The sequence below is a fragment of the Prionailurus bengalensis genome, chromosome E1, assembly GCF_016509475.1.
Source record: "Prionailurus bengalensis isolate Pbe53 chromosome E1, Fcat_Pben_1.1_paternal_pri, whole genome shotgun sequence".
Lineage (NCBI taxonomy): Eukaryota > Metazoa > Chordata > Mammalia > Carnivora > Felidae > Prionailurus > Prionailurus bengalensis.
In genome coordinates, this window is record NC_057347.1 from 11,463,206 (window position 1) to 11,671,732 (window position 208,527).

The following is a 208,527-nucleotide window of genomic DNA, read 5'->3' on the forward strand; positions in this document are numbered from 1 at the left end:
GCACCTGAGGAGGACAGTCTTTTTCCAACCCATCTCCTTTCCAAGAAAAGATGCTCCTTAGGGTCCCCAGGGACCAGGGGCAGAACAAGAAGACTTGAATAGGCATGAGCCACCCAGAAATTCCACTTTATTTCAGAGGAGCCCCTGCCCATTTTTGTTGAGTGGCCCTCAGGGGAGTCTGGTCAGGGCCTCCAAGCCCGGGCCCTAGGCATCCCAGCAAGCAAAATCTCTGCTTTCAGCACTAGGGGGTCAGCGGGATGTTTCTGGAAACCGAGTGGACTCCTCTGCCCGGTGCCATCCCCTTCTCACCCCCACGCCCTCTCTAAGAGCACCCTAGCAGGGGTTGCAGGCTTCACTGTGGGTCCCTGAACAAGTCCTTGCTCCTTCCTGGTGTATACTCCCCTGATCTATAAATTGGGATCGTGGGTGGTAAACCCAATGCCTATAGGGGCCTTTTTATTACACGTTCATTTATGAGTGAAGTGGCCCAGGTGTGATACCTGGGGGCTGATAGGAACTGTGGCGGGGGGTGGGGGGGCGGTCACAGCCCTGGCTACAAGGCACCCAGTTGTGGAGCCCAGGGTTACTCAAAATTCTCATTTTTCAAGAAAAACCAGAAATCCAGCCTTTAAGTGGAATCTTCCACACTTGACAATTAATTCAAAATCAGAACCCACGCAGAATTGGATTTGGCTTGTGGAGGTCAGATGATGTCTTGGGGTCCCCATGTACTCTTCCTGCTACCAATTCAACCCACCTCATTCTGTGACTCCCCCTGAGTCTACATCTGGCCTCACCCCAGATAGCCTGTTAGCACCCAGGGGACAAACGTCCCCCTGCCCCCCCCCCCCCCCCCCACCATTCTTCACTGCTGTCAGCTTCATCCCTCACGGTGCAGCAGAACTGGTGGTTCTACAGGATCTTTGGTGGAGTGTCTGTTGAATGACTCACTGATGAACCTGGAGGTGACCTCTGTTAGTGAGGTGCTTTGGGCAAAGCTGACCCAAAGAAGCTCAGAGAGGGCTAGAAATAATTTGTCCGGTGCATAGCAGAGGTCAACACGGAATGAGAATATAGGGTCATCCAGGACCAGAATCGTCCATGTCAACAGCCGTCCAGATGGAGAAAGAGTGAGCAAGAGTCCCAGGCTGGCTCTGTGCTGCTTGGCCCCCTAACCTGAGCAGGTGCTAGGTTAGCTACTGCAGAAATGAAGGATACATGGGGGCAGGCAGGGTTGCAGGGGGACTCCCGGAGTGGGGAGGGGTCTTAGTATTCTCCTGGGCAATGCCCAGGGTTGCACAGTGCCACCAGCCCTGGCAACGCTAGTGCCTGCCCCTCTACCCATCCTTGAGCTCCGCCAAGATGAGTAGCCGAGGCCCTGTCCGTGCCCAAAATGTCTTGGTACCCCTATTTCACAGTTGGCAAAGCCGAGGTCGGGCAGGGGCCCCGCTGGGTGACCCAGCCTCTGGGAGCTGGGCGAGCCTCACAGCCCGGAGGGGCCCCGGGCAGGGGGCGGTGCCGTCCCCGGTCAGCCCCGCCCCCGCGTCCGGACGCACACCTGGCGGCCGTCCCAGCCAGGTGTCTGGCCTGGAGGCCGGGCCGAAAGAGCAGGCCCAACTGGTCCCAAGGGCCCAGACCCTGCCAGCCCGCACCGCGGTCCCGCCCCACTCCCACCCCGGGTCGAACGGGCGCGGTGCATGTGACCCAGGGCCCGGCTCCCGGAGTTTCGCGCTGACGCCGCGTCACCCCACTCGGGGCCGGGCGTCCATTGGCTGCGCCCCGGCCCGTGGGGGCGGGGTTTGTCTGGCTCCGCGCCCCAACTCCCCTGGGTCTCCGGCCGCTGCCCTGCCCCGGGTGAGGAGCCAGCACCGCTCTTCCGGCTGCCCAAACCCTGAGAAAATCAGGGACGACAGCGCTGTGCGGCCGTGGGCAAGTCGCTTTACCTCCCAGTGCCTCAGTGTCCTCATCTGTAAAATGGGAATTACAGCCCCGTCCTCCTGGGATTGTTGGGAGGAAAACATGGGTTAACGCTGGTAAGCGTTCAAAGATTGTTGCCAGTGCAGACACAGCCTGCCAGCATCACTGTCGGCCAGGCTGGGACCCCTGCCCCTCCTAGACACACCAGGACCGGGGGTGGGGGTGGGGGCATCACCACATCACCACGGCTGTGCCCCCTCCGTGCCCTGGCACACTCCTTCCTTGTGTGACTTCGGATCACTCCAGCCAAGAGAGGTCTGGGGGGCTTGTTTGGGAGTCTCAAGCTATTTAGGGGGAGGAGCCACCAAGAGCTTTCCCTGAGAACTGCGGAGCCCCATCCTGTCTTTCCTCACTCTCACCTTGAGAATTGCCCTTGGCAACGTAAGGCTGTGAAGCAAAGTTTTTTGTCTTTTAGGTTGCAAAGGTATAAAGCACCCCCCACCCCAACTATCACCCATGGCAGAGGCTTCAATTTCAATTGGCATTTCTAGCCTGGGCTGCAGGTCTCCTGTTGACCCTGCCTTACCCTCTTTCTCCTAACTCCTGCAGTTATGGCATGCATATTTATTGACTCATGCTCTTTACATATCTGGTAAATTCATTTAAAGAACGGTGAGGCAGGTATGTTGTGATGATGACTCCAACAGACCCTACCTGCCTCTGCAGAGTGACGCAGGAAGGGTTATTCTCATTTCACAATCCAACAGCCGAGACTCAGAAAAGTGGAAGGGCTCCAGGTCACTAAGCAAGCAGGTGAAAAGCCAGGCCAGCATCCTGACTCTGGAAAAAGGTGTTTGTTTGTTTGTTTTTAATGTTATTTATTTTTGAAAGAGAGAGAGAGACAGAGACAGAGACAGAGACAGAGCGTGAGTAGGGGAGGGGCAGAGAGAGAGGGAGACACAGAATCCCAAGCAGTCTCCAGGCTCTAAGCTGTCAGCACAGAGCCCCACGCGGGGTTCGAACTCATGAATCAAATCGCGAGACCATGACCTGAGCCGAAGTCAGATGCTTAACGGACTGAGCCACCCAGGTGCCCCCCCGCCTTTTAATGTTTATTTTTGAGAGAGAGAGAGAAAGCGGGGGGGGGGGGGCAGAGAGAGAGGGAGACACAGAATCTGAAGCAGGGTCCAGGCTCTGAGCTGTCAGTGCCCTAGGTAGGGCTCTAACTTAACCGTGAGATCACTCACGACCGACACCCGTAAGATGGTGACCTGAACCACCCAGGCGCCCCTGGAAAATGTGGCCTTCATAGGCTTAACTCAGTACCCGCTCTTCTCCCCACTCCTCTCCCTGGGAAGGACTGTTAGAATTTTCAGGTTAGTCACCAGATTCCCAAGGCCTCCTGGGTGCTTGGCTCCTGCTTGGAGTGGTAAGGGACTGGGTAGGGGGGCAAGATGAAAGATGGTTGGGGAGAACACAGATCCCTCTTTGCTCCCCAGCAGAAGTTCATCTAGATCCTTGGGCGGATGCCAGAGCAGGGCCATTTGGGGAGCAGATGCGGTTTGGAGACCCCCATGGCTTCTGGCCACTCTTGTTCTGGGTAATTTTCCACAGCGGCCACTTCTGGGAGGGAAACAAAGAGAGCTGCATCTACAGGCTGAGCCCTTGGGACTTGGGCCTCCAAGTCTCTCCTGGCCAAGGCACCCCCCTTCTAAAGTGCCCCACTAATTTTACTCCCTCAGAAGGTGTGGCCAGACAAACTATATCTGGAGCCTGAGCAAGACAGTATTTGGGCTGGCATGACTCACTGAGGTCAGGGGCTAGGAGAGACTGGGGGTCCAGACCTCTGATGGGTCTTCTTGGCTACTCTCCACTTGCATACTTCCAGGGACAGGCAGCTCACTGCCTTTCCAGTTTCCGATACTCAAATGTTCTACTTTATCTCAATCCGTCTCCATGGGTCCCTCCCTTGCCACCCAGCTCTGTCCCCAGTCCACAGGGCCCAGGGTTTGGCCTCCAGCCATTTTCCTAGTGAAACTGCCTCCTCTGACCCAGACCCAGCCTGTCATGATCCAGGGCAACCTGGCTCAAGTCTAAAGCACAATCCGCCTCTTCCTTGTGTCCCCATTCTGGCTGCCGCCAGTGCTAAGCACCGAGTTTGGAGTCAGATAGCCCTGAAGCCCTGTTGTTGTCCCTGGGTAACTGTGTGCTCGGGCAGTTAGAACTCCGGGTCTTCCTGTGTTCCTGGTTACTGAGGCCAGCTCACCTCCAGGGGCTGTACTGGGTCCACTGGCTCCCAAATCCCTGCCTGTACTGTCACCACAGCTGGATCTGAGAGGAAACGTGATTAAATCAGGAAGGGAAATTGTCTTTTCCAGGCTCCCTTTGGGCTATCCTCTTATCAGGAGACCAATCTGATCTAAGGAAACTGGGGGTGGGGGGTGGGGGTTGCAGACTGATCTCACAGGCCCAGCCCCCTGCCCCCCCCCCCCCCCATGTAATCACTAACATCCCAACCAGCCTATGGAGAAGCAGCACCAAGCTCCAGTTCCAGCTGATGAAACTAAAGCACAGAGTTGGCAGGAGAGCTCACAGCAGGTCTTTACAGCTCGCTCTATCGTGGACAGATCTGTCTTGTTCTAAAGAGCCAAATCTAGGAAGTGAGACTTGTCCAGACCCCACAGCTCACCAGCCCCAAGTCCAGAGACATTTGGGACAGGCCCTGTCCTGGAGTTTCCACCCAGACCCCTTGCTTGGTGTTGGAGAAACTGAGGCCCAGGGAGGGCCCATTGCCTGCCCGAGCGTCCCTGCAGCAGTGGGCCAGAGGCTGCATAAAATGAATGACTGGAGGGCACACTGATGGAGGGGCCGGTTGGAGGTAGGTTTTCGAGGCTGACCCGGTAGCCTGGTCCCGGCTCTCTCCAGGTAGGGTGGGGCCGGCTACCCTAGAGGGCGGGGCCTCCCGACAGGGCCCCGCCTCCGCCCCGCCCTCCCTGCGGAGCCACAGCGGGGGAACCCAGTTTCCGAGGAACTTTTCGCCGGCGCCCGGCCGCCACCGGGGCCAGGACAGGACGCGAACGCGCGCGGCGGCGGCAGCGGGTCGGGGCCGGCGGACGCGACACTCGCTGCGAAAGTCCGTACGCGGCGGCGGGCCCGGCGGGCCGCCCGGAGGAGGCAACTGCGCCATGGACGAGCCGCCCTTCAGCGAAGCGGCCTTGGAGCAGGCGCTGGCCGAGCCGTGCGAGCTGGATGCGGCGCTGCTGACCGACATCGAAGGTACGTCAAGGGCCGCTTGGGCTCCGCGGGAGCCGGGAGCTCAGGCGGCGACCGGCCTTTGTCTCCCCGGCCGGCGCTGGGCGCCGGCTCTGTACTGCTTGCGCGGGGCTTCCCCGCGTCTCTGGGCCGCGCGCTGTGGGCCTCCCTGTCCAGACCGCTCTGAGCCTCCCTGTGCCCGCCCTGGTGTCTCGGGCCACGCCTCGCCGGGTCTCTTGGAGGCTCAGGGCCGGGCACGTGCGCCTCTGAGCGTCCCGGGCCCCGCGCCGCGCAGCCCGTGAGTCCTCAGCCCAGTGTCGGCCGAGGCGGGAGCTTGAGACCTCGGCGTCGCCGAGGCCCCGCCCCTGCTCCAGCCTTGACGTCAGCTCAGGGTTACTCGCGGTCATTCCCTCCGGCCTGAGAGTTCAGCTCGGCTCAGAGCTCACGCGCATGCGCGCGGCGCTTCCTCCTGTTTCTCCTCCCTCTCCCCTCCACCCCGCCCCCGTCCGGTTCCCCTGGTCCGAGACGGGCATCGCTTCTGCAAAAATTCATTCAGCATTTACTGAATGCCAGGCCGTTTCCTAGGCGTTGTGCGGAGGGGGGATTCACAGGCCGGCCTGGGATCCTCCTTTTCTTGGGAGCACGTAAATCCACCAGAAAAACCGCAAACGGATATTTAGTTGCAAGCTGGGGTGGAGCAGGGGTGGGGTGAGACCTCATTGAGCAGACTTTTGAGCTGAGACTGAGAGTCAGCCCCGGGCCCTCCTGGAAAGGATGTTTTCCCAGCCGAGGGCGTGGCAAGGGCGAAGGCCCCGAGTTTGAGGAGTTAAGAGGAATGCACTGGAGGTGAGGTTGGGACGGTTGATAAAAAGAGGATCCCCTGTGGGCTGGAGGGCGGACTAGGACTGAGGTTTACTCACATCTTTGAAAGCATCATTGTTTGCTTGACAGAGGAGGGGTTTGGGGACAGTGCGGCAGGTACCATTTGGGAGGCTGTGGCCCCACTTTGTAGATAGGGCAAACCACAGTCCCCAGCAGACTGCCCCCCGTGGTCGCTTCGCAGTTTCAGCAACACCGGCTAAATTGCGGTTGGTCGATGGGGAACCTGAGGCCAAGAGCACAGGACTCAAACCTTCCACAACCTAGACAGACATGTCCATGGAGCCCGTGGCACCTGGGGTTACCAAAACAGGCACATCTAAGTCACCCACTCCTGTCTTACTGCAGCCTTGCATGGTAGCTCAGCTGGCTGTCAGCCTGGGCCTTATCAGCTCCCCTTCCCCACGGGCCAGGCCAGGGGAGGGTCTGGGAGGAGACACCCTGATTGTGGGGCTTTTCCAAAGCGGGACTTGAATCTGGACACTACTCACTTACTTTGACGTCCTGCCCAAGCTCTCTCAACCTCTGTGCCTCAGTTTCCCACTCTGGATACAAATGCTTCCCTTCCTAGGGGAGTTGGGAGAATGGAATCAGGGCAGGTGTATCCAGAACACAGGTCTGGCATAGACCTTTCTTATTGACTCACAGAAGCATTAGGTCCTGAGGCCCAAAGGCCAGGCCCTCCCAGCCATTGGGGGCTGGGGGCAATTAGGCATCAGCTCTACTCTGTGAGAGAAGGGGAAAACACTGGGGCCTCTTGCTGGTTGGGGCTTGACGTTTGCCTGCCACAGTAGATTTCTCAGCTTTTACCCAAACTTCCTGTGCGCCCCCTGCCCCCCCGCCCCCGCCAGTTACACAGAGGATCTCTTTGCATTATAGAAAAATTAGAAAGTGCAGGTGAGCAAAAAAACAAAACAAAACAAAAAACAAAACACAACCAAAATCTTCCTTAAACCCATCACGCAGAGATAAGCTGTGTTAATTATGTGGGGGATTATTTTCTGTGTATGTCCATATACACAGAATGTTTTGTTTTTGAATGGCTCTACACTTGTGATCTACTTTTTGAAAACATCATTGAGGTACAATTTACCTGTCGTAAGATTTACCCATTTTAAGTGTACAATAAGTTTTTACGTTGACCAAGTTGTGTTGACCATCACCAGTTAGTTGTGGAACATTTTCATCCCCTCCATTTACAACTGCTCCCTGGTCCACACCCAGCCTTCCACACCCAGCCCAGGCAACCGCTAATGTATACTTTTATAGAGAATAGGGTCCATTAGCTCACAGCAGGTTGTAACTTGCTTTGTTCCTGTATCTACAGCCAGGCAGCAGTCAGGTTCCTTGGTTTATCTACTGGGTCCCTCATTGATGGACATCCAGGTTGTTCTGTTCTTATAAACTGTACTGCAGGGGACACCCCAGGCCAGTCTTTGCTTGGATGGATCCTTCTTTAGTTCTGTAGGCAGAGGTTCTGGGAGGGGAATTTATAGTCAGAGACCAGGCCTACTTGTGAGGCTTTTACCCTGTCCTTGGAGAGAGGCAGATTCAGGGTCTAGAGAGATGTGACTTGGGTGTGGGAAAGGTATGGTCTCCAGGTCCCCTGAGATGACAGAAGGTTGAGAGGTAGGCCAGGCAGGCCTCGAGTGCCTGAAAGGGTAGATGGACTGAATCTCAGAGGCAGTGGGGAGCCCTGGGGGGGATTGGAGCAAGGCGTTGCCATGCCTGGGTTATATGTCGGAAGCTTCCTCTGGCCGCTGGAGTGGGGGAATCACAACACTAACTGAACACTTACTGTATCCCGGCACCTAGCTGACCATTGGGTCCCCCTGACAACCCTGAGTGGGGTAGACTTCAGATCTTCATCTTACAGATGAGTGAGTGCCTTGAGGCACACAGAGAGGTTAAGTGACTTGCCTGAGGTCACATAGCCAGAACCTGGCAGAACCAGGATTCAAACTCAGGCTGTGGACTCCAGAGGCCACACTCTTAACTGCTGTACTCCTAAGAGTGGGGGTGGGGGTGGGGGTGGGAAGCAATAGAACAGGGAGCCCTGGAGGCTGCTCCATGTGGGGCTATGCTGGGGGCCTGGGAGTAGATCAAAGAAGGGTCAGAGGCCACGCTGTCACCTCCCTCTCCCAGCCCAGAGCAGCCTTGAGTCATGAGACGAGGACTGTCACCAGGCAAGGGGCCAAAGGCCTTGAGCTCCACCCAGCCCTGATGCCCGGCTTTGCCAAACCCTCTGTCCTATGACGGGTTTGGGGGCGGAGCTGCCAGCATGAGCCCTTAGTTCTGTGGGTGAAGGCATTGCCTGGGCCCGGTACACCCCAACCTCCGGCGAGCTCCGTCTCCTCCCAGGGCCTCCTGTTCTGGCTCTGTGCTTTGGGGGTCCTTGTGGCAGTGGGTGGAGGCAACGGGAGAGCAGTCCTGTGCCATGTTTGGGATTAGTGTTAAGCCCCCGGCAGGTTTCACTTCTCTGATTAATTTCTCAGATCTTGTACATGCTTTTAAATGCTGGAGAGGCAAGTGGCCGTGAGATTCCGGCAGGGGCCGGGCTGAGTAGTCACCCTGGGGGCGCTGGTTTATTTGAAGCCTTTGGTGGCACAGTTCATTCTCCCCTCTGCCCGGGTATCCCCACCTTCACTCTTTTTCATACCCCAGCAGTCCTCCCAGACAGGGTGGCCTTCCTGGATCTCACCCCTCCCCGCCCCAGCTCAGCACTGGCAGTGTTTTCTGGCGCTCTCCCGGCCCTGGGGTCCGTCAAGGTACCTGAATAAACCACAGGAGGGCCTGCCTTCTAGGTCTCAGTCCAGGCCTGTCTGGCTGTTTTCTGGCTCCAGGGCAGTCCTGGTGGAGAGAACACACATTGGGGGCCATTCTGCCACCCCCCTCCCCACCTCTCCCCATGTTATCTCACGCCCAGTTCTTCCCCCAGTCCCACCAAGAGGAAATACAGTGCAAGACTGCTTACTGTTCAGCTCTCAGCTCCGGGCATACAACTCCTCAGTCCCCAAACAGCGATGGCTCCCCAGTGCCCCCAAGATAAGGTTCCTTTGTCCCAGCATGGCGTTCCTGACCTGCAGGGCTTACCAGACCTGTCTCTTCAGGGGGATGGACAGAGGCATGCTGGGAGTAGGTTGAGGTGTCTGGGGGTTACCTCCTGTCCAATGTTCACTTCGCTGTGGACGCAAACATCCTGAGTGACCTGGTCAACCCCAGGCAGGGGTCACCGCCAGGCGGAGGACTGGGATCTGGACTTTGTCTGAACAACAGGTGCAGCTCAGTTGGGAATGGCAGCACTGACTGGCCAGAGGAAGTATCTCTGGCCTTGTCTCTTGCCAGCCATCGGCCCTGTGGATGTGCCCTTTGATCCCCAGACCCGACCAGGATGGCATTCGTGTGACACCTATGTCCCATGTGGCTACACAGAGGGGGTTGTGTGAGGGGAGGCAGGAGAGCCTTAGAGACAGATTTGGGGCTCCCACAGGGGGGGGATCTTCAAAAAAATTTTTTTTAATGTTTATTTTTTTGAGAGAGGGAGAGAGAAAGAGAGAGACACGCACGAGCAGGGGAGGCACAGAGAAAGAGGTAGAAAAAGAATCCCAAGCAGGCTCCATCCTGTAAGCGCAGAGCCCGACGTAGGGCTTGAACTCATGAACCATGAGATCATGCATGACCTGAGCTGAAACCAAGTCAGAAGCTTAACCGACTGAGCCACCCAGGCGCCCCTGAAGGGGCAGGGTGGTCTTTGAGGCTGGCTCCAGGTGTGTGGTTCCCATGCTGAGTTTGGGAGGTGGCACAGGGAGAGTGTGTGGCCTGGAAAGGCCCACCCCCACCTGGAACCCTGCTCAAGCTCACCCCCTCCCACCGAGTGACGCTCCAGCTCTCTCCCAGCAAGCCTGTCCCTCCCAGTCACATGCCAGGCCTACCCCTCCTAGGGCTCTGGGGTTCCCACCAGATCGCAGGGGTCTTCAAATTCAACCCCTGCTGTGTGACCATGAACAAGTGGCTTAACCTATCTGGCCTTCAGATTTTCCTCAGTGTACTAAGAATAATGATAGAAGCATCTTCTTGTGGGTGCCTGGGTGGCTCAGACTCTTGATTTCAGCTCAGGTCATGATTCCAGGGGTCGTAGGAGCGAGCCCCATGTCCGGCTCCTCACTGTGCACAGAGTCTGCTTGAGATTCTTTCTCTCTTCCTTTGCCCCTGTACCCTTCTCACGTGATCTCTGTGTCTAAACGAACGAACAAACAAACAAACAAACAAACGAAAACCTTTTCTTGGAGTTGTGGGCAATCAGCCCGTTAGAGCTCAGCCCATTTAGAGCTCAGCCTCTAAATGAGCTCATTTAGATGAAGGGCTTACGTAGCACAGGACACATAGTAGGCCCTCAACCAATTTTCATCCTTTAGAGCACTTAACCAGGACCCGGCACCTAATATGTTTAGCTTATTGTCCAAGGATCCTATGTTGGAAGTTTCTATGGGCTGTGGTTCCAAGTTATGTGCACCCACCATTTTTGATTCTGGCTCTCTGCTTGGGAGACAAGGTGGGGCTGGGTAAAGTGGGGAGCCTCTCACCTCTCCCCCTGCCCGATCCCCAGGGGAGCAACACCCAGTCCTCAGCTACCATTAAAGATAAAGAGACTAGGGGCGCCTGGGTGGCTCAGTCAGTTAAATGTCTGACTCTTGATTTTGGCTCGGGTCGTGATCTCATGGCTTGTGAAAATGAGCCCTATGTCAGGCTCCGTGCTGACAGCTCTGAGTCTGCTTGGGATTCTCTCTCTCTCTCTCTCTCTCTCTCTCTCTCTCTGTCTCAAAACTAAATACACATTAAACAAAACAGCAGCACGTGGCCTTCGAACCAATACATCCTCTTCAGGTTGAAAACAGGCTGCAGGGAAACAACCCAAAAGGGGGAAATAGATGTACGGCACTACTATTTAGACAGGGGACAGCTGCTCAGCGGTAGGGGACTGCCCCCAAACTGCCACTGTCTCGGGCCCTGGGTTGGTTTTCAGCTGCCAAAATGAGGAGTAGGTGCCCCAAGCCTTCACCTATGACAAGATGTCTGAATTGGTGCTTCCTCACACCTGGTATAGTGGCCATCTTCTGGGTCACGTTCAGGGTTGTTTGGTGTGTGCAGTTGGGAACTAGCGTGTGGAGTGACACAGAGGAGGGAAGAACCTGAGAAGGTGACATCAGATCGTGTTTTGAAAGAGGAACAGTAGTTTGCTAGGTAGACAAAGGCTACCGGGAAGGGCATTCCTGGCAGAGGGAACAGCCTGGGCGAATTCATGGTAGCCCCGAATAGCATGGCGTGTTCGGAAAGCAGACGAGGAAAGTGAGGCAGGGAGAGAGCCCTGTGGCCGGAGACCGGCAGCGGGACGGTGGCTGGCTGGCTGTACAAACCTCTGATTCTCGTCCCCTCTGTGCTCAGCCCTGTGCTGAGTGATGCCAGGGTTCGGGCCCTCCCAGGCAAGGCCCGGCCACTAATGGTGGTCAGGAAGGCCTCCGGGAAGGGGCAGTGCCAGAGCTGAGCCTGACTGAGCTTTGTGCTGCCTCCTCTTCCGTTCTTGCACACCACACACACCTCCTGACCGGATACAAGTGCTGCCAGCAGGTTGGGGCAGAGCCAGGCTGGAGCGAGGGCCCTCTCCTGTCTCTGGCAGGCTGGAGCTGACCAGTGTGGACTCTGGGGTTGGTGGACCTGTGTCTGAGTCCCAGATTCTCTCCTTGGCAGAGGCAGCCACTTGGACACACGGCCTCTCTCTGAGCCTTAGTTTCCTGGTCCGTCTCGAGGGCCCATGCCCAGGTATGCTGGGGCTGCAGCCATGGGCCCATCCTCTTCCAGGAAGAGCCAGCACACATTTGCCCCCCCAGGCAGCCCCGAGTGCACAAAGGACAGTCTGTCCCCGTTGCATCCATGACCAGCCGAGGTCGTGCAAACCTGCTGACCTGAATCCTCAGGAGGATCAAGGAGGCACTGGTAGGAGCAGCAGGAATGAATGGCAGGCAGAGCGTAGCCCTGGCTTCCCAGAATGTTCGGCGAGTGTCCCATCCCTGCCTCGTGCCCTTCAAGCAGGCAGAGGTGGAATGCTGCGGGCGTCCTATAAGCCCTGTCCCATGTCCTCTCCTGTGACGGTGCGGCTTTATATCCTTCACTGTTCCTCAGAGTTGTGCAACTTTGTGATCTGCATTGCACGGGACAGTTTGCAAATCCTTTTCCTGCCCATTTCCTGGAGAATTGGTGTCCTTGGCTCAGGCAACAGACAGCCTGGAATCTCAGCTTCCTGGCTGCCTCCCTGAACTCTGTCCCCTCTTTGCTCCCTTTGCTCTGGCGACACTGGCCTCCTTGCTGCCTCAGCATCATCACACCAAGCTTGTGTCTACCTCAGGGCCTTTGTACTTGCTGTTCCTTCTGCTCCGGACATTCTTCCTCCCTCCTGGCCTCTTTCATTCAGGCCTCTACTCAGATGTTACCTCCTCAGAGAGGCTTGCTGATCACATGTGTAGCGGCCCCTCGCACTGTCTTTATGTGGCCTCTGTTTCTTCATGGTGCCCGTCACCATCTGTACCCACAATTCCTCCATGTATTTGCAGACTGTCGGTCACTGGAACATAAGTTCCACGAGGGAAGGCCTTTATGCTCTGTCCCTGTACCCTCAGTCCTGGCAAAGGCCCAACACACAGCAGACACTTAAGAAAAGGCAGTAGATATCGTCAGAGAGACGACTCTGGGCTTCACGGACCAGGCCATGTGAGGGAGGTGGTGAGCTCCCTATCTTAAGAGGGTTGCACACAGAGCTTGTTTGGGGTTCAAGGCCTCATGAAGGTTGGATGGGCTGGAGGCTTCTGTGATGATCAGATCTGGGCTCCTGCCAGTTGGTGGTATTGGGTCCTCCCAAGATTTCCATCATGGCCTCACAGAATAAACAGGCCAGAGAATAAAAGGCTGCCCCACATCTGCCTTCCAAAGGAGGTTTCAAGGTAGAACCAGGGAGGGAGAGGGGCTCAGGTTTCCTGTTGGGCCCTGCTACGATCAGGGCAGGACTGGAGAAAGGAGAGGAAAAGGGAGGAATCCAGGCTTGGGGAGGAGGTGAGGAAGGGGAAAGATTGGAGGGGGTGCGAGATGGGCCCACTGAGGCTCAGAGTCTATGCCTCCTTTTCTTCCTTGTGTTCAAGGACATGGACCTTTGGGCCTTCTGAGTCTCTCTTTATGCCGGAAGCCTAGTGTTCAGCTCACTGGAGAAGGGCCCACCACTTGGGAGCCATGGCCAGCTTTTTGGGGCCTGCTGTCTTGGGCACTTCTCTTGCCTCGCCCTAGTCCCAGCCCAATTTACTCTGCGTAAAACAATCTTCATTAAATGGTCACGGAGCTCTGACTTGAATGTTCCAAGTAATGGGCAACTCACTACCTGCCTTAACAGTTCTAGACCATTTTATCTGCTGCAGAGGGACTAACGTTTATTGAGATCTTGCTGAATGCTGGGTGTTTCATACACTTACTCTCTTATTATTTTTTTTTTCATTTTTTTTTAGTGAACCTACAATGTTATATTAATTTCAGGTGTACCATATAGTGATTCAGCAATTCTATACATTACTCAGTGCTCATCATGATAAGTGTGCTCTTAATCCCTGCCACGTCCTTCATCCATCCCCACCCCCACCCTCCTCCCCTCTGGTAACCACCAGTTAGTTCTCTATAGTTAAGAGTCTCTTTTTTGCTTTGTCTTTTTTCTCTTTGGTTTTTTAAATTCCACATATGAGTGAAAGCGTATGGTATTTGTTTTTCTCAGACTGACTTCTTTCATTTAGCATCACACTCTCCAGCTCCATCCATGTCGTTGCAAATGGCAGTAGTTCATTCTTTTTGATGGCCGAGTAATATTCCATTGTATATGTTCATTTTTCTTTCAGCTGCTGATGGGCACTTGGGCTGCTTCCATAATTTGGCTTTTGTAAATACTGCTGCAGTAAATATGCTTGCTCTTCTAGAACCCCACCCCTGTCACCTCTGGAGACCAGGGGTGGAGATTCAGAGAAGGGGAGTGACCTGCCTGGGATTACATGGCAGGTGAGGCACAGAGGGAAGGCCCGCCCCGTTGGCCTTATGGGGAAGAGGTAGGCTGTAGGGCTTGCTCTCAAATTTACCCCCCCTCTTAGCTCTGGCACCCAGCTTCTGCCGGAATTGGCGGGCACATTCAGCTCCAGGGGAGAGTGAGATGGGCGGCTGCTCAGGCCGTGAGTTCGGGGAAAGGCTGACCCCTCATATGCCACCAGATGCCTTGTGACACGCAGGCCCTCTTTCCCGCTGCATCTTAGTTTAGACCGTGTCCTCTGCCCCATGGCCAGCGCCCCCTCTCAAGAGACTTTCCTGACTCCTGCTACCCTCAGGGGGGCATTGGGTGACCATTCTCCCTCCTACCTCCTCAGGATGGAATGGGGGCAGCGCACAAAGATGTGGGAAATGGAAAACAAAAAGGCATGAAACTGTGGAGAAGGGAAGATGAAGGATGAGACAGGAAGTGGGTGTCCCAGGCCTGACACCCTCAGGGCTGGCCCTGGCCCTGCCCTGAAAAGTTTCAGGCCAGTATTTACTTGTCGGTCCTGCCACATCCTGGGCTCAAAAACTGGGGAACGTGGTAAGGAAGAACAGAGCCGTGAGGATCTGCTTTTGAAACTTGTGCGTGGAATTCAGGCCTTGGTGTCTAACCTGTCTTCAGTCTTTCCAGCAGCAATGCTTTGTTTTGTTTTTTTTTGGGGGGGGGCGGTGAGAGAGGGTGTGAACACCCATAAGCTGAGGAGAGAGGGAGGTGGAGGTGCTAGAGAATTTCCTTATCCTTGGCACCCCCTCCAAAGCCGTGGAAAGATCTAGAAAGATCAGGAAGTAGATGTGTGTAAGGGAGATGAGGCTGAATTTCCTTGTTTATAGGCTGGTGGAGAGGGAGAGAGATTGGGGGCAGGAGGGACTCCAGGCCTGAACACGCTGCTCACTCTGCCTGCCTGCCTGCCCAGGATTCAGCCACCCTCCAAGGCCGCAGGAGACAGAGACAGAGGAGGGGCAAGCCCCCATGCTACAGTTGAAGGCTGGGGCAGGACTTGCTGGTGGTCTGTTTGGCCACAAAAGCCCAAACTGGCAACCTGGGCAGCTTGCCAGGCTCTGTTCATCTGTATGTGTGTCGAACTTTGACCTTACTCAGAAGGGGAGGCAGTCCTAGGTCCCTCCTCAAAAGACCCCCAGAGCCTGTCACCCATGCCTTCTTTACCTTCTGTCCCAGGGATTAGGCTGCCTCTTGGCCTCCCAGGACCCTGCAGTGAATAAGTGAGTCAGGCTATACCTGGCGATTGCTGGGGGGGGGGGGGGGGGGGGGGGGTGGGGGGGGGTGAGACCTTGGGGGCCAGGGCAGACTTTGCTGACCTCCTTCCCTCCACCCCAAACCCAGATTTCTCTGCAAAAGGACATCTGTGCAGACAGACAGAGGACTCAGGTTCCAGTATTACCTGAATGAGTAGTTTGGGATAAGGGTCTTCCTTCTTCACTCTGGGCCTCAGTTTCCCGACTGTGGCCAGTTATTAGTCATCCATGTGCTGGGGGATGGCCCAGGAAGGCAAGGTCCCCGCACCTAAGACCAGGCGGCCCTTGGCCTTACGTCAGCGCTTCTTGGTACTGAGCGCAGCACCCATTTTCTCCTTCACTTTTCTCATTAGAGGCCCAAGGAGATGTGATCATCCCATTGTCTAGAGAAGCAAACTGAGGCCTAGGGGTGGGGAGCCGCCCAGAGTGTCAGCGATTTCCAAAGAGTGTTGGGGCATCCCTTCCGGGGGCCTCCCGGTCCCGAGCCCACTCCGCGGCGCTTCGCGGATGTGGTCGGAGCTGGGGGCTTAAAGGGGCCGGTGACCGCCAGTAACCCCGGCGGGTGTCGGCGCCGAACGGGTTAAGGGCCCGCGCCCGCGAGTAACCCCGGCCCCATTCAGTGCCGCGGGGTGAAACCCGAGCCCTAGCCGCCGTCGGGGGTGGGGCGGGGGCAGGGGCGGGGCCCTAGTGAGGCAGTGGCGCGGTCGCTGATTGGCCGCGCGCGCTCACCCCATGCCCGGCCCGCGGCCCCGGGGGGGGCGGAGCCGGCGGGGGCGGGGCGAGGCGGGGGGCGGGGCGCTCGGCGGGCTTTAAAGCGCGGCGGAGCCCTGACAGGTGGTCTGCGGTGCGCGGAGACCGGCAGGCCAGCCGCCGGGGCGCCCCGAAGGGGCGGCGGGCGCGGGCCGCGGAGCCATGGATTGCACGTTCGAAGGTATTTTTTGGAGGACCCCCCACCCCTTTATCACAGAGCCTCCACCTCCGCTGCGGGGTCACCACCCCTGGTTCCCTCAGAGGGGGGCGTGTGTATGCAGTGGCTGTGGAGCTCCCAATAGGAAGAGCCAGTTCCTGAGGGGGCGGAGTGCCAGTTCCCGGCTCTCACTGGAGTTGGTGGGCCACCCCCCCCCCCTTATTTACCCCCACCCAGGCGTTTGGAGTGAGAGGGTGGCTTTCCCAAGTCCTCCAGGGAGGAGTCCTGCTGTCCCATCTCCCAGCGCCCCCCACCCCGCTCCCGTGAGTCAAATCTGGGATCCCAGACCTGGATTCAGTTTTTCTTTCAGGGCCTCGGTTTCACCATCTGTCAGAGGGGCTCATGAGGGCTGGGGTGAGGGATGGAAAGCCCCGCAAGTGACAGTGCTGTACGCGTTTCCCACCTGCATCAACCCCACCCCCCGCCCCCCGCGGACCCATGGGGTGTTTCCATTGGAGGACCCAGGGAGACTGAGCCCGGCACCCCCGTCTCATGCTGCTGCAGCCCATAAGGAGGTCCCCTCCCTGCCTGGGCACCTGTCAGTAGGAAGGAGGCAGGCAACAGTGAGTCCCACGGGGGGCCAGCTTCCTGTCCCGCAAAACCTTGGGGCAGCCCTGTCGTGAAGGGCTTCATCTGTTCTTGTTGTACAGACGAGGAAACTGAGGCCCGGTGAGAGGAGGCTGTTGGCCCAGGCCAACAGTGGCGAGCAGGGCCGGGAGCTCAGGCTGGGGACCTCGGGGGCCCGCGGGGGTCCCAGGGCTGTGCTCGTGGCTCCTGCAGAGCACTTTAACCCAGTGGGTGGCTGCCCCTGCGGGGTTAGAGGGCCCCGGGCCAGCACAGCCAGGCAGCTAGTCTCCCGCCAGCTGGGGGAGAGGCTGGGGCAAGTGGCGGGGAGCGTGTCCCAGTCTGTACGAGGAGGAAGGAGTCAGGACAGACAGCATTCGCTTGTATAGAGGGGAAACTGAATGGCCTGGTCTCGAGGCTGCTTGGCTGCAGGGTCGGTCTGGGCTTGCGCCCAGAACACGCAGGGACCCACTGGTTGGCACACACATGGCCAGCGGCTGGCTCAGCCCCAAGCCTCGGCCTGTTCCACAGAGGAATGGGTTGGTGATGGCAGCCCTGACGTCCGCAGTCCTGGGCCTAAGCCCCAATTCTGCCTCAGCGTAGGTGTGGGGCAAGTGAATGGGCCTCGTGGGACCGGGTCCCTGCAGGGCTGTGACCTTGTCCGGTTGTTGCAAGGACTGTTGGATACCTACGAAGCACCAGGCATTGCTTCAGGTGTCACAGGTGCCCAAGCAATGGCTGTGTGTCTGGGGGCACGGGCTTATGTGGGTGGCTTTCTATTTCTGCATCATTGCTCCACACGTACAGCTGTGTGGACAAGAGGCAGGGAGTGTATGATGCCCTGTACAGGGGCCAGCCCCTGCCCTGCTGTCACTCACACAGCCTCTTCTCCTTTCTCCAGACATGCTTCAGCTCATCAACAACCAAGACAGCGACTTCCCGGGCCTGTTCGACCCACCCTATGCTGGCGGTGGGGCAGGGGGCACAGACCCTGCCAGTCCTGATGCCAGCTCCCCGGGCAGCTTGTCTCCATCTCCTGCCACCATGAGCTCCCCACTCGAAGGCTTCCTGGGGGGACCCAAGGCGACACCTCCACCCTTGTCCCCTCCCCAGCCTGCACCCACCTCATTGAAGATGTACCCGTCTGTGCCTGCCTTCTCCCCTGGGCCTGGTATCAAGGAGGAGCCATTGCCGCTGACTATCCTGCAGCCCCCAACCCCGCAGCCCCTGCCGGGGTCCCTCTTGCCCCAGAGCTTTCCGGCCCCAGCCCCACCGCAGTTCAGCTCTGCCCCTGTGTTGGGCTATCCCAGCCCCACTGGAGGCTTCTCCACAGGTAAGGGGGGGGTGTGTGGGGGGCGGGGACAGCAGGAGCACAGAGAGGAAGGTCTGCTGCGGTCTCGGGAGAGGAATTGGCAGACTTTAGACATTGGGCCTCTGCTCTAGTGCCTCACACACCCCGGTACTAGCAGTCCTTGTGTTCTTGTCATTGTGGGGTGAAGCATTGCCTCCCACTCTGCCGGGGTGTCCACATCCACGCCGTCCTTCCAAAGACAAACGCCCGCCAGGAAAGCCTGTACATCTGCATTCGAGCTCTAGGCATGGGTTGTCCCCATAGGAAATAGGCCCCGGGGGGTGATGACTCATCCAAGGCCATAGGGTGATAGGGCCCTGAAAGGTAGGTTGAAAGTGGGTTAGGGCAGCCTGTGCCCGCAGCCCCAGCCTTTATCTCTGCAGGGACCCCTCCAGGGAACACCCCGCAGCCGCTGCCTGGCCTGCCACTGGCTTCCCTGCCAGGGGTCCCGCCCGTCTCCTTGTACACCCAGGTTCAGAATGCGGCCCCCCAGCAGCTGTTGACAGCCACGGCCACCCCCACAGCAGCCCCTGGAACAACCACCGTGACCTCGCAGATCCAGCAGGTCCCGGTGAGGAGGGCTGGCCGGGTGTCAGGGAGGTGGCAGCCCCTGGTTCAGACTCCCAGCTCTTGGCTGAGGCGTCCCCCTCTCCCAGGTCCTGCTGCAGCCCCACTTCATCAAGGCGGACTCTCTGCTTCTGACGACCATGAAAACAGACGTGGCGGCCACCGTGAAGACGGCGGGTATCAGCTCCCTGGCCCCTGGCACGGCTGTACAGACAGGGCCCTTGCAGGTCGGTGGCATGGGTGGGGCAGGAGGTCAAGGGGTCTGCGCGTGTGCATGCCCGGCTGGTGACCCGTACCGGCCCTTTAGACCCTGGTGAGCGGAGGAACCATCCTGGCCACAGTGCCGCTGGTAGTGGACACCGAGAAGCTGCCCATCAACCGGCTGGCAGCCGGCGGCAAGGCCCCGGGCTCGGCCCAGAGCCGTGGCGAGAAGCGCACAGCCCACAACGCGATTGAGAAACGCTACCGCTCCTCCATCAACGACAAAATCGTCGAGCTCAAGGACCTGGTGGTGGGCACTGAGGCGAAGGTACGGGCAGCAGTTTTCAGAGGCGCTCTCTGGGGTGACCCTGGGGAAGGAGGTGACCGGAAGGAAAAAGAAGGATTGAGACTGAGCCTGGGCCGTGGGCTTTAGCCTCCTTGGGCCTGGCCAGGGCCAGTGATTCAGCTGCACTTCATGGAGGGAGGCTCCCCTGTGTGCCGGGGGCTAATTTAGGTACTGGGGATACAGCAGCGAACAGACAGACAAGAACCCTGCTCTCTAGGAACAGACGTTCTAGGGGGGACGGGGGGTGACAAGAAACAGGATAAATAAGTAAGCGTTAGAGCACGCCATATGGGGGTAAGTGCTGTGGAGGAAAATAAAGCAGGAAGAGGGATGCTGAGAGTTGCACATCTAAACCACCTCACAAAGGTGACATTACATAAGCAAAGACCTGAAGGAAGTGAGGGAGTGAGGCATGAAAGCGGTAATAATAATAGCAGTTAGCCAGACACTGTTGTATGCATTTTACGTGTTAATCTTGATGCCCATCCGGGGAGTTAGGTTCTCCTGGGGGAAGAGCATTCCGTGTAGAAGACATAGCAAATGCAAAGGGCCTGAGGCAGCGGTGTTGTAAAGCAGCGTCACCCGCCTCGCTTAGGTGCCTACTTGCCAGGCCTGACCGGCTCCCTGTGCTGTCTCTCTCCTACCACCTGCAGCTGAATAAGTCTGCTGTCTTGCGCAAGGCCATCGATTATATCCGCTTCCTGCAACAGAGCAACCAGAAGCTCAAGCAGGAGAACCTGAGTCTCCGCACGGCTGCCCACAAAAGCAGTGAGTCCTGGCCTCGCCCTTCCCTTGGCTCTGCCCACCTCCCCCGCCCCTGCCTGCCCCTTAAGCTCTAACCCTATAAGGGCCCTCAGCCCCTCCTTTGGCCCCAACTTGACCTTCAAGAGCTGGGCAACCTCCTAGTTCCCCTCTCCACAGGGCCCTAAGCTGACTTGGAGTGGGTATCCTAGCCTTCACCCCCAGCCCTGCTCCTTTCTGGCCCACAGAATCTCTGAAGGACCTGGTATCAGCCTGTGGCAGTGGAGGAAACACAGACGTGCCCATGGAGGGCATGAAGCCCGAGGTGGTGGACACGCTGAGCCCGCCACCCTCCGACGCCGGCTCGCCCTCTCAGAGCAGCCCCTTGTCCCTTGGCGGCAGGAGTAGTGGCAGTGGTGGCAGTGGCAGTGACTCAGAGCCCGACAGCCCAGTCTTTGAGGACAGCCAGGTAGGGTCCTGCTGTTCCCTCCCTTCCCCCCCCCCCCCCCCCCGTCTGTCTCCCTGTGATAACATCTGAGCCCTAAGACTAGGTCAGGAAGAGGCCCCTAACATATCCCACCTCCCATTTTATAGACAGAAAAACCGAGGCCTGTAGTCATGTGAGGTCCCACAGCGAGTGTGGGTGGAGTGCTGAGCCCTTCTTCCTTGTTCCATCCTCTCTGGGCCACTCCCGCTCTGCCCTCCCTCACCTGCCCACCACCCCCCAGGTGAAGCCGGAGCAGCTGCTGTCCCCTCACGGCCGGGGCATGCTGGACCGTTCCCGCCTGGCCTTGTGCACACTCGTCTTCCTCTGTCTCTCCTGTAACCCCTTGGCCTCCCTGCTGGCCAGCCGGGGTCTCCCCACCCCCTCGGATGCCAGCAGCACCTACTACCGTCCTGGGCGCAGCGTGCTGGGCACCGAGGGCAGAGGTAGGACGGGCCAGCGTGGGTATCTTTGGGTGAGAGGTGGGAAGGGATACTCGGGGGGACCCTAGGCCCGTGGAGCTGGGGCTCTGGGTTTCCGGGGAGCTGTGTCCCCCATCCTTCTGTCTGCCCCCAGATGGCCCTGGCTGGGCCCCCTGGCTGCTGCCCCCACTGGTGTGGCTGACCAATGGGTTGCTGGTGCTGGTCTTCTTGGCGCTCCTCTTTGTCTACGGCGAGCCGGTCACACGGCCCCACTCAGGCCCCGCCGTGCACTTCTGGAGGCATCGCAAGCAGGCTGACCTGGATCTGGCCCGGGTAAGGGGTCAGATCCTGGAGGTGGGGTTGGGGGGACTGGGCGGGGCCGGGACTTAGGCAGCCCCCGGGAAAGTGCTGGGTGCCACATCCCTTCCCTGTCATGGTGAATCGGGCTCTGTCTTCCCCACTCCTGTCTAGCCTTCAGACTCCCATTGAGTGGGGGACACTAGGGTCATGGTGCACAGCCCAAGGTGGAAGGATCTTCAGAGCAGGAGGGGTATCGCGTGCTCGGATTCCCTGACACCCCTTTCCTTACCTGGCAAACCCTCATCCCCAGGGGGACTTTGCCCAGGCCGCCCAGCAGCTGTGGCTGGCCCTGCGGGCGCTGGGCCGGCCACTGCCCACCTCCCACCTGGACCTGGCCTGTAGCCTGCTCTGGAACCTCATCCGCCACCTGCTGCAACGGCTGTGGGTGGGCCGTTGGCTGGCAGGCCGGGCAGGGGGCCTGCAGAGGGACTGCGCCCTGCAGGCGGATGCCCGCACCAGCGCCCGAGACGCAGCGCTCGCCTACCACAAGCTGCACCAGCTGCACACCATGGGTATGAAGGGTGGGGAGCCGGGCCTGAGGGGCTCCTGCCGCCCCTGCCCCATACCCCGGCCTCACGTCTTGCCCATTTTTCAGGGAAGTACACGGGCGGGCACCTGGCTGCCGTCAACCTGGCACTGAGTGCCCTGAACCTGGCAGAATGCGCGGGGGATGCCGTATCCCTGGCCACACTGGCTGAGATCTATGTGGCCGTCGCGCTGAGGGTCAAGACCAGTCTCCCGAGAGCCTTGCATTTTCTCACAGTGAGTGGGTGGCGGGCTGGTGGGGACAGGGCTGGGGGCGTGTCCCTGCAGCTCTGACCAGGGGCTGCACTGGAGGAGGCAGTTGGTCGCGGGTGGGCTCCCGGGCCTAGCTCGGGTCTCGGGCCAAGGTCTGGTTTTGAGTCCCTGTCTGGGTCCAGTGTGACAGCCCAGCTCCCCTCCCCTACAGCGCTTCTTCCTGAGTAGTGCCCGCCAGGCCTGCCTGGCCCAGAGTGGCTCAGTGCCTCTTGCCATGCAGTGGCTGTGCCACCCTGTGGGCCACCGTTTCTTCGTGGATGGGGACTGGGCCGTGTGCAGTGCCCCGAGGGAGAGTCTGTACAGCTTGGCCGGCAACCCAGGTGCTCTCTCACTCCTGTGCCCATCCCCTGTCCTCCCACCTCTTCCTTTGTCCCCCGTGCCCATGACGCCCCCCGTCTGTCGTTGCTGTGGAGGCTGCAGGAACGGGAAGACTGGCTCTGTCTCAGTGGGGGCTCCTCAGAAGCAAAAAGGGAGACAGAGATTTGGGGGCAGGTGGTTGATTTGGGAGGTGATCCCAAGCAAGACCATTCACGGTGCAGTAAGGAGATCAGATGGAAGGGGACAGGCTGACAGAGGCACGTTATTAAGTAGACTACACTGGCCAAGGTGGGTCATCCTATCCAAGGACAGGGGTGGGAGCATTTATCTGTCCCACCTGCATGACCAGGAAAGAGCACTTGGTGGGGAGAGGTGGATGTGGGGGCCCTTCCTCCCACCCCGCTCACCTACTCCTCCCTGCAGTGGACCCCTTGGCCCAGGTGACTCAGCTCTTCCGCGAACACCTCTTGGAGCGAGCACTGAATTGTGTGGCTCAACCCAGTCCCAGCCCTGGATCAGCTGATGGGGACAGGTGAGGGGCCCTACGCTCCCCTGCAGGCAGGCGCCCTCCACGGTGAAGTCTGGGAGTGGCTACGTCCAGGGCCCTGTGTGGGTGGCCAGAGCCGGGCTGCTGTCCACCCGCTGGGTGGCCCCAGGCGCATCTCAGTTCTTCCCCGGGTCCGCTTCCGCCCCGGCTTGGCAGGACGAGATGGCCGCATGGTACAGCTGGCACATCAGGCTGCGCTCGGGTGGGAGGTGAGGAGGGCTGGGGCCTGCCCAGGCCCCCTGCCACCTGCGCTGACTGCCAGTCCTCTCTTCTGATGCAGGGAATTCTCAGACGCCCTTGGGTACCTGCAGCTGCTGAACAGCTGTTCTGATGCTGCCGGGGCCCCAGCCTGCAGCTTCTCCATCAGCTCCAGCGTGGCCACCGCCACCGGTGAGCCCCCATGCCCCTGCCCTGTGACTCCCAGCTCAGCTTCAGGTACAGTGTGGCTGAGTTGCAGGGAGCCTCCCCACCCACACCCCTGCTCCCTACAGGCACAGACCCCGTGGCCAAGTGGTGGGCCTCACTGACGGCCGTGGTGACCCACTGGCTGCGGCGTGACGAGGAGGCGGCCGAGCGGCTGTACCCGCTGGTGGAACACCTGCCCCGCGCCCTGCAGGAGTCCGAGTGAGTCCCGGCCGGAATCTCCCGCCCCCCCCCCCCCCCCCCCCAGCACAGTGCTGCTCCCCCCAGCCTTTGTTCCGGGCCGTTGGGGTCACCGCCTTTTCTTCCCCGTGAAGCCACAACCAGGGCAGTGGGGAGCTTAGTGAGGGCCTGGGCCCGGTCTGACCATCAGTCCTCTGCCCTGGCCCCAACAGGAGACCCCTGCCCAGGGCGGCTCTGCACTCCTTCAAGGCTGCCCGGGCCGTCCTGGGCCGCAGGAAGGCAGAGTCTGGTCCGGCCAGCCTGGCCATCTGTGAGAAGGCCAGCGGGTACCTGCAGGACAGCCTGGCCACCACACCAGCTGGCGGCTCCATTGACAAGGTGAGGGTTGGTGCCGGGGGCCTCGCAGGTCTGGGGGGCGGTCGCCGCCTTTCCACTCCCCGGACGTTCTTCCTTGGGTTGCAGAAGACTGTGGGGTTAGCCTGACAGTACGGGACTCGAGGCCCGGCTCGCCTTGCTTTTCTGGCTGAGGCTTGGGCCCAGGGGAAAGTGGCCACCCCTCCGCCCCCGCCCTCAGTTTCCCCACCCCCAGGAGGAGGGGTAGGGTGAGTGGTCTGGCAGAGCCCTCTTTGGAGGCTGCCCCTGTGGCAGGCGGCAGGTGTGGGGGCCTGGAGAGGCGGGCGGCCCCGCGGTGCATTGCTGTTGCATTGCACGTGAGTGAGGCGGGTGCAGTGCCTCGGCAGTGCAGCCCGGAGCCGGCCCCTGGCACCGCGGGCCCCCACCCTTCCCCTCCGAGAGCCGGAGCCCCCCTGACCCCTGCCCTGCCCACCACCCCCAGGCCATGCAGCTGCTCCTGTGTGACTTGCTCCTTGTGGCACGAACTAGCCTGTGGCGGCGGCAGCAGCCGCCCGCGCCCACCCAGGCCTCGCAGGGCCCCGGCACTGGGGCCCAGGCCTCCGCCCTCGAACTGCGTGGCTTCCAGCGGGACCTGAGCGGCCTGAGGCGCCTGGCGCAGAGCTTCCGGCCTGCCATGCGGAGGGTGAGTGCCCACGGGGCCACCAAGCAGCAGGTGCGGGGAGAGCCGGGGCCTGGCCTGAACCCCGACTCCCCCGGCCTCCTCGTGCCCAGGTGTTCCTACACGAGGCCACGGCCCGGCTAATGGCAGGGGCCAGCCCCACGCGGACACACCAGCTCCTGGACCGCAGTCTGAGGAGGAGGACAGGCCCCTGCGGCAAAGGTGAGGGGGGCACCGCCCTGGTAGGGGGCGGGTCCTGGCCCCTCCTCCCCTCCCCTCCCCTCCCCGCCCAGGGGTGTGATGGATGCGGAGGGAGACTGGGTAAGAGAGGCAGAGACCAAGGGACTTAGTGGCGCTTGCCCAATGGCGATGTCCTACCTGTCAAATGCACCGGGGGCCACCGTCCTCCGTGGGATGGGTGACTGTGCACGCCTCTCTGAGTCAGTGGTACGGGACAGGCCCTGGGGAGGGGTCTGAGGCTCCACTCGTTGCGTCTCGAGGCGCGCGGGGAGGGCGGCCTGTGGCGCGCGGACAGGCCCCGAGATCCCACCCGGCACGGCCCTGCCCCTGACGCGCGTGCGGTGTGCGCAGGCGCAGCGGCGGAGCTGGAACCGCGGCCCACGCGGAGGGAGCACGCCGAGGCCTTGTTACTGGCCTCCTGCTACCTGCCCCCCGGCTTCCTGTCGGCTCCAGGGCAGCGCGTGGGCATGCTGGCCGAGGCGGCGCGCACGCTCGAGAAGCTCGGCGATCGCCGCCTGCTGCACGACTGCCAGCAAATGCTCATGCGCCTGGGCGGCGGGACCACCGTCACCTCCAGCTAGACCCCTCGCCGGCGGCCCCAGCGCCCCGGTATCCTTCGGCCTGTGTGCCGGGACGGAGCCTCGACGGCCAAAGGCAGCGACAGAGACGGTCCACCCACGGACGGCACTGTCTCCTTGGGGGGGGATGGAGATGGGAGGCACTCAGGTGCTTTGGCTGCCTCTTGACCTGGGAGGCCGGAGGGGGCGCGAGCCCACCACCCCGACTGCGCCCCAACTGAAGAGGGAAGAGCGGCGGCCAGCATGGTGCTGACCTCTGGTGGCCGATCGGGGGATTGCAGGGGCCTGGCCGGCCGATGTCACCTCCTGGCTCTGTAGGCACCCGGTGGCTTTTCCCCCTTCTGTCTCAGAGAGGGGTACATTTCACTGAGCTGAGGGGGGCCGACTTGGCTTTCCCAGCCAGCAAGGAGGCCCTACTCCAAGGCGCCTCTCTCCCTTCTGGAGAGACTTGTACATAGTGTAGATCAGGCGCACCAGCCTCCTGGCCTCTGAGGCTCAAGTGTTACTTTGCCTTTTGCAAACTTTATTTTCATAGGTGAGAAGTTTTGTACAGAGAATAAAAAATGAAATTATTTATAATCCGGGTTTTGTTCTTTGGGGGCGGAAGGTGTGCGCTTCTGCTGATCGAAGAGCCAGAGGGGGTCCTTTGGGTCTCCCCTCCCCACCCGCTTCCTGCCCTAGACCCAGGCAAAGGTTTCCCACTCTTATCCGCCATTAGGGACTAAAGTTTCCCCTTCGATGTGGGAGGCCTGTGGGTACGACCTCTAGGTGACCTGGATCCCTCCAATTTGTGAGCCACACGTTTGGACTGTATCAACCCTTAATCCTTAAGAGCTGTTCTGGTTTCAGCTGCCCCTTCCCACGTCCTTACTTCTATCAGCTCTCGGGTGACATGAGAGGACGCCATATCCTTAAGGACCTACTGTGATAGGAACTACAGACTGGCATCCCTGTTTGGGGTGTGCGTCTCCCCTCCCCCACCCGTCCCCATTTCTCTTGCACTTGGGGGAGTTTTGCACCCTTATGGGAACCCCAGAGCCCGAGGCCGCCTGGAGTGTGGGTGTGTGGGCGGGTGCCCTCCCAGCAGAACCGGTCAGATCCTTGACTGTCATCCATTTGTGCCCCACTGAGCCTTCCTCTCCGTCCCCACCCCCCCCAAAGCCTGGCCCCCTCTCCCAGCGGAATCTGGTTAGAATCCACGGGCTGCAGACTTCCAAAACAATCGTTGTATCTTTATTGACTTTTTTTTTTTCTGAATGCAATGACTGTTTTTTACTCTTAAGGAAAATAAACATCTTTTAGAAACAGCTCGATACACACAATCTTCAGTGTGAAGCAATATACTAATAAGAACACTAGTCGTCTTAACATTTACAGTCTTCATATATATTATATATATGTATATGTATACATATATATACACTATATAACGAGGCCAGATATAATACACACGTTTACCATTTTACAGTCATATGTACAGGAAGTTGCTAGGGCGGCCCCAGTCTGGGGGCTGCATCAGGCCTATCGAAGCGTGGACAGAGCTGAGGACACGGACGGACAGGCGGACGGACTGGCGGGGACTGGCTTGGGCCGGTGGTGGCTGCGCAGGGAAGGGACGGGCGTCGCCGTAGCCCCCTTCCTGGCAAGGGCCCCGTGCTGAGGGACGCACGACGCAGGGCGGCGGCGACACACGGGAGAAGCGAGCATGTTCCCAACATATATACATTCTATGTAACATATATATAGAGGGGTACACAGGTTTGTACACGAATCTAGCGCTGTCTCTGCTCCCGTGCCGAGTGGGCGCTGCTGTCCCTGGAGACGGGTGGTCGTGCAGAGCGACGATCACGCATTCGCCGGAGGTGCGCTCTGGTCACCACTCCTTTCCTTTGCGTTCCCAGGTCGCGCTCCAGGGGTGGGACAGAGGGCTGGAAAGGGGACGAACAGAAGCCAAAGGGGTGCCCCAGTCCCACCCACACCCGGGGAGCCCGCATCCCCTGAGCATGGGTCCCGGACTCCCCTGGCTCTGCCCAAACCGCACGAAAAGTTTTGGCCAAGTCTGGGTGGGTGGGAAGGGCTCTAGGACGCAATTCGAAAGGTTCCTTCCAAAGCCTTCGGCCTCCTCCCCCGCCGGCCTAGTCCTCTCCGGAAAGGTTTCGGCTCCCTCCCCACCCCACCCGGCCTCGGAGCCCGGAGCCGCCCTTCGCCACTTCCTGGGCCCTTTGGACCCCCACTCCCACCCCCAGGGCGCCCAGCTGCAAGCCGCGACCGGCTGCGGTGGCGGCAGCACCCACGTGGAATGTGTGCCACGTCGTCTTGGAACTACCAGGGAGAAGCGTGTCCCCAGGCTAAAGGGGTCTCCAATCCCCGCTGGAACCTGGGTGCCTCAAGGAGTCTGGCCGCTCCACGGGCTCCCTCTCTCCAAGCCTGGCCCGGGGGGGTGCGGGCGGGAACGCCCAGTGTTGTCTTGTTCCGGAAACAGGCGGCTCCGGAACGTGTTTTCTTCCCAACCCGGGACCGCAAGTTTCAGCCCTAGGGGCCAGATCCAAGATCCGGAATCCGGATCAAGGATCGGCTCTGGACCCGCGCTGGGAGCAGCTCAAAGGCCCGGGGCTGCGCAGGCGGCTCCTCTCCTTCGGCGGCGGGCGGGCAGGCGGGCTTCGGCGGCTTCTCCCGCCGTTGGGGTGGATTACAACGGCAGCCTCTGCAGGGGAAGAGACGCCAAAGCGCCCGTTATTGCCGGTGGCGGACCAGCGCCGGGAGCGAATTCCTCCCAGCCCCGCCCCTCCCCACATGACCCCGCCCCCGCGTGAGGCTCCGCCCCTGCCCGCGCCGCCAGCCCCGGGCGCGAGTATCTTTGGAGGCAGCGGAGCCTCACCTTAGGCCTGAACTTTTCTCTCCCCGCACCCTGCCACCGTCACCTCCGTGCCCGTCGTCCCGTGCCCCTTTCTGCCCTTACTGGCCCCCACCTCGGACGGCCCCCTCCTTCAGGACCTGCCTCGTTAGAAGGCGGTCTGACTAGCGCGTGCCAACCTGCCCCAAAGGCTGCGGATAAACCAGGAATAATGAAGTTTTGGAGACGGGCAGGTGGGGGCTGGGCCCCGCTGAGGGTCCGCAGGGCAAGGGGTGGGGAGAGGGAAGGGGCTCCCCTCCAGCCTGGACACCTTCCAGGGAAGGCCTGTGGTCACCTACCTTATGTTTGGGACACTTCAAAGAAAAGTTCTCTTCGATGAATATGCAACCTGCCACCAAAGAGAAGTTTGGGTGGTTAGGATGGCGGCAGGAGACTCATCAGGGGGCCAGGCGGGGAGGGGGGCCCAGCGCCCACGAGACCCTAGGCTACAGGCCTTTTTGCAAAAAGCAAAGCAGCCCATGCTTGAAACCCTCCCTGTCTCCACCCCATCACGACTGAGCTGAGGGGCCTGTGTGCTTTTTGTTCTCCCTGAGCCAGCCCCGGAAGGCCCGCTTGTCATTCTGGAGGACTTCCTGACTCCCTCCCTATGGCAGATCCCCTATGCGTGTGTCTCTCCCCTGCCCCTGCCTCACTTCACTCGGCCACGCTTGTCACTTCCTCCTACTGGTCTATGTGTCGGTTACTTGCTCACCAGCCACTGGCACCTGTGCCGCTCAGAGCAGACACTCAGGATACGGGCTTGTCCCTGTGGGGGCCTCGAGAGGGGAGGCAGACCCGAGTCTGGGGGCAAGGGGAAGACGGGACTGAGGTCTTGGGTCTGAGTGAATCCCAGCAGGCATCTGGGTGCCCACCCTGGGGGAACAGAGAGGACGCTGAGCATGGCCAGTCCCTGATGCCCACCTCAGCCCAGGGGTGCACTCATAGCAAGCTGCCACTCCACTGCCTGATGCCACCTAGGGAGGCCCCGGCTTCTCCCCCAGGAGCCCCCAGTCACCACCCCCTCGTCCCCTTCTGGGCTCACCCCCACCCCTACCCTGCCGGCCACTGCTCTGAACAAACCCCAAACCCATAAACAGCCGGAGGCCGGAGCTGGCCAAGCAAGGCCTCTCCTTCCAGCACATTCCTCCTGCTCACGCCGTGGCTCTGTGCCGTGGCATCACGGCAGCGTGGTGGCTGGTAGGCAGGGCGGGGAAGGGCAGGTCTGCAAGCCTGAGAACAGGGCTGGGAACGCTCCAGGCCTGTGGCTGTCTCCCCTTTTTTTTTTTCCGACCAACCGCTGCCAGAGCTGGGGAGCCTGAGACCGAAAACTGCCCGCGAGGTTTGTGCACTCCAGGGCCAGCGGCTGGAGGCGAATCGTCAGTTTTTCCTCTTCTCTACGCTCTGACAGGCCAGACGCGGTGCCGGGACTGAACTCACACCTTCCAAAGAGTATGGAGCTAAAACCCCAGGCCTGCACATGTGATGTCATCCCTGCCCCACATCCCACTTCGGGCCCTACAGGCTCCGGGTCTCTGGAAGCAGAGGGCAGGAGGTCACCACTTCCAAAACCAGCTTGCTCAGCCACGCCCCCGGCATCCACCCTGGACGTGTGGAGGGGAACCACAGGACAGGGCCAGGCCACCTCTCCTGGTGTCTGCACCTGGGGACCTAGGGACCCAGCTGACAAAGTGGCTCCGGGGCCTGAGTGTGGAAAGGCTCAGACAGACCCGTGGCTTGCTGGCTTCTGCCAGTGATTCTGAGTCACTTAGCCCCAACGAGGTGGTCCTTAATGGGGTGGAAGGGACAGGGCTAGTGAGCCAGGGCAGAACGGGATGGCCCTGATGCCCTACGGTCTGAGAGCGTGACCCAGACATCTGGAGAGCCCCACGGGCCCCCGCTTCGCAGGCCCAAGGGGTCAGGTAGGTGGAAGGTGCCAACAGAAGCCTGGGGCTCCTGTCTGCCAAACACTGGATGGCCTCCCCAGCCTCCTCCCCCAGTTCCTCTGTCTCCCAAGCCTCCCGCCTGGTCAGGGGGGCCGTGACCAGCCCTCCCTGCTGCCCGGAGGCTCACTTGTTCTCCCAGCTTCTCTGGCTGCTGCTCCTCCAGTGCCCGGGGCTCCACCCACTCTCCTCTGCCAGCTGCTAAGTGGCGGTGCCCACGCCCCCCCCCCACCAGCCCCTCCAGCACCCTGACGAGCCCTGGGGCTGATGGCCAGCGAGCCTCTGTCCTGAGCCCAGCTGGGACAACTTCCCTTGTACGTCTGCTGACGCCTCAAATGCAACCTGTCCAGAGGGAAGCAGCCCCGTGTGGCGGATGGACAGACTGCCGAAAGAGCTCCAGGCCCCCTCCCTGGGCCACTATCCTCTGCGCTGTGGCTCTGTCGCTCTTCTCGGGCAGAAGAGGAATCCATCCTGTGAATCTGGGCGGGCTGGGGGACTCGGTTTGGTCAACCGTGTGGTGCCGAGCCTGGCCTGCGGGGGCACGAGAGGCCACGCGACCGCAGCCACCCAAGTCAGTGGCGAGGAGGTCCGCCAGCTGGCGGGAGCAGCGGAGCCCGCCGGCTGACCGCGCCCTCGGCACAGACCACCAGGGACTGGCGTTGAAGCCAGGAAGCCGGGCCTGGGAGAGCCGGCAGCCGACACACCTTCGGCACACCCCTGTCCTGCCCCAGACCTGTCCCCTCCAACGTGGGGAAGCTGGATGGCAGGCTCCACACCCCGTCGCCCCTCACCCTAAGGCCTGCACATTCAGTGCCAGCGAAGGCTCTGTCCGCATCAGCAGGTCTCGTCTCCCGCCGGGACAACCTCCGGCCCCGTCGGCTCTGGCTGAGCCAGTGTCTCATCTGCCTGGCTTCCGGGGCCCCTTCCCGTGGCAAGCTCTGGGGCTCTACAGAGACCCCTATCATACGGGAAATCCTTCGAAGATTTCCTTTCGAGCGGAAGTGTATTGTGTCCGGCCTGGTATATACATCCCACCGCTAACCAGCTGCGGGGCACCTCCACTGACCTGGTGGGGCCGGGCTCCAATGGCACCTTCTCCTGGAAGTCCTCCTGGATTCCCACACACACCCCCCTCCCCCAGCTCAGACAGGGTGACTCTGTCCCAAGGGACACACTCTTCGCCCTTCCTGGTTGCCATAACTCTGGGCAAAGATCACGATGTTCCTGTCTGTCTCACTCAAACGGGAACCCCCGGGAGGTTCTGAACGGTACTGGGGTGGGAGAGAGAACACAGGATGGGGAGCAAGACAGGCAAAGTAGTCGCATCCTGGTCTGTCCTGCTGTGTGGCCATGGGAAAGGCAGCCTGTCTGTAAAGATGCAGCCCGGGAAAGCACAGGGGCCTGAGGCAGGGCCTGGCACCCAGTGGGTGCGAAGTTAATCACTGTATAAGGAGGGGTGCAACTCGGGGTAGTTATCTATTACTGGGGTAAGGCCACGGGTCTGGTTAAGTGGCTGGGTCCACACTACAATCTGGTTCTTGCTGCCCAGAGTAGGGCTGTGGAACCGGCAAGAAGCCCCACATCCCGCTCTAGCCGGCCCCCTCCCTGCACGGTGCGAGCACCTCAGCCCTCGCCAAGGAACTGTCATCACTCAGTCCTGCGGGTGCTCCCGGGGGTGGCTTAGCTGGGGCTGCTGCTGGCCCGGGACCAAGCGGGCAGGTGGGGGCGCAGGGAGTGGTCCCCTCGGCCGAGGGCAGAGCCAGCAGGCATTCAGGTGGGGAGGAGGGGGCTCCAGGTAATGGGAGGACCTACTGGGAGACACCTCTGCTCCGTCATCCATGAGGCAGAGTCATTGATAACTTCACCCGGGTTCCAGGCTAGAGGCGGGGGTGGGGGGGGTGGGGGCACGGGGAGCAGGGGGAGGCGGCCACCGTCCAGGGGACTGGCCCCAATCGGGACGAGGGCTGCACTTCCCTGGGCGGCGTTCATTACTTGGCTCACTGCTCCGAGCAGCCGGAGCAAAAAGGGATGATCCTAATCTCTGTTTTACAGATGGGGAGCCCACCTGCAGAGGCATCCACGAACCTGCCCAAGTCCACGGGGTAAGAATGCCACGGGGGTTTGAATCCGGGCCAGAGCTGCCTCTCAGTGACTACGGCACCGCCATAAGCAGCCTCTTTCTTTGGATGAAATCGAAAGACTGTCTGTGGGCCTGGGTCTCCCTGCCTGCTCGATGAGGTTTGGGACTCCCGGATCTCTCCGGCCCATGCAGTCTGTCCTTCTGTGTGCCTGGGTCACAGTGGGTGTTCATAAATGCTCATGCAACAGATGAATGAGTAAGAGGAGAGAATGAGGTGGGTGAGGGTGCAGGGGAAGCCTGATCCTGTCTCCAGACCCCAGTGTCCTGCTGAAAACCTACAACCGTTGCCTGTAGCCAACGGGAGGGGTTTTTTTTTTTGTTTGTCTTTTTATAAGTAGGCTCCACGTGTGCAATATGGGGCTGGAACGCACAACCCCAAGATCAAGGGACCTATGCTCCACTGACTGGGCCAGCCAGGCGCCCCCAATAGGAGTGTTTTGAACCCCATCTCCTCCTACCTCACTTGGTGTTTGCTGAGGTCTGTACCTCCCATCTTTCTTTACCCAGTGAACTCCTATTCAGCCTTCAAAGACCCAGCCCCAGTACCCCTGTCTGTCTGAGGCCGGAGATCCTCCCCAGCCCCTACCACTCCTAAGCACTGATAGCTCCTGAGCTAGCCCTCCATCCTGTAATGCATGCCTCTGGGCATCCCTCGAGCAGGTGGCTCGGGACTGGTTCCTCTCTGTGGCCTTAGCATTGTCCATCATGGGTCCCAGGGGAGAGACAGCTGAGAAAATAAATTGCTGGGGCAGGAGAGGAGGGTAGGCAAGGCGTCAACTGGGGCCGGGTTCAAGGAGCGGGGTGCCCGGGTGCCCCTGGGCTGCTCAGGCGGGCCTCCAGGGCCTTCCTGTCCCCTTGGGCTGGCTCTTACCCGCATCGCTGGCACACGGGTAATGGTAGGTGTGGGTGCATCCCTTGTGACAGCACCCGATGGTGGCCCCGGCTTCTTGGCAGCTGGAACAGGTCTGGTGAGGAGAGAGGGAAGACGGGTGAGTCTAGGGCTGAGGAGCCCGGCAGGCGGGCTTCATAGACAGGCTCTCCCACGGACCCCACGTCCTTTCCCCCAAAACGCTCCCTGGACATCGGTGGGAAGGAGGGTCAGTATGGGGCACAAGTGCCCCCAAGGGCGATTTTGTGGCAGAATTCCGAGCTGTGCCTTGGACGAGGGGACCCTCTTGGGGCAGGAAAACGTCTAATCTCGTGGATAAATATCAGGGTCTAGGCATCACACAGACCTGGGTTCAAATCTCAGCTCCGCCATTCTGCCCCACGTGACCTCAGCCGCTAACTCAAACTCTCCATGCCCCGTCTGTGCAGTGGGGACAGTGCCTCCCTTACGGGACAGTCGTGACGATTAAATAAGAGACGCCGTGTGCCCAGCAGATGACAAGAACTCGTGAGGCCACTCACCCTACGGCTGTGGCTACCGGCCAGCACTGAGCAGGTTCGTGTGTGCGAGGCACCGGGTGTGTCCTTACCCACTGGTTCCTCCCACCGGCCCTTCAGGCAGGTAACTTTCACAAACCCCATTTTCTAGATGGTGAAACTGAGGCTTCCGCTCCAGGCAAGAGTGAAGGCAAGAAGCATTGCTTTCTACCCAGAACGACACTCTCCCGCCCTTCGATGGGCCATTCATCCTCGCCAGATCCCCGGAGAAGAGGACACAGCCAGTCGTGACATGCCGAGGTGATGTAAATCTCATGCGAGGCAGCACAGCGGCCAGCCCACTCTGCCCCACGCCCGGCCCACTTGTCTGAACAGGGACGTGGCCGGGACAGCTGGGCGATGCCAAGGAGGCGACGCAAAACGAGAAGCCTCACTGTATGCGTTGGGGAGTAGACACAGGAGGGCAGCGCAGCTGTGGCAGGACTAAGCTGTGGTTGCTAAGCTACCAACAGGTAACGGCAGCTGACGATGTGCCCCATGTGCCTGGAAGCAGCCTCCCCATAACCTTATGTTGATATTCTCTTATGCTGATATAACCTGATATACCCAGGTTACCAACGAGAGCTCAGAGAGGCTGATTCAACTGCCTGAGGGCACACAGCCCCTAAGTCGCCGAGCCAGGCTTTGAGCCCAGCTGCCCGGCTGGAGCACAGGCTGGCGATCACCACCCCCATACTGTTCGAGGCAGGGGCTCCATGCCAGGTCCCAGGACTAAGACAGATCCCACCCCCAGCATCTGGGGGAGACTAGGAATGAGAGTCTTCTCCCACCTTCCTGGGGAAGATGCCCAGGAATGCTCCCTCTGGCATCAAGCTGGGAGCGGGGAGGTGCAGGGATGGGGGCTGGGTATATTCTGGAACATCAGGTTTTCATACAATGCCTTTAGACGCGCAGTTTCCTTGCGGTCAGGGCTGAGATCTCCTGGGACCGCGAGGCCCCAAATTCCCTCAATTTCTGGCCCACAAGGAGGGAATAAGGCAGGACTGGGGCCCAAACCAGGGCTGCGCCCTCAGGGGTTTTGTCGCTTAAAGGACAACAGTCGCAAGAGCAGCCTCACGCTACCATGCCTGCACCGTGTCCTCCCCTCCCCCAATCCCGAGTGGCACTGCAGACGTGAAGAAATCAAGGGACAGAGGGACAGAGGCCTTGGGCCCTTCTGACCATCACACCCAGCCTCTGATCCTCTGCTCCCCCAGCAGGGCTTGTGAACCTGACAAAGAACTCCAGGCTGGTGGAGAGAGAACCCGAGGTCCCAGGGGGTGGGCATGGTAGGGCTCAGGGACAGCAAGCCGTGTGGGGGCTCTCGGGAGGGGACAGAGAAGAAACAGGGCTGCCCCCGAGGGCCCACACGGAAGTTCTGTCCCCCAGAGAGCAAAAGTGAGGCGAAGGTAGCAACAGGTGTGCCGGGGCCTGGAGCCCTGATGCACAGGGCCCCTACTGCGTGCTGGGGAGGGAAGACCACCCCCCAGCCCCGCAGCCCTGTGGCCCCGCCAGCGGGGTTTGGCCTCCTGAGGCTCACAGGGGCCAGTGACTTGCTGGAGTCACAGAACCTGCCTTCAGCAGAGCTGCGATTCGAACCCGGGTCTGCGTCTCTCTAAGGGAGTGTGCTGCCACTGAGCTGTCCAGGCAGCAAGAGGTCTTGGCGGGGACAGGAGGCCTAGGATGCCCGGGCTATGGGAGCAGGGGGCATGGAGCTGTGCCCCTCAGAAGTCCCAGAGCCCGCCTGTCTCTCCAGAGCGTTCTGTGGCACGGTCTGCTCCTCCGGCTGGGGCGGGGGGGGGGGGGGCTGCCTTAATGATCCCCTCTGAGGCTCACAAGCCCTGGCCTGGCTGGACCATCTCTGGCGCGGCGGCCCTTCAGATCCCATCTGAGCTGCCTCCGGTGAGGGAGGGAGGTGCGGCCGGCGAAGGGCAAGTGCCTGCTGCTGTGTGTCCTTGCCGCGGCCCCGTCCCGACCTTCCCGGGGAGGCCCCCGGTGGTGCCAGGCTACCACACCGTTTTTGGTATAGGGCACAGCGGGCAGAGATGGGCCGACCGGGCTGACTTCCAGCTCCGGTACTCAACAGCCGCGGGACACCGGGAAGGCACGGCGCCGCTCTGACCCCGGCTTCCTCGTCGGCCCAACAGGACTCGCGTGCGGGTCCGCGAGGGGAGACCGGGGCGCCCGGAACAGGCTGGGGCACGTGGGCAGCTTACCCACCACGATGGGTGCAGGTGGCTGGGAAAAGGCTGGATCAGGCCCCGGCTCAGAGAGGCAGCACAGGCAGGCCAGAGCTGCGTGGGGGTGGGCGGGCCATGCGTGCTGGAGGGGGGAGGCGGTGATTTGAGGGTATTACTTTTTAATGATGGGAGAGACTTGAGCCTATGTCAGACAGGTTGGGCAGGAGCCGGGAGCCAGTGACAGAGAGAGAGAGAGAGAGAGAGAGAGAGAGAAGGAGACAGGGAGAGAGGAAGACAAAAAAGTAGCAGATGTCCCGTTGGCAACTGGGGTTGCCTCAGTCAGGCTGGAAGCCTGGGCGTGGAGAGGTCTCTAACCACGGCCCCGGGGCTGTGTAAGGTCTGGTGCAGGAAAGGAGGAGAGGCTGAGGCCCTCAGGCACAGGGGCGGGTCCGGTGGCTGGGGGTGGGGACCCCCAGCACAGGCAGTAGGAGGGGGTGGGCCGAGTGGGGGAGGGGCAGGGCAAGAGCACAGGTCTCAGGAACAGAATGCTGGCCCCACCACCACGTCCCGGGCACATTCCGCCGACTGCCACCAGGCAGACCTGAGGGGGCTCCCAGATGCCCCCCCCCCCAGCTGCCTGCTCACTCCGGCCGCCCGGACACCTCAGAAGGGAGCGTGAGGAGCGAGATCCCCCGGTAGCCGGACTGGAGGCATCACCTAGTGTGATGTGGCCCAGCCGCTACCACTGGGCCTAGCAGAGAGCAGAGGACGGTCGGCGGGCACTGAGGCCAGGCACGGCTCTGACAGCTTCACGGGCACGAACCCGCTCGGGCCCCACAGCCCCTCCGTGGCGGGGAACCACCCTGCCCGCGTTAGAGAAGAGGACACGGAGGCACAGAGGGGCTGAGCCCCACGCCCAGAGTCACACGGTGCGTGACGGGCGGTGCCGGGGTCTGAACCAAAAAGCCAGCCTGCGTCCTTGCTCACGGATCTGTGACTGTTCCTCAAGGAGCATTTTGTGACTGTTTCACGAGAGGTTCCCAGACCACCCGGCCCTGGGAGGGGGACGCATCCCAAATACCTCCCGAGAGGCTCTTTCCCTCGGCCCGTGCTCCACCTCAGAGGCCAAGGAGACACGTACTGGAAGGGGGGCACCTGCTTTTTTTAGGCTGCCCGGATGTTCAATTCCGGGAGGCTGCCTGTTTTGGGGGGGGTCTTGGCGTGTCAGCTGATGGCACGAGACGGGGCCAGGTGGACTGGGGGTTGGGGGTGGGCGACCGGAGCCCGACGGTGGGTGTCAGGTGTGTGTATGGGGGAGGGGCGGGGCGCCGGGATGGGCCGGGTGTGAGGGGCTGAAGCTGCAAGTCCCGGACAGGGGTGGGCGAGCCCGTGCTGCCTCCGTCTCGACTCCGCCCCCAAGCGCCTCACACGGGAGTCTGTGATCGTGGGTGTGTTTGGCCCAAACCGTGGCACTGGAGAGATGAGGGGGGATTCCCAACGGCCTGCCTGCCTGCCTGCCTGAGCTGCGGACCCTGAGCTCCCCCACCGCAACTGGGCTGGCCTCTTACCATGTCCACGGCCACCTTCATGGCCTCCTGCAGCCCAAAGAGCTTCCCGGCTACCAGGTAGACCCCGCCCGTCCACACGGCGCAGGCCTCGTGCACCCAGTGCTCCTGGGTGTCCCCGCCAGGCTCTGCCGGCGGCTCCTTGCTGCACTCATGCTTGCGGCTCTTGTCAGCTGGGGCCACCTCCTCGCCCCCATCCCCCCGGCCGTCGCAGCAGTAACAGCTCTGCAGCCGCCGGGACAGGCCCCGGGCGCTGGTGCGCAGGGAGCCCTGCTTGGCGGGGTCGGCCGGGCCGTCGGGCCTCGGGGCTTTTCCAGGGGCAGCGGCAGCTGCACATTCAAGGTCTTTGAGTGTTCTCTCGAGGGGCGGCGAGGCCTCCCCACAGGTGCCCTCCGGCCGCACCTTCTCCTTGAGTTTTGGCTTCTTTTTGGGGAGGCAGTGTTCGGGGTAGTAGGGCCCACAGAGGTCCCCGAGGTCCTTGAAGTTGGCCGGGTTTTGGCAGAGGCAGCAAACAAGGCAAGAGGTACTCAGGGCCTTGGAAACCACGGGCCCCAGATGCATGGTGGAGGACAGGGGCAGGGAGGGGCGTGGCTGCAGGACAGAGCCTCCAGGGAGCGTGGCCAGGGAGGCCCCGGTCGCATCCAAGGAGAATGAGCACGAGGATGAGGAAGAGGAGGCAGAGGAGGAAGGCTTCCTGTGGGGCTTGGGCTCCTCCCCCGGGGAGTTGACAACAGTGCATATGGTGGTGAACGCGTCTCTCTTCTCCACCCGCACAAAGGGCGAGAAGGCCGGGGTGCGGCTGTCTGCTCGAAGCCGCTTGCAGGAGGAAATGTACTTGAGGCGGATTTCAGGCTCTGCGGGATCCAGGGGCAGCACCTGCTGCTGCCGCCGCCGCTTGGCACGCCCCTTACAGGGGGAGGAGGTGGTGTTCTTGGCCCGGCCCCGAGTGAGGCGCTTTCGCTTGGAATAGCTGCTGTAGTTGGCATGGCCCGGCTGCTTCTGCGCCCTTGTCTGGGGCTGGCAGGGCCGGCCCTCAGGGGACTGGGAGGCCAGGCCCAGCTCCTCCGTCTTTGGCTTCTTGCCTCCTCCACCAGAGCTGTCCTCACCGCCCCCCTGAGTGCCATTGGCCCTGTCTCGGGGAGTCAGGAGCAGAGCCGGGCCTAGGTGGGGCCGCTTCTCCAGGGGACCTTTAGGGAGTCCGAGGGCTCCGGCCCTGCCTTTCCGGCTTCTCTTCTTAGGCGCCAGGGCAGTCCCCCCGGGCAACAGGGCCTCCGGGGACGTGAAGGCCTCAGTTTTGAAACAGTCAGTCGAGGACAGTTTCTTACTGTTCAGGAGTTTGCCTTTTAAGGATCTGTTGGTTGGATTTCTGCATAACGGGTCGGCGCCCGAAGCTGCTGGGAGCTTCTGCCCGGTGCCCACATTTAAGAGACCTTCGCCTGCCCCAACTGGGCTGCCCCCGGCGCTCTTGAGCCCTCGGTCCTTCTCAGGGAGAGATGGGCTCAGAGGATTACCAGGAGGGGCCCCTGGCGTTTTGCACGCAAACTTTTTCAGGCTGGGCGAGGTGATCTTCTGCACGATGGCCTCCAACTTCAGGCCCCGGCCTTTCCGGGGCGGCAGCACCTTGGTCTTCATGGCCCCCTGGAAGGCCGCCCGCGAGGCGAGCTTCAGGCAGGCATCCGGGGTCTCCGGGGGCGGGGGCTTCACGGCGGGCTCACCGTTGCCCTTGGTGGGCTTGGCCTTCTTGGGGGAAGACATCCTCTTGAAGAGGGTGGAGGAGTCCTCGGCTCCCTCCTCCTTCACGTCCCCCCCACCGCCGCTACGCAAAACCAGGTTCCGCTTCTTGGTGGGGACAGGCGCCATGAAGGCGGACTTCCTTTTGAGTGAGTGGAGGGGCCGATCGGAGAGCTTGCTGCCTGCCCCGGGCTTGGGGACCCTCGCCCGCTGGCTGGCCCTGCCCTCCTTCTGGGGGCTGCCGGCGACCTTGAACGTGGCGGGCAGGTGGTTGTTGGCGAGGAGCTTCTTGGTGGCACGGCAGTTGGGGAGCCGGCTCTCTGAGGGCCGCCGTCTCTTGGAGTGGAACACTTCCTGGGTTTTCGTGCGGGACCGCAGGATCATGGAGCGCTGGTCCTTGCCCGGGGTGCCGGGCGAGTCTGTTTCCTTGGTCTTGGAGCCCATGGGGCTGCTGTCGGAGGCCACGGGCAGGGCGGCCGGGTTACTGGGGCTGGATGCCGCCTTGGGTGACGGCTTGCCCACCCGCTTGCCAGACTTGAAGGCGGCTCGCTGCTTGCCCCCCAGTTTGTCTGGGGGCGCGGGGGTGGTGGTGAGGCCCGGGGGTCCGGGTGTGCGGGGCTCACTCAGGGCCGTGAAGGAGCGTGTGCACATCCTGGGGAGCCCTTCTGAGGCCCCCCGACCCGGGGCCCCTGCTCCTTCCATCTGTCCCTGGGGGGGCCCCGTGCAGGATTCGGGGAGCAGGAGGTCTTTGGGCAGCACAGGTGCCCTGCACGGGGAGTCCTCGGCCTCGGGCAGCCCCCGGTGCACCCGCCGGCTCCGTAAACTTTTGCCGCGCGGCACAGGCTCTTTCTTGGCAATGGGAGCCTCGGGCACAGCGGGCTTGTTCGGCTTCTGGGCCAGGGAGGCGTCCGGGGCCAGGGTGGCAGAGTCCCCTGGAGCCAGCGCCCCGTCGGGTCCTTCTTCGCCTGGCTTCATGTGGGACAGGGAGGACTCGAACCAACTCTGGACCTTCGACTCCGCGCCCACGGTCGGGCCCAGCAAAATGACAGACTCCCCGGAGAGGTGGCACGGGGAGCCCCAGCCGGCCTTGGTGTCCAGCACCCCCTCCACCTCCTCCTTGGTGCACATCAGCGGGGCCTTCGGCGACAGCGGGTCCTGCATGCCGGGCCTCTGCTCGGGGCTGCCCAGGAGCTCACACAGGGAGGAGTACTCCTCCTCGGCCTCCAGGTCGTCTTTCCTCCCGGTGGGTGGCAGCAGGGGGAGGTCCCCGAAGTCGGCCGCTGAGCAGCAGTGCCGGCCCTCCTCCAGCCACCTGTCGGCCTTGCCCACCTCGGGGCACTGCAGCAGCCCGCCCACCTCCTCCTTCACCCCACCCGCCTCCTCCTGCTCGGAGTCCCGAGGCACCGTGGCCTTCTCCCCGGGGGGCTCCTCCTCCTGGAAGACCGGGCAGGCCGAAGCCTCGTGGGCGTTCTCCTTGCCCACGCCATCTGAGGCCTTCCCGCCCTGCTCCAGGCCCTTGGTGAGCTCACTGGGGTGGAGGCCCCACCGGGGACAGGCGTCCCCCAGGTTTTCCTCGGGCCAGGCAAAGGGGTTGGCGCCGTCCGCGGAGCCGGCGGCGGTCGTGTCCGGGAAGCAGTCAAAAGCCGCGGCGGCAGGGTCCGACACCGCGGCCCCCAGGGTGGGCTTGCTGCTGAAGGAGAGGGGACCGGCCGTCTTCTTGGGGTCAGGGGTGGCGAAGCCCACAGAGGGGTCTTCAAACAGCCCCGGGCTGAAGTCCTTGGCGCTGCCACCCTTGTCCAGCTGCAAGGACTCGGGCAGGGCCTCCGGCTCCCCTGGCCGCGGCCACGCGCTCTTGGCCACGGAGTCCAGGCAGGCGCTGTGGTTCTCCAGCGAGAAGGGGGGCTTGCCGGCGTCCTTGGCCAGGCCGGGCGGCTCGGCCCAGGCCTTGTCGGCCTTCTCGCCGATGGCCTCCTGCAGCCCCAGGATCTCGGACGCCAGGTCCTCCTGCGCCAGGGCGCTGAGCAGCAGCCGCGGGCAGTCCCGCTCGCCCGCCACGAACTTGGAGAAGCTGTCGAGCGGCAGGCTGCTGTGCAGACTCTGGAAGGAGTCGTCGGACTTGGTGGACATGTCGTCGGGCGACGTCACGGAGCAGGTCGACACGGACTCGGGCTTGGCCTTCGAGTTGCTGTTGACCCTGGCGGGGCTGCCCCGGGCCTGGCTGCAGTAGAGGAAGCTGCGCTCCAGCGGATCCTCGGAGCCGCTCAGGTAGTCGGCCTCGGGCGGCTCGGCGTGCGTGGACTGCGGCGTGCTGCTCAGCGGCTCGGACAGCGGCGTGCCCGCCGGCTCGGCCGAGTAGCCGCTGCCCTCGGGGCTGCAGTGCTGGCTTTTGTGCTGTTCCGGGGTCCTGGACACCAGGTTCTTGACGCCCTTCTTCTGCGGCACGGCCGCCTTGGAGAGCAGCAGCTGCTGGACCGTGTTGGAGATGTTCTCCACCTGCGAGGTCAGGGCCGTGAGGCTCTGCAGGCTGAGATCCGACAGCAGGTTCTCAGGCAGCTTGTCCTTCTGCAGCGGCTTGCAGTTGCCCGCCTGGCTGTCTACCGAGCCGGCGGCGTCGGTCGGGGAGGGGTTGAGCAGGGGCATGAAGTGGCTGTGGTCGGCGATGCCGGCGGGGAAGGCCCCGGTGCCGAGCGCCTGCTGGTTGTAGGGGAAGTTCTCCAGGTTGGGCATCAGGGGCGACGGGGTGGAGCTGTAGGAGGGGGAGCGGCCCACGGAGCGTGCGGGCGAGTGGCTGGAGCTGGGGCTGAAGGTCTGGTAGTACTGCTCCGGAGTCCTGACGGCCGCGTCCGGCTGGCAGTAGCCAGGGCCTTGCTGCCCGTAGTGTTGGTACTTGGCGAGGTTTTGGTAGTGGAGGGTTTCCTGGGCGTGGTGCCGGCTCTGAAGGGCCTGCTGCTGCTGCTGCTGCTGCTGCTGCTTCTGTTGGTCGTAGCTGAGGCGGCCGGACTGGTAGGCGTGAAGGTTCTGGACCCGCTGCCCCGGGGCCAGGCTGGCGGTGGCGGTCAGCGGCCTGTCGTGGGGCTGGGCGGACGGTGCGGTGCAGCTCTTGTAGGAGTGGGCGCCCTGCCCGCCGCCGCCCTGGCCCGGGGAGGAGTAGGTGGAGGAGGCGGGGAAGTGGCCGCCCTGGGGGAAGGGCAGAGGTGAGGCCATGTCGTTCTGCAGCTTCTGCCTTTGGAGTTTGGGGTACGCCAGGGGCTGCTGGGGCTGTGGCAGCTGCTGCTGGACGTGCAGGGAGTGAGTCCGAAAGGGCAGCTGGGCGCCCTGCTCTGGGTACTGCCTGCCGGGGGGCACCGCGGCTTTTTTCATCAAGTTGTCCTCATATTTGCCCACCCCCCCTGGCAGGGGCTGCGGCTGGGGGGGCGGCGGCTGGGGGGCCCCCCAAGCCTGCAGGCTCTCCTCACCCGAGTAGCGGCCGGGGTACGGGCTGCTGTCCTGCACGCTGTAGCCCGAGAAGGCCGGCCTGCCCTGCAGGGACTGCTGGGAGGGGAGCCCCTTGCTGCCCCGCGCGGTGGCCGCGGCGGCGGCCGAGCCTGCGCCGCCCTCGTAGCCCGGGTACGGCTGCGGGTTATAATAGTCCTTGGCCAGCAGCCGCTGCCGGTCACAGCTCAGCCCGGCCTGGCTCGGCTGTCTGTAATTCTCCAGGCGAGATGTCTCCTGTGAGGTCTGCTGGTAGTTCTGTTGTTTGCCATGGAAACCACACCTTTCTCGAAAAGACTGCATGACTCGGGCTGGTTATCTGTGAAAAGAGAAAGGGAGGGGGGGGGCGGGAAGGGGGGGGGAAGGGAGAGCGATTCAGACGGGCCATTTCCCTTCCCCTCAGAACGCCTGCCTCCCACCCCTCTCCCGCCCTGCCCTCTCCCCGCAGCTCTTAACGGTCTCCCCTTTGCCTGAGCCTCCCCACCAGCTGTGCACATATTGACAACTTCTGTGTCAGGGAGGTGTGCTCTGTAATTCCCGCTCCGACATCGCCCGCTGCCAGCTGAGCCTTGCCAAGGATGGCCACCGCTGCGGGAGGCGCCACCCCACCCTGCTCCCAGCCAGCTCCTCCCCTCCACGCCCCCCACCCCCAGCACTCCCAGCGCTTCCCTGCTGGCGTAAGTAAAATCGTTTAGCAGAGCAATCCCACTCCCCTGTCCCCCCCCCGCCCCCCCCCGCCCCCCCCCCCCCGGGGCCGCCTGGGTCCTGCAATCCAGTCCCAGCGCGGCAGTGTTCAAGCATGACCCAGCCATGCAGGGACCAAGGAAGGTTTGCCCCTGCCCAGAGAAGCTACTCACCAAGGCCTGTGGAGAGAGAGAGAGAGAGAGAGCGCGCGCGCGCACACACACACACACACACACACACAGACGCACAGAGGCGCGCGCACAGCCCGCACGCGCGTGCACACACACACCTCCTCTATCACTGCCATGCCATCTGGAATCTGTCTGTTCCTTCTAGCAGACGTCGATTAGGGGCTGTGGAGCCATTGTAGGCATAAAACGTCCCCTTCTCTGACTCCCAGTAACGCAGGACAGCGGCACCTGCCTCCTGTTTTTGATATCATAGGTGCGTAAACAGATTACGTGGCCCAGAGTGAGGGAGTGCATGCTAATGGGGGACACAGCCGCAGTCCCTTGGCCACGGAGGAGCGCCCCACAGCTGGGTGTGACGCAGCCCCAGCCCTCCTGGTCGGCCCCTCCCGTCTCTGACTCTACAGGGTCAGGATCAGGGCACACCAGGCCAAGAGCCCATCTGGTTACTATTTTAGGGGCTCGCGCCCCTGGTGAGGTCTAACCAGCCCCAAAGCAGGATCTTGGATCAGGAAATGACCCCGGAGAAGGAGTGGGCCCTTCAGGGCAGACCAACCGGAGTCACAAACACAGGCTGGCCCAAAGCATCCAGGCTAACGGTCCCCCTAACTGACCGGGGGCCGGGTCACCCCAGCAGACCCTCAGAGGAGGGAGGGATGGAGACAGGAGCGAGGAACGTTCCAGGCTCAAGAGAAATCACATCAAGGAGTCCAGCATTCAGCCAGAGGCCCAGAGGGGTCAGGATTTAACCCACGACTGTGCCGCTGGTGGGTGAGCCAAGAGGCAGACAGAAAGGCCCAGGCCCCCAGAGGGGCACCAGGGACTTTCCAGTTCCCAGCCGTTCATTCCCAACGCTGAAAGAGGAAGGGGTGGCCTGCCGGGGGCCACAAGCTCCCAGAGTCATAGGAGGGACCAGAAATGAAAAAGAGACACAGAGGAGAGATCGACGGACGGACGGACGGACGGATGTGCGCAGATGTGAGAACGAGGAGAGAGAGTGATGAGGAGTGGGGGATGGGGGCTCCCCCAGGAGGTCCAGCTCACTCCTCAGCTCTTCCCCTGGATCCCACTCAGATTCCTTTCTCAGTGCTGGGGCCCGGGGAGGGGCTCCATCCGGCCGAGCAGGGCCAGTCTGGGGCTGCAGGGCCAGTCTGTTAGCACGGCCCAGGCCCACCTCCCCTGACCTCGGCAGTCAGCCGGCCTGGCTGCAGACGGGACCAGTGTCCCACAAGGCAAGCCCCTTCCCACCGGGCCCATCAAAGCCAGCAGGCCCCTGGCAAACACAGCCCTGCTCCTTCCCTCCCGCCTCTCCCTGGATTTATCACAGGCACCCCAACAAGGAAAAGCGCGCCCGCCCTTCTGACCCACTTCAATCCCATCCCTGGCGGCTGGGATCAAACGTTACAGGGGGTGCCTGCTGTGACACGCCAACCCAGAGGAGCGGGAGGCATCGCTTGGCCCCGTGCCTCCTGACCTGACCTTCCAGAGAAGGCTGCCGGGCGGGCGGCCCCCTCCCATGCTCGGGCACAGGAAATGAGCAGGCACGCAACCGGCTGGCAGCAGCCGTCACTTTTATTCGGGTGTCACTGGCTGGCAGGCAGCGGCGAGGAAGGCCCGCTCCCGAGGACATCCTACGGCGCTCTGCCTCCCCGGCCTGTGTTTATGAGCCCGAAACGCGCAAACCCAGGACCACTCTGGAGGCTGCGCCTCGTATATCTGCACAAATTACATTTCGGCTTTTATTAGTCCCAGATCGCTCCCATTTCCTGCTGAGTGTCCTGTGGATATCATTAACATTTCTACAGCTTTTTTATTTTTTTATTTTTTATTTTTCTTCACATTCTCCAAAATGCATTACCAGAAACATTACTTAAAAAGAGAGAGTACTAGGACCAGTGTCCCCCCCCCCCTTTAATCAGTCCAGCTGCTGCGTCTTTTAATTTAGCCGAGCCGTATTAAAGGCGGGTTTCCCAATACACGAGCAGCTGGATGCGGTGAAAGCATCTATCTCTAAGAAAAGACAGTTCAATTAAAATACGAGAAGCCCAGTGCCTGATGGAGAACGCAGGCAAAAATGCTCACCCCAACACCACCCTCCAACCCCAGGCGGCGGGAGGGGGAGAGGGAGGGCTGCGGGAACAAAGGCACGGCATCAAAGCCGACGCAGGTCTCGGTCTCTCTGAGCCAACAAGGTCCGCTGGATCTGCCAGGAGAAAATGGGGCTCTGGCTCTTTAAGAGCTGCCTCAGGCCTGCCACGGGCTCTGTTGTTATTAATTATTATGATTATGATTACTTTTCAAGAGCACTAGGAAAGGACAAGGAGGGGGAGAGAAGCAGGCGGCAGGCAGGGGTGGGTGGCACCAGGAGGGGGGGCAGAGAGAGGCCCCTTTGGCAGAGAGATGGTGACCTCTGAACCCACCCGGGGAGGGCAAGAGGGGACAATGGGGGGAGCAGCCTGGGGCGTTCGGCCTCTGTAGGTTCAGCAGGAGGGAGAAGGGGTGGGGGTCGGGGGAGGGCACCCCCCCTAACACATCCTCAGGGGGCTCCCTCTGGGCCGGCCCAGCCTCCCCAGCCTCGCCTCCCCCACCTGCTTCTTGTGGACACTTGGTCAAGGCCTGATCTCTGAAGTTCTTGAGGGGAAGGTCAGTCTTGAGTGTCCTCTAGGCACCAGACTGCAATGCTTATGACAGAAGTCCCTTAACTCCTGGAAGTTGGTTTCCCCGGCCACTGGACTGAGCGTGTCAGGGACAGGCACACTCTCGAGGCCACACACAGCACAAAGCTGGCTCAAGGACCCGGCCCTTGCAGCCAGTGCCCCAGGACTTCCTTTAGCACAGCAATGGGCCTCACTGCTCCTCCCCGCTCCATTTCCACAGCCATGAAACTGGAGGGGTGGGGGGAGATGAGCCCAGGCCTCTCGGCTCCCCGCCAAAGGCACTACAGGTCCAAGGGCGCAGGGACATCCTTTGGCCCTGGGTGCTTAGTCTGTGCAGGTTTGCTCAGTGCATGCTTTGACTGTTCTGCCCTTCTAGAGAAAAGGGTGAGGTTCAGAGGGCAAGAGACCTACCTTCGAGCCCACCCACAGCGAAGTTTCCTTTGTGGGATGCCTGCAGCGGCAGCTGCGACCAGACCAAGGGTGCACGTCCCCTCCCCTGGACCCCACACCAAGAACTCCCACCTAGAGGAAGACATCTCGGAGTGTGACAGCAAGAAGTTGCTGCAAGGGAAGGGCAGCGGTCCCCTCTGCAGCACGTGAGGCCCTGGAAACCAGGGCAGGACCCCCCTTTTATTCAGGGAGCCAGACCCACCTTAGGGAGGTCCACTCATGAGCAGTGGTGCTCACTGGCCTCCCACCATCACCATGGTAACTGCTGTCCCTGGGTCCACAGCCCCTCCAGTCCCCCAGGGCAGTCCCCCTGGTCAGGGACACGGGCACAGTGTGGGCCAGAGCGGCCACGGCCCCCACAGGGGACCTGATGGAACCCAGCTGGGAGGCTGTGGCTGGAGGTTTTCCTGAGAGCGAGGGGTGGTGGGAGAAGGGAAGGGTGGGGAGATGGAGAGGAAGAGAGAGAGGAAGGAAAGGAGAGAGAGAAGGAAGCTTTCTGTTTCCCAGCAGCGGCTCTGAGGCCACTGGTTCCATCCCACCCACTTATCCAAGGTTGTTTTATGACCCGGTTTCCTGATTTGTAGCTGCAGGGGAAAAATGTAAAAACCCAACCCACTCAAGGCCTGGGAACCAGGAAGGAGGAAGTTACCTGGGTCAAGAGGCTGGGGATGGGGCCGGGGGGTGTCCAGGGAGGAGTGAAGAATGTAGGACCACCTCAAGCCTCCCCATCTGCGGTGGGTAATGAATACTAAATATGAAGCCTTGATTAAAATGATAAATCACTAGCCAGGTTTCCTGCTGTCCTGTGGGGTCTATCTTGAATACTAAGGGCCTGGCTTGAACAGGGGAAGGGACAAGCTCCCAAGGAGCACACAAGACAAACAACCCAGTCCCTGCAGGCCCCTGGGACAGGTTAGGGTCCTCGGGCCCAGGGGCTCGTTGGGAGGGAGGGACTGGAGCCAGCTGGGAGAGCCCTGCCTGGGGCACAGGGGAACGATCCTGGGGCATAAAGAATCCCAGAGAACAAGGCAGCCCCACCTCGAAGGATGGTCTCCCGAGACCACCTCATGTGGGCGCCCCCCCCTACACGTGGCATGCACCCCTTCTCATGGTGGGCATCCATGTGTGCTCTTGGAAGAACCCAATCCACCATACCCCTCTACAGGCCTTGGGTGGGAGGAGCTGGGGGCTGGAGGTCCTGAATATTAGGCAAGAAGGACAAGAAACTGGAAGGCTGCCTCAGCATGCTCTCCAGACATCAGGCGGGTCCCCAGCCAGGCTCTGTAGCTGCGACTAGGAGCCCCCGGTGAGGCGGGGATCTCAGGGCTCTTTGGAGGAGGTCTGAATAGGGAGCAGAGGCTTCTGGACACTCCAGACGTTTGAAAAGCCTTCCCTCAAAGCCCACCGACGCTGTCTATTCCAAGGACCCAGCTGCGGAGGCCCAGAGACCCTCCTAAGGCACTCGAATATCTCGTCCTCAGGGTCTAACCCACCAGGAGGTCGCCCCACCCGGCCCTGGGGCACAGGCAGGGTGTGTGAAGTGTGCTAACTCCTGGAAGCTCCAGGCCCAGCTAGGAAGCCACAACACCATTTCCAGGAGGAGTCACCGCGGGAGTCCCACAGCCCAGCGACTGGGCAGCAGAAGCCAGATCTCAACTTGGGTGCCTGACTTCTAAAGCTGAGCCCTGCTCCGCACCCACACCCCACTGCCCCATGGTGTGGTTTCTGGGATGCGGTGGCCAGCAGGCCCACAGATCTGGGCCGTCGGGGGTGGGGGTGGGGGGCACGGTCCAGGTGTGGTGAAGGGGCAGATGGCCAGCCAGCCCTCCCCCACTGGGAGCTGTGGGGGTAGCAAGAAGGGATTCAGCAGCAGCTGTGCCCTTGGTACTCCAGAGCCCCCCTGGGGTGGGGAGGGCTCAACTATTCTCAGCTCCGTACTTACCAGTCTCTTGTGGACAGTAATTGTTTTTAGATCATTTTATTCACCATTCAAGAAAAACAAAATCACCACCTCTCCCCATCGTCAAAATGAGGACCAGAAAAACGGGAGGTATTGACTGCTGAGATGCAAACAGCTAAGAGGCCTGGGGTCTGGTGGCCTACACATTCAGGGACCCACAGGGGGTCTCCCAGTCTGCTCTGCTAGCCTCTCCACCAACCCCCCAGAAGTCCCTGGTCTTGTAGGCAACTGCACAGTGTGGATATGACATTGGATCTGTGTGTCTGCTAGCTTTGAGGGGAGGCAAAGGTGGCGAGAGAGAGCCCAACCTCTCACCCCAGCTTGTCGCATGTGCCCCAAGGGACCACCACTTCCCTGCGGAAGTGGAAGCACCAAGGCCCCAAGCCAGTGGCCTGTGCCGCTGTGGACTCTGGGGCTTGGGGCAAACCTTTTCGCCTCCCCGGGCCTCAGGGCCTTTGCACTGGCTGTTTCATCTGCTAGGAATACCATTCTGATATCTACAGAGCTTGCTCCTCGACTCTAAGCCTTTGCTCAGGTCACCCTCCCCGGTACCCCTCTCTGACCGCTGTGCTTGGAAGAGCACCCCATGCGCTCCTCCTCCCCTGCTTTTATCGAGTGCTCACCTCCTTTTAGTACGCCATGTGGCTGGCGGGCTTTATGACTGGTCTCTCCTCTTGAAACTACAGTTCCGTGAGAGCAGGCATTTTGGCCGGTTTTGTTCGCAGCTACAACCCCGTATCCCAGAACAATAAATATTTGTTGAACGAATAATGTGTAAATGTGACATTAACTCTAGAAAATATCCAGAACAAGCAGTCGATGGCAAAACGAATGCCGCGGTGGGGGGGCGGGGGGGGGCGGGGCACGGGAGGCTTATCGCCACAACTCCTCATTCATTCGACAAAGAACAATCTCCTTCGGGCCTGGCAGGCGATGCCCGTGAGTGAAGTGAGCAGGTGGGGATGGAGGCAAACTAAGGGTCCTGGTCCCAAAGCGAGGGGGAGCCCCACTGAACTCCAGAGCTTCTGAGTTGTATTTCACATATATATGCACTTAACGGGAAGTCTCGCCTTTTAATACATGCCATCAACCAAGTAAAAAGTCTTAACACCCGGAGTTCAGGAGGAGCCATGTGGACTTCAAGCCATCACAAGCTCCCAGGGGTCAAACGCTGTGTAACTGAGGCACACAGAGCTTTGCTAGGGCAGAGCCAGGGCCTTGTTGGGAGAATTTGGGCACCTCGCACGCGCTCAATGGCACGCGCAGGAGCTCAGTGTGAAGGAATGGGAACAGGAGGAGCACCCAGAACCTTCCCTGGCCCCTGGGAGAAGTCCTGAGACCAGCACGAACCAGCAGTGTCGTGGAGCAGCAGGGTAGAGCTGAGGAGCGCCAGAAAGGAGGTGCAGAGCCGTGGGGGAGCTGAGGGCCCAGGGGTGCTAACAACCTTCAGGGCATATTCCACCCCAGGCACCAAACGAGGAGGCCTTGCTGCCCGCCCTCCCCCCGCTTGCTGGGTCCCTGCGGGGTTCCCTGGTGGCACTTATCACAGTGGCAATTACATAATTAATGGTGTAATGAGCTGTGTTACGTGTGCCTCCCTCACCAGAATGCAGCCTGATGAGGGCAGGGGCTTCTTCATCTGTTTGGTCCGAAGCCCTAATCGAGGAGACTGTCCCGAGTGGGTGCCAATTAAACACTGCCTGGACAGATGGGCAGATGGGATGGGTGAGGGGATCGGCTCTGGGTTGAGTGCATTAGCCATCCTCACCACAGCTCTAAAGGATGCTGCCCAAAGAGAAGCCTGATGATGACAGGCCTGAAGTCCAGCCAGGACACGTGCAATAGCCAGCCAGGAAGGAAAGACAAAAAGCTCTGTACTCCAGACCTGGGTCACAGCCCCTCCCCTCTCGGGTCAGGTCCTTTTTGGCTCAGCTTACAGTGGGGTGGGGGAGAGCTGGGTGCTGAGGATCCAGAGGAAAAAGCAGCAGGGCCCCTGCCCTCCTGAGGCCAACAGACCCTCAGGAGGCTGCGCGGTGGAAAGTGGAGGTTGTCCGGGGAGGCTGGAAGGAAGGGGCCATTATGTGAGAAAGGGTGAGGGCCCACCAGATGGGAGGAACGGCCTGAATGAGGCCGGAGGCAGGACTGAGCAAGTGGGGCCACTACCATGATCTCCCCTCCTCCCCCTCAGGTGGCCTGGCTGCCACAGCCACTGGTCAAATGTCCTCGGTTCTCATGGCTCCAATCCCTGGCAATCCTGCAAAGTCACCCCGATTTGTTAGCTGCCGATATGGCTGCTGGGGGAGGGGGGGTGGCGGACACTCTCCCACGTGCCTTTGGGGTCCAAGCTGGAGAGGGGTCTCTGGCTTGTTTCTGACCTGGTGCTGCCTACCTCTGCCTCCCGCCAACAAGGCCAGCTGCTAGCAGCAGTGAGCCACCAGAAGCCACTTTCCACAGAGCACATTCTAGGTCAAACTCCCCCCTCATTTTGCAGAAGGATTAACAGAAGCCCAGAGAGGGCCAGTGACTCGTCCAAGAGGTCCAGCAGGGTTGAGATCCCTCTACAGCTCTGTGCCCCTTGGTCAACCAGAAAATGAACTCAGAGCTGGAAGCCAAAAAGAGGAGGGATCAAGGTCTTCCAGCTGGACACCCCAGAGGAGCCAGGGAATGCGCCCCCCTCCCCCACCTTTCCCAGCCTGGGCGGGAACCACCTCTCCCTTCCCTGCCTTTGACACCCCCTCTCCGCAGCATCCCACAGTCAGCATCCCAGTCGGGGAGGCTCAGCAAACCAGCCCCTCCCAGCCCCGTTCCACCTGGGGGAGCCAGGGAATTGGCGCCCCCCCTCCCCCCAGCCCCCAGGGGAGGAAGCCGCCTGTCAGGCCGCCACGGCGTGTCAAATCCTCTTGCTGCCTAATTGTGAGACGGCGGCGTTTAAAGAAACGCTTTTCTGGCCGCCTGCCACACCGCAAACTGCTTGGTATAATTTTATTATTAAGGAGAGAGAAAAAAAGGGAGGGGGTTGGGAGGGAGGGAGGGGGAGGAGGAGGAGAAAGAGAGAGAGAGAGAGAGAGAGAGAGAGAGAGAGAGAGAGAGAGAGAGAGAGAGAGAGAGAGAGAGAGAGAGAGAGAAAGGGAGAGAGGAGGAAATTGCTTAGTCCAAGTCAGCTGGTGGAGTATTCTGCTCAATGTGAAAGCGGGGACGGCTTTCCAGTTGGCAAGCTGACTTCGTTAATTGCGCATTCAGTCTCTACTTAGGGTAATTGAAACGAAGCGGGGCCCAGGTCTGACAATTAGGGTCTGCGACTAGGCCATTAACCCTTTCTGCATCCGCCCCCCACCCCCGATGGATAGCACGCACCCACTCCAAGTGGGGGTGGGTCACCGGGCACCCCCCGCGAGAACCCATTCGGAGGCCGGGGGGCAGGGAGCCGCGCAAGGCGGCGCGTACCGCGGCAGGGGGGCTGCGGGGCGGGCGCCCCAGCGCGAGCAGGGTTAACGCGGTGCCGAGAGTCCGGGAGCTCGGCTACGGCCGAGCTGGAGATGGGGGAGCCGCGCTGGGTGTGTGGGGGTTGTTTGCGGCCTCGCCGCCCCTCTGCAACAGATGTTTCAGCCGTGTAAGACAAAGGCAGAGCGCCTGCTGCTGCCGGGAGAAAATCCGCAGGACTCCCTCAGGGGCAGGTAAAATTTCACCTTCTATTTGTGTTCCCCCCTCACACCCCCGCTCGCCCCCGCCCGGTTTCCCGGCCTCTGCGCCAATCCGGAAAGCGCCACCAAAGACGCCGCGCCGCCTCCTCCGCAGCCCAACCCGCTGACCCCAGCAAGGTCACGGCGACCTCGGGCTCCGCCAGCAGCGCGCCCGCCAGTCGTCCGCCGGCGAGGGGTGCCTCTCCGCGCCCGGCCCCCCTCCCGGGGCGCCCCCCGTCCGCGATCCGCGGTAATTGGAGGCACCGGGCGCGAGAGGAAGGGGGCGCTGCACTCGCCACGAGGCGGAGGCGGCGCTGGACGCTCCGCGCCTCCCTCCTGCCAGCGCTGGGACCCCGGGGGGCTCTGCACCCCCCTCCCAGCCCCCATCATTCATCTCCCTGATTCCCGCTGTATCCGCCCTCGGAAGTCAGCCGAGTGAAGCAGCTGTTCCTTGCACACTCCACTTGACCAAAGATGATGATAAATGAGGCCCGGGCTGCGTCGGGGACGCGGCGGCGGCCGCGAGGGGCGCGCAGGGCGGGGCGTACGGCCCACCGCCCCCTCCCCGCGCCTCGGAAAGGGCGAGGACGCGGAGGACAGAGGCCGAGAGGCACAATCAAAGGGCCGCGCTTCCCTCCCGGCGCCCCGCGCAGCCCCCGCACCCGGCTGCCAGAAGGCGGCGGGCGGAGGTGCGCCCGGAACGCCGGGGCCGAGGCGGAGACCTCTTCCTAGCGGCCCGCGCCGCAGCCCCGCCCCCGCCCTGCCCCCTCCCTCCCCACCTCTTCCCCTAAGGCCGCGGTCCCCACGGCGCCCTCGTCCCCCACCCCCCCCCCCACCACCCCGGTGCCTCAAACCTATTAACGCTCGTAAATAATGAATAATGGAGCGCTTCCCTCCAGCCGCGCAGGCTGCGGGCGGGGGCCACCGCCAGCTGCGCCCGGGCCTGGGGAGGGGGCGCCCCCCGGCCGGGTGCAGAGGGCCCGGGCGCGCGGCCCCGCACACGTGCAGCCGCGGCGCGCAGGCGGGCACCCCGCCCCGCGGAGGAGGGGGAATCCCGCGCTGCCCTCCCCAACGCCACCTCCCCTGGAGTCCTCTGGCACCGAACGAGGCGAGAGAGCGCGCGCGAGCTTCCCAGCCGGAGAGGGTTATTTTTAACCTGCCCCCCTTTCTATATCTGCCTCTCGGGTTTGCGCGCCCGCCCGCCCGCTCCACCAGCCGAGGACGCGGGCTCCTCACCTCGCTCGGCGGCTCCGGCCTCTGAGCGCCTCCCCCGGCCCGCGGCCCCCGCCCCTGCGCGGGCATCGCGCGGCTAAATCTCAGCCTGGAAAGGACCGATTAGGAGCCGCGTGCCTTTCTGCGAAATATTGGAACCGGGTGGGGTGGGGGCGGGGAGCCCGGCGCTCTCGTCCCCTCGCCTCCCTCCCTGCTTGCCGTGACTGCGAGAGGCGGCTCCGGCGCTCCCTCCGCAAAACAGGGGGCGGCCAGGCCGGGGCGCCGAGCCCCCCTTCGCTTTTCGCCCTTCACTCCTCAACGCCCACCCTTCAGTCATCGACAAAGCTGGAGCTTCTAACACACCGACCCTCCGGCGGCGGCGGCGCCAAGTGGGGTGCTGCCTCCCCCCATCTCAGCCTCCTCCCCGAGCCACTCCAAACAAACACACCATTTAAACAGCAGCGGGTTTGCACACCAACTTCAAGGCGGACCCCGCCCGTGCCCGTGCCTAAGGCGCACCGGGGGGCCTCTTTCCCCAGCCTGTCTCCCTCCTCTCGGGCTTTGGCCTCCGTAAGGCCCCCTTTCGCCCCTCCCTCCCACTCCCTTCCCCGTCGCGCCCAGCAGCCCAGACCCCTACCCCCACCCCCCTTCCTCTGGGGGAATGAGGCAGCAGGAAGTTCACGTCCATTCCCATTACCTTGCTCTCCAAAAGGCCACCCACCCAAACCCCAGCCTGTCCTTACCCCCAAGGGAGGGGGCAGTAGAAGAGCTGGCTGAGCTCAGAACCCCCCTCCAGGCTTTGACTGGATCAGGCACTTGACATTTTCCAGACTCTGCTCACGCCCAATCCTGGAGACCCACAGGCACAGGGCCCCCTAAGGACCCCCTCCTGAATGAGGTGGGGTAAAAGACAGCCGCTGCAAAATACAGGGGAAAACTGGAGGAAGTGGTGGGCTGAGAAGGAGGGAAAAGGGCGTTCCAGCGGCAAGGAGCTGCCTGGCTTAGTGGCAGGAAAGAACACAGCGTATTTGGGAATCTGAGCCGGATTTCTCTCCCCAGCTTAGCTGGAAGGTGGGGGAGGGTCCGGCCCCCACCCCATGGGAGCAGCCTCTGGCCAGGATTACGGTAAGCCTGGCAGGCCTGGAGGGGGGGCGGGGGCAGCTGCGGGCAGAGGGTGTAAAAGATGCATGTGGACCACAGATGTGAGGACAGCAGGTGCCACTGGGCTTGTCTGATGACACCTTTGGGCCAGTAGCTGCAGGTGGGGGGCCCAGCCTGCCCTGGAGGTGAGAGAGAGGCGGCAGGAGAGAGAGGGTCCCTTAGCGCAAGCAGGACCTGGCAGGGCAGAGTGGGCTTCTTAAGGGGCTTCTCCCCCCAGCCAGCCTGGATACTGAGCCCGGGGCCACCCTCAGATCTAGAAAGTTCTCAGTAACCTCAGACTGTCAGCTGGGGTGTAACAGCAGCGGCATCAGACGGCATGCTGTCTGGCCCCCTCCTATGGCCAAGGTGCCTTGATAGATTTTACTTCTAACCCTCAAATTGCCCTTCTAGGAGGTGACGTCACCTCTCATTTCACAGCCGTGGAAACTGAGCTCCAGAGGGGGGAAGGGGCCGTTCTGGGGACCTTTCTCAGTCCCCCTGCCTGGGCCCGTGGGTAGGGCCTCAAGCTTGTTTGCTCTGCTTCCCGGCAGCTGGGCATCAGGGAGGTGCCCAGGGGCTTGAGGGCGCAAGATAATGAGGTCCTGGTTTGCCCCTTCGGCAATTTCAGAAAACTGGTTTCCTTGGGAGATAAAAAAAAAAAAAAAAAAAAAAAAGGGCAAGGGGTTGGTGTGGGGGAAACTGGAGAGAGAAGTCACAGTGCCCACCACCAACTCCCTCCACCCAGTTCCTCTGGCAGATCCAGTTACCCAAGGCGCCAGGCCCCCTACTGAGGGTTCCCAGGTGGGGGGTTGGCTCCTGGGGCTGCAGAGTTATTGTAGTGAGGCCTGGAGTCCACACAGGCCTCATTTACTCATCTGTAGCCCGAATATAAATCTCACACAGCCATGTACCATTGCGCTCTTCAAATGCGTAAGGCCGTTGTGATGAATAAATTACAAATTCATTTAGGGCCTAGTGGCTCTGTGTGGTTATATCCTCCTGCCCCCAACAACAGACTAACAGCTCCTATTTTGACATGAAAGGCGTCTCTGGCTCAGGACTGGGTGCCGAGTCGGGGGACCCCTTACCGATGAACAGCTGGGAACGTGGGACTACCTTGTCCACCACTGCCCTGGCTGCCCCCGCCCCTTTCCAGGAAGGAAGCTTCCGTTTCTGGACAAAGCTTGGATGGACAGCGTGATGCCCCCAGAAATCTCTGGGTGGGGGAGGAGCCTGGCCAGCCCCCCCGGGACACGTAGCCCGGTGACCACAAGCATTGACCTTTGGGGAAAGCGAACCACCAGCCACTGCCCCAGAGGCTGGTCCGGAGGCGGCCTGGGACCGCTTGCCTCAGGACGGAAAATATTTGCCTTTGGTTTTCAGCTGCCGCCTCATCCTGCCTGATTTGCCTCTCTTCCACACAGACGTGAAATGTGGAGGTGCTTAAAGGGTCAAAATGAAGGAAGGGCAACCGTCAGAGTCCAGTGTCTGGCCGTTTTAAACAGAACTATTTTTCTCCCAAGGTGGAACAGAATACTTTCTGTCGCTCTCCTGTGCGCCGGTTTTCTGCACCCCGTGTTCCCTCTGCCCAGCCTCAGGCCCAGCCCCCTCGGGCCTCACCTCCAGCGGCAGCAGGCCCTGCCAGAACTCCCTCCCTGCTGGCTTCCAGTCACTCAGCATCTGGGGGAGAGAGCCTCTTCCAGCCCTACAGAGCTAACTCAGCCTGACCCCAGCGCTGTCTTGTTCTGGAAGGCTGCAGGAGAATGCTTCCTGGCTTGTTCTGTGGGGCTGGTGATGGCAGGCCTCTCCTGCTCCTGAGAGATGTCAGATTCACAAGGGGCCAGGCCAGCCAGCTGTGAGGGCTCACAGGCGGCTAGCTGTGTGGCTTTGGGGTGCAGGGAGGCTCATCTTCCCCCAATCCCACCCTGACTGTAAATGCCTGTGCCCTGATGCCACACAGCTCTGGGTTCAGATCTCAGTTCTGCACTCGGACTGCTGGGTGTCCCTGAGCAATTCACTTAACCTCTCTGGGCTTCATGAAACCTGAAACCTATTCTTACTTACACCGCACTCACAGGGTTGACGTGAGAGGGAAGGATCTGCTGTGTTTTATACGTGGTAGAACCCCAGGGAAGGGTGGTAACTTCCAGAGCCTCTGGGCATTGTCCCTGGGGGGCAAGGGCCAAGCATTGTACTCGTCTTCCAGGAAACTCTGTGTGTCTGAGACAGAGCAGATCTTCTGGCAGGTAGGGCCTTATGGGGGATGATGTACCCCCCAGAGCCAGGGAAGCTTCTGGGACTGAACGTTAAGTCCTGTCCACAGACTGTGCCCTGTCCCCCCATGGCAGGAGGGTTGTCTTCCTGGATGGAATCTCGGTGTTTCTCATACACTACTGTGCACATCTTAGGAAGAGGCAGATTCTGCTGTGGCGGGCTGGGGTTGGGGCCCAGGATTCGGCAATCAGAGTCATGGGCCTCTCTAGGCAGAGTGAGATCTCGGCTCTCCAACACTTCGGGTCCCGCTGAGTCCTGGAGGCGAGGCTCAGCCAAGGGCTACGGGTCCTGTCCTGTCCTCTTGAGGACCCAGTACAAGGCTCTGGCTCTGTGTCTCTGAGTTCTGCACCTCAGAGCTGAGTCCCTGCGGTGGTGTGAGCCCCCGGGACCCTGCATCTGGCACCGCTTCCTGGCCGCAACACGCCGATAAAAGGCAGCTTCACACTGGGATTCCCGGCTTCCAGGGCCTCAGTGCCCCCCGTCGGCACAGCGGGAAGCTGGGATAAACTGATCCCACGGCTGCCATTGATGGCTCCCCACACCCTCTTCCCTTCCCAGACCCCTTCCGAAGGTACAACAGATCTCAACCCAAGCACTGACCCCAGGGGCGGACCCGAGGGGCTGCAGTCCTGGGGGACCAAAGGTCACCCAGACTAACCACAAACAGCAGCCACTTCTTGCTGGCAGCCTTTTGCGCCGGGCACTGTCCTAAGAAGCACTTTGCATGTACAAACCTCACCCACAGGACAGCTCCATGGGTGGGGGGGGGGTACAGTTATCACCCTTGTTTTATGGGTTCAAGACACTGCAACCCAGAGAGCTGAAACCCCACTGCCCGAGGTCACACCACTGTGAAGGGGTGCAGGGCCTGCAGTGACTGGACTCAGATTCTCCCCAGCCTGACCCCCAACCGTACATGGGGGCCTTTGAGGATTTCCTTATGGGGAATACCCAGTTAGATTTTCTAGGCACGGAGCAGCGGTGAGCATGGCATACTGCATCCACCTGGGGATGTGGGGAGAAGCCAGTACAATCTCTCTGGAGAGTTTGGGGGCAAGACAGACCCAAATAAAAAGTGCACGCGCCCTCCGCCCCTCGGTCCGGCTCCCAGCCAGGCCCAGATTCCTCCGCACGGGGCTAGGACTGTGATGTCCTTTGCAGCAGTGAAAAGACCGGAGATCCCCTAAAATGTCCGTGTGAGGGGGATGAAAGAAATACATTTGGGGAATTCCAGAGTGGAGTCTGGGGAGTGAGGAAGGGCCCCATGTATTCAGGGGGTGCAGCCTCCAAGCTGGGGAGAAAGGCACGGGGCAGAAAGTGTGCAGAGGTGCTTTGTCGCATAAAAGGGGACGGTGCGTTTAAAAAAAAAAAAATTTTTTTTTTTTATGCCGTGAGCCTATAACCCTTACAAAAAGGTTTTAAAACTTATTATATGAATGAATGTCCATCCTCTGGGCTATGCAGGGTGGCTGAAGAAGCCTGGGGTTTGCGCTCCAATCGGACATGGCCCGGTCCATGCTGTTGGTCTAGAGGCCAGCAGGTCACGTGACCTCGGATTCCTCATCAGTAGGATGGCCTGAGGCCGGCTGCCGAGAGGAGTCAGCGCGCCTGCGTCCTGCAATGGGCAAGATGGGGATCATTCCCCATTTTACAGGTGGGAAACTGAGGCTCCGAGTGGTGGGGGACCAAACCTGAATCCCCCTAGAGTCTGGATCGTCACTTCTGGGGGCACCGCCTTGGGGGACACAACGTGCCCAAGCTGTGCGGGCAGCGGGGCCAATGATAAACCACCGGCCGGCGCAGAACTCCCCGGGACCACTCCTGGTGTTGTGTGAGATTGTGTGTTCCACTCCACTTCTACCACAGTGTGCTTCCTTCAGTCATCAGAACAAAGGCAACACACATTATAAAACTTAAAAGCAGGGGCCATTCTGGGCGCTCATGGGCCCCAAGGGCGTGGCCTGATCGGGAGGCAGTCCAGGACGGTCTGGGGCCGAATCCTGGCTTAGACACACCACTGAGCTGTGGGGCCTCGGCAGGCCACTCCAGCGCCCGTGCCTCAGTTTCCTCATCTGTGAAACAGCAGTATGAGTAAGTACCTCAGAGGGTGGGTGAGAATTAAATGAGAAAGTGGACGGTCATCCAAGCCATGCCTGGCAGAGGAGGGCCCAACAAGTGAGCTGTTATTTCTAAAGGGTAAATATTTATATAATTTTTTCTAACAGAGGGAAAGTTCAGGAAAATCCCTGACTGGTCCTAGCTGGCTTTGGAGGTGGGGCTGGGCAGGGGGGGGTGGGGAGCTCCTTGGAGTGACAAGAACCTAGCTCAGCACTCCCCCACGCACCCGGCCCCAGGAGCAGCGGGTCTCTGCCCGGGTGGGCAGGCACACTGTCCTGGCACAGGCAGGCAGTGTGGCCGGAGCGGGGCTGGCCGTCTGTGTTCCCTAGCTGGCACGTCGGGTGGAACAGACTTGGCCGGAGGCCTCTACAGCCCCAGGCCCGTGGAGAGAGGGCTCAGAAAGCCTCCTGTGTTCCACCCAGCTCTAAGGCTGGCTTTTTCCAGACTAGAGCCTCGTGAGTCTTTGGAAAGAACATCCAGTACCCAAGGCCCTGCACTGACTTTCTGTGTGACCCCAGGTGAGTCACCCCACCTCTCTGGGCCTCTGTTTCTTCCCCTGTCAAATGTGGACTGGGACAAGTACCCCCCCCCCCCCCCACGGGTTAAGCAAAGACCCAACAGGAAAATGGACATGCTCTGTCATCATCACCCTCGCAACTAATTTTCACGCAGTGCTTACGTGTGCAGGGCCCTGTTTTAAGAAGCAGCGTGCATATTTTAACTCCTCTTACAGGTGAGGCAACAGAAGCTCAGAGAGGTTAGGTCACTTGGTCGAAATCACATAGCTCGTGAGGAGCCCGAAGCAGTATAGTAGGTCAGTAATGGGAAGTCTGACATTATCATTGTAATTCACGCTACAAAGTCAGACCTAGGATCTGAAAGCTTCAAACTCCATTCCTGGAGTCCCCGGAGGGAGCACTGTGTTGTAGTTGGCTCTGGTTTTCATGGCAGGCCCTGGGGCAGAAGTTGCTCTCTCGGCACTGGGATTTTGAGCCCCCTATTTCCTGGGTGCCCTCCATATGCAGGGCATCGACAGAGGTGCATTCTTCCCTGCCACAGCATTTTAATTCCAAGAGTAACTGTGTAAGCAATATATAAGCATGCCCATTTCGCAGACAGCACAATTAAGGTCTGGAGGCAAAGGGAACTTCTTGGTGAGCAGCAACACTTAGACTTAAACTCGGCTCGTCTGGCGCCAAGTCCACTACTCAGGGCAAGGATCCTGGGCACAAGCAAAAACAGTGGGCATCAGAGACCCCCCCCGAAGAAGGGAGACTTTTGGACACTGCAGGGATTCCCAGAAATTTTGTTCTGTCCCATGCACTGTCCTTGGGACATCCGATCTGCTGCTTCTGGGCTTATGCCTTCACTTCACCTCACCGTGAGCCTCCTTACTAGCCACAGGTTCTGGGTGGACCATTTTACAGATGGGGAAATTGAGGCCCGCTGAAAGGCAGGGATTTGCTCCATGGCTCAGAACCACTTCCGGGTACCTATGGGCTCCTGTCACAGACCACACAGTCCCTTCTTTACCTTCACACCCCCTCCGTGTATTCATCCACCTATCCATCCACCCCCTCACTCACCCACCCTCACATCCATCTGTCCATCCATCCATCCATCCATCCATCCATCCATCCATCCATCCATCGAAGAAGTAGTTACTGAGTGCCTCCTGTGTAGCACAGACATGCTAGGTACTGAGACAGCCATGGGCTTTAGAGCCTCTTAGAGAAAGCCGGTAATGCCGAAACACAGGGAAGGCCCCAAATCATACCTGAGTGGGAACAGCAGATCAGAAAAGACTTCCCAAAGGAAAGCCCTCGCCTGAGACCTGAGGTCAGTGAAGGGATGAAGATGAGAGAGGGAGGGCGAAGGTAATAAAAATGTGACTGACCATGGCTTGCAACTTGAACGTGAGTGAGGGGCAGGAGGTGAGAAGCAGGCAGGGCCCACATGGTATAGGCCTTGTGAGCCACATGAAGATCTTGGATATTGTGCGTCGACAATGGGGAGCCATAGAGGGCAAGCAAGGGAGTGAGTGAACTACGGGACACGTGTGTTGTAAGCTCCCGGTGTGGCAGTGGTGGAGAGCAGATTGGTGAATGTGGGGAGAGGGGGCCAGAAAGCTAGGACAGTTTCCCAGGGAGCAATGAGGGGTGCCAGGCCAGACAGGAAAGGTGAGATTCTAGAAATGTCAGGAACAGAGCACTTTGGGACTCAACGGCCAATTCCAAACAGTGGTGGAGAAGAGGGGACAACCCTCCGGGTTTGCCCAGAGCCCATTCTCCCAACTGTGAGGTGATCCTACCCTCCTGTTCCCTTCAGACCCGCCCCACCAAAGCCTCTCCTGGACGTATCACTGACCCGAGTCTGGCTCATGGCTGCCAACGTGTCAGCGCCCATCAGGGCGAACACCCTTAGGTGGCAGATCTCGAGTCTGGATCCCAGAGAGGGCAAGGAGGCCAGGCGGCACAGCGGCTCAGAGCGGACCCCTCCAGGTCCACATCTCCAGCCTCCTGTCCTACCCATGGGCCGGCACCAGCCTCTTCCCTCGCCATCTCACTGCAGGGACAGTGTGGCATCAGGGTGTCTGGGCATGATGGGACACAGTGATGAAAGGCTGGTGCTGGGGACTTGGGAGGGAGCATGATTCCCATGGGAAAGGGGTACCCAGGGGCCTGGCCCCCCACAGGCCAGCTTTACTGGCAGGTAAGTCCTAGCCAACTCCTTGGGCATCTGTCCCTCACTGCGAAACAAGCATGGACATGTGCAAACATCAGCAGGGAAACCCCCAAGCCGCCTGACCTTGTGCTTCTGCCCAGGCACTCTCTTTATTTTTATTTATTATTTATTATTTTTTTTCACATTTATTTATTTTTGAGAGACAGAGCATGAGCAGGGGAGGGGCAGAGAGAGACGGAAACACAGAATCCGAAGCAGGCTCCAGGCTCTGAGCTGTCAGCACAGAGCCCGACGCGGGGCTCAAACTCATGGACCGTGAGATCATGACCTGGGCCGAAGTTGGACGCTCAACCGACTGAGCCCCCCAGACGCCCCCTAGGCACTCTCTTTATTCCTGTCCCTCCTTTTCAGGCACACAGACCCCTCAAGGACCAGACAGGCCATCAGGTCCACAGGACACACCCCCCCCCCCGTCCCCTGAGCTCCTTTGTCCCTACCCCTCCCACCCTCAGACCCGCGGCTGGGAAGATGTTGTCTCTCAAACAAACTGAGTTTCGAGTTCACCCACTGTTCTCTCTCGTGGGGATCCGACTGCTAACTGGGGCCTTTGATGGACGTGAGCAAGCCAGGGGCTCGTGGACTGCATGTTTGTGGAATGAATGAGTGGAGGATGGGGGATGGGTGTGGGTGGGCGCGTGGGCTGATGGGATGGGATTCCAGCCCCAAGTAAAGCCATGGCTATTTTTGTTAGCTTGAACAAAATGCGATTTCCCTAAGGCTTACGAGAACATGGCAGGTAATTCCCGGGGTCCTAGAAGTCCCCTCTGCAGCCACCTTTCATGATACCCGGGCCGGTTCACTCAGAGGGGAGCAGCCCTGCTGGACCCCGGGCTCCTGCCTCCCCAGGTCGTGTCATCCCACATCCTCCGAAGCTCCCCTTTTTGCGCCCTGCCCCCCGCCCCTTGCGGCTCCCAGAGACCCCTGGGAATTCCCCTGACCTGTCGGTGTCCCCAGGCCGGGGGGGGGGGGGGGGGCCAGGGAGCCTCTCCTTGGGAGGCCAGAAGGGCGTGTGAGGAAGGAGGGGCAGGTGGCTGCCAGAGCCCGCCCGGCAGCTTTGCAGAGCTGGAGAGAGCAGGGCGTTTGTCATCTGCTGAGGACAGTGGGGATGGTTTAAGGTGAAATTTAAGCCCATTAGTGCTTGGCTAATGACATCAGCAGAACGGCGAAAATGAAGATGGCAGGGTGTGTGAGCGCCCATAAATTGTCAGAGCTGGCGCCGCCTCCGTCCTTGGGCCTGGCTCCCCGGCCCCCCGGCCCCTCCGCCCGTCTGGGCCGAGTCTCCCCCCCCCCCCCCCCCCAAAAGGTCCCTGCAACGCCAACTCCGGCGGGCCCGGCCCCTGCCCCGGCCAGGCCACGCAGGCCGGGGCCCCCGGGGTCAACATGCGGCTGGGGCCTCCACCAGGGCGTGAGAAAGGAATCGGCCAGGGAGCCCAAGCGTGGAGGCAGCATCTTCTTAATCTCTCTCCTTTTATAACTTCTGTCTCTTTTATGCACACGCAAGGATCCCGGCTCAGCCGCTGGCATCCCTTCCCCAGGCTAATCCCTGACAGCTCTGTTTATGTCTCCCATAATTCTCCAGTTTTATGGTTTTTTTTCGGGGCCATTAAGCTCCCAGCCACAAGCTCCTTCCCCTGCCCCCGCCTGCCTTTGTCCTTGAGGCCTGGCAGCCCCACCGCCCTTTGGGAGACAGGCCGTCCTCCCCCAGCAGGTGGACAAGGACCTCGGCCAGAGGACTCACTCAGGACGGCCCTGTGGATGCAGACTTCCGGTCGCCAGGCCCTCCTGACACCACTCCCCCGTCCCTCCCGTTACAGCTCGTCCCTCCTGTCCACACCAGGGTCCAGGAGGGCCCTGGGCCACGCCCACCTCCCCAATGGCACTGGTCCTCAGTCCCATCGTTTGGCCTCTCTTTCCGGCTGACCTCTTCTCCTCCCAGAGCCCTGGCCGCCTCCTGAGGACAAAGCTGCCCCACCTCCTCCCACCCCAACCACCCCTGCAGCTCCAGACCCCTGGATCCAATACATCCTAGACATCCTAGGCCCCCTCCCGTCCAAAGACCTTGCCTTCTGCCCCATGTCCTTCTGTGGCCTGTCTCTGAGGAGACCTCAAAGTCCTCGTCAGACCCCTCCTTCCCACCCTCATCGCCACAGCCTAGAATGTGGCCTCATCGCCTCCTGCCGGAAATTCCATGACCTAGCTCCATGCTGGGTTTCCAGGTTCCCAGCCTCGGCCCTGTATGGAGTCTCGCAGGCTTGGCTCAGGGCACTCCCTTGTGATAACACCTTCAGTGACTCCTCAGTACGTTCACCTACTCAAGTTCCTACCCTCAGTATGGTGCTCAGACCTCTCCAGCCCCAGCACCCTGGGGAGAGCCGGCTCCAGCTGCCCTGCTCTGCGGTGGGGATCAGGCCTCAGCTGTCCCATCACCAGGAAGGTTCACGCCTCCTGGGCTACCCTTCCGCACCTCTGCAGGTCCATATGCAAGGCAGCAGAGGCCCCTGAGGGCCTTCCCTGACTTCCTCCCTAGATGAAGTTCTTCCCTTTCTTCTGGATCCACATAATCCCCTCATAGGACTCCTATGTCTTATGGGGTGCCTCGTCTCCTTGGACCGGGCACCTGGCTTCCTGTGTCAGAGTCACCCCACAAAGGCCGACATGGGATGCTTAAAGGCGGAGCCTCTCCTTGACTCCCTCTCCTTTCTGGGTACACCCCCTGTCACTCTCTCTCTGGGGCCAGTACCCCTCGGGGGGGTGACACAGCAGGGAGACAGCAGGCACCCCCTCGGGTACCCTGGCTCCTTTGTGGGGAGGCATGTGCACCTTGGGAAGACACAAGAGGTATTCCTTCTCTGTCTTTCCTCCGCTTCCTCTGTTCCCTTCTGCTGAGCTGCCTTCACCAGCCAGAGGCCCCGCCCCCCCCCCCCCCCCAGCCCGGCCACGGGGGTCCTGGATGCCCCTTCCCTGCACATGCAGGTGACCCAAGTCCCACCTGTCCTGTGATGCTGCCCTGGCCTCCTGGACACCACGTGGCCTGCTGCCTGCTCCTTTCCTCTCTCCCCGCATGTTTGGGTGCTAGAGGGCGGGGGGGGGGGGGGGGGGCGCGCATCAGGCCCGCCTCCCCGAGATCGGAGGGAGGGGAACAGATCACCCGAACATTTCAGTGCTGGGTGGGTGTGCCGCCCTCTCCTCTTCACGTGGGCTCGGCGGCCCGAGTGCTTGGCTCGCTTTCAATCGATTCCAACCTGAGTCGTTTTGCGTCTCCCCAGTCTGTCTGGCCGCAGCTCGGCAGGCCCCTTGCTCCGCTCTGCCCTGCCCGCCCCGGCTGGCATTCCACCCAGACGGCTTCCTGCCCTTGGCAGGTTTCAAGCACGGCACCAGCAGCCCCTGGCGTGACAGTTGGAGCCCTCCTCGGCGCCTGCCTCCACGTGTGCCCTGGGGCACGGCACCAGGCCTCACAGGGGAGTGTTCTCTCTGATCGGGGGCTGGGGGGGGGCCTGCCTGGCCAGGCTTCTACCTTGAGAATAGCTCTGAGCACAGACTCCACGTGGGGACCCAGGCAAGCCCATGGACTGCTGTGAGGAATCCTGTGAAGTCCGGGGCGAGCTCTGTGATGAGCAGGGCCCAGTCCAGAATAAAAATGCAGGAACCTCCCTGCTCAAAAAGTATGAACCTCGGGGTGCCTGGGTGGCTCAATGGGTTAAGCGGCCAACTTCAGCTCAGATCATGATCTCTCAATACGTGAGTTCGAGCCCCGCATCGGGCTCTGTGCTGACAGCTCGGAGCCTGGAGCCTGCTTCAGATTCTGTCTTCCTCTCTCTGCCCCTTCCCCGCTTGTACTCTCCCTCTCTCTCTCTCTCCTAAAAATAAAATAAACATTAAAAAAAAAAAAAAAAAAAGTATGAGTCTTAAGACCGCGACGGCAAAGCACCAGACCAAGCACAGGGCATTTCTGAGCGCAGGCCCTGTGTGGCTGCACAGGTCACGGGGTCACGAAGCCGGCCCTGGCTGGGAGAAGGTCACTATACCAGCTGCCACACCCTGGCCACGTTCCCTAGGCCCCAAGCGCTCTACGGAACACTGAGGGAAGATTGTGACTTAAGCCCCAAGTCACACCTGAGAAGTCACAGATAACATGAACCGTAATATTGATGATAGTTCCCATTTGCTGAGCACTTACTATGTGCTCAGTGCTTTGCACATACGGAGTCAGCAAACTATCACAACCACCCACTTCTATAGCTTGTGAGATGGAGATTTGGAAGGGCAATGTAATTGCCCAAGATCGCACAGTGGGAAAGTGCTGGAAGCAGGAGTGAGCCCCGGCTGCCTGGACTCCAGGGGCTGCCTCCCAACCTCACCACTGGCCAGGCAGGGGCGCCACCCCGTGCCCACCCTGCAACAAACATCACCAGGCTCTCCCGGGGGGCGAGCCTGGAGCAGACAGACCACTGCGGCAGTCAAAACATCTACACTCCCGATGTGGGCTCTACCTCTGCTCTCCTCGTAGAGACCCAGAAACAGGCTCCGCGGAGGACGACCAGCTCTTACAAGGTCACAGAGCGCAGCAGCACCCCCAATCCTAGTCCCCAGGAGCCCTGTTTCCAAAGACCCTTTTCTGCCCCTCGGGCAAGTGCTCATGATCCTAATTTTGTTTAACAAACTGGCTGGAAATGCACAACAATGCTTAACGCCAGTGTCTTCTCATCAGAGGGGCCTAGAGATGACTTCTATTTTCTTCTTTTCCCTCTTTGGTATTTTCTGTATTTTCTCCAGTGAGATAAGATTTGTTTTCAAAAGACCAACAGCTCTGAGTTTTTTAGAATGAACAGGGAACAGGAGTCTGTGGAAGCAAGTTGTGGTTAATAGAGAGTTACCATAGATACCAGGCAGGGATTTACATACCCCCCAAGAACTAGACCACAGCAGACTAGTTTCGGGCCGTGCTGGTCTGGGTGCCTCTTCCCTTCATTGAGGAGGGTTCAGAAGGTTCCTCAGGATCCGGGGGCCTGGGATTATTCCTGGGTTGTTTCTGCCTGGTTCTCCAGGGAAGTCTGAATGCTCTGGATGGTGTGGGCTTCCGGGAGCTGGGAGTCTCGGTGTCACCCTGGCTGGTTATGAAGTGTGTCCCAATGTGTTCTGTCATCTTGCCTGGACAGCCACTCTGCCCTCCACTGGTCCCCACTTCCCTCTGTCCTTCTATCCCAGAGGCCTCCCTCAGACCAGAGCCTCCCGCCTCCCCCACCCCCTGCCCCCTGCATCACAGCCAATCAGATCCCGGAGATCCACAAGACCAGACTCCTGCCCCTCCCCCACAGTTGGCCCTTGCTACCTCTTTCTGGCCTCATCCCAGTGCCCCCAGCGTTCTCTGGCTACGGCCAGTGTTCAGAGACCACGGCTCGCTCCTCGGACATTCCTGTCTCCACACCTTTGCAGTCCCTTTCCTGGAACACCTGCCCTCACACCCACTCCGCCCAGAGCAGGTGGCCATGTCCTTCTATGTCCCCGGCTCCCAGGCCTAGTGCAGTGCTCAGAGAATCCATCAACAGTCTCCTGTGCCCTTTGGAGTTGGGGCCCCCAGCGCCCCCCACGCGGACGCTGGGCCTTCCGCCGACAGCTCCGAGCCACCTCCTGCCCGGAGAGCCCCCTGGGTCTCTGGCCTGAGAAGAGCTGAGACAGCTCCTTAATAAAAGCGGGCCACAGACGCGCCTGAGTGACATCGCGCCAGGCCGAGAGGCGGCGGCTTACAGCAAAGCCTCATTTTTCTCCTTCCTGTTGGGCACTGAAACAATTTACATTAAGAGCCCCACATGTGTCTGTGACAAAGATGCATTTCTTCTCACGACTGGCCAGTGTCCCCCCTCTGCTTCCCCGGGTGCCCCCGGGCCCCCACCTTCAGCGCCTGGCCCACTTCTCCAGGAGTTGCGGGGGGGGGGTGTCTCAGGGACCACCTCGTGCCTGGGTCACCCAGACATGGGGCCAGGGGAGGTCAGCCAAAAGAATAACCACGCCATATCTTTATTAAAACAAAAACAAAATGAAAACCCACCAACCCGGAAGGGCCTGGGGGAGGGGCCATGCATCCAACCACATGGGTCTAAGGATCTCAGCAGAGCCTTGCTCTGGCCTCAGACAAATAAAAGGGTGTTGGCAGGATGCGGGCTGGCCGCACACAGTGGCCTCACGTGCACCCGTGTACGTTCACGTGTGAGACAGCCCCAGTGAGCAGGTCACCTGTCCAGCATCACAGACCAGGCCTACAGGCCAAGTCTGCCCAGCACTGAGGCCCCGGCTTGGGGACTCTGGCTGCAGGGCCCATGGCCTCTCGTGCTCAGCCCTTGTGAATGAGGGCAGGCCAGGCAGAGAGGCCAGGGCGAGCTGCAGGTAAGGTTCCCCAACAGTCCTGTCTTCCAATGGCCAAAGCCTAAAACCCCACTGTTCTCCTGGCTTCACGTTGGGCGAAGAACTACCCTCTCTGGGCTCCTCTATTAAGAAATGCCGCCCCAAGAGGTAACAGAGCAAGTCTCACCACCCTCTGAGCAAATGACCCTGGACCCTTGATCCTGTGCAGCCAGGAGCAGGGAGGAGGGGGGCGGGGGCTCGACCAGTCGGGCTGCCCCGGAAGTCCCCTCTGCTGACTCACTGGATGGCCTCAGTCTTCCTGCATGTCAGGTGGGCGAGGAGGCACAACCGGACGACTTGGGAACGAGGGTGCTCCTCGCACATGCGCCTGGCAGATGTGAGTTCCATGCATTCAAATATGACACGATTATTCTTGCCTGCGTACCAGAACGTGCTATGTCACCGCATGACTCACAGTAAGGCCTACAGGCTATGGTTTGGGGCTGCGCGCACAGCCCCGGGTGCGGGCCTTTTTAAATGTGATTTTAGGGGGCGCTGACTATATGTGATTTTCATCTTCTGTTCACAACACAGATGCCCCAGTTCTGTGGAAGAGGGACTGCCGGCGATGTTTCCGGATTCTGGGGTTGAGGGAGCTGAGGGCCTGGCCCATTCCTTTGTCCCTCTCCCTGCTCCTGGCCTGGGTCACTGCCTCGGTGTCTCCACAGTGCCCAGGAGACTTCTTACATACCACGAGGCCATGATAATTCCACTCCCAGGCACATAGCCAGTGGGAATGCTATGCTGGGGCACAAACCACATGCTCTAGAATGTTCATGGCAGGTTTACTCATAAGATCCTCAACCTGTAAACTACCCAAATGCTCATCAAAGGTAGAAGGGATAAACAAACTGCTATATGCACACAATGGAATACTACACAGCAGTGGAAGAAAGCAGGTACCGTACTCAACACGGGCAGAATGGCTTGTTGGGTAAAAGAAATCGGGCCAACGAGGGGCGCCTGGGTGGCTCAGTCAGTTAAGCGTCAGACTTCGGCTCAGGTCATGATCTCACGGTTCATGAGTTCAAGCCCAGCACTGGGCTCTGTGCTGATGGCACAGAGGCTGCTTCGGATCCTGTCTCCCTCTCTCTCTGCCCCTCCCCGGCTCATGCAAATGTGCGCGCACGCTCTCTCTCTCTCTCTCTCTCAAAAGCAAATAAACGTTAAAAAAGAAAAAAAAGAAATCGGACCAATGAGGTTGCATACGGATGAAATTCGCAAGCTGAAAAATGGGTCCTGGGCAGGCAATGCCTGCTTCGGGGGTGGTGCTGCTCTTTCTGTCGATGTGAGTGCTGGTTACATACAAGTATGTTCAATTGGTAGCAATTCATCAGCTGTTCATTTGTGCCCTTCTCTGTATGCAAGTCAAGGAAAAGTGCAAAATTAAAACAAAGGAGACTTCAGCTTCCTTTACTCAGTGCCTCCTGAGGCTCCTCACTTGGCTTGAGACAAAGTACAGAACCCACCCTGGCCTAGGCGGTCAACGTCAACCCACCACCAGATATGTCCCTGTCTTCTCGGCCACAGGTAGCGTGTGCGTCCCCTCCCCTCAAGAAGTCAGGGTGGGTGTAGCCCGCTTTGGTCAATGGAATTCAAGCGACAGTGGCAGTGCTGCTTTAGGGGAGAGCTCCACGAGCCCACCTGCCTCTGTCTCTTTCCCTCTGTGACACGCAAGCGTTCCAGAAGGCCGCTGCTCTGTCTGCTCGGATCCCCGAGTGACAGCAGGGAGCAGTCCCTCCTGTCTGGCCACAGACACAGCACCGACGAGGAATAAACCCTGTCTTAGGGTGCTCATCTTTTGAGGATGTTTGTTATGTGGCGTAACCAGCCCATCCTGACTAGTACACCAGGCATTCAGGGTCTTTGTGGCCTGTGCCCTGACAGCCTCCCCAGCTTTGTGAAACAGAAACGTTCTGGCTTTGAGCACGCGGGGACATCGGCTGTACGAACGCACCCTGTTTTTTCACATCCTGTGCCCCTGGCACTCCCCGGCATCCCACCCCTGCCCTGCCTCCCAGGCAGACTGCCACTTGTGGCTGCTCCCCTTCTGGATCCCACGACCCCAGCCGAATCACCCTCTTTTGCTGCTGTCGGTGGGCAGTCATTATTTCCCACGAGAACAAGCAAGGAGGGAAGTAAAGACACACAGGCTTGGCCCCCCGCTCCTCAGGAGGGACCTCCAGTGAAGCTCCTGCGTGAGTCATCACAAAGCCAGGTGCCTGGTGGATCTCGAGGCCCCCCTCCCCACAGTGTCCCGGCTCTCTGCCAACTCCTACAGCTCTACACGGCTTGTCTTACACCTCCCCTCCCTTCGCACGTTTCTACGGGACGCCACCCCCACCCGAGGGCCTCCTGCCGGCTGGGGAGAGTTGTGGGGTACGAGGTAGGATCTGGGGCCCCTTGGGGGAAACGGTGCTGCCGATTAACCTATTTTAGGTGATACAGATTGGAACCCCAGGGGAAGAACATTTTTTCCAGAAAGGCCTCCCTTTGAGGCCACGTGATGAATGATCCCAGCTCAGCACTGGCCCCGGTTCCCAGCTACAAAGGCTGCCAGGGAACCTCCCAGAGCAGCAGGGTTTCAGAGTGGCCAATCACTGCATAGTCCTGGGGGAACCTCGGCTGTAGCTTGCTCCAGCCTGGTGACAGGAGAGGGCTGAATGGGAGCTGTGTGGGCAAGAATCTGGGGGTGCACCAGGGAGCCGATCGGCCATGGAATCAAAGGCCTCCTGGACCCGCTGTGTCCCGATTCCCTTGATTCCGCTAAGCTGTCTCCACCTGCTCCTCCCAAGTCCCAAACGCCCACCCAGTCACAGCTGGGAGGGCTCTGAGCAAGCACCTGTCTTCCTCTGCGCTGCCACAGGAGAGCCTGGAGACTCAGAGAGGGCAGGTGACTTGTTCAAAGTCACACAGGAAAGCTAATTAATATAGTGGGTTAGCTTTCCTGCCTTGGTGGGGGGCTCCCTGGCTGCCAGGGGTGTAGACCTTCCCTTCAGGTCAGACTGAACCCCTTGGCTCAGCCGGCACTGTTCTGAGGCCACCCCTCTTCAGCTTCATCTCTAAACCCTTTGCCCCACATGTTCTCTAGCCACTGGCTCCCACCGGCTCCTCCTGCACATCAGGCTCTGACCCCCCGGGGCCTTTGTGCACATCCTTCCCTCTGCCTGGGCCCCTAAATCTTCTCTGCTCAAAAGCCACCTCTTCCTGGAAGCCCTCCCTGACTGCTGGCCTAGGCAGCCCTCCACCTCTACAGCTCTTCCCACTCTCTGAGATCACTTCCCTCGTGTATGTGTTGACTCACTTTTTGTCTGTCTGCCCCAAGGATGGTGAGCTCCATGAGGCAGGGGCCTGTCTATCTTGTCAGAGCACACAGCAGGCACATGCTTGCTGAAGGGACGGTGGTGGATGCCAGCACTCCCAGTCCTGACCCAGGCACAGGGCCCGGGGCTGGGAGTGAAGCCTGGGGCTACTTCTGGGTCCCAGGACATCCTCATGTTCAGGTTCAGCCTGCAGGCCCTGGAGCACCAGAGGTCCTCCCTTCTTTCACCCTGCACCTGCTGGCCCATGAACCTGAGCCCGCTCTACCTCTCCTGCCCTCCCTTCCCCCTCAGACTCCATCGTCTTTCTCCTGGCCCTGCCCTCTGCACATAACCCTCCCGGCCCCCTGTCACCATGGGACAATGTCCCTGCCTCCTTGGCCTGGCATTCAGGGGTGACCTCCACCCACCTTCCCGGCCCCCAAACCTCGAGCCCAGCAGCACTGGACCCCCAGGAGCTACTCGCACCCACCAGCTCTTTTCATGCCCCCCCAGCCTTTGAACACACCGGGCACGATCCTGGGGCGAGCCTCCCCCTCCTTGTCCGCCTGGCAAAACGCGAGTAGGCCTTCTTACCTCAGCTCAAGATCATCTCCTCTCAACTCTCGCTGTGACCTTCCATACGACACCTTCCTGGCTTCCCTCCCAGCCCCCGGCCACCATCCACTGTCGCGTCGGTCACTTGCCTGTCAGGATCGGCAGCTGTCTGCCTCCCGGCGAGCTGCAGCTTCTGGTCCCCTCACAGCGGCCCCGGTGCCTGGCGCACAGTAGGTGCTCAGAGAGAGCCAAGGACGCGGGCTGGTGAGTGGACCGGTGCCGTGTGACTCCAGAGGCCGAAGCCGGTAGCTGGACGTGTGCCAGGGATCTAAGACACCAGCGAGGAGCCTGCCACCCCCACTGCCCCGGGCAACAGGAAAAACAACACCTTCCACGTGCTTGCTGGGCACCAGGCACTATGCTGAGGCCACTCACACATGGGTCTCCTCTTTCAACCCTCAAGTCAACACGGGTGTCGTCACCATCCTCAACGTAGAGATAGGTACGCGGAGTACAGAGAGGACAAGGAACTAGCCCAAGGTTACACAGCCGGGAAGTGAGGGAGCTAGGACTTGAACCCAGGTCTGTTGGACTCCAAAACACAGGGTCTTGAACTGAGACAGGCCACTGCCATCCAAGCATGCAGTTCTAGGAAGCTCCAGGGGCTCTGGGGAAGGAAGGGCCGAGCGTCAGCGTTCCTTCCCGAACGCCTGTTGCCCTCTGGCTACAGCCATAACTTGTTGCCAAACTGCTCTTTCCATTCAGCCATCCCCCACTTCTGGGAGGTGAGGGCTTCTCCCTGGAGCCTTTTTTCGGCGGCGTGGCCCTGGGCAGCCGGGGCCTTGCAGGGTGGGCAGCGCCACCATCTGACGGCTGACAAAACCGAGGCTCAGAGAGGTTAAGGGATCTGCCCCCGGCCACACAGCTGCATTTCCAATTCTGGCTTCTGGGAGTGGGCACTGGGCTGCGGGGGCCCTTCTCCAAGGCAGGGAAACCTGGGACCGGGGAACCAACTGAGCTGCCAACAACCCCCGGCATCTAGAAGCTCCCAAAAGGCCAAGGGGTACTGGACACGCACACGTCCTGGGCACTTGTCTGTCTCTCCCTCAAGCCTGGCGGCACCGTGGGGGCAGAACCCTGTCAAGGTCCCCAGACCTGCCCACACAGGGTAGGGTTCTGACCAGGAGGGAGCCCTTAGCAACTGTTAGATGACTGAATGGACCGTTAACGCATTTACTTCCCTTCTGTAATGTTCCACGGCCCGCTTCTTCCAGGAAGCCCTCTCTGAACACCCTAACCCCCCCCAACCCTAATCAGTGGGAATCCTCGGTAAGCACAGATCTCACCCCAAACTCCACTTAACCCCAGGTCTAACTCGCAGATGCCTGTGGGCTCCACCCCACTTCTGCTCACTCACCTCTGGGGCTGGAGCGCTTACTTCTTTCCTATAATTCTTCACTCAGCACCCACTGGGTGCTAGCCTCTGTGCTGGGTGCCGTGTGGAACAGTAGGACGGCCATGGCCTCTGCCCCGAAACAAGCACTGGACATTCTAGGTCAGCTGGGTCCCCTCCGGGTGGCTCAGCCCTTGGCAAACTTCACCCCTGGATCCGTGAGGACGTGGGGAACTACTCCCAATGCGTTAAGTGAGAAAAGCAGGTCACCAAAGGGACGCGGAAAGAATATGATGCCACTGCTGTCTTAAAAAAATGTATAACCGTCCCTGGTTCGGGAGCAACTGGGCCCAAAATGTGACCCGGCCATTGGTAGGTGGAAAGATCCCAGGGGAGCCTTATTTTCATGAGACTCTTGTCTATTTGCTGAATTTTCCACAATGAACGTATATTATTCGTCACTAGGGGGGAACTCTGCCAATCAACGCCTCCACTTGGCTGGGCCGGAGTCTGTGTCCCGGTTTGTGTCCTGCTTTCTGGAGCAGCACAGAGCAAGTGACAGAACTCCTCATGGGAAGGGGTTCGCAGGCTCCCGGCCTGGGAGCCAGTGTTTCTCTAGGCAGTCACCCAGACCTTCACCTGGGCCCTTGCCAGCCCCAACAGCAGAGGCCTCACGCGGCCTGCGTATGCTTCGGTTCCCTCAGGGGGTCTGTAGTCATCTGGCCCCTCACTGTGATGACAAGTTCCCCAAGGCAGAGACCACAGGCCCAACACGGGGCTGGGCATACAGTAAGTGCAAAATAACAGCTTGCACAGAGTGGCCTCTGCTTCACACCTGACAAGGGGTCTCACCTCTCCAGGACAAGGAGGCCGCTAACAGCAGCCCCTGCAGATGTTAGCTAATCACCCGCCGCAGCATCCCCACACTGGAACCGGACAGATGACATCTATGGTTCTTCTGCAAGCCCAAATCCGACTTTGTTCCTCCCCAGTCTAAAATCTTTCATAGCTCCCCAGCGTCCTGAAATAACCACGCCCCTCTGAGCTTTGTTATCTAAGGTCTCGCACCCTCTGAAACCTGCTCCCTCCCCTAGGTCCTCTCCTCCACCCAAAGAGGCCAGCCTATAATCCACCTGCTAGTGGGTCTGCCTCACGCCCCTGGGCCTTTGCACATGCTAGTCCCTCTATCCAGAACAGGCAGACCCACCCCCATTCATCCTTCAAAACCCTGCCCAGGTGCAGGCTCCTACGAAGAACCCTTCCTGATCCCTTACCCTCCCCCAGATCTGGTGACTCACCCCTCCCGTTCCTGCTCTTCAAACACACATTGATTATCACACTCAATGCAATTAGGGGTTGACAAGTCTGTCTCCTACCAAACCGGACGCGACGGGGACTGGGCCTTTTTGTCTTTGTTTTAAATCCCTGGTGCCCAGAGACCGCCTGCAGACAAACAGGCACGCGGGAGCGTCTAGCTGACAGGTGGGTGAGTTGGTAAACAACATCTGCACAGCCCTTTACAGTTTACGAAGCCTTTTCCCGTCCTCTATCTCACCAGGGCAGCGAGGAGGGAAGGCTCCCCGCTGCCTTCGAAGAGCTTTGGGGGGCCCCTTCTCTCTCCCCAGGCAGGAGCTGAGGTTGGCCGGGCACCTCCGGCCGGGCTCACCGAGAGCAGCCTGGGCCCCCTGGCAGCAGGAAGCCAACCGTTGCCCCTGCTGAGGGCCCTCCCACCCACCCCCGGGGAGGCACCGGCAGGTGCCCAGGTGGCCGCCGGTCGGGTACAGGCTCGGGTGAGGCTGCCATCCCGCCCGGAGCTGTGGGATGCGGCAGCTCCACCAGCGAATCTTGGTAACAGTTGCTATGTAAAACGCTCGGAGGGGGAATTTACTGTCAGCGTTAATAATAGATGAAGGTTTCAGAATTTTTGATGCCTTACGTTCTAAGCCGTTTGATTTATAATGTCTCTGGAAAGGGAGAGATGAGGGTGGGGGCGAGGGAGGAGGCCGAGAGGCAGGAGCCGGGAGCTCATCCCCCTGCCCCCTTTGACAGGCCGGGAAACCGAGGCCCGAGGGGAGAAGCCAAGGAGCCGTGGGATCCAGATGCCCCGTGCCGCCCCGGTCCCTGGGAGGAGAAACTAAGTCCCGGCCCCTCCCGCCCCGCGCCTGGGGTTGTTTTGATGGATTGCAGCTTCTCCTTTTAGCGCGAGCAGGTGTATCTCAAGTAGTCTCCGGAAGCGGCACTGATGGGAGCCTGTGGCGGGGGCTGTGTGGGGCTGATTAGAGGCGCTAGGAAGGCAAAATGCAAGTCCCAACTTCCCTTCTGCTTAGCTGCAAGTGGCGGCTGTTGTTGAGTCGGGGGAAAAATATCCTCCCTCGGAGAGCAGGCGGTGAGGCTGGGCAGGAAGCAGAGCCGTTTGCTGGGTTGCTCAGAGCCCGAGGGGCAGGGTGGGGGGGGGGAAGCGGGGGCAAGGGCGTAGGGGGCTGTCCTGGAGGCAATGTGGCCACTGGGTCTGCCATTCAGTCCCCCGCACGCATGCCCGGATGGACACACACCTGAAACGTGGGCTCAGGCCACCCCACCCTGCCGTGGGGCCGCTCCCCTGCTGAGGCAACCCCCGAAATTGAGCTGGTTTTTTTAGAGGGTGCCTTCCCTTTGGACTTTCCCCACCAAGCCTCTGCCCATGCTGGTCTTTTCATCTAGAATTCTTTCCTGCCTCCTCCGTCTAACCCTGCTTGGCCTCTCACTCCAGCCTAGGAAATCTTTCCTGACACGGCAGCCCAGATGGGCTCTCTCCTCCCTGAATCCCCGAGACCCGGGTCTCTGGGCAAGAGAAACTGGGCCAGGATATCCCAACACCCAGATGACATCCCCTCACCTCCACAGCTCTGTCCCCCAAAATCACATCATCTCCCACTTACAAACGTGGGTATGTCTGGGCTCAGTGTTCTGCGTCATTCCTCAGACCCTGAACGTGTCCAGGAGCCTTCACTTACCGAGCAGATGGGAGGACCCTGCCCCTCTCCGGCCTCTGTTTCCCCGTGCAGGGAGCCGGTGCCCAGCGTTCAGCGCGGGCCTAGTGTGGACCCACAAGCAACCACGGGGCCAGAAGGAGGAGAGTGACACCCCTTCCCCCACAGACACCCTCTTGGGGCAGCACGTGAGGGCCCACAAACTCTGAACGGCTGTGGCAATGCTGTTAATAACTGACAATAACTGACCAGAACCCCATTCTTGCGGGTGAGCCCATCACCCCATAGACAGAGGCCTACTCGGACCACCTCTACAGAAACCCCCTCCCCTGGCCCCCCATCCCACCTCCCTGCTCCATCACTGACTGGCTCATCTCCTTTTTTCAGTGCCTCCCATTCACACATCAGCTTCACAAACAAGGGTTTTTGTCTGTCTTGACCACCGCTGTGCCCTTAGCACCTGGGACAGCCTGGCACATAGCAGGTGTATGACGGGGGTTAAGCTGAACGGATAAAGGAGAGAAGGAATGAATTGATGCACGAATGCATGAACGAACGAACCCCGCCTGTGTGTACAACAAGCCCTTCCTGAGCCCTCACATAAATCAGGGCTGGCCTGGGGGCACAGGGGTCAGCAGGGGGGTGCAAGGGCATGGGTATAATCACGGGCTTGCCCCATCCCGCTCTCCCTCACCCCTTCTTCATTCATTCACTCATTCACTCGTGCTGCACTCGCGCGTCCCCAGACACCCCCTATACCCACCCTGTGCGAGGCATTTAAGTGTCCCAGGTTCCAGAATGCTCTCAAGTGGGGACCCTGGAGCTCCCATCCGAAGGGGAGCCAGGGCACACAGACCCACCTACAGGCTCTTAAATAATCACCCACACCCCAAATGGAAGCTGCTCTGGCCCTCCTGACCCTCCCAGAGTGGTCGGGACTCATGCAAGGATTGGGGCCATGGAAGGCCGTACCAGCCCCCTGCTCCCCGGTGCTGACAGGGCCGCCGTAGGCACTGTGCCTCAAGGCAGAGGCTCCTCCTGGGAGGTAAGGCCTCCTGCCTGCCTGCCTGCCTGGGCGAGACCCCGCCCCACCCCCATGTCACATTCCTCCAGGAAGTCAGCCCCTGCAGGAATTATGGGTATCACTCACTCACCGAATATTCCAAGGCCCTCCTCGGAGCCAGGCCCTGTGGGGCACATGCTGGGGACACTGAAGGAATTGGATCTGGTCCCCAGCTGGAGGGCACCCCAAGGGACACACCGATTATTGTCTTCATGGGAGAGTGTGGAGCAGGTCTGCGGTGTCCCAGGTGCCGGGTTAGGAGCCACGAAGTGACCCAGTCGTATCTGAGGGTGAGGGGGGCCCAGGCTTGGGGGGATAAGCAGGGAAGAGACAGGGGGTGAGGGGTGCCCCCTTTTCTGGCTCAGGAAAGCACCCCTGTTGGTGGGGACGCTGACTGATGGTGACTGGGACTGCTTCCTGGGGAGGGGGCTTTAAAGGGTCACGGACCCCTGGTATCTTCAGGGCCCTTAGTCCCCAGAGGGCAGGGATCCCCCAGGAGGCTGTGCGCAGCCTGCAGGTGGGGAGGGTCTGCGGGTGTCCAGTAGAGAGACGCCCCAGTGGAGACAGACCCCGGTGTGGAGAGCTCTGCTTCAATGTCTGGCAGCCTCCAGCCTCCCAGAGCCTCACCGTCTGGGCTCCGCTGCCCTTCGGCAGGCTGAGCTGGGACGGGAGGTCACTGAGGGTGGCCGCCGGGGCCTTGGCAAACAGGAAATGCCAACTCACCCTTGGAGACGGCTCCAGTGCCCGATGCTCCCCTTGGCCTCTCTAACCCCAGGCCTGTGCCTCTCCTTCCTGCCCCAGCTCCTCCCACCCCAGGCCTCCCAGTCTTGCTGTTCTGACCAACCCCACTGGCCAGGTCTTCTCCCACGGGGGTCTAGAAACAAAGGTGCCGGGCGCCTAGAGGCCCCTTAATCAGCCACTTACTCACTCACTCACTCACTCACTCAACAAAGTTGCATTTTACACTATGCGCCAGGCCCTGTGTCTAGGGCTGTCAGTTTAGTGCTGGGCTGCTGCCAGGTTGTTGGGGGAGACAGTGCAGAAATGGGCCTGCCAAACGAGGGGGGCAGCACCATGACAGCAAAGTCCAGGCTGTGTGAGCCCAGAGGAGGCCTCTAACCAGTCCAAAGGTCAGGGGAGGCTTCCAGGAGCCCGGCTGCATGCTGTGAGGTGTAGTCAGGTATGGCTTTAGCGACTTCCTGTCCCCTCCTTGGCCTCCTTTCTGTCCTACTCCAAAGGTTTTGTTCATCAAGTCTCCCCAAACAGGCAGATCTCCACTCCAAACCTCCAGCTATCTCAGGGCCTCAGTTTTCCTGATGTATAGAATGGACGCGATGAAATCATATCGAGTGGATAAACATTTACATAGTAGGTGCTCCTCTACCCACTATTCTTCTCCCCACTCTCTGCTGAGAGACAGGCCCAGCTGTCCTGACCATCTTCCTTCACGTCAACCCAAGTGAAGCCTGTGGACAGCCCCCAACCACTGCCCAGTGAAAGCCCAGGATTCTAGAAGCACCAGGAACTAAGCATTGGCGGGTGAGGGCTGCTGGGTCATTCGCTATGGCTTTAATAATGGGGTTTCCGGAAGGTCATCTAATCAGCAACAGGGGGCACCATTTCTCCAACTTCATTAGTGCCATAACCTGAGTCGTCACGGGAGGCGGGAGGGCTAGGGCATGCCATACGATGCCTTTGTACACAATAGGAAAAGACACCCCACGTGCCAGGCTGCACAGCTCAGCTAGTGGAGGGCAGGCTGGATTTCTGCCAGGAGCCCTTGTGCCATATACAACCCATACAACTGTGCCCTCTGGCCCTGGTTCAGGTGAGCGTCAGCATGGAGGCCTTTCACCAAACAGGTCTCTCCTGCTTTTCAGACCACTCCAGCCAGGTGTTTGTGTGTATGTGGGTGCACAGCACATTTTTCCGAAGAGGACGCAGAGGTTTTTTTCCCAATTCCCAAAGGGTTCAGAGTCCCTGAAGTCTGGGCCGAAGTCTGGGCTAAAGAATGGTAGAGGGGGGTCTTGCTAGAGCCCGGGAAGGGATCTGAACGTGTTCAGGAGCACAAACATCTGCCATTCTGTTTCTCAAAAATTGGATTTAAGATTCTGAGCATCAAAAGCACACAGGCTTGAAAAAGGGATAATTCCTGGGTCCCACTCCTTAAGGTCTGTGATTTGGGGTGCCCTGGGCCCAGGAATTGCCCTGATACAAATTCCAAAACTCCTGAAGGTCTGATGTAATACTACATTGTTACTGGCTCTGCTGTGGGGTGTAGTGTTTCCTTTGGTATCGGTGTGGACCAACATATACACCCCAAAGTCCATCGAAACCCCCAAAAGCATATCTATGTATATAACTATTTAACTGATTTCATGACTTTAGTTCCCTTTTCATCATCAGAGTGCTGTGGGGGTAAGACCTCTGGAGGTTTGGTCATGCACACCCCATCAAGCCAGGGAAGGGCACGGTGAGTGCTCCACAAAGAAGTCAGCCGGCTGGGGCTCCCAGGAGCCTCTGGCCCCAGTGTGTGCTCAGCAGCCCTCACCAGCTCACTTCTGTTTCACGCCTGCCTCCTAAGGCCAGCCCCAGGGCTCCCCATCTGGCCAACACAGTGGGCTATTCACCAAGGGCACACACCAAACCAGGCTCCTCTGGCCTGGGGTTCAGGCCAGACACTCACCCCATGGCCTGGCCTCGGACACAAGCTCTTCTGTGTCTGGGAGTGAAGGAGCATCTGTCTCCCTTTCTCCCAAGTCCCGGCATCCAGCACTGGGCCTGCCAAGGAGGCCTTGGGGGCAGCCTGATGAATGGGTTCATTCAACAATACAAATTGAGTACCTACTGTGTGCCAGGCCGCAGGCAGGACCCCCGCCCCGATGGCACTCAGTCTGGCGTGGGAGGAGGACGCACAGATAAAGGCACAATTGCAAGGGAGACAAGCTGTTAAGCAGAACCAGGCAAGTAGCCCATGTGGAAAGCTTCCTGAGGAAGAGTGAGGAACTGGCCAGGGAAAGGGAAGTAGAATGTCCAGGAACAGAGAATGGTGTGCAAAGGCCCTTCGGTGGGAAGGGGCGGCGCAGGCCGGCGTGTAAGTAGGGTGGTCAGCCCCCGGGATGGGTCGGCCACTAGGGACAGGTCAGCAGGGGTGGACCACCAAGCGCCGGCACAGTCGGGCCTCTCACTCTCAGACCCCGGGGGACCAGAAAAAACTGCAAGAGACAGAGCCGCTGGCACGAGGCGCCCTTTGTTGGGGGCCGCCAACATGGCGCACTCACCCCCCAAACCAAGCTCCCAGGGCTGCTGTTCCGGAAGCCCCGCCCTTTTCCAGCCGCGCGCGCCCACAGCGGCTTGTTAATCACGGGCCGCGCGCGCCTGAGGACTGACACGCCTCACCCCGGTGCCCCGCCCACACGTTTTAGCCCCGCCCATTTCCGGGGCCGGGCGGGGCTCATGGGGCCGCCCCGCCCCTCCGCGGCGTGACGGCTAATCAGGGACGGCGGCCTGGGCTGGGGGCTGGGGCCCGTGCGAACACAAAAGGCAGGAAATACAAGGCGTCTCTGGCGCTGTAACCATGACTACCTGCGCCCTCGCACCGCCCCGAGCCCTGTGGGGGGACCAGCCCTCGGCTATGACAGCAGGATGCTAGAGACTGGTAAATATCTCTCCCATGGGATGCTGGGCCGCCCCCCCACCACGTGGCCGCGAGACCCTGGGCCTCTACTCCTTCGTCTGTGAAATGGGGTCACAGGGCTGAATTCCCTCGTTGATTTCACCACTTCTTGAGTGCCAACTGTGTTCAGGGGCTAGAGATGCAGACAGATTAAATACCAAAAATTCGGGGGCACCTGGCTGGGCTCAGTCGGTGAGGGCATGCGACTCTTGATCTTGGGGTGGTGAGGGCGACGCCCCACTTGGGGGTAGACTTTACTTAAAAGAAATCCGGCCCTGGGGTGGGATTATACTTTGGGGGGTGGGGAAGTTGGGGGTGGGGGGAAGGGAGACAGCCAATAAGCAAAAACACAAGTAAAGCATACAGGACATTATAAGGTGACTAAGTGCTTTGGAGAAAACAGGTTTGGAGTAAGGAGAGTGGGAATGTGAGGGGGATTGGTTTGTAGTTTTAAATAGGGTTGATCTGGTAAGTCTCCTCAAGAGGTGACCTTTGAGGGAAGGCTAAAGGGGAGGGGGAATCAGCTGCATGGCCATCTGTGGTGAGAGCACTGGAATCAGAGCCAGAGCCAGAACAAACAGCCAGTGCAAAGGCCCTGAGGCATCAGTGTGCCTGATGGAGAACAAGGAGGCCACTGCGTCCATAGCTGAGTGAACAAGGGGAGAAGAGGAGATGAGGCCTGAGGTTACAGCAAAAAGATCCAGGCCCCTCAAGGCCTCAGCAGGTGCTCAGCCTGGTCAACATCTGCTCCTTTTCCCTCCTCACCTTCTTCCTTTTAGGGTGTCCTTTCCTCCTCCTTCCTCTTCTCTTCCCATGCCTCCTCTCCTCCTCCATGGACTAGGAGACATTCCCTTATCAGCATAGGTCAGAAGGGCCTGGGTCACTGGTCTGGGCAACAAACCTGGCTCTGGGGGTGAAGGCAGAGATAGGAGCCAAGAAGCCAGACTCCTTTAGGTTGTGTGCAAACTGTCACCTCTGCCTGGAATGCCCTTCCCATCTCTCAATCTAACAAACTACTGCCTTAGCCTTCAAGGGACAATCAAATGTCACCTCCTCCAGGAAGCCTGGGCTACCTGACTTGGTAAGAGGCCACTCCCCAGAGCTGTCCTCCAGAGACCCAATCACAGCACGTTCCCCTGCAGCTTTCCTACCAGGGACTTCTGTCGTTTCTCTGCATGGGGTGAGAGGCAGGGGGGCTGCTGCTAAGTGGCAGAAAGGCCGGCAGGAGAGCACCTGCCAGTCATAAGGGGCTGGAAGAGAAAACCCAAAGTGGACGGCCAATAGTTGGTAGCCACGTGTGTGCCTTCCCCTCCTGTGTGGGAGGCTGGGTCCTGTCTTACCCCACCAGTCACAGGTGGTGCCAGGTGCAGGCCTGGAGCTGGGGAGGTGGCAAGGAACAGAAGAAGCCCTCCAAAAACGGGCAGCTGAAACAATGGAAGAGTGCAGAGCCCTCAGGGAGATGTAGCCCCCATCTCAGGCAAGGGCGGAACCTTCACAGACCAGGAAAAAGGGAAGCCAGCAACTGCCGCTCAGCCTGCATATAGTTCATTTCTTCTGGACACTGGCCTGTTTACTTAAATAGCTGTGTGGAGGCAGGTACTTTAAGGAAGCAGGGCAGGGTCCCTGAGTCAGCTCTGCCCCTTAACAGGTCATTTGACCTTGGCCTCCTTCCTCATTTGTGGATGGGGACAATAATAATACCCACCTTGCAGGCTGTTATGAAAACTCAACGGGCCAACGTGAGAAAAGCTTAGAACCATGGTAAGGACCCGGTAAAGGTTGGCTGTGGTGGTTAGAGAGACCTGAACAGGAAGCTTTGGAGTCAACAAAACCGGTGTCTGGCCTCAGAGCCACAGCTAGACTACATTTCCCAGCCTCCCTTGCAAATGGACATGGTCACATGACTTGAGTTCTAGCCAATGGAATTTGAGTAGGATCTATGCACCCATTCCAGGTATGAGGACCACCCTGAGGTCGGAAGGCTAAAATCTATCGCTCCATGGGGGAAACCGTCCACCAGCCAGGAACTCTTGCTGCCCTCACACACGGAGGATAAACTTCTAGAAACGTTAGGGTTTGTTCAATTATTTACTCATTCAGTAAATATTTCTGAGGGCCTGCATGCCCCATATTGGGTGCCAGGGATACAGAGGGGCGGGGGGAGTCCTGCCCTTGTGGAGCTTACCTAGTGTATAGAGGAAGGCCATCATTAGTAAATACAAAGGGCAGGCATACTGGGACAGGGAGGGGGAGAGAAGGGAGAACAGAGTTCTGGGTAGAGAGACCAGCAGCCGTAAAGGTCCTATGGGCGTGAGGGAACGCAGTCCACTTCCTGGCACCAAGAGGAGAGAGGTGAGGCCACAATGATCAGTCTTCATCACGGCTCCTTTCTGAGGCTCAGTTTTCTCATCTTTGAAATGGAGGCTGGGGTGCCAGGTGGCTCAGTTGGTTGAGCATCCAACTCTTGATTTCACTCAGGTCATGACCCCAGGGTCGTGGGATCTAGCCATGCATAGGGCTCCCCACTCAGTGTGGAGCCTGCTTAGGATCCTCTCTCTCTCTCCTCCCCTCTCTCTCCCTCTCTTCCCCTTTCCTACTCACTCTCTGTCTAAAAAAAAAAAAAAAAAAAAAAAAAAAAGGAGGCCACACTAATAACACTCTCTCACAGGGCATCTCTGGATCTCAGAAGAAAAAACACCACATGCACGGTGCCGCTGGGTGCCTGTTCATTCCAGATTATTACCAAGAGTGGGCAGAAAGGCCTCTGCCTGATGGGGGTAGCGTGGTCAGCTCAGAAGGTGAGCAGGGCTGTCTCTGGGGCACAGGAGGCAGGAGCAGGGAGGGAGAGTTGCTGCTATTAAGGCTCCTGCCACGCGGGCTAAATATCAAGGATTGTCTCCAGCTGGGAGAGCCATTAGGCAGCAGCGGAAGTGCTGGCTCTCTGGGGAGGCGGGCAGGACTGTCCCTGGAGGCAGCTCAGCGAGCTGGTGCTAAGAGCGGGAACTCTCTGCTGACGGGCAGATGCTGGCCGCCATTCAGCCTCTTTGTGGACAGGGACAGTTGAGATGGGCACTGCAGGATTCGTGGAGCGGTCCAGGAGGCCCTCGGGGACTGATGTGTTGGGCATTTCCCTGATGCTCGATGCCAGCCTGACTCCTGTCTCCTGAGGTCAGAAGCAGGAAGAGATGGACCAGATCTGGGAGGGGTGCCTGTAGCCAGGTACCTGAAGAGACACAGGCAGGCAGTGGGGAGTGCTGGCAAGGGAGGTCTGCCTAGGAGCTGGAGCCCTGAGTGAGACCAACGGAGCCCCGTGCAGTGGGACATCACCCCCAACTCACATACCTGCTGTGGCTCCCTAGCTCTTCTGCTGCCAGCTCTCCATGACCCAAGCCCACCTCTGCTCGCTCTAGCATTACAGACCTTCATGCCCCAGCTGGTCCCACAGCCATACTTTTGCGTTTGCGGTTTCTTCTGCCAGGCATGCCAGACTCACTGCCCATCCCCTTACATCTTTTCTGTCATCTTTTGAGAACCACTTGGAGTTCTAATCCTGGCTGAGTGAGCTGGCCAAGCAACCTCCCCTCTGATACTTAGCTTACTCATCGAGAACATGCGGAAGCTATTTCCTACCTCACAGGGTTGTTGGTGCAAATTAAACACGACAACGTATGTGAAAAGCACCTAATGGCACGTGGCACAAAGAAGTTATTTAAAAAGTAGACCAAAACAAAACAAAGCGAAATGAACTAACAGCACTTAGCAACAGCACCTCTTCCTGGAAGGCTTCCTTGACCACATGTCCCCGTTTGGGTTGGGTGCCTTCTTGTTGGTCCCTACCTTCCTGGGCAACCTGTGGCTGGACACCACACAGGACAGCAATGACTTCTTTGGGCATCTGCCCCTGCCCCCACTAGACTGTGAACACCTTGAAGGCAGGGACATCCCTGGTGGGTGCCAGGCCACACGTTCAGTGTTGGATGGGTAAGTGAAGAAGGGATGGATGGCATTGGCCCAACCTCATGTATCCCAAGAGCTAAAAACACAAGCTTGCCTTGCCCCTGGGAGGGGAGAGGATAAACATCTCAAATGCCCTGGAACCCCAAGATTCCCAGCCTCTGTGCCTGGGACCAGCTTGCCAGGACAGTGCTCTGTCAGCTGCCCTCTGGCTCTGCCCAGAACGGTCCTGACCTCAGCCCAGGCCCCCAGCTCCTTCCCTGGCTGCCACTAATGGCAGCGTCCGGGGATGGGGACAAGCCTACTCCATCTCCCTCATTCTCTGCCAAGCCGCCGGTCAGCCAGTGGCCAAGTGCCAAGCAGCCAGCCTGAGCTCAGAGCTGGCTGGAGAGGGGGGTGATAAAACATCCCAGGTGGCCCCAGGGGTTTGGCGAGGCGATGTATGGGGCGGGGGGGGGGGGGTCCACGAGCTGTCTGTATTTCTTCTAGAAACCTCAGGGGTACTGTGCATTTACCCAAATGAGGCCACAGTGACAAATCTAACAGTACCCCTGCTCTGGGCCAGAAGGCTGTCAGCTCGAGGCCCTGCTGGCTATCTCCCCCACCCAAAGCTTGGATAGGCAGTTATGGATGTCTTTGATTAATAAGAAATGGGGGCAATGAATTAATCATTATGTAATAAATGCAGTTTGTTTGGCAGCCGTATCTTTCAAAAACATGGCTTGTGTGTGAGAAATAATGAAGGGGTCCCTCGATAAACACATATGGCACTCTGGGGGAGGCTACAGTTTTTGCCCCAGGAGCCCCTGTACTTGAGAGGAGGCAGTGACAGCCACGGGCACCTAGGGGGTGGTGGGAGCTCTTGACCAGAAGTCCACAGAGGGTCAGAGGCAGGCCAGGTGGCAGCAGGTGGGTGGAAATCCGGCAGAGAACGGTGGTGGTTTGTCCGAAACCCCTTAGGACAGGGGTCCTGGGCTCAGCCCACGATCTCCACCCTCCTGCCCAGCGCCAGGGACAGCCTCGCGGCTTCCCTCGTCCTGGGTCGGCTGCCCGCCTCTCTCTGAAAGGAGACGCATGAACAGATGTTTCCTTGAATCAGGAAAATAACGTTGGCTCCCAGATGGGCTGCGTCGCGGAAGCGCGTCCTCTCCCTCCCTCCCTTTGTGACAAGGTCTTTCTTTCTGGGGAGCAGCTGAGCGTCAGAGGGTGGTGGGTGGCGGCGGTGGCACACCAGCGGGGCATCTGCCGGCTCGGTCATCACCCGCGTCCCTGGAGGAGGACTTGGAAAGCACAAAGGCCTCCGCCCGCTGCTGTTTGCAACGCGGGTCGGCCAGGTGCTGGTGGAGGGCATTCTGCCCGGAAAGGGGGAATTGAGGCCTGATGGGCAGGCGTGCCCGGAGCTGAGAGCGGACCCCGGCCGGAGAGGAAGGCCACGCAGGCCCAGCCACCCCACGTCGCGCCCGCCCACGTCAGGAGCCGCACACCGTCCATTCCCGGTCCTCGCCCCAGACCCCGCCCCCTCCGCCCGCGTCCAATCGCCGCCGGCACAGCCGCTCCCACCCCCACCGCCGAGCCCGTCCCCCCCGCCCCCCCTCTGGCCACGTCCCGGCCACCAGCGCTGCTCCGCAGCGCCCCGGACCACCGCACAAGCCTCCCGGGGGGCTCCCTGACCCTCTCACCCTCCTGCTAGCCCTGCTCGAGGGAGACCGTTTTCAAACACACACACCGGGCCAGGTCACTTCCCGGCTTAAAAGCCTTCAGTGGCTCCTATTACTTACAGAGCACAGCAGAAACTCCGGCCCAGGGGTTCGGGGCCCCGCGCCACCCGCCCTCCAGCACACACACGCTGCGCGCCGCGGCCAGGCTCTCACGGGTGGCTTCGCACGGAGGGGCTGACCCTGGCGGTCCTGCCGGGATCCCAAAGCCCGCGCGTCCCAAACCACCTCCCTCTCCCCGACCCGAATGCCTTTCCTGCTCCCCCCTCCTCTCCACCTAAACACTTACCAGCGTTTGTGCAGGCCCAGTTTAAACCCCACGGGTCCTGTCAAGCCCTTCCCGACTCCCCCTCCCGACCGTGCCACCCACGGTTAACCCCTTCCTTTGTGCACCCCCTCTTACCTCCTCTTACAGCAGGCTCCCCGTCAAAGGGTAATTGATCAGTTTCCTGTCAGCCTCCCCGGCAGGACCCAGAGCGCCCCCTAAAGGCAGAGCCCGGCTCTGAGTCGTCTCTAAACGCTCAGAGTTCCACACACAGTAGGTGCTCAATGAAGAATTAAGCGTGTGTGTGTGTGTGTGTGTGTGTGTGTGTGTGCGCACGCGCGCACAAATGCGCGCTCCCCCTCCCTCGAATCCAAAGGTCCACATTAGACTAGGAAAGTAATGACTTCCAAGGAAGCCTCTGTGCAGAGAGGCTCTGACCTATTATGTTATGTACCTCCAACGTTTCTTCTCTATTTACAACCATTATCTCTCTCCTTTTGTGATTAAAAAGTGATTTTGAAGGAAAACCACAGCAAGGAGACTTAGGGGAAACCTCCTGGTACGGACCCTGTTCTGTGCAGGGGCTTGCCTCCTTGGCTGCTAACACTCATGGCCACCCTGAGTGTGCCAAGATGATGTGGCCCACTTTACGGACCAGCCAACAGAGGCTCAGGGCAGGGAAGGTCATCCAGGGCAGATGAGCTGGCATTTGAACCATGGGGAACCTGAAACCCACGATACCCCAGGCTGCAGCTGGGTCTCCCCCAGACAAGTTGGCTGTCGGTGAGAAAGTGGGGCCGATCCTGGCAGTCCCACAGGGACCCCAAAGTCAGCATATACACAAGTGCCACGATTCACAAAGTCACTTGTGTCTGTAAGCAAAGTCTGTTAAGCATTCACCATGTGCAAAGGACAGTGCAGGAGACACAAAGGTGACCTATCTCACTGCCCAAACCAGAATCTTAGGAAGCAACACCTCCTGCTGGTGCCCTCACCAGTACTCAATTCTGTCTCCCTTCCCCTCCCTACCCTGGGCCCATCAGCTCTCCCACTGCCAAAAGCAGCAGGCCCTGGCCAGCCTAAAAGATGTCCTTGATATTGCCGCACCTTATATCGGTTCCCAGTCCCGGCTGGCATACAGCAGTACCTGAGGGGTTTATTATAGTTCCAATTCCTGACTGCCCCCAGGGACTGTAATTCAGGCAGGCCCAAGGATGCTATGCTGGGCATTTCTGAGTGTCTCTTCCCAAGTGACCAAGCAGATGAGCCCCAGGCTGCTCCCATGTCTGTGGGCGGAAGCACAGGGAACTGGTGCCTGGGAGCTGGATGTGGGGCAGGGGCAGGGGGCTGCCTCCATGCCTTCACACTGCGGTCAGCCCCAGAAAGAATGCTGTGTGTGAGATCTGCTGTCCTGCATGCCCTGGCATTTCCAGTGGCATAAATCAGTCTGACAGTGCCCAGGTGTCAGCAGTGATGAGCTGCTGGGGGAGTGGGGGGCAGGGGCAGCTGGGCTCAGGGGCCTCCTCACCCCTCCGGAACCGTGGGGTCCCTGGCACACACAAGGGGTACAAGAAACGTTTGGGGCATGGAACAGATTTCTTCCAAATCACAAAGGCTAGCACTTATCAAATGCCCGCCTGTGGTAAGTATTCTGCCTACATGAGCTTGTTTAAAACTGGGACTGGAATGAAGGTATTTGTAACAGCAAAAGGAACCCGTCCTGTGTCCACCCTGCAGAGACAAGGCACTTCCAAAAGTACCTCCTGCGTGTTTCCTTTGGCCCAGGTTGAATAGTGGGCAGGGGACGACTAAGGAGCCCCACGGCGCCCCAGAACAGTGTGTGTGAAAGGGTCCCCTGGAGGAAACCCCCAAACTGGACCTAAGGCACAGAATTCCCAGTGACAGGAGGAAGGGGTAAAGGATGAGGCCCCTGGCCTTGACTCTGGGGACTCAGGCACAGAGCTGTGGGGATAGAAACTTCCAACTTTACACACTTCTGTTTTGTCTTTAAAAAAAAAAAAAAAAGAAGAAGATTAGATGATTTTTGGCGAAGTTTGCAGTAAATTCAGGGCCAGGGTTTGGGGGTGGGGGGCAGGGAGTGGTGCAGGGTTGGTACATCCTGCCAGATAGGTTATTTCAGACTGGAGAGCATGGATTCGTGCACGCGCTCGTGCATCCATTCATTCAACAAAGATCCAACACTCTGAGCATCCTGCCGGCTACCCCAGGCCCCAGCTATAGGAATTCGTGCTTTCATTCATGCCACAAATATTTATTAAGCGTCTGCTATGAGTCTTGGGGCCTTGGTGGTGAGCCTGGAACCATAGCTTGAGGCCTGGCTGGGGGTGGACAGCCCAGGCCAGGCCGGGCAGGGCAAAGCCACGGGGCACTGCCTGCCGTCTGCCCCAACGTCCCTGCCCCTTGGGCCCTGTACAGCGTCACCGGTGGTCACAGGAGCCCACCCCCTATCCCTGAGCCGGCAGGCACCCAAGACGGGAATTATGGTCTCTACAAGAGATACTGACATGAAACTGGTTACTGCCTTTTCAGCAAACGTAATTCCTTTTTATTAGAAAATTAAAGGGTAGGACCAGCTTGCCAAAAGCCAAAAGAGCTGAAATGTGCTTTCCTAAGATATGCAGCGTCTGATAAAACGGATTTGCTTGTCTCTCTCCTTTTCCACCAGCATCTCCCCTTGGCCCGTCTCTCCTCCGTTCACGCCCCTTCTACTGGCACCGAAGCAATGGCCGTGAGCTTGGCCTCGGCCAGCGGGCCTATCACCTGGGAAGGGATGTGGGGAGCGTGCCTTTGTTTCCTGGCACAGGACAGGAACCAGGTGCTCCCGCTGAGCCCCACTCCCTGGGTTTAAGCCTTTTTAGAATTACCTTGGGGATTCTCTAGCTTTCCTGAGATGCAAAGGCTGCCCTTGGCTTCTGGTAAGCTGAGGGTATCATGAGGGAAAGGCAGGAACAATAAAAGATTGGGCTCCCGAGAAACAAGCTCATCCATCTGGAGACCCAGGAGCAGGCGGCTCCAGACGGAGCAGCGGAGGGAGGCGGGCAGGGCAGGGCGCCGAGGAGAGGACAGTCCCTCCGCTGCCACACAAAAAGCAACTATTCAAAACCACCCAGGGAGTTCTCTCTTATTGAAAAGTCCTTGATTCTTCCCTTTCTGCTGCAGAACTCATGAACAAGGGCCCCGTCTTATTAATGGGGTGATGGAGGGGCCTGGGAGGGAGGGTCCTCCTGTGCAGGAAGGTGGCCGAGCCCGCCCCACGAGTCATTAGAGCTGGTAACTAAGGTAACTCCAGAATCGGATTTTCTTCCCACTAATCTCTTTTTCTCTCTCCCTTTCTCCTTTTTTTCTCCGCTTCCTGGTTTGGAGGGAACCTCAGACGGTGTGTGTAGGGGGAGTTGGTGGGGGGGGGGGAGATGGGATTGACACGTGTGAGTGCATCTGAGTGTGTGCGTGCGCCCGTGTGAGTGTGTGTGCGTGCGTGTGCATGCGGAATACTAAAATGACGACCACGCTCTCGATGCTCTAGCGGGTGGGGAGAAGTCTCATCTCAGGTGTGCCCCATCCTTGAGCACATGCCCCCCACCCCCTCCCTGGTCTCCCTCTCTCCCTGTTCAAGGGCAAATCCATTTCCTTCACTCCCTCCTTGAGTAACAAAAGGCCAGACGGAGTTCCCTTTCACCTGCTCTGATTGAAGCCTCCGCTTTGGCATGTCTAGTAGAGGCCGCTTTGTTCTGGGGAAAATCAAGACAGGGTCTGCCCTGGAGGCCTGACAGGGTGGGCGAAGGGGTGGGGGGCAGAAGTAAATACAAAAAATAGCACTGTCCTACAGGCCTGTGCTGCTTGGACCTCTCCACCCGGGAGCTGTGGTTGGCGGAAGCCAGTTCAAATCCTAGCCGTGTGGCCTGGTGTAAGTTCTTTTACTCTCAACCCATAGGAAGCCCCTGACCCAGTGTCAGGTCTCTCCCCACACTGGCCATCTCCAGGCTGAGAGGGGATGCGCCACTCTTCCAATTCGGTAGATGTGACGCATCGGGGGGACAGTGATCCCAATCCTCCAGGGACAGCCGTGTTAGGGAGAAGGCACAGCACTGGCCGCCGGGCCCCAGGGTTTCTGTGGGTGGAGAGGGAGCTGGGAGGCCCTGAGCACGGGACTGCAAAGGTCTGCATCTGCGTGTCTGCGTACCTCCTTCCCTCCTAAACGTGGCGGTCCCGAAGGATCTCCCAAGGTTCTGGGTGGGTCCTGGAGTGGCACAGGGTCTGACCCATGGAGGTGAGCGATCCCCATATCCTCTGGGAAGCCAGCTGTGGAGGGCTGCAGCTTCAGGAAGCTTCCTGCTTCCCCCCAGTGGGAAGAGGGAGTTGTTTGCACCGGTGAGGTGAGTCATGTCAGCTCTGCTGGCTCTGTGCGTGTGGGGGAGGGGCTGCCCTCTCTCTGGGACCCAAGGTGACAAGGTCAGCTCAGCAGCCGACTGACGAGCTGGACTGGCGCCTGGGACCCACCCCGGGCGGCCTCTAGGGTGCCCCCACTGCTCCAGTCCCCCCAGGCCCCCACTGCCAGGAGGACCAAGCCCAGCTCCTGGCAGGTGGTGGCTCAAGGCCTCAAAATTCGCACGCAGAGGGGCAAGGGAAGCCAGTGTGGCAGCAGGAGGTCAGGGGAAAAGGCAGGTATTGGAATATGTCTGGAGCAGAGCCAGAACAGAGGTCCCCAAGCTCTGCGGGAGGAGGGGGCCACAGCCCAGATGAGCAGCAGGCATCCCGCAGCTGGGCCAAGCTCAGGTTCCAATGCCACAGGCCCCCAACGCCTGCTGCCAGGTCGTCTCCCCGCACCCTCATCCCTCCCCCATCTCCCCCTGTGTCTGTCCTGCCCAACCACCCCCCCCTCCCCCGCCCTCTAAGCAAATGGGCCACTCGTGGGCGCTGCCTTCTTCAGCCCCCTTTCTCAGCTGCTGGAGCTGACCTGTCCCCTCCAACCAGCTCCCTCTGTCCCTCTTGTCCTTGGAGGCCAGTGGTAGCCCGCTCCCCACTGAAGATGGGCTGTGAGCTTCTGCGACCCAGGGGTCAGGCAAGCTGCAGTGACATGGCTTTGCTGAGCAGGGCTCTTCCCTCAGTGGGTTTTCCAGGAGCTCTTAATGGATGATGTGTGATGCCGTGTGTGTGTGTGTGTGTGTGTGTGTGTGTGTGTGTGTGTGTGTGAGAGCCATGTGCACGGAGAAGGCAGCCATCTCCTGCTCTCTGTCCCCACCCTGTCCTGACTCCCAAAGGCCTTAGTCTCCCTGGTCACAAAACCTGCCCACCCAGGGGTAGAGAAGGCCCCAGGCCGGGAGGTCCCCGACGGACATTTCTGGGTGCCGGGAAAACACCCTCCCGGTAACAACCGTGATGACAGCTGCTGCCATTCCCTGAGCTCCTGCTACCTGCGGGGGGCTGGTCTGAGCCTGCTCAGGCTTAGGCACATTTATTCATAACAACAGCGCGAAGAACAGCCTGTGCTTGTAGTGTTCGTTGAGCACCTGGCAGGCATTTCAGCCCTGAAAACTCCCACGAAGCTGACCACAAACCCCATTTCCCAGTTGGGGAAGACTGAGACCCTGAGGGCAAGCACCAGGGGCTGGGGGTGGGGCGGGGAGGGTGACCACAGTTGCTCCCTTGTGATGGGAACACTGGCCTGAGTCTGGGCAGTTGTGGGTAGAAGCTGCTGGGAGCCTCTGCATTTAGCCTGAGCCCCTCAGAGCCGCCTCTCAGAAGCTCAGGAGGGGTGGGCTCTTGGCCTGTCTGGAGCCCATGGCTTTTCCTGGCTGGCCCCTAGAGTCCTCCGTTTCCACCAGCAGACAGGCCTCAGGCCCTGTGGGGTGGCAGGGACCACCCAGGTAGACAGAGAGGGAGAGGGAGAAAGGGAGGAGGGTAGGGGGAGAGAGAGAGAGAGAGAGAGAGGAAAAGAGAGAGAGGGAAAGAGGGTGTGTGTGTGTGTGTGTGTGTGTGTGTGTGTGTGTGTGGTGACCCAGCGCCCAGCCCGGATGCTCCGCCCAGCCTGACCGCAGCTGGGAAAACAGCCTCCTCAGCTGCCCCCACCAGCCACAGCCCACCCCACCCCACCAGGCCAGCTGCCTCACCCAGCCCTGAACCAGGAACTGGGCCTCTGCCGCCATCATGGCCTGCTCGGCCGGAGTCACAGCCCCCCAGGCCACCCCCTCAGATCCCTGCCAGATCCGGGAGGAGGCAGGGGCGCCCCTGGAAGCCCACTCCCTCCTGCTACCCTGGCTCAGAACCCCCCAGCGTGGCTGCCCCCAATTGTACACCTGCCTCAGGCCGGCCGCCCTCCGCCCCTCGACCTTCGCCCAAACCGTCAGGGGAAAGGGTCAGCTTTTTAACGGCAGTGTGGCCGTAACTAACCCTAACCCTCATCTCCCTGAGCTGCAGCCCTCCACCCCATGCCCGCCACCAGCGTTTGGGGCATGGAGGCTGGCACTGGGGGCAGGGAAGGGGGCTCCCCACCCTCCCCCACCTCACACTTCTGAGGCAGGATCACTGAGGCTGAAATTTCAATTAAGGAAGAGAAATAATTACTCCGGGGCTCCAGGCCGGCTCAAGTGCTGACAGGCCTCAATAGCCGCTTCCTGGGAGTCGGGGCTGGGGCGGGGGGTGGGGGGAGGTAGCCTGGCACCCCCACGGTCAGCCTGGGCCTGAGCAGGGAGGGACCTGGACCTCCACCGGTATTCAGCCTTGTACCCCTTTCCCTTTTGCTGAGGCAAGGCCAACCTCAGGGCTGCTCCAAGGTAGGGGGGTGGTGGGGATATTGGCTCCAGAGAGGGTGGAGGCTCCTGGCAGAGGGGGCTGGGGAGTAAGCCTCAGATGGCTCCAAAGAAATGGAATTAAATTAAATTTAACCATTCAGTCACTGCCTGTGCCTGCAGTGAGCCTGGAGACTGCCAGGGCCCCACCAGGATCGGGGTGGGGACCCCAAGAACAGAACTGAGAGGGTTCTAGCCTCCCTTGGGGGAGGATTCCAGCACAAGACTGAGGGAGGGGGTGGCTCTGGGAAGGTCCCCAGAAGGGCTGCTCTGCCACTCACGGGAGGAGTGGGCTTGGGCAAGGGCCTCCCCTCCGGACCTCAGGCCCATCTCCTGCACAGGTAGGGGGGCGTTGCTGCCCCCCCACCCCCAGGAGACCCTCTCCCATTTACTACTCCAAGAGGCAAACAGCCAGCTTTAGCAACGGCCCTCTCATCTCCAGAAATATCCCATCCTTGATCCTTTTCTGAGAATGACACATTTCCTCTCCAGAAACGCTTGGTTTGAATCCAGAAATTCTCAGCTCCAGAACATTCCATCTCCAGAATGTTCCATCTCCAGAAACGTTCCATCTGATCTCCAGAAATCCTCTCTCATCTTCAAATATAATCCATCTCCATAAATGCCAGTGCTCTCTATAAAGGCTCCATCTTAGCTCCCAGAATGTTCCACTTCCAGAAATATCACATCCCATCTCTAGAGATGTTCCATTTCAGCTCCAAAAATACCTCAAATCCAGAAATGCCCTATTTTATTCCCAGAAATACTCCTGCATCATCTTCAAAAACACTCCATTTCCAGAGGTACTACAGTTGATCTCTAGAAATAGTCCATTTCCAGAAATGTTTCATCTCTAGCAATGTTTGGAATCCAGAAAGGCTTTTATCTTTACTCCAGAAAATGCCCTCCCCTATCTCCAGAAATGTTCAGACTTCGTTTCTCAAAATGCCCCCATGTCATCCTCACACCTGTCCCTCCTCCAGAAATGCTTTCCATCTTATCTCTAGAAACGTCCTCATCCTGTCTCCAGAAGTGCCAGGTCTCACGTTCTAAAAACATTCCATCTCTGGAAATGTTCCGGCTTGCATCTAGAAATGCCGGTGGTAGCCCCAGAAAGGCCTCCCTCCCTGTGTGGCCCGGAGGCTGCAGAAACACAGAAACCCACATCCTTCAGGACCTTCTGGGGAGGGGCTGAGCAGTGAACCGGAGGCCTCCTCTTCCTCCTCCTCCCCCCTTGTCCCTATGGGATGCCCCCTGGGATCTCTCAGCCCCATGCTGGCCCTGCTATTGTGCTAGAAGCAAGGATGAAGTCAAGACATGGGCTGGCAGGTGTCAAGGTCCCCATCAGTGGGGGTGAGGATGGTTAGGGTTTGGGGTGGCTGGGAGCCCCTGAGGATCTGATCTGGGGGCAAGGGTGGTGATAGGGACCTGGGGTGGGAAGAAATGGACCAGGAAGGAGTTGGCGGGACACAGCCCCCCCCACCCCCAGACACACACCCTGGTCACAAGCATATCCACTGGCCCACATGCACACTTGATGGTCAATACCTACAGTGCACGGAAACACCCTCAGCCCACCTCCCACCCCTCAGAGCCACACACATTACACACTCTCTACATGGAGATCCATACTCAACACTTGCAGCCCTGCTCATTCAAGTGTACAGAACACATGCAAATGCACACACACAACACAGATACACATACAAATCCACCATCACACACACACACACACACACACACACACACACTCTGACAGCTATCCTCCTCATCCACATTCCCTGGGGCTCTCTGAGCCAAGTTCTGGGGACACCAAGGGGCAGAAGCCCTCTGCCAGTCCCTCAGACCAGTCTGGGTTGGCAAGACGGAGCAGCGGCCTCAGTGACTGATGCGTGCCAGCAAGGGGAGGGGGGTTGGTGGGGGTGAGGGGGGAGAGGTGTGGGGGGAGGGGATTCACGGCGCCAGGACTTGGGCTTAGAAGGGACTGCAAAAGACAGGAAAGTACATGTTCCACATCTGCTTGCAAACCTGCTGAGAGGGGACACTCCCTTCCCCTTGGAGCAGCCACCCCCCCAGGTCACCTCTGCTAAATGACACTCTACATGACAGAAGTCCCTCTTTGGGTGGAACCAAAACCTTGCACGGTCACCTCTGTCCACAGGGCACTGCTTTCCAGAGTCGCAAAGTCCATGCCCTGCTGAGATTCTACATGGGAGAGTCTCTTCTCTCTGTCCCTTGACGGGTGGGGAAGGAAGGGGGCCTGGAGGTGGCTGAGCGGAGGGTGGCCCGGTACCGGCACACGCGTATGCACACTCACGTGCGTGCATGCACACTCGTACATATGCAGACACGCGATGTGCCTCAGTGTCTAAAGATGTCACGTGCAGGCACACAGGCAGGGATGCCATACACCTTCATGCCCGGGACCCACACACAGGAAGGAGGGGGTGGCCCCTGGTCTGCACCAGGTCCCGGACCCCTCTGCGGGTGGAAGCTCTGAGCCTCTAGGTGTGGGAGGGGAAAGGGGCCCTGGATCCATGATCTCTGTTCCTGGCAGCATTGGGAGCTCTGGTCTGCTCCCACAGGATGATAATTACCATTTATTAAGCCTCCCGATTTAGAATCAGCCTCAATTAACTGGAACCTCCCAAGCCCCCTTTTTGGATCCTTTGGGACCAAGGGCAAATGCTGAAAAGACCTTGAAGGTGCCCTTCAATTTGCCCTCAGCATGGGCCCCTTTGTCTACCTCCCCGCCAACTGGCCAGCTCTTGCCTACAAATGGGGCTTTCGGGTCTGTCCCATAGCCACCACCCCACTCTTAGGCTCTTTGTGTTCTGGATACTCTGTTCCTCTCTACCTTGACCTCCTCCTGTAGGAACTGAGACCTTCACTCAAAACTGTGAGGGAATAAAAAAAGCCAAATAGTCAAGCATGATCTGGATGAACACATGGTCCCAGGGTCCAAGCTGGGAGACAGCTCAGGGCCTGGCCTCGGCATGGTGAGGTGAGAGGGCTGCCCCCACCCCCCGTAGCCCAGTTCCCAGGAGCAGCGGGCTTTCTGGAGAGGCTTCTGCATTGGTATTCTCTGTCCCTCACAGCCCAAATTACACCAGCTCTCCTGGGACCCTTTTATCGCACGTTGTCGCTTCAGCAAAAGGTTATGTACGAGAACATCGAAATCCCTCCCGCATATTAACTAAAAGAGCATTTTTTTAAAATGCACAGGAAAAAGCAGCTCACCTAAGAGCCAATTGTTACAGTATCTTAGATCAGAACGAGCACTGGGCCAGCAGTCAAGAACAGGGCCCTGGTCAGAATCAATCCCGCCCTCGCTGGGACCCAGGGCATGTCACTTCACCTCTCTGCCCTCCACTTCTCTCTGTCCAGTAAACATGAGAATAAAAGCCCCCACAATGGTGCTCTATCAGGGGTGCTGTGAGGGCCATATGAGTGACCGCAATGAATGAACCATGCTATGGAACCAGAAGAGTCCAACGGGTGTCTGTGTCCAGGCCCCCCCCAAGCACGGCGGTAACAGGCAAGGAGAGTTCGATGTTTCTCCTCAAGTACTACTCTGAGCCCTTTTGCACCTCCTTGGTTTTCTCCAGGAGGTCCCCCCCACGTGGGGCACCCTTTCCTTTTTTTTTTTTTTTTTTTTCTTTTTTCCCTGCCTGGAGAATTTCTGGAAAACACTTCAAGACACAGTTTGAAATCAGTTCCTTGGTTCTGACATTTTACAGGTGAGGTTCAAAGATGTAATCTACCCAAGACAAATGAGAGCCAGGGGCCAGGATGGGAACAGAGGGCCAGGCAGGATGGAGGTGGGGTGGGGGTGGGGGGTGAGGACTGCACAGGACCGGGCAGAAGGTGGCAGCCCATCTCAGCTCTGCCTTTAGCACCCCGTGGGCATAGGTGGGTTTCTAGTTTCAGAGAAGCAAAAAGTAGGATTTTCATGTGAAATCACATGTTATATTTTCAACTGGTGTGCTGGACGGGGCACCTGGGTGGCTCAGTCGGTAAGCGTCCAGCTTCAGCTCAGGTCGTGATCTCGTGGTTCATGGGTTCGGGCCCCGCGTCGGGCTCTGTGCTGACAGCTTGGAGCCTGGAGCCTGCTTCAGATTCTGTGTCTCTCTCTCTGTACCCCTATCCCGCTCATGCTCTGTCTCTCTCTCTCTTTCAAAAAATAAATAAACATTGAAAAAAAATTTTTTAAACTATGCGCTGCTCAAACAGCACCCATCTGAAGGCATCACACAGCCAACAGTTTCTGGTCTGGGTTCTCAGGCCCTGGTCTCTCTACCTCTCCCTGGAAGAGGGCAGAAGGGGAGTTAGGGCTGGGCAGCAGGACTGTGGAAAGTAGGTCTTAATTTTCTAGGAGAGGGCTCTCCCCAGAGCAGCAGGGACCTCTTTGAGCCTCTGTGTGCTTTTGTGACACACGGGGACGATAACAGAGCCGGCCTCCCTCCAGCATGCAAAAGCTGAAGCCCCTTAACATCACAAAGGGCTCCGAGGGCGCAAAATTCTCAAAGGTTACTTACCTCCGCTGTCAGGATTTGCCCTACTGGCCAATCCAGCTGTTTGGGCTACAAGGAACCTTAAGATAATCCGAGCCTTTTACAGATGAGGAGATGACCAGGCGGAAGCAGCTCTCGCCTCGCATCACAGAGCAGGTGAGTAACTGAATGACAGTGTCAGCCCTGGATGACAGACTCCTTTCAGTCACCACAGTGGGACGCATGATCCCCTTGCTCCTCCCCTAGACAGGAGACTCCAAACACGGGGAGTGTCAGGAGGGGTGCCCCGCTGGGCCTCCCCTGGGGTTGGGGGGTGCCCTCCGCACCACAAATACCCAGCAAGGAGGGCCATGCTCAGACACAGCCCTGGGTTCGTCCCCGGCTTCTTACTAGGCGAGAGGGCCCTTGAACCAGAGTTGCCTGACTTCTCCAAGCCTCAGTTTCTTCATCTGTGGAATGGGGATGGTGGGACCTTTCCCTCCTTCACCCCGTGAAATGGGAGTGAAGACGGGAAATAACCAAGAGCTCAGGACCCAGCACTGGGGAGGCCTCGCTGAGAGAACATTCCGAATAATAGGATTTCAGGTATTACTTTATCACACCCCCCCCCCCCCGACCCTGTGCGGCCCGCATCTCCCATGCTGCTCCTCCTCCTGTCCTCCCTGGGGCCCTGGGTACCACTCCTCTCTCTCTGTGCTGCGCCTTCTTTTTAGGGAATTACAATCTGCTGGGCTTTAATTACTGGTCCCCGAGGACATCCACCTCTTTCCCCAGCGAGAGGTAATCATCCCTCCCAAGACTCAGACGCCACAGGGCTGGGCGGAGCTGCTCCAAACTGAGGCAGGAATTCGGCAGGCAGCGGGTCGACGAAGGCTCCGTCTGTCCAAGGAGGGAGGATGCTCTCGTCCAGTTCAGGCCCCAGCACTTAGAACTGGAGGCCTCAGTGCCGAGGGAGGACAGAGGCTCTGAAAGGAGAACCGGCCGGCCAGCCAAAGGACTCACAGCCCCACCGGGTCCTTTTCTGATCATCCCTGGCTTTTCTCCTCCTTGGCTCATTCGAGCCCTGACTCCAGCTGTGTTCCTTGCCTGGAACAGCCTTCTTTTCCCACTGCCTTCAGGGTAAAACCCTTCACCACCGTCAAGGCCCCAGACTCCTTTTCAGCCTCCACTCCTGCCTCTCTGCCTCCTTGCCTCCCCCACCCATGTCTTTCTAGAGCTCTCCTGGCCCTTTTGTGCCTCTGGGCTTCCCGGCAGGCTGTATAGTGACAGTCCCTCCTGTGGTCAAATGCTCCCCCTTTCAGACCCAGGGCCCAGGTTTCCTCCACTGGGAGGTCTACCCTGACTCTCCCTGGACATGGCTTGAATGTGCCTCTCTGGGCTGTCAGCAAACATCCGCCGAATGAAGGATTGTAGGAAATGAAACTCGACCTATAAACCAGGCTCCCACCAGATGCCTGCTGTCCCTCCCCAACCCAACCCCCCCCCCCCCCCCCCGCGCTGAGCCCCGTCAATGGCAGCAGCTGTGGGAACTCAGTGGGAACTCAGTCGTGCATGTACAAGACTGGGTCAGGCCATGGTGAGCCACACGGACAGGGTCAGGCCGACCTGTTCCAGTCGGGTCCCAGCACCCCTGTGTGTGATCTCCACGCTCCCACACCCTCACTTCTAAGACCACTAACAAGGGCCAGGGCGAGTGTGGGATGTGCACGAGGCTGGCCCTGTGCACGCTTTTCAGGGCCCTGCAGACTGAGGTTCAAGGCCAGGCACAGAGGGCGGATATAGTGCCTCCTGGATAATAGCTATTAAGCCAAGAGGCTCCAGACTGGCAGCCTGGTTGGGGGAGGGGGGGGGTGTCTGAATTTGGCCACAGGTGGGTTGCTGGATCAGGTGACAACAGACACAAACCAGGAGATGTCATGTAAACATCGCAATTCTGCTTCCTAAGAAGGTAGGTGACAGGCACCCTGGGCTGCATCCCCACAGGCCACCCTGGCAGAGCTGAGCTGCTGAGCCCCACGAAGGCCAGACAGCCCTCACATCCTCATTAGCTTTGCCCACTGGCCCTGTGGGACTTCGAGGTTGCTGGCCCCCACATTATGCAAACATGAGTTCAGCTTCTGATCACTCCTGCAAGGTAATAGGTTTGCATTTTAAGCAGAACTTTCAATGTTTTGACCCTTTGGCAGTGACGAAAGGAGGCATCTCAGGCCCTGAGAAAGACAAGAAGCAGATATTTTTTGGGAAAGCAGGCACCCTATGGGTCAAAGTGCTCCTGGGAGGTGGCACCTTGCAAGGGATGACCTGGGGTAGGCATAGTGTCTCCGCCTGCTTCAGCTCAAAATGCTTTTTGTGCGATGAGTGACATCTGCGTGCCTCTCTTCCAAGTCTGACCTTGGGAACAGGCGGATGCTGACTTTTTTGGGTCCCATCTGCCCCTCTAACTCCCCGTGACATCATTTCTGATCTCAGAACCCTCCCCTTGGTCAAGGTCCCCCTTAGAATGTGGAACTTGGCTCAGGAGGAACATCCCCTTCCTTTTCACAGACACTATCTTTGATAATGCACCTGCAGGGGGTGTCCAGTGAGATTCTTGGCTCCCTGAAGGTTTCTACTGAAATGACAGTCACCTCAACCCCAGACTGTCTCCTAGAAAGCATGGAATACAACATGTCTCCCACCCTACAAGCCAGCAAACCCAAGGCCCCTGTCGCGCTCACACACAGATGCCCTGAATGGACAGATGAATGCTTAATGAGGCCCTCTGTGCGTCCCGATGCTGCTAGACGTTTGAACAAACCTGACCTGGTTTTCTTTACTTTTCTGACAGTCCGGTCCGGAAAAAGCCATGATCCCCACTGCCCAAAGGGGAAACCAAGGCTCAGTGAAAAGTCCTTGCTTGAGGCCAATGTTCTCATGTGCTTTTGGGTGTGGCTGACCTAAAGAAGGGTCTCCTCCTCTCGGAGAAGCTGGGCCTAGGTGCACAAGTGCGTGGGACGAGAAGGGATAGGGCAGTGGGCCATGCTTGTGGACAGTTGGGTCCCCACAAATGCTGAGCTAAAAGGGTTTACCGAAGCACCTAGCACTTATGAACCAGGGCAACACATAATTCTGGGGTGTAAGCTGAGGGTCACCTGGTTTATTATTATTATGACTACTTTGTACGACAGTAGTCTTTCCAAGGCTGACTGGGGGCGAGATAACCAGGTAAGGCAGAGCGTGACCAGGCCCAGGTTTTTTCCAGAAAGGTCTTGGTGGCAGATACCCAGGACTATGGGTACACAGTATCCAGCAGGCACCGAGGAACACCTGTGGCTGGTCTGGTGTCACAGTGTCAGCCACCTCACGGGGGACAGTGGGAGGGAGGAGGAAGAGGCCCTGCCCAGGATGGCGCAAGTGACAAGAGTCAGACCAGAGCTGCCCAGGGCCCAGAGAGTCATCTGGCTCCCCACGTGAATGGACACCACAGCCCTATGCCCTGTGCAGCTTGGATGAGAAAGGAACAATCTCAGGATGCCACAAAGGATAAGAAGGCCTGTCACTGACACCTCAGCGTCCCAGGGTCCTACAGAGGGAGGATCCCTAATCATGAGAGTCAGGGGCAGCTGGGAGCTCAGAAGTGGGGTCTGGAGCTTAGGGTCAGAGAACTGGGTCCAGCCTGGGGTCCCTAACTTCTGACTCCTTGACCTCAAGCATGTCACTTCTCTGTAAAACCTGAACCATGAATAGTGACTTTCAGGATCTGTGTTAACGACAAGGCCAGTGTCTAGCCCACGAGTGGGGAATCCATGAAGTCTGGGATCCTGCCAACCAGCTCCCAGGACCTCGGAGAGCACCACCTTGGGAAGTGGGGGCGGGGGGGGGAGGGGAGGAGCGGGGCGGGGTGGTGGTCTTTAAAATTCAAAGGAGAAGCTCAAATCTGTCTTGGGCATATAACTCCAACACCCGGCCACTCAGTGCCCCCTCCCCAGGCGGGCTCTCCTCCCTTGGGCTGCGCCCTGCAGCCAGACCTGCCCCGTTCTGCATCCTCTGGCCTCAGTCTCAGCTTTTCCCGGCCGGGGGATGTGAGCAGGAATGGCTCAATCAGGATATAATCGTTTTTAATTAACGTGCGGATCATTTCACAGGCTGATCTCCTTGGAGACCAGAGGGAAGACGGTCTTTTAAGATTTTCTTTTGCCTCCCCCCGTTCCCAGTTGAAGGCCGCCCCCCCCCCCCTTCACCCACCCAGCCGCAACCTTGAAAGCAGCACAAAAGCCTGCTGCCTGGATCCCTCTTGGGGCCATTAGGAGGAAAGTGTGTGCTCACACACAGACAAACATGCACGTGCCCAAGCTCAGGGGCACGCTCTCCCCCCGCCGGAAATGCACAAATGGGATCAGAGACTCAGAGACATATGCACACACCCACGGACATGGCACACACAGGGCTACACACAGATTCGCACACACACACAGACGTGCGTGCATGCACACGTGCCCAAGCTGGAAGACACACAGACCCCTTAAAAAACATACAAATAGGGTCCAAGGCAGACAGACATGGCACACACACACACACACACACACACACACACACACGCAGAGGCTGGCAGGCAAACCCACCCCCATACAAATAGGATCAGACACACAGACATGCACACACAGGCATGCGTGGATGTGTACACATGCACGGGGACATGTCCAAGCACAGAGATGCACCACAGAAATGCCCAAATAACCGACGCTCATGGGAGGGTTGTTCTGAACCTCGGTGGCCAGCTGGTGTGCTGGCAGTGGGGAAACAGAAGGTTCCTATCCTTCGATGGGAAGTCAGAGCCACAATCACCTTGTCCCCTAGGAGTGCCCATTGCCCCAGCCCCCTCCCTGGTGCCCCGCCACCTGCCCTGCAGGGAAACCCAGGAACAGAAGCCTCCCAGGTCTTGCCTCCCTGCCACGCACCTGGTCTGGATCCTTCTGATCCCAGAGCCCGGCTAACAGCTGTTTCACTCAGCCCTCACAGAGCCCACCCCAGAACATCCAGCCTTTCCTGGCGGTCCAGCGCTGGTTAGCCCTGACACCTGCCCTGGGAGTGATGTCCCCCAGTCTGTCCTCTGGGTGCCCTCTTCTTCTCTTCTTCATTTTCATTCTCCTCCTTCCTGAGCTCCCCTCCCTCTTTTCTAATCCCTCCCTCACTGATCTCCCCTTCAGTTCCTTTCTCTCCCCCCCCCCTTTCCCTCTCCTCCCCCTTCCTCCCCAGGGGCTCTCCTGAGGTCAATCTAAGATCCAAACAAGTTGAAGATGTGGCTGGTCCTTCCCCACTCTCCCACAGTGGATATCTGTGCCAACACCTGCCCCCCCCCCCCCCCCCCCCAGCTCCTGAACAGACCCAGAGCTTGGTCTTTGGACAAGTAAGCCGAGGCACAGGGGTAAGGGCACAACCACTGGGATCCTCTGACAGGAGCCCCACTCCTCTCACTGCACCTGCTTTGGATCCTCGACTTCTCCTTCTGGAAAATGGGATGGCAGAGAGCAAGGAGGAGTTCTGAGGAGGGTCAACACGGGAGCCCCCGGCTGGCCAACCACAGGCTAGCAACTTTGGTGACCCCAGATCCTGTGGGCAGGGCCAGTGTTTGTGACACAGAAAGTATGTGACAGGCTTAGGAGCCTATCTGTTGCTCCAGCTGGCCACTGATGCCAGGGGCAAGCTGGGGGCTTCTCCTCTCTTGGATTCTCAGTGCCCCCACCCCTGCAATCTTTGAAATGGGACAAGGTCAGCCTAAAAGATCCCTGGGAACTCTTCCCACACGTGGAAACCAAAATGACAGATCACTAGTTGGTTCCTGGCTGCTGCAAGGCCCAGGGACTGCTGTGTGACCTTGGGACTCACTTCCCCTCTCTGGGCCCCCGGTTTCCTCCTCTGTCAAAGGAGGGGGCTCAGACAGGTGATTCACTGCCCAGGCTCTTTTCAGTTCTGACAGAAGGTTCTAGGTTGTGAGGAAGGAAGGGGAATAGTGCCCCACTTCTGGGAAAACGAGAAGCCCATTTCTTCCACTGCAGAAATGTCGGAATCTTCAGTAACAGCAACGTCATTTTGAGGAAATCATCTTAAACATCACAAAAAAGTGCTCTGTGCAAAATATATTCACTACCTCGTGCATCAGGAGCATCCGGAATGTTGAACAAAAGGGGAATAGTAAGTAAATGATGGTACGTACATCCACCCGATTGGAAAAGCCTGAAGATATTAACCATGGTGTTTATGAACAGTTGGTTACAAAACAGGAAAAGGCTCCTGTTAGGGCCAACCAAGAAAGCAGGATATACATCTGAATACAGAGAATGGCTACAAAGTCTTTTAAAAAAAACAAACCAACCACCAAGTCTGTAAAGAACATCAAAATATTAACATTGTCGTAGCCCACTGTCAGTAACCTTGTTTCTTTCTCTAGATCTCAGATGGTTCTCTGAACCATATTGTAAGATGTGTATATATTGAAAAGGTTTTTTTTTTTTTTAATGACTACATGTCTGCTATTGAGAAACTTTCCCCTTTCATTCATGTATTCATTCATTCATCATTGATTCATTCACTCCTGTGTTTGTCCAGCCAAAGCGGGGTGCCCATGGTGTGCCAGGCCCAGGGCTCTAAGATCTGCAGGGAATACTTCTCACCTGCAGGAAACAAATGCGTGGGCGGGGGGGGGGGGGGGGGGGGGGGGGGGGGGGGGGGGGGGGGGGGGGGGGGGGGGGGGGGGGGGGGGGGGAGGGGGTAGGGAGACAGCTACACGAAGGCACTCCCCCATCATGGGGCCCTGGGGGGTACGGAGCAGAAATCAATCTTGCAGGTTTCAGCCCTGCCTCCCCCTGGCCTCCACCAGGCCTGCCCTCAGCTCCTAGGGTCTCCTAGCCCAGCGCACGGGTCAGAAACTCACCCTTAACCGCCAACCATCCAGCTGTGGGTGGTTTAAGGGTCAAGGTGGGGAGCAGGGCAAAGACCAACCCCTTAGCCCACATGGTGATTCTACTTCAAGTTCCCATAACCCTGGCGCATGGTGGCTACCTGGCTGCTGTACCCTCCCTGGGCTCTGATTTCTGCTTCCCTTGAACAAGGCACCACCCAGCCAGGCCCTGTCCCACTGCCTGAGGCTGCTGAGAAGGGAAGCAGAGTATGGAATCTGCTAGCTCCTGTCAGCCAGTGTCACGCTGTTAGCACGTCAAAGGGTCCCACAGTGTGTCCCTGCTGTGTGGGGGCTGACAGATTTCTGGGAAGGGTTAACTCTTGATATTCCTGAACCAAGCCACAGAACAGCCTGAAAACAGTCTGCCACCGCCCCCCCCCCCCCCGCACCCCCACCCAAGGTGCCTTCCCTCCCCCGCCCCGCTCCCCTGCCCAGGAGTCCTCTCTTTAACTAGGCAGAAGGGTTTCTTTCCCCGGCCTGGCTTGCCAGCCTGGGGTCCCCGGGCCTCCCTACTCCGGGAAGGAGGAGCCCAGGAAGCTCGCCTGGGAATCAATTGAGGCAGATTTCCATGGACTCTTCTCGGCCCCTAGTCCTGTTCCAACTAGCCTTTCACCCGATCCACACCTTCCCCCCCAGAGCAAAAGGATCTGGGCGCTTGGAGTGACGAGAAGCTTCTGACCCCAAGACCCCTACTTTGCGTTGAGCACACCCTCACAGGCCTGCGGTCCCCAGAAATTCTCCGGTCTAGAACTCCCCTCCCATGGCCCCAGTGGGAAAAGGAGAAGTTCCCACCACTCCCCTCCCCCTTTCTTCCCCTCCCCCCCCCCCCCCCCCCCCCCCCCCCCCCCGGAGGGAGCGAGGCGTCCGGATCTCCGGGTCACCGGAGCGGCGTCTGCTGTGGATCGCAGGAGACAAACACTCCGTCACACTCTCTCTCTCTCTCTCTCTCTCTCACACACACACACACACACACACACACACAATCACCCTCGGGATCACCTCTGAAGCCCGCATTGTACGGGGAGGGGAGGAGGCCGAGTTGCAGGGAGGAGGTTGGGGGGGGGGGGCGTCCGACGTGCCTGAAGTCACCAGCCAATCAACAAATCCAAGAGGGTCTAGAATCCACGACCCCCGGCCGGGCCGAGAACCCCACCTTACCCCCGCCCCCTCCCCCAGCGCAGCACCATCCGACGTCAACGTCTCTAACCCAAACAAGCCCCTCCCCCAAGAAGTCCTCCCTCCCCCTCCCCCTGCTCCGGGTCACCAGCCCCCAGAGAGACCCAGCTACGACCCCCACCCCCGACGGCAAGGCGCGAGATTTCATTGTCAGCCTGGCCACTCAGGCGCGCGTGAGGCGGGGGTGCAGGGCAGGGGGGCCTGTGTGGCAGGCTCCGGCGCGGGGAGTGGGGAGGGGTCTCCAGGGGAAGTGTTTGAAGCTGCTCCTCCAGCTCTGTCCAGATCCGGAAGCTGCCGGGGGAGGGAGGAAGGCGGGGGTGGGGAGAGCGCGACCTTAAGCGCTCGCAGGCGGCAAGGAGGGGCCGCGGCGGCCGGAGGAAGCGCCCGGAGGCGTCGGGGGCGCCGAGTCCCCGGGGAGGCAGCGCTCTCGGGAAGTTTCCCACCGGTTGCCTGGAGCAGGACAGGGTGCGCAGACGGCCCTCCCCGGCCTGACCGGCTCCAGCGCGCAAACTGCGAACTTGAGCAAAACTCCTTCGTCTCTGGCGTCCCTCACCTTCCCATCCGCGGCCACCAGCCCCGCCATCTCAGCCCCCTGTCGTCCACCAGTGCCACAGTCGCCAAGACCTCTCACCAATGTATTGTGGAAGAAAGGGGAGGGGGAAGTCCCCAACACAACCGAACTGCGGCCACACACACACACACACACACACAAAAAAAAAAGAAAAAGAAAAAGAAAAAGAAAAAGAAACAAACAAAAAAGGAAAGAAAGAAATTCCTTTTCCTGACACCGATTCCCTCAACCAGCGTGGAAAACCCCCAAACAGGCAAATCTGCAACTCCAGCCAAGATCGCGGCGCGGCGGGAGGGGTGCCCGCGGCCGGCGGCCACCAGCGCCGGCAGCCCCGGGTTTGGGGCAGGTCTGAGCGCGGCGGCGTCCCGGGGGCTCCGGGAGCCCTCGCGCCCCGGAACGGCCCCCCGAAGACACAAAGCTCTGCCGCCAACAATACCTGCGTGTTCCTCCTGGATCTCCCGGGCGCCGGCGCTGCGCGTCTCGCCGTCTCCCCTTCCCCGCGCCGTCTCTCTCCTCCTCCTCCTCCTCCTCTCGCGCGCGCTCTCCCCCTCGCCTCTTCCAGAACGCGGCGGCCAGATGAGATCCTTGGGAGAAACAAATGTGAGCGCTCGCACGATTCCTTTCTCTCCGCCCGCCGCTCGCGGCGGCACCGGGCTCGCTCCTTTCTCCCTCGCGCTCCCGCGCGCGCCGCGCCTCTCGCGCCCCGCGTTTCCTTCTCAGCAGCCCCTGCGAGCGCCCTCAGTAGCCATTATTCACGGGCCACCGGAGGACAGGAGGTAATTAGAGACCGCCCCGTGGCCGCATCCACTCTGCAAGCGCGATGCGGGCTCGGGGTGCGCGCGGGGAGGGGCGCGCGACGAGGGGGCTTGGCTGCGCGCAGCCCGCGCCCCAGACGCGGGGGAGGGGGAGGAGGAGGAGGGGGCAGGGAGGGAGGAGGCGAGGGGAGGAGTGGTGAGCTCGGGTAGGGAGCGAGAGGAGGGGGCGCCGGGGAGACGCTCCCGCGGCTCTCACCGCGGGGGCTCGGGGTCACCGGCTAGGAGGCTCCAAGGCGCTTAGGGACCGGGTGTGTGTGTGTGTGTGTGTGTGTGTGTGTGTGTGTGTGTGTTTGTGCGCGCGCGCACGCGCGCGTGTGTCAGAGATGGAAGGGGAGGGAGGGAAACGCTTTAATATTTTTCCAGTGACTTACGAGCCCGTGGGTGAGCTCTTGGCTGCGCGGTTAGGTCCGTGTGTGTGTCGGTGTGGCCGTGTATTTCTGGTCTGCCCGACGTGTGAATGTCACGGGGTTTGGGGGGGTCTGGCTACGAGCTTGCGAGTGTCTTGCTGGGCCTCGGAGGAACTGAGTGATGCGGTGCCTGCGTGGAGTTGTGTTTGTGTGCGATCGTTTATGGAGGGTTCTGTGACTGCGTGGGTGGGACTGCGCCCATGTGGGGCTGCCTGTATCCGAGGGGCTGTGTGTACAGGATTGTGTCTGCGTGGGCCCGAGTGTGCCTCGGGGCTGTTGTGTGTCTGTGTGGGTTTGTTTGCGAGTGGGATTGCGGTTGTTGGGGCTGTGGGTCTGCGCGTGGAGGGGGCAGTACGCCTGTGCAGGGCTGTGGGTCGACGTGAGGCTGTGGTGTGCGTCTGCAGGCGGTCTTGTGTGTGGCTGCGTAGGGCTGTGTTCTGCGTGCGGGCCTGAGGCCTGGCGGGCGCGGGGGTCAGGAGGGGGGGCTCCGCGTGGTGTCGACGATGGCACCGCCGCAGAAGAGCCGTTTAAGGCGCGAACAGGCTGCGCTGGGGTCGGGGCGCAGCGCGACGAGTAGTGGCAGAGGAGGGGCGGGTAGAGAAGGCGGAGACGAGGGGGCCTTCATCTTGCGCCCCCCCCCCCCACCTCCGCACCAGAAACGCAGCTTGGAGATCCTGGTACTTGCCGGCTCCGCGGTCCTAGAGGCACTGGGTTTGGGGGACCCTGCTGGGCGGGGGAGACGCCTATGGGCTGGTGGGGGCAGTGGGAACTGAGACTCTGGAGATCCGGAGCAGCTCACAAGTGCGCGGCGAGGGCTGCCTGAAGAGGCGGGCGGCAGCCTGGAGACGGCAGAGGACTGGGCCAAGACAAAGGAGAGCGGGGCCGGGGCCTCGAGGCGGGACCGCACCTCCAGGTTCCCCCCCCCCCCCGCGGCGGAGGGGCAGCCCAGCCCGCGCGCTTCTGACCGTCGCGTGGAGCCCCGGGGCGGTGGTGCGGTGGCGCAGCCCCTCTAAGCCCCAGTCCGGGAGCCGCCTCGGGGAGCAGCTCCAGGGCCCCGGGGGCACGGAATTACACGCCCCGGGAGGGGCCGCCGTAGCGGGGTGGGAGGGGGGGGGCGGGTTCTGAGCTCAGCAGGCGGACGCCAGCGCCCCGGGGCTGTGATTGAGCGCTCGCCTGGCCCGCCCCTCGCCAGGCTGCTCACCGCCCACGCAGCCATTCATTCATTCATCTATCCGTCTCTCCTTCCACCCACCCTTCCATCCAGACACGTGTCCGACCTATCGTCCGTTCACCCAATTATCGCGCCAGGGATCACACCGACGTGTCAGACCCGGCTCTCTCCACTCTCTCTCCTGCTTGCCAGTCTTGCTTGTCTTGCTCTCCTTGGCCCCCCACCGATGCTCCCCGCTCGGGGCCCCTCTCTGTTCTGCCAAGCGGGGAGGAGTGCACCCACGACCTCTATCACACTTAGGTTTTGCTGTTCAGTGATTGCCCGACTTCCTCTATTAACCCCCACCCTGCCCCTACTAACCTCTCCATGCATCCTACACTCTACTCCCGCAGCAATTATGAGCCAACTGGGTGTGCGGAGCCTTCTCCCCACCCTGCCGGCCCTCCCTGAGGTCTGGTGGCTCCTTAGAGAGGGCAGTGGCAGTTGCCTGTAAGGCCCAGCCTCCTGTAGGCTGGGGGGAGGGGAGGGAGGAATGGGGACTAGAAGGGGTTTCATGGATTGCTGTGTGTCCAGGTCTTTGGCTAAGGGCTGTGCAGGCTTAGGGCCTGATGGCACAGAGGCCGCCAGTACCCCAGTGGCTTGAATAGTCACTCCCAAACCTACCATTGGTACAGCGTCAAGTGGGAAACCAAAAGCACAGATTCCTGGGCCCTAGCCCACACCTAACCAATCCAAGTGCCCATGGCCTTTGTACATGCTCTTTCCCCTGCCTAGGAATCAACAGCTTATAGCCAGGCTCGACAGTGGTCACTAGCCTGGAACGTCTTACAGGCTCCCCAGACTGCTGGGTGCATCTGCCCAGGGGCAAAGAGCCAGCCTCACTCCCAGAAATGGACCCTAATGTGCCCTCTGGGCTGACCCCTAACTCACGTGTTAAGGATGCAGCAAAAACAAAGAAGTCAACCGTGGGCACCCACGCCCAGCAGGCAAGCCCTGGGCAGCTCTGGTCTTCCCATCTGTAGAACCCAGGCTACTTAGCCCCTATCTTCAATGATCTGGCCTTGGGAACCAGGGTTCTCAGTCCTGAGGCTGCGGAAAGGCAACATTAGACAAAAAAAACAAAAACAAAAAACACCCCAAATCCCTGCTGGGGATCACCAACCCAGCCGCAGACTGGCCTGCAACCCCTATCATAGTGCTGCCTGACCCCTCAGCCTCAGACTGTCCCTGTCACATCTGACTCAGCCACCTCCTCCATACAGCCACCCACAAGGTCAAGATTGGCAGGCAGGGCGTGAGGGTGGTAGCGTGTGCCCCCTTTATCAGGAGGGGAGGGACAGGTTCCCCTCCCCTCTCTGGTTTCAGAGTGAAGTAAAAGTCCTCACAGTCTCCGATGAAATCCCACACAGTCAGGCCCCCACCACCTCTCTGGCCTCATGCCCCTTCCCCTTACCCACTACTTTGTCTTCTAGATGGTCCTTGAATTCACCAGACGCACTCTTACCTCAGGGCCTTTGCACTCGCTTATCCCTCTGGCTGCAGTGCTCTTCCCCACTTTCTAATGTACCATATACTTGGTTTGTTTAAGTGTTTTGCAGTTGTTTTTGTCTGTGTGCTCACTGTGTACCCTCTGTACCTAGAACGGAGGCTGACACACATTCAGTAGGTATTGAATGAAGAAATGAGTGAACGAGTGAATGAATGAATGAGGTTGACCCAAGCCTTCTTCTTGGGAGCCTGTCCCAGCCCAGGGCTTTCTCTTCTTTGAACCAATAGCCCCCCTGGAGAAGAATGGGGGAAGGGGATGGAGAACATCACGGCAAGATGCATCACATGACTCATCCGAGGTCACTCAGTGAGTACTCTTCACCCATTCTGGAATCTGGGCACACGTCCTAAGGGTTTGGAGGAATAACACAGTGGGGGGATGGCTTGGCCCAAAGGAGAGCAGAGCCCTTCATCATCTGTCCCAGGGGTCTCTCTGTCATTCTGGGGGCAGTGTAGAAGAGGGGTCCAGATTCACATCTGCCTGGGGGGGGGGGGTTGGAAACCCCCAACCTGACCAGAGCCCTTCTCAAGTGTTGTCACACAGGGTCACCAAGACAACCCCTCAAGTGGGGACCTACTCATCTCTGAGAGGAGACACCCAGGCTGAGAGCCATCTCAGGATGCATCAAGAACACACAGGAAGACAATCTGATCCCTACTGGACTATTAGTTTAGCTAGAGAAACCTTGCTCACCTCCGCCTGGCACAGAGCAGGTGCTCAGTATGCATTTAGCAAATGAACGAATGAAGGAGAGACAGTGTCAAGGTTCAAACTTAGGTCTAGATGGCCCCCGAACCCTCACCTGTTCCATCAGACCCCACTGGTTGTGGGGGGGGGGGGCGGGGGATCATGGGATCGTGACCATGGGATCATGGTGGTAGTACCCAGCGCATAGCAGGTACTTCATAAATGCTGAGGGAATGACTGGCCGGGGAGGCTGTCTATCTGGCAGGGTCCCTGCTCCGGCCAGGGGTCTGACTCCACTGCTCACCACATGAGTCCTTCCCCAGGCTCAGTAGGGAGGGGGACCCCCTCATGCTTGGCTGGCAGGAGAGTTTTATGGGCCACGGTGGGAGTGGTGGGAGTGCTCACGGGTGTCAAAGGGCCAGATGCTTCCTGGGGAGGTGCGGCTGTGCTCAGGAGAGCCTGGGCCTGGACAGGTCAGCCCTTTGTTTGCCCAGTGCAATCTGGATAGAGCTGCTTTCCTGCAAAGTGTGTGTCCAAATACCATTCCAGTGTTAAATAATAAACAGGAGCCAGGGAGGAGACGCCAGGCAGGGGCCTGGGGAGAACAGGCAATGGGGTGAGTGGAGCTGCCAGATGTTAGGCTCACTGACGGGTCACCAGGGACAGGGGTTAGCCAAGGGCCACCCAGGTGGGCACAACAGGCAGAGAAGAGGGGCCTAGACTCCACCTACCAGGCTAGGCGGGTGCCACTGAGACACCGAAGTCTCATTCGAGCTCAGCCCTGATCTGGTAACCCCCAGGCCCTCCTGGCTTTGAGATGCCATGGCTCTCCGAGGAGAGGACACACAAGTCTGCAGGCCCCGGGTCAGAGGTGGGCCAGGCAGATTGCAACATCTATCTTATACATATTTATAGAGAGTCAGGTTTCAAATCTCTACCTTTCCCTCACATCAGTCACCATTTCAAAGATGGGGTCTCTGAAGTCCAAACAATTGACTTGCCCAAGGTCACAGAACTTGAGTGTGGCGGAAGGACTCATCCATTTGCCTGGCCAATATTTACTGAGCACCTACTATGTTCTAGGCACTGTTCTGTGTGTTGAGCATTCAGAGCAAGGAACGAGACAAAGCTTCTGTTCTTTGTGGTCATGAGTCAGACAAGAAACAGAATGAATGGGTAAATTATATAGTATGTTACACTTAGGCGGAAAAATAAATAAAGCCAGGGAAGGGGACTGGGAGCATCTGGGGAAGGGCTGTGTTTTCACGTTGGGTGGTCAGGGAACTTGCACTTAAAAACATTTGAGAACAGACTTGAAAGACTGAGACAGTAGGGCGTGCAGCTATGTCGGGGGAAAAGCTGTGCAGGCAGAGGGAACAGCTAGTGCAAAGGTCCTGAGGCAGAAGCAGGGTGAGAATTTTCATGGAACAGCACAGGCTGGTGTGGCTGGAGCTGAGTGAGCCCTGGGGCAAGTGGGAACAGATGGGGACAGAGAGGGGACAGAAGCCACACCACAGGACCCTATATACCTTTGTAAGAACTTTGGCTTTTATAGGGAGTGAAGAGAGGTGTCTCTGCAATGTTCTGAGCAGAAGTGGGACACGGTCTCTTTGAGGGCCTTCCTCCTAGTATCCCCAGCAGCCGCGGACAGCAGACATGTGGGCAGGGCAGGGAGGCCAGAGGTCCAGGTGGACGAGGACAGGGCCTGGCCAGGGTGCGGATCGTGGAGAGCCAAGAAGGCGCAGAATTCTGCCTTTGTTTTGGAGGCGGGCCTAACAGGACTAGCTGGTGCATCTGGCCTGAGGAACCAGACGGACAGACGGAGCAGCCAGGCCTGCTGGCAGAGTGGTCTGGGGCAGGTGCCCCAGGCTAGGGGGAGGGCACTTCCTTAGGAAAGGCACAAACCTGCCCCATCTGACAGGTTAATGAACTTCATGCCAATGGGTCAGAGTAGATAGCTGAGGAGGCCCCGTTTTTATCGGATGTACTAGGAGTAGCGCCCTGCCGAGTCATTTTCCCACTCCAAGCCTCAGTTTCCCCTTTTCGGGAACACGTCAGTCCAGGGCCGCAGCCCGAGGGCCCGCTTGGCCTTCCCTCCCTTGTGGCCACTGCTGTTCTCGCAGGCCAACCGAGTGAGACCCACTCCGCACATCTCTGCTCCGGGGTGCATTTCTGGAGTGCCCACCAAGTGCCATTGTTGGGGGGAACAGGGGAGACGACAATGCACAAAACAGGCAGACCCCCTGCCCTCGTGGTCACTAAGCAATTCCAGCCCTGTTACTTTCTGTCCGCCGCCAAAACCCTCTACCCACCTGGCACTTCCTAAGAGCTGGGCCACCATGTGAGACCGAGAGCAAAATCACTTGAGAAGATGTTTTTCTTTGAAAGCAAAGCACTTGGGCGGTTCAGCTTCTGGGGGTGGGGGGCCAGGATCATAAACATCCAAGTCCTCTTAAACTCTCAGAACATTCCAAACACTTGGTATGCCCCCTGCCCCAAATCTCAGGGAAGGCAGTGGAGGGCAGAGGAGGGTCTGGGGTCTCCTTATTCGGGTTCGGCCCGAGTCGGGGCAGGAGAAAGCCCTGGGGGCAGGGGGCAAGTCCTTCACAATCTGCCTTGGGCTGGTCTGCCCATCGGGCTCTGCAGACACCAAACCATTTCCTGCCTTTGATCAGCATGACCTTTGATCTCTGCTGTCTGTGGCTTTCTCTGCCATCTGTCTGTCTGTCCATCCTTCTTTACTAGGCTGTGGGAGGCCACCAGATGAGGTCACACAGCTTCAGGCTCAGACGGGGCAGGCCCACCCGCTACGGGATACCCTTCACTGGGTGTGGGCCCCAGAGGAGGAACGCTGTGCAGGGGGGGGCGCACACTCTCTCTCACCCCGTAGCCCCTACAGCCTCCATGTCCCGGGGCGATCCAGGCTGGCGCCTGACCCCCGGGGGCAGTCACCTCCCTTTCTCAGCATCTGAGTGCGCTAGAAGGTGCTGGGCTTGTATCCCTGAGCTCGGAGGAGGTGGCGAGGCCCTGCAGTCAGAGGGCGGAGGCCGCAGGCAGGGGTGCGTGGGGAGTCAGTGGGAAAAAGAGGCGGGCCGGACAGACAGCCGGTTAGACAGACAGAGGAGGGACAGGGGAAGGCAGACGGCTGAGGAGCAGGAAGTGTGTGGAGGGTGCCAGAGCAAATGAAGGGGAGAGGGGAGAAGGGATGACAGGGCAACAGGGATGAAGGGAGGGGAGGGCACCAGGTCCGCCAGGCAGCATCCCCTCAGCCTGGGGACGGCCTGCCCCTGCCACATGTTTTCCTAAGCAGTCCTGCGTCTGGAGGACAGCCCTTCGTTCCCGGCTGTGACCAATGCCACCAATTCCTCCCACATGTGGCCCGGCTGGGAGCCATGTGAACCTTCTTGCCTCTGAGCCCCCACCTCTCAAGCAGCTGCAGCCCAGGGCTCAAACCTGCCTTCATGGTGAGGGAGCCGCCAAGGGGCTGGGAGTCCTATCCGGTCCTCGACGTCAACACAGACGGCCCCCTGACCCAGCCACCGACCGACCCTTAGCCACAGCCACATTGGACCCTTGACCCCAGTCAGTGTGAGCCTCCTGCCCCAACTCCAGCCACAGACTGACCCCTGCCCTCTGCCATGAATGGGCTTCTGACCTCAGCCATAGTCCCTAGCCGCAGACCAACATCTGGCTCTTGCTGGGGATCGACCTGGGGCCCCAGTCCCAGCCTGAGCCTGAACCCCGATGCTGGCAGAGGCCCTCTGCCATTCTGGGGACCATCCTGTGCACACATTCCCTCAGGCCACTGGGGACCATGTGGGAAGACGAATGGGGCCCAGCGCAGAGCCGTGGTAAGAAGCACCATCAACCCCGTACATGGCCCACGCCGAGACCTCAGGGTCAGGCGGTGACCAAGGTGGGGGGCCCGAGGCCACTGACACTTTCCCCAAGCAGAATTCACTGGCGCAGAGCGGGAAGCCTGCCTGGGCCAGAGCGAGCAGGCCAGACAAACACACAGACATACTCGGGATCTGACAGACCGACACACACAGTCAGACCCGGCAGCCCAGCCCCTGAGACGCTCCCACACCAAAACTCACCTGCAAAGACACACGGAGCCCGAGATGCACAGGTACCAGCACGTGGATGGAAAGCAAAGCCATGGAACCAGATACACACACACACGGACTGTCCCTGCCCCTTTTCGCTGAGCCGCACGGCTCCTCTGGCCCGGGCCCAGCGGCTCCCCAGGTACCCAAGAATGGGAATGACGACAGCTCCCTCCTCTTCCTCTCCTTCCAAGAGCATGTGGAACCTACCCTGAGCCCCAGCAGCTTCCTCTGCCCCCTGGGGAAGAGACCCCAGAAAGAGCCCAAGGATCACTCCCTCCTCCGAATTCAGGGGGGTCGTGGATGCCATTGTCTACACAAAGGGCCTGCCCCATGTCACACAGTAGACGGGGAGGGGGGCCAGGATGTGCACAAACACACAGGGTCTCCTAGGTGGAAAGACCCAGGCACACACGTCCATGTGTATGCACACTCACAAAATCAGAGACACGCATGTGCTCGTATGCATGCGAGGACGTGTACTGCAGGGACCTACACAAATGTACCCGTGTAAAAGTGACACAATGCACACGTAAGGACACACAGAGACTCCTCTGTGTAAGAGGGTGTAGGCACACCTGCCTCCACACGTCATTTGTTCCCTGACCCCGCAGTCTCCAGGGATGGGGACCCCAGAGACCATGGGTCACTCTAGGTGGCTCAACCACTCCTCAGGTGCCCCTCCAGCCCCTTCCTGGCTCAACCGAGAGCTCTGTGGGCCTGCGCCCTCCCTCTGCCTGGTGGCACTGGGGATGCTGCCCCGGGGCTTCTCCCGGCCTCCAGTTCCTGACCCCAGCCAGGTGAGGACCCCCGAAGTCCTCCTGACCTCGTCCCGCCTGGACCCGGGCTGGCTACGGCATGCCCTCTGTCTTTGGCACAAGTAAGCCAACTCCCTCGCTCCTAGGGGACAACCCAGCCCTGTCACCTCCACCTGTCAGCTGTGGGAATGTGACAAGAGACCCAGGCCCTGCTCAGCGTCTCCCAGGGTGGGTGAGTCCCCAGGAACATTCAAATGGAAAGCCCTTTTCAGGGGGTGCCTGAATCTGCACAGATTGCCTCTGGAAGGATGGAGAAGAAACTGCTGATCAAAAAGGAGGGTAGGGGTGGGAGGGATGCTAATTGTGCGGTGTGAATTTTTTACCACATGAGTGTATGAGGAGGAGGAGGAGGGGCGCCGGTGGGGAGGGCAAGGAGGGAGGAGGGAGGGGTGGGGGGAGGAGGGAGGGGTGGGAGGAGGAGGGAGGGGTGGGAGGAGGAGGGGATTATTGTTCTAATGCTTTTCCTCCCAGTTTGGCTTCATCCCCAAATTCCCCGGCGGAACCCAGGTGACTGTGCCACGGGGCAGGGGTGGCGGGCGGGGAGGGGTGTGGACTCTGCCAAGCACCCGTGTGGAATCCTCCCAGAAATCCCCTGGGGGAGGCGTCCTTAGCCCATTTTGGAGATGTGGAAACGGAGAGGTGCAGACGGGAGAGCACGAGGTCTGAGTGGCTTTGGGTGGAGCCTGAACCACTGTCCTGTCTCGGGAGCCGTTCTCATTCACCTGTTCCATCCGGGGCCCGACTCAGAGCAGTCCAGCCCGGGCACGAGCGTGGAGGAAAGGAGTCGAACCCCCGGCTTCGCACGCCTGCCTGGGTTCTGACCTCCAGGAGAGTTACCGGGTGAGGCAATCGTGGCTCCCATCCTCCCCACACACCTTAAACCAGGAAAAGGGCTGCCTCTGCCCTCCCCGGTGCAAGTCCGGTCCTGCCACGCCTTGGCTGTGTGTCTCTGGGCAGCTGTGCACCCTCTCTGGGCCACAGTCGCCACAGCTGGGAAGAGAGGTGATGCTTCTCTGCTCCTGCTTATTGCCTCATGGTGGGGGCGGGGGGGGGGGTTATGGGCCGGAAAGCAACCTTCTAAAAGCTGTAATCTTTCTCCCTAAATTTGGCACATGGTCCACCGCCCAAGACCAGGAGAACCCTCCCCAGCCCGGCCCCCGAGACGAGGCAGCTACAAGGGGCTTTCACCAGACAGACTGACAGGGCCAAGAGCCAGGTCCAGCCAGCCACAAGTATGACGTCCCCCCGGCCCTGTTTCCATGCATTTTTGTGGTGGGGAGGACTGCGGTCAACTTTCTTAGACAGTCCACCCCACTCCCCGAAACGCGTGACGAGGGACTCGCACCCAGCTGCTTCGCGTGATGTGCCTCAGGTTTTTTCACCTTTAAAATGGGAGACTGGCAGGGCCTGGGTTCTGTGTTGAGGAGGCATGGAAATGAGCACGTGAAAGTCATTACGGGGTTTGCCTCATCGCGAGCCCTCGAAAAACGCCAGCTCTGAAGGCTATTGGTCCCTCCTGGTCTACGGAGAGATGGGAGTTCTCGATGGCTGGGATAAGTGTCAGGTCTCAATTTCACGGTGGTGGTCTGAACATTTAATTCGGAAATCCTACTTGGCTGTGCTGCCGGGGCGAAGGCCCACCCGCACTTTGTCCCCCGTGCTGAGTGACCACTGACATGTGCTCTGGGCTGCTAGTCCCCAAATCCCTTCACAACCACCACCCACCCCACAACCAAGCAAGGGGCCCGGAGGCCCAGTGCTGCAGACCCAGACGCTGGGGCTCAGAGAGGGAGCTTAGGAGACGTAGAAGCAACAGGAAGACAGATTTCACCTCCATATAAGGAAGAGCTTGCTAACAGGCAGAGCTGCCCAGAAATGGAATGAGTGAACTGCCTTGGGAGGTGGTGAGCGACCCGTGGCTGAAGGCGTGCAAGGGAAAGAAGGAGGTCTCTCGGTGGAGACGGCACGCGGGCGGCTCAGACACTAGTTGGGGGAGGAGGCTGGGAGCTCTTGTCCTGTGACTTGACCAAGGCCATGTGAGCAGGAATGGAATCCCAGAAGGTCAGAGCTGGGGGCCCGGACAAGCGCTCTCCTGCTCCAAACCTGTCACGTGGAAGCCCAGCGAACAGAGGCCCAGCCCTCCCCATCAATCCCCTGCCCACCTCCCACATCGCAAAGCATTTATTTCTTAGAAGGAAATACCTACTTTCAATTTTGAAAGCTGGGAAGTATACAAAAGTAGAAAGGAAAAACAAAACAAAACAGGGTGAATCCCCCTCACCCTGCGACAATTCCTGTTAATATTTCCTTCCACTCTTCTCCGTGGGCATCTATTTTGGTTAGAAGTCCTAGTATGCACTAGAAATATATATATATATATATATATATATATTTTTTTTTTAAGTGAGATACAATCCACATACTATACAATTCACTCTTTAAAAGTGGTTTTGGGGGCGCCTGGGTGGCTCAGTCAGTTAGGCGTCCGACTTCGGCTCAGGTCACGATCTCGCGGTCCGTGGGTTCGAGCCCCGCGTCAGGCTCTATGCCGACAGCTGGGAGCCTGGAGCCTGGTTCGGATTCTGTGTCTCCCTCTCTTGCTGCCCCTCCCCCACTCATGCTCTGTCTCTCTCTCTCTCTCTCTCTCTCTCTCTCTCTTTCAAAAATAAATAAACATTAAAAAAAATTAAAAGTGGTTTTGGGTATATTCATGGCATGGTACGGGTATATTCATGGCATGGTACAGCTATAATATCACTGTCTGATTTCAGAACAATTTCATGGCCCCCCAAAGAAACCTATACCCATTACTAGTTGCTCCCCATAACTCCTCCACACCATAGCCCCTGTCAACCACTAATTTACTCTCTGTCTTTACATATAAGTGCCAAGTGCTTCTTCTCAGCCTCCCTGGGCCCACCCCTGCCCCCTTCGGCCCTTCTGGCAGCCAGAGGGAGCCTGCTGAAACCCAAGTCGGATGCATCCCTCCCTCACTCCATGCCTCCCACCTCACACAAGAGTTAAAACCAAACTTGTACCACAGCCTACAATCACCTACACAATCTGATCTCTACTACCTCGACCTCATCTCTTCCCATTCTCCCCCTCCTCCTCCTCCTGCTCCAGCCACGTGGGCCTCCTCAAGGCTCCTCAAATGCATCCGGCACGCCCCGGCCTCAGGGCCTTTGCACTGGCTGTTCCTGCTACCTACAACATCCTTCTCCTAGATGTCTGCTCAGCTTTTCCCACCACCGTCTCTGCAGCCCCGCTTTTTCTTCATTAACTCTTATCACCTGCCTTATCTGTCTTTCTGTCCGCTGTCTTCCCCTCTGCTAAAATGGCAGCTCCATTGCTTGGCATCTCGTTCGCGCCTAGCATGGAGCTGCAGCTCAGTGAATATCTGGGCTGTCTCCAGTGAAGTCAGCAACATAAAAGGGACAAATGCAAAAAACCAAGCGCCCCACAGAGCAGACGTTATGAACGAGGCCCTCTGCCTGTGGACATGTGCGGTTTAAACCACACTATGCCTTTTGTTAATTGAGCCAGGAGCATTCACATAAAAATCCAAATTCCGGTTTCTCTTGAAAACACAGATCTGGTCATCCCGGGCCGCACACCCGCGTGACAACTGTCAGCAGGCACTGAGAGGCAGGGCCCGGGGGCGGTGAGGGGGGCTAGGGTCCTGGCTCTGGGGTCTGAGGCCAGGCTAGGGGGCTGCCTCTGCTGGGGGGGGGGGCATCCCCCGGTGGGAGGCCACGAGGTCCTGCCAGGTGAATGCCTTGTGGTTCCTCAGAGACGCCCAGATGTGGCACCCTGGAGGAAGGCCTCCCCTACGGCTGCTCCCCAGCATCGGGGGCCCTGGCTGACCCCAGCCTCATCTCTCATCCACCTTTACGATTCCAGCCATGTGAGCTAGCGGCACATGCCCGGGCTCACCAAGCTCGGTCACCCTTTGCAGCTACTGCGCCCTATGCCTGCTCTCAACTTCATCCTCGGGGCCTCACCTGACCCTGATGGCCCGTTGAGACCCCCCCCAACACACACACACACGCCACCTCCTTCTGACTGTGAGGTGGAGAACAGAGGGTGGCACCCTCTCATCCCGGCCTCCCCAGCCCTGGCAGTGCCTGGCGCACAGTAGGCCCTCAGGAAGCTTGGCTAAAGGACTAGGAGAATAGCACGCACCCTTAAGGGCTGGAGGAATGAAGGGATAACACGTGCACCTGGGAGGGTCCGGCTTGGGTCACGGTCATTGCCAGCATGCACTTGTTCAGTCACCTACTGTGGGCCAGTGCGCAAAGACGGAAAACCTGGGCAGGGCCAGCAGGGGGGAGACGGGTCCAGAGAGAAGGCGGCACGGCTGGAGCCCGGGTGTGCTGCTGCAGTTGTGCGTGTGCGTGTGCGTGTGTATGTGTGCGTGCCTGCTCATGCTGATGAAGGAGGGCTCCACGGCGGGCAGTGTCCAATATTCTCCTAGGGCCTCAGTCTCCCCTGATGCAGGGCTCTCCTGATCATCACCCTCTCTGGCCCCATGGTTCAGTCCCGCCTCCCCACCCTGAAGAGGTTTTCAGGGTACTGCAGCCCTGCCTTCCCATCCATCAGGATTTTGCTGCATTCCTGTGAGTCATTCTCCAAACAAACCCCTGCGTGCAAAGGAGAGAAGGGAGCAGGGGAGGGGGAGAGGGGAGGCTGGATGCAAACCCAGCCCCGCCTCCTCTCTCTCTCCTGCTCCCTGTCGTCATCTCCGTCATCTCATCATCGTCAATGCCCCCTCCCATGCACATATGCGTCCCATCCCCTGGACCAGGAAAGCTCTGGAATAAGAGTCTGGTCAGCTTGTACGGCGGACTTGCTGTGTGACCTTGGGCAAGACCCTGCCCTCTCTGGGCCCCTGGAGAAAATGACCCTGAAGGTCTCCCCCTCCAGGATGCATAGGCTCCCAAGGCAAACTGTATCAAATGAAGCAGCGTGTGTGTGCGTGTGTGTGCGTGTGTGTGTGTGTGTGTGTGCACGCCATGGGTGTCCTCAAAGCAGCCTGCCCGCTGCCTTGTCTCAGTTTCCCCACCTCTGAAATGAGAGGGCAAGTCCCTGGTAGGCACAGGGGACAGGGGGCACATCTGACAGGTGCAGCTGGGCAGGGGGCCTCAGCGTGGGCAGAGCAGCTGGTGCCAACCGATCACGGAGCCCAGGCCACCCTCAGGCCCCAACGCTGGGCCAGGGGGTCCTCCCACAGGAAGTCCCAATCTCCTGCACTGAGGCCTCCCTGTGCAGGCATTTCCCCGGGCTGGGGGGGTTAGGGGGACTGGGCGTCTGAGTCACAGAGCCAGGGGCCAGGCCATCAGGAGTGTCTCTATGGGCAGACCCCAGCTCTGGGGGGAGGGGGGGCGGTGGGGATGAGACAGTGCTGGGAAAAGGAGGAAAAACCCCCACATCAGCAATGAAGAGCAAAATGGCTGTGGCTGTATGCCCGTGTGTGCGTGCACGCGTGTACGTGGGTGGGCGTGTGCATGCGTGGACAAGTGGGGGCGGGGGGGTGGACAGGTCCCACAGGAGACTGTGGTCATGTGGCTCAGATGCTGGAAGCCGGTGGTCCAAATCGATAAGGACTGTGTGCAAACTTCCGTGTGCTTGTACACGTCTGGACGCATGGCACGTGAGGGAAGGATGGGGGGGCCGGTGCAGAGGGTCTCCCTCACATGCCCTCTCTTGGGACTGAAGCATCCTCTGGGCTCTGTTTCTTTGTGAAAATCCAGCTTCTCAGTCACCCTCACTGCAGCCGTCACCTTTGACAGGTGGGTGTGTGCACCAGCCTGGGGGCCCTCACCCACGCGTCTCCCTGTGCCTGCGCGTCCTCAGAGCCCCAAAGCAAGCGCGGAAGTGGTCGCCTGGCCGAGGGCCGGCGAGCAGTGGGAAGCACGCCTGCGTATGTGTGACAGATTTCAGGGCGTGTGAGCATCCACGAATGCGAGCGCACGTGGCAGGGGTGTGTGGGTGTGTCTGAGCGTGGGTGAGTATGGGTAGTGCCACAACGGGCTGGCATCTAGGGCTGTGCGTGCGAGAGGATGTCTGCCGGGAGCGCCAGCTCCCGGACTGCCCCAGTCAGTCCCCAGCTCGGCCTCCGCCCAGGCTGAGACGCCCCCTCGGGGCCCTCGGGCTCTGTGGCTCCATGACAAAGGGGTTTCCAAAGCCCGCCCCCCCCCCACCCCCGAGCAGCACCCACGCGTGCGCAGGGGCCTCGTATCTGTGTGCCCCCTTAGGATTCAGAGCCAAGCTCCAGGCCCTCTGCCCAGACAGATGCCCTAACACACACCACTTTGAAGCTGGTGTTGGGGTTCAGGGAGCCTGGACGGCGGTTCCGCCCTGACCAAGGCCCCGAGGAGACGGGGGAGGGAGAGGCCTCCCTCCCCCCCACCCCCCCAACTCAGACTGAAAGCTGAAGTCCCGGCCACGGCCTGCAGATTGTTCACGAACCCTCTCCCCTCACACCACCCTCACACAGGCCCCTTTGCTGTTTTTGCAACACATGAAGCACGTTCCTGCCTCGGGCCTCTGCACGGCCACTCCCTCTGCCCGCAGTGCCCCATCCCCAGACCCCCCCTTAGACCTCGCTTGCCTCCCTCACACATCACCTGTTCGCGAGGCCTCTTCCCGATTCCCGAAGTTAAAACTGTAGGGGCGCCCGGGTGGCTCAGTCGGGTCGGTGTCAGGTCATGAGCTCCCGGTTCGTGGGTTCTAGCCCTGCACTGGGCTCTGCACTGAAAGAGCAGAGCCTGCTTGGGATTCTCTCTCTCTCCCTCTCTCTCTCTGCCCCTCCCCGGCTCTCTCTCTCAAAACAAGTAAATGAACATGTAAACAAACAAACACCTTCCAACTCCCGAGCCCCTTCTCTGCTATTTTCCTCGTTGCACATGGTGCCTTCTAGCCTACTCTGAGGTACTGTCTCCCAATAGAACAGAAGTTCCACCAGGGGAGGGGTCTCTGCTTTGTTCATCGACGTGCACCTAGAACAGTGCCGGGCACACAGTAGGGGATCAATAACCATGTGGGGGAATGAATAGCACGCCCTGTGATTCAAGAAAGGAAAGCCTCCATTTGAGTGGTGAAATCTTTAGAAACCTTACCCCTGTGGGAGTTTCAATTCTTTTTTTCTTCTGAGACAGTGCAGGGAGGAAACTTGTGCCATCCGCTCTCAGCTTAGGCCCCACCCCCAAATCAATGGTTTGCTCTGGATGAGACAGGCAGACCTCGTTTTTTCTTCCATGTTCAGTCGACTAAGCAACCCCCTTTCCTGGACAGCTACCCTAGATGTTGCTTGGGCCACTGACTCTACACCCATGCCCCAAATCTTCTCAGTAACCGTGCAGGGAGCCCCATCCACCCCACTGCTCCCCCAGGCTGCAGGTGCTGCCCACGACCACTGGCCCCCAGCCCTGGGCTCTCCCGGTCCCTGGGCTTCCTTTTCAGACCGCTGTTCAACCCTCACCTACCTAGATCCTTGGCCTGGCCTCCCTGCCTGGCCTCCCTCCCTCCCTCCCTCCCACGGCTGGTCTTTCATTTTACCTACGTGGCCTCCTCATCCTTCAGCCCAGAGCACTAACTAGGCCCAAGGCCAAAGTCTCCTTGCAGCCTGGCCAGACCCAGCTGCCACCCCTGCGCCTTTTCTCAAGCAGGACCCACTGCCGAGAAGGCCAGTCTGTCCCTGCGCCTGGCTCTGCGAGTCTGAGGCCCGCCCTGCCCCTTCCAGCATTCCCCACCTCTGAGCCCCCTAGGGGAGCCCACCCCGTCCCCCCGGGCCACGTGCTGTTGCTCTGCACAACAATCGTCAGCTCCCCTGGCCTACGAAACAGGTGCTCATGTGACATTTGCTGAATGAATGAATGAATGAACAAACGAATGAATGATGTACACAAATGAGGAAGAAGGTGAATAAGTGAGAGTCTGAGTGGGACAATTCTAGAAATAGGTCATTCTAGAAACGGCAGGCCTTCTCTACAGCTCACTGTTCCCTTGTAGGGACCCCTGGTGTGTGTGGGAATGACATTTGAGTGACAATGATATGAACAGACCTACCTGTCAGCCTAGGCTAGGCTACCTTGCTACGACAAAACCCCCCAAATCTCAAGGGCTTGAAACAACCAAAGTTTACTTCTCGTTCACTCGTTCACACCACGCATCCAGCAGGGTGGCAGGGAGGCTCCCGCCCACTGAGCAGTCACCGCTCTGGGCTGCCAGAGAGAAAGAGAGTTCTGGCATCTCGCCGGCAGTAGTGAGATGTTCAGCCTGAGAGACACGCGCAGATCATTGGCCAGAACCGGTCACGTGACCCCGCCCAACCACAAGCCGTCCAGGAGGCATGACCCCACCATGGGCTTGGGAGGATGAGGAACTGAAGTTTTGGCCAACAGCTCTAATGACACTTCCAGAAACACCAACAACACTATGAACAGCAGAGGCCATTTATTACTTCCTGTGTCCTGGGCACTGGGCTTAGGGCTGGAAGTGGAGTTTTACTTAATACTCGTAGGATCGCTCTGAGGCCGCTGCTGTGAATATTCCCATTTTCCAGAAAAGACAGCTGGAGTCCAGCCACTGAAGCACCTCACCACGGTCACACAGCTTGTAGGTGGTAGGGCTGAGGTCGGAACTCACATCTGTGATTCCAGGCCCTTGTGCACCCCATTGCCCTGGGGTCAAGGATGGCCCTCAGACCCGAAGACCCCTCATGCAGAAGGCCATACTGACCATCCCTCCTCACACTGCCACAGCACACTCCCAGACTTCTCCAGTGCCCCAACCCCCGAAGGCGATGAGGCTGGTCCCAAATGTTACTGAGAGAGACACTGAGGCTCAGAGGGACCGGTGACTGAGTCAAGGTCACACTGTTGGGCTGTGCCGGGCTGAGATGAGATCTTAAGTCTCTGTCCACGGTGCTCTGAGGGTCCCCAACTATCTCAAAAAGGTTTTCTTAACGTTGGCTTATTTTTGAGAGAGAGCGAGAGAGACACCTACCTGGAATCAGATCCCAGCCCTGCTCTGTGATCTTAATCTCTCTGAGCCTTAGTCTTGTCATCTGTGAAATGGGGTCGCGATCAAGATTACAGCTGGCATAGCCCATATCTGACACCTAGTAGGTACTCAACAAACACTGTGGCTGTTATGATTGCAGCTGGGTTTTCTTTTAGTTTTGTTTTTTTTTTCTGTTTTTGCCCACCAGTGTCCACCTCCCGTCCCAAACCTGGGCCCCAGACCATGATGAACTCTTCCTGAGCTGCAGTGGGGCCTCCGTACCAGAAAGGTTATGGGTAAAGACTCTCACTCTGGCGGCCCCAAGAATGCATTCCCCTCACACAGCCCCTCCTCCCAAAGACTTTATGCCTCGAAGTTTGGTCAGAATGGGCCCCCACCCTGCATGCAAACCCTGCGTGGCATGCATACCCCCGAGCAGTGCCAGCGACTCACAACGTGGTCCGCCCCAGCAGCTCAGTCTCCAAGGGCAGCCACCCTCCTAATGTGGACAGGAAGTCAAGGCCTTCCCAGCCTCCTCTGAGCCCACCCTCTGCTAGGAAGCCCGGAGCCTCCAAGTCTCCTTACCCTTTCGCCCCTTGTCCCCCAGCTCCTGGAGCCTTTCCACTGCCTATGAATCCTACGCATAGTTCCCTGCCCCAATCATCCAGTCCATAAGCATTTATTGAACACCTACTACATGCAGAGCACCATGCCAAGCACCATAAGAGAGGTAGAGTTGAAAGGGCACGGCCCCACATCCCCGTGAGCCCAGAGTGCAGCAGAAACATCATATGCATTACTGACACTCCACAGCCCGGTGGTTACTAACACAGGCTTTGAAGTTGCACAGAGCCGGATTCGAGGCCCAATCCTGCCACCTCCCAGCTGAGAGACACTTTGGACACACGGCATCACCCCCACTAACCTCAGTGTCTCCATGGGCAGAATGAGATGGTAACGGAATCTACCTCGTGGGTGGTGACAAGTTTCCAGGTACCAAGAGCTTTGCACAGAGCCCGGCATATAATAGGAGGTCAACCCACGTTCAGCCTCATTCCTCGCCTTGACTGGGCAAGGGCAGAGTCCCGAGGCATGCCAGAATAGACCTCCCTCCAGGCTTCCACCACCTCATTAATCAGAAAGGACTGTCCACCCGGCTAGGATGCCACCTGACGCCCCTGGCAGCCTGCCCATTCACCTCCATCTTGTCTGCAAGGACATCTGGGGATGGGGACGGAGCATGCCAAGTTCTGGCTGAAGGCCAGGCATGCTGGGACCCCAGCAAACCAGAAGAGGCTCACCCAGCAGGCCCCACCGCCATTGAGCCCACACAAGGTCACTGTCGACACACCGCACACATGCTGCGCTCACACAGTAGGTCCACAGTAGACATCCTAGGTGGGGTGGGGAACGGGCTGAGGCTAGGTTGTGCCGTGAGATGAGGTGGGTAGTACGAGCTGGCCATGAGAGGAACTGAATTTGATGTCTCAGCAATAGGGAGCCACAGAAGGTTGCTGGCCAGGAGAGGGACTTCTGCCCACCTCCCGAGCCTCGTGCTTCCCCACCCTCTAGTAAGCTTGAGCTTTTTGTACTTGTCCCTTACTCCCCCCACTCCGAATATGAGTCGATATTCTGCCCCAAATGTTCTTCCCCTCAAACCGTTCCCGGCCCTTCTGATTAGCTCACGCTTCTCCTACGTTGAGTTTAGAAGCCTCTCCGGACCTTCCCCGTCTGGGCTCAAAGTCAGTTCTCTGCCTCCTGCAAACTGGTCCTTCCTACATTAGAGCACAAGTATTCCTTTCTAGGGCCACCTTGCCCCGACAGGAGTCCTTGGAGGGCAGAGTCCTGATCTGACTCCCCTCCGCGCCCCGGCACTGCCTGACACAGGGCAGGGCAGGGATCGGTGGTTTCCTGATGGACATCACTTTAGCCTTTAGAATTCTGTCTCTGAGATGGCACAAAGGAAGGACACAGGAGCCCACTTGGGGAAACCAGGTCATTGGTGCCACCAGAGGGGAAGAGAAATTGGGGCGGGGGCAGCAGAAAGGACGGGCTGGTGGGCAAGGGGCAGTGCAGAAGGGAGGAGTGAAGAAGGGGGTTGGGGAGAAACTTGGAGAAACCATAAGACCAGGAGGAGCCTGCTCCTCCCGTTTTCTCCCTCTGTCTGCAGAGACGAGATGGCGGGTGGGGAGAAGCAGGACTGAGGGAGAGACCCGGGGTGCAGGCCCCTGCCAGTGGCTCACCCCGAGGGGAGGAGCACAGGCAGGTCCCACAGAGAACACCTGCCGTCTGAGGTGTCCTGACCTATCATTTCCTACAGCCCCCAGGACCCCCAGTCTGGGCAGAGGGCCCAGGGCAGCACTGCATGCTGGGACAATCAGACCAGACTGGCCCCAAGGAACTGTCCGTCTGGGGGAGCAGGAGACACCAAGATACCCCTCATCCTGGGCCGCCCCTTCCCTCAAGAGAGGGAGCAGAAAGACAGAGGCTGCCTTGTTGGAGGGGACGGGGATGGATTTCAGGGCGGGTTGAGAGAGGGAGGAGAGGGGCCCTCGTTCCAGGCAGCAGGGACAGTTTCTGAAAGGCAAGGAAGGTAAGGCGGGGAGAGAGAGAGGCATCTGGGGGCCTCTGAGAGGTCACGCTGAACGCCCTCCAGGGCACCTGGCCCACAGCCAGCGACCACCATTATTGTTGCCGCCGAGCAGCGTGGCACCGGCCGGGTCGCGGGCAGCGGCCGTCCCGAAGGGCCTTGAATGCCAAGCCAAAGGTGGCCCGGAGCTGGGCAGCCGGTGGCGGCCGCGGGCCGGAGGGAGCGCCGCGCGATCGAACGCCGGGCCGCCGGCGGAGCAGGTCTCCGCCGAGGCAGGGCGATAAATTAATTAAATGAACCTGCCACGCCAGCCTCTCCCCACCCTGCGCCGCGCTCCGAGGATGAGCGGGGCCGGGCCGCGGCCCGGCGGAGGCAGGAGCGCCCGCCGAGGCCCAGCCGCTCCCTCCCTCCGTCCCCTCCCCGCCGGGCGCCGTTTTCCAGGTAATTAAGGCCGTCCAGGCGGGCGCGCAGCTGCTTCCGCGGCCGGCCGCGCCTCCGGCCCGGGCAGGTGCAATTAAACCCGCGCGTTCGCGGCCATTAAGCATTAATGCAGCTCATTAGCATAAGAACGAGAAGGCGCTTTGATGGCGGCAACCCCGCAGGGGCAGCGGGCGAGCGCCGGAGGGGCGGCGGGGTGCGGCCGCCCAGAGCCGGGAGCTCGAGCGGAGCCTGCAGCCCCGGGGACGAACCCCCCCCACCCCACCCCACCCCCGCCGCCGTGCGTCCCGCCAGGGAAGAGGGGTGTAGGTCTGGCCGCGACCGCGCCCAGGTCCCAAGAAGGGGTCTTTGGAGGGCGAGGGAGGAGGCCCACCGGCGAGGGCAGGTGTCTCTCTCCCAAAGAAACAGTTGGGTAAACTGAGGCCTGCAGGTGCCATGTGACTCACACAGGGGGTCCCACAACCGGGGAGCGAGAACCCAAGTCTCAGCCTGCAAGTGGTTCCTTTATTAACAATAGTAGCAGCCCACACTTAAGCCTTGTTTCTGAGCACTTAGCAGAAATTCTCTCACTTAATCCCTCACCCCCAGCAACACCAGGAGCTAGTGGGTACTTGCAATTGTGATCCCCATTTTATGGAGCAGGGAAATGAGGCTTGGGAGACGGACTTTATCTCAGGTCCCATGGCTGGTAAAAAGCCAACAGCAGGTTTTGCACCAGGGCAGTCTGGCTCCTGAGGCGGGGCTCATAACCAGGAAATCACACAACAGCCAGGAGGGGTTACCAGGGAGGAGGAGGGGGCTGTGGCTAGGTGGGGGTCGGTCCGTCCCACCCCAACTGGGGGTCAGACTGTAGCCAGTGCCACCAATCATGGCCTTGGGGGAAGCAGGTTGTAATAATACAGAATTCCAGCAAACTGGAAACTGGGGGTAAAATCGTGCCCAAGGATTGATTATTCACTGGCAATCATTTGATTTCCCCCCACAAACATTTGGTGGGCCTTCAAAATGGGTCTGGGCCAGATGCAGCAAGAGGACAACCAGTTTGCCACTTTGTCTAATGCCTGGCAATTAATAGGAATTCAAGAAACACGGCCTGAGCAAATGAACAAGTGAATGCACGGATACGTGCCTCCCTCTACAGCATTGGGGGGAGGGGGACGGGACCGGTCCTCAGATTTCATCTCTTCCAGGTTTCCTTTGGCTCAGGAGGTGGCTCTGTGAGAGCAAAAGGGCTAAGGCGAAATGGCAGGTGGGGCCTGAGGCAGCCTTGCTGTGCTGTGGCTCTGGGTGTCCCCTGGGGCAGTGCCTCGGGCATTCCAAAGTCAAGGTTGTTGCCGAAAGATGTCTTGAGGGCCTGGTGGTTAAGGCAAAGAGCACAGGAAGAGGAGACACAGGCCGCCTGAGTTCCACTCTGAGGGGATGGAGCTAGAAGGAAACTTCTGGCCCCTGAGGAGCTCAGAGAAGGTAGGCAGTTGCCAGGGGCCACACAGCAAAAAGGAAAAAAAAAAAATCTCCTGACTCATGCAGTCCTAGATATGCCCTTAGCAGGTGTCCGGAGCAGCCTGCAGCCAAAACACAGGACTTCTCTCTCCATAAACAGCTCTGCACGTATCTTCATGCCTCTGTCTTGGCTTCTGATGATGTGCATTCCCATACATGAATGTATAATGACACCAGTAATTTGACTGTTCGATTACTGTCTTTTCCCCCTTGGCCACACATCCCAGGGGCAGGGATTACGAAAACCCAGATCATGGTGGATCTCAGTCCTGGAACGAAGTAGGCTTGCAAACGTATCTGTCCACCAGACGAAGTATTATTACTATAAACAGTCACAGTGCCAAAGAAAAATGCTTGGTGTGGGCTTTCCTGCTTCCCCAAGCCCTCAGACATCCCTCCCCCCCCCCCGCCCCCCCCCCCCCCCCCCCCCCCCGCCATGCATCCCCAAGCACATCCCCACACAGCTGGCTCATGGACCTGGATGGGCCTCGATGCCTCCATAGGCAGGAGAGGGGCTCAGCCCCCCTCTTCCTAACCTGACCCTGCGGCCAGCCCACCCCCTCAGCTGCTGGCTGGCCTGCAAAGGTATCTGTCCCAGGGGGGCCCTCAGCAGCCTCATTAGGAAAGTAGTGACAGACGCATTAGCTGCTAAGGGTGTGGGGGGGGGGGGCGGTGCCTGAGGGCTGTCACAAGGCTGAAGAAAACCAAATGCCTGCCACTTCCTGGGTCACTGGGCCCCATCTGTGCCAGGGGCTGTGGCTGGGGAAGGGACACAGACAATGCCCCAAGTACAGAATCGCCCCCAGAGCTGGGACTCACCCCTGGGTCTCAGGGCCCAGAGCAGGGATCTCCCCGTCAATTCTTGCTGTTCTTGCTGCCTGCCTCCTAGCTGGAATCGACTCACTGAGTGATCCTTGACAAACCCGTTTTCTCTGTGCCTCAGCCCTTACGGTTTCAATGCTCTGTGTGAGAGGAACCCAGGAAAGCTGGGAACCCATTCCCGTGTAACAGAAGAGGAAACTGAGGCCCAGGGAGGTGCTGCTCCAGCGCAGAGTACTAGAGTGGGTGCCAGGCTCCGCATTAAGGTCCTGGCTAGGCCACTAATAAGCTGTCTGGCCTCTGGACCTCAGTTTCCCCATATGTGAAACACAGGCCTGGACCACAGTGACCCTGGAGTTTCCTCTGGCCTTTGGGCCAGGGTCAGGGATTATCGGTGTCCTTTCAGCCCCCAAAGCCAGCCCTCCCTGGAGCCTGAGGCACAGCTACACACAGGGGTCATAGAACTCAGACTTCCTAGGTGCCGAGTTCCTCCCGGTGCCCAGGGCTGGGGGGAAAAACAGATGCCCAGCAACCCAGTCACTGACCACTCCCTCTACCATTGATAAAAAGCAGGTGGGAAAAGTCTTATACTGCACTCCACGTGCACACAGGAACAGGCCTCGCACCACAGGATATACACATGAACACAAAGACAGACACTGAGCCACATACCCAGGTTCTCTGCCCACAAACACAGACACACAAACCACACTCACACACAGAGGCGCACAGGCGCCCCTACTGTACCACTGCACGTATGGGTACCCAGGAGATGCTCTGACAAACCAACCCTCTGTCATTTCTCCAAGACACATACACACACACACACACACGTACACACACACACAAAACCACACACATACAACCGCACATCGATCCTAGTCGCAAACACAGACACCCCCACAATACGCACAAATCACACACACAGGCACATATTCAGCAATCCAGCACAGATAGACTCATACACTTGCCTGGATGCGGCAGCCACAGGAGAACCATCACCCCCTCCATGTACAGAACCCACCCCCCCTCAACGGACACAGCCACATGCTGCACACACAGGCCTCCAAGCCCAGGAACACACACACGTACACGCCCATCTTGCCACTTGGTTAAATTCCACATGGCAGGCGGTGCCCAGCCCAGAAGAGCAAATCCAGATAAATAAATCATGTTCAGAGCATCAATCTCGGCCCCAACCTGGCTGCCTCTTTGCTGCAGGTAAAGCGAAACGGGTCTTAAATATTTTATAAATGAATAAACCTGTTAAGAGAATGTAATTTACAGGGCCATTGGCTGTAGGCTCACAATATCCCTCCCACCTCTTTTCATTTTGGAGAGCACGTGGTGGTGGCAGGTGGTGGCCACTGGGGCATGATGTCTGGTGCCCCACCCGCTGCCCTTCTGCCAGGGGTGTTATTCCCAGGGAAAGGGGCATTCTGTGATTTTCCATCCACTAAATCCAGCTGCTGCTCAGAGACAGGGCCCTGCATTCTCTTGTCTCTTTGGCTTTTTTTCCCCCCAAGCCTTGGATGCCTTTTAAATGCCAATCCATCCCTGGCAACTGTGATTTTCCAAGGCCTGTTTCACACGGGGCTTGGATGTGTTAGAACTGAACTGCTCAGGAATGGGGAAGAACAGAAGCCCTTGCTGCAGGGATCAGTGGGGGCGAGGCCAGCTTGTAGCGAGGCCTGAAGGGCAGCCGGGCATAGGGAGGCTGACCCTGGTGCCAGGCTCGCCACCCCCCAGGGAGAGGCTGAGGAGCTTCGGGCAGCAAAAATGGCTCTAGGATGTAGAGAGGGAACAGAAGGTGTGTTCCAGGACCAACAAGGGGTCTTTGGGTCTGAGGATGGCTGGGGCAAAGGAGGCTGGAATGAGACCTCACTGCAGCCTCATGCAGCTGGGGCCAGTAAAAGCCCCTTGCTGCTGGGACCTGAATCTCAGCTGGGGCCATGAGTCTTCAGTGTCCCGGACCAGGCCAGGTGATCTCCTGGCCCAAGCTGCTGCTTATTATTTTTATTATTTTATTTTTATTTTATTATTTATTATTTTATTATTAGTGGCAATGAGAGGAAGGGCTCCTGCCTGGGGTATGCAGATGGAGAGAGGATAAACAAAGTCAGAAAGGGACCATCTAAGGGCACCTGGGTGGCTCAGTCGGTTACGTGGCCAACTCTTGGTTTTCGGCTCAGGCCATGATGTCACAGTTTGCGAGTTTGAGCCCCGCGGCAGGCTCTGCGCCGGACAGTGTGGAGCCTGCTTGGGATTCTCTCTCTCACCCTCTCTCTGCCCCTCCCACACACTTGCTCAAAATAAATAAACAAACTTGAAAAAAAAAAAAAAAGAGAGAAAAGGATCATCTAGTCTGGCTTTTCTGAAGTTCTCACAAGAACGTGGTTCCAGTTCTCTCAAAACTCCCACAGACTCAGGAAAAAGGAGAGTGTTACACAACTTTGAGAAAAGCAGGATATCAAATGGTATACACAGGATGAGCTATGGCATGCTTGAACAACACAAAACCAATGAACAGGGGGCCAAAGTCAAATGTGCCTGCCTTCGGAGACTGGGATTATGGGTGAATTGTTTTTCTTCTAGCTTGTCACATTTTCCAAAAGTCTATAATAAGCTTGTCCTCCTTTTATAGAGGGAAAAAAGCTACTAAAACCAGCAAGTGCCTTACAAAACCAAATATATAGAATGGTCCCATATTTTACATGTATTTATCGTATATTCTTTATCATATGTCTAGAAAAGGATGTTGAAAGAGATTATGTCCTAGGAGTAGAAACACACGGAATTTTTTACTTGTTTTCCTGTATATAGATTTTTCTAAATTCAACATATTAATAACATGATAATTTCATTAAAAACAAAATGCTTAGGACTGGGACGTTCTTTTTGATATCAAGCCTGAGTCTCTCCTGCTGCAACCGAGGGGTCACACTGAACGTACTCACTCTCCCTCCGTGTGTGCGCACCGGGTGAGGCTTGAGAAAGGCCGAAGGGCAGCTGCCCAACAGGCACACAGCCTCCCTTCCAACACCTAAAGGCTGGCATTAAATTTTGCTTCCTGCCCAATCCAGGTAGGAGGGAACAGAGGGTCAGCTGGGTCGGTACCTCGGAAGAGACTGGGGGAAAGAAGGCGGCCCTTCGGCCCTGGAGTGCCGGGTCTTAAGGCGTTGGCAGCAAAGTTCCGGAAGAGGCTGCCCCCAGGGCAGGCGAAGTGCCCGGGCTAGGGAGGTAGGAATGTGTCTTCTGGCCAGACAGTCCACTGGCTGCCAACTAGGGGAGGCCCGTGCTCCTGGGCTGGAGGCAGGCCGTCTGAGCGGCAGAGTCCAGGCCTGGACGACGTGGTGTGTGCGCGGGGTGCGTCCCTGGCCCTTAGCGGGGAGGTAGGCCCGACTGACCCACGGGCAGCACCGGAAGGACAGAGTCGGAGGCCGCCGGGAGCCTGCTGCTCCGGGGCAGCGCGGCCTGGAGGCTGGCCGCTACCTTCAACTTCCCTGCCGCGGGAGTCAGCGGTGCAGCCTTCCCACGAGCCTGGCCCCGGGAGGCGCTTCCTGCTGCCCCTGACGTGGGCTTGCGGGGCTTCGGACGCAGACCCCGGTCGTCGGGCGGGCCTCGAGCCGCGGCGCCGGGATTGGAGGCCGCTACCCTCAGTCCCCGGTTCCCGGAAAGACAGGGGTTCGGCGAGGGGGGGGCGGAGCCTCGGTAGCCCCGCCCCGCGCCCCCGCGGAGCACGCCGGGACGGAGCGCTGCCATGGCGACGGGAGCGGGCTGCCCCGCCCCGCCCCGCCCCCCGCGCCGCGAGGCTCCCGACCCCTCCCGGCGTCGCCGGCCCGCCGGCCGGGGCTTGTCAGGCCGGACGCCGCGGAGGAGGCCCCGGCGCGGCCAAGATGGTGGGCGCCACGGGAGGGGAGCGGAGGGGAGGGCAGGAAGCGCGGGCGTTTGCCCTCTCGCCGCCCCCTCTCGAGGTTGAGGAGAGGAGAGGAAATGGCCCCGGAGGCGATAATCGAGCTGCCAGTGTGTCTGGCCTGACAGCTCCTACCTAACTAAGCCTTTCCCCGGAGGCCCGAGGTCTGCCCGGCCCCCAGAGGCGGGCCGAGCTGGGACAGCCCGCGCTAGGATCCAGAATTTGACATCCGTCCCCTCCCCCCACCCGCGCACCCCCCCCCCCCCCACCAAACGCCCCCTCGCCCTCTCGGAAAGAAGGTCCCAGAAGGCCCCCGTCTTCCTGGCTGTGTCCCTTCCCCCAACCAAGTGCGCCAGTGGAGCGGACAGTATTTGGTTCACCAGGTCTGGGGGCCTGAGATGCCAGCCTCTACCCACCTACACCTGAGGCATCTGTTACTGGACAGCACGGACCCCTTCCCCCCCTTCAGTGGGGCTGCCTTCGAAGCCCCCAAAGCGCCCGCAGCTCTGAGCAGCCATCCCTGCCCTTCCAGGAGATCCAGCTAAGCTGACAGCTCCCCTAGGGACACCCTGATCCCCTCTCACCCTGTGTTCTCCCAGCAACAATGAGGGACAAGAGTAGGATGGGAACTCACACTGACTGGGCCAGGCCAGTTTGGCCAGATGACTATCTTCCCGAGTCCTGCATGTGAGTGACTCTGCCCAGGTTCCGTGGGCAAACAAGCCCAGATCTGTTAAGGAGTGAAGTACTCCGGATGCCTGTCCACACATAGTGGCACTCCCTGCTCCCAGGCCGCCTAGCTAGGGCTGGTCCGGCTGCCTATCTCTGGCCCAGAGCAATGGCCTGGTCTCCCAGTCCCTCCTCCTCCCCACCACCACAGGCCTGGCTTCCCTTCTGAGACGCCAATCTGCAGCCACACAAAGCCCTGTTTGTTTGCTTTCTCTGCTGCTCCCCCTGGATCCGATGTCTTTCTCTGCTACCTGCCGGCCTGGCTTCCTCTCCAAGCTGCCCTCCCAGCCAGCTGAAGGGAAGGAGGGGGCGGCCATTCCAGCAAGCCCTGCCTCACAGCCACCCCAACATTCCTCGAATCCACCTCCCCAGTGCCAGGGCACCCGGCTGGGGCAGCCTGACCCACAATGGCTTTGCAGCCCCCTTGCTGCCTCTCAGAAAACGGAGGGTGCCAGCGGGGTGGAACAGGAAAGATGCCTGCAGCCAGGGGCTGGGGCAGGGGGAGGGGAGCCCAAGAGGCCCAGCCAACCTCCCCTCTCCTTTTGTGAGCAAGGCTTGTTTTGTTCGTCAATCAGGAAGGCTGCCCTGACTTCCCAGCAACCCACGGGCTGCCAGGAGATAAGGAGATGAATGGGGCCAGGAGGGCTGAACTGGAGGCGGCAGAGGGACACCCTGGTTTTATGGCCCTCCCCCCACCAGTCTTTCTGGGGCGTCCTGGGTATCCCGGGCTCTGGGACAAGAGCTTACAGGCTGCACTGGGAGCCTTACACGGTAGGTGCCCCCTCAGTGCCCATCCTGGGCAGGCACCTGAGAAGATGCCTCTACATGGTGGGCACCCCAGAGCGTGCAGCCTCGGGCACCCTCTGCAGTGTCCTGGGAAGCCTCATCAGCCTGAGCTGAAACAGGGCTTTCACAGGCAAAGAAAAATAAACACCCGCATTCCACACCACCTTCTCTACCTGCAGAGTAGGGGCTGCCCTCTCTCCCCGTTCAAATAAAGAAACCCAATACTGATACTGCACAAGATACAACACCCTCTCCTGGTTCCCTCAACCCAGGGCTCTTTTATTGCACCCAGCCACACTGGGTGGCCCAGGGCAGGTCCTAACCTCCCTGGGCCTCCCTCTTCCCCTTCCTGTCCCCTCCACGCAGAGTTTAACCCTTACAGCAACTCAGGATAAAGGCATGATTATGCTCACTTGACAAATGACAGGAGGCCCTAAGAGAGAAAGCCACAGAGACCAATTGCCCCACTCAGAATTCAGGCTCATTTCTGTCGGATTCTAAGCCCTAAAAACTTCCCACCAGGCTGCAGTATCATTTCACGGCCAGTGAAATCTGCCAAGTGGATGAGTGACCACCACTCATCCAATCTCATCCAATCTCAGCTCTGCCACTTGCTTGCTGTGTGACCTCACACAGGTCGCTTAACCTCTCTGGGCTTCAGCTTCCTTGAGAATCTGTATAGGGCAGCTGGTAAGGCTCAGAGAGGACAGATGCCCAGGAAAATAGCAGGCACTCATTAAATGATGGCTTTTCTTTATGATCCCTTTCAGCATCCAGAGAGACCTCCAGTCCTTAGAGGAACCAGACCTCTCCACCTCTGTTTTCACCCATCTGGCCCTGTTGCCAGTGGTCCCCTGGTCCCCCCTCCCCCCACCAAGTCACCCTCTCTGGCCCTCTGGAACACTCAAGGCTAAGGCCAAGGGCTGCCAAGCTGAGCTCCCCAGGCTCCCGTCCTGCCTAGGAGATCAGGGCCTCTCTGTTTAATTAGCCAGGGTGAGGGCCCCAGGAGACAATGTCACCCTAAGGGAACAAAGCCAGCTCCGTCCACATCCTGCTGGACTCCAGAAAAGAGAACCACTCAATTAAGTCTGATTTGCCAAAACGTCTGTTTTTAGTGCTATTTCGGGCCACGGTGGGGATTTTCTGTGCTTGTCTCAAAGGTACCCTAAACCAGATTCCTTCCTACCTCCCCCACCCCTCCTGTGTTTGAAATGAAAATATGTTCTTCCTCTTCTCTCTCTTTCCTTTCTTCTGCCTCTCTTTCCCACCTATCAGAGGGATGCAAATGAGAGAAAGGGAGGAGGCCGGGCCCCCACAGGAGGGCAGCACTCCCACCCATGAGGTCTCAGCGGGGCCCCCACAGCTCAGGCCCCCAGAGCACTGGCAGCTGTAGTTCCCTCAAACCAGGCTGGAGGGTGAGAGCGCCTACTGGAACTTTCTCTCCTCCCCACCTCTGGGAGCTTTTGCTTGGGCTGTGCCCTCTGCCTGGAAAAACCTCCCCCAAGGTCTCTCCTCCATAGAGTGCACTTTACCTTCTTGGCTTGCAACGCAATTACAATTAAATCCGCATCTATGCAGTCACGTCTTTAATGTCTGCGAACTTGCCAGACTCTAAGCTCCAAAAGGGCAGGGGCAGCATCCACTTGGTCACCGCCGTTTCTACAGGGTGGGGTCACCCGCCCTGGGCACTGTTGACATTGTGGACCAGATAATTTGTTGTGGGGGCTATTCCTGTGCCTCCTGGGATGTTTAGCAGCAGCCCTAGCCTCTACCCACTAGATGCCGGCGCCTCCCCAGCTGAGACAACCAAAAATGTCTCCAGACGTGGCCCACATGTGCCCTCGCCCCCACCTGAGAACTACAGCTCTAAGGCCTGGCACAGTGCCCTCCGAAAATGAATGAATGCGTGCTTCCTCCTTCCGCCCCCTAACAGAACAGGCGATTTTTTTTTTTATCTGTTTACCTATTATCATAATCATGTGCAAAATTAATTTTCCCTATCGGACCAGAAGCTTCCAGAAGACAGGCCCATGTGACCTCAGCCGTGTATCAATGCTGACTGCCCATAACTACTCCCTGGAAAAACAACTCTCAAGGTATCAGAGAGCGCCAGACCGAGGCCTAGCTCTGGCTCCCCCTTTGCCAATGCCCTGGATGACTGTGTGACTTTGCTACGCTAGCTAAACTTCTCTGGGCGGTCGGTGTCTCTCCAGTCACCGTCACAAGTCTCTGTCCTACTGGACACGAGTCTTTCCGGTGGTTTTCAATTTACACTTACATATTCTGAGAATTTTTATTATCAAAACTGGTGACACTGATAAAGCACTTTGCAATGTGCCGAGCACAGCTAAGTGCTTTAGAGGCACCATCTCATTCAATCCTCTTAAAAAGAAAACTAAAGGGGCGCCTGGGTGGCTCAGTCGGTTAAGCGGCCGACTTCGGCTCAGGTCATGATCTCGCGGTCCGTGAGTTCCAGCCCCGCGTCGGGCTCTGTGCTGACAGCTCAGAGCCTGGAACCTGTTTCAGATTCTGCGTCTCCCTCTCTCTCTGTGCCTCCCCTATTCACGCTCTGTATTTCTCTGTCTCAAAATAAATAAATGTTAAAAAAAAAAAAATTAAGGGGCGCTTGGGTGGCTCAGTCGGTTAAGCGTCCGACTTCGGCTCAGGTCACGATCTCGCGGTCCGTGGGTTCGAGCCCCGCGTCGGGCTCTGGGCTGATGGCTCAGAGCCTGGAGCCTGTTTCAGATTCTGTGTCTCCCTCTCTCTCTGCCCCTCCCCCGTTCATGCTCTGTCTCTCTCTGTCCCAAAAATAAATAAACGTTGAAAAAAAAATTTTAAATAAATAAATAAATAAATAAACGTTAAAAAAAAGAAAGAAAAGTATGAAGCAGGTACTATTATTTTCGTTTCTTGATAGGTGAGGAAATAGTGGCTCAGAGCGCTGGAGGGGCCTGCCTAAGACACACATATGCGGTCTGGCAGCCTCTGGCACCTGAGAATGTCTCCATCAGAAAACACTTTTTTTTTTTAAATGTTTATTTACTTTTGAGAGAGAGAGAGAGAGTGCGAGTGGGAGAGGGGCAGAGAGAGAGAGAGGGAGACACAGAATCCGAAGCGGGCTCCAGGCTCCCAGCTGCCAACACAAAGCCGACGCGGGCCTCGAACCCACGAACCGCGAGATCAAGACGTGAGCGGAAGTGGGACGCTTAACTGACTGAGCCACCCAGGCGCCCCTTCATCAGAAGACTGAAATCTTTCCTACAGTCTGAAGCCCGCCTTTCCCAGTGATTAAGGCTCTTGCGGCCTTATTCCTCTCATCAGGCCTCACCCTGGGAGCCCCCTGGGTACAGAAGGAGCTCAGATCACCACAGAAAGGTCCAACAAAGTCCAGGAGGTAGTAAGTGCTAATTGAAATCGGTCTGCCTTGATGGGGTTTGGAGAGCCACCCACTGCTCCCTTCCCTTCCTGGGGCGTCATCACTCTGCTCAGGAGAGCCCTGGCTGGGAAACACTTCCCCCAGCACAGAGAAGGTTAAGGTTCTTCAGGAAGGGAATAAAAAAGAAGCAGGAGCGGGGGCACCTGGGTGGCTCCGGTCGGTTGAGCACCTGACTCTTGATTTCCGCTCAGGTCACGATCTCACAGTTTTATGAGATCGAGCCCCACACGAGCCGTGCGCTGACAGCACAGAGCCTGCTTGAGATTCTCCCTCTTTCTCTGCTCCTCCCCCTCTCCCATCCTCGGCGTCTCAGAATAAACAGATAAACTTAAAAAAACAACACAAACCAACCAACAAGGAGGAACCATTCCCTAGCACCTTCTATGTACCAGGCACTGCTGTATGTTACCTGCGTTAGCTCACTAATGTTTCCAACAATTCTATGAGGTAGGTGTCACCATCTTCTCCAGCTTACAGATGAGGCACACGAGCAAAGAAAACAAGTAACTTGTGCCAGTTAGTCAGTGGCGGAGCTGGGGATGTGAACTGCGGCCGCTGAACTCCAAATACAAGCGCTCGTCTGTCGGCGAGGCCGTATTAGAGAGGCATCACACTTGTGGCTGTGCTCCCAGCACGCTGGTGTGCAACAGGGTCTCAATGTGTGATTTGTGAATGACTGAACGAACAAATGAGCGAGTCTGTGGTTACACGGCCACATCCACTGCCGCCAAAGTCCCAAGTTGCCGGATGCTTTCTCAGAGCCCACCCACAGCGCTGGGACAGAGCCTCTTTGGAAACAGCAGCTCTGGCCAGAAAGCTCGTAGAATTCTCACCTGCCCCGCTGTGTAACAAAGACCCCCGCAATCCATCTCCTCCACCGGGCTGGAAGAGAAACTTTGTTCTGGCCAGTGTCGCGGCGGGGAAGGTTTAGAGGCAACCTGGCACAGACCTGCCATCTTTTCTGCGTGCAATCAGGAGGGGCCTGTGATTATGCCCGTTGTTATTATTTTTGATCATGCTCATCATAAAGGTGGGGGTACGGAGCCTAGAGAGGGCAGTCAGTACCCAGATGTGGCCCAGGCTGGCCGAACCCCAAAGCCTGTGTTTATGGCCCCAGGTTCAGATCCTTCCTTGCGTCCCAGATCCTAAGACACCCTAACACTGGCAGCACGTTCAATGTTTGCAGAAATTAACGCTCGCATCTTTGACGGGGGAGGGAGGTGCCGGGCCTGAAGCAGCAGCTGGAACGAAACCTTTTCCTGGTTCTCGACCAGCGCTTCTGCTGCTCCCCCACCACGTTGTCCTGTGCACAGTCTCCAAGGAGGGGGCTCGAGGAAAGGGGGCCCCAGCTCTGCTCCGGTCTGCAGGTCCTGCCCCTGGACCCCCAGCCCCGGGCCTGCCCCCGCTCTGAGTGAGCCCCCGCCGTCCCTGTTCTGTCTGCCCCCTCCCCTCGGTCCCCTACTTTCTTCATGCAGAGTTGCTGACTTGGGCTCACGCACCATCAGTCTGAAAGCAGCTGACCTTCTCCCAGTTTACAGCTGAAACGGAGGCCTGAGGGAAGAGGGGACGTGTCCCCACAGCTCCTCACCGATGGCTGCCAGTGCCCGGTCCCTGGCCAGCTGTATCTGTTTCCCCTCCCAGGACTCGCTCGTGCCCCTCCGTGGCACCCCGGGCGCCTGTTGACCTGAGCCTGATCACTTTATATAGAAGCTGGATGTTCAGGGTCCACCTGGATCTTGGACTTGGAAGGCCTGGAAGGCCAGACCACAGGTGGTTCTTCTCTGGGGCCCAGTGTGAGCATGGGGCTGAGGCCAAAAACCCGAGGGGATGTCTGCTGAGGGAAGGAAGGAAGGAAGGAAGGAAGGAAGCAAGGTTCAGTGTCAGAGGCCTAGAACTCCTGGATACTTCCTTTGCTGATCCTGAGCATACAATTTAGCCTCAGGAGCATCTCCTTCCCCCCTCCCTCCGCGTCTTTCTCTCTCTCCCCTGCCTTCTCTCTTCTCCTGCCTCACCTTCATCCCTCTCTCCCTCCCTCCCTCCCTCAGTCCCCCACACACTATTCACTCAGAGTTGAAGAACCAGCAGAACAAAATCTCTCCTTTGCCAGTGGAGCCCCAGTCTTTGCCTCCAGCCCCTGGCATCCCCCCCACCCCCCCCCCCCCCCCGCCCCCCATCACATTCCAGTCTCAGATCCCCAGTGACCCACCCCGGCACAGGGCACAGCCCTGCCTCAAACCGTCATCTCCTTGATCCCTGGGGAAACAGGATGAGCCAGTTTCTCCTCAGCCCCCTCAGGGGGCAGCCTGGGGGTGCTGGGCCCCTCTCTGGCCCTGCCTGTCACTCAGAAGTCTGACAGAACAGAATCCTCTGACTAGGGCCCTGAGCACCTGCCAAAGATCTCAGGGGCCCACAGAAACAGCGTCAGGCTCTCACCCGGCCCACCGCACCTAGCCCTTCCTGCCAGGAAGCATTTCCAAGCGTCTCCCCATGTTCCAGGCCTCGCCCTTGGCACTGGGGCTGGGAGAGGAGGGAGGTGTGCTCTCAGGCCTAGATGCTCCAGCCTGGTGGGGAGGACAGACACTGACAGAATTACCGATAATTCCATGATAAACACTATGCCACGGGTATAGACAAAGGGAGATGACTCAGTCTGCCTCACAGGTCAGAGGAGGAGGAGACAGGACGTCTGTTTTGGTCTTGGGAGGCAGGGAGGAAGGTGAAAGGCATCCTAGGTGGAAGCAGCGACCAGGGAAATGCACGGAGGCAGGGATGTCCGTGGCTGAGTCCTGGGAAGAAGGCTGTGCTGTGGCTGGAGGGAGAGGAAGGGGCTTGAATAGGGCAGAGCAGGCGGGGGGGGGGGGGGGGGGAGGGGGGGACACACCAGGAAGGGCCCCTACAGTGTAGGAAGGACCACGGACCGGACCTGCATTCAGTCCAGCAGGAGCCCTTGGAAGTTATCTGCTGAGGTTGAGAAAGATCACTCTGGTAGTGTGGACCCCGCTGGGAGGGGCAGGGTGGAGGCAGGGAGGCCAGTGAGGCCCAGCACAACCTCTTTGGCCACCATTCGTTCTGAGCTAGTTCCACCCCTCTTGGCCGAGGTACACAGGCCACGTCCGTTCCAGCCTCCAAACACTTGCTTGTGTGTTCCCTCTGCCAGGAACGCCCCTCTTCTTACTTACCTGCGCTTGAAGCCCCTGCCTCCATAAAGCTCCCAACTCTGGTCAAGACTGAATCCTAAAGCCCAACTTCTCTGTCCCACCCATCTGGGAAAGAAATTCTGCAGTGGCTCCCTCTGCTCTTCTTCACGGGGGCAAGTCTTACCCAAGATGCTGCCCCACACTCTTGCCCTTATTATCCCCGTAACACCTACAGGGTGCCTTCACCGGGGGACCTGCTTCCTGCTTGAAACCTGGCTCCAGCTCCCATGACGATGCTGGTTCCCTTGGGTATTATCTGGGTCTCAGTCACCCACCGGGCTGTGACCTTTTTGGAGGCAGGTGTACAGGGCCTCGGAAATGCTGGGTCCTTAGAAAACACCTGCTCCCTTGGGGCCGGTGAGCTTAGGCACCTTTCCCACAGAAACACTGCCCGCACTGCGCATGGCTTCACCTTGTCCCTCCCTGTGAGCCACACATTAAAAGGGGGGAGGGGGCACAACCACAGGTGGCTATCACAAGCAACAAGACAGGGGCGCCTGGGTGGCTCCGTTGGTTAAGCGTCTAACTCTTGACTTCGGCTCAGATCGTGATTTCATGCTTAGTGAGTTCAAGCCCTGCATCAAGTTCCACGCTTACAGCACAGAGCCTTCTTGGGATTCTCTCTCTTTCTCCCTCTCTCTCTCCGCCCCTCCCCTACTCATGCTCTCTCTCAAAATAAGTAACAAAAGATAGGACACTGAGACACAGAGAGGTAAATGACTCATTCAGTGTGTGTGTGGGGCTGGGGGGAGCCAGGAGTCAATCCAAAGCCTGGCCCCGGAGCACCTCGCCCTGTGACTTTCCAAAGACAAATGGAAAGGAAAAAGGAAGCGAAACAGTAAGAGCCTGAGATACGTTTTCATTGGGGGTAAAAGAAAGCTATATATTGGTATATATGATACATGTACATGTATGCGAGTAGCAAATCATCTAGAAGGATACATTCAAACTCTTAACTAAGGTTACCTGGGGGGGGGGGGGACGTTGTGGAGGACACTTTTACTTTTATTCTATATACTTCTGGGTTATTTGCATTTTTCACAGTAAGCATGAATCCACGTGTTAGTCGAGTAATTTAAAAAGGGAGAACTTGTCAGGGCCTCAGTTTATGTGTGTGGAATGAATAGAAGCCAGATTCATTTTGTTGGACTGTTTTCTTCTAAGTCTGGGTATGACCCATTGGTGGATTGTGAAATCAATTTAGTGGGCTGCAACCGGCACTAAAAAAAAATTTTTTTTTTCAAATAGGCTAGAACAGAAAGTATCCGCTCAGCAAAGTAGAGGAAAGAGTTATTTCACTCAACTTTTGTTTCAGTTTTAGATAGTGGGGTGAACAGGATTGTGACCTAACATGTACTTCTTCCTACTGGCAAGAGTTTGAAAACCATGGGTAGAGACTTGGGGGGGGGGGTCCTAAAAGGAATGGGGGAGGGGGCACCTGCAAGAGCCTCTTGGTCCCGTCTGAGTGGGTGAGTTCCAACTCTGGGAAGAAGCCAGAGGGGCCCCTGGTTCTTGGAAAAGCCCTATTTAGCCCACTCCAGAGTTGGCTTCTGGGGCCTGGCTCATCTCTTGATAAGACTGCTTCCCTCCAAGGCTTTTGCCTGTGAAAGGCTTGGCCAGATTTCTGGGAACGAGCCTCCCAGAGACCAGAAGGTCTGTGTTCACTCGTCTGTGGCACCCAGAGCTCCTAAGGATGCTCCTGGGGTCCCATATACACCCTCTGCCGCCAAACGGGCGGGGTGGGAAACAAGATTCTTTTCCAGCTTCCACATCCCCAGAGCCACATCCCAGGGAAGCCTCTGGAAACACAGCTGTGTGGTCAATCGGGAGGGGCCTCCACTGAGTCTGCAGCGAGGGCTGCCCCCACCCTGGGTGAGCCCGACCTGGGCAGAGAGAGAGAGAGGTCTTTATGGAGAATGGGGTGGGGGAAGAGAAGCAGAGCCCCCGGCCTGGGGCTCCCAGGGCGCTGGCGCCCCCACTTCGCAGCTCGCCTAACCCACCCCCGCCTCGCCTCCCAGGGCAGCAGACAACTAAAAAAAGATAAAATAAAAGAAGTAATTCCCCTGCTCTGACGTCAGCGCGAGGTTTTAACAGCCCGGCAGCGGCATGAAAACTGGATTGCAACCAGATGTAATGCCCTTGAATCGTCAACACACCGCTGCGTTGGAGAAATAAAAGCAGGAGGGGGGTGGAGGTGCGGCACTTTGCGTGGGAGGGAACCGTGCGGCTCCCGCGTGGGTCCTGGGATCCGAGCCTGCCGAAACCACGGGGAAGGCGCTGCGGGAGGGAGAGCTACGAGCGGGGCGGCTCGGGGCCCGGGTCCGCCATTCAGGCGCGCTGCCTCCCCTCCCCCAGCCCCCCAATAGCGCATTGTTACGCTCGGTTTTGTCCGTCCGGGGCCGAAACCCCGGCGCTCCCCGCCCCCTCTCCCCCGACCGAGGGCTTCCAAGAGGGCACAGCTCCGGCCGGCACTCCAGCCCTCGGCGTGGACTCACAGCCCCCAGAAGGGAAACGGGCTCGCTGGGAAAACGGGCGCCCCAGGAAGCTGGGGCCGCAGCGGCCTCGGGCCTGACTGATGTTTCGCTTCCCCTCCGCCCCTCCTCCGAGGCCCCCGGCGCGACCAAGGCTCCAAATGTCACCCCGGCGCCCTGACACCCCCTCGCCCCCTCCGCACTCGGCGACGCCGCCTGGCGCCCGGCCTCCACGTCTCCTCCCCGGGCCCCTGCCTCCTAGGGCGCGGGGGGCCGTGGACCCGGCCGGCTCGCCGCGCCGCTGTCCGGGGACTCGGGGCTCACGCGTCCGGTGCCCCCGACCGTGACGTCACCCCCGAAGGGCCCGTGAGCCCGGGGCCTGGCCGCGCCGGAGCTCCCGGGGCCTTAGGGCCGTTTCCTGCCCGGTCGCGGGGCCTGCGCACAGGCCCGGGCGCCGATGCCCGCGTGGGGGCACCGCGGAGACCCCCGGCGCGCCCCATCTCCCCCACGCACGGCCCTCACCGCCCCCGGCGCCCTGCCTCCCACGCCGTGCCGCACGCCAGGCCCCGAGTCCCACACGCTCAAGTCGGCTCCCCGCCCCCCACCCCGGGCGCACTCACAAAGCTCCCCTCCCGCCCCGGCGCCGGGCGAGTGTCCCCCCGCGTCCCCACGCCCCGCGCGGCAGCACTCCGCGCCCCGGCGCGCACACAGCCCCGGGCCACACGCGCCCCTCGCCGCTCGCGCCCCCACGCCACGCACCGTCCCCGGGGCGGCCCTCCGGTGACCTCGCGCACCCCCACACCACACAAAGCGGTGACCCCGCGGACCCCCACGTCGCGGCCCGCGGCGCGCTCGGCCCCCGAGCCCGCCTCCGTTCCTCACCCTGCCTCGGCTCCCGACGCCTCGCGCCGCCCCCACCCCGGCAGCGCCCCCCGCAGCCCCCGCGCCCCAGCGCTCCGTGCTCACCTCGGCGCCCGCGCTCACTCGGGGGTCCTGGGTCTCGCGCTGCGACTTCGCGGCCCGCAGGCCCGGGCGGCCATGGGGGTCAGGGCGCGGCGGCCCGGCCGGCCGGCGGCCAGGCAGGAAGGAGGGTGGGCCGCGGCGCCCCCTCCTCGCGCCGGCGCTCGGGCGGCGGGCAGGGCGGCCTGCTCGGCTCGCCTCTCGCCCTCGCCGCCGCCTCGCTCTCCGACTCGACTCTCCGAGCCCAGCCGCGGCGGGGGCGGCGCCCGGGGGCGCGGGGAGCCGGCGGCGCGGGGAGCGGGCCCTGGCCGCGCACCCGGCCGGGCCTGCCTGGTGTCCGCGGGTGCCGCGGGGAAATGCGATCCCCTCCGCACAGGAAGAGCGAGCGGGCGGGCGGGCGGGCGACGCGCGGGGGGAGAAGGAGAGCGAGAGCGGGAGGAAAAAAGTTCCCGGGCGGCCTGGCTGCGCTCGCTCGAGGCCCCGGGCGCCAGGTGGGCCGTGCGCGCCCCGACAGCACCCCCTGGCGGTCCGCGCGCCCCACTGCGCGTCACCCCCCCCCCCCCAACCTCGCCCGCCGGCTTTGGGGGGAGGGCGTCTTGCGTGGGATCCAGGTGGAGCCCTCCCGGACTCGCACGCCCCGCCTGGGTCCTGGGGACGCCGTGGGACTGGGGGCTGGGTGAGGGCTGCAACCTCGGGCGGATTTGGACTGGCACCTTGCCCTCAGATGCTTCCAGTCTCTGGCCTGGTTCCTAGGCCAGGCTCCCACCCTCGCCCCACCATCAGCCGTCACCGTGACCTCCTCTTTACAGGGTGGGAAACATTTTTGACGTCTAAACTCAATAGGTCGGACATAAATTTCTCCACTTACTGGGTTCCCGGCACCTTGCTGGGCGCTGGGGAATCAACAGAGACAAATGGTCCCAAGCTGTCAGGGAGCTAACCTCCTGTGGGGGACAGACAGACAACAAACAAATGCTTACATACCTAAAGAAGATAATTTCAGGGAGTAATGAGTCCTAGGAAGCAAATTAGCAGGTGAAGTGACAGATAGGGGCTACTTAGCTGGAAGTGAGAGAAAGAGGCCTGAGCACAGAACTGAAAAACAGGAAGGCAGCCTGCCATGAGCAGAGCCAGGGGAGGACCATTCCCAGCAGAGGGAAGATCAAGTACAAAGACCCTGAGGCAGGAGACAGCTGGATGTGTAAAGGGCCAGGAGATAGGTGGTGGGCACACTGAAGGCAGAACCGTGAGGGAAGACCTCGGTCTTCAAGGCTACAGAGGGCCTGGTGAGGAATTTGGATGCGATTCTGGTGCCACGGGAAGGAAGCCGTTGGCAGATTTTAAGCAGAGGAATGCTGAATAAACGAGTGAGTGAATGAGCCTGTGAACTTATAGACAATTGCTGCTCTAAAGCTTTGACTCACCAGGGCTCAGGCAGAAACCCACAGACACCTGCTCTGGGAGCCTCCCCCCCAGCCCCCCAGCCTCTGGGGTCTGTTGGTCCTATGGAGGGGAGGGCAAAGCATCAGAGCTCCCAGGTGACCCGGGGCTAGTGAGGTCCCCTATCTAACCTCAGCTTCCTCATTGGTAAAATAGTGACTGTAGTAGGTACAGTGCCCTTACTCTGTGTCAGATACTGTCTTTCTTTTTTTTTTTTTCTTTTCTTTTCTTTTCTTTTCTTTTCTTTTCTTTTCTTTTCTTTTTCTTTCTTTCTTTTTCTTTCTTTCTCTTTCTTTCTCTTTTTCTTTCTCTTTTTTCTTTCTTTTTCTTTCTTTCTTTCTCTTTCTTTTTCTTTCTCTTCTTTCTTTCTTTCTTCTTTTTCTTTCTTTCTTCTTTTTCTTTCTTTCTTTTTCTTTCTTTCTTTTTCTTTCTTCTTTCTTTCTTTCTTTCTTTCTTTCTTTTTCTTTCTTTTTTAAGGCTTATGTATTTATTTTGAGAGAGAGAGAGAGAGAGAGAGAGCACAAGAAGGTGAGGGTCAGAAGGAAAGACAGAATCCCAAGCAGGCTCCACACCATCAGTGCAGAGACAGAGGCGGGGCTGAGATTCACGAACTATGAGATCGTGACCTGAGCCGAGATCAAGAGTCAGCTGCTTCACCAACCGACTGAGCCACGTAGGTGCCCTGAGATACTGTCCTTCTTTGTATGGGTTGTCTCATTCGATCCTGGCAGCCCTTTTGTGAGGCTGGCTCACTCATCACATTTTGTTCATGTGGCACAGAGTGGTGAAATCATCACCCGCCCAGGTTCCCAAGCTAACCTGTCAGAGCCAAGACCTGCACCCTTCCCACTGAGGCTCAGTCACCTAACTCCCACGGAGAGTGGCGAATGGTCACAAAGGGGCTGGGTCACAAAGTGAGCTGCACCGTTTTAAGCTAGTTCTAAGCACACGTTCTGGGGGGAGCTGGGGGGAGACCAACCTGGTTTCTAAATCTGGCTCTTTTGTGCCAGCTTTGGGCAAACCACTTGACTTGCTGAGTCTCGGTTTCCTCATCTGTAAATTGGGCGTCACAGCAGTACCTGCTTCCTGGGGTTGTTGAGAGGATTGAATTAAGTAAGGCGGGTGAAGCATTAAGCCCAGAGGTCAAATACTAGTTGAGTGGGAATGGCCGCTTTCATCCGTTCAGGGGCTTTTTAACCCCCACCATGGTCCACTCTCCTGCCCTCCCTGCCTTAACCTGCTTTTGGGAGAGCCCAGGGGCAGGCCTGACGCCAGGAACCTCAGTGGGAGCTGGAGGAGGCGGCCTCGCTGCGGGAAGGAGATTGCGTGGGGTCCAAATACTCACAACTGCCATTGTTGAGCACCTACGTGCACCCGCTGCCTTCCGTATGTATTATTTCCTGCAGCTGCTGTGACAAATGACCACAATTTCAGTGGCTTAAAACAACACGCATCTACTCTTTACCGTTCTAGAGGCCAGAAGAGTCTGAAATCAGCTTCCCACGGCGAAAGTCAAGGTGTTGGGAGGGCTGGCTCTTTCTGGAGACTCTAGGGAAGAATCTGTTCCCTGTCTTTTCTAGCTTCTGGAGACCACCTGCATTTCATGGCTTGTGATGGCGCGGTGACCTCCAGAAGCTAGAAAAGGCAAGAGAACAATAGCTTCTGTTGTCCCGCCTCCTACTTCCTCCCTTGACCTTCCTGCCTCCTCTTCTAAGGACCTTTGTGATTACATTAGGGACACCTGTATATTCCAGACCCTTAATTTAATCACACCTGCAAGGACACCACCCCCACTCCCTCCCCCCCCCCCCGCCCCGATTTTTTTTTTCCATATAAGAGAACATCCACGGGGGCCAGGGATTAAGACATGAATATCTCTGTGAGTCATTGTTTAGCCTCACACTCCATGCATTCTCTGAATTCTCCCTCATCATAACTCCTTTCACAGATAAGAAAATCATCAAGGCTCAGAGAGGTGAAGTCACTTGTCCAAGGTCATCCAGCACATGAGTTTATTCACCCGTTGCCTGTCAAGGAATTCCGGAAAGGCTTCCTGAAGGAGGTGACCTGTGAGCTGAGATCTGAAGAGTGATTTTCCCCAGTGTGTTTTAGTCAGGGGAGGGCACGGGGCCTCTCAGAAGACAGCAGGGAACTGAACAGGGGTCACTGTCAGCAAAGCCAGTGCCCGAGAGACTTCTGCCGAGAACTGCTTCGTCATCCTTAGCCAGATGCGGTAAGAGGGCCAGGAGGGAGGGGGCCACCGTGCAACAGACTCCCAGTAAAGACGCTGTTGGTACAAGTCTCAAACTTGCAGCTTGAATGTGGAATCCAGGGTGCTGGGTTTGTTTGGACTGGAGAGGAGAGCAAAGTGTTTGAAAATCTGGAGTTGAGTACCTTTAAGGAATCTAAGTTCTTGGTGAGTTGAAATACCTGTTTTGGTTTTTTCTTTTTAAGTTTATTTATTTATTTTGAGAGAAAGAGAGAGCAAGAGCAGGGGAGGGGCAGAGAGAGAGAATCCCAAGTAGGCTCTGCCACGGTCAGTGCAGAGCCCGACGTGGGGCTCGAACCCACGAATCATGAGATCATGACCTGAGCTGAAATCAAGAGTCAGATGCTCAACTGACTGAGCCACCCAGTCACCCTTGAGGTACCTTTAAGGAATATAAATTCTACTTCTTGTTCTATACCCTCTTTTAAATCCCCAGATGCATTTGCATTTGGATACCCTCCCTCTTCCCAGGGGTCTTAAGACCTAGTTCTGTCTCTGTGTGGCCTTGGCCTTGGGCTACCCTTAGTTTTGTCACAGGTTGAAAGGAGACAAAGACCTCTACCTAGGGGAGGGAGAAAGACCCTTGTGGGCTGGAGGATAGGAAAAGGGGAAGGCTCTTTCTCAAGATTGGATCGAGCATCCTGAGCGAATAGCCTTATTTATCATTTGCTCACTCAACAGAATACAAAGCGAGCCTTTCACCAAGCCTCAGCCTCATTGGGTAGACACCCCCATTCAAATAGCCCCCTGGTTCACACAAGGAAACTGAGGCCAGGGAGGGGAACTACCTAGAGCAAGAAAGTACAGAGTGGGATTCGGGGGTGTCCAAGTGCCCTGCTGGAGCTCAACCGCACGGCCAGCCTCCTGTCTTAGGGCCAAGGCAGAATTTAGGATGTGCAGCAGCCTCCCATTCGTAAGTACATAGCCAGCATTTACTGAGCACTTACTATGTGCCAGGCCCTGTGCATTTTGGTCTGTGAGGTGGAGACTCACTGTCTGCATTTTGCAGATGAGAAACCAGAGGCCCAGAGAGGGGAGAGAACATTCCCAGAATTGGTCAGCTCAGTGCTTGTAGCTGTCGGCTTAGTCCAGGCATTCTTTAGGCCACTGAATTCCATCTGCTGAGTTCCATCCTGTTATGAAACACTTCATGTTCGGGGTTTTCCTTGTTGAGATGGGGCTGACCCAGCCAGATGGAGCCTCGATTTGTCAGCCACGGGGCACGAGTCCCCAGGAGTTCTCCAATATCCTTCTCACGAACTTTGTGAGATTGTACAGCTTTGGTTAAGATTTGAAGATTTCCTTCACCATCAACTTGTGTAAGTGAAACTGATGGAAAAGATGCCCACGGCAGGGGCCGGGGGAGAGGTGGTGCTAAACAGCGGGGGTGGGGGCTAAGTTTGTAAGCCATCAGGACAGTGGCAAATCTGGTCACGTTTTAACAGTTTTTACTTCCAATGCAGATAACAAACGCTCAGCTGCTGGGGACCCCCATCACCTGGATTAGCTGGGTCAGCCCAGGAACGGTTGCATTGAGAATTATAGGAGGGGGGGGGGGGATAAAATTCCATCTTGTCTCAGCCATCATGGGTCTCTTTCCAGAACCTTGTCTTTTGGTGGTAATAACACATCTACTTCTGGGATGCAGAGATGGTCATACGACTCAGATTTAGCCAACCAAAATGCCCTATTTGCCTGGCCACCGTAACTGGTTCAGGAAAGGCCACAGGATCCAAGCCCTCTGGGAGTTTTGCTGGAAGCATTGAGCTATGCCAGGCCCTCCAGGAGTTGTTAAGCCAGTTGGCTGTGGGCCTGGGAATAAAGCCAATATGGAGAGAAGCTGTCTGGAGATACACCCAGAGATACCACCTGGGCGCCTGGATCCAGCTATGCCTGAAGCTCAGAAACTCCTGGACTTGAAGTTTCACAAACCAATAAATTTGCCCGTTTGCATTAATTAGTGTGAGCTGATCTTCTGTTACTTGTCTCAGAGAGAACCGAAGCTGCTTTACCTGGAGAAGAATAATTAGGAATGTGAGAATGAGAGCAGGGCCACTATCTCCAAAGAGCCGAAGGGTTGCCCTGGCCTTGTATACAGATTGTGTGGTTCCAGTGGGCAGGAGGATCTGGAGCAGGATGTTGGCTCTATGAGGAAGAACTTTCCCACAGTTAGAGCTGTTCAGAGAGGACCCCGCGCCACCTGGAGGGAGAGGGTAACTTCCTGTCTCTGGGGGTACACAAACAGAAGCAGGATGTGACGAAAGGGACTGAGGCTGGCTAGAACAGCAATCCTGTAATTGACTATGACTCCGTACCTCAGACCAGCTTCAGTGGAGAGCTGGAGAATACCATTTGCTCGCCATTTTTCATTGTAAAATATTTCAAGGGGCGCCTGAGTGACTCAGTCGGTTAAACGTCCGACTTCGGCTCAGGTCATGATCTCGCGGTTTGTGGGTTCGAGCCCCGCGTCGGGCTCTGTGCTGACAGCCCGGAGCCTGGAGCCTGCTTCGGATTCTGTGTCTCCCTCTCACTCTGCCCTTCCCCTGCTCGTGCTCCGTCTCTCTTTGTCTATCAAACATAAATAAAGTAACAAAAAAATTTTTTTAAAGATTTCAAATATTCAAGAAGATAAGACAGTAATTCAGCGATCGCCCCTGAATCCATTCTTGTCAGCTCAAGAAATAAAACTTTGCCAATGCAGCCTTGCTCCTGATGGCAGACTCCCACCCCCACCCCCACTGTCCCCTTGCTGGTCTTTAAGCTTTTATTACATACGCACAGGCCCAAGGGACATGTAGTTCACGGGTCTCTCTTAAATCGAGGGGTGGGACTTGCCATACTTTTGGGCCCTGCAGAATTTTTTGTGATTGCCAGTGGTGAAAATAAAAGCACTTAGCCACTAAGAAAACATATATTTTCCTCCTTTCTTTCTTTCTTTTCTTTTTTTTTTTTTTTAAATGTTTATTTATTTTTGAGACAGAGACAGAGCATGAATGGGGGAGGGGCAGAGAGAGGGAGACACAGAATCTGAAACAGGCTCCAGGCTCTGAGCTGTCAGCATAGAGCCCGACACGGGGCTCGAACTCACGGACCGCGAGATCATGACCTGAGCCGAAGTCGGACGCTTAACCGACTGAGCCATCCAGGCGCCCCTTTCTTTCTTTCTTTCTTTCTTAATAATAGAAAAGTATTACAAAAGGAGTCCCCAAACAGTTTTTCATCTTGTGTTTATAAAAGCAACTCCATGACCCCCTCTCCACCTCCGGCGCCCCCCCCTCCCGCCGCCTCCCCTGTTCTGCTGTTCGGGGCTCCCTCACCCTCAGAGCTGTGGGGGCTGAGCCCGAGATAAGGTGGATCAAGGGCTCTGCTCATGCCCCGGGGTGTGGTAAGTGCTCAGTTACAGCACTAGTTGGAACTGTCATGCTTTTCAGGAACTGCTCCCCACCCCCAGCCACTCCCCCTCAGTGGAGAAACTGTCACCCTCCTCCCTCTGCTCACCCCCTGGTCCCGTGGTCGTGAAATCCTGACAGTTTCAGCCTTTGGTCGTCCCCCAATGACAGCCTCTGGAACCGGTCTCTTGCCTTCAGTTTTAACCCCCCAACATCCGCCCTCCTTACGGTGGCCCAGACAGTTGTTCCCTTCCAGTGTGTTCCTCCCGGGCTTGCCTCCCTCCACCCCGCAACCCACCCCAAGCCTGGCTTGGCTTTTCCGTGTCCTTCCCAGCCCCCTCCCTTCCTCCTCCCAGCGTCCCCACCTGCTATTCTCTCTGCACCTTTCTCTTTTTGCTCTGTCCGGGGGCTCCCTCCACACCCTTGCAGGCTCAACTCGAGAGTGGGTTCCTCCAGGGTCCGGGCGCCTGGGGGGCTCAGCTGGTTAAGCGTCTGACTTCAGCTCAGGTCATGATGTCACGGTTCGTGGGTTCGAGTCCCGCGTTGGGCTCTGTGCTGTCAGCTCGGAGCCTGGAGCCTGCTTCGGATTCTGTGTCTCCCCCTCTCTCTGCTCCTCCCCAACTTGCGCTCTGTCTCTCTCAAAAACAAATAAACATTAAAAAATTAAAAAAAAAAAAAAAAAACAAAACAGTGGGCTCCTCCAGGGTGCCCTCCCGGAGCTCCTCGGGTCAAATCAGGCCTTTACTCCCTCAGCCGGGTGCCTGGACGCTTACTGTCCCATGGAATTCTGGGTGATCGCTATTTTTTATGAGTCTTTCTTGCTCGGGGTGGAGAGTTTCTGGAGGGCAGGAGTGCTGTCCTCTTCAGGGTTTGGCAGATAGTTTTGCACAGCAATGATTAAAAACAGTACCAATTACTCTTCTAGGCTCTTTGCACCTACCAATTCATTTCAGCCTCATAAGGGCTCAGCAAGGGAAATACTAAATCAGCCCATTTTACAGATGAGGAGGGGAGGCACGGGGAGGTGTGTTTGTATGTTGCCTGCGGCTGCCGTAACAAGTCACCACTAACCTAGTGGCTGAAAACAACACAGATTCGTTCTCTTACTGTTCTGGAGGTCAGGAGTCCAGAATCCGTTTCTCTGAGCAGAGCTGGTTCTTTCTGGAGGCTCCAGGGGAGAACCCGTGTCGTTTTCTTTTCAGATTCCAGGGGCTGCCTGCGTTCCTCAGCCTGTGGCCCCTTCCTCAGTCACTGCTGCTTCGGGCTTCTGTTGTCACATCTCCTTCTCCTCTTTGTCACATCTCCGGCTGCCTCTGTCTTAGACGACACTTGTGATGACATTGGGCCCTCCGGATAAGCGATTTCTCTCCCATCTCAAGATCCTTGTCTTCATCACTGCAGAGTCTCTTTTGCCATCTGAGGTCACGTGCAAAGCGTTCGGGGTTTGGGGCTGTCTTTGGGGGCCAGTATTCAGCCGACACAGAAGTGCCCCCGAGTGGGGTGGGGCATGAGTTACTTGGACCCTGATGAGGCCTCGAGGCCACTGCCAGCAAGACAGGGCACAGCCGTTCCTCCCACCTCCTCCCCATCCCCACATCCCCGGTGGTCAGCAGGGCCCAGACCAGGGTCTTTGCTGAGAATTCCGTCTTTAGAATGTGCCAGGCAGTGGGTCAAACTGTTCCCATCTGTCATTGAGTCTCTACAACCATCATCCCTCATATACCCATTCTATGGATGTGCAGGTTGAGACTTACCAACAGCGGCTGGTATTTCTTGAGCATCGACTGTCAACCATGGCTGGGGCCACACCCTGCGCACCATATTTCACAGGTTCATACGCTCGGGCGGTGCTCACAGGGGCCCTGTAAGGGAGGTACTGTGATCCCCATGAAGGTACAGAGAGGAAACTGAGCTTAATAGTATGGCCACTAGTCACAGAACACTGAGGGCACTTGACGGATGAGGCTGAGCTGGGCTCCAGAGCTGCAGTCTGGAAGGGAAATGGAGGGTCGGCAAGGTCTGGTCTGGGTAGACAGCCCCCAGGCCGCTCCCTGTCAGGTTCACGGAACAGCCATGCTGGAGCCGAAGGGTGTAAAGGCTCTGTCCAGCTGCCAGGCCTCGAAGGGGAGAGAATGCTGGTCCTGGGCTGTGGGGTGGGGGCAAAGAGAAGGTGGTGGGAGGTAAGCAATGGGGGGCTGGGGGTAGGGAGGGCGTGCAAAGTGGGGAGTGGGGGTACAGAGCCTGGGGGGGGTGGAGAAGGGAGTGGGGAAGGAGTGAGTGGGGTAGAGGGGGAGGGGGAGGGGGGACTGGGGTGATGGAGGAAGGGGAGGGATTAGGAAGTGGGGAGTGGGGGAGGGGGGAGATGGGAGGTCCGGGAGGGTCGCCATAGTAACGGGAGTCCGCGCTGCTCTGAGGCTGAGCTGCCCCTGGGGAAGGAGATAAAATGTTTTCTATCGATCTTTGTCGGGAGAGTCATCAGTGATAAGCTCCTCCAGCCAAGACGGGGCTGGAGGGGCCTGGCTGGTGGGAGTGCGCATGACGGCTGCACACTCCTCCGCCCGTGGCACCCAGGGTGGCCACCAGGACTGGGGGCGGATCGGGAGGCTGGGCAGGGAGCCGCATTCATCGGCTCTGGCCCTCTGGCCCCTTGTGCCCAGTGGGACAGTTACACCTGGGCTGGGTGCGCGCGGAGTCAGGGACGGAGAGGACGCACAGGGGCTGGGGATCTGGCTGATGTGTGGAAGGCTGTGAGGCCGTTCTCTGTGCCCCGAGGTCCAACCGCAGGGAACTTGTCCTTTCTCTTCCCGGGACCTGGCGTCAGGTTCGTCAGGTGCCCACCTGCGGGATGGGCAGCCACGGCTGGGGAAGGACCCAGTGGCCTCCGCTGGGGACAAACGCTCCAGCCGTCTATGCAGCCGGGGCCGGGGTCAGGGCCATTGTCCAGGGTCTCCGGGGACCGGGAGCGGCTTCCCCGCAGGACGCGTCCGTGCCTGTGTGCGCATGCGTGTGGGCGGCCGGGCCTCACCGCCCCCAAGTGTACAGATATGTGCGGATCACCTGCCCCTGCCAGTCTCCGTGGGTGTCCACCTGTGTCTATGTGGTTCCTTCGCTCCACGGGTGTTAGCGCCTGCGATGCCGGGGGCTGGGCTGGGCTGGGCAGGGGTGCACCGGTGACCCAGGCAGACATAACTCCTCTTCCTCTTGGGGTCGACTTTTGGGGGTGGAGAGTCAGACAAATAAAACAGAAAAGTAAATAGGGAGACTCTGGATAATTATGTCAGGGACTCGTAGAGGGGGCGGGAGAGTGGGGAAGCGGCTTCTTAGTTCTGTAAGGAAGTCGTGGAGAGCTCAAGAAGAACATGCTTGGCCCTGCAAATAGCAAGTGCAAAGGCCCTGAGGCAGGAGTGTGCCGGGAAGCTTAGCCCCTGGGGGGCTGGAGTGGGTGCGAGGGCACAGAGGGTCAGGAAGGGTTTGGGTGGCCACAGCGAGGCCTCTGGCTCTGACGCTGAGTGAGTGGGTGATCTCCCTTGAGGCCCCCACAACAATCCTAGGCCGAAGAGAACAGACGTGGGCCGGGGGCAGCAGCATGGATGCCGCCAGGCCGCGGCTGCGTGACTCCAGATGGGCATCAACAGGGCCTGGTCAGGGTGCGAGCCGGGATGGTGTGAAGAGTTACGGATCCCAAATATATTTTGAAGGTAAAATTGACAGGATTTGCAGATGTGGGAAGAGAAAGAGAGGCGTCCTGGGCACGCCCGAGTTTTGGCCTGAGCCACTGGCGCTGTGTCTCTGTGGGCGTCTGATCATTGCTCTCAGGCCCCGCTGTGTGGGGACAGGTGTGTGTGTGCACAGCCCTGTCTCATCCCTGCCGTCGCCAGGGCCTGTGGGCTGGGAGCGGACGGGAGAGAGAGGAAACCAGGGAGGGAGGGGCCATGGCAGGTGCTTGAGAAACATTTATGGGTAAAAATGGGCACTTTAGGTCTACCCCTTCTCTGGGGACCACCAGCTGGTGGCGTCTGTCCTGGAGGCCCTGAGAGGGGACACCTCCCCAAGAGCAGAGACACTGGCTCTCACCTTCCACGTCACCTCCTTCCAGAAACCAGGGAGAATCCCACTGGTCCATTCGGCTCTCATTCACTTTCCTTCTCCACTCCCCCGATTCTAGTCCATCCTCCAAGAGCAGCTCAAACTCTGGGTTTTGGTTTTTTTTTTTAATTTTTTTTAACGTTTATTTATTTATTTATTTATTTATTTTTCAACATTTATTTATTTTTGGGACAGAGAGAGACAGAGCACGAACGGGGGAGGGGCAGAGAGAGAGGGAGACACAGAATCGGAAACAGGCTCCAGGCTCTCGAGCCATCAGCCCAGAGCCCGACGCGGGGCTCGAACTCACGGACCGCGAGATCGTGACCTGGCCGAAGTCGGACGCTTAACCGACTGCGCCACCCAGGCGCCCCACGTTTATTTATTTTTGAGACAGAGAGAGACAGAGCATGAACAGGGGAAGGGCAGAGAGAGAGGGAGACACAGAATCGGAAGCAGGCTCCAGGCTCTGAGCCATCAGCCCAGAGCTCGACGCGGGGCTCGAACTCACGGACCCCGAGATCATGACCCGAGCCGAAGTCGGACGCTTAACCGACCGAGCCACCCAGGCGCCCCTCAAACTCTGGTTTTAAGGAGTCTGGTGAGACACCAGCAAGGTGGGTCCTGGAGTCAGCCAGGGGGTACTTAAGTCTGCCACTTGCTGCTGTGTGACCTGGGGCAAGTCACTTCACCTCCCAGAGCTGACACTTCTTCCCTGTGTAGGTAGGAGCCAAGAGCTGATAGCACCTGTCCTGTGGGGGTTGTTCAGCTGTTATCTCTGTGAGCCTCAGTTTCCTAATCTGTCAAGGAGGGCTGAGGGAAGATAAAAAGAGACACTATCTGTGGTAGTCACTCAGTGCCCAGGTCACGGTACGCCTTTTCCCCACATTCATTCCTTTCTCCTGCCCTGGAACCCAGGCCTGTCTCCCCGTCTCCCTACTCTGCTTCTCTGGAACTCCCCACCCCAATTCTAGGGAGCTCTCGTTAGGCTGTGACCACAGGCCCACCAGACCCACAACGTTGGTACCAGACAGGGTCTCCAAAGGCTGTCGCTGTAAATGGCCCTGCTCGGTTACCTGGCTGGCTTTAGGAGCTGGCCGCAAAGCTCCAGCTCAGAGTCCGTGTGGCTCACCGTGGCAGACTGAAAATGGCCCCCAGGGGTGCCTGGGTGGCCCGGTCGGTTGAGCATCCGACTTTGGCTCAAGTCATGAGCTCGCAGTTCATGAGTTCGAGCCCCACGTCGGGCTCGGTGCTGACAGCTCAGAGCCTGGAGCCTGCTTTGCGTTCTGTGTCTCCCTCTCTCTCTGCCCCTCCCTGACTTGCTCTCTTTCTCTCTCTCTCAAAAATAAATAGACATTTAAATTTTTCTTTTTTAATTTGAAAATGGGCCCCCAAACATACCTAAATCCTAAACTCTGGAACTTGTGGCCCACAAAGGGTCTTTAACAGGTCTGACTTAGTTAAGGACTTTGAGATGGGGAGATCGTCCTGGCTGATCTGGGTGGGCCCTATATGCCATCACCAGCGTCCTTCTAAGAGAAGTGACACACACGGGGGGGGGGGTGACACATGAGGTCACACACGTTACCACAGAGGCAGAGACTGGAGTGATGCGGCTGGAGCCAAGGAAGGGCACAACCACCAGAAACAGGAAGAGGGAAGGAATGAATTTTACCCCCTGGAGCCTCCGGAGGGAGGGTGCCCTGCTGACCCCTGGAAGTCAGCCCCGTGATACTGATCTCACACTTCTGGCCTCCGGAACTGAGAGAATAAATGTCTGTGCTTTAAGCCACCAAATTTGTGGTAATTTGTTACAGCGGCCACAGGAAACTAATACACGTACATTCTAGGATTTCTCGACTACCACCCTGAGCCCCCTCCCTGCCCGCTGCTCACCAGAGCTGGGACGTGATCGGGTAGGGTCCGTGGGTAGGTGTTCGTTCACTCCTGCAGGCCAGCGGCGGGGGCCCAGGGCCTGGTGGGGGACAGGGCAGGAGTAGGGGAGCCCGGACAATGTTGGTGTTCTGTGAGCTGCTGGACCTCAACTCGGGCCTGGGATCCCCTGGGATGCTGGGAGCAGTGGCTGCACTGGACTGCCCTGGCCTGGCCCCGTCTGATCTCTCCACAGCACCTTTGTGGGTTGGAGTGGAGCTGAGATCCTCCCTGGGGAGGCCACAGGTCCCTTCGAGCCTCCCCAGAGGGCACAGAAAGTCGTCACCCGTGGATGCAGACGCACGCAGGGAGTGTGGGAGGAGAAAGCCCGCAGCGTAGGTGGTGGCTGCCTGTGTGTCCACGCGCATCTGTGTGTGTCTGTGGGGGTGGGGCTGGTGCATGTACATATATATGTGGGCCCAGATGCAGCCCTCCCGTACTGGTAGGGAGCAGGTGCATGTGCACGTGATAGAGGCCCAGCTGAAAACCCAGGTGTCCCAGAAAGAGCCTACATAATTTTCTTTCAATCAGCTTAAATCCTGTTCTAAGCCCCCATTCTGCTGACTGGTGGAAAATTGCATCTCCGCTATTCTTGGGACTCCTTTTCCCCTCCAGAGTGATGCAAAGGTCCTGGGGCCACACAGCCTGGCTACCACCTCTGGCAGGACTGTGGGTCAGGACAGGTAACCGACACTTCCTGGCTGGTGGAGAGACCAGCAACACTCCCTTAGACAGGAAATGCAAGGAGCCTGCTTGGAATTGGAGCGTGGGGCAGGGGTGGGTAAAAATAGAACAGAACCCAAATTAATATCCGGTATTCATCTAGAACAGTACAGTTGTGCTGCTCCGTAGAGGTGTCGTGGCGTTAGCTACGTGTGGCGATTTGGATTTCTATTAATTAAAATGAAACACAAAAACATTTAATGCGGTGTTCCTCAGTCACATGAGCTACATTTCAAATTTTCGGAAGCTGCGTGTGGTTAGGATGTTCTACAGAACTTGCTACAGAAAGTTCTAGCACTGGCATAAGTTCTACCCTTTAAAAAAATTTTTTTTAATGTTTATTTATTTTTGAGACAGAGAGAGACAGAGCATGAATGGGGGAGGGTCAGAGAGAGGGAGACAGAGAATCGGAAACAGGCTCCAGGCTCTGAGCTGTCAGCACAGAGCCCGACGTGGGGCTCGAACTCACGGACCGCGAGATCACGACCTGAGCCGAAGTCGGCCGCTTAACCGACTGAGCCCCCCAGGCGCCCCAAGTTCTACCCTTTTGAAAGGAGTAATCTGCCCGCCCTACAGGTGGGGATGCTTGGACTAGACAGGCCACTCACCCCGGGGCCATCCTCTGCATCCCTGGGGGAAGTTGGCTTCCGGAAAACAGTCCTGTCTTTGTTTAGAGGTACAGCCACCCCTGAGCTCAGCTTGTTAAGGGGCTGTGTGGCTCCAAGCCCTGTCTCGGGCATGATACTTCACTCCTTTGTGACTCAGTTTCCCCATGCATGAGATGGAGATTGTGACAGCCTCCTGGGGCTGCCATGTGATTTCTGTGAGTTAACACTTGTAAAATGCTCAGGACGCCGCCAGGTACACAGTAATTTCCAAGCCAGAGTGCATCAGGGTGACCACCGATGCCTCGGGGCCGGGATTTGCTTAGAGTCAGACTCCCAGTCTTATTCACGCTTCTAGCACTCAGTTGACGAACATGTACCGAGCTGGCTTTGTGGGGGGGGGGGGGGCGCTATAAGTTGTATGATGTAGATCTGGAGCTGTGGGGGCCACCCTGGGGGGAGGGAAAGTTGCTCTGAGAATAAAGTGAATCCAGAGGAAGGTTCTTGTTGATATCTGAGAGCTGGATCCAGCTGTTCCTGAAGCTGGTGTCTTTCTAGTTACGTTTGCCAATAATTTTTTTCCTGTCATTTGTGACTCAAAGACTAATCTTAAGGGGCCATCTCATCTCACCCCTTACTCCCTGATGCCTGATCCTTCTCTATAGCGGCTCTGATAGCTTGAATGCCACTCACGATAGGGGTTTCACTACTTATCAAGCTCCATAAGGGTAGTCCCAATTCTTCCACTAGTGAGGGCTGATCATTGAGTGCTCCTGTCTGGAAAGGGTGTGTGCCAAAAGATGAGATGAGGGGACAGCCGGGCCGCTCCTGAAGGAGCCCTCCTGGCTCAGATACAGTGCAGGGCGGTGGAAAGAGGACCCTCATGATCTGGCAGACCTGGGTTCCGATTTTAGCGCTGCTGGTGACTCACCGTGTGACCCCGAGCAAGAGACTTTCCCTCTCTGATCCTCAGTTTCACCACCTGGAAAATGGGTTTCCTGGCAGCATTCACGTCAGGACATCGTGAGGAAGGGGGGGTGGGTGGGGTGGCAGGAAGCGCGTGCAAGCTTTTGGGCACACGCCTGTGCCAGGCACACAGCAGGCACGCAAGAGTGGGGGCCACATCTTTTCTGTGGACAATGACAGTGCCTCTTCTACACACATCTGAAGGGTCCGCTCTGTGCCGTGAGGGGCCGGCGCTAGGGGTCTACAAGGAGGCCTGGGTCACTCCTGCTCTGGAAAGTATCCACCGCGGCTATGCCGCGCACCCTTCCCCGGGGCCGTGGCGTGCAGCCTGAGACACAGGAGCTGTCTGTTGTCATGGCGACGGAGGCCCACTGGAGTCCTGGGCCCGTCAGTCACCTCGGCCTGCTGCTGCGGGCACATCGGCAGGAGGGTGTGGGACGCAGGGTGTGCATAATCCGTGCGCCTGTGTGTGTGCGCGAGTGAAATTCTCGAGTGTGCAAGGCAATGCCCCTGTGTGTATGGCCGTATGGAGAGAATTCCTGTGGGCACGGAGGCCACCTGCCTGCACGTGGGAGCGTGAGCAGAATTCCCGCAGGCGTGGGGCTGGGGGTGTCGGTGTTGTGGGTGACTCAGCACGGAGGGGTGGCGTCGGAGTTGTGTGTGGTCTGGGTGTATCTCTGGGATGCCGGCCCCAGGGCAGGGTGGGCGGGAGGCTGGCTCGGTGGGGAGGGATGTGGGCTCAGGTGTCCTTTGCTCCGGGTGGCCCTGGTGGGTCACTGTAGCTTTTGGAGCCCCGGAAGCACGGCGAGGTGTGAAGGGCATTCAAACTCGATAGCTCACGGAATCCTCATCGGTAAATACGTTCATTCAACCCATATTTATTGAGGGCTGATGACGTGCCAGCTTCTGGGGTTACAGCGTGATCAAATTTCCCTCCCTCGGGAGTCTGGAGCCTGGTGGAAGTCGGACAAGGTCCAAGTGAGCAAATAGCAGCACAGCGATGTCAGCAAGACGAGGGTGCCGAGACATGGGGGGTGAATTCTGAGGGTGGCGTGGTCAGGGAGGTGACCTTTGAGCAGAAGCCTGATGGAAGGAGGGACAAAGTCATTGGGAGAGCGTTGCAAGCGGAGGGAACAGCAAGTGCAAAGGCCCTGAGGTTGGGCCGAGGTTCGGGTGCCCGTGGAACAGTCGATGTGCTGGAACCACGTGGGCTCCGCAGTGAGAAGGCTGTGAGGCAGCAGGAGGTGGACGGAAGGAGAAGAGAGAGTAGGCCTGGGTAGGCTGGGGGCTTGGATGCTGGGCCCGAGGATGGGGTTTAGGGCCAAGAAAGCCTGGACAGGTCTTCACGTAGGAAAGGCCCCATACGTCTGGGGACTGGTGTTGAAGATGCATGAAGGGCCCAGGAGGCGGGTGACAGTCCTCCCCTCCTGCACAGAGGGATTCTGCTCTGGCTCCCGTGCGCGCTGGGCTTGGCAAAGCGAACCTAGAACTCTCACAAGCCGACGACACGAAAAGAACCTAATCAACACGAGCGAAAGATGTGACCCTTCTCCAAAGACGTGCAGAAGGTGTGCGAGCACGTGAAGAGAGCCTCCGCGCCCTTGGTCATCTGGGAAATCAAGTCAAAACCTCCATGAGACACCACGCCACCCCCACTAGGATTGCTAAAATGTAAAAATCGGATAATACCAAGTACTGGTGAAAAAATCTGGGACAATGGGAGCTCTCGTACGTTGCTTGCGAGGAGGTAAAATACCGCAGTCGCTTCGGGAAACGCTCTGGCAGTTTCTTATGCAGCTAAATATGCACTTACCATATGACGCAACCCTTTTCACTTCTAGGTGTTTACCCAAGAGAAATGAAAACATATGTCCACACATATGCTCATGGCGGTTTTCTGCATAATTGCCCCAAACTGAAAACAACCCAAATGTTCATCAGCTGATGAACGGAGAAGCAAAACGTGATACATCCATATGACGAAATACTATTTGGTAATAAAAAAGAGTGAACTCTTGGCATCACCACCGGGTACATGTAAAAAGCGAGGGTGGATCGCAGATGCGTTATGGTGCGTGCAAGAAGCCAGATCAAAAGCCTAGGTACTATGATTCGATTTAGGTGACATTCTGGGGGTGTCAAGATTATAGGGACAGAATACTGGTCAGTGGTTGTCCGGGGCTGGGGGTGGGGAAAGGGTTGACCACGAGGGGGCATGAGGGAACTTTTCGGGGGGTGAGGGAAGTGTTCAATGTCACAAGGGGGGTTGTGGTCGCACGGTGTTATACATTTGTTGAAACCCATAAAACAGTCTGCTAAAAATGGATACATTTCATGTGTGTAAATTATGCTTCACTATCTCTGGCCGTAAACCATGACCTCTGGTTCTGCTGGGCATAGGGTAGTTTCTCAATAAATATTTGATTGACTGATTTGGAAATGATTCCTGCCGAACATTGAGGTCCCTTGTTCTTTTTGTTTTTTTTTTTCATTTTACAAGTTTATTTATTTATTTTGAGCAAGAGAGAGCACATGGGAGGGGCAGAGCGAGAGAGGGAGAGAGAGCATCTCAAGCAGGCTCCACACTGTCACAGAGTGGAGTCCCAGGCAGGGCTTGAACTCATGAACTGCGAGATCATGAACTTGAACTGAAATCAAGAGTCGGTTGCTTAACTGACTGAGCCACGCAGGTGCCCCAAGGCCCCTGTTCTTAACAGGTGAGGCAGGAGTGACGAGGATATCAGGATCTTGCCAAGGAGGAGTGTGTGTGTGTGTGCGTGTGTGTGTGCGTGTGCGTGTGTGTGCGTGTGTGTGTGTGTGTGTGTGTAAGAGAAAGAGGGAGGGAAGGTTTCTGCGCGGACTCCTGGAGACTACTGTGGTCTGTGGCTATCAGGAGCACTCTGGTTCCCCTCCTGGCACCAGGCAAGACAGGATGCACTCCCTCCTTGCTTTGAACTCAGGGGTGGCAGGTGACCTGCTCTGGCCAATGAAATAGCAGAAGTGAGCCCGTCACTTTTAGGAAGCAACTTCGAGGGCTCGTGTGCAAGTCTTCACTTTCCCTTTTCCCTGACCTGCTGACCCCACGTCAGGACAGAGTCTTGGTCAGCCTGGACCCTGGAGTGACTCTGACATGTGGGGGTCTTCCTGCTCCCCTGGGTCAGACATGCAGCATGGGTGAGAGGAATCCCTTCCTCCCTCCCATCTTTCCTTCCTTCCTTCCTGACTTTATTTATTTATTTATTAAAACAATTTTTAAAGTATTTATTTGAGAGAGAGAGAGAGAGACAGAGACAGAGTGAGAGCAGGGGAGGGGCAGACACACACACACACACACACACACACACACAGAATCTGAAGCAGGCTCCAGGCTCCGAGCTGCGAGCACAGAGCCTGATGTGGGGCTCGAACTCACAAACTGAGATCATGACCGGAGCCGAAGTTTGATGCTTAACCGACTGAGCCACCCAGGTGCTCCTGTTTATTTATTAAAGTTTATTTATTTATTTTGAGAGAGAGAGCGAGAGCATGGAAGGGGCAGAGAGACAGGGAGAGAGAGAGAATCCCAAGGAGGCTCCACGCCACCAGTGCAGAGCCTGGTGTGTGGCTCGAACCCATGAACCGCAAGATCATGACCTTAGCTGAACTTGGACACTTAACCGACTGAGCCACCCAGGCGCCCCCTGACTTTATTTTTTAGAGCAGTTTTAGATTCACAGCAAAATTAAATGGCGAGTACAGAGATTTCCCATGTACCCTTCCCTCCAGCCTCCCCCAGCTTCGGAGTCCCTCACCACAGCAGGGCATTTGTCACAGCTGATGAACCTACACTGACACATTGTTATCACCCACCGTCCACACTTTACTTAGGGTTCACTCCTGGTGGTGCAGGTTCCAAGGGTTCTGATCAGGGCACACTGGCATGTATCCACTGTGATGGTATCATACAGAACAGTTTCAGTGCTCCGAAAATCGTCCGCGCTCTCCGTGCTCTGCCGATCACCCTTCCCTCCTCTCCAAGCCCCGGCAACCACGGGTCTTTCTATTGTCTCCGTAGCTTTGCCTTTCCCAGAATGCCATATAGTTGGAATCATGTAGTGTGCAGCCTTTATAGACCGGCTTCTTTCACTTAGTAATCTGCATTTAACTTGTCCCCGTGTCTTTTCATGGCTTGAGAGCTCAGTTCTGTTTAGAGCTGAATCCTATTCCGGTGGGTGGATGGACCACAGGGTATCCATCTATTTTTGCTGAAGCACGTTTTGGTTGAGATTATGAAGAAAGCTGCTGTAAATATCTCTGTGCAGGTTATTGGGAGGGCGTAAGTTTTCCAGTCGTGTGGGTAATGTGGTGGCTGGATTTCATGGTAAGATTGTGTTTTGTTTTGTTACGAAACTGCCTGTCTTAGCTGGGGCTACCATCACAAAATGCCACAGACTAGGTGGTTTAAACAACAGCAATTTATTTTTTTTAATTTAATTTTAAAAATTTTTTTACATTTATTTATTTTTGAGAGACAGAGAGACAGAGCCCAAGTGGGGGAAGGGCAGAGAAAGAGGGAGACACAAAATCGGAAGAGGCTCCCGGCTCTGAGCTGTCAGCACAGAGTGCGACACGGGGCTCGAACTCAGGAACCGTGAGATCGTGACCCGAGCTGAAGTTGGGACGCTCAAACGACTGAGCCACCCAGGCGCCCCAAACAACAGCAATTTATTTTTCAAAGTTCTGGAGGTACACCTTCTTCTTGGTGTGACTTAATATGGTAGGGGTGGGGAAGACAGAGAGAGAGAGAGAGGAGAGAGCTCTAAGCAGTGTCTCTTCTTATAAGGATAGGAATCTACTGAATCATTTAAGGTTATCTCATTTAACCCTAATTTTCTCCATAAAGGCTCTGTCTCTGAATATAGTCACATTGGGGGCCGGTGCTTTCACGTATGAATTTTGCGAGGACACAGATATCCATCCATAACCCTGCCAAACGGTTTTTCCGGGGTGGCTGTACCATTTTGCAACCCCACAAGGAGGGAATGACAGTTGCCTCGCTCCACGTCCTTGTCAGCATCTGATGCCTGTGCTGTGGATTATTTATTTACTTGTTTGATTTTTGTTTATTTAAAGATTTTATTTTTTTAAGTAATCTCTGCGCTCAACGCGGGGCTCGAACACACAATCCCAAGATCAAGAGTCGCGTGCTCTACCGACTGAGCCAGCCAGGCCCCCCCTCATTCTTTGGACAGTGTCTTTTGTAGAGCAGAAATTTTAAAATGTAACCAGGGCCAACCTAGCGACTCTTTGGTGGATCCTGCCTCTAGCGTTGTATCTAAAAAGTCGTTGCTCAACTGTTGTTCTTTTAAGGCTTAAAAACAGCTGAGGTTTTGGGAACGCTTCCTACCACAGCATAACCTTGCTGGTCCTGACGAATGCAACAGTTAACAATAGAATTGTTGCTTGGCCTGCAGAACCAGGCTGCAGGGCGGACTGCCCAGCAGAGATGCTGGCTCTGTTACCATCTGCACGGTGGGGGATCAAGATCTAGTCCAGGAGCCAAGTCAGGGTGCCGTTGTCACCATAGCAACCTCTCAGTACTCAGAAAGCAGCACCCTGGAGCCTGGGAGGCGGCTGCTGCAAACACCTTCCTTGCGGGGAGAAGCCCCCCTCTCACTCCCTCCTTCCTGGTCTCATGGGCTGGTACATCCAATGACAGCACATCGAGAGTCAATTTCCCAGCCTAGCTGCAAGGGATCCGGGAACATGGGTTCAGCCTCCCAGCCTCACTGTCCCGAGAGACACAGGAGAAGGAGGTGGGAATGGGTGCGAAGGGCCACTTGACCATGATCAACACAACAGGGGGTGGGAAGGGGGGCACCGCCTTCCTGAAACTGCGTGACTCAGTTGGTTGAGTGTCCGACTCTTGGTTTTGGCTCAGGAAAAGGAGAGGACACGAGGCGCACAGACGGAGGCCAGGGGAAGACAGGCGGTGGTGCAGAGATTCAAGGGATGTGTCCACAGGCCAGGGAATGGCGGGAGGCTCCAGGACAACATGAAAAGGGACCGTCCCCTAGAGCTTCTCGGGGGAGCACAGCCGGGCAGCCACCCTGAGTTCAGACTTCGGGCCTCCAGAACTGTGAGAGAGAACATTTCTGCCATTTGTAGCCCCCCATGTTTGTGTTACTTTTTTTTTTAATGTTACAAACATTCTTTTTAATGTTTACTTATTTTTGAGTGAGAAAGAGACAGAGGGTGAGTAGGGGAGGGGCAGAGAGGGGGGGAGACACAGAATCTGAAGCAGGTTCCAACCTCTGAGCCGATCAGTGGTGAGTCTAGTGAGTCCGACGTGGGGGAGGGGGGGCTGAAACTCACAAACTGCGAGATCACGTCTGAGCAGACGCTTTAACGGGCTGAGCCCCCCAGGCGCCTCTGTGTTACTTTGTTACAGCAGCAAAGGGAGTAAAAACACTGGACCCCAGCTTTCTTTACCCAGAGGGCTGGGAGCACGGGAGCCCACGCTAGAATGCTAGCCCCAGGACAGCCTGGGGGAGGAAACGGATGTGGAGGGCGCCCCACGGAGGCACAGAGCGCTGACCCCCCTTTGGGCTTCCACTACCCAACACCTGTCAGCCTGTGCAGGGGGTTCAGTCCAGAGACTTGTGGGGGTGGAATCCGAGGGCTGCGATGGGTGGGGGGGGGGGATACATGTGGGGCCATTCCTGGGGATTGATGTGTCCTAAAGGGGTTGGTGTGCCCTGGGGTCCGCCCAGCTTGACTTTTCCCAACTTGCTGTGTGCAGATGAGCAAGTCACAGCCCATCAGGCCACTGGGAGGACCCAGTACTATAAGGCTGGACAGGCCTTTGGAAGCCTTGAGGGCAAAGCAGGGGAGGATGAGGAAAAACATCCTGTCACCATGGCGGGATGTAGGGGAAACAGGTATTCTTCCAGAATCCTGGCTTCTAAGGCCTGGGAATTCTTGCAAGGGAAGAGAACACTTCCCTTCCCCGGTCCGAACTGAGGGTTAAGTAGGGGGACCATTTAATCTGGGGGCCAGCAAACTTCGGCCTGCCATCCTGCCCGGATTCAGCCCGCTGCCTGTTTTTATAATAAAGTTTTATTGGACCAGCCACGCTCACTCGTTTACACGGTATATAGTGTGGCCTTGGTGCCACGAAACCAGGCCCGGCTGCTGTGGCAGGCACCATGTGGCCTGCAGAACTGGCCCGTGCAGAAGTTTGCCGGCCCCTGCTATAACTGACCGGCCACACGGGGCCACTTCTGAAGTGAGAGGAGGCTCAGCCATTCTGCGTAAACCGGGCTGTCCCAGAAAAGACCAGGCATGCGGTTGCTGTGGGCCACTCGGGCCCCTAGCTCCCTTTCGGTGATATTCATGGCTCTGGTTGTCAGTGCTGAGGTTAGAGGAAGGGGCTGCGTGGGACCCGCTGGCCCAATGTGCCACAGGGCCCACCGGGTCTGCCCAGACTGGGACTGAGGCCTTGGGACCTGGGTAGAGCTCCAGGAAGCCCCATTAGGAGGAAGGAAAGAGAAAATGGGGCCTCTTTCCAGAAACCAGTGTCTGTGGGCTGGGCACAGGCCTGGTGAGGTCCTGGGTGTTTGACTCTCTCTGCCCCCTTGGCACCATGTTGGTCCTTGAAGGTCAGCCCACTCTACCTGCAAACGAAGTCCCTAGCCCATCACTGTCCCCCATCCTGCTGCCATCACCATCCACAGCCCTCAGGGTTGTGGTGCTTCTGTCCTTCCTGAAAAGTCCACACACAGCAGCCAAAGTGCTTAAGGATTCAAACAGGCCACATCATTGCCCTATACCACACTGCCCACCCCATTTCCTATCATCTTTAAAAAAAATTTTTATTTATTTATTTTGAGAGAGAGTGAGCAGGGGAGGGGCGAGAGAGAGCAAAAGAGAAAATCCCAAGCAGGCTCTGCGCTGTCAGCATGGAGCCGAACATGGGGCTCGATCCCGTGAACCGTGAGATGGTGGCCTGAGCTGAAATCTTGAGCTGAGCTGAGCTGAGCTGACACTTAACCAAATGAGCCACCCAGGTGTCCCTCTCGTCATCCTTAAAATAAAACCCCCATTTCTCCTGCATGACCCCGCCCTGCCTACTCTCTCACCTCATCAGCCCCCACATTCCCCCTTTCTTCGCTAAGTTCATTGCTGGTTCTATAAGTTGCCGAGCTTGCTCCTGCCCCAGGCCATTTGCACAGATTGTTTCCTCTGCCTTCCTCTAGGCTGGCTCCTTCTCAGCCTTCACCTTTCAGCTCAGATGCCGTCTTTTCAGAGTGATTTTCCTGACCAGCTTTGCTGACGGTCTTGGAGTTCTTAACCAAAGTCTTGTTCCGATGATTTATACTTTAAGTTTTATTTCAAAATTATCCATGCCTACAGCTTAAGGAGTACAATAGTTTTAACAACAGTCTCTCTTCGTTCCCTCAGTTGCCTCCTTCCCCAGAGGAAGCCACTTCTGGAACTTTTTAGCTGGTTCTTTTGCTGTTTATCTCCATGCCTCTAAATAAACTGCTCATCTTACGGCTTCTTGCTTTTTCAGCCTTTGGTATTATCTACTGACTTCCCATTCTAGAAGATGGAGATATGGTGCTCTCCCTCCTCCCTTTCAAAAAAAACGTGGGCTATCTTGACCCCCCACCCTCTATTAGAATTAGTTATGATTTGGGGGCGCCTGGGGGGCTCAGTTGATTAAGCGTCCGACTTCAGCTCAGGTCATGATCTCACAGTTCGTGGGTTCCAGCCCCGCGTCCGGCTCTGTGCTGACAGCTCGGAACCTGGAGCCTGCTTCAAATTCTGTGTCTCCCTCTCTCTCTCTGCCCCTCCCCTGCTCATGCTCTGTCTCTCTCTCAAAAATAAATAAACATTAAAAAATTAAAAAAAAAGAATTAGTCATGACTTGGATCAAAGTGTCATCCAGGGAGGTACAGTGCTTGTGCTGCCCTTTAAGAAAAAATGCGTTCTGGGCGCCTGGGTGGCGCAGTCGGTTAAGCGTCTGACTTCAGCCAGGTCACGATCTTGCGGTCCGGGAGTTCGAGCCCCGCGTCGGGCTCTGGGCTGATGGCTCGGAGCCTGGAGCCTGTTTCCGATTCTGTGTGTCCCTCTCTCTCTGCCCCTCCCCCGTTCATGCTCTGTCTCTCTCTGACCCAAAAATAAATAAACGTTGAAAAAAAAAATTAAAAAAAAAAAAAAAAAGAAAAAATGCATTCTGCTACAAGGAGTGTGGTCCAGCTGTGGCACCCCTGGGATTCAGGGCAGCATCTGGGCTGAAGTGATGCTCTCTGGGAAAGCCCTCAGCCAGTTCCTGAGCACAGGGGACGGCATGCACTGAAGCCACTTCTCCCCAGCGTGGAACTCCTGAAGCGGGCAGTCTTTGCTCTGGAGCTCCTGGTTGGGTTGGACAAGACTTTTTCAGATTTGCATGGTAGTCCAGTGACCTCGCTCTCCGGTTCAGCTTTCCTCCCTTTTGTTTCTCGCGGGCGTCACTCACCAGCAAACGTCTGTGCTCTCACATCATCTCAGCTGCTGCTCCCTGGAGAACCTGAGCAGACACAAGCAATATTCGGTGTGGACATCATGCCCAAGTGAACGCCACTCCCAGCTGAGTCATGCAGTCTACCGAGATGAAATGTGCTTCCCGGCACAGCACTTAGCTCTCCTTGCGGCTAGAACAGAGAGGTTTTGCTTTGTTTTGTATGTGCTTACCGTGAACTCAACCCCCTGCCTCGGCCATTTGTCTGGACCAAATTTCGCTTCTTATATATCATGTGTGTCATCAGTTTTATTTTGAAGAAATCTCTCCAGAGATTTCTGCCCTGCCCTAATCTGGCCTGACCACCCTTTCTGCCTGGTGCACAGCTTAGATCACTCTCAGGTCACTTCTTACCTCTCTCCCCAGGAGGATTTCCTGTTTCCTAGGTCTGTGATTTCCTTTCTTGTTTGTTTTTTTTCCCCCTTTTATTTTGGTTTTCCACCCTTCCCAAGAAAGAGTATGTAGGAAGTACATTTATTGAGACTTTTCATGTCTGAAAATGTCTATAATCTACCTTGCTATTTGGTTTCTAGTTTAGCTGAGTATGAAATTGAAGGTTGGAAGTAGTTCATTTTCAACTATTTCCAGAGCACTAGTCCATCACCCTCTGGCTTCTGGTGTTGCTGTTGAGAAGTCTGAAGTCAGTCTGATCTCTGATCCTTTGTAGGAGACCAAGTCCTCTTTCCCCTCTCTGGAAGCTGTGGGAATTTCTCTTTGTCACTGATCTTCACAATGATGTTTTGATGTGACTCTTATTTTCATCCATTGTTTGAGTTCTCGGGGAGCCCTTTCAATCTGCAAAGGACAGGAAAAGCCCCATCAATCTGGAACATTTTCTTAACTTCCATGATTGATGATTTCTTCCCTCTTTGTTTTTCTGTTCTTACTTTCCAGAACTCCTAAAACTCAGATGTTGATGCTCCTGTACAGATCTGCTCCATTTTCTTATCTTTTCCATTTTTTATTTCATTATCTCATTGCACTTGAAAAAGTCAATTTTGGGGCGCCTGGGTGGCGCAGTCGGTTAAGCGTCCGACTTCAGCCAGGTCACTATCTCGCGGTCCGTGAGTTCGAGCCCCGCGTCGGGCTCTGGGGTGATGGCTCAGAGCCTGGAGCCTGTTTCCGATTCTGTGTCTCCCTCTCTCTCTGCCCCTCCCCCGTTCATGCTCTGTCTCTCTCTGTCCCCAAAATAAATAAACGTTGAAAAAAAAAATTAAAAAAAAAAAAAAAAGAAAAAGTCAATTTTATTTTTTAACCCTTACACTGATGTTTTAATTTCTGTATGTCTATGAGTGTGTGTGTACATATACATGCACGTATTCTATAAATATAACATGTATAATGCATTATAAATACATTTTACCAACAATATAATATATAGTATAAGTATAATATATAGATATAGATATAATTTTCATGGACCCTTTTCTGTTCTTTGAAGATTCTTTTTTTGCCACATCCTGTTCTTGTTTTATTGCTGTACTTCTCTCATCTTTCCGAAGATATTATTGATCTTGTTACTCATTTTTGAAGTTTTCTTCTTCCTGCAGAGTTTGTTTCTTTTTTGCTGTTTCATGTTTATTGATATGAGTCTCTGTCTTTCTCCTCAGAGGCTTGCCCCAGATTTCTGGCGGTATCTGGAATCTTTATGAGCCTTGCTGACTCACCTCCTGCAGTAGTTTGCTGGGGACGCCATAGTGAAGTACCACAGATGGGGGGCTTCCGCAACAGACATTTATTTCTCACAGTTCTGATCTCAGGCTGGAAGTCTGAGATCAAGGTATAGGCAGGGTTGGTTTCCCCTGAGGCCTCCGTCCTTGCCTTGTAGATGGCCAACGTTTCCCTGTGTCTTCACATGGTCCTTTCTCTGTCAAGCTTGTGTCCAAATTTCCTCTTATAAGGACACCAGTCAGACTGGATAGAATGCATTCTAATGGCTTCATTTTACCTCCGTCCGGTTCCCACCACTTCATGGAACCAGCTCCCCACAGGTGGCCAGTCATCCTCTTGTTATCTGTCTGCCGGGCAGAGGCTGCTCTGTCCCCATCTGGCCGAGCCTTTCTGCAGCATTTGATTCCATGGCTCACTTGTCTTTTCCTGAAATTCCACCCTCGTGTGCTTTGGTTTTCTTTCTTGCTCCTCATATTATGGGCGTCCCCAAGGCTCTTTCATCCTCCTTCTGTGAGGCCCAGTGACCACTTGCACCAGGATGGCACTGGGTGGGCAGGTGGGATGCTTGTTAAAAAGCCAGATTGGCAGGCTTCATCAGAAACTGTCTACACTGGAGCCTGTGGGCACGGAATCCAGGAAGCTTCCTCTTTAATCGGCTCCCTAAACGGCTGTCTGGCGCACTGCTTGGTAGCCAACATTTCTTGCGTGATCGGCAGGTGCCCATCTGAGCGCTCCGTCAATGTTAACTCATTGAGTCCCCCTGCACACCTGTGAGATGGGAGCTAGGACCACCTACACTTCGCAAACGGGGAAGGAGGCTCAGAGAGATCAAGGCCACACAGCTCCTAAATGGCACTGCTCAGTGTTACCTGTCCTCGAATTACAAAAAAATGGCAGCACTCAGATTTGAGCCCAGGCCACGTGGTTTCAGAGCCCACAGGGCAAGCCGCCCCTCTGGGTTGTCACAAAATTTCAGAGCCACTGTCCCAAGTCATCTCCTCCATCTAGCGGCCTTACTTTCTTTTTTTAAAATCATTTTTTTAATGTTTGTTTATTTTTGAGAGAGAGAGGATGAGAGAGAGAGAGAGAGAGAGAGAGAATGAGCGGGGGAGGGGCAGAGAGAAAGAGAGGGAGACACAGAATCCGAGACAGTGGCCTTATTTCCAAATCAGATTCTTCTGGGCTGCTGTAACCTGCCCAGACTTTCCTGGACCCAGTCCTGGATGTTTCTTGGGCGCCTCCGAGCCAATACGTTAATGAACCTATGCATCTTCCTCCCAGAGTGCTCCTGCCTGGTGCTCCCCACCTGGGAGGCCGTCAGAGACTGTCACCCAACCTAAAACCTGGCTGTCAGCCCTAGTCTTCTCTCTCCCCTGCCTCCCATCCTGCTGTCCCCCTGGCGCTGGCCTCTGACAGGCCTCACCTCCCCCCCCAGTCCTGCTGCCCCTCCCCAGACTCGCTTCCCTCACCCTCGCAGCCCTGACCCTCTCCTTCCTCCACTCCCAGCCACTTTCCTGCTTAGGACCCACCATGGCTGCCCACTGACACACGACTCAGCACCAAATCCCTTTCCTGGCTCTAGGGTGATGCCTTCTCTCTTGCCAGCCGCTCTGCTCAGTTCTTGCAATTCCTGGAAGACGGCCTGTAGCTTCAGGCCTCGAGGCCTTTGATTTCACTTTTCTACTGCCTGCTAGGCCCTTTCTGCCTTTCTTTTCTTAAAAAAGAAAAAAAATTTTTTTTTTTCCTTAAGTAGGCTTCATGCCCAGCGTGGAGCCCCATGCGGGGCTTGAACTCGCAACCCTGAGATCAAGACTTGAGTTCAAGAGTCGGACGCTTAACCGACCGAGACCCTCAGGCGCGCCCCCACCAAAATATTTTTTAAAAATGGAGATAAATTCAAATAACGTAAAATTTACCGTTCTGACCATTTTTAAGTGTCCATTTCCCTGGTCTTTAGTATATTCGCAGTGCACAACCAACAATATCTAGTTCCAGAACATTTTCATCACCCCCAAAAGAAAGCCTGTGCTTCCCCATTGTCCCTTCCCTCTGCGTCCTGGAAACCACGAATCCACTTTCGGTCTCTGTCCATTTGCCTGTTCCGGACACTTCACGTAGATGGAATCATGCATTACGTGACCTTTTGTGCCTGTTTATTCTGCCTAGAACAATGCTTTTTTAAAAACATTTTTTAAAGTTTATTTATTTTGGGGGCGCCTGGGTGGCTCAGTCGGTTAAGCGTCCGACTTCAGCTCAGGTCATGATCTCGCGGTCCATGAGTTCGAGCCCCACGTCGGGCTCTGTGCTGACAGCTCAGAGCCTGGAGCCTGCTTTGGATTCTGTGTCTCCCTCTCTCTCTGACTCTCCCCCATTCATGCTCTGTCTCTCTCTGTCTCAAAAATAAATAAACATTAAAAAAAAAGTTTAAAAAAAGTTTATTTATTTTGAGACAGAGAGAGAACACAAGTGGGGGGTGGGCAGAGAGAGAGGGAGAGAGAGAAAATCCCAAACAGGCTCCGCATTGCCCGAGCAGAGCCAGGGGGGCCGGGGATGGGGGACTTGTTCTAACCCTATGTGGAGTTCAGAGACTTGAGTCTGTGGCCTGGCTCTGGGTGACCGCGGACAAGCCACTCCCACCTCCAGGGTTGGCCTTCTCCCCTGTTAGTGGGGATCCCAACTCTGCCTGTGACAGTTTCTGTGGATGTCTGTGGCAGCTCCCCAGGCCGGCCATAACACAGCACCTCAGGCTGGGGGCTTAAACAACAGAAGCTTCCGGTGTCACAGTTCTGGAGGTGGGAAGTCCCATCAAGGTGTGTGTGGGCGTGGGGGTGCGGGGGGCGGGTCCTTCTGACGCTGTGAGGGAGGGGCCGTTTCCAGGCCTCTCCCCTTGGCATGTGGATGGCTGTCTTCTCCCTGTGTCTCTTCACATTGTCTGTGCATGTCTGTCTCTGGGTCCAAATTTCCCCTTTTGGTAAGGACACCAGTCATATTGGATTGGGTCCCGCCCTCGTGACCTCATTACGACTCAATGAAATTGTGACTAACGACTTAACTTGATCACCTCTGTGAAGAGACCCTGTCTCCACGTAAGGTCTCATTCTGAGGCGCTGGGGGTTAGGACTCCAACATATGTATTTTGGGGTGCACAGTTCAACCCATAACAGCCCATAGTTGCCCTCAGATCCTTGTCACAGGGTCTGCTTCTGGGGGCCCCACTGGAGCCACAGCCCCGCTTGGCTCCTAGACTTGGGGAGACTCACGTGAGCAAATGCAGTGTCTGTGGATCATCTGCTATCCCTGGGGCCCCGGACTCAGCACCCAACACAGCAGACAAAGCCCGCGGCATCGTGAAGTTCGTGGCCCAGGATGGGGGTAGAGTGAGGCGGGTCGCGAACATGCAACGTAGTTGTAGACAGCAAGACGTCTCTGGGAATATCAAGCAGGGAATGGGCAGGAGTGAGACGAGGGGAGGCTATTTTAGCCTGGGGTGGTCAGGGAAGGCCTTGCTGAGCAGGTGACATCTGAGCTGAGACCCGAGTGGTAAAGATTCCAGCCTTGGGAAGTGTTGGGGGACGAGCATACCAGTCAGAGCAAACAGCTAAACGGCTGTGCTCTGTCTCTCGCTTCCCACCCCCTAAATACCAGCACTTAACACGAGGAGAGCCATGCTGGGGAGAAGAACCAGGCATATGTCCCAGGAGTGACGCTGGAGGAAGCCTAGCCTGACTGGTGGGGTTTTTGGAACTTCTGGGGGGCTGCCAGAGGGGAGAGGGGTCAGATGAACTGTTTACGGAGGTAAGAGGAGGAGCAAAGAGCACATGTGATGAGGAGAGAAGAGGAAGAACTTTGTGAAGAAGACGAATAGAGAGTGAGCACCCCATTTCTGGAGGTATTCAAGGCCAGGCTGGATGGTCTCCTGGCAGGACGCTGTGGAGAGAACTCGAGAGTTGGGTTGGATACTGGAACACCTCCAAAGTCTGGGTTCACTGTCAGAAGCACCCAGGAGGGGCCAGACCTCTGATTTTCATCTGTGACAACACCCTGGGCCTTCTCTCCTGTCCCTTTTATGAATTCAAAGGGAACAACTCTACCCTTGGCTTTGAATCTCACTGGCACCTGAGACCATTTCCCACAGTTCATGCACTACCTGTAGTGTCTTTGTCTTCCACCAGGTGGCACTGTTCACCTGGTGTTGGGACCCAGTTGCCCTTCCTTTGGCATTTTTTTGAGCACCGGCAAGGAATAGAGAGACGCCAGAGTTTCAGTTCTCAAGAATGGCCAAGTGGGGAAAATCCTTGCAGACACCAGCCCTGCGCTCAGATGTGAGTGGCTTAGCATGTCCTCTGGAGAAGGGTCAGGGCAGATCTGAAGGCCAGTCTCAGTCCGCCACCTTCTAGCCCTGAGACATTGAGCGAACCACCTCTCAGAGTCTGTTTCCCCCCGCGTGAGTGGGGAACTGGTACCATCTTGAAATTTTGCCGAGAGGAGTAAAATCAGTCCACAGTGTCTGGCCTGGAGCAGGTGGTCAATGAAACAGGACAGTGCTTGTAGATGTGTAAGGTCTGCTCAGTGGAAACTGGCTGCAGCCCTTCCGAGTTCAGGGGAATCAACTTCTTGACGTCTAAATGATTCCCAAGAGGCTTTGGCGGCCCCCTCCTCTTCCCCGAGTCCCTTAGTTCCACGGTGGGACCTTAGATTCCCTACAATAAACAGGTTCTTAAGTTCCTCAAAAGTGCTTGCTGTAGGGGCGCCTGGGTAGCTCAGTCGGTTAAGCATCTGACTCTTGATTTCTGCTCAGGTCATGATCTCACAGTTTGGTTTGTGGGTTCGAGCCCCACATGGGACTCCGGGCTGACAGAGTGGAGCCTGCTTGGGATTTTCTCTCTCCCTCTCTCTCCCCCCTCCCCACTTGTGCTCGTTCTCTCTCTCTCTCTCAAAATAAATAAATTAACTTAAAAAAAAGTGCTTACAGGAGAATGTGAAGCCTTACATACATAGTTCCATTTGCAGTGCAATTTGGTGTGGGTTCACTCAGGAATTTTTTTTTTCTTTCAGCGTCTACCTAAGCTCACATCTATATAAAAATTATTATTGGGGTGCCTGGGGGGCTCAGTCGGTTAAGCGTCCAACTTCGGCTCAGGTCATGATCTTGAGGTCCATGAGTCTGAACCCCGCGCTGGGCTCTGTGCTGACAATGCAGAGCCCGGAGCCTGCTTCGGGTTCTGTGTCTCCCTCTCTCTCTCTGCCCCTCCCCTGCTCCCACTCTGTCTCTCTCTGTCTCTCCCAAAAATAAACATTAAAAAAAAAAAACTAAAAAAAAAAATTTAAAGAAAGATAAGCGAGGGGATGGGATGCTGTCGGATGTCGCTCTGAGGACATAAACCTGTGTCGTGGCGACTGTTGAATACTGGCTCACATCCCAGACAGCAGGGGTTTGCCGCCGCTTACATTTTTTTGGTTAAAGCTGCGCATCTGACAGGGGAGAAGCTGATGTTTGCCAGCGGCTTCTCTCCATGGCTGTCAGAACCCCGGCGTGGGTCCTACAAGGTCACCAGTACATGAGGGTGACCCCTGGCAGGCACGTGGTGGCCCGGGAGAGAAGAGGGGAGTGGCGGGGGTGGGGGTGGGGCTGTACTGGAGGATGAAGAGCCCAGTGGCTGTGGGGCCAGGCCAGCTTCTGACCGTGTCTCCTGGACCAGTTCCCCTGAGCCTGGTCCCGAAGGCCGAGCAGGCTTGGTGCTCGAGTGTCTTCCTCTGTCACCCTACGGTTGCACCTGCAGATCTTGGGCACCTGGGGTTCCGGCTGGCATAGCCAGCAGCCAGAACAGTTTCTGGGGAATTGGACCAACCAGGGCAGCAATGAGCTCACTGGGGATGCCCACGGGCAAGCGCTTTGCCTGATTTCCTTCCACGCCCTCCCAGCTGCTCTGTGAGGCGTTCGTTCATCTTCTGGGGAAACGAACGGATTTCCAGAGGTTTGTAACCTGCCTGCGGCCAGCGGCCAGGAAAGAGCAGAGTCAGGAGTTGGGCCGGGCCCTCCTGCACGTGGAGGTGTCCTCCCGGTTCACATGGCCCCTGGCCCTTGCGTTCCCTGGGACTCTCTCAGCCCGTGAGACGGGCAGGCTCAGGTGCCAAGGGTTCTCAGGGGGCCGGGGGTCACCTCCCAAAGAAGTCACTGCTCCGGCATCCTTGTCTCAGGGTCTGCTTGTGAGGGGACACCCCCCCCCCCCCGCTCCCCCCGCCGAGACACCACTGAGCCCACAGGGGCCAGACCGAGTGCTTGCGGCATTTACTCCTCCCGCGGTCCCTGAGGCACTCACAGCCCCGTCCGACGGTCCAGAACAGACGCCGGCCACTTGTGCTGCTGTGCTGAGATCGGTCACAGGGCCGCAAGGCAGCCAGGCTGGGCCTCGAAACGCCGCAAGCCTGACTGTGTGGCTCACGTCATCTCCCCTCGGGGTGTCCACAGTCTTTGGACTGGATTTCCCGGAATGTGCCCAAGATGTATGGGCTCAGCGGGGCAAGTGCTCTGGGCAGGCTGGGCTGAACACTACGGTGGCGGCGGCCCCTCCTGAGGGCCAGGCCTAGCGGGGCGAGGCGCCCCAGGGCACCGAGGGACCCACCGTTCCTCAGCCCGGGAGCCCAAGGCATGCGTTCTTCCCAGAAGTGGCTGTTCTTGACAGGTGCCGGGAGCCAAGGGCAGCCCAAGCTATTCCGCCCTGGAGTCGCCTCTTGAGGGCCAGCTGAGACCCTCTGTGCCTCTCCCTGCCGGACAATGCCTCACCACAGACAGCACTGGCCTCTCGGCTCCGCAGCACGGCCTGCTGTCCCTAGGGCATCGCACTGCCTGCTCGCCGACACTGGGGCGGGCGCGAGGTCAGACCCAGGACGCCCCTCTGGTGTGCATCCCACCCCCACTGCTCTCTCCCTATGTGACCCTGGCAGTCAAAGCTCCTGAGGGACGGGGGCGGGGCCCGGGGTGGGAGGGGAGAGCAAACAGCGACCACCGTGGAGGCCACTGGTTCCCCGGGGAGCTGTGGGGGTGTTCTTCTCATTGATGTAAGGAGACACGCTCGCAGAGATAGGCGTCTCTTTTTGTCCGTATTGGAGAAAACAGATATGCAGCGTCGAAGGTGATTGCGTGGGTGTTAGAGCCGGGTGGGGGGAGGCGAAAGTTTAAGAAATGAATCAAATGAAAATTGTTAGGTGACCAGAGGACCGTTTTCTCTGTACTCGATTGGAAGATCCTAAGAAGTCTGATGACGCCAAGCTTTGGCAAGGATGCTGAGCCACGGGAGCTCTCATCCACTCCTGGTGGGGATGCAAACTGGTGTAGCCACTTGGGGAGACAACTTGGCCTTATTTAGCAGAGTCAAGGAGATGTGCCTTTGCTTCAAGGAGTGGACCCCAGAGCAGGGCTTCTGGAGCTTTGATGTGCATGCGGATCACCTGGGAAATCTTGTCGGGAGGCAGTTTCAGCCTCAGGAGGTCTGGGTGAGCCCAGAGAGCCCGCGGACCTCTGTGCGAGTGTTCCCGAACATTCTCAGTGGCACTGCTGGTGGTAACACTGGTTAGAAACAACGCGAGTGGCACTGTTCGTGGACTGGGTGGGGGAAATCGTGGCATGGTTGCACAACCGAGTAGCTCACAGCCCAGAAGGGGGACTGCGCCTGGCCTGGGAGCTCTGGCCAGTTGGGGCAGAGCCCGATTTGGGCCAGGTCTCCCACGCCAGGGCCGGAACTTTGCTGGAGTCCCTTGGTGGGGGCGATGAAGGTGGAAAGCCTGTGGCCCTGCCAGCCAGGCTCCTGGTAACATTTGGATTTGGAACGTAACTGTGTGCTGTGTGGCTCGTGTCCAGTTCCCAGCTGGGGAGAGCGTGTGGTTGCTGACCGGAAGCTGACTGTGAGGTCTCCCAGGCCCTGGCCAAAGTGGTGAGAGAATTCTCCCTGAAGAACTCTCGTTCGCATCCCAGCCTTGCTGTGTGACCTTGTGCAAACCGCAGGATGTCTCTGAGCCTCAGTTTCTTCAGCTGGAAAATGGGTATACTAGTAGCTCCTCACCTCCCATGGGCTGAATGGTGACCATCCTCAGCGGCTCTCCGCGATCCCCCAGCCACCCGGCCCTATAATGGGGCCCCCATTTCTTCACTGCCCAAGTCTAGGGGGCGCTAAAGGGCTAGGGCAGGCCCTCCAGGCTCTTGGGGCACCTTGTCCTGACAACCCTCTCCAGCCCCAGCTCTGCATTTGCACAGCCGCGGTCTGGCTCATGGAGATGGCTCACCAGGAAGCAGATGCCCCTGAACTCTCGGCTAGGCCCAGGCATGGGCAGGCCAGGGTTCACTGGGGGCAGAGGCGCCACAGCCTGCCCTCGCCCCGCTGGCCGGCTCTGGCCTGAGTCTGGGGGTCGGCCCTGGCTGGGGTTTGGCCTTGCCAGCTCGCCACCCTCCTGTGTCACCTCCCCGTGCCTCTCTCACGGCCCCTCTACCACACTGGGTTCCTGGGCATTCCTCAGTACCTGCCGGCCCCCTGTCTGAGATCTCTGCCCCAACATCTCTGCAAAGCTGGTTTTCTTGTCTGCAGGTCTCAGGAAGGAAGAGAAGTCCGTGAGAGAGAGCGAGCCAGAGGGAGAGCAGTCGCAGCCCGAGTGACAGGAGCTGGAGAGATGTCTGTGTATCTGAAAACCCAATAAATATGGAAAAGCAGGGGCCACTGAGTGCCTGGGCTGCCGCTCGGGCCTCCTGCACAGAGCCTGTGGGGTGAAGCTTTGGACCCGCTTCCAGATCCCAGGAAGGCCAAGGGGCAGCTGTTTCCTCACGCGGCCATGGCAGGGCTGGGCCGAGCCTGGGCATCGAGCCAAAGTGGCCAGAGGGAACCGCGGCAGCCGGCCGCGCTCTGCGGGGCTGGAGCCGCCACGCTGGGGCAGGTCCAGGGTCGTCTACGGGGAGAGACCCCGGGCTGGGGCCGGAGATGTGGTTCCAGGCCAGCTCACTGGGTTCAACCTTCCTGTGGCCTTAACTTCAACATTTAAAATAGTTGGTTCTCGGTAGCTCTTCCTGCCCACGGGTCCTGTGCCTGTGCTTTAATAAAATCACCTTTCGCACCAAAACAGAATAGAATAGAATAGAATAAAATCGTTGGTTCTCTAAGGGTCCTTCTTCAGCTATGAAATAGAGCCCCTGGTGTGATTTCTTGGAGGCAGTTTGAGCCTTGGCCCCATGACCGCTCTGGTAGGGAAGAAACAGGCCCCTTCTGCCTCTTGCCCCTGGAGAACCCATCATCCTGCACTTGGTGCCCTCAGACTCAGGCTTTGGTCCCTCTGGAGCCCCTCACGCTTTCCGGAGCTGTCTGTCCTGCCCTCTGCACTTCCTGGGCTGCTGTGCACGAGTCAAGTCTTGGCGCGTTATCATCTCCAGTCCGTGGGAGACCACCTCTCGTTCATTTTATTGTGTGATGGGTTCCCTTGTATCTCCAACCCCCGCTCCCGTCCCCCCCAACCAAGACTCCCACTTCAGAAAACATATTTCGGGGCGCCTGGGTGGCTCAGTCCGTTAAGCGTCCGGCTTCGGCTCAGGTCATGATGTCACAGTTGAGTTCGAGCCCCGCGTCGGGCTCTGAGTTGACAGCTCAGAGCCTGGAGCCTGCTTCGGATTCTGTGACTCCCTCTCTCTCTGCCCCTCCCCTGCTCGTACTCTGTCTCTCTGTCTCTGTCTCTGTCTCTCTCAAAAATAAATACATAAACATGAAAAAATTTACGAAAAACTGATATTTCATCTTTAAGTGTGTTTCTGTACTTGTAAAAATACACCACTTGGTTTTCAATTGGTGCCGTGTTAGGTCTCATTCCGTTCCCTGACACTCTAACTGAGCATCACGATCTGTCCCAGGAGCCTTGGGTGCTCCTAGTTCACTGCTTTTCATGGACATCTGGACCCGCCGCCCCGCCGAGGTGCGTGCATTCCAGTGGAAAGGAAAACGTTCCTTTCCGTTCTCCGTGGGATGGGCGTCAAGGTGGGATCACAGAGCTGGGAGAAGGATGGCTGGTTAAGAGTGGTGATGGTTCAGCCTCTGGAACAAGGTCGATCCCACCTCACAGCAGAGCAAAGGAGGGGCCCAGGGAATTCAAGATCCAACTCTTAAAGTGAAACTGCATATACTGTGTCCAAGAGGTAAAGCTAATAGGAGTAAACATGGGTTGATAGCTTTGTGATCCTGGGGTGGGGAAGATGAATTGCAAATGTCCCAAACATGAAGTGTGCTCCCATGCATGAGAGAGAGAGAGAGAGAGGGAGAGAGAGAGAGAGAGAGAGAGGGAGAGAACATGCGTACAAAGGAGAGAACGGTGAATTTGATTACATAAGAGTGAAGGATTTCTGTCTCATGAAGGACACCACACACAGAAATTAACAGGCAAATGGCAGACTGAAAGCAAAAAAATTAAAAAAAAATTTTTTTTTTTTAACGTTTATTTATTTTTGAGACAGAGAGAGACAGAGCATGAACGGGGGAGGGTCAGAGAGAGAGGGAGACACAAAATCTGAAACAGGCTCCAGGCTCTGAGCTGTCAGCACAGAGCCCGACGCGGGGCTCGAACTCACGGACCGTGAGATCATGACCTGAGCCGAAGTCGGACGCTTAACCGACTGAGCCACCCAGGCGCCCCCAAAAAATTTTTTAAAGGTTTTATTTATTTCAGTAATCTCTACACCCAACGTGGGGCTCAAACCCACAACTCCGAGATCAAGAGCCTCATGCTCTTCCGACTTGAGCCAGGCAGGTGCTCCGAGAAAATAGTTTTGATAATTGAAACCAACAAGGACAAATGTTGCTGAAAGAAACTAAAGAAGATATAAACAAATGGAAAGGCACTGGGTGTTCAGGGGTTGGGAGGTTTAGTATTGTCAGGATGGCTTAGTTCTGTCAAGCTTGCAGATTTCATGCAATCCCGATCCAAAGCCCAATAGCCTTTTTTGCAGAAACGGAAGAGCCAATCCTCAAATTCATATGGAGATGCGAGGGGCTCTGATGAGCCAAAAATACTCTTGGAAAAGAAGAGTAAAGTCACCGGATTCACGCTTCTTGACCTTACACCTGATAACAAAGCTCCATCAATCAACTCTGTGTGGTATTGGCACAGGATAGTCATGGAGACCAACAGGACGGGACTGAGAGTCTGGAAATAAACCAATACGTCTGTGGCCAGTTGATTTCTGGCAAGGTGCCAAGATCATTCCATGGGGGAAAGAACAGTTTCTTCGACAAGTGGTGCAGGGACGACCAGATGGTCACATGCAAAAGAATGAAGACGGGCCCCTACCTCACACCATAGACAAAAGCCAGCTCAAAATGGATCAAAGGGCTAAACTTAAAAGCTAAAACTATGGGGCGCCTGGGTGGCTTGGCCGATTAAGCGTCCGACTTCGGCTCAGGTCATGATCTCACGGTCTGTGAAATCGTGACCTGAGCTGAAGTCGGACGCTTAACCGACTGCGCCACCCAGGCGCCCCGGAGAAAATATTTTCAAATGATATTTCTGACAAGGGTCTGGAATCCAGAATACATAAAGAACTCCTGTACGTCATGAACAAAACAGCCGACCAATGCTAACAGTGGGCCAACGATTTCAAAGCAGATATACAAGCAGACAGCAAGCACATGAAGAGATGCTCCACATCATTATTCATTAGGGAAATACAAATGAAATACCACGATGAAATACCACATCACACCTACTAAGATGTCTGTAATTAAAAAAAAAAAAAAAAGAAAGGACTAGGTGAGGCCTGTTTCCTATTTGGCACTTTTTTTTTTTAATAATTTTTTTTTTTTAACGTTTATTTATTTTTGAGACAGAGAGAGACACAGAGCGTGAACAGGGGAGGGGCGGAGAGAGAGGGAGACACAGAATCTGAAGCAGGCTCCAGGCTCTGAGCTGTCAGCACAGAGCCTGACGCGGGGCTGGAACTCACAGACCGCGAGATCACGACCTGAGCCGAAGTCGGACACTTAACCAACCGAGCCACCCAGGCTCCCCATCCTATTTGGCACTTTTAAGCAAATGGATTCCTAGGGTCATTTTGCTCTGACTTTGGCCTCTCGCCCGAGTGAAGTGTTGCCTTCGAGGGGACGTCTCAGGGGTGTTGGGGGGCCCTCCAGCGGAGGGGCCTTCTTCCCTCAGGGGAGCAGAGGCGGAGGGAACGTCATGCGGCTTAGCAGGAAGGCGCTCTCCCTGGAACCTGGGAGGGGAGGGTGTTGCCAGGCCCGCGGCCCCTCTGCCCTTTTGCCCTTTCCTCCCGAGGGCTCCGACCCTCAATTCCTCTTCCCGGGCAGAGGAACCCCGGGGGGTCAGCCGGAGTGGGGGGAAAGGTGAGGCAGAGAGGGCACTGCCTGTAGCCAAGCTCGTCCCCACCATCAGTGGCTGCCTGCCTGGCAGGATTTCTCTGGGTGACGGCAAAGGGCTGTTTATCATTCCTTCCCTTTTTCTGTACTTTATTTTATTAAAAAAAATTTTTTTTAAACGTTTATTTATTTTTGAGACAGAGAGAGACAGAGCATGAATGGGGGAGGGTCAGAGAGAGAGAGAGAGGGAGACACAGAATCCGAAACAGGCTCCAGGCTCTGAGCTGTCCGCACAGAGCCCGACGCGGGGCTTGAACCCACGGACCGCGAGATCATGACCTGAGCCGAAGTCGGACGCTCAACCGACTGAGCCACCCAGGTGCCCCGCTTTTTCTGTATTTTAGATACTTTGCTTAAAAGAGGAAGAACTAAAGAGGCTTAGGATGGGTATTTAGAGGGTTGTGAAACTCGGCGAGGCTTCCGTGTGTGAATTTGCGAGTGTGTGAGTGAGTGTATGTTAGTGTCTCCCCTCGGCTCCCCCAGAACGGGGACAGGGATCATGACAAGGGTTATCGTAGCCCAGCACCTAGGATCAGTCAGGGACCCTCCACACACACCCCCTGCCCCTTCCAGCAGCCCCAACAGGTCCCCACTTTGCAGAAGAGGAAACGAGGCTCCGAGAAGCGAAGTGACTTGCCTCAGGTCGCACAGCGAGCCAGCGGCAGAGCTGGGATTTGAGCCAGGCCCGGGGCTCTTCTGACCTGCCCCGCGAAGCTGCCCGAAGGGCAGGTCATGTTTACACGGCCTCCACTGCAGATCCCTGCTTCGCAGTGCGCAGCCCCGATGACCCGACATGGCAGCCCAGCCCTGCGAGGTTCTGTCTGTTGGCCCCAAGACTGAACAAAGCAGGGGTCCTCTCTGACCTGAGAGTCGGGTCCTGTGTGCACAACTCGGGGAGCCTCCCGCTGCCCCAGAGGACGTGGTGACATAGCACGGCTCATCAATGGCTGTGGTGTGTGTGAGCCAGCTGGTTGTGCCTCAGAGTTGACATTTCCCTGGCCGAGCTCCTCTTCTTAGAAAGAAAACACGGGATGTAGGGCAACTCTAACAGCTGTGTTTAAATGCCAGACTTCATTTGACCTTCAGAAGCAGAGAACGTTGTCCTGTTTCTCACAAACATTCCCATCTCTTCTCAAGGGAGCCCCGTTACTTACAAACATGGCAATTCTACAATGACCATGACTGCCAGGCAGCATTGTGCACGTTGTGCACTGCCTAACTCCAGGGAGTTCACCAGTCTACGTAAAAGTACCCTTTTTCCGTTGCACAGTGCTCAACCTGTGCAACAGTGCCTGGTGGCCCCGAGCCTCCAGAAATATTTCCGCTGGGTAGACAGGTGAGTGGGTCCCCTGAAGCTTTGAGAGGGCAGGTGTGCTTGCCTTCTTGTTGATACATGTCCTCTTGAGCAGGAGAAACTGACCAGTTCCACAAAAGGGACCTGAAGGTGGATGGCCCACCCTCATTGATGAGCATTGCGTATGTCCCCAGCACGATGTCTCACTTACCTTCCCCTCCCCCCACATTCCAGCGGGCCCAGACTTGGCTTGTGTTAAAAGTCTCCGCAGCAACCCTTCCATATCTGACTCTTAATTTCTTGGGGGGGGAATCTTCGATGTACTCGCTCCTGTGTCTTCTGTCTCCTCTCCTGGTCTCTGCCATCTCCCTCCGCCACCGCCATTGTCCGGGTTGCTCAGGTCCCGAGCCCTGAGTCCTCCCTGACTCCGCGACGTCCCTCCCTGCCACGGCCCAGGTCAGTAAGTCCTGGTGGTCCTGCCTCCTAGATACACTTGGGTCCCCTCTTTCTTCACCTCCCTATACCTCCTATGTGTCCAGGCTGGCCAGCATCCCTCACCTGATGGGGGCTCCAGCCTCCTTCTGGCCTCCCTGCCTCAACGACGCCCCACTGCAGACCCTTCTTTTCCCTGTGGCAACCAGAGGGGCCTCTAAGAAATTAAATCGAGAGAAGCCAGACCCCAAAGGCCCCCTACTGTATGATTCCTCGTATATGAAACGGCCAGCAGAGGCCAATGCACAGGGACAGAGAGCAGATGGCTGGTTGCCAGGGGCTGGAGGGAGGGAGGATGGGGAGTGACTGCCCAGGGGTTCGGGGTTTCCTTTCGGGGCGGTGGGACCGAAAGAACAAGATGCTGCTTCATCTGCATACTTAAAACATTGAATGGTGGATTTTATGTTATGTGTGTTTTACCACAATCAATACAGAGTTTAATCAGATGTGGTCTGATCAACCGCCCCCCCCCCACGGCTCCCCAGATGCCCTCACAATAACCCCAAATTCGGTGTGGGGCCCCCAGGCTCCAGAACCTCACCTGCCCCTGGAGGGCTCAGTCCTCTGCATATCCCCGGGGTTCCTCCTCCAGGCCTCTGCATGGTTTCCCTTCCCCCTTTCCTCAGACTTTCTAGGGCTGCCTCTTCCCCACCTCTGAGGCTGCCCCCCTGCTGACTCCTGAGTGCCTGGGACCGAGTCGGGGGTCTTTGTGGTCTGGATGAACGGAACATACCAGCTGGGTGGGTTCCTCTTGCCCCATGCGGCTTCTGGCCACTGGCTCGCAGGGGCCTCTGGCCAGCTGGTCAACCCTCGCCCTCCTGCGGGCCCGCCAGAGCTGAGCCCTGAGCACGGCCTCCTGGGAGCCCGGCTTCGTCTTTGCCCCTCAGAATCCTTTCTTCTGGCAAAAGATTCATCCCTTTGGCACGAGCAGTGTTGGATTCTGCCTCAGTGCTTTCTGCTTCTGCAAATCCTCCGGGCTCCCATGCCCCTCCCTGCTAATACCCGTGCCCTTGAGAACTTTCGACTTCTTCTGGCTTCGGGGAGGGGTTGTCCAGAGAACCAGAATCACACCCAGCACTTGGCACACACCACGGGCTAGACCACGGGGTAGGAAGGGCAGCACCGGGCTTGTTCCGAAACGTCCCTACCTGTGTAGCGATGGTTCCTAAGGTGAAGGTCAGGAACGTCTGTACCTTGTCAGCTGCTATGGCTGCCTTGAAACGCCCTCGAAACTTTACCCGGAAGTCACCTTCTCAGTGAGGGGAGCTTCCTACTTAAAATTGCACCCCCCATGCCCTCCCTGCCTCATTTTTCTTCAGAACCCTCATCACCATCGATGAATGGGGCAGAGGCTTTCCTAGTCCATAACTGCCTTGTCTGAATTGTTGGGGCGATGCTCACAGACGGTCAGAGAGCAGCCAGCCCGCCCCCCCCTTGGCTCCTCAGGGCACGGTTCTGGCTGGGCCTCATCATTCCTCTCCAGGACCATCGACGGCCCTTGCCCAGCTCCCTGCTCTGGCTTCTCGCTTCCAGACCTCCCTTGGAAGGGGCTGCCCAAATGCAGACCTTAGCACTCCTCGGCTTAGCACTGACCGGGTGGCTTCTCAACTTCCGCACCGCCGACACTGCGGGTGGATAACCCCCCATTGGGGGAGCTGCTCTGACCATTGTAGGACGTCCAGCATCCCTGACCTCAACCCCCGAGATGCCAGGAGCACCCGCCCTTGTGACAATTAAAAATGTCTCCAGATATTGCCAAACATCCCCTAGGGGCAGAACCGCCCTTGGCCAAGACATCACCTTTTCTCTTAGGGATAATTTCAAGCAGATACAAAATCAGGGAGCACAGGGTGAAGAACCCCCGGGACCTGTCACCCAGCTGCACAGTTATCAACCCCTGGTCAACCTTGTTCCATTCCCACACCCACCCAACACTCTCTTTATTACTTTGAAGCAAATCTCAGACATCGTATTATTTTGTCTGCAAATATTTTGCCAGTTCCCTCTAGAGAACAAAGCCTCGGGGCACCTGGCTGGCTCATTCGGCAGAGCGTGCGGCTCTTGAACTCGGGATCATCGGTTCAAGCCCCATGGTGGGTGTAGAGCTTACTTAAAATAAAATAAAACAAAATAATGGCGTGTCTTCTAATCTATGGGCTTCTTGTCCATCTCTTTGATCCCTTGCAATATTTTTGTTGGAGAAACCAGCTCTTGACCCCCAGAGTTTCCACGGTCTGGATTTTTCCTGGCTGCACGCCTGTGGTGGTGTTTGGTATGTTCTTCTGTCTCCTGTATTTCCTGAAATTTGGTGGTTGGGTCCAGTGCTTACGCAGACTCGGGGTGGATTGTTTCTGGCGAGAAGGGTTTGGAGGCAATGCTGGGTTCTTCCATCAGGAGACGCACAGTATCTGGTGTTCCTGTCTGTGATGTCAGCGGCTGACTGCCTTAAGCCCTGGCAGGTTGCTTCTCCAGCTGCCCGGTGCCTGCCTCGGCCTGCCCCGGGCTTGTTGCGGGACCACACCGCTTGCCTGCGAGATGTTTCCCGGGCTGCCGGGGTGGGGTGGAGGTGGAGGCAGGCTCTCAGAGGCTGTGCCTGCTCTCCCCAACATCGTGGGCGCCTTAGCTGGGCAAGCAGGTCTCGTGCCTTGAAGGCCGTGCTGTGCACCACGGGAAAACTCTGTGGCCAGGACTCTATCTCCCAGAAGTCAGAGGTGAGGACTTCTCTCCCAGCCCTCGGGCAGTGGTTTCACAGGTAAAGGGGAGAGAGAGGGCACCGGGGCAGCAGCTACAGCTGGGTAATGGGACGGGGGATAGCACACAGGCCCCATCTGGGACCCGAGACTGGTGGCATGCTGTGGGCCCAGGAGGAGCAGTGGGCGGGCCTGCCTGCTCTCGCTGGATGCCGGGCTGTACCCTTCCCTTACGTATCAAGGCACCTAGAGACTTTAGTCTGAGCTCCCTGCTTTGGTGGAAGAACTACACAAATCTGGGTGCTGGGGGATAAGAAGGGAGAGCTCTGCTGGGCTGGGTGTCTGAGGACCACTCAGAGGGAGCGACACTTGACCTGCATCTTCAAGGACATCTTCTTCCTCTGGACACGTCGTCCGTGCGCAGTGGGGCCCACAATAGAGATGTGTTTAAACGCTTTTGTCTCCCCAAGGCGGTCAGCCTGCAGCTGGTGCTCACCATGTGGGAATGGTCTGGAAGGGCCCAAGGGAAGAGGAAGCCACCGTGGGAGTGGGTGACAGCCACAGAGGTGCGTGGGAACTAGCGAGTCAGGGCTCCTAACACCAGCTCCCGTGGGTTGCCCTGGAGGACCCACTTTACGTGGATTATTTTATCACAAGAACCCTATGAGAATGGAAGTATTATTGACATTTAGCAGACCAGCAAACTGAGGCTTAGAGTGGTCAGTGATTCACTCTAGTCACGCAAGTGGTAGAGGCGTAATTCAAACCCAGTTCTGGGTGATTCTAAAGGTGTAGAAAATGTAACTGACTGTGGTTCCTTAAGTAAGTCAGGGATCAATTGTCACTTAAAAGATGACTGGAGGTGGGGTCGAGGGCTGGCTTGGCAGTTGCACAAAATCATCAGAGCCCCAGGCTCCACTGTCCTCAGTTTATGGCTTCCATCTCCAAGGTCACCTCATAGCCCAAGATGGCTGCTGGAGCTCCAGCTGTCTCATCTGCTTTATAGGCAAGAAGAAGAAGAGAAGAGAAGGAGCACAGACCTTCCTCCTACTCTAATTGGCTCTTTAAAGAGGGTCTCTATTAGTCCCACTCAAAAGCTTCCAGATCATTGGCTACCGCAGCTCCAAAGGAGGACGGGAAATGCAGTCTTAGTTGGGCACGTCGCTGTGCAAAGACCAGAGCTCTGTGAGCGAGGAAGAGGGAGATGATATTATAGGGCCTCCCTCCCCCCCTCACCAGTCCCCAGGGGAGCCATTTTCCACGCCTCCCAGTTTCCCCGGAGCAGCGTGTCCCAGGACGCATGTAATCCAGACCCACCGATGGGAGTAACTTGAGGCTTTGCAAGTCATTCAGCCCTTCTCTTCTGGACTGCTTTGCTGGGGGACGCAGGCCCAGAGAGGCATGTCCTGGGCCGTGTGCTGCAAGATGAAGTGCCACAGTCTCACCGCTCGTCCCTGGCTTTGCCTGTGGTCTCCTACGGGGGACCCACGGCGCCGTCTGATGCGCGTAGAATCTGTGCTCGTTTATTACGCCGGTTGGTGGTTTCGAGCGTGTGGGCTGGTGTCAGAGAGACCCGGCTTTGGCCCTTGGCTCCGCCTTTCCCCGGTTGCATGACCATGGGCAAATGTGCTTGCTTGTTCATGAATTTTCATCCCCTCGCCTATGAAACGGGCATCACAATTCTGCCACACGTATGTCGAGGGCTTATTTGGCGCCAGCCCTTCTGAATGCTCCATGGACACTAATATACTGAGCCTCGCCAGTGGGCCTGTGAGATAGGGACGGCTGTCATTTCCATCGCATGGGTGAGGAAACTGAGGCACGAGGAGTTTAAGTACAGCGAGGGAATCACCAGGCTGGGAGAGAAACCTTATCTGACCGGAGCTCACTGAGGTCTGTGACGGGCTCCATTTAGTACCTCGTGCATAGTAGGCACTTGGCACGCGTTGGCTAATGCGACCCTGTTCCCCAGTCCCCTGGCCTTTGGTGCCCACACTTGGCTAAACGTTGTCTGCCTGGCTCTTTGTAGTTCCATTCTTTCCACTGGCTGTTTTTATTTCTATTTCCTTGGAATTCTGGATTCTAGATGTGCGTCTCAGTGGTCATTTGCAGCACACATGAGAAGACCGGGGCTTTGGGGCGATGTGACAGCTTCCCAAATGGGAGTAACTGGGAACGCGATGTTTATTCTGCAGAAACCAGTGACCCAGCTGCCTTCCCTGGGGGAGTGACCCATGGACTCTTCTTCCGTAGCTTTGCCAGAGTGACTGGGGTGGTCTCTGCTGGGAGAGGCCATGCGAACAGGGTGTCAGGTCTAGGCTGAAGGCTTACTGGGAAGAAGCACCAGGACAGGGCAGCAGGCAGATGTGGGAGGATGGGGATGGGAGCCATGAACTCTCCTGCCATTATTTCTTCACAGAGCCTCGGGCCTGGGGAAGACCAGGCCTGGTGGCCCTCTCAGTCCTAGAACAATGGGGCTTTCTGACAACAGCCCCAGAAACAGGACTGGGGATTGAGGCAGACCCTGCCGACCGACTTCCTAATACCTATTCTGTTTGTGCTGACAAAACATCGCTTGGCTTTTTAATCAAAAGAGCCAGCCGTGACCATTCTGTCACCAAATGCTCCTGCTGATCATGTGACCCAGGCAATCAGTCCTGAAGTAGAAGGTCTGCTCGGGGCATTTCTGGGAAAGCTTTTGCTCTCCGGACGAAAACAGGCAGGTGTAGTTAGCGTGGCCCGTGACCTTTCCCCGTCCGTGGACTTGTCTTGTATCCACGTGTGAGGACTAGGGCCATGGCACAGCCATCTTGTGACTCCGAGGCCAAAGCACGAGGATGGAGGGTGAATTATGTTAGGGAAGGTGGAGTCACAGTCCCTGATCCTAGCAGCTGCTTGCTTCTGGTTGTGTTATGTGAGAAAGAAAAAGAACCCCCTGCCTATTTGTTTAAGCCTCTATCGGCTGGGTTTTGTTTTTTGCAGGCGAACGTGTTCCTAACTGAGACCGAAGTGAAGGCAGAGGGTGGGTTGGGCCGATCAGGGACCCTGCGTGCTCAGAGAGGCTCATAACTGCTCCTCAGGACTGCTGTGTGCTAAGGCCTTTACTGGGCCTTGGTGACATCCGGCAAATCGGGCCCAGACCCTTCCCTCTAGGGGGTCATGGTCCATCAAAAAAGAGGACACAAATTGTTCACTGGAACAGACTGTTGTACAATGCTCCGGGTATAAGAAATCCCTTCCCTTTGCAAAGTCAGATGAAACCCTGCTCCAAGGCCCACATACCAAGCTTGGCAAAAACTACAATTGCTCAGGATCCCCGGGGAACTGAGGGCTTGGTCAGCCCTAAAAAATCGAAGGGGACCTTTGTCTTCCGCCTTTCACATTTCTGCGGACCCGGTCTGGTTTTCGTTACATAAGATTAGCTGCTATAACGAGGAAACCCCGAAGTCTCAGGGTACAGCACCGTGAACATTTATTTCTTGTTCATGTGAGTTGGGTGTGGGCTGGTGGGAGCTGGTGAGCACATGGGGGTCAGCTTGGTGCAGCCTTTCCGTCTTGTGGCTCTGCTTCCTCTAGGTAGGTCTTCGGGGTCCTCTCATTCAGCAGGGAGATGGGGAAGGAGAGATGAGGCCGGCACATAGGAGGGTCTTTGGCCTGGGAGCCATGTCATCCCTTCCTCTCACGTTCCATTGGCTGGAACTTGGTCGCGTGGCCATCCCTTACAGCAAGGGAGGCTGGGAAATGGAGTCTCGTTGTGTGCCCAGAGATACTGTGGACACCTGTTGGCCCTCAGAGGTGATGGCCAGCGGTCTCCCTTCGTCATCTCTCCAAGCCCCTGTCTACAGCTGTTTCTCCTCACAGAGCAGCCAGTCAAGGCCCTTGGAGCACCTGGACCTTCCCAACATAAACACCTGAGCATGGGCCATCTCCAGGAAGCCCACTTGACCGGGGAAGGGCCCTCTTCTCTGGAGCCACCCACACCTGGGGTTAGAACAGGGTTTCTCAACCTCAGCACTATTCTGTTTTGGCTTAGATGGCTTTTGGTGGTGGGGCTATCCTGCACACGGTAGGATGTGAGCAGCATGCCTGTCCTCCACCCACAAGATGTCCATAGCACCTCCCAGCTGTGACAACCAAGTCTCCAGGCGTTGCCCAATGTCCCTGGGGGTGTGTATGTGGCAAAATCGTACCTGGTTGAGAACGCTGCATTAGGAGATGCCAGAACTTTAGATAAAAAAGGCTGCCTTCTCCTTGGTGGACGGCTGAGGTGCAAGGAGGGAGAGGCACACGTTGTGTCCTGGCATGTCTGTGGCAGCAGAAAATAAAACCAAGATGGCAACTCATTTACCAGAAAATCATAGTTAAAATAACAACGAGATGAGATCAACATTGTAACGAGGTCTCTGTAGGGCTGGGCGTGTTCCAAAGGCAGGACCGTCAGGTCAACTGCACGGGATCAGGGCGCTTTTCAAAGGAGGAGGCACTTCAACCAGGTCACAGGCTGGAGGAGTTTGCCCAAGGCCTTCGGTGGGTCTCTAAAGGCATCATGGTGCATTCTGGGAGTTGGAGGTGCCTTGATGTGACTGGAGTAGGAGTGGGTCCTGGTGAGCTACCTCGTCCAAGAGTCTGCCTTCGTGCTGGGTTTAGCCCCCGCCTCTCTGTCCCTATGGTCCCCGTACAGGCCCATTGTACCACTGGTCACCCTGCAATGATTTGCTTCTTCTCTAAACCCTGTCTTTTGTCCTACTGTGTCCCAGTGCTGTGCACATAGTAGGTGCTCAGGCTACTGAATGAATGAAGCAGTCAATCGATAAATGAAGGAACTGATCCAGCACGAGAAGATTGAACTTTGGTCTGTGCAGTAAGGAGCCATTGCAGGGTTTTGAGCAGGGGAGTTGCCTGCTGTTGGGTGGACGCAGGGAGGCCAGCTGTGGTGACTGTTCAGGTGGGAGCTGATGAGGGCCGAGAAGAGCTCTTTCAGAGAAACGGTTGTTGATGACTGATTCGTTGTGGCAGGGAGGGAGAGAGGGAGGAGTCTGGGTGGTGCAGAGAATGGGCGCCTAGGGTCACGGGCTAGGAGTGGAGGGGGCTGGGAGCGAGGCGCCTGGAAGACCACACACCCCCTTGTGGGGAGGAGTCCAGCGGGTGGGAGAGTCTGGGGTCTGAAAGGGAAGTTCAACTGAGCAATGGAAAATGAGGAGTCATTCACGTGTAGCGCCTGGAAGAACAAACATATAATTCTACTTTTCGGAAGCTGGCTGTAGCTGCTTCTGCAAACACACAAGGCAGTCGCAGCCCTGATGTTCTGAGAAAGAGCAACTTTCCTTTGGAAGAATGGTCGAAAGAGCTCTTGGCTGGGTTACAGGTCTTGGGTTTGCCTGGAAGCAAGATCGAAGGGGGAGAAGTGCTCCATTTCCCCCAGAGACGGGGAATGGGTGTGTGTATGTGAAAACGCCGGAGGGCAGGAGCAGGCCGGTAAGAGACAGGGTTCCCTCGGAGACAGGGGCTGACACCCTTGAGAAGCTGAGATGGCCAACATTCCGTTTTAAATGACTCCTCCTGTGTAATTACCCTTTACGTTTGAACTCCATAATAGAAAGGTAAATAACCCAATAAGAAATGGGCAAAGGATCTGAACAGGCATTTCTCCAAAGGAGATAAACAGATAGCTGATAGCACAGGAAAAGATGCTCAACATCATTAGCCGTTAGGGAAATGCAGATCAAAACCACAAGGAGATACCGCTTCACACCTAGGAGGAGGGCGAGTATCAAAAAGACAGAAACAAGGGGTGCCTGGGTGGCTCAGTTGGTTAAGTGTCCAACTTCAGCTCTGGTCATGAGCTCACAATCTGTGAGTTCAAGCCCCGCCATTGGGCTCTCTGCTAACAGCTCAGAGCCTGGAGCTTGCTTGCTTCAGATTCTGTGCCTCCCTCTTTCTCTGCCCCTCCCCTGCTCATGCTCTGTCTGTCTCTCTCTCAAAAATGAGTAAACATTTTTATAATTAAAAAAAAAAAGGCAGAAATGAACACGTGTTGTTGAGGCTGTGGAGGAGTTGGAGCCCTCACGAACTGCTGGTGGGAATGTAACATGGTGTAGCCACTGTACAAAACAGTCTGGAAGTTTCTCAAAAGCCTCAGTATGACTCAACAATTTCACTGCTAGAGAACACCCAAGAGAAATGAAAAGGGAATCCATTAAAAAAAGAAACAAATAGGGGCGCCTGGGTGGCGCAGTCGGTTAAGCGTCCAACTTCAGCCAGGTCACGATCTCGCGGTCCGTGGGTTCGAGCCCCGTGTCGGGCTCTGGGCTGATGGCTCAGAGCCTGGAGCCTGTTTCTGATTCTGTGTCTCCCTCTCTCTCTGCCCCTCCCCCGTTCATGCTCTGTCTCTCTCTGTCCCCAAAATAAATAAACGTTGAAAAAAAAAATTAAAAAAAAAAAAAAGAAACAAATAAAACCAATCAACCTGTACATGAAATGTCCACGGCAGCATTATTCACAACGGCCAAAATATGGAAACAACCCAGTATCCATCAACGGATGAATGGATGAACGGATGAACAGAATGTGGTATGGCCATACGGCGGAATATGATTCAGCCATAGAAAGGCATGAAGTACTGATATGCGTTCCCATGTGGATGGACCTCAGAAACGTTATGCTGGAAGACATCCAGATGGCCAACAGGCACATGAAAAGATGCTCAATGTCGCTCCTCATCAGGGAAATACAAATCAAAACCACACTCAGGTATCACCTCACGCCAGTCAGAGTGGCCCAAATGAACAAATCAGGAGACTATAGATGCTGGAGAGGATGTGGAGAAACGGGAACCCTCTTGCACTGTTGGTGGGAATGCAAATTGGTGCAGCTGCTCTGGAAAGCAGTGTGGAGGTTCCTCAGAAAATTAAAAATAGACCTACCCTATGACCCAGCAATAGCACTGCTAGGAATTTACCCAAGGGATACAGGAGTACTGATGCATAGGGGCACTTTTACCCCAATGTTCATAGCAGCACTCTCAACAATAGCCAAATGATGGAAAGAGCCTAAATGTCCATCAACTGATGAATGGATAAAGAAATTGTGGTTTATATACACAATGGAGTACTACATGGCAATGAGAGAGAACGAAATATGGCCCTTTGTAACAACGTGGATGGAACTGGAGAGTGTGATGCTAAGTGAAATAAGCCATACAGAGAAAGAGAAAGACAGATACCATATGTTTTCACTCTTATGTGGATCCTGAGAAACTTAACAGAAACCCATGGGGGAGGGGAAGGAAAAAAAAAAAGAGGTTAGAGGGGGAGAGAGCCAAAGCATAAGAGACTCTTAAAAACTGAGAACAAACTGAGGGTTGATGGGGGGTGGGAGGGAGGGGAGGGTGGGTGAGGGGTATTGAGGAGGGCACCTGTTGGGATGAGCACTGGGTGTTGTATGGAAACCAATTTGACAATAAATTTCATATGTTGAAAAAAAAATAAATAAAATTAAAAAAAAAAAAAAAGAAACGTTATGCTGAGCAAAAGAAGCCAGACACAAAAGGTCACACGTGTTGTGTGATTCTTCCAGAAGATGCGAATCTGTAGAGACAGAAGGTAGGTTAGTGGCTGACAGGGGCTGGGGCGGGGACGGGGTGCAGGGTGATGGCTACGTGGGGTGATGGAAATATTCTGGAATTAGATCGTGATGATGGTCACACGGCATTGTGAATGTGACTAAAAATGACTGACCAGTACACTTTAAAATGGTTAAAATAGTTCTTTGAGGAAGATGGGGTGGCAGCTGCAGCAGAGGCGGGGTCACCTACTCCTGCCCCTGCCTCCCTTCTGTTCCCTCTCCCCGAGGAACGAGGAATGAGGAACCGGTCAGTCAGGAGGCCACAGCACGGCTTCCGCTTCTTGAGATAGTGGAAAGACAGCCGCGGAACCAGAGGTGGCGGATCACCAAATTAGGATGACTCTGAGCAGCCATAACGTAAAATCTTTGGAGAAGGTGTGTGCTAACTTGAGCAGAGGTGCAAAGGAAAAGAATCTCACTGTGAAGGGACCAGTTTGAATACCTACCAAGGCTGTGAGAAACACTGCAAGAAAAACTGTCCATGCTGAAGGTTCTAAGACTTGGGATCTTTGCCAGATGAGGACCCGCAAGCCGCTCACTGGTTGACATTGTCCTGCGGCTGCTCGGCAGACATAACCTCCATCAGCAGCGAGCCAGCGGTCAAGGTTGAAGTGACCACTGCAGGTGCTTTAAGCGGCATTTCTCATACATTGATTACCAATTGTTAAAAAAATAAAAGAAAATAAAATGGTTAAGGGGCACCTGGGTGGCTCCGTTGGTTAAGTGTCTGACTCTTGATTTTGGCTCAGGTCATGATCTCATGATTCGTGAGTTCAAGCCCTGTGCTGGGCTCTGCTCTGACAGTGCAGAGCCTGCTTGGGATTCTCTCCCTCCCTCTCTCTCTGTCCCTCCCCTGTTCGCACTCTCTCTCTCAAAATAAATAAATAAACTTTAAAAGAAAGAAAGAAAAGAAAATGGTTAATAAAATGAAGTTTATCTCGACACAAAAAAATTTCTTAAAGTAGGTTCTGTGCCCAGTGTGGGGCTTGAACTCATGACCCTGAGATCAAGAGTTGCGTGCTCCATCTACCGAGCCACCCAGATCCCGCCCGCCAATATTTTTTAAGTATATGGGAAGTCTCTGTACTTTCTGCTCACTTTCCCCGGAAAGCTAAAAGTACTCTAAGGTGTATTAATTAACAAAACACACAGAAAAACACGAGGTGGCCATGAAGGGTAGGAAAGCTGTAGCCTCGGGCCCCGTGGCACCACCTGCAAGCTACTAGGCGTGGGGACCCCCTCCCTGTGCATCTACCGTTGTCACCGCCAGCCTGCACCTCCCTGGCCCCGCCACGGTTCTCCCCTTCCTCTTTCTGAATGACTGAGCTTCCCTTTGGTCAGCAGAGGCTGCCTACAGAGAGCCCGTCAAAGGGCTTGTTTGTTGCCTTTGACCCTCATGACAAGCCCGTGAGGAATCGAGGGTTCAGGGAGGTCAGGACATTTGCCCAGGATCAATGAGTGGTTAAGTGGCAGAGCCTGGCCGGGCGGGACCTCGGGTGTGTCCGGTCCCAGTATGCACAGGAGAGGGGCGTTGCCGTTGGGTCAGTTCCCAGGCAGCCCCTGGACAGCAATGCCCTGAGTCTGGAGACAATACACCCACTGGCCTGGAGACACAGATGCACACTCACACATTCTGACACATGGACGTATACTCCCCCCTGCACGGATCACACCTACACACACCCGCTGGCACCGAGATACAGGCAAGCGCACATGGACACACACCTGCACTCACACTGAAACAGTCGCATCCACGTGTGAACTAGACACGCACTCGCATAGATGCTGAAGCACATTCGCCCACCTGGAAACACACACACACACACACACACACACACACCCCGAAACGGACATTTATACCTACACAGTGAGACATAGACCCAGACAACTCATACACACACAGACACGCACAAATGCAGAAACACAGACCCAAACAGTAACACATTCCCATGAGGGGCTGGGCTCGGTAGCTGGGCTCCAGCCTGGAATTTAAAAGTGCTGATTACCTAAGTCCTGGGCTGGAGGAGGGGGAAACAGGCTGGCTCTGAGTTTCCCGTGGCCTGTGGGTCACTTTGACCCGGCCAGGCCTCACCACAGGCACTTAGCCATCTGGTGCCCAGGCAGCCGGTTCCAGCTGCTCTCACTGGGGAGAGTAGGAATCAGGGAGAGGGCAACTCGGGGACCAGGGCGGAGTGCTCCTAGGGGCCGCTCCCCTTAACCTAGGGCCACGTCTCCTTCCAATTCCTTAACCTCAGACTGTCAGAGTCCTTGAGTGTGGCGGTTACTGAATCCTGACGGTCACAGCTAACGGTAATAGCAGCAGCAGTGACAGCATTACTGAAGAGCATCGATTTGCTAAACATCTTCTGTGCGCCAAGCACCGTGCTGAGAGCATTATCACCTTTGACCCTCACAACAAGCCTAGAAGATCAGTACTAGCCTCGTACCATTATGCTGATGAGGACACAGAGGTCGGCAGAGGCAAAACACCCTGCCCAAGCTGGTCTTAGAACCCAGGTTGTATCAGTCAGCTCTTGCTACAATAATGCTGCATAACAAACCAGCCCGGATGCAGGGGCTTACGGAGAGCGTTTATGCTCTTGTACGTTTCTGAGGGGTGAGGGTAGGTTGGCTGGTCTAGTGTGAGCTGGTCTCCTCCATGTTGGTTTGTTCTGGGGCCCAGGCTAAAGGGGCGGTGGTCACCCAGGATTTGTGCTTCTCATGGTAGGTCACCAGAGCACCAGAGGGCAGAGCATACCGCACAAGCCCATTTGAGGGCTCTGTTTATGTTATGCCCATTCCCGTTCCATTAGCCAAAGCAAGCCGCCTAGGCCCAAAGTCAATGGCGCGGGGAAGTCTGCTCTCCCCACAACGGGAGGGGAAGAGTGAGGGTGAATACCCACTGAGCGACAATTCAATCTCACGCTCAGGTTTAACTCCGAAACCCGGGGCTCACCACCCCTATGTGACGTTGCCTCCGTGGGCGGATAGCCTTGCACAGGATGGGACATTAAGGGTCAGGCTTCCTGGGGTGGAGGTCCTGGCTCTGACACTTCCTGGCTGTTGCTTAAGCTTTCTGGGCCTCACTTTTCTCATCTGTGCAACGGGTTGTGTGCAGTACCAATGGGATGATGTAGATCAAGTGCTTGCTACGAGGCTAGCACGTGGGAAGCCTTCAGCAGACAGCAGCTGATGTTACTGGCTGTTGTCTCTAGCCGTTCTCACCTGGGGGCCACAACCCCCTTCCCAGAGCCATCTGGAAATGTTTGGGGGGGGGGTATTTCAAAGCGAGGGCCGGGGACACTCCATGTTTGCAAGACCCGCCCACACCACAAAAAATGGTCTCGCTCAAATGCTGAGCGCCCTCCTCCGGAAACCGGACAGATTCTCACGCGGGCACTTCGTGTCACCGATGGAGAGATCGAGGCCCGAGGAGGGGTGGGGGCTAGACCGGGAGGTGGCCTTGGGGTTCCTCGGTAAATACAGCGAGTCAGCTTGCCGCTGGGATGCCATGTAACAAGGACGCATGGAGCAGGCAGCAGGGGTCACTGGTGAGGGGGTGGGATGACAGCTTTCCCGGGGGTGGCCCCACCGGAACTCAGCTGTACCGGCGCTACTCTCCTGAACCGGGCTGCCAAGCCCCAGTTTTATGAAAACAAGAACACGCCAGCGGGTGACGACACGCACACCTTTGCGGAGGAGCGATCAGACGCTCACAGCGATCAAAGCTCACGGCCCCAGGATGGGCAGCGACACCACCACACGCGGCGGGGAGGGGGGGGAGACGGGGTGGGGGGGAGGGGGCGGGGCGCAGCCGCACTTCGGTGACGTCCTGGCCGCCAGAGGCACAGCCTCGGGGAATCATGGCAGTCTGCAAAATACCCTGTGTTCTCCCAAAGTGTCAGTGTCGTGAAAGACAAGGTCAGGCGAAAGGAATGTTCCACATCAAAGCCGGCAGAAGGCAACACGTGGTCCTGCGCTGGAGCCTGGATCTGATGAGAAAACGCACCAGGAAGGATGTTTTCGGGACAATCGGTGAAATTCGAATGTGACCTATATGTTGGATATGATCTTGTAGCAATAATACACTTCCTGATTTGAGTCACAGTCTCGAGGTTTCGTAGGAAAACATCTTTGTTCTTAGGAAATAGCCACTGAAGTATTTAGCGGGAAGAGTCTGCAATTTACTTTCAAATAGTTGATTAAAAAAAATGATTACATATGGGGTGCTTGGGTGACTCAGTTGGTTAAGCATTCGACTTCGGCTCAGGTCATGATCTCACTGTTCGTGAGTTCGAGCCCCACATCAGGCTCTGTGCTGACAGCTCCGAGCCTGGAGCCTGCTTCAGATTCTGTCTCCCTCTCTCTCTGGCCCTCCCCCACTCTTACTCTCTCTCTCTCTCAAAAATAAATAAACATTAAAAAAATAATTACATATAAGCAGACAAGGCAAATGCTGGGAAACGATAATAGGCAAACCTTGGTGAAAGGTATATGGGTTTATTGTATAATTCCTGCAAGTTTTTGGGGGGTTGGGAAATTTTCCAGGTAAAAAAGTTTTTAATCACTTAAGATGTGCAGCCGTCTGGTTCGTGTCATTAAGAAGTTCAAGAGATTGTTAAAGAGTTGGGGCGCCTGGGTGGCTCAGTCGGTTGAGCGTCCGACTTCGGCTCAGGTCACGATCTCGCGGTCCCCGAGTTCGAGCCCCGTGTCGGGCTCTGGGCTGATGGCTCAGAGCCTGGAGCCTGCTTCCGATTCTGTGTCTCCCTCTCTCTCTGACCCTCCCCCGTTCATGCTCTGTCTCTCTCTGTCTCAAAAATAAATAAAATGTTAAAAAAAAATTTTTTTTTAAAAAAAGAGTAAGGCTCATGAGTCTTTTTGAAAGAAGGCACAGGAAGTGCATTGGTAAATAGTGCAAACAAAACAGTATTCTAATCAGAAAGAAAAGCACTTGGGGAAAATGCCCAAAATTGTAAATAATGGGAGAAAAAAACCAAATTAAGTAAGGTATAATTATTCAACTATTAAATCAATGTAAATATGTTTGGAATAATAATATTCGCTGCAGGCAGGTCAGGGAAATGGAAAGTTCACCCTTCTGCAGAGGCAGAAAGCCTTATTTATTTTTTATTGAAGTATAGGTGATGCACGATGTTGTGTTAGTCTCAGGTGTATGACATCCTGATAGGACAAGTCTGTCCACGTGCTGTGCTCACCGCCAAGTGTAGCGACCGTGGGTCACCATCCATCGCTATTTTTTTCAACCCCACTGACTGTATTCCCTATGCCGTGCCTTTTATCCCAGTGACTTCTTCATTCCAGAGCTGGAAGCCTGTATCTCCCCCTCCCTCTTCACCCCCTTTGGCTCATCCCCCCCACAGCTCCCTCTCCCCTCTGGCAACCATTGATTTGTTCTCTCTATTTATGGATGTTTCTGCTTCTTGTTTGTTGGTTCATTTGTTTTGTTCTTTGGATTCTGCATATAAGTGGAATCATATGGCCTTTGTCTTTCTCTGTCTGACTCATTTCTCTTAGCAGAATGCCTTCTAGGTTCATCCATGTCGCTGCACTCCTTGGGAAAGGAGTCTGGCTGTCTGGACCCTTTGCCTCTGGGGGTGAATCCTAAGGAAATCATCCTAAACCAGACTTCACACATTAAGATGACCCATGTGCCCCAAGAGGCAATGTCTTTGCTGAGGCCTGGCAACCCTTAGTTCTCATTGCTTCCCCGCCTCCTTTCTGGGTGCACCCCTGCTGAGATTTCCAAGTCACCTTCTAGCATTTGGGGCCACGGCTGCCTGTTCCTGTACCCGTGGAAGCCCCTGTTTGCCTCCCCAGCACTCAGTAGCACTCAGAGCTCCGCCCCACCCCCACCAGAGTGTTTCTGGAACCAAGCCAATAAATGGGAAATGCCATCTTCTCCTAGAGTTCAGTTGCTCGCCATTCCCCGGCCACCGTTGCTTGATTGGGGTGGGTCACCTGACCCAAAGGTATAGTTCTCACACCCTCAGCCACCTGGATGGACACCCGGCTCGCGTGGAAGCAAATGGATCTCATTTCTGAGGTTTATTATTTTTTAGGATTTTATTTTTCAAATGTTTAATTTTGAGAGAGAGAGAGAGAGCGACCAGGGGAGCAGCAGAGACAGAGGGGGACAGAGGATCCGAAGCAGGCTCCATGCTGACAGCCCGACGCAGGGGCTCAAACCCATGAACTGTGAGATCGTGACCTGAGCTGAAGTCGGACGCTCAACCGACTGAACCACCCAGTCGCCCCTTTTAGGATTTTATGTTTAAGTAATCTCTACACCCCATGTGGAGCTCGAATTCACAACCTGGGGATCAAGAGTGGCCAGCCAGGTGTCCCTCATCTTTGGGGTTTAAAAAACAAACGTATTATCTAATTTCCAGACGTTGGGAGATGTTCCAAACATTGGGATTTGCTTGCTAGCTTAATCCCAGTGTTTAGGAAAATAAACTATGTGATTGGAATCCCTTGAAATCTGTTGAGATTTGCTTTATGCCCCAGCATATGGTTGATTTTGGCAAATGTTGTATATGACCTTGAAAAGAATGTATGTTTTGCACTTGCTGGAAGGACTTTTTTTTTTTTTTTTTTTTTAAGTAGGCTCCATGCCCAACATGGGGCTTGAACTCACGACCCTGGGGTGGAGTCAGGTATTCTACTGATTGAGCCTGCCAGGTACCCTGAGGGCCATTTCTGAGGAGATCACGGTATAGAGTTGGCTCCTCACGTTCAAATATGTAGCCCCACAGGGTTTTTTCCTGCTTTTTCCCTCAGTTACCGAGACAAACATTTTAACCCCACAAGATTTTATTAGTTTCACCATCTAATTTATTTTATTTATTTATTTATAATGTTTTTTATTTTTGAGAGAGAGAGAGAGAGAGAGCAAGCGAGCGTGAGTGGGGGAGGGGCAGAGAGAGAGGGAGACACAGAATCCGAAGCGGGCTCCAGGCTCCGAGCTGTCAGCGCAGAGCCTGACGCGGGGCTTGATCTCGAGAGCCGTGAGACGGTGACCTGAGCCCAAATCGAGTTGGACGCTTAACTGAGCCACCCAGGCGCCCCCCTCTTTGTTTCCATTTTTGAGGGACGACTTCACTGGACTCAAATTCAGTTTTGGCCTTCCTTCACCCACCTGACCTGAGAAGAGGTCAGTGTGGCTGGAATACAGACACAAGAACTGGAATGGCGGGGCCGTATGGGACCTCTGGAGGCCATGGTGAGGAGTAATGACTTACCTCAGTCCTTAGAGGAGTAGTCAGGCTTCTTAGAAAAGATGAAGCTTTAACTGGACCTTGAAGGGTGGATGTGATGGAAAGAGAAGGGAGCAGAAGCACGATGTGTTTTGAGCATTGAGTATTTGGATAAGTGCTGATCCTGCGCTGGGTCCTGTGCTGGGCTTTTTATGTCATTTCCTCCGTCCTAGGGAGGCAGGGTTGCACAGTGGTAAAAAGGCCAGGGCTGGCTTTGGGCTGGCTGGCTTGAAGCGCATCACTTACTCAGCTGTCTGCCTGTGGGCCAGTCCCTTCCCCAGAAGCTGGTTCCCTCATTTGGAAAGCCAGAGTAACACTCCCCGCCTCACAGGGCAGTTCCGAGGCTTAAGCTGAGTCTGCAGCTTTGTAAGAGCTTGAAGAGCTTGGCTGTTTGTTTTAATTGGTAGAGTTTTCTCTTCTGCTGAGCATCAGAGAGGGTAAGTCACTTGCCCCAGGCCCACAGCCAGAAAGTTGGGGGGGAGGGGGACTTCGAGTCTCACTTGCTGCTTTGATTTCCTACTCACAGATCCCATCCCTCTCCGCTTTCCATGGACAGGGTCGCTGGGGCCCAGAAAAGTGGTTTGCCCAAGAACACCCCAAATGTGGGAGTGGGAGAACCATTCATTCATTCATTCATTCATTCATTCATTCCTTATTGAGTGCCTGCTTTATGCCAGGCATGATCCAGATGCCACGGAGAGAGTTGTGTATAAAAGGGATAAGAATCTCCATCCTCGTGAAGCTCACATTCTAGCGAGAGGGACGGATACTACACAGAATAAATAAGTAAACTAAATCAATTTGTTAGATGACTATAGGGGCTGTGGAGGGAAATAAAGTTGGGAAGAGGATGGAGACTGGAGGGGGAGGTTGACATGTTCATAGAGCAGAAAGGTGATACTTGACCTGAAGGAGGTGAGGGAGGGAGCTCTGAGGACATTGAGGGAGCAGCATTCCAGGCAGAAGGCGCAAGGCAGCGTGTGCAAAGGCCCTGAGGCGAGGGTGTGCCTGGGGTGTTCCAGGAACCACAGAGAGGCCAGCAGGAAGGCAGGAGTTGTCTGCTCTGTGGACGCTGAGGGGTCAGGGATGCCCTGCTAGTACCCACTCCTTGCTGGCCTTCAATGGATGGATTCAGGTGAGCCCTCTTCTCAGCCATAGGAGGTCACTGGGAGAGAGGGTCCTTCCTGAGCCTGGGGAGGAAGGGAGGGTTTATTCATTACCACTAGCACTGCCCTGCCCCAGCTCCCACCCCGGCTCCCGCTGAACCTGCTCCTCTCTAGTTCCTGGACACTCCTCCGGCACAGTGGGGACAGGGGGGCCTGAATACAGGAGGGAGGTATTGGGCATTGTGGCTATGGCTCCTCATTACCCTCCTGTTTTTATTTTTATTTATGTATTTGGAGACAGAGTGTGTGTGTGTGGCGGGGTGTGGGGGGGGCGTGGGGTGATAGAGGGACAAAGAGCGAGAATCCCAAGCAGACTTCATGCTCATCGATAAGCTTGACACAGAGGCTAGATCTCATGATCATGTGATCATGACCTGAGCCGAAATCAAGAGTGGGATGCTTAACTGAACCACCCAGGCGCCCCTATCGTCCTGGTTTTAGACAGCATGCATGAGGTCTCCAGTGCATGATGCCTACTACCGCCCCCCATCCCTGCCCCCACCCCCCTCCCCAGGCTGTCTGCTCTGCTGGCTTCTCACCCCCTCTCTTCCTGAGAACTCAGTGGGCCTCTGAGCTGGGCTGGCCCTAGACCCCAGCATGTCCATGAGGGTAATGAATGTGATCTAAGAGCCGAGCCTCCGTTACATACAGAAGAGGCAGACAAACATTTGTTGAGAACCCACCGTGTGTTGGGCGCTTTTGTGCTTATTATCGACGCTGATCCCCGTGTCAGTCTTGCTCAAGAGATATTATGCCTATTTTGTGATTCAGAATAGGGAGAGGCTTCAGTTTTACCCAAAGTCACCCAATATGCAAACGCTGATTTTAGTAAAAGAAGCCCATTTAGTGATTGCTGGGAGCCACGCAGCCAGATCCAAGGCCAGGGGAGGGTAGGGAGAGGAGGGGAAGGCAATGAAGAAACGAAGAAGTGGCTTTTAGTTCTGATCTCCTTTTGTAGCAAGTATCCAGCCACTGGCCAGCAAGGTCATCAGCAGATGTTTGCCCTGGAGCCGACTAGGAGATGTTGTGTGATAAATGGCTTCCCATATCTGACGAGTAACCAAGGGGCAAAGAGAGATAACCCTGAGGGTGGAAAAGAGCTCTGTTTGTTACCACTTCAGGAAGGGTGACTTTGGGTTTGTATCATTAATACACACCCTGTTCAACAGTGGAACAGGCTACTTTTGGAAGTGATGAGTCTCCCATCACTTGGGGCATGTAAACAGAAGTGGCTTTTCTATTTGCCAGGGATGCTGAGAAAGGAATATTCCAGTGACAGAGGTTGGCCTGGATGATTTCTGCAAGCTTTCAGACCTGGGAGTTTTCCAATGGTCGAGCAAAGACTTCTGCCCCAAACTGTCTTCCGCAGGAGGCTTTTGATCTGACCAGCCCCAATCACATTTGAATCTGCAGTCTGGCTTCTCTATGCCTGGGTGTTTTCTTTTCACAGAAGGTGGCAGGGGGTGGATTAGGGGTGGAGGAGTGGATTTCTCTAGTTGCATCAGCTCTGGTGTGACCTCTGACATTTACCTTTCTTTGTTCCCAGATAAACCAAACACACACAAACTAATTTTTCTGGCTTCATAAAACAACCAGAGCAGCCAGGTAGGTCAGGAGGAAACTGGAGCTTCGGCAAAGTAGACATGTGGTGGGGGTAGGGGAAAGGCCCTTAGGAGCACTCCACCTTGGCAGGCTCCCCAGAACGGACTCTGGGTCCAGGAGGCCCTGCCTGGACACTCCGAGGAAGAGAGCCCTCCCGACTCGTGTAACTAACTGATCAGGAGGCAAACCAGCTTTTGAGCACCTGTTGGGTACTCAGCTCTGTTGTGGCCAGTGGTAATTAAGTGCTTCCCGTGGGTCAGATCATGTGTGCTGAGCTTCACTGACATGTTTGAGGAAACTGAAATTTGCCCATAGTCATACAGCTGGTGCATGCTCCAAAGCCAGCGTCCTTCCTGCCCTTCCTGTCTTGTTGGTGGACCTGCTCCATCCTAAGGATGTGGTGAAGGTTGGGACTAGGTGTGAAGCAGTCAGTACAGGGCAAGCACACCAGGGCTAAGGGGGAGAGAAGCAAGCCACCCAAATCAGGAAGCGGCTGGCCTTGCAAACGTCCTGCGTGGGCTGGCAGCTTGCTGGGTGACTGCACAAATCTCTGGGAATCTGAGTCTATTTCCCTATATACGTAACACCCGGCTACAGAAGGGGCTCTCTGGGACCTGACCATCTAAAACCTCACCTACTTTTCTAAACTTCCTTCCCGTTCTAGTGGGCACCTCCTCCACCACCACTCCACAGATCATCAGCCG

General features: G+C 57.4%; 2 protein-coding genes and 1 long non-coding RNA gene across 6 annotated transcripts; 1 reads left to right on the forward strand and 2 right to left on the reverse strand.

The window, feature by feature from the left end:
* The first annotated feature begins 4,897 nt into the window (after nt 1-4,897).
* On the forward strand, nt 4,898-26,089 carry SREBF1 (sterol regulatory element binding transcription factor 1). Of its 4 annotated transcripts, XM_043583325.1 has the most exons (21): nt 4,934-5,193; nt 6,016-6,029; nt 16,246-16,342; nt 17,844-18,275; nt 18,677-18,864; nt 18,950-19,087; nt 19,168-19,389; nt 20,061-20,175; nt 20,397-20,617; nt 20,877-21,078; nt 21,209-21,387; nt 21,665-21,926; nt 22,010-22,176; nt 22,364-22,532; nt 22,954-23,062; nt 23,358-23,467; nt 23,569-23,701; nt 23,893-24,058; nt 24,516-24,716; nt 24,806-24,914; nt 25,284-26,089. In XM_043583325.1, the coding sequence occupies exons 1-21, from the start codon at nt 5,103-5,105 to the stop codon at nt 25,511-25,513; spliced, it is 3,555 nt and encodes a 1,184-aa protein (XP_043439260.1). In that variant the 5' UTR covers nt 4,934-5,102; the 3' UTR covers nt 25,514-26,089. The 4 variants fall into 4 exon arrangements, with proteins under 4 accessions (XP_043439257.1, XP_043439258.1, XP_043439260.1 ...); XM_043583322.1 differs by lacking the exons at nt 6,016-6,029; nt 16,246-16,342 and having other exon boundaries at nt 4,898-5,193; XM_043583323.1 differs by lacking the exons at nt 6,016-6,029; nt 16,246-16,342 and having other exon boundaries at nt 4,923-5,193; nt 18,689-18,864.
* Nucleotides 6,063-9,573, reverse strand: LOC122485050. Its single transcript, XR_006297773.1, has 3 exons — nt 9,023-9,573; nt 8,821-8,898; nt 6,063-7,525 (listed from the first exon to the last, which is right to left on the reverse strand). It is a non-coding gene; the product is annotated as an uncharacterized LOC122485050 (long non-coding RNA).
* Nucleotides 26,090-26,721: 632 nt separating the features above from the next.
* RAI1 (retinoic acid induced 1) lies at nt 26,722-147,054 on the reverse strand. The gene is made up of 6 exons (XM_043583321.1): nt 146,666-147,054; nt 107,695-107,842; nt 37,657-43,174; nt 33,355-33,448; nt 28,703-28,752; nt 26,722-28,214 (listed from the first exon to the last, which is right to left on the reverse strand). The coding sequence occupies exons 3-6, from the start codon at nt 43,156-43,158 to the stop codon at nt 28,200-28,202; spliced, it is 5,661 nt and encodes a 1,886-aa protein (XP_043439256.1). The 5' UTR covers nt 43,159-43,174; nt 107,695-107,842; nt 146,666-147,054; the 3' UTR covers nt 26,722-28,199.
* Nucleotides 147,055-208,527: the final 61,473 nt, after the last annotated feature.

Excerpts from the sequence above, each read along its gene's own strand:
- SREBF1 (XM_043583325.1), top strand. The coding sequence starts at position 5,103 with ATGGACGAGCCGCCCTTCAGCGAAGCGGCCTTGGAGCAGGCGCTGGCC. Across the intron at positions 19,088-19,167 it reads TACAGACAGGGCCCTTGCAG|ACCCTGGTGAGCGGAGGAAC; the intron begins GTCGGTGGCATG and ends CCGGCCCTTTAG. Across the intron at positions 20,176-20,396 it reads CACGGCTGCCCACAAAAGCA|AATCTCTGAAGGACCTGGTA; the intron begins GTGAGTCCTGGC and ends TCTGGCCCACAG.
- RAI1 (XM_043583321.1), bottom strand. The coding sequence starts at position 43,158 with ATGCAGTCTTTTCGAGAAAGGTGTGGTTTCCATGGCAAACAACAGAAC. Across the intron at positions 33,449-37,656 it reads TGAAGGTGGCCGTGGACATG|ACCTGTTCCAGCTGCCAAGA; the intron begins GTAAGAGGCCAG and ends TCTCCTCACCAG. Across the intron at positions 28,753-33,354 it reads CCCGTGTGCCAGCGATGCGG|GTTGCATATTCATCGAAGAG; the intron begins GTAAGAGCCAGC and ends CTTTGGTGGCAG.